The sequence below is a fragment of the Heptranchias perlo genome, chromosome 8 (assembly GCF_035084215.1).
Source record: "Heptranchias perlo isolate sHepPer1 chromosome 8, sHepPer1.hap1, whole genome shotgun sequence".
In the NCBI taxonomy this organism is placed as follows: domain Eukaryota; kingdom Metazoa; phylum Chordata; class Chondrichthyes; order Hexanchiformes; family Hexanchidae; genus Heptranchias; species Heptranchias perlo.
The window spans coordinates 27,698,820-27,931,692 of NC_090332.1; the positions used below are offsets into that span (position 1 = coordinate 27,698,820).

The window sequence follows — 232,873 nt, forward strand, 5'->3', positions numbered from 1 at the left end:
GTTGCAAATAGAACTGTACACTGTGCAATCATCAGCGAACATCCCCATTTCTGACCTTATGATGGAGGGAAGGTCATTGATGAAGCAGCTGAAGGTGGTTGGGCCTAGGACACTGCCCTGAGGAACTCCTGCAGCAATGTCCTGGGGCTGAGATGATTGGCCTCCAACAACCACTACCATCTTCCTTTGTGCTCGGTATGACTCCAGCCACTGGAGAGTTTTCCCCCTGATTCCCATTGACTTCAATTTTACTAGGGCTCCTTGGTGCCACACTCAGTCAAATGCTGCCTTGATGTCAAGGGCAGTCACTCTCACCTCACTTCTGGAATTCAGCTCTTTTGTCCATGTTTGGACCAAGGCTGTAATGAGGTCTGGAGCCGAGTGGTCCTGGTGGAACCCCAACATGAGCATCTGTGAGCAGGTTATTGGTGAGTAAGTGCCGCTTGATAGCACTGTCGTCGACACCTTCTATCACTTTGCTGATGATTGAGAGTAGGCTGATGGGGCGGTAATTGGACGGATTGGATTTGTCATGCTTTTTGTGGACAGTACCTACCTGGGCAATTTTCCACATTGTCGGGTAGATGCCAGTGTTGTAGCTGTACTGGAACAGTTTGGCTAGAGGCGCAGCTAGTTCTGGAGCACAAGTCTTCAGCACTACAGCCGGGACATTGTCGGGGCCCATAGCCTTTGCTGTATCCAGTGCACTCAGCCGTTTCTTGATATCACATGGAGTGAATCGAATTGGCTGAAGACTGGCTTCTGTGATGGTGGGGATATCGGGAGCAGGCCGAGATGGATCATCCACTCGGCACTTCTGGCTGAAGATTGTTGCAAATGCTATAACAGCCTTGTCTTTTACACTCACATGCTGGACTCCGCCATCATTGACGATGGGGATGTTTGCAGAGCCTCCATCCTCCCGTTAGTTGTTTAATTATCCACCACCATTCACGACTGGATGTGGCAGGACTGCAGAGCTTTGATCTGATCCGTTGGTTGTGGAATCACTTAGCTCTGTCTATAGCATGTTGCTTCCGCTGTTTAGTATGCACGTAGTCCTGAGTTGTAGCTTCACAGGTTGACACCTCATTTTTAGGTACGCCTGGTGCTGCTCCTGGTATGCTCTTCTACACTCCTCGTAGAGCCAAGGTCGATCCACTGGCTTGTTGGCAATGGTAGAGTGAGGAATATGCCGGGCCATGAGGTTACAGATTGTGCTGGAATACAATTCTGCTGCTGCTGATGGCCCACAGCATCTCATGAATGCCTACTTTTAAGCAGCTAGATCTGTTCTCAATCTATCCCATTTAGCACAGTGATAGTGCCACTCAACACGTTGGATGGTGTCCTCAGTGCAAAGACGGGACTTCATCTCCACGAGGACTGTGCTGGTGGTCACTCCTACCAATACTGTCATGGACAGATGCATCTGCGACAGGTAGATTGGTGAGGACAAGATCAAATATGTTTTTCCTTCAGTGTTGGTTCACTCACCAACTGCCGCAGGCCCAGTCTGACAGCTATGTCCTTCAGGACTCGGCCAGTAGTGGTGCTACCGAGCCACTCTTGGTGATGGTCATTGAAGTCCCCCACCCAGAGTACTTTCTGTGCCCTTGCTACCCTCAGTGCTTCCTCCAAGGAGAAAGTGGTGTTCAACATGGAGGAGGACTGATTCATCAGTTGAGGGAGGATGGTAGGTGGTAATCAGCAGGAGGTTTCCTTGCCCATGTTTGACCTGAGATTTCATGGGGTCCAGAGACAATGTTGAGGACTCCCAGGGCCACTCCCCCCTGACTGTATATCACTATACTGCCACCTCTGGTTGATCTGTCCTGCCAGTGGGACAGGACATACCCAGGGATGGCGATGGAAGAGTCTGGGACATTGGCTGAAAGGTATGATTCTGTGAGTATGGCTATTGCTTGACTAGTCTGTGGGACAGCTCTCCCAATTTTGGCACAAGTCCCCAGATGTTCGTGAGGAGGACTTTGAAGGGGCGACTGGGCTTGGTTTGACCTTTGTCATGTACCAGTGCCTAGTGGTCCATCTGGTTTTATTCTTATTATGACTTTTTTTTAAAGTGAGATTTTACAATTGAATGGCTTGCTAGGCCATTTCAGAATCAACCACATTGCTGTTGATCTGGAATCACATATAGGCCAGACTGGGTAAGGACGGCAGGTTTCCTTCCCTAAAGGATATTAGTGAACCAGATGAGTTTTCATGGCCACTATTACTGATACTAGTTCTTTTTAATTCCAGATTTTATTTAATTAATTGAACTTAAATTCCCCAGCTGCCACAGTAGGATTTGAACTCATAAACTTCCAGATTATTAGCCCAGGCCGCTGGATTACTAGGCCAATAACATAACCACTATGCTACCGAACCCTTATAGGCAGCAGAGTTTTGGATGAGCTCAAGTTTATGAAGGGTGGAAGATGGGACACCGGCCAGGAGAGCATTGGAATAGTCAAGTCTAGCTGTGACAAAGGCATGGATGAGGGTTTCAGCAGCAAATGAGCTGAGCTTGGCTTCACACAGAGTGTAGTGTAGGCCAATTTGCCCAGGCTGTCCACTTTTTAAAAACTTAGTATGGAATTTTTTTATAGTTAGGGGAGAACGCAGACACTTCTCCCCTAACTATAAAAAAATTCCATTACTTAGGAACAGGAGTAGGCCATTCAGTGCCTCGAGCCTGTTCCGCCATTCAATGAAATCATGGCTGAACTGTATCCTAACTCCATCAATCCGCCTTGACTCCATGTCCCTTAATATCCTTGGCTAGCAAAAATCTATCAATCTCAGATTTAAAATGATTAATTGAGCTAGCTGTTTGTTTGCGGGAGAGAGTTCAACACTTGTACCACCCTTTGCGTGAAGAAGTGTTTCCTAATTTCTCTTCGGAATGGCTTGGCTCTGATTTTAAGGCTAGGTCCTCTAGAGCTTGACTCCCCCACCAGCGGAAAAAGTTTCTCTCTATCTACCCTATCAATTCCTTCCAAAATTCTAAAACCCTCAATCAAATCACCCCTTAACCTTCTATATTCCAGGGAATACGAGCCTAGTTTATGTAATCTCTTATAATCTAATCCTTGGAGCCCTGGTAACATTCTGATGAATCTGCGATGCCCTCCTTCCAAGACCAAGATATCCTTTCTAAGGTGCGGTGCCCAGAACTATACACAATGCTCCAGATGTGGTCTAACCAGGGCTTTGTATAGCTGTAGCAAAACTTCTTTCCCTTTATATTCTAGCCCTCTAATTATAAAGGCTAACATTCCTTTAGCCTTTTTGATTATTTTTTGCGCTTGACTACTAAATTTTAGTGGTTTGTGTACATGGACCCTGTAATCTCTTTGGACCTCCACTGTTCCTAGCTTTTCACCATTTAAAAAATACTCGGATCTATCCTTTTTTGGTCTAAAATGGATGACCTCACATTTATATGCGTTGAAATCCATCTGCCAGAGTTTTGCCCACTCACTTAATCTATCAATGTCTCTTTGTAATTTTATGCTCCCATCTACACTACTTACTATGCCACCAATCTTTGTGCCATCGGCAAATTTGGATATATGGCTCCCTATTGTGTTATCTAAGTCATTAATAAATACAGTGAATGGTTGAGGCCCCAGCACTGATCCTGGTGGGACTCCATAGATACAGGGCTAATATTGATATCTGTAATTTAACAGCAGTGTAATTTTTTTCAAGTTAGGTGAGCGACAGTTTTAGGGGCATATTTTATTAAGTTAAGCTTAATTTTAAGAGCACTAGACTCAGACAAATATTTTTGATGTTCTTCTTTAAATCAGGCATTGCTCTGGATTTGAATGTCTGAGTAAAATGAAAGAAATTAAATCTGGGTAAGATTCCTATTTACCAGTCTATGAAGCTGAAATCCCTGTGTGTGGCTGTGGAGGAATCCCAGTTTCTGAGCTGCAACTGTATGGCAGGAGAAATAGCACTATTCCAACCAAGGATGCTAATTTACCAGAATTAATGGACCATATGGTGTATTAAAAAAAGCTAAGACCAGACGTTTTTACAATGAGATAAAGTCAAAATGAATTATTATGTACAAAATAATTATTTCCATTTCAGACAAGCTCACTGCATCATGCCTATCTGTTCTTTAGGAATCCTCAATGTATTTATTCCTCTGACATTCTGTTGTTCTCTGATGCTTTGAGATGCACATCAAAAGTGATCTGTAAAGTTATAATAAATTATGCAATATGATTGCATTTTTAGAAACTTTTATTAAAGCAATGCACCAACTTGTGTTGAAAAATTGCACGCTCAACTTTATACCAATGCTACTTTTAGACCTAGCATAATGGTAACCATTTTTACTAACAATGAAAATAGCAAAAGGCACATTGCATTCCATTTTTCAAGAAGTAGGTATTATAAACCAAAGTTGATAGGTAAACTGTCGATTTAAAGCAAAATTCTTTTGCATGCATATCCTTTTAGGTACCAACTGTGGAAATGGCTGTTCAGTGAGTTGGAATACTATCTTTTCAATTACAGCTTCTCGGTTTCAATTCAGCCAGACAGATGGAATGAAAGTCTCTTCGTTCTGACAGCTGTTAAGAATTCTAAGTGAAATTAGTTTTGGCAGCCTGAAACTGATTCCCAGTGAGCAGGAAGCCACAAAACAAAACTGGCAATAATTCTGTACTAATTGGCTAATCTCATCTAAAGCGGTCATAAGTATGGCTGGTGTGGGAAATGGAAATGTCCCACTAGTGTGTGTGTAGGGATTTTCTAAGGTTGAGGTAAGAGGGTCAACGTTAATAGAACCCAGGCTAGACTACAACATAATGGACTTCTTGCAGCCTATTTTAGGTCTTGGTTTCAGACATGATCCGTAGCAAATCAAAAATAGTCATGTTCTGCTTACACGTTTCTTGCTCCAAGTGGCACCTGCAAGTCAAAGTTGAAAGACCATCTGTTGTTTTGATTCTACAACTTTGGTTGGATTTAGTGAATATCAATGTTTGAGCTGTCTTAAGAACATTGTTAGATGTGGGATTCTGAAGCTGAGCCGAGACAGATTTGAAGCTCAAATTTTCAGGAGTTCAACATCAAGTAAATTTAACGACTCTCAGTGAGGAAAACAAAAGTTGGTGCAGCTGTAATATTTTGCTTCCAGGTATCTTCACTTTGCTTTGCAAGTATGATATAATATTTACTAAGTGTTCCAGTAGATTTTAGTAGCATTATAATTGACTGAACCTGGATGTTTATTGCATTAATTAGCAGATCTCCCACGGTGTTGCTAATGGTGAGTTGGGGGTTTTATAAGAATGGAGTGCTTTGCTAAATAGCTGTATGGGAGCCACCAATATATCAGCGTTGGAGGTGGCCCTGGGATCTGGGAGCACAGGGAAAGGAGCTTGGGGTCTGACAGTAGTGTGTCGGGGGTTCCATCTCTAGCAGTATGCTGAAGTAGGGGGATTCCCAGGGTCTGGAAATACTGTGACAAAGTTACAGGAACATTAGGAGCAATGGGGCAGATCCTGGGATCACTGGGAGAGGTGCCTTCATATCTCAGAGCACTGGAGAGGGGGGGTATCAGAATCTCACAGCACTGGAGGGGGTGGGGGGTGCAGGGTGGTTCTGAGATCGGGGAGCATCAAGAATGTGGTCTAGAAGTTTGTGAGCACAGAGAAGGGTCCCAGGATCTCGGAGCTAAGGGTGTCCTGATTTACAGATGGATTGGGGAGGGATCGGGGTTTAGAATGTTGTGGGGGCAGGGGTGCAGGGTCTGCCAGTATTGGGGGAGGCAGATGCGAGCTGCCTCTGGCTGGCTTATGGGGGATGGAAGCCTAGAAAAATGGGACCGCAACTCCCATTGCCCTTCTCGAACCATCAGAACCTAACCCCCCACCATGTTCCAGCCCTTTAGCCTCCTCCCTGTTCTGTCCACAGCCTCTTTTGAGCTTTTAAGTACCCCCACTTTCCCCATCGTCAATCAGTACATAAGAACATAAGAAATAGGAGCAGGAGTAGGCCATACGGTCCCTTGAGCCTGCTCCAATATTCAATCAGATCGTGGCTGATCTTCGACCTCAACTCCACTTTCCTGCCCGATTCCCATATACCTTCATTCCCCTAGAGTCCAAAAATCTATCCATCTCAGCTTTGAATATATTCATTGACTCAGCATCCACAGCCCTCTGGGGTAGAGAATTCCAAAGATTCACAACCCTCCATGTGAAGAAATTCCTCCTCATCTCAGTCTTGAATGGCCGCCTCCTTATCCTGCGAATATGCCCCCTAGTTCTAGACTCTCTAACCAAGGGAAACAATCTCTCAGCATCTACCCTGTCAAGCCCCCTCAGAATTTTATATGTTTCAATGAGATCACCTCTCATTCTTCCAAACTCCAGAGAGTATAGGCCCATTCTACTCAAGCACTTTTCATAGGACAACCCTCTCATCCCAGGAATTAATCTAGTGAACCTTCGTTGCACCGCCTCTTAGATAAGGAGACCAAAACTGTACGCAGTACTCCAGGTGAGATCTCACTAAAGTCCTGTACAACTGTAGTGAGACTTCCCTACTTTTGTACTCCAACCCCCTTGCAATAAAGGCCAACTTGCCATTTGCTTTCCCAATTGCCTGCTGTACCTGCATACTAATTTTTTGTGTTTCTTGTATGAGGACACCCAAGTCTCTCTGAACACCACATTTAATAGTTTCTCACCATTTAAAATATATTATGTTTTTCTATTCTTCCTACCAAAGTGAATAACCTCACATTTCCCCACATTATACTCCATCTGCCATCTTCTTGCCTAAAATTACAAAGCGATATTGATAGATTAGGCGAATGGGCAAAACTGTGGCAAATGGAATTCAATGTAGACAATTGTGAGGTCATCCACTTTGGATCAAAAAAGGATAGAACAGGGTACTTTCTAAATGGTAAAAAGTTAAAAACAGTGGATGTCCAAAGGGACTTGGGGGTTCAGCTACATAGATCATTGAAGTGTCATGAACAGGTGCAGAAAATAATCAATAAGGCTAATGGAATGTTGGCCTTTATATCTAGAGGACTAGAGTACAAGGGGGCAGAAGTTATGCTGCAGCTAATCAAAACCCTGGTTAGACCGCACCTGGAGTACTGTGAGCAGTTCTGGGCACCGCACCTTTGGAAGGACATATTGGCCTTGGAGGGAGTGCAGCGTAGGTTTACTAGAATGATACCCGGACTTCAAGGGTTAAGTTACGGGGAGAGATTACACAAATTGAGGTTGTATTCTCTGGAGTTTCGAAGGTTAAGGGGTGATCTGATCGAAGTTTATAAGATATTAAGGTGAACGGATAGGGTGGATAGAGAGAAACTATTTCCGCTGGTTGGGGACTAGGAGTAGGGGGCACAGTCTAAAAATTAGAGCCAGACCTTTCAGGAGTGAGATTGGAAAACATTTCTACACACAAAGGGTTGTAGAAGTTTGGAACTCTCTTCCGCAAACGGCAATTGATACTAGCTCAATTGCTAAATTTAAATATGAGATAGATAGCTTATTGGCAATCAAAGATATTAAGGGATATGGGCCAAAGGCGAGTATATGGAGTTAGGTCACAGATCAGCCATGATCTTATCAAATGGCAGAGCAGGCACGAGGGGCTGAATGGCCTACTCCTGTTCCTATGTTCCTATGTTCCTACTCACTGAATCTGTCTATATCCTTTTGCGGACTCTTTGTGTCCTTCTCACAGCTTACTTTCCCACTTAGCTTTGTATCATCAGCAAACTTCACGGACTGCAGCGGTTCAAGAAGGCGGCTCACCACCACCTTCTCAAGGGCAATTAGGGATGGGCAATAAATGCTGGCCTCGCCAGCGATGCCCACATCCCATGAACGAATAAAAAAAACTTGGATACATTACACTCGGTCCCTTCATCTAAGTCATTAATATAGATTGTAAATAGCTGAGGCCTAAGCACTGATCCTTGTGGCACCCCATTAGTTACAGCCTGCCATCCTGAGAATGACCCGTTTATCCCTGCTCTCTGTTTTCTGTCCTTTAACCAATCTTGATAATATATTACCCCCAACCCCATGAGCCCTTGTCTTGTGTAACAACCTTTTATGTGGCAACATATCAAATGCCTTCTGAAAATCCAAATATACTACATCCACTGGTTCCCCTTTATCTACCCTACTAATTACATCCTCAAAGAACTCTTAATAAATTTGTCAAACATGATTTCCCTTTCATAAAACCATGTTGACTCTGCCTAATCATATTATGATTTTCTAAGTGCCCTGTTACCACTTCCTTAATAATGGATTCCAGCATTTTCCCGACGACCGATGTCAGGCTAACTGGCCTGTAGTTCCTGGTTTTCTCTCTCCCTCTCTTCTTGAATAGTGGGGTAACATTTACTACATTCCAGTCTACTGGGACCGTTCCAGAATCTAGAGAATTTTCGAAGATCATAACCAATGCATCCACTGTCTCTGCAGCCACCTCTTTTAGAACCCTAGGATTTAGGCCATCAGGTCCAAGGGATTTGTCAGCTTTTAGTCCCATTAGTTTCTCAAGTACTTTTTCTCTACTGACAATAATTATTTTAAGTTCCTCACCCTCATTTACCCCTTGGTTCCCCACTATTTTTGGTATGCTTTTTGTGTCTTTTACTGTGATGACAGATACAAAATATTTGTTTAATGTCTCATTAATGTTTCCTTATTCCCCATTATAATTTCTCCTATCTCAGCCTCGAAGGGACCAACGTTTACTTTTGCTACTCTCTTCTTTTTTACATACCTGTAGAAGCTCTTACAATCCATTTTTATATTTCTTGCTAGTTTACTTTCATATTCTATTTTCTCCCTTTTTATCAATTTTTTGGTCATCCTTTGTTGGTTTCTAAAACTCTCCCAATCCCCAGGCTTATTACTCTTCTTGCAACATTATAGGCCTCTTCTTTCAATTTAAAATTCTCCTTAACTTCTTTAGTTAGCCACAGGTGGATCACTTTTCCCGTAGAGTTTTTATTTCTCAATGGAATGTACATTTGTTGAGAATATTGAAATATTTCTTTCAATGTTTGCCATTGCTTTTCAACTGTCAAACCCTTTAATTTAATTTCACAATCTAGTTTTGACAACTCGCCTCTATTACCTATGTAATTGGCTTTATTTAAGTTTAAGACCCTAGTTTCTGACTTAAGTACGTTACTTTCAAACTCAATGTGAAATTCTATCATATTATGATCACACTTCCCCAGAGGTTCTTTTACTGTGAGATTACTAATTAACCCTGCCTCATTACACAATACAAGATCTAAAATAACCTGTTCCCTGGTTGGTTCCATGATGTATTGCTCTAGGAAACCGTCTCAAATACATTCCATGAACTCATCTTCCAAACTACCTTTGCCAATTTGATTTGCTCTGTCTATATGCAGATTAAAGTCTCACATGATGACTGCATTTCCTTTGTTACAAGCTCCTATTATTTCATGATTAATACTCTATCCAATGGTATTACTACTATTAGGGGGCCTATAAGTTACTCCCACCGGTGTTTTCTGCCCCTTGTCATTTCTAATTTCCACCCATATTGATTCTACTTCCTGATCTTCCGAGGCAAGATCCTTTCTCACCACAGTCCTTATGTCATCCTTTATTATTAGGGCTACACCCCCTCCTTTTCCGTTCTGCCTGTCTTTTCTAAATGTCATGTGTCCTGGAATATTTGGTTCCCAACCTTGTTAATTTGTAACCATGTCTCTTTAATGGCTATTAGGTCAAACCCATTTATCTCTATTTGTGCAATTAATTAATCTATCCTGTTACGAGGGCTCCGTGCATTGAGATAAAGAGCCTTTAATTTTGAGTTTTTACCATTTTTTCCTGCTTTGACCTTACTTGTTGTTGCACTATTATTGGTAAACTCTATGTCTCTTCCTGCCACATTCTGCTTAGTGGCAGAAAACACTGGTGGGAGTAGTTTATACGCCCTCTAGTTGTAGTAATACCCAAGAGACTACACTGTTCTATTGTCTTAACTTTTCTCATTAGATTTCTAAATTTGCCCTCACCTGACCCCTTCCCCCCTCTTTTTAGTTTAAAGCTCTATCTATAGCCCTAGTTATTCCATTCGCCAGGACGCCAGTCCTAGCTAGGTCTAAGTGGAGCTTGTCCTGTTGGAACAGCTTCCTCTTTCCCCTATTCTGGTGCCAGTGCCCCATGAATCAAAACCCCTTCCTCCCACACCATTCTTTGAGTCACACATTTAACTCTCTGATCTGTTTGTCCCTATGCCAATTTGCATGTGGCTCAGGTAGTAATCCTGAAATTATTACCTTTGAGGTTCTGCTTATTAATTTAGACCCTAAGCTCCTCATACTGTCTCATCAGAACCCCATTCTTAGTTCTATCTATGTTGTTGGTTCCTATGTGGATCCTCTCCCTCATGCTCCAAGTTCTTTTCCAGCCTCGAGGGAATGTTCTTTACCCTGGTACCAGGCAGGCAACACAGCCTTCGGGACTCTCGGTCACGGTTGCAGAGAACAGTGTCTGTCCCCATGACTATACTATCCCCTACGACTACCACATTCCTTTTTACTCCCCCCACTTGAATGGCCTCCTGTATCACAGTGCCGTGGTCAGTTTGCCCATCCTCCAAGCAGTCTTTGCTCTCATCCATACAGACAGCAAGTACCTGTCTTTAAATTACTACCTTAAAGAACTTAAACCTAAATCTTGTGCTTCTTTAACTTAATGGATGTAAAATCATGGGCTTGGGTTGTGTGCAATTTCCTGATATATGGTTTCCATATTCTCTACGAGAGCAGAATCAGAAAATAGATCCTTTGGACCACTATTACTGAGTTTTCTGACTTGCACAGTCTTCTCAGCAGCAGTACAATATCAGCATTAATATGAGCCTTAATATTTTGTCCATCTGCTCAGTGTGGAGAGACCTAAAAAAGCCAAGAAAGAATTTATAAAATGAAGGGTAGGGCGAGGAGGAAGAATGGCCCCAGGTAGTCAGGGATCTATTAGGTGCACATATATATTATATAGGTTTCCTTGTTGGGTTAGGCATGTAAGTGCTCCTGTTCTAAAGATACATTTTGGACTGCACATGTGTTTGTAATTTACTCTTACCATCCATTAAGCGTGAAGGAGAGATGGATACAATTTAGTAAATGTTATGAACAAGAAATCCTGATAAATTAATGCCTGTAAAGATAGAAGTGTAGCAACCAAGTAAAACACAACAAAATCTAGCTGTATAAACTTCTGGTCTGTAATCTTTGAGGATACTAATGAATCTCTAATTGGTTTGCTTACAATTAGTCAGAATAAAAGGAGTGTCTATTAGCTGTTTTTGTACTAATGGGCTGAGAGTTATCACAGTGCTCTGGAACAAGTAAGAATAACCGGCATACCAGCACTCCCATTGATTTTAATGTACTGGGGCATTATTACGTTATCAACTCAAGGATTTTAATATATTGAGATTGGGAGCTACTATTGTGTTGCTGAAGACAGTAAAGAATTTGACCAGCACATGAAATGCTGCATCTGTCAGGTTATAGAGGATGAGAACCATTTGTACCTATCAATAATTTATCTGGGAAACAATTGTTTATTTCAGAATGTGACTGAACCATACTGCATTTGATGAATTAACTATGTGCAGCTTCATTTCATTATATGTCTGAAGCACTAAAATAACCAATGGTCTCCTACCTGAGAATTGCTCTTGCAATTTTTAAAAAAATATTTAAAAAAAAATAATTCATTACAATATAATGCACTCCCATTCAGAAATATTTTGCATTTTTCAAATATGCCTACATATTGTTTTTAAACACTTTTTAAACACAAAAACTGCATTTTGCAAGACCTGGCAAAGCTTTGTGAGTGAGAGGCATGCCGTCTTTTCCGGTTTAATTGATCTGCTATGGTATTGTACACTGCAACCACCGTTTGATGAAGAATGTGTCTAGATTGTTATTTTGTACTTCTGTATTTACATTAAAGCCCAAGAATTTGTTATTTTCATCAAATGAAAAATGGCCGTGGCAAATCTTGCTCTTGATTTAAAAGCTGGAACAGAACAGATGGAACCACTGGCAAGGATGCAAATTACCATAACAAGTATGGAAAAAATTGAGTTATATGGCTATAAATGCAGCCCGCAAGCACATTTTAAATTTGTTCATGGAATGTGGGTGATGCTGCATTTTTTATGTCCTTCTTAGTTGCCCTGAGAAGGTGGGCTTTCGCCTTGAACCACTGTAGCCCTGTGCTGATGGTGATCCCACAAAGATCCTGGGTAGGGAATTGCAGGTTTTTGACCCAGTGATGAAGAAGGGACAGTTGTAAATGCTCGTCAGGATTGTGTCTGATTTGAAGGTGATGGCGTTCCCATGATCTTGCTGCTCTTGTCCTTAGTTGTCGAGGTTGTGGGGTTGGGAGGTGCTGTTGAAGAATGCTTGGTGAGTTACTACAATGCATCCTGTAGATAGTACGTACTGTAGCCACAGTGTGTTGGAGGTGGGCGGATAGTGAGTGCAATGGCAGAGGCATCAATCAAGCGAACTGCTCTGTCCTGGCCAGTGTCAAGCTTCTTGAGTGTTGTTGCAGTTGCACCCATACAGGTGAAAGGTCATGTGGTGAGCCGCTTATGCCCTGCTCTTGTAGCCAAATTGTTGAAATGGCTGATCAGGTTAAGCTTCTAGTCAGTGGTGATCCCCAAGATGTTCATGCAAAGGATGGGTATATCCATGTTTTTAAAGCATAAATATATTACAAACAATCACCTTAAAGAGCTTGAGCATTCCCCTGCGAGGTGGCTGGAAGTTCTTTGGTCTCTGTGGCCACCTAGTGGACAATTACTGAAAATGAATCTTGTAAACAATTTTACAACACCAAGTTATAGTCCAGCAATTTTATTTTAAATTCACAAGCTTTCGGAGGCTTCCTCCTTCGTCAGGTAAATGTTCAGGAGCTCCTTGAAGCCTACGCATTTATACATATAGAACAATACATGGTGTTTACAGACTGCCCCTGCAACTGCCCGTTGCCAAGGCAATCACCGTGTTCAGACAGAGAGGTGTCACCTGCAGAACCCCCGAATACACATTCAACAAAAAAACAAACAGGAAAAAAAAACAGAGAGAGGCAGAGACATCCGGAAGGCAGAGAAAGCCAGCAAATGACCCATTATATTAAAAACAGATAACATTTGTTCGCTGGTGGGGTAACGTGTAGCGTGACATGAACCCAAGATCCCGGTTGAGGCCGTCCTCATGGGTGCGGAACTTGGCTATCAATTTCTGCTCGACGATTTTGCGTTGTCGTGTGTCTCGAAGGCCGCCTTGGAGTACCCTTACCCGAAGGTCGGTGGATGAATGTCCATGACTGCTGAAGTGTTCCCCGACTGGGAACACTTCAGCAGTCATGGACATTCATCCACCGACCTTCGGGTAAGCGTACTCCAAGGCGGCCTTCGAGACACACGACAACGCAAAATCGTCGAGCAGAAATTGATAGCCAAGTTCCGCACCCATGAGGACGGCCTCAACCGGGATCTTGGGTTCATGTCACGCTACACGTTACCCCACCAGCGAACAAATGTTATCTGTTTTTAATATAATGGGTCATTTGCTGGCTTTCTCTGCCTTCCGGATGTCTCTGCCTCTCTCTGTTTTTTTTTCCTGTTTGTTTTTTTGTTGAATGTGTATTCGGGGGTTCTGCAGGTGACACCTCTCTGTCTGAACACAGTGATTGCCTTGGCAACGGGCAGTTGCAGGGGCAGTCTGTAAACACCATGTATTGTTCTATATGTATAAATGCGTAGGCTTCAAGGAGCTCCTGAACATTTACCTGACGAAGGAGGAAGCCTCCGAAAGCTTGTGAATTTAAAATAAAATTGCTGGACTATAACTTGGTGTTGTAAAATTGTTTACAATTGTCAACCCCAGTCCATCACCAGCATCTCCACATCATGAAAATGAAACAATTAGGGTAAAAGTGTCAATTGGTATCACACTAGTGCTATTCCCAGTATAAACATAATGCAGAGTATATGTTTTATTACAGAAACTTTTACATAATATGCACAAAGTATAATTAGCTCCTTGGGCACATAATATTTTTGACCCATTTTAAATTCATGTTATGTATTCATCATTCTCTACTCAGGAGTGTGCATGTAACCTAACCCTATCTTAAATGGTTCAGTAGGTGTTGAGCAAGAATGATGTGGGTGACTTGTCTGATATTTTGTTTTTCTATGTAGATGTGTACCTGGCTTCTCCTTACTAACAAACTTGAGATTAGGAACAACAACAATTGTATTTATACAACGCCTTTAAAGTATTAAAAACATAGAAACGTAGAAAATAGAAGCTATAGTAGGCCATTCGGCCCTTCGGGCCTGCTCCGCCATTCAAGATGATCATGGCTGATCGTCTAACTCAGTATCCTGTTCCCGCTTTTTCCCCATATCCTTCGATCCCTTTAGCATTATGAAATATATCTATCTCCTTCTTGAATACATCTAATGACTTGGCCTCCACTGCCTTCTGTGGTAGAGAATTCCACATGTTCACCACCCTCTGAGTGAAGAAATTTCTCCTCATCTCGGCATACCCCGTATCCTGAGACTGTGACCCCTGGTTCTGGACTCCCCAGCCATCTGGAACATCCTCCCTGCATCTAGTCTGTCTAGTCCTGTTAGAAATTTATATTTCGATGAGATCACCTCTCATTCTTCTAAACTCTAGTGAATATAATTTTACAACACCAAGTTATAGTCCAGCAATTTTATTTTAAATTCACAAGCTTTCGGAGATTTCCTCCTTCCTCAGGCAAATGTTTCAAGAGCATTTGCCTGAGGAAGGAGGAAATCTCCGAAAGCTTGTGAATTTAAAATAAAATTGCTGGACTATAACTTGGTGTTGTAAAATTGTTTACAATTGTCAACCCCAGTCCATCACCGGCATCTCCACATCATGACTAGTGAATATAGGCCTAGTCGACCCAATCTCTGCTCATACTTCAGTCCTGCCATCCCAGGAATCAGTCTGGTAAACCTTCGTTGCACTCACTCCACATCATGGCAAGGACATCCTTCCTCAGATAAGGAGATCAAAACTGCACACAATACTCCAGATGTGGTCTCACCAAGGCCCTGTATAACTGCAGTAAGACATCCTTGCTCCTGTATTCAAATCCTCTTGCAATGAAGGCCAACATACCATTCGCCTTCCTAACTGCTTGCTGCACCTGAATGCTCGCTTTCAGCGACTGGTGTACAAGGACACCCAGGTCTAGTTGCACCTCCCCTTTTCCCAATCTATCACCATTCAGATAATAATCTGCCTTTCTGTTTTTACAACCAAAGTGGATAATCTCACATTTAACCACGTTATACTTCATCTGCCATGTTCTTGCCCACTCACCCAACTTGTCTATATCACATTGGAGCCTCTTTGCATTCTCCAAACAGCTCACATTCCACCCCAGCTTTAGGTCGTCTGCAAACTTGGAAATGTTATATTTAGTTCCCTCATCCAAATCATTGATATATATTGTGAATAGCTGGGGCCCAAGCACTGATCTCTGCGGTACCCAACTAGTCACTGCCTGCTGCCCGGAAAAAGACCCATTTATTCCTACTCTCTGTTTCCCGTCTGTCAACCAATTCTCAATCCATGCCAGTATATTCCCCCCAATCCCAATTTTGCACACTAACCTCTTGTGTGGGACCTTATCAAAAGCCTTCTGAAAATCCAAATACACCACATCCACTGGTTCTCCCCTATCTATTCTACTAGTTACATCCTCAAAAAACTCCAGTAGATTTGTTAAGCATGATTTCCCTTTCATAAACCCCTGCTGACTTTGTCCAATCCCGTTAAAGCCCTCCAAGTGTTCTATTATCACATCTTTTATAATAGACTCTAGCATTTTCCCCACTACTGATGTTAGGCTAACTAGTCTGTAATTCCCTGTTTTTTCTCTCCCTCCTTTTTTAAATAGTGGGGTTACATTTGCAAAACGTCCCATGGCGCTACACAGGAATGTTATCAGATAAAATTAGACACCGAGCCAAATAAAGGGATATTAGGAAAGTGACCGAAAGTTTGGTCAAAGAGGTAGAGAGGCGGAGAGGTTTAGGGTGGGAATTCCACAGCTTAGGGCCTAGACAGCTGAAGGCACGGCCGTCAATGGTGGAACGATTAAAATCAGGGCTGTGCAAGAGGCCAGAATTGGAGGAATGCAGAGATCTTGGAGGGAACTTAATATTTAATGATTTATAACCTTTCTTAACTTGCAACAATTTCATTATTTATGAAAATGAATCAATTCCATCAGGTTCAACCATCTTATTTAAATAATTTGTGCCTGTAGGCAACAGGATAACTAGAAAATAATAATACAAATTAATTCACTTAACATCTGTATCATATCATGTGTGTTTATTCTCTATGCACCTATGTACCTTGCAGTAGAAGAAAATCTTAAGAGAATCACCTGCAATGGCTTCTTGTCCTGCTCCCGTACCATTACCTCTGGAGTCCCCCAAGGATCTACTCTTGGCCCCCTCCTATTTCTCATCTACATGCTGCCCCTTGGTGACATTATCCGAAGTGTGACATCATCTGAGGACACAACATCAGATTCCACGTGTACACTGACGACACCCAGCTCTACCTCACCACCACCTCTCTTGACCCCTCCGCTGTCTCTGATTTGTCACACTGCTTGTCCAACACCCAGTACTGGATGAGCAAAAATTCCCTCCAACTAAATATTGGGAAGACCGAAGCCATTTCCTTAGGCACCCACCACAAACTCCATTCCCTAGCCACTGACTCCATCCCTCTCCCTGGCCACTGTCTGAAGCTGAAACAGACCGTTCGTAACATTGAAGTCCTATTTGGCCCTGACAAGAGCTTCCGACCACATATTCACTCCATTACCAAGACCGCCTACTTCCACCTCCGTAACATTGCCCATCTCTGCCCCTGCCTCAGCTCATCTGCTGCTGAAAACCCTTATCCATGCCTCTGTTACCTCTAGGCTTGACTATTCCAATGTTCTCCTGGTCGGCCTCCCATCTTCCACCCTCCATAAGCCTGAACTCATCCAAAACTCTGCTACCCATATCCTAACTCGCACCAAGTCCCGTTCACCCATCAACTCTGTGCTTGCTGACGTACATTGGCTCCTGGTCCGGAAATGCATAGATATTAAAATTCTCATCCTTGTTTTCAAATCTCTCCATGGCCTCGCCCCTCCCTATCCCTGTAGCCTCCTCCAGCCCTACAACCCTCCGAGATCTATGCGCTCCTCCAATTCTGGCCTCTTGAGCATCCTCGATTTTAATCGCTCCAACATTGGTGGTCGTACCTTCAGCTGCCCAGGCCCTAAGCTCTGGAATTCCTTCCCTAAACCTCTCCGCCTCTCTCTCCTCTTTTAAGACGCTCCTTAAAACCTACCTCTTTGTCCCAATTTCTCTTTATGTGGTTCAGTGTCAAATTTTGTTTGAAAATCGCTCCTGTGAAGCGCCTAGGGATGTTTTGCTACGTTAAAGGCACTATATAAATGCAAGTTGCTGTTGTTGTTGCTCCTCCTCTGTTATCTTCTAAAAAAAACATATCCCAATATATATCCCAATATACCTAAAGCTAAAATCCATATAATAAAGAAGAGAAATTGGAAGCCCCCAAACCATCCTGACACAAATGGTTCTGTACTTTGAAGGGATTGAAGTCAATGGCTAAGATATTCGAATTTAGCCCAAAATGGGTGTGAAGTCAATGGAGCAGCTGCTCTGCCTGCTGGTTTGTGCTATTGTGAGGCCCAAAGCAAATTTGGGTTTGAGCCTCAATTAAATACTGACGGCGAGTTGCGGCCCTCAAATGGGCGCCCTGCTGCAGCTCGCCGGTTGTGCGAAGGCAGGAAATCGCCCAGCTGGCCAGCAGGACTGGTGAGGGTGGATGGTAAATGATCCCAGAGGGGAACTTGAAAGGGCCAGCCGCAAGCTGATGCTTTTTTTAATGGGGTCAGAAGGATAATTCGTGCTTCTCCTGGGCCCACAAAAATAAAAACGCAAAGTTTCCTGAGCCTTTGAGCGGCCTGAATAGTCCCTTTACGCACTGCTGGTTAGGCCGCTCAATGACTGGTACAACCAGGTGAAGTGTGCATAGTATGTGCATTTTTACTTGAATTTTGCAATCAGTGTCCTACAACTGGCGTAGGACCCCAATTTGCAAATTTAAGCAGCCTTCAGGTGGGCAGGCTGATTGCCCATTTAAAGTCCTGCTTGAATATTACATCAGGTGGGCCTTGGGCATGAAAGGGTTGGCAGAGGTGTCCCTCCTGATTTATCAACTGCCATTGACCTGATTTTCAGGTGCAAAACAGTCAGCCCTGAGTTGCATTTCTCCCCCAAGGTATCTTGTCTAAAAATAAATAAATATCAGGGCATATCTGCAAGGGGATTATGATTAGCTGGAAGTGTGTGTCGGGGCATGACTCCCAACCACCCTGACTCCAACAAATATTTTGGGGTCAGGTTAACTTAAATAATTTAGGTGGACTCCTGGCAGTATTCCCGCCACGGACTGAAGGTGGATGATCAGCACTTTGAAAGGCCAATCATCATGAGAAAATTGTTTCTTTGAATTTGAAGTAGGCTTACAAATTAGTGAAGAATATCCGACAGGTCAACTCTAGGGGATGGAGCCTCCAAGTCTCTGGAGGCATGCAGTGAAGTGCGGCTGGCCCAAATAAGGCTAATGAGAAAGGCCGTCTTTTGAGGAGAGTGGGGAGAAAGCCCTCAAGACCTACTGCCCGGTGAAAGGAGGTGGTCATCACAGTGACACTTGAATCACCCCATGCATGGCCATTCACTGCACAAGAAGTTTAATGACCTTACGAGGTCAGGCAAGATAAGGGGCAGCAGTCACACCTTCCAAAAATGCACCATACTAAGCATCTTTGCTACTTACAACTACTTCCACTCACACTATTAAAATGCCTCAAGAGCTTACCATTAATAGCCAAGAGGACTGTTTTCCATGGATTAATGGCTATGCAGGTCCATTGCCCACTACTAATGGCATGGCAGGAAGGCACTCACATGATGCTGCTGTCTCTCAGAATAGGAGCACTTATGCTCCCTTATGCCCGTCCGCTTAGAGGCCTGCACATGTTCCAGAAGAGAGTCAGGGCCAGGCTACCCGTGCAGAAGCATAAAAAGTGCAACAGGTCCAGCTCCAGACTTAGCTGCCATGAGTCATCTCAGTCTCAAGAGGCTAATATTAAACTACAGCAGTCAGCCATCTCACTCTCTCCTACCACTCAGGTAATACCTAGGAGGAGCTCCAGGTTAGGCTTAACAGTTGGCATGTGCACACAGAATGGGTTGTACATAAAATCACGGTAGTGCTAAAATTGTTGTGCATGCTGACATTGTTTTTGGCAAGGTTTGAAATGGCTTGAAGTGGCATTGCTGGGTTCTGTGTGAATTAATGTGCACAGAGAAGAAAATGGCACAATTGTGATGGAAAGGGGAAAGATGCAGATAGGACTGTTCATGCAGTAGGCAGATGTGATATAAAGAGAAAATCTCCATCTCAGATTGTCACATTGTGTCTTACAGCTAGCAACAGATTGTACTTTGCTTTCTCTTCAGATTGCCACTACTCCTTATCTGCCTGATTCCATCCCCCCCGCCTTATCCCCCTTTCTCACTGCCCTGGGGCTTCTCTTATGAAGTACAATCTCTGCAAGTACTGCTCCTGGGTTAGGTGAAATTAGAAGTATTTTTGACATTCTAGAAAGGGAGTACCACTTGGTTTATGCCATTCTCCTCTCGTGATGTCTTACCAGTTTGTCCTATCATCTTCTTCCTCTTCCCCCTAGAAACATAGACACAGGGGTATTCACAATGGAAAACCCATTGTGGCCTTTTTAAAACGGACAAAAATAGGAGCCTTACAGGAGAAGGCGCAAAGGGAGACATTGAAAACTCTGAAAAAATAAAAACAGAATTAAGAAATAAAGATTTTAGACTTTTGTTTTGCTGTACCTGCTGTGACCCTTCTGTTGTTAAGTTGGCCCCTACCAATGCCAAACAGCAGCCACAAGGCCTCTACTTCTGAGTCTTCCTTAATTACTCTTTTGGCCTTTCCATGTGCTTGCTGCCTATGCATGTCAGATTCCGGATGCAGGGTTATTTGATGATCAGGGTGGATACCAGGGCCATTTATGCTGTTGAGCGCCCGCCTCAACTGGGGGAGAAAGGAAATTGTTGTGACACCCTGTCGCAGTGTAACATGGCCAGTAGTGTTGGCTGAGATATGAGAGAAAAAAAATCTTGAAAGTTGACATTTTTAAATTTGCCACTTTGACTAATACGAATTAATCGCTCTGTGGCCCATTAAAATGTAACCTCTTGTCATCTTGTAATTTGCACCATTATAATATTCTTTCCCACGTTTAGGTGACCATATTATATACTCAATATTACTTGCAGCTGGAAATCCCAGAAGTGGTGGTCTGTGTCCACCCATAACTGAAGAAAAAATAATCTACCTCCTTATATTTAGAATATAATAAATTCTAGTGCAAAATGAAGTGTCAAAAGTTAACATTTTCTGAAGAAGCATGGCCCCCGAACCCCTTAGATGTACAGTACTCCAATTTCTAAAATTACCAGGACATGGATTGACACCACTAGATTAAATCAAAGTTATCAAATGTTCAGAATTAGAGCAAACTCAAGTACAACAGCTAAATGCACGAGACAAGTAAGAACTTCCAGGGAACGCATCAAGTTTCCCTCCAGAACCTATTACCGGCTGCAACAATCGTTTTATAATGGTGCAGCCATAATCAGGTTTCGGAAAGAAACATCATCCGTCGCCGATAGGGATTAACACACACACAGGGAGAAGTTCAGCAGCCAGAACAAAACCATCACTTGCAGCGCCGGCGCGAGGCCCGGGGATAAAGGAGAAGCAGCGCGTGGTACAGGTGAGGCGGCAGGGTTAGTGCGGCTCGTGCTGCCCGCTCTAAGAGCGGTCACGTTTAATGAGTCTGTTCTTGCTGGTTTATTTTTGCAGCTGACTTCCACTCTGCGTGACCGGTGTTTACAGAGCGATGCGCTGCAGCAGAGGAGCTGGAGAATTGCAGAGGGCATCCCTGCCGTCCTGGGAACTCGCCTTCTACCTCGCCATCACCGTGGGCTTCCACTTTTATTCCTTCCACGAGGTGTACAAAGTCTCCAGAAGTAAGAGCGCTCCCTGTCTCAAGAGATGTCATCGCTCATTGTTACATCTTCTGAGCTGCATAAAAGTAACTTTTTTAAAAATTAAAAAAAAGTTGCAGACAAGTTGTATAATCGTATACTGGCTAAATTTTTGTCTGTCCAGTAGACAATCAATCTGTAGGATGAAAATAAGCAGTCAACATTTTAGAGGAAATTTGAAAACCAAATCCCTGGGAATCTGAAATAAAAACAATAAATGTTGCCAAACACACAAGTCGGCCAGCATCTGTAAAGTAAACTTAGGAAAGGTCTATCCTCAAAATAGCAGGATGTTGTATATTATTAATTGTATATTATTATTTGAAAATCCAAAGGTGCTACACAAAAGGTTGTTACACAATATAAGGGCCAATGGGGTTGGGGGTAACATATTAGTGTGGATAGAGGATTGTTGATGGACAGAAAACAGAGAGTAGGCATAAACAGGTCATTTTCAGGTTGGCAGACTGTAACTAGTGGGGTACTGCAAGGATCAGTGCTTGGGCCTCAGCTATTTACAGTTTATATTAATGACTAAGATGAAGGGACCAAATGTAATGTATCCAAGTTTGCTGATGATACAAAGCTAGGTGGGAAAGTAAGCTGTGAGGAGGACACAAAGGGGGTGATTTTAAACCCCAAGAACGGGTGGGTTGGGAGTGGGTGGGAGTTGAAAATCGTTGGTTTTTTGGGTCGCAACCTCAAAATTTTTGGACTTTGCATTCCCAGTGGGAAGCCTGTACTTTTACGCACTGACGTTAAACCCGGAAATAAAGCCGGGTTGTGGTCGCGACCCAAAAAACAACTACTTTCAACTCTCACCCACCCCCAATCCACCCGTTCTTCGGGTTTAAAATCACCCCCAAAGAGTCTGCAAAGGGATATAGACAGGTTAAGTGAGTGTGCAAGAAGGTGGCAGATGGAGTGTAATGTGGAGAAATGTGAGGTTATTCATTTTGGTAGGAAGAATAGAAAAACAGAATATATTTTAAATGGTGAGAAACTGTTAAATGTTAGTGTCCAAAGAGACTTGGGTGTCCTCGTACAAGAAACACAAAAAGTTAACATGCAGGTATAGAAAGCATTAGGAAAGCAAATGGCATGTTGGCCTTTATTGCAAGGGGGTTGGAGAACAAGAGTAAGAAAGTCTTATTACAATTGTACAGGGCTTTGCTGAGACCCCACCTGGAGTACTGCATAGAGTTTTGGTCTCTTTATCTAAGGAAGGATATACTTGCTTTCGAGGTGGTGCAATGAAGGTTCACTAGATTAATTCCTGGGATGAGAGGGTTGTTCTATGAAGAGAGGTTGAGTAGAATGGGCCTATACTCTTTGGAGTTTAGAAGAATGAGAGGTGATCTCATTGAAACATACAAGATTCTGAGGGGACTTGACAGGGTTGATGCTGAGAATCTGTTTCCCATCACTGGAGAGTCTAGAACTGGGGGCATAGTCGCAGGATAAGAGGTCAGCCATTTAAGACTGAGATGAGGAGGAATTTCTTTACTTAGAGGGTTGTGAATCTTTGGAATTCTCTACCCCAGAGGGATGTGGATGCTGCGTCGTTGAATATATTCAAGGCTGAGAGAGATAGATTTTTGGACTCTAGGGGAATCAAGGGATATGGGGATCGGGCAGTAAAGTGGAGTTGAAGTCGAAGATCAGCCATGATTTTATTGAATGGTGGAGCCGGATCGAGGGGCTGTGTGTCCTTCTCCTGCTCCTATTTCTTATTTTCTTATGTTCTAAAATATTTTTCCCTTTATTGCTGTTGACTTGTATTTCTAACATTTTTCAGTCCTGACTGGAAAGAATGACATGAGCACTGATTTTAACTACAACAAAAACAAAATACTGCAGAAGCTGGAAATCTGAAATAAAAACAGAAAATGCTGGAAATACTCAGCAGGTCAGGTAGCTACTTTGAGTTACTACCTGAACTGCTGGGAAAAGGAGAACACTGGAACAGCAAACTTTTTTTTTGTTGCCATGACATTGTGTACAAATAAGGAAAAAAGAACTTGCGTTGATATAAGGCTTTTCTTATCCTCAGGACGTCCCCTAAATGCTTTATAGCCAATGAATTAGTTTTGAAGTGCATTAATTGTTTTGTAGGAAAATGCAGTAGATAAACGAGCGATCAGATAATCAGTTTGATGCTGCTTTACAGCAATAAAAATGGTGTACACGTGCCCAAATACAACAAGCTGCACTCAGTCTATGAACAAATGGTGAGAGGACATTTTAAGGCTCTATACTAGTGTCATCTATTGAAAATATGATCATGTCTATGGAGAGAGTAGAAGCAATAGGCAACATTAACAACCTGCAGGCAACACTTGGAATGAGCTGCCTGCCCCAAAACTGTCAGGCACTACTGCAGTTTCACACGTGAAGCAACGGCAGGAGAGTTTCCTCCCGTAGAGGAGGATTTAAATGAGTGAGCCAATAAGGATGAAAATGAGGATATGAGAATTCTACATGCAGACAACATTGACACATATGTAAATGTCAAAATCTGTGTCAAAACCCGCATTGACCTTATAGATGCAAAAGTCTTATACCTTATATCACTGCAGAAAGAATTGAAAGTGAAGAGAAAGAGGATAATGACAAGTATGCATGAACCAGTCATCCACTCAAGCAAGGCATGGCAATGGTGAACAAACTGTTCAGATTGTCTGGCATCATCAGTTAGCACTACAATGTGCAATCTCTCTGTCCTCTCCAGATCCAGCCCAGATTGATGAAAGACTTTTTAAGAAACCATTGTGAATTGGGTTCCAAATGGGCGAGGGCCCACAGCACAAGCGTACTCGCTAACTGTCTCTCTCAGAGAGGATTGCTGGTATGGTAAATAAAAAATATATCATACCTGTACACTATTCTAAGGCTAGGAATGAGGCATATTGCTCTGAAAATTTTGGTCTGCATGCACCTGACCTGCAAATGTTTGATGTAAACTGCTGGGTGCCTAAAAGGGAAAAGGATTCAATTTTTGAATGCTAATATCCTTCCCCATGGTGAAAATTCATCAAAAGAAATTAGTTTTTTTTTAGAAGTACTTCATACATTACACTGCTGGTATACCAAAGAGCCCATTATGCAGTTTTAGGCATGCAAAAATTAATGTACTTCCATGTCATTGGTGCATATGGCTCTTACACTTGGGGTCCTATGACACAATGTGGAATGATGGTGTTGAAAGGCCAAAACGCTAAAGAGAAACCTAGCAAATTAGAGAGAGACTTTCATTCAGCCACTGGTTCTCAACACCCTTCTCTTTGACTGTGCCTTTACTGCTCCCCTTCTAACCTAACATGCTGCATTTTGCAGGGCTGTGTGGAAAGGGCAGGGGAGTGGGACCAATTGGGCAACTCTTTCAAAGAGCTGGCAAAGACACGATAGGCTGAATAACCTCCTGTCCTGTATCATTCTATGATTATTTATAGAGAGCTGATATAATCCTGTACACTGGCATTTATGCTGTATGTTTACTTGAAACCTGAAAGTTTCATATGAGATTACTTTGACATGACTTTTGCATATTGTATGTAATTTTAATAATGGCCATGTTTTGTATTTCTAGCAGTTGTGTAGCAATTTGTTTCCATTTTTGGTGCTTTTGGGTAAATAAGTAGCATTTTGGTGCTAAAATAAAATGAATGATCTTTACTCTATTGGGATAGATTCTTCTGTGAAACAAAATTGCAAGCACTAAAAATAAGAATGTATTTACAATCTCACTATAAGTTGCAGAGAGGAAATTCTCCCCTATTGTTATTCAAGAAATGCTTTAGGATTCAATACATTTCAGATATTCCATTTAAATAAAAACATATGCAGATGTGTACTGCAATAGGGAATTGAGGGTTTATCAAATTGTTTCAGTTCCTTGTCCTTCAATTTGCTGCAGCATTTCATATCCAAGTATATTTGTGTTGTATCTTTATTTTGAAGTAAGTGTATATAATTTGTGTATTGAATAATGCAAGAAGGTGCAGCTATTATTCCCATTGAACATTTTTGTTTTATCCATGCAACACTAATGACTAGTTGTGTGGAACACACTCTTGAATTCTAATATTTAACACTTGGGGGCAGACCTTGAATGCCTTCTGAATTGAGACTATTCCATTCTTGAACACACTTCGAGATTTTAATTTTGTTTCTTAATTGTCTGTATCCAACCTTTTGTGAATGTTCCTATTTTGGCTGTTGGAGTTTGCATCTATTATCACAGTTGCCAGTTTTTTCTCAATACTGCTGCCAATATGACTGCTGAGTTTCTCAGTTCAGTTTTCCATTATGTGACTCAAAGGGTTTAAAAAAAAAACTCCCAGGTATCTATTCTTTATGCTATCTATTTTTAAATCAGTTGTATACAGAGGTTAAATTAAAGATTTAATACTGCATTGTATTTCTTTGTGAATTAGTTGAAGTGTAGCTGGAGGCAGCACAATAGTAATTGGGCTATTGCATATCGTTGGTTAAAAATGTTTATACTTCCACCACTTGATAGCTATTTCTACAGGCTGCAGAGAAGATGCATCCAAGTTTTGTATCCCAAAGGCATCAATGTGTACCTGAAGGTTATTCCTGTGGAACAAATGGGTGGTTTAATATGTTAAATCATGTTGAGTAAATAAATCATTAGTGTCATTCTGGCAAGCAAATGTCCCTGTCAGCTATCTGGACATGTGTTAATCTCCTGCCCTTAAGTTGACTAAAGTGGTTCGAACAATCAGTGGGCTTCTTGGGAAGGTGCCAAGCTGTTTCCTTCAGTTACAGACACCCTGTGGGGTTGTTTACACAACGTTTGGCAGCTATATTTTTTGGACAAATAACATTTGAATCATGGGGCATGTCTGACCATCTAAATGTAATTGTGAGAAATACCTGTTTTAATTCCCATTGTTCTGGGGTATCTTTAATGAAATTTGGAGTTATATTTTAGCTGTATTGCACCAAGAAATCAGTCTACTTGAGGCCATGAGGAGTACAAAAAAAAATTGGTGGGTTCTGTGGTAACATGTTTCAAAGGTCAATTTTATGTTACAGATTAGCAAAGAGAAAGCATTTTTTTTACTTTGAGGAGAATAGTAAAGTTGATAATTACTGAGAATACTGTTTTTACTGAGTAATGTTCATTTAACTGTTTAATGTTCAATGCATTTTTAGATTTATAGGCTGAGCCACGGTAGAATGTACATTCATGTGCTGTCTGAAGTTGAAAAGATGCTGAAGTATGGTGACGCATTCTCTATTTGGTTCCTGGATCTCGCTACAATTACCTAGTTATTAGGCAGGTAAAGGTACACTCTAGTTTGTAAGAGACCAGACATCTGCTTTTGGGAGCAGTCAGTATCAGTGAACTCAAGGAGAATATCTAGCATAAAAACACCACCCTAAGGGCATTAGCAATTCCTTGCTGCGATAAAGATCTTAGTAATATGGGAGTGTGGGGTAGTGGGGAAATCCATGCCCATTACTCCGTGGTGCTATGTTCCTGCCTATTCTATTGTGCTGCATCATCACTGAAATTTCTTTTTGGTCTTTACAGCAGTTTAGTGTAAGGGCATTTGGCATACATTGACTGAAAAATGTAAACAAAATGAGCCAGGATTTTTTGGTGGTTAATTGTGTGATCATAGTTGCACAGTAATCCTGCAGAATGGGCCTCAAGTTAAAGTAATAGAAAACAAAAGATAAATGATGGTTCACCTCAGTTGTACATGGCTATTTCTAATGTTTTCCACTAGGGGGTGGTAAAAAAACAACTTATTTCTTCTGATTTGTTTTATTATAGGAAGGTAATTTTTTTCAGGATTAAACACTGCTTGGTGTACACTGTCAGTACAAAAGTAGGATTGATTGGTTGAAATTGTTTGTATGGTGTTTGCTGAATATTTTTGAGTGAAATATTTAATAAATGCTTGATGAATTCACCAGAATAGAAGCTTTTGGGAACATTTGAACCAGAAGGATTGGAAGTGCTGCATGCAGTTGTAAGCTCTGGGTTTTGGTCTTTTATTTAATCTCCTCTTGTGAATTCGCACAGATTAAACTATACTGACCTGTTGGTTTATATCTTTTGTTTGCTAGCTTAGAGAACACAACATATTTCCAAACTTTGTTTTATGCCTATCTGCTTCTCCTCCCCTTCCCTTATCTTCCAATAGAACCCACCTTCCACTAGACAGTCTTCCTTCACTCCTGAGCTGGGATAGACTCGGCCACGGAGTGCTTAATTACATAGAATGTACAGCACAGAAACAGGCCATTCGGCCCAACTGGTCCATGCCGGTGTTTATGCTCCACTCGAGCCTCCTCCCACCCCTCTTCATCTATCAGCATAACCTATTCCTTTCTCCCTCGTGTGTTTATCTAGCTTCCCATTAAATGCATCTATGCTATATATCCCAACTACTCCTTGTGGTAGCAAGGTCCGCATTCTAACCACTCTCTGGGTAAAGAAGTTTCTCCTGAATTCCCTATTGGATTTATTAGTGACTATTTTATATTTATGGCCCCTAGTTTTGGTGTCTCTCACAAGTGGAAACATCTTCTCTACATCTACCCTATCAAACCCTTTCATAATCTTAAAGACCTCTCTCAGGTCACTGCTTAGCCTTTTCTTTTCTAGAGAAACGAGCCCCTGCGTGTTCAATCTTTCCTGATAGGTATAACCTCTCAGTTCTGGTATCATTCCAGTAAATCTTTTTTGCAGCTTCTCCAGTGCCACTATATCCTTAATGTCAGTATCAGTCTGGTCCTGGCAGATAAAGAGCTCTACTTGCATATTAATTGTAGCAAATTTTTTGCTTTGAAATAGATTACCTTTTTTATTTAAAACAAAACACATCTTAATTGCATGGCTACAGAGGCGATGAAGCATTTTTTCTTTTAAGACAAGTATGAAATTTTGGGAGTAATTTTAACTTTTATTACTGAAAAACTAGTGGCCAATTCACTACCTCCAGGATTTTGCCTCGTGCTAAAAGTTAAAATTATTCTCCAAATATTATATGGTATTCTTGTTCTCATCTGGTACATTTGATTTTATTTTCAAATTAGTTCAGATTAGATAATTGTCAAAGTTTTAGTTTCAGGATTCAGTATAAGAGCCATTGATGAAATTTCAATATACTTTCATTATGTTAACTTGAAAACATCACAAATGTTGTGCTTTTGGAAGTTCCAGATTCCCAATAATTAATTTGTCATTTGTAGTATGATCTCACTACAGATAGGGAACAGAGGAAATCTCTCCCTCTCCCCAGTGCTTTTAAAGATTATTATTTGTGACTAGCAAGTTTTGGTTAAAAGCATATTGCATGTTTAAAGTTTAATTAAACATGAGATTCAGAAACAATTTTTACTGAACTATTAAATGCATTCTCAAAATCTAGTAATTAATTAAAGGTCACATTTTGCTCTAACGAGGACAGATTCTTTTCTAAATTTGTTCACTAAGCAGGTGGCTAAGCACCTGTGTATATTGTAAACTTATTCCAGAACATTTGTTGTTCTATAAAATCTTAAAACCCTGGTTTGAATCTCCCCCAAAATAAATCAATGGAAACACCTGTATTTTCTGTGGAAGAAAATCAAGGTCCTGTATTTAGCACATTCTGATGTTAAAGCAAGTATAATGTTCTGACAACATCTGTTGATTCCATTACAAGCCAACTACAGATCAGCTGTGTAATTCTAATGCCCTGATGATTTACTGCTATTTGCCCTGTTAAACTCAAGAGCCTACTGATTTGACTGCACATGGTTCAGTAGTTTTGAGTATATTCTGTTCTTGCTTGCTCCAAACAAATTTGCAAGAACATCCTTTTTATTCCTTTCCATCTTTCGGATGAGATGTTAAACCAGGTTCTGTCTGCTCTCTCAGGTGGACGTAAAAGATCGCAGGGCACTATTTCGAAGAAGAGCAGGGTAGTTCTCCCCGGTGTCCTGGCCAATATTTATCTCTCAGCCAACATCACTTAAAAACAGATTATCTGGTCATTATCACATTACTGTTTGTGGGACCTTGCTGTGTGCAAATTGACTGCCACATTTCCTACATCCCAACAGTGACCACACTTCAAAAGTGCATCGTTGGCTGTAAAATACTTTGGGATGTCCTGAGATTGTGAAAGGCGCTATAATAATACTACAAGTCTTTTTTTTCTTTTTCTTCACCATTATTGTAACTGGAAAATACATCATATGGAGCATCAATGTGCAGTACCACAGACTGCTAGATCATGTATTTGTACCCATGATTAGTCACAGTAATTGACTTCCACTGAGTGGAGACAAGGCACTTCCCCACAACATGGAAAGAAAATTGGACAATAAGTGTCCTCAGATCGCCTGTTCGCATTGCTAAATGGCTTGTTTTGAGCAGCACAAACCAGATGGTCTACTTATCCTCTCAGCCAGGGAGATCTGAGGTGGTGGAGTTAAATGATTTACAAAAATGGGTATTAAAAAAAAAAATCCCATTTCTTCCTAATAATAACACAGCATTACAATGCACGGGAGATTTTGTGAAAATCTGATTGCATGGAAATTTGCTGTTTTTGAGAGTTGTCAGTCTGCTCACCTTTGAACTGATAGTACAATGAATAGATGAGATGCATGTCTAATATTTCCCCCTTTCCCTCCAGTCAAGCTGGATTTTGCCCACACTGATACTGGAACAAATACTATGCTTTTTTTTGTACCTCTGACAACATGTATTGATGTTTATTACAAATCACTTGCAGACCATCTGTATAATCCTGATACACAAATGATAATTATACCTATTTTCTCTCCACCCCGCCCCCCCAAAAGCTGTTTTACAGTTAACATATTTGCTCAAAGGAATTATTTTTTAAGAGCAGCAGCTGCACTTGAATGTTTAATGTGTGAAAAGTTTGGAAGTAAATTTAGAAGGAATTAGTTATAGATTTCTGCTCTCTTGGTGGTGGTTTCTTGTCCAGAAATGTAACTTTCAAAGGACCAGTGAAGCAGTCTCAATGATAGTGAAATTCACAAAAGGCAAGAACTGAGCGTATTTAGCTGCTTGCCTTCAACTGTATTCTCTGAATACTTTGGTTCCTGAACGGAAAATGAAGGAGCTGAAAATAATGTTTTTGCTAATTTTAGTGGAAAAGTAGATGCGAGTTTAAAAAGTAGTGTTGTATGAGATTGTGGACCCTAAGCCAGACTCACTTGCCAATGATGCCTAGACAGAGTTGTAGGAAAATTGACTGAAGATTCTGATGAATTTGTTAAGATAGCTTTGGAAAGAAACAAAAAGGAGAGTTTAGTTTGAAATTGGCTGTCATGTCAAACTTTACATCATAGTCCAGGATGCCAGAGAAACTTTAAAAGATCCAAAAAGTACCATCATCTATTGTAAAGGTGCTATATAACTGCAAGTTGTTATATTAGGTTAGAATCACAACTTCTGTGAAATTTGTGGGTACAGTATCTGATAGATACTACTTGCAGTAAATTTCCAATTTTCATTTTTATTAAATTGTAAATTTTAAAGCAGGCAGTCACAAAATTGTGTGGAAACCATTGTCAAATTTTTTTCAGGTACAGAATTCTGTACTCAACAATTTCTTCTTGAGTATTGTATTTTCGGTAATACATGTGCATAGCTATCTTATTTATGATATAATATACTTATGAATTTTGTAATTCACATATGGAAGATCAAGCTAACCAAATTGATGCCCTGCACTTTGTTGTATGTTAGTGATATTGTGCAAGTAAATAAAAGCACACTAAAAATAATGTATTACTATTGTAGTAACCTTAAACTGATCAGTTTATCAGCATTTGGGGATAAGAGGCTTTTCTCAGCTGGCTGCATTTACAATCATGATTTTTAACGTTTTAAAAAAAAAAATAAGTTGACTGATTTAACATAAATCCTCTCAATTAAAAGGTAAGACTAAGCTCAATACATGTAACCCCTCCCCACAGCATAATCTGGTATAATACATATAGGGCTCCATTTTAAAAGGGCAGCGAGGGAGCGTCACTGGGCTGGCGGCAAAACCGAATAATAACTTACTGTTCCCCACGCGATCGTAACTTAATTGGTGCCCCTTAACCTTGTTTCCAGGTTTGCCGTCCGAAAGCTGCGCAGTGGGTGGACTGCGCACCCGCATGACAGGCTGTCAGCATCTAGATTTAAAGGGCCATTGCTGCAATGGATTTTGCTGGAGCAAAGAGCAAGAAGACCGAATGGAGCAGCGTTGGGCAAGGCTGCTCCAAGATTCAGCAATGCCTCACTTCAGCTGCTACTGGCTGGGGTGAGGAGGAGGAGGAGGGAACTATTTTACCCAGCTGACAGGAGAAAGCGCCCTGCCTCTGCCACCAAGAAGGCCGGGCTCAAGGTGGCAAAGGAGGTGACCAGCAGGAGCAACATATCCTGCACTTGGGTCCAGTGCAGGAAGCGCTTCAATGATCTAACTAGGTCAGCAAAAGTGAGTACACTTACTGATTCTCCTGCATTCCGTGTTCCACGTCACCCCCCCCCCCCCCGCCCCCCAAACTCATTCTGCACTGCCAAGATTATTCCATCACATCACTTCTCACACCCACTTAAGGTTCATTCTCAACTTACCTTCACTTCCTGATCACTTCCTCACCTCCCCATTTGTGACCCCACTACCACCACTCACCCCAATCCTGATCCATTGTAATGTGTCTGTCCGATACCCTCTGATGCACCTCATTCACTGTCAGCCTCACCGAAAGCAATGCATTCATCAGTAAGTCACTTCACCATCACTCACTCACACGTCTGTACTTTCTTCCCTTCTAGGAGAAGAGAGCGCAAAATACGAGAGGACAAGGACTGGAGGGGGGGGCCACAATAAATAATGGTCCTCACAGATGCGGAGAAGGAGATCAGCCGCACCCTCGAATGCCTGTCTGTCGTGGACGCCAAGACTGGCACCCCACAAACATCTGGCGTCACAACTTTAACAATCATCACACACAACATGAATTGATGTTAACAATGCTTGGTATGTTGAACACTTCAGAATGCTCATCGCAGCATGATACATCTGTGATGATGCTTAATATTGCCTTCTGTTCTCTTGCAGGTCCTTCAACGACCGCAGTGATGGCAGAGGGAGATTCCTGAGAGGGGCTCCCGGCCTCTGAGGGTGCACTGTCGCATCTTGGCGAGCCATCCACCAGCGCAGATACTAACACCTCGGTTGGTCCTGGTAGTCAGTTAGTTGGGTTGACACCTGGTGAGTGACCAGACACTGGTGGCAGGGGCAGCTGTGGAGAGTCCGCGTCGGTGGGCGCACTCCTCTCCAGGCTCTGCTCAGCTGGACGCAGATGCTGAACCCTGGGGGCCATCTTTTTAAAAGGTGAATGATCGAGGGACAGCAGCACATTTGCGAGGTACCGGAACAGGTGCCACGCACACTCTGCACAATAGAACAGAGGATAGAGGAGTCCAACTCCTGCGTTAGTGGAATGGTGGCACATTGACGTGAGCAACTGTCTGAGATAGCGTCGCAGATAAGTGCGGGAATGTCTGCGATGGAGAGAAGGCTATCCTCCGTTGAGCTTCAAGCACGGCTCGCAAATGAGTCCATTCAGGCACTGACAATGGCCTCTCGGACTCACGGTGAACAACATTCTGCCACCTTAAACAGGCAGACAGAAACTTTACAACTGGGCTTCCAAGGCATCATGCATGTCCTCCAAACTGTTTTCCAGCAGGGTGGTAGGAGTGATGTGGGCCTGGTCCAGGAGAGGGATGATGGTGAAAGGGGACATGGAAGTGTGGACGCCACTCAAAGCGCTCCCACGTCTCATCCATTGCCCCCTTCTCAACCAGTATCCGCAATGCTGCCTCCTCTCCAGGTGTCCGAGTCTGCCCCTGCACAGGTGTAGGTGGAGCAATCTGTGGAGGGGCCCTCATGGGCTCCAAAACCCAGAGGGCGTAGGCTGAAAGCATCTAAGCAGTCCAGCCATGGACGTGGGCAACCTGCCACTACCTCTGCTGCAGCCACAGGGGATACACCACGTAGAAGCAGTAGGAAGAGAAAGGCTAAGGTTTTATGATTACGAAGATTTTGCACAAGGTTGTCTGACAGACTGTCATGTTTTTCATTTATATTTGTTTTTTGTAAAAGTCATATTAAATGTTATCTTTCTCACCACTACTGCCACATCTTGCCCGTTCTTGACTGACTTTTGTGATAGCGCCCTTTCATGTGCTTCATCATGAATGGTGACACTTGATGTCACCCAGCGGGTCACTTTACAGTGGGTGTGACGTGTAGTTGCAGGACTGTTTTGTGAGGTGGGGGGGCGGGGGGTGCTGGTGTTGGCGCTGGTCTTTCCAGGTGGTGTGAGGAGTGGACTTTTCTCACTTTATGATCTTACGAGAACTGTTCACATATGAGTGACTTCCTGGCCTCACGAGCAGCCAGGTGAGCTGCTGCTCTGCCCATGGGTTCATCGTCCTCCTCAATGTGGATGGCAGATGTGGATGAGGGCAAAGGGCCTCATCAACCGGTACCCCTCTCTTTTGCGCCATGTTGTGCAGGACACAACACCCTACTATAATGCGACCCACTCTTGCTGGTGTGTATTGAAGTGCTCCCCCAGAATGATTGAGGCACCGAAATCCACCTTCAGTAGTCCTATCGCATGTTCAATTATAGATCAGGTGGCGATGTGGCTGTCATTGTATTGATACTGTTGCTCGCTGATGTGGCTCATGACACTTTTGAGGAACCCCGTGTGCAGGGGGTATCCCTTGTCCCTGAGGAGCCAGCCCTTAAGGGTGTTCGGTGCGTGGAAGGTGCCCGGGATGTTTGATGCCTTCAGAATGAACGAATCGTGGCAGCTGCCAGGGAATCTGGTGTACACATGAAGAAATCTTTTGCGGTGGTCACAAACAAGCTGAGCGTTGATGGAGTGATACCCCTTTCTGTTGAAGAACAGTCCTGGCTCATGTGGAGGTGCTTGGATTACTATATGCATGCAATAGATTGCACCCTATACACTTAGGAAGCCAGCCGCAGAGTGGAATCCTACTGCCCTCTTCATCTGGCTGAGGTTGTCCATATTGCGAGGCTCTGCGAAACAAGCCGTCAGTGACCTGCCTTATGCACTTGTGTGCAGATGACTGAGAAACCCCGGCGATGTCACCGGTGGCACCCTGGAATGATCCGGAGGTGAAGAAGTTGAGGGCAGTGGTCACTTTAATTGCGACGGGTAATGAGATGCAGCTGGGAGCAGCTTGGCATGAAGGAGGCTGCAGATGTCTGCGACAACCTGGCAACTCACTCTCAGCCTCCGTATGCACTGCTCCTCATAGAGGTCCAGGAAGCTGAGCCTCTGTTTGTAGACCCTCTGATGAGGGTAGTGCCTCCTGCGATGTCGCTCTCTCTGTTGTTCGCCTCTGTGCTCTTGTCCAGGTGCTTGTGGCGCAGCAGTGTTGTGGAGCTCCAAGTGGCGGAAGTGCACACCGTGCCTGGTGAGGATGATGATGTTGTTTGTCCTCAGATGTATTGGTGAATGCATCCATCACTCCCCCCGTCCTGATGGTGTCAGTTTGGGGGGTCTGAAAAGTTGGTAAATGTGTGTAAACAGAACAATTCTGAGTGGAAACCAAGAATTTTCAGTCTAACATAAAGATCCCCCAGCCAAAAGTTTGTCTGAGAGAACTGAGTGCCCTGCTGCAATAACTCACCTTTTATCCCCATCTGTCAAACAGGTATTTAAATGGCTGCTGGCTGAAACACGACTTGTTTCCCATGGCGTGTTTCACATAGCATGGGAAACATGCTGAGGCAGCGCTGAAATCGTTTGCCTTCACTCTTAATTAGACTTATGGACGTTTCAAGTACTTCAAGTACGTGAATTCCTTGTTTAAATATCATCCCGCCGGCTTTAATTGCCGGCGGGACTTCCGGGTTCGGGAACGGCATGCACCCAGATGACTCTGGGTCGTGCACATTCTTAGGCCTGTTGGAGCCAGGATTTCTGCCCACTCCTGGAAATAGCGAGTTTTCTTCACCAGCCCCCAACGCACCCGCAGTTCCAGTTTAAAATCGAGCCCATATTGACTGTTGATTACTTGATCAACTTGTAACAATTATAGGGAAGAAATTACTGTCACCAATGTTATCGTATAAACGTTTAGTGTGCTTTTACCAAATTCCGCTCTCCACTATTATCTAACACTTAGTATACAATAACAACGCCTATAATAATTTCTACCCTTAGATCGTAATGATTAGTCCTTGAAAGTGGCTATCATCCTATACTGTATCAACTATGCCTTTGTTGATTTGACTGAGCAAAATAAATGCGAAAATACCTATTAGTCCTTGTGCTTCAGATTGAACTCTGGCAGCCCAGTTGCTGTTGAGATCACAAATGATGGAATGAAATGTGAAGTTCCAATTATGAAAATCATATAATCTTAAAATTTACAGCACAGAGGGAGGCCAATTAGCCTGGCAGTTCAATGTTGGTGCTAGTACTTCAACTGGAGCTGTCTAATCGCATTTCCTTGCCATTTTCCTGCATCTTTTAGATTATTATTCCATTTCAAATATTTACTAAATTCCATTTTAAATGATGTTATAGTCTCTGCCTCAATAGCTATTTGTGGTAAGGTATTTCATGTTCTAATAACCCTCTGTGGGGTCAAAGTTCCTCCTAAAGTCCTCTAGTGCCTAATCCTGAATCTATGCTCCCTTGTTACCAATTTGGCAACCTACAGAAACAATCTTTCACTACTTGATACTTTTTTAACCATCTTTTCCATTCTTTCCCTCTCAAATGCGAGATGCCTTGCTTCATCTCAAAGTGGTCCTGCTCCTCCTTCCAAGTGCTTTACTTTAAGGTGGCTTACTTGATCTGCTTTGTTACCCATAAGTAGGTCAAGCACTACATCCTTTCTAATCTAATACTTTTCAGATGAACCAGCATTCTTAACTATTTTTGTCTCTTTGTATTTCAGCAATACTGACTACAATTAAAAGGCAAACTGTGCAGCAGAACACAATAAATTTAAATGCTAAATTGCTTTTGATTTCAGATTATTTATGAATTAAAATCCTAGTAAGGAATCAAACTTTACAGATAACCTGGAGATTTCTCGTGTTACTGTACTGATGCACATTGTTTTATTATTTCTGACAGATTATGAGGAAGACCTTGACGCTGAATTTGGATTTGAAAAGGGATTCTTTATTTGGGGTTTTAAGAAGGTAATTGGGCCTCCAGTGAATAATTATGCTGGTTTATTTTTGCAAATAATATAGATCATGCAATCTTGGTATTATTTTAAGCATTCTGTAGGATTTTCATAAGTTACACTCTCAAAATTGGGAGACACTCAAACTCACGAGTCCAAATTGGTTCTCAAATGCTGTATTAAGGTTGTGATTATAAGGTGGAGACATTGTCCAATCTTGCCATTTTACTGTTGTAAAGATTGAGTCATGGGCCCCAATATTTACGGGGTGGTCGGGAGGGACCAGTGGACCGTGTTTGCGGGGAGGAAACCCAGAAATGCCGAGAGGGTAGAGTTCCTGCCGAATTTAACAGCAAGACCTCATTATCATTTTTTTATTCCGATTCCCGCTCGGCAGCTGGCCAGATTGAGAGGCTGACAGGTGGGAAAGCCAGCGGTAGCAGGGTGCAGCCAGGGACCCTTGAGGCCAGTCCCTGATTGAGGCTTGGTGGTTGGGGTGGGGGGCTCAGAGCATGGCAGTGAGGAGGGAGGGAAAGATCGGGGCATAAAATTGGCAATAGGACGGGGGGTGTCGGAAGATTGTGGGGGGGTCAGAAGCTCACTGGGAGGGAGGCAGATTGTCAGGGGCGGGGGGCCGGTCAGAAGATCACAGGAGGGGGTCGGAAGATAGCGTGGGGGGGTGGCGTCGGTAGATCGCGGGAGGGTGGAGGTGGCATATCATGGCAGAAGATTTGCTTGAGGGGCCGGGCAGGGAGTGCACTCCTGCTCCTCCTGTCCCACAAGCAGTGCAGGAAAAGCACTTACCTGCTGGATCTGGCATCTCCTGCCGCCCTTTAGCTGCCGGGTTTCCCGGGCCCTGGGAAACCCAGCCCACAGCCATTAAATTCAAATGGCTGCCAGAATCTGGGGAAAGGAGCCTCATTTAAATATTCTAATAACAGACCTGCCTCTCCAGAGCGGGTTACTCGCCTGCCCCCAAACCCGCCGCGGTTAAATCGGAAGTAGGCACATTTGCAGCGGGTTGGGGTCGGTTTCACAAATTTACCGATTCAACCTCTGACCCTCTCCCGCCCGATCGGGATGGGGGTTAAATTTCCCCCCGTGGTGTCAGTCATGGCTTGGTTTTAGCGCACTCGCCTGAGTCAGAACGTTGTGGGTTCAAGCCCGAGTCCAGAGACTTGAGCACAAAATCTAGGCTGTACTGAGGGAGTGCTGCATTGTTGGAAGTGCGTTTATCTGGTTTAAAAAAGATTATCGGGTCATTATCTCATTGCTGTTTGTGGGCCCTTGAAGTGAAAAATATCTCATTGGCTGTAAAGCACTTTGTGATGTCCTGAGGTCGTGAAAGGCGTTTTATAAATGCAGGTTCTTTCTGTCCTCCTCTTATCCTCCTCTCTTTTAGAATCATAGAAAGGTTACAGCACCGACGGAGGCCGTTTGTCCCATTGAGTCCTCGCCGGCTCTATGCAAGAGCAATCCAGCAAGTCCCACTCCCCCGCCCTATCCCCGTAGCCCTGCAAATTTTTTCCTTTCAAGTACTTATCCAGTTCCCTTTTGAAAGCCACCTCTCACTGTTAGTGCATTCCAGATCCTAACCACTCATTGCCTAAAAAGGTTTTTCCTCATGTGACCTTTGGTTCTTTTGCCAATCATCTTAAATCTCTGTCCTCTGTTTCTTGACCCTTCCGCCAATGGGAACAGTTTCTCTCTATCTATTCTGGCTAGACCATTCAAGATTTTAAATACCTCTATCAAATCTCCTCTCCTCTCTGTTACAAGGAGAACAACCCCAGCTTCTCCACGTAATTAAAGTCCGTCATACCTGGAATCATTCTAGTAAATCTTTTCTGCACCCTCTCTAAGGCCTTCACATCTTTCCTAAAGTGCGGTGCCCAGAACTGGACACAAGACTCCAGTTGTGGTCAAACCAGTGTTTTATAAAGGTTCATCATGACTTCCATACTTTTGAACTCTATGCCTCTGTTTATAAAGCCCAGGATCCCATATGCTTTTTTAACCGCTTTCTCAACCTGCCCTACCACCTTCAACGATTTGTGCACATATACCTCCAGATCTCTCTGTTCCTGTACTCCTTTTAGAATTGTGCCCTTTAGTTTATATTGCCTCTCTGTTCTTCCAACCGAAATGTATCACTTCGCATTTTTCTGCATTAAATTTCATCTGCCACATGTCCGCCCATGCCACCAGCCTGTCTATGTCCTCTTGAAGTCTATCACTATCCTCCTCACTGTTCACTACACTTCCGAGTTTTGTGTCATCTGCTCCGAGTTTTGTGTCATCTGCCATTTGTCCTTTCTTTTCATCCTGTCTTTTTCGTCCTTTTCTTTTCATCCTGTCTTTTTGTCCTTTTTGACTTCTTTTCTTTCGTCCTTTTGACTTCTCTTCTCGCCCTTTCTGCCTGTCTTTTCTCTCGCCCTTTCTGCCTGTCTTTTCTCTCGCCCTTTCTGCCTGTCTTTTCTCTCGCCCTTTCTGCCTGTCTTTTCTCTCGCCCTTTCTGCCTGTCTTTTCTCTCGCCCTTTCTGTTTGTTGCAAGAACTGAAATGCTAAAAGACTGCCCTGGTTTGAGTTTCCTTTCCTTTTCCAACCCTTCTAACCTTAAAGACTTGCCTGGCTTTGTCCTAGTAACATATTAACTTGTAATTGCACTGAGGGTGGCTTTCAAAAGGGAACTGGATAAGCCGAATGGAACAGGTAGCTAAGGTGGGTATCCTGTTGTGAATTTACAGTGTTGCAAAATGCACTTCTATTTCTACAGTCAAAAACCACAGGTGCACACTGGGACAAAAGAATGGAGAAGGATTAAAAATCACAAAATGTCAGATGGAGTGAGAGAGAAAGCCACAGCTACACACTAGGACAGAGAGACAATAAACTGTATATGCAAGACAGACCCAGCAGCAACAACAACAATACGCATTTATATGGCACCTTTAATGTAATAAAAGCGTCCCAAGGCACTTCACAGAGATGTAATCAGAAATAAATGGATGCTGAGCCGAAGAAGGAGATGTTAGGAGGGGTGACCAAAAGCTTGGTCAAAAAAAGTAGGTTTTTAAGGAGGGTCTTAAAAGAGGAGAGGGAGGCAGAGGGGCTTAGGCAGGGAATTCCACAGCGTGAGGTCTAGGAAACTGAAGGCACAGATGTCATTGGTGGGGTGAAGGGAGAGGAGGATGCACAAAAGGCTAAAGTTGGAGGAATGGAGAGACAGGGAGAAACCCACAGATCAAAACTGTGAGGGGGAGAGAGAGAAGATAAAAATACACATATACACTGAGACAGTTGTTAACTGTCAAGGAAGAACTTGTGTGCGAAGGCAGGTATATAAAATAAAAAGCATGTCTTCCTCCGGTGCATGCATTTTGCTCCAACAAATATCCATCCCTGGGAAGCCCTCAGCTCTGATTCCTGGCTAGTGTTAATTCAGATTAATTTGGGCAGAGTTGGTGCACAACAATTGACCTCATGCCCCCAGTCTAGGAAGTGAGAAAACAAATTGGCCAATATAGTCACTGTTAATTGGTATCCAGTTACTCCTGCTGGAAAGTGTGTATACACACAGGTAAGTTTGGTGAGGACAGAAACTTGCTTGGCTGTGATGCCAATCCTAATTTTCTGTTTGAAGTTACATTGTAGCAAAGGAACACGTCCATTTGATTGTTGTGTTTTTATGATTGAGGTATTTTTAGAGAACTAATCCTTTGCATCACTTTTCAGGATCCAACAGACTTTGAATGGAGCTTTTGGACAGAGTGGGTAAAGTTGTTGTTGTTGTGGACTCTGCTTGGTCACATAATCATATCACAAGTGACCAGTGCCTTTCTTCCAAAGGTTTGTATTATCCATTACAACTGGATTCAAAGTATCAGTAATGTGACATTTACTGTACAGCATATATTAGTGGGGGAAGGGTGTTACCTTTCAAGAACCAGACTTTTTCAGCTTTCTAAATATAAATCTGATTTCTGTTATGTAGGTATGTATGTAACCTTCAGTTTCTAATGCTAAATATTTGGTGAATTACAGTTGTAATTTTCATTTGCAGTATTCACTGGATAAACAGGAAGCTGTAAAGGTTTGAGTTGTCTAAGCTAGAAGGAAATGGGTTCTGCAATGAGGAGAAACATTAGTTTGTTGTTGGTAGCGATGTGTATATGCAGAAGTGTGTATATATATTATTTAGAAAGGGTATGTCAAATATATGTATTAAAGAGCATTTGCTTGCTCACATCAGCACTATCCAGTATGGTGGCTGTGCTGTGTTTTTGAATTGAATTAAGCTTTAATCATCCTGTATTGTAATGTACAAGCGTAATACAAGGGAAGAGGTAATTAGAGTGGGAGGAGACTCCTGTGGAGTATAAATACTGCATAGACCCGTTGGGCCGAATAGCCTGTTTGTGTGCTGTCAGATTCTGTTTAAATTCTATGTAAAGCTAAGGGGAACTGAAGAAGAGATTTATTTCTATGTTGCTCAAGCATGTCCCTTAATTGGTCAATGAAGAACTGGCATTGATAATATCCATGGCGTAGACTGTCATGCTCTTATGAGGGAGGTGTATAGCGTAGATTAAGTTCAGAAAGGAGAAAATGAGGGAGGAAGTTGCATCTTAATTGTATAATAATCCCAACACTTATGAATTCTAAAATTCCAAAACAACATTCTTATATAATTCATCCTGTTTTACATCATAAGCCCATGTACTGCTGACATTGTTCTTTTACATTGTCAGCTCGTGCTGTAAAATTGAAATAAATCTGAACATTGCAGTAGTAATGCTAGTTGTCTTTCAGCAGTATTAAAATGAAACTTGTTTGCACCAAGGAAAGAAACTGAAGTACTGTAATAAGAAAGCTTGTACTTATTTGCTTTGTTCTATTTTCACATGAAGTAACATGAAGATTCTTTCTCTTTAGTTTAGGATATGGTTGCTGATGATATATGGGATGTTGGCCTGTTTCTTTACAGTAGGCTGCAAAGGCCTGGCATTAATATTGTTGCATGTGTTCATCTCCTATGCTGTGGCCCAGCTGCAAGTGCCTGTGTTGTCTTGGCTTTGCTCAACACTACTACTGTATAGCTTACAAATGGATTCTCTTGGAAAAATTCAGGTAAGAATGTAATATATGGGGTACAGAAGAAGTCAGAAACCCTTATTTTATACCCATTTTCAGAAATGCACTGCAAATTAGAAATCAAGGATCACACTATTTGGTGAATAATTATTCAATTACTAATTGCTACTTCAGCCATTTTTCTGATAAGTTATATAATTTGCATGAATATGTATGACATGCTTCCAGAATCAACAGGCATACTTTACTGATGTGAATTACAGGCATGAACAAATCCAACAAATTAACTGAAAATCACACTGGGCATGGTAGAAAACAGTTGAATGAAGTGGAAGATTAACAGGTTCAATATCTAGGTAACTGAATATACTCAGTCCTGTCAAGTGGCTAATCATAATTTTTCATAATAACATTAATTTTTGTTTTAAAATATATATTTCACAGTCCTGACAATAGGTCCCATCCTATAAACAAAAAGGAAAAGTTGTGGAGTTACCAATCTAATAATGAGATTTAATGGGATTTGAATTCAAAAAATGACAATTCTTGTTTTTTGTCTAAGCGAGAAGAACATTGACATTTTTTTTCTGAAAAAATTACCCATTTTGACAGCCCATAGGATAAATGGTGCAGCGGTTTCTCTTGATCAGAAAGCTAGCTGTCACTCATATCTGCCTACTTGTTGGCAGGTACACTATTCTCTTGTAATTTATCTTTCTGTTTCTAGCTAGTAGGTTTTAATATATAATTAATTTCATTTTACATGTGCTATAATGGAATATGAAACCCTATAAGCCTTAATTGCATATTCTTCAACTGCATATAAGCAGTAATTTACAATATGTTTGTAAATGGAATCATATTGAAGAATCCACAGAGATTATATAAAAAAAAATTGGGTGACTCTACTTGTAACCTTCTCTTTGTTACTCCAGACCTCACTTACGACTATAAATGATTCCTGAGTTTGGATTTTTGCATTATGTTAATTATTGTAACCATATAATTTTTATATGCTATATTGGATGTAGCAAATTGTTTATAATGGTTTCTAAATTTCCCTTTTTAAGGTAGTGAGGAAAAGTTAATATTACATATTTGCTTATATAGGGAGTGGTATTCATGAGTATCCTGCTCAGATACATATGGCCTCCTTTTACTTGAAATTGGAAGGTATGGGAGTCGTATTAAGGTGGCTTTCTCCACCTTCCATAGGCTTTTCTGCAATTCCTGAAACTGCATTTTATGTGTGTTTTGTTCTGAATTTTGGCATTTATCCTGTTTTTTTGTTCTATGTATTTAAGAACATTTATCTTGATAGAAGAATAATTAGTTTTAAAATATTTAAATTTCCATTTGAGGTTTGCATAATTTTGAGGCAACAGTGCAACAATTTTAGGTTTTAGTATCTGGGTTTACTGCAAAACATCTCTGGCAATCTCATTAGAGTATTGTGGCTAGTTCTTTTAATTTTATGGAAAGTTAACATACTGAACATCATCACTGCTGAATAAGAAAAATTAGTTTAAAATTTAAATAATGTGGCAAAGATATTTTTCATCGATTTTAAAAATAAATAAAAGGAAAGCCATGAAAACTGTAAGAACTATTTGTTTCACTGTTGCAAGCCAGCTCTGTGATAATTTATGAATTCAGCTCTTGCTGCTAAGGAATGTATATGCAGGAGGTTGGTTTTCCTTTAAACCGTTGCAGAATTTTCTGGTACTCATTATGGGTGTTGATCACAAATCTTTACACAGTGAAGGAGCTAGCAAATTACTTTCATTTCTCATACCATTCATTGCTTGTCATGTATAGTGAGGTGAAACTTGATCTGTGCAATGGGAAAAATGACAGATGTCAGATTTGCGTTCTAATGCCATACTTTAAACAGTGAGTTGAGTTGGGCACCTAACAACCTACAAGTGAGTTTCTTGCTCGTTTTGTTCTGTATAATGAAGTTCATTCATTGTATAAATAGGATGCTGCACTGCATCTCTGTGGTATAGTGATCTACTTATTGATCAGAATTATTTTTTAAAAAAAGTTGCGTAACCTTCAACAGGCTGATTGATTAGGTTAACTTCTGCTCTCAGAGCTGTATAATTGGAGCAAAGAACATCTGCAACAGAACACCATTTGACATTGATTGAAAATAAAGAGCTGGAGCAGGAGTTGGTCTTGAAATGGTCTTTTTAAAAAAACATCTAGAGGGAAGCTGCTGACTGAATACATGGCGTTGCCTCCTTGCAAACTGTATCTGGCTGCAAATGAGGAAGAGGTCTGCTGGTATCGGGAGGATGGCAATGGTAAATGAGCTCCTCAATGTTGCACACATATCTTGTAGGGCCCATCAAGTATATTACAATTCTCAATGGGGACCTACCTCGCCCTCTGGGAGGTACTATTTCAAGCATTGCACACATAGCCAAAGCTGCAAGGCACACTACACTTGCAATTGGAGGTGATGGATGTGGCACAGCAAACAGCTGCTTAGGCTTCCAGCCCATGGTTTTCCTCTGCTCTTAGGAGGTTTCTCATTTGGGGTCTACAGCCATGGATGTAAAGGTCTTCAAAAGCCACAGAGTGTTTCTTTTTCCAAAAATGCAGCCACTGTGGGCTGCCACTTATTGCTACATTTCTGTGGTCAGATACCAAATGAACATTAATTGAGTGCAAATCCTTTTTTGTATGTACGCCATAGGATTGATATTAGAAGCTGTGTTGCCCACTAGGGTGCTCTCTGTGGCATCTAACACTTGAGGGAAGCCTACCAGCTGGTGAAAGCTCCGTGTCCTGTCCAACGGAAGGCTACTTTTGCAGGGAAAGTGATGAAGATATTGCCCTTGGCTCCCTATGAAGCCTTGCTCTCATCTGAAGTATTCAGCATGTTTGTAACCCAGTAAAGAATGCCCATGCTTAGCACTTTATATGGTGCTATTTAAATGTTTGCAGTAGCTAAGAACTAAGGAACGCATTGGCAGCAAAGAAAATCAAAAATGGGAATATGGCAAAAACAATGAATGCACGGGGCAAAATGCAGCAAGATGGAACAGAAATTGCAAACAAAGAAACCCTCTTCTGATGAACATGACATGCACCTGGAGAGACCTGCTTGGGCACGTAAAATGGACGATCAGCATGCTGTAAGTGTTCTTTCGCCCCACGGTCGGGAATTAATTCTTGGCAATGGACTGTATTTGCATAATCAATTCATTGAAATCCATTGGCCTCAGTTTCACTCTAAAAATTGGCAGTCTAGAAACTCTGGCATGTACAGCCCTACCCCACCTCCTTCTGCTGACAGAGTCTTGGAAAATGGGAGTAGTTGAGTCAGTGAGTTTGAGATGCTAATTCCTTTCCACTACTTTATCTTCACTTATCTATGTTGCAAGTTCAAATTCCAACCTCAGGTAACCTGGAGCCATTGGACATGTTTTGTTAATTCTTGTTTAGACCACTAGGTGGAGTTAGTTTTCTTTAGGGTGTGAGTCAGGGATGATGGACTGTTGAACCTCTCTAGTGAAAAGGAAGTGCTTCTCTTGTTGATTTAAATAGAGCATATTGCAAAACTGATCAAAACACATGGTAATATTGCGGCAATGATTGGGGAGTGTCATTATGCCTGTGGCTATGAAGAAGACCTATTACTTGAAATGTAACTGATTAACATTTTGGAAATCTTTCAATTTACATTTCTGGATAACATGGACTTGAATATTTAGGGTGGTAGATGGTGTGCCAATCAAGCGGGCTGCTTTGTCCTGGATGGTGTCGAGCTTCTTGAGTGTTGTTGAAGCTGCACTCATCCAGGCAAGTGGGGAGTATTCCATCACATTCCTGACTTGTGCCTTGTAGATGGTGGAAAGGCTTTGGGGAGTCAGGAGGTGAGTCACTCGCCGCAGAATACCCAGCCCCTGACCTGCTTTTGTAGCCATAGTATTTATATGGCTGGTCCAGTTAAGTTTCTGGTCAATAGTGACCCCCAGGATGTTGATGGTGGGGGATTCGGCGATGATAATGCTGTTGAATGTCAAGGGAGGTGGTTAGACTCTCTTTTGTTGGAGACGGTCATTGCCTGGCACTTATCTGGCGCGAATGTTACTGCCTCTTATCAGCCCAAGCGTGGATGTTGTCCAGGTCTTGCTACATGTGGGCACGGACTGCTTCATTATCTGAGGGGTTGCGAATGGAACTGTACACTGTGCAATCATCAGCAAATATCCCCATTTCTGTCCTTATGATGGAGGGAAAGTCATTGATGAAGCAGCTGAAGATGGTTGGGCCTAGGACACTGCCCTGAGGAACTCCAGCAGCAATGTCCTGGGGCTGAGATGATTGGCCTCCAACAACCACTACCATCTTCCTTTGTGCTCGGTATGACTCCAGCCACTGGAGAGTTTCCCCCCTGATTTCAATTTTACTAGGGCTCCTTTGTGCCACACTCGGTCAAATGCTGCCTTGATATCAAGGGCAGTCACTCTCACCTCACCTCTGGAATTCAGCTCTTTTGTCCATGTTTGGACCAAGGATGTAAAGAGGTCTGGAGCCGAGTGGTCCTGGCGGAACCCAAACTGAGCATCTGTGAGCAGGTTATTGGTGAGTAAGTGCCGCTTGATAGCACTGTCGTCGACACCTTCTATCACTTTGCTGATGATTGAGAGTAGGCTGATGGGGCGGTAATTGGACGGATTGGATTTGTCCTTCTTTTTGTGAACAGGACATACCTGGGCAATTTTCCACATTGTCGGGTAGATGCCAGTGTTGTAGCTGTACTGGAACAGTTTGGCTAGAGGCGCGGCTAGTTCTGGAGCACAAGTCTTCAGCACTACAGCCGGGATGTTGTCGGAGCCCATAGCCTTTGCTGTATCCAGTACACTCAGCTGTTTCTTGATATTACGTGGAGTGAATCGAATTGGCTGAAGACTGGCTTCTGTGATGGTGGGGATATCGGGAGGAGGCCCAGATGGATCATCCACTCAGCACTTCTGGCTGAAGATGGTTGCAAACGCCATCTTTCAAAGAGCTGGAACAGGCATGATGAGCCGAATGGCGGCCTCCTGTGCTGTACCTACTATAATACTATATGTATTTCCTTTTTAAATTTCAAAGTATACTCTTTCATAAAATTTAAGGATACACACAGTTCACTGTAAATACACAATTACAATTCAAACAATACAATACAGATCATACACCCTCCAATCCTACCATTACAATTCAAAACACAGTACATATCCTGTGATGCATTCTGTACGATACAAAGTATTGCAGTGTATACCATGTACAGAACGCACTGCAGCAATTCGCCAAGGCTTCTTCGACAGCACCTCCCAAACCCACGACGTCTACCACCTAGAAGGACAAGAGTGGCAGGCACATGGGAACAACACCTGCACGTTCCCCTCCAAGTCACACACCATCCCGACTTGGAAATATATCGCCGTTCCTTCATCGTCGCTGGGTCAAAATCCTGGAATTCCCTACCTAACAGCACAGTGGGAGAACCCTCACCAAACGGACTGCAGCAGTTCAAGAAGGCGGCTCACCACCACCTTCTCGAGGGCAATTAGAGATGGGCAATTAATGCTGTCCTTGCCAGCGATGCCCACATCCCATGAATGAATTAAAAAAAAAAGTGGCCTTACATGGTGGCCTTTCTCCATAGAAATTATGCGTAGGCCGCACCTCGCTTCATTGCGTCCCGCAGCACTCGGTCATGGACAGCTCCTTCAGCTGGAGACCAGCAGGTTTCGGGCGGACCAAAGGGCCTCCTTTACCAAGTTGATGGTCTTTCAGCAGCAGTTGCTATCTGTCTCGGTGTGCGTCCTGGGGAACAGCTTGTAGAGCACAGTGTCCTGTGTTACCGAGCTATTGGGGATGAACCGGGACAGATACCAACATATCTCTCCACAAGTCCTGCGCGCAGGGGCAGTCCATCAGAAGGTGGACGACAGTCTCGTCCCAGCTGCAGCCTCAAGGGCATCTCGCGGTGGCACTGAGATTCCGTGTGTGCAGGAAAGACTGTACTGGGAGGGCCCTTCTCACCACCATTCAAGCTATATCAAGTCGCTTCCAGCGACGAGACGTTCTATCAATATTTCTTTTTTAAAAAATTTCAAAATCTACTTTATTTCATAAAATGTAAAGATACCACAATTCCAAAGCAATACAATTTCAGAACACTACAACAAGGATCGTACACAATACGATTCCAATATTACAATTTAAAATACAGTACATATCTTATACATGCAGTACAATACAATTTTTAAATTTCAAAATAAACTTTATTCATAAAATTTGTAAAGGTACGTACAATGCAATTCAAGTCATGCTTCAAACAATACAACACAGGTCATACAATTTGCAATGGTACATACAGTACAATTCAACGGTTCTGGTACAATTAATAAAGTTACGCACCATACATTGTACATACAGTTCATGGCACCCTAGGGTGCCACATTGCATGTTGTTGCAGGTTACAGATACAGTCCATTGTGTTACAAATCAAGGTGGGATGGGGGGAGAGATAAAGTACTGCTACCAATTACTATGGTGCCAATTATACTGCAACATACACCTTTTGGATCCTACATTACTATGCCTTGTTCTTCTCAATCATGCTGTCTTTTTCAGCATGCTTGCTACATAATGGTAAAAAAGTGTATAAATTTCAAATTTTACAATAAACCATTACATGTATGAATACTTATTTTTGTACATGTTAATTTTCTTTTTTCTGATTTACATACATTTCGCCAGTTTCTGTCATTCTTTTTCTGATTGGCTATCTCAACAATGATTATTTGCTGCAATGTAGTTGTATAATACCAATCACGTTCTACTTTTAATAAAAAAAAATCTGAGGTAAAGCTGCCATGATAGTTTGACATATTAAATATGGAGATAGATACAAATTCAGTACCTCTTTGTTTTATTCCCAACTGGCAGCTGTTTCTACCAGCAAATTTTTTGGAGGGGGAAGGGGAGGGGAGCACTGCTGGAAGCCCATGTCATGTTTGGGTTTCCACTGAGTGAGCCAGCTTGAGGATTGTGTGAGGCAGCCAATGGGTGATTGAGATAAATGTCAAGACCTTGACCCGAGCAGACTTAAAGCAACGCTGCACTATTTATAAATAACAATAACTGGGATTGAATTTTGAGTGCTAATTTAATTTTGTGTTCTGTTGGTTTCATAAAACAGCAAAATTGGAGTGTTTTATGTCAGAGACACTTGATTAAATTACTTCCTTGTAACTTAATGCAACCTTCCTTAAGTCCACTAGTCATTAATTTTCCCAGACTGTGAACAGAACTTGTATTTATTTTATCAAGCTCAATTACAGTATGAAATAAAGCCAACATTTTGTAAAAAAAATTAAATTCAAGCATGTTACTTTTTTACCTGATGACAAGATAATACTTTCTCTTTGTTTTAGAAACGCTGGTATGAGACAGAGAATGAATATTTCCTGCTTTTATTCTGCTTGGCTCTTTGCAATCTGCGTTACACAAGTTTCAGTCTAGAGTACTGCTGGGACCGTGTTAGTCCTCAAAAGCACTGTATCTCCTTCTGTTGGCTGCTAGCTTATGTATTCTACTACCCTGTATTTCACAATGGACCCATCATATGCTTTGATGACTTCAGTAATCAGGTAAGTTAGTATATTCACATTTTTGCAATACAGAACATCTGCTTTAAAACATAAAGTTTTAGCTCATAGCACAGCATATTGTGTTCTGTTAAGCAGGATAAAATCCAGCAATGCTTTAAGTTAAGTTTACAGGGTCCATGTACATATTGTCTGAATAACATAGCCAGGTTTCAGTAATTACCTTGTACATAGTTATGTGGACAATTTAAAAAAACTTCGAAAGAGTTTTAAAAGCATTACAGATAGAACTTTTGATGCAGCATTGATTTCGTGCAATCATCCCCCCCCCCCCCCCACCCCAATATTGTTAATATGAATCTGATTTCTGTAACTTTCTTGCTAAATTTAAATGGTCATTCAGCTCATTTGCTGTTTCTGGGACCTTGCTTCATTCATATTGGCTGTTGCTTTACCTGCATGACAGCAGTTACTGGACTTGAAATGCTTTGAGAAAAGATAATACTATATTGGTGGAACTAAAGGGAATGTGGTGATGTGGGAATTCCTGCCACAGCTGAAGATACTGATGCTGCTTCTGCCATTTCAGACCTCTTCTTGGCTCTGTTTCGATTGTCTTTAATTTCATGTCTTTCTAGCCCTTTAAACAAATGCAGCCTTTTTAAATGCTGCAGCAAAACTTCATCTCACTCCCTCCCAGTGGTGGTGCGCCACTCAGGAACAGAAAAAACGCTGAAAACACGTCCTGCATATCAAATGAAGCCACATCCAGGAAAAATGCTGATGGTTTCTGGCGGTGACCCTGCCATGTTTCCGGTGAATGAAAGAAACGCCAGCCCCATATCTCTGTAACATGCTCTTCGCTATAATGTGTTCTTTGTGTTTGGCTGTCAAAGACACCATCATAGAGAGCATTCTCATATATGTTCAATTGGGACTGGAGTGAGGAAAATTTTGTATACTTCAATTTGAAAGATGGGAGAGAATCGGGTAAAGAAGTAGAGCTCAACGCCTAGGAGTGAGAGAGTATACTGAAAATAGACTATACTGAATACTAGATGGAGTTTGCTGCTAAAAAAAAGTCTTGAATTATTCAAGTGGATGGCTGACTTCAAAAGCACTGAATATTTGTAAAGTAGTGATCACTATTTGTAACTGTGTTTTGAAATACAACTAGTTTATATGCAAAAAAAACAGTTGCGGGAGAGGGGGGTTATGGTATTGGTGCTCGGCTTTGATTTGGCAGATGAACAAGAAACAGCAAGTGTTTTTGTGTTGTGAAGAAATCTGCAAAGCAAAACCACAAATTATCTAACATCTTTAAGTAAATGTGAAAGTAGGCTTTTCAATTGTAGAATCAAGCTATCAAATCAGTGGCACAATACCAGTTAGTAAGTCTAAAAGGCACACTACATGCTGACTTTGTTTTAGGACAAAGCAATTGGGGATTTATGAGACTGTTCTTTGAAGCTAGAATAAAAATCTTTGGTTATCACAGTTTTATAATGAATTTTGTCAGAATAAAGAAAAATGTGAGAAATTGCAAAGCACCTGTAAGGATTGATGAGCACTTTTCTATAAAATACATTGCACAACTGGTTTTCAAGTGTCAAAGGGTACACATCATGTTGATTGGGGAAAAAAGTTGATATCTGCAGTAAAAAATAATTGAGATGAATATGCACTTCTCTCTACTTTTATATGGATTCATTTGTTTTGTTTGTTTCTTTAAAAAAACAGATGCGAAGAGCAGAAACATTTGTTCCAAAAACAGACCTCTTTTGTTTGCTGCTGAGTGGATTGCGCATTTTCTTCTGGTGGTGGCTGACAGAGTCCATGCTTCACCTGATGTATATTCATGCAATTCAGCATCAAGAAACAATATTGGAATCTGCCTCCTACTGGACTTTAGGTTAGTACAATATCATTATCTCTTTTTAATGGAAAAGAGTAAGTAATTTTAATTTAGAGAAGATATTAACAGTGTTTTATATGACAGTAAATTTGGGAAACGTTTCTATGCTTTAACATGAGCGTATTACAGGTATCTGATGTTAGGAAGTGAATGCTTCCACTTTATTCTTATCTAGTTTGAAAGTTCTGTAAATCATCCTGCTGTAGGTGAGCACATGGTACGCAGGTAGGGTCATCATATAGTCAATGCAAAAGACTGAATGATTGAACTCAACATGTCTCTGTGAATATGTGATTCAGTTAGAGTCAGCTGGCATACATCCATTTTATTTCACTTCCTTCAAGGTTGTATGTCTTTGATATGGTGCTCACTAAAATGGCATGGCTGAGAACTGACAAAACTCAACCAATGGAGGTAATGCAATAGAACAAAGCCTGTGGATTTGAATTGAATCAGGGCCTTGGTTGGGAGTTTAGAGCTCCTACAGTTTAAGTTGATGAGCATTATAATAGAATTATTAGTACTGTCTGTTTTGCAGGGATCCTATAGTCTGATCATCATAAACATAGACAATGATACTAAATATGAATTCCTAAACTACAAGCACACATATAGATTTTTACAAATAGATAAGTGGGCTTCCAATAGTTAAGTAGGTAAAAGCAACAAATGCATGTAGCATCTAGTCACTCAGCCTAAAAAACTATGTTTGATTCCCAGTTCTCATTGAGTTAGCTGAGCTCATAAGGGCTGGTGATGATGGCAATCATCCCAACTGTAAAATGTATGTGATGGGCAGGGAGAACTGCTGCACAAAATCTACCTCTGAATTTCTCCACCACCAAGCAGAAGGATCTCTGCTCCTCTCACTGAGGAAGATTTCTCACATTTCCACTTCCTCAGTGAGCAGGAGCCTGCCTATACACCCTGCCCCCGCACCCACGCCCCCAACCTCTATAGTGAACAGCATTACTGCAGCTCTGTACTGAGCAAGGCACCCACCCTAATTCTCGATTGAAACACCTCGCTCTGCTGAGGGAAAATCACCCATCCTTCCTTCCCCATTACCCCCATCCCATACTCTCTCTCTCTCTCTCTCTCTCTCTCCTCTTCTTCACCTATACTGCCCTCCCATAACTGCTCACCCTCTTCCCTCATTCCCTTCCCCCTCTCTTTTCCACTCCTCCCCTCCTCTCTATTCCATCTCCTCTCCACAAGGGACATCAACTAGCGTATTACTAAATTTGGTATATATTGCCATATTCTATTGAAAAGTCTTAAGTAACCCTTTCCCTGTAATGCCTGTATGTAACAATTAATAGGACTGTCCAGTGTTTTGTGGTGGTCTCTGACTGCTGCAGTTTCATATTCTGACTACAGGGTAGCTCTGTAGAGCAGTTAGTTTCAACAATGACAAATTGCATTTATATAGTAACTTTAACATTGAAAAATGTTGCAAAATGCTTCACAGCAGTGTAATCAGACAAAAATGGATGCCGAGTCAAAGAAGTAGATATTAGGTAAGGTGATCAAAAGCTTGGTCAAAGAGGTGAATATTTTTAAGGTAATTATGAGTTTGTTCTTTTATTGCATAAAAGCACCAAAACAAGGTTAATCTTGAACTTATATTTTGACAGGAAAACAAAGTAGCTATATTCAAGGGGTTATTTGGGTCTACAACTGTAGCACATTAAATGCACAGCGGGATTTATTTATTTATGTAACTGTGGTATATGAGAGAAACATATTTATTTCTTTACTTGCAGTGGATTTACAAATATGAGTATAACTACACTCAACACAATATCTATGAACTGAGCCTGAACAGAGAAAGATAGATGAGCTTGGGGAAGAAATTCAACAACATAGCCCATTTTCATGTTTCTAACCACCTGAATGAACCATCTGAGTTGTTAACCCCAGCTCATCACCTAAACACAAGTGTATTTACTGCACATGTGAAATGATGTGTCGCATTTTTGTACGTGTAGGTTGTAATAAATATTGCTGTCAAATCCATCAAAGTGTCATTTACTGTCAGAATCAATGACTGACTATAGCAGCAGTGAAGTGGAGAGTTTATTTAGGTTTTTTTAAACTTGAAGTTATCTAACAGGGGACTTTGGTGCTAAAGTGAGCAAAGGTCAATAGGTTGGACAATGAGCATTTATAAATTTAATTAAATGAAAAATTGTTGAGTGGCTGGTTCAGTTCTGGAAATTCAATAATTTGATGATTACAAGTCCACTTCTTGAAAACAATAAATTGTCACTGCATAGGGAAACTGCAACTACAGCATTTCAGGACACTTGTTGATATTATTTGTGCTTATCAAGGTGAGGGATGTTAGTGCTGCGGAATCAAATTCTTACCATTTAAAGCATGTAATGTCAGCATCAAGCATATCTAGGACAGGTATAGCACAGTCAGGTGCAGAGTAAAGCTCCTTTCACCCTATCCTACTGTATCTGCATGTGGGAGTTGGTGGAAACTAGCGAGATCCCGAGCGACCACATCTGCAGTAAACGTCTGCAACTCGAGGAACTTCGGCTCAGAGTTGTTAAGCTGGAGTCTGAGCTGCAAACATTGCGATGTATCAGGGAGGGGGAGAGTTATCTGGACACTTTGATCCAGGAGGCAATCACACCCCTTAGGTTAAGTAGTAGTTTAGATTTGGTCAGTGATCAGGGTCAGGAAGATGTGACTGTGAGTCAGGTAGGTATGGGGAACCAGGATGTAGTGATGGAGGAGCCTCAGCCCTTGACCTTGTCCAACAGATACAAGGTACTTGCTACCTGTATGGATGAGAACAAGGACTGCAGGGAGGATGGGACTACTGACCACAGCACCGTGGTACAGGGGGTCATTCAAGTGGGGGGAGTAAAAGGAATGTAGTGGTAGGGGATAGTATAGTCAGGGGGATAGATACTGTTCTCTGCAGCTGCGAGGCACAGTCCCTAAGGCTGTGTTGCCTGCCCAGTGCCAGAGTTAAGGACATCTCCTCGCAGCTGGAAAAGAACTTGGAGCATGAGGGAGAGGATCCAGTTGTTGTGGTCCACGTAGGAACCAATGACATAGGTAGAACTAAGAATGAGGTTCTGCTGAGGAGTTTGGGGAGCTAGGGTCTAAATTAATAAGCAGAACCTCAAAGGTGATAATCTCTAGATTACTACTTGAGCCACGCGCAAATTGGCATAGGATCAAGCAGATCAGAGAGTTAAATGTGTGGCTCAGAGTGGTGTGGGAGACAAGGGTTTTGATTCATGGGGCACTGGCACCAGTACCGGGGAAAGAGGGAGCTGTTCCGTTGGGATGGGCTCCACTTAAACCGGGCTGGGACCAGTGTTCTGGCGAATCGAATAACTAGGGCTGTAGATGGGGCTTTAAACTAAAAAGTGTTGGGGGGGGTGGGGGCAAGGGGTCAGGTGAGGAGAAATTTTAGAAATCTGAAGAGAAAAGTCAAGACAACAGAGCAGTGTAGCGATTTTGGGTAAAGATAAGCAGAGTATGACAGGAAGGGACAGGTAATAGTGCATCAGCGAATAAGGTCAAAGCAGGGAAAAATGGTAAAAAGTTAAAATTAAAGGCTCTTCATCTGAATGCATGAAGCATTTGTAACAAGATGGATGAATTAGTGTCACAAATAGAGATAAATGGGTTTGATCTAATAGCCATTACAGAGCCGTGGTTGGGAACTTAATATTTCACGGTACTTGAGGTTTCGAAAAGAAAGGACGAATGGAAAAGGGGTGGGGGGTAGCCCTGATAATAAAGGATGACATAAGGACAGTAGTGAGAAAGGACCTTGGCTCGGAAGATCAGGAAGTAGAATCCGTAGGGGTGGAGATAATAAATAATAAGGGGCAGAAAACACTGGTGGGAGTAGTTTATAAGCCCCATAACAGTAGCTATACCATTGAAATGTGTATTAAAGAAATAATAGGAGCTTGTAATGAAGGTAATGCAATAATCGTGGGGGACTTCCATCTTCTTGTAGACTGGACAAATCAATTTGGCAAAGGTAGTTTGGAGGACGAGTTCATGGAATGCATTCAAGACCGTTTCCTAGAACAATGCATCGTGGAGCCAACCAGGGCACAGGCTATTTTAGATCTTGTATTGTGTAATGAGACAGGGTTAATTAGTAATCTCACAGTAAGGGATCCTCTGTGGCAGAGAGATCATAATATGATAGAATTTCATATTGAGTTTGAGCATCTGAGACTAGTATTAAACTTAAATAAAGCCAATTACGTAGGTATGAGGGGCGAGTTAGCAAAGGTAGATTGGGAAAATAAGATAAAAGGTATGACAGTAGATAAGCAATGGCAAACATTTTAAAGAAATATGTCAAAATTCTCAACAAATATACATTCCATTGAGAAATAAAAACTCCACGGGCAAAGCGATCCATCCGTGGCTAAATAAAGAAGTTAAGGATGGTATTAGATTAAAAGAAGAGGCTTCTAATGTTGCAAAGAAGAGTAGTAATCCTGAGGAATGGGAGAGTTTTAGAAACCAGCAAAGGATGACCAAAAAATTGATAAAAAGGGAGAAAATAGAATGAGAGTAAACTAGCAAGAAATATAACAGGATTGTAAGAGCTTCTACAAGTATGTAAAAAGGAAGAGAGTAGCAAAAGTAAACATTGGTCCCTTCGAGGCTGAGACAGGAGAAATTATAATGGGGAATAAGGAAATGGCAGAGGTGTTAATCAAATATTTTCTATCTGTCTTCACAGTAGAAGACACACAAAGCATACCAGACATAGTGGGGGACCAAGGGTCTAATGAGAGTGAGGAACTTAAAACAATTAATATCAGTAGAGGAAAAAGTACTAGAGAAACTAATGGGACTAAAAGCCGACAAATCCCCTGGACCCGATGGCCTAGATCCTAGGGTTCTAAAAGAGGTGGCTGCAGAGATAGTGGATGCAGAGATAGTGGATGCATTGGTTGTGATCTTCCAAAATTCCCTAGAATCTAGAATGGTCCCAGTGGGTTGGAAGCTAGCAAATGTAACCCTGCTATTCAAGAAAGAAGGGAGAGAAAAAACAGGGAACTACAGGCCAGTTAGCCTGACATCAATCGTCGAGAAATGCTGGAATCCATTATTAAGAAAGTGGTAACAGGGCACTTAAATCATAATATGATTAGGCAGGGTCATCGTGGTTTTACGAGAGGGAAATCATGTTTGACAATTTTTTTTTGAGGATGTAACTAGCAGGGTAGATAAAGGGGAACCAGTGGATGTAGTATATTCGGATTTTCAACACACATTTGATAAGGTGCCACATAAAAGGTTGTTATGCAAGATAAAGGTTCATGGGGTTGGGAGTAATATGTTTGCATAGATAGAGGATTTTGTGTTGTAACCCATACCCACACTTGGAACTGCATTGAAACTCTGCAAACTCATTTCACATACAGCCAACCAGACTGAGACGGCTTTTATCCCATCAGATTGGGTTGTATTTAAATGCAGGTCCAGGGTAGTTAAAAGCTGAATGGACTTCAGAAACAAAACTTGAGAAGCTCCAAAATTTGCAGACCAAGATACACTACAAAGTTGGTTGTAGCTGACCATTCATATCTGGTATTGTGCGGCAGGACGAGCTGTGGGTGATGAGATCCCCATATGGAAACTGACTTGGGAATTGGAAGTACAATTTCAAAATTTGTGAACGACACCAAATTGGGGGGTACAGTTTATACTGAGGAGGACTATGACAAAGTACATGAAGACATTAATAAACTTGCAGAATTGGCATGTTTACAGTACTCCAAGTGTGGTCTAATCAAGGTTCTATACAAGTTTAACATAACTTCCCTGCTTTTCAATTCTATCCCTCTAGTAATGCACTCCAGTGCTTGGTTTGCTTTTTTTATGATGTGGAGATGCCGGTGATGGACTGGGGTTGACAATTGTAAACAATTTTACAACACCAAGTTATAGTCCAGCAATTTTATTTTAAATTCACCTGAGGAAGGAGGAAGTCTCCGAAAGCTTGTGAATTTAAAATAAAATTGCTGGACTATAACTTGGTGTAAAATTGTTTACAATTGCTTTTTTTATGGCCTTATTAACCTGCGTTGCTACTTTTAGTGATTTGTGTATCATTTTGGATACATAAATCAGATACATTTTGGTAGGAAGAATAAGGAGGCACATACTCCTTGGAAAATAAGAGTCTAAATGGGATAGAGGAGCAGACTATGAACAGTTCTGGTCTCCATATTATAAAAAGGATATAGAGGCACTGGAGAAGGTGCAACAAAGATTTACTAGGATGATACCAGGGCTGAGAGGTTATACCTATCAGAAAAGATTGTATAGGCTGGAGCTCTTTTCTGTAGAAAAGAGAAGACTGAGGGGTGACCTGATAAAGGTCTTTAAGATTATGAAAGGGTTTAATAGGGTAGACGTAGAGAAGATGTTTCCACTTGCAGAGGAGACCAGAACTAAGGGCCATAAATATAAGATAGTCACTAATAAATCCAATAAAGAATTCAGGAGAAGCTTCTTTACCAAGAGAATGATTAGAATGTGACACTCACTACCACAAGGAGTAGTTGAGGCGATTAGCATTGATGCATTTAATGGGAAGCTAGATAAACACTTGAGGGAGACAGGAATAGAAGGATATGCTGATAGGGTTAGATGAAGTATGGAGGGAGGAGGCTCGTGTGGAGCATAAACATCGGCATGGACCTTTTGGGCCGAATGGCCTGTTTCTGTGCTGTACATTCTATGTAATGAGACCTCAGCATTAGTTTCTTTAATTTTTTTTTCTACTGGTCATCAAAATGGTAACAAGAAGACAGGATAAATTACAAAAAGAAATGAAGGGAAGGTTTAAAAAAAAGTCTTTGCACACAAGGTGGTTAGAATGTGAAATTCTCTGTTTTGTGATCGAGTCCATAAGTACTCTTAAAAGTGAATTGGATAATTATTTGAAAAAATGGAATATTGAAGGATACAGGGAATGAGCAGAAGAACAGCATGAGGCCTAATGGGTTAAATGACCTGTTTCTGTGTTGTAACATTCTATGGTTCTATGAATTTGTGAGGGGGGGGGGGTGGGATTTGAGTAATAACAAAGGTGAGGTTAACTGAAATTGGTGGAAGGAATGGAAGAAGCATATCAGTTTTGGCAGTAGAGATGTGGGGGCTGGGGTGGGGTGGGGGGAGAATAATCCCAGTTTGAATTGGGTTGTAGTGGAAGAGGAATTTCAGGTTGAATGTTGAAGAGTGCCCATATAAACTGGGAGAGTTAGAGCAGTGTCTTTGTGAAAGTGTGGGATGTTTATTGAGGTTCAGTGTGTCTGTGAACTGGGTGTGGAGGGGGTGGTGCGTGGCAGAGTAACACAAGTAAATTTTGTGGAAGTGATGGTCTAGTTGGTCTATTGAAAATCTAGTTTTTGTTTGGTTTTCCAGTTATGAAGTATAAAAGTGCTAATGTTAACCAGAATGTTCAATTTTTAATGTAGAAATTCAAAATTTTCCAATGGAGATGCCCTTTGAACTTTCAGAAATGCACAACCAAAATTATATTTTCAACGTTGCATTTCCCTCTTCAGGCTTTCAGATACTTATGTTTTTTTTCTCCAAAATGAGTGAAGAAATGTTGGGCATACTTATACTTTCAGTTACAAAACTTGTAATCAGGGTCATTCTTGAGTTGCCAGCTTTTTGGGGCGTATGCCAGCTTTTTTTGAAACTATTGGTCAGCTTTTGCTAACTTTCTAATTTGGCAGGTAAGCTTCCCGTTGACCAGTATCTGATCAAAGCTTTTCTGCAAGAGATTTTGAAGCAGATTGTAAGCTTGCATCTATTTTTGGAGCATATGTGCCTTTTTTAATATTTGTTTCTTTACTTTAAAATACAAGTCACAATTTGCAGCTGAATCATCACAATGTCAATAGCCCTACATCAGTTTTTATGTCACGTTCAACATTTGTGAATTGAGTAATGAGAAAATGCATAAGATTTGCAATTAAATTATTTTTAATATAAATCTAATGGTGAAAATGTTGGTCAGGAAGTTTAGAATGCTGCGAAACTACATACAGGAAGTTGCTCCTAGTTAAAAATTGCTTCCTTCTCAAAAATGTATTTTAATTCTTCAAGTAAGGTGAGACCAGGTGGCAGACTAATAAAATAACTTTTGATATGCTACTTTTCAGTTTAGTTTCCATCTAATGATAGGCAACCAGAAATCCTGAACAATAGAACAGATTGATCACTTCACACACTGAACTTGGATAGCGAAATGTAAAGAAGATAGAACAAAGGGTTGCAACGAAAATTAACTGTTGCATAGACAATCATGGCGAAGTTCTGAAGTTGCAGTGCTGCAAACTTACCTTGGTTATATGATTAATCTGGTCAGTGATGACTTAACAGCTGTGAAATCTTATGAATGTTGACAGAAAATCTTTTTGAGGTGATTACTTACAATAGTGAGAGAATTACACACGGGTAGGTTGGAGAAACATTTGGAGCACACACAGTTAACTCTGAGAAAGATGAAAGATTTCCACAATTTTAATGCTGAAAGTCACAGTACTGCACATATCTTAATCTAAATTTTGTGTTGAAAGGCAAAGTAGGGGCTATCCATTGAACCCACCTATAATATTTTTAAGGTCAGGCTACAAAGTTGGAATTTATGCAAAACTAAAGAAAGGTATCTATAACGTTGGTAATATTTTACAAGACAATGTACAGAAATATGTGTTCGTAGGAATATTATTGTTGTAGTGCTAGCTATTAGGGGAATTAGGGGTTACGGGGAGCGGGCAGGAAATTGGACATGAATTTAGATTTGAGGTTAGGATCAGATCAGCCATGATCTTATTGAATGGCGGAGCAGGCTCGAGGGGCCGATTGGCCCACTCCTGCTCCTATTTCTTATGTTCTTATGTTCTTATCATAGTTGCAATAAAAATCCAAATTAAAATTAGCAAGTGCATACTTTTTCTTTTTTGTTAGTTTACACCATTTATGTAGCTAGTCATTTTAGCCTAATCAAACATTTCAATACAATTATTGCAATTTCATTCTAGAATAAATGTTTAAGTTTGACTGGTACAAATAATCACAAATAATTTTGGTTTGAGTTTTATAGGTTTAACTTTCATTTGCAAGTTCCTTATACATTTGTTCGGATTAGCTTGTTCAGATCATTTTTCTTTCCCATCCTACATCAAATTGGAAAATATTTAGTATAGGACATTTCACAAAGCAATGCATTTCAGAGTTGTGGGGTTACGTTTGGAGATATAAGAAGGTGGATTGAGAATTAGATAAAAAGAAAAATTCTAGGATATTTGAATATCCACAGTAGCTCTTGTAAAGTGAAACTGAGCATATAGCTATCTAAATGGTAATGAAACTGACAAGACAAGCTGCACAATACGGTGTTGCATCTAGCAATATCATCATAAGAAAACATTTTTCTTACTTTGCGGATTAGTATTGAGTTTAAAAATCAACATTTGGTGAATAAAAGATCCTTACTTCAGGAAAATAATCGAATCCAAATGGAACAATATTTTTTGAAGAGAGGAGATTGGAACTAAAGCAGCAGTATTTTTCTAATATTGAAAAATCTAATATAAGATTCATTTTTATGCATGGCTTTATGATTTCTAAATATAGCGCTATGCTGTGTTGAATGCTGACAACTGAGCGGGAAACTGCTGTAAAGTTTAAAAGTTGAAGATGAGTATAGCCTGTGGAATAGAGAGCATGCAATTTTCACTTATCAGATTATACATTGGCAAAATTTGTTATGTAAAAACTATTTGCCCTTTATTTACACTTTTGTTACAAAAATGATTTAAATAAAACTGTTCTAACCTTAGTCATATATGTAAAAAGTGTTGGCTCAGGCTAACTTCATTGTGAAATAGTAAGACTTGGGTTTGTGACTACAATCTTTGACACGATATGTTGCCAAGAATAGCATGTTGTAGGTGAAGAAAAGAAAGAAAGACTTGCATTTATATAGCACCTTTCATGACCTCAATTTTAACTGTGGCCTGAGTGGGGAAGACATTATGGCATTCCTGCCAAGTGAAGGCAGCGGAAAGATGATTTGGGATCAGAAGAGACCCAAACAAGTAAGTGTTTTTACTTTCCTTGTGGGGCCAGGAGGAGCAGGAGTGTTCCTCCAGACCCAACAAGCAAGGTAGCTTAATTATTCATGTGTCTTTGTCTCACCAGGTGCTTTCTTGGTCCATTTTTAAAAAGATTGCATTGCCACATGCAAAATTCGTGAATATCCAATTCAGTTCACCAGGGTACTGTTGTATAGTTAGTTATTGGAAAGTGAATAGTTAAAATGCAAATCATTTAACATATACCTTTGTCTCCTAGGTGGCCTAGGTTTTGCTCATGCACTGTTTTTCTATATGAAATACCTGCTGCTTTATGGCATTCCATCAATTATCATGTGTCTGGATGGTATTGAACCACCAAGATTACCAAGATGTACCAGCAGCTTGTACAGTTTTACAGGAACGTGGCGGTAAGTTGCACAGACTTCTTTCTTTAAAGTAAAGGTTTAGAGCAAAATGGGATGCTTGCAGGTGCAATTGTACAGGCTTCTGCTTTATTCACTTTATTGTGGTTTCCATTATTTCCTTTGTAGATTTTGGCTCGAGACATTTCACAAGGTTTATTCACAAGTTATAAATGCAAGTTCGTTCATTCATTCATTCATTCATTCATCCAAGGTTGGGTTATTAGAGCAATGCCTTGTTTATTCCTACTCTCTCTTCTGTCCGTCAACCAATCCTCAATCCATGCTAATATACTGCCGCCAATCCCATGAGCCCTAATCTTATGTAACAACCTCTTGTGTGGCACTTTATTGAATGCCTGTTGAAAATCCAAATATACTACATCCATTAGTTCCCCCTTATCCACCCTGCTAGTTACACCCTCAAAAAACTCTAATAGATTCATCAAACACGATTTCCCTTTCATAAAACAGTGTTGACTCTGCCTACATATTTTGACTTTCTAAATGCCCTGTTACCACGTTCCTAATAGATTTTAGCAATTTCTCTACTACTGATGTCAGGCCAACTGGCCTATCATTCCCTGTTTTCTCTCTTCCCTTCTATCTTGAATGACTTGATTCACTCGCTCACCTGACGAAGGGGATACTCTCCGAAAGCTTGTGATTTTAAAATAAAATTGTTGGACTATAACCTGGCGTTGTAAGATTCCTTACACCTATCTTGAATAGCAGTGTTACATTTGCTACCTTCCAATCAACAGGGACCGTTCTAGAATCTAGGGAAATTCTGGACGATCAAAACCAATGCATCCACTATTTCTGCAGCCACCTCTTTTATAACCCAAGGATGTAGGCCATCAGGTCTAGGGGATTTGTCAGCTTTTAGTCCCATTAATTTCTCCAGTACTTTTTTTTATTAATATTAATTACTTGAAGTTCCTCATTCCCATTAGACCCTTGGTTCTCCACTATTTCCAGTATGTTTTTTGTGTCTTCTATTGTGAAGACAGATACAAAATATTTGTTTAATGTCTCTGCCATTTCCTTCTTCCCCATTATAAGTTCTCCTGTCTCAGCCTCTAAGGGACCTGCGATTATTTTCACTAATCTCTTCCTTTTTGCCTACTTGTAGACGGCTCTTTCAATCTGTTTTTATATTTCTTGCTAGTTTACTCTCATATTCTATTTTCTGCCTCTTTATCAATTTCTTGTTTATCGTTTGCTGATTTCTAAAACCCTCCCAATCCTCAGGCTTACTACTTTTTTTGGCAACATTGTAAACCTCTTCATTTAATCTAATACTATCCTTAACTTCTCTAGTTAGCCACAGTTGGACCACACTTCCTGTGGAGTTTTTATTCCTCAAGGGAATTTATATTTGTTGAGAATTATGAATTATTTCTTTAAATGTGAGCTATTGCTTATCTACCGTCATATCTTTTAGTCTAATTTCCCAATCTATCTTAGCCAACTTGCCCTCATACCTACGCAATTGGCTTTCTTTAAATTTAAGACCCTAGTTTTGGATTTAATTAAATCATTCTCAAACTCAATATGAAATTCTATCATATTATGATCACTCATCCCCAGAGGATCCTTTACTATAAGATTACTAACTAGCTCTGTCTCATTACACAATACTAGATCTAAAATAGCCTGTTTCCTAGTTGGTTCCTCAGCATATTGTTCTAGAAAATTGTCACGAATGCATCCCATGAACTCGTCCTCCAAACTACTTTTGCCAATTTGGTTTGCCCAGTCTATATGAAGATTATAGTTCCCCATGATTATTGTATTACCCATGTTACATGATCCTCTAATTTCCTGATTTATACTCTATCCAACACTAACTACTATAGCCCTATAACGCTAAAGTGCAGTGCCTATAACATCAAGATGTATGTTTACTTGTAGAAGCCTGCTGAATTTATATTTTCAATTCAGATATTTATGGGCTCATAGGTACTCATATGAAATAGTTAAAATATGTATTAAACTTGTGGCTGTTATAAAGAAGCCAGTTAGTAACACATTAGTTTTAGGTGGCCTGTGGACTCCTTTGATCTTGCCCATGAAACTCCTACCCTTTTCTGTCAGCTTGTTTGTGTGCTTTATCAGCTTTGACTGCCACACGCAATCCACAATGCAGAGGGTGGATAGGTGACCAGCTCCCAGACTCTACCTGTACCGCTCTGTAAAGCGGCATGACTAAGATTAAGAACTTAGGATGCGGGGGATCACTGGCTCAAACTGTCCCATTTCAGCCATGCTATAACGCAGTGCCTTTTAAATCACCCATCATTTATTTTCCTTTGCAACTGCTCTATAATGTAATGACACTTTTTAATATATAGTGAACTGCTACACCCAGATTGTTATGCTCTTCATTTTGCAGTTATTTTTCCATTATATCAGTATATGCACATATTGCTATATGAAGCTTTTTATTTAAAAAAATCTCTATCCTGTAATGTAAACAGGAGCAATGGTTAGTGAACAAAAGGCTGTGATTAAAGATTCATTACCAGAGAATGAAATTTTAATTTCCATTATTTTCTCTTTATCATAATTACTTCAATTTAAGCTGGTAGTTCAGTTTTTTTTAAAAAAAAGTAGAGATCTCTCAGGAAGCCAACTATTTATACAATATGTATTTACCAATAAACCACTTCCATATTTATTAAAAAATATTTAATATATTTAGTGGGTTCCTCTGGTATTCAGTGTATCTTCCTTTTCTCCTTTTCATAATTGTTTTCCTTTTCACCAATTTTCTTCTCTCCTTTCCTTATCATTTTATTGCATGATGGGCTATGGCTTGGATGGTACCTCACCTAAGTGGCCATTATTCATATGTATGAGTCTGGACAGTGAGTGTTGGCAGTTTCTTTGACTATAGGGGAAGGGGCTGGTATCACAGCTGAACTTGATACTACCTTCATTTGAAGTATACATAGCATACTTTCCAGCAGGAAATGCTGGATAACGTTCAGGAGTTGGAAGCCTGTCTGACAATTTTTCTCCTCTCTAACCCAGAGGCAACACAAAGGGGGCCAAGATCCATCTAAATGGATTTTCATCCTCTTTTTCTGACCTTTTGCATCTGGGAAATGGGCATTCTGGGAAGGGGGGAGGAGAGGGGCAAAGGAAAATTTTCCCATAATCTATGGATTTGCTTATATAACCCAATATTTTAACTGCTCGCTCTATATGATGATGTCCCTTTCAACATCTAGTCAAATATTACATCTAGTCAAATCACTTTATTTGATATACTCATCATTTTGAAAGCCTTTTGCCATTTTGGTACCAGTATTTATAATCCTGTATTTCTCAGTTGTTACTACTATTTTTGACTTATTTTCCCAGTGCTTAGGTTGCTCCAGATCTCCTTGAATTTAATTTCTTTCCTGGTTATCTACTTATCCTGCCTTTTTGTTTTTTAGACATTTCAGTTTTCTGTTCTCTTGAAAGGGGGTGACTTTTCTTGGGGTACATTTCTATAGGCACCTGAGCCCCTCACATCTGTTGCAGAAGTGACCTTTCATCATCTGAGAGCCTCATTAGTGACTGTCAGCAGGCTATTTGACCATTGAGGCTATCATAACTGAGTTTGATTTGTATATAATAATTTGTATGCTTGATAAAATAATTGCTAAACTTCATAAGTAACCTATCTTCAGATTCTCTTTCAAAAATTGGTATGAAGTGAACTAACAATTATTCTTTCATCCACCCGTGAGCATGAATTTGTGGTTGGTGTAACGCATCAAATTTTTAATTGAAAAAATATTAAGTGATCTCCTCTCATTAGTCTGTAGGTTCTTTTGACATCACCTGACATCCAAACATGTGCTCTTCCCAGCAGAGGACACTGGAAAGCAATGAGGAGCAGGAACCTGGCTGAGGCCAATTGCATATCCCCAAATATCACATGTGCTGACACAGCCAACTCAGGACAGACCAGGCAATGAACCTGAGACCTTCCTAGTTATTATAGCTATAGTTCATTGCACATTTACCTATTAAGCCATTAGGAGATTTACCCTCAATTTCTGTGCTGGGGTGATGTAAATTGATGGGGAGATGATTGCTTACAAGTGACAGTCATGACAACAGTCTGTATACGGGAATTGTTTTGTTGTCTTAGGCTGATGAATATTGCATGTATTGTGTTCTGCATTCTTTGAGTTTTCTCTCTTTCTTGGCTAGAAGGTAAGTGTTGCTTCTAAATTACAAGTATCTTGCTACATTATACATAATTACACAATATCACGGAAATTTCATTTATTCTTTTTCACACCAGTAACTCATTTCAACAGCAAAATAAATGTGGGTTTTTATTTTGATATTTATATAAAGCACATTAACTCGTACTTCTCTTTACGCGTGATGACTGGGTCGAGAAATCTGAGTGAATGGGAAACGATTTGGTGAATGAATATATGTGCTTGGATTGAATACGCATTTAATCCAGACTTCAATTATATTGCATTGTTGTTCCCCGTGCAGTAAGAAGCATAAGTCATGTTCTAACACAGTTTTCTGACCTCAATAATTTGTATGCTTGATAAAATAATTGCTAAACTTCATAAGTAACCTATCTTCAGATTCTCTTTCAAAAATTGGTATGAAGTGAACTAACAATTATTCTTTCATCCACCCGTAAGCATGAATTTGTGGTTGGTGTAACTCATCAAATTTTTAATTGAAAAAATATTAAGTGATCTCCTCTCATTAGTCTGTAGGTTCTTTTGACAAATGGTGTTGTTGGGATGTTGTCTATGACCTGGATAGAAACCAAGTCAGCAGTTCAGCCCATAAAGCTCATTGTTTCGTTTCATTTTAGGTCCACATGCTCAGACTACTTTTATCTCCCTTCTGGTTTGGTATCAAACTTGTCTGTTCATTTAATTGTCAAAATAGACAAGATTATGATACATTTTAATAAATTGAACACTTTTTAAGCTTGGCAGAAAGTCAATATTGTTTTACATATTACCATAATTACAGTATACTTTTACATAGTAATGATTCTGAAAGTTACACTGTAATGATTCTACTAAGTGATGATTCTGAAAGTTACACTGTCCTTTACCTGAGTTTCAACATAATTCAATAGTGATGAAAAGCCACAGCCTGAACTTATTGCACATAGCAAACAACTGTATATATTGGACATAATCCTGAGGACTAGTGTGATATTTGTACTCTGGCACTAAGATCGGGGACGTATTTATGACGTGATAGCAAATCATGGTTATGGAGAAATGGGACTTTAGAAAAGATTCCACTTACTACCAAGGCCACTGATTTTACTGTTTTCAGGGGGGGAAAAGGACAGAATTGTGAAATTTGAACAGAAAAACACTGATAAAAATTCACATAAAAAGATGGAATTTGATTAATTCAGTCACTAAAAAAAACAATGATCCTAACCAAGTGGTTGTAATCACAGAATGCAGGATCACTATTATAAATGCAAATAGTTGTTGGGAGCATATGTGTGCCTATCTTATGTTGAACTTTCTATGATTTGTGAGCAACATGTGGTAATGACAAATTGTGAAAGTAGTTTTTTTTTATTGATGGTAGTGAAGACATTGTTTAAAAGGACAACTAGTGGATTGGTGAAATCAGATTGGTCGAATTTAACTTATTCTCAACAATCATTCCCTGTTATGCTTTCTTTCAAAAGGAGTCAATTAGAAAGATATCTGGTTTTATCAACAATGAGAGTTTAATCATTTCAGTGTGTAGAGTAACAAAAATGACAGAATAAACGATTTTCCACTTATGAGAATCCAATCCAAAATGTAAGACAATTGTTAGAGTGTGAATAGAACAGTGAAATATCTGTAGTTGGGAACTTGAAGATCATATTCTATTCTAGATTTATTTTAACTAAAACTCTTACATTTCCCTCTTCTTTAGGGAGTTTGATGTTGGACTACACCGCTGGCTGGTAAGGTAAAGTACAGTATTTTTTAAATTTGTTTTTTCCAAGCTGGCAAACTATGTTTCTGTAACTTCACTTTGCTCTCGGTGGATGCAGAGAACTGTAGATTCCCTGGATCAGTCATTTTATTACAATTTCAGCTTACACATTGTGATGTTGAAACAAACCCTAATATCACATTAATAAATTAACTCAAATTACAATTTTCAATCAGTTGCTTGCTAAGCCCATCAGAACCCTAAGTGCTGGATGAAATTTTTTAGTCTGACAAAGCTGGCAATGGATTTCTTTTGTTTTAAAAACAAAATGATGTACAATAAACAAAATGATTATTTGAATGAAATGCATTGTTGATGACTCTCCTAAATATATTTCCAGTGATCCTGTGGATAGGTTTTGATACGACCATTTATTTTTCAAATTGCAAACCTTGCTTGCCAAGAAGCTTTCCCAGAATTATGCCTTTGGGACAGGTCAGTGACCATAGTTCACACTACATTTCACAAGGATTAAATTCCATAGGTTTACACTGTCCTGTTATGACACTATGGCCCCGATATTACCAGGGAGGCGGGATGGCAGCAGGGGGGCGACTGGGCGCATGGGTAACCCGCCCAGTAAAATCCGTTCGTTCCCCACGTGATCGGGGATAAATTGGAGCCACTTAACGTGGCTTCTGGGTTTCCCGTCGTAAACCTGCGCAGCAGGCGGACTGTGCACCTGCATCACAGGCTGTCAGCTGGAGGAGCCCTTTTTAAAGGGGCAGTCCTCCAATGCTGCTTCAGGAGCAAACACCCAAAATTACAGAATGGGGAAAGGCTGCTCCCTGGTTTAGTGATGCCTCACTCCAGGTGCTACTGTATGGGGTGAGGAGGAGGAGGGATATATTCTACCCGGCGGACGGGAGGAAATGGCCTGCCTCTGCCACCAAGAAGGCCTGTCTTGAGGTGGCAGAGGGGGTCACCAGCAGCTGCGACGTCTTCTGCACCTGGATACAGTGCAGGAAGCGCTTCAATGACCTAACTAGGTCAGCCAAAGTGAGTACACTTACTCAACCTCCTACATTCTGTCTTCCACATCACCGCCCCCACCCCACAACTCATTCTGCACTGCCAACACTACTCTATCACATCACTCCTCACACCCACTCTAACCTCATCCTCAACTTACCTGCACTTACTCACCACTTCCTCACCTCCCCAGTACTTATCCCACCACTACCACTCAACCCAATCCTCATACAGTGTCATGGCTCTGTCTCATACCCACCCTCTGTTGCATCTCTTTCACGGTCAGCCTCACCCAAACCAATGCATTCATCGATTGGCCACGTCACCATCACTCACTCACGCGTTTCTACTTTCTCCCCTTATAGAACTATGAGAGCCCAGAATGCATGGGAAAGGATGAAGACCGGAGGGGGGCCGCAACATCAGGTCGTCCTCACGGACGCGGAGCAGGAGGCTCTTGAATTGAGCCGCACCCTCGAGTGCCTGTCCGTCGGGACGCCCGACAAACGGCTGGTGACAGAACTTTAACATTCAGCGCACACAATAGCATTTGATGTTAACATGCCTTGCCATCTTAAGCACCTCAATATCTGTGATGATGCTTAATATTGCCTTCTGTTCTCTTACAGGGCCTTCAGCGACCGTTGTGACGGTGGAGAGCGATTCCGCAGAGGACCTGCCGGCCTTTGAGAGGGCACCATCACATCTGAACGAGCCATCCACCAGCGCAGATACACATACCTCGGTGGGTCCCCGTCCTCACTTAGTTGGGGTCTCACATGGTGAGTCACCACACACATATGAGCACGAGCAGACACTGGTGGCATGGGCAGCTGTGGAGAGTCCGCATCGGTGGGCGCACTCTTCTCCAGGCTTTGCTCAGCTGGACACAGATGCTGAACCCTGGGGGCCATCCTTTGAAAGGAGAATGATCGAGGGGCAGCAGCACATTTGCGAGGTGCTGGAACAGGTGCCACGCGCAGTCTCCACAATCGCGCAGAGGATGGAGGAGTCCAACGCTTGATTAAGTGGAATGGTGGCACAGGTAAGGGAGGGCAATTCTGAGATACTGTCACAGGGACTTGAGGGCATCTCTGAGATAGTGTCGCGGGTAAGTGCGGGAATGTCTGCGATGGAGGGAAGGCTAGCCTCCATCGAGCTTCAAACATGGCTCACCATTGAGTCTTCACGTATGTGTGAGATTCCCTGGCAGCAGCCATGATTTGTTCATTTTGAGGGACTCTAACATCCCGGACCTCTTCTATGCACCGAGCACCCTTAAGGACTGGCTCCTCGGGGACAAGGGATAGCCCCTGAACACGTGGCTCATGACACCTCTGAGGAATCCCATCAGTGAGCAACAGCATCAATACGACGACAGCCACATCACCACCAGGTCTATAATTGAACATGCGATAGAACTGCTGAAGATGCGATTTCAGTGCCTCGATTGTTCTGGGGGAGCGCTTCGATATGCACAGCATTATATAGTAGTGTGTTGCGTCCTGCACAACATGGCGCAACAAAGAGGGGTACTGGTTGATGAAGCCCGATGCCCTCATCCAGTATTCAACCTGCAATGAAGATTGAGGAGGAACAGCAGCAGGAGGAGGAGGAGAAAGATGAATCCATGGGCAGAGCAGTGGCTCGCCTGGCTGCTCGAGAGGCCAGGGAGTCATTCATATGTGAACGGTTGTCATAAGATCACAAGGTGAGAATAGTCCAGTCCTCACACCGCCTGGAAAGAGCAGCGCCGACACCAGCCCCGCCCACCCCCACCTGCCCACCCCTGCACAAAAACAGTCCTGCAACTACACATACCCCCACTGTAAAGTCACCCACTGGGTGGCATCAAGTGTTGCCGTTCATGGTGAAACACATGAAAGGGCCCTATCACAAATTACCTTGCAATAAAACGTGCTATGCCGCTCTTGCCGTAGTTACACTGAAAAGTTCCAGGAAATTCCAGACCATGTCTCGTATTGTAGCTGCGTAGAGTAGGTGTGGGCAGTGGCAAGTATTGATAAATGGTCAATGCAAACATTGTTTAAAATGTAATTTTGTTCTAAGCTTCATCACTTTTTATATGGTTTGTGGCATCCAGCATTAATTGGCAATTGTTAATATATCTGTTACTTCTCAGTGGTGGAAAACTGAGCATAATTAAATTGCAATCAAAGAGAAAATTATCTGACTTGATTTAGGAGGTAAAATTGCCTCTATTAGATAACAGTGTACAGCAATTTCCTTAAATTTTCTGCTTGTAAAACAATCTGAATAGCACAGCAGTATGCACAGATAAATCAGTTCCACTCTAATTGACAATTTCTTTAATCTTCTGTTATGTAGAATTTAATGATGACCAAAGTAAATAAAACAAATTTACTTTTCACTGTTAAAAATAGTTTAACGTTTAATTTCCTTGATCATTTCCACTCCTTCTGAGACATATCACCCGAAACTCTCTGCTGCTCATTTACATAGCTCTACTCTCCATGCAAAAGACCAGCTCTCACGAGTTTTCTGCACTTGCACCCGTAATGCTGGCATAGACTTACTCCGAAAAACATAGGCACGGCATGGTCTGAAGTCACCTGATACCAGCATAACTAAGATTTCTGGAGTTTCATAGTGATTTTATTTGATAGAAAAATTATGTGGCCATGGGAATACTATTTGTAAAAAATCAGGGTTGAATAATGTATACTGTAATTTTGGTTAGATAGTTTGGATTTTTTATTTGATTTATCTTCATGGGTCAAAGAGTAATTTCACGCAGTTTCACATTCTTGGAAGTATTATTTGTATTTATTTCTGGGTAACAAATTTGCAAGCCAGCTTATCACCTGACTGTATTCTAACCAACTGAATCAATTACTAACACCAACACCACTCTTAGACTACTTGATTTACAATAAATAATAGTTGAATTTATATGGTGGTTCATCACATCATGAAAAAGTCTCAAAGACCTTTACACAGGGAATTATTTTTGGGACGTTATTACCTAGGCAAACGCAGCAGCCATTCTTCATCAGCAACATTCTACAAACAATTGATCTATAATATCCATCTGAACAGAGAAATAGAATTCCGTTTTAATGTCTCATTTGAAGGATGTTTGACTCTGAGCGTAGCCTCTGACCCCATAATCTCTCCATCACCAAGACGGCCTACTTCCACCTCTGTAACATCGCCGTCTCAACCCCTACCTTAGCTCCTCTGCTGCTGACACCCTCATCCATGCCTACGTTACCTCTAGACTTGACTATTCCAATGCCCTCCTGGCCGGCCTCTCTCCTTGCAGCCTCGGTAAACTTGAGCTCATCCAAACTGTGCTGCCCGTATCCTAACTGGTGGAGTTTTCATTGCTCCATCGTTGGCGGCGGTGCCTTCAGCTGCCTAGACCCTAAGCTGTGGAATTCCCTCCCTAAACCTTTTTGCCTCTCCACTTCTCTCTCCTCCTTTACGATGCTCCTTAAAACCTACCTCTTTGACCAAGCTTTTGGTCACCTGTCCTAATATCTCCTTATGTGGCTCGGTGCCAAATTTTGTTTGATAACACTCCTGTGTAGCACCTTGGGACATTTTACTATATTAAAGGCGCTATATAAATGCAAGTTGTTGTTGTACTGCACTAGTCAATATAGATTATGCACTAATTCTGGCGTGGGACAAGAACCTGCAACCTTCTGATGTTCATCTTCCCCTGTAATTATTTGTTTGAGTTGAGAATCCTACTAACATAGCCAAGGCAACAGTTATGCAAAACACTGATCAGAAATCACTAAAACATATCAAAACTGTATCTGGCTTAGTTTGAGAGCAATAATTTTGTCCACTTGAAGGTCATCCTATATCTTTTCTACCTGGTTGAATTTTTGCTTGATGTTATCTGTATGTTGCTATATAGCTAAAATTACCAAATAAAACAAACAAATATATTATCCTCACTCTTACTTAAACTGCCTACAGTTTCTGCAGGAAATGTGACTAGCATTTTAAACATAAGTACATGCATATGTCAAATTAGTGCACAGCATTCCAGTGTAGAGAATCATCTTCCATTCAACTACCAATACAGAAAATGTTGGTCTTGGCATAATATCAATGTATGTTGCTGATTTAAGCATAAAGATATCCCTAGTTCATCTGTTTTGACGATCAGCACAGTGTATTAATCCATTGGTCCTATTTCCTCCAAAGACATTCTTCTTATCTTGAAAAGTATTGAGACTGGGTAGACTCAAAACTAATTTGCATTGGAGCCATAAAGACAAGATATCAAAATTAATATAATAGAGAAAACAAACCCAAGATAAAATATATATCTTATTAAAAATATTATGACTCCGTGCACTTCCTTTCTGCACAACTTGACTTCCTGTTGTCACAATTTTATGTCCATTTTTTCTCCATTATAAATTCCTATGTTCACATTTATAATTAATTTATCTTAATGTAAAGATGTTACTCTGATCATGCAATCTGGCCACTGGACTCCCAAAAATCATTCAAGATGCTTTCTGAAGTTTTTTTTTTCATCCACCATTTTATCCTCTAGCTAAAATTTCTATTGTCCAAAAATAAAGGTTTAAATGAAATTTAAAAAAAACACATTTCACAATAATATGTTAAATGTCTTCATGAATTATTTTTTGTGTCTTTTAATGCCTTCATTAAGGTTTTACTTGAAGGCTTCAGATTCTCCCAAAAGCTTGGGCTTGGACTTGATATTTTTGCCCCAAACTGTGACTCTGTGAACTTATTTGGATTGTTTTTTTTTATTTGTTCATGGGATGTGGGTGTCGCTGGCGAGGCCGGCATTTATTGCCCATCCCTAATTGCCCTTGAGAAGGTGGTGGTGAGCCGCCTTCTTGAACCGCTGCAGTCCGTGTGGTGAAGGTTCTCCCACAGTGCTGTTAGGAAGGGAGTTCCAGGATTTTGACCTAGCGACGATGAAGGAACGGCGATATATTTCCAAGTCGGGACGGGGGCGTGTGACTTGGAGGGGAATGTGCAGGTGGTGTTGTTCCCATATACCTGCTGCTCTTGTCCTTCTAGGTGGTAGAGGTCGCGGGTTTGGGAGGTGCTGTCGAAGAAGCCTTGGCGAGTTGCTGCAGTGCATCCTGTGGATGGTACACACTGCAGCCACTGTGTGCCGGTGGTGAAGGGAGTGAATGTTTAGGGTGGTGGATGGGGTGCCAATGAAGCGGGCTGCTTTGTCCTGGATGGTGTTGAGCTTCTTGAGTGTTGTTGGAGCTGCATTCATCCAGGCAAGTGGAGAGTATTCCATCACACTCCTGACTTGTGCCTTGTAGTTGGTGGAAAGGCTTTGGGGAGTCAGGAGGTGAGTCACTCGCCGCAGAATACCCAGCCTCTGACCTGCTCTTGTAGCCACAGTATTTATATGGCTGGTCCAGTTAAATTTCTGGTCAATGGTGACCCCCAGGATGTTGATGGTGGGGGATTCGGCGATGGTAATGCCGTTGAATGTCAAGGGGAGGTGGTTAGACTCTCTCTTGTTGGAGATGGTCATTGCCTGGCACTTGTCTGGTGCGAATGTTACTTGCCACTATGAGCACATGCCTGGATGTTGTCCAGGTCTTGCTGCATGCGGGCTTGGAATGCTTCATTATTTGAGGGGTTACGAATGGAACTAAACACTGTGCAATCATCAGCGAACATCCCCATTTCTGACCTTATGATGGAGTGAAGGTCATTGATGGAGCAGCTGAAGATGGTTGGGCCCAGGACACTGCCCTGAGGGACTCCTGCAGCAATGCCCTGGGGCTGAGATGATTGGCCTCCAACAACCACTACCATCTTCCTTTGTGCTAGGTATGACTCCAGCCACTGGAGAGTTTTCCCCCTGATTCCCATTGACTTCAATTTTACTAGGGCTGCTTGGTGCCACACTCGGTCAAATGCTGCCTTGAGATCAAGGGCAGTCACTCTCACCTCACCTCTGGAATTCAGCTCTTTTATCCATGTTTGGATTGTGCAGTGTATCTAATTTCTCAGGATGCATTGATACCGCTCAATCCATTGTACTGATGGAATATTTTTCTTTGGTTTCTGGCGGTTAATTTTGAAAAAATGAGGGCAAATTTCAAAAGCTTTATTAAGATAAAATGCATATGTCTTTTAAAGAAAAAACAGGGATGTTGTCTCTGAGCGTGTGTATGTGTATATTTTGAGAGCAAGATATTGAGGAAAAATGACAGTTCAGTAATTACAAACTTCTTGTAGTTTTTGTTTTATGTTGTATAAACTTCAGAAAGGGAGTGTCTGTGGTCAGAGGTCCAGTGAGAGGGGGAGGCCTTGCCTCATTCAATGATACTTAAATTTTCAAAAAAATACCTATTAAATTTTGAAGCCAACTAATTATTCAACCATCTTTTGTTGACAGTTCAAAAAGTTCAATGCTAGTCGCTTACACATATGAAACAGAAGGGGTGATTTTAACCCTGCCCGCTCGGTGGTCACCGGGTGGGTAGGTAGTTAAACTTGCCCATGAGGCTCACCTGCTGATGTCCCTGGCATATCCTACAGGTTCCAATTTTAACCTGGGGGTCGATTTTAACATGTTTTGCCAGGTGTTAACGGGGCAGTAATGACCTCAATATGGGCCGAGAACATTTTGAAAGGGGCCTACCATTGAGTGCTGAAAGCGCCTGCCTGTTCCAGGTGGTAGGCCCTGTTTAATCTACAGATCAGGATTGGAGAGTACGCTTTGCAAGCTGCCATCAGTTCCATGGGCAATACAGCTGAAAAGGCCCAGCAAAAGTAAATTTGAAATTATTTTTGTGGGACTTGGAAAAATAATCTGAGTCGCTGCCACTCTGGGATACCCGCCTCCCCGCTATTGTGTCCTCACCTCCGCACTTACCTTGCCGGGCTGGCCGGTTATTGCCCATCCTTAATTTGGCGAGCTGTATCAGGCACCCATTTGGCACCCTGCAGCTCGCTGGCCCGATGCAAATGAGCCCAGACCTCAAAATTGGGGCTGCCTTTTCGGTGCAGGTATGGGCAATGACCCGGCTTGCTCTTCTGAGCAGGCAAGAGGGACACCCTCCAGAACCTGTGGGTCCTTCTTTAAACATGCAGATCGAGCTCCGATTACATCATTGGGCTCATACAGCTACTTTAACCAGAGGACTTATCAAAGTCACCAAAGTCATCATGGGCTCGATTTTCGCACCCCCGAGTAGGTGCGTGCGTGGCGGGGGGGGGCTGCGAAAATCGGGGATTCCCGGGGCGGGTCCGGAGCTCGGCTCCAACCCGCCCACTTCCGGGTTCCCCAGTGACTCACTGATATGCGCGCGCAGCCCCCGCATGTGGGACTCCCGCCAGCAATTAAAGCCCGCGGGGTGCCAATTGAAGCAATTAAAAAGGTACTTCAGGTCCTTTACAGACCTGATTGACCTGATATTTTAGGAGGGGTGGGATTTTGCAATGCACTGAGCCTGTTTCCCATACTGGGGGAAACACTTCCAGTTCAAATAGACGTGTTGCAGCCATCAGCCTGTGGCAGCTGCAAAGGTCCATTTGACAGGTGGGGTGGGGGGAGGGGAGACCCTCACTCATTGCAGTAGGGCACTCTGTCACTTTGGACAAAGTTTAGCCTCCCCCACCCTCCTCCTAACACTACAATTGACCAACTTGGAACCTCAACCCTGGTGTGCGGACACATTTACCTACCTTGCAGACCCCCTCAAACGTACATCTTCAGGATGGGGGCCGCCGTAGTTGCAGTCATGACCTCCTCGGAGGGCGAACAGCATCACCATCCTCTCCGGCCACGCCGTCCACCTCTGACACGTGGAGCTCCACAACACAGTGCTGTGACACATCCACCTGCACAGCAGGAGGGAGGGCTACCGCAGAGAGAGATGCGTCGCAGAAGGTACTACTCTTGCCACAGGTTCTACAGACCGAGGCTCAGCTTCCAGGACCTCTCTGAGGAGCAGTGCATACGGAGGCTCAGAGTCAGTCGCCAGGTAGTCGCGGACATCTGCAGCCTCCTTAACGATGAGCTGCTCCCGGATGGACCAAGCACCACCTTCTTACCTGTCGCTGTCAAAGTCACCACTGCCCTCAACTTCTTCGCCTCCGGATCCTTCCAGGGTGCCACCGGGGACATCACTGGGGGGTCTCAGTCGTCTGCACACAAGTGCATAAGGCAGGTCTCCAACAGCTTGTTTCACAGGGCCTCGCACTATATTAACTTCCCCATGGATGACCTCAGCCAGACGGAGAGGGCAGTGGGATTCCAAGCTGTGGCTGGCTTCCCACGGGTGCAGGGTGTAATCAATTGCACCCATATAGCAATACGAGCACCTCCACATGAACCAGGACTGTTCGTCAACAGGAAGGGCTATCACTCCATGAACACTCCGCTCATCTGTGACCACCGCAAGAGATTCCTTCACGTGTGCGCCAGGTACCCAACATCCCGCCCCTCTTCCACTCACCCAACACCCGCAAGGGCTGGCTCCTTGGGGACAAGGGATATCCCTTGCACACGTGGCTTATGACACCTCTGAGGAACCCCACCACCGAGCCACAGCGTCGATATAACGACAGCCACATCGCTATCAGGTCTACAATTGAGCAGGCTATAGGGCTGCTCAAGATGCGCTTCAGGTGCCTTGATCATTCTGGGGGAGCGCTTCAATAAGTGCCATACAGAATGGGACGCATTATTGTCGTGACAACATGGCAGAACAGAGAGGGGTGCTGCTGGAGGAGGCCCCATCCACAACTGCCACCCATATTGAGGAGCAGGAGGAGGAGCAACAACCCATGGGCAGAACAGCGGCTCATCTGGCTGCATGTGAGTCACTGATATGTGAACGGTTCTCCTAACATCAGACTGTGTGAAGAATCCAGTCCTCATCACCTGGACAGAGGAGTGGCTATACCAGCCCCCTTCCCTGCCCTCTGCATAAAACAGTGGTGCAACTACACCTACACCCACTATAGAATGACCCAATGAGTGGCATCAAGTATGCGTGTTCATGGTGAACTCCATGAAAGGGACCTATTCCACAAGCCAGTCAAGAATGGGCAAGATGTGGCAGTAGTGGTGATAATAATAGGATTTATTTTGCATGTGGCAGAAAACAAATATAAATAAAAAACATGACAAATCGTCAAACACCCTTGTGCATTCCCTTTATGCTCACAAAACCTTCGCCTTGCATTTATGGGAACCCCTACGCGGTGCTACCCCTGTGGCTTCAGCAGAGGTAGCGGCAGGTTGCTCTTGTCCATGCCCTGACCGATTAAATGCTCTGTGCGGACGCCCTCTGGGTTTCGGTGCCCGTGAGGGCCCCTCCAAAGACTGCTCCACCTGCACCTGTGCAGGGGCAGACTCGGCCACCTGGAGAGGGGACAGCATTGCGGGTACTGGTTGAGAGGGGGCAACGGGTGAGACGTGGGAGCGCTTTGAGTGGCGTCCCCACTTTCATGTCCCCTTTCAGTAACATCCCTCTCCTGGCCCAGGCCCACATCACTCCTTCCACCCTGCTGGACAACAGTTTGGAGGGCTTGTGTGAGGCCTTGGTAGGCCACTTGTAAAGTATCTGTCAGCCTTTTTAAGGTGGCAGAATATTGCTCACCCTGAATCCGAACGGCCGTTGTCAGGGCCTGAATGGACTAATTGTTGAGCCGTGCATTTCCTCCATCGCAGACATTCCCGCACCTACCCGCGACACTATCTCAGTGATGCCTTCACGTCCTTGTGTGGTGGTGGAGGTGATGTGGAAGACGGAGTGTGGGAGAATGCGTAAGTATACTCACTTTGGCTGACCTGGTTAGGTCATTAAATCTCTTCCTGCACTGCACCCAGGTTCGTGGCACATTGCCGCTGCTGGTAACCTCCTCGGCTACCTCCAGCCAGGCCTTCTTCGTGGTGGAGGGAGGGCACTTCCTCCCATCGGATGGGAAAAGGATTTCCCTCCTCCTCCTCACCCCATCGAGCAGAACCTGGAGTGAGGAGTCCGAAAACCTTGGGGCAGCCTTTCCTCTGGCCTGCTCCATGGTTCAAAATTGGTTGTTTGCTGCAGGAAGAGCATTGTTGGACTGCCCCTTTAAATAGGGCTCCTCCAGCTGCCAGACTATGCTGCACATGCGCAGTCCGCCCACTGCGCAGCTTTCCAGCGCGAAACCCGGAAGCAAAGGTAAGTGGCTTCAATTAGCCTGCGATTGCGTGCGGAGCACACTGATTTCACCGGGCGCGTTACCCACGCGCCCAGTCGACCCCCACTGCGAACCCGCTGCCCTCCTAATATCGGGCCCCATATGTGTCTAAGCTAGCCCTCTTGGGCCTCTTCAACTTTTCTGTAACCCATTCTGTGCTCCTCCACAGACTCTCCTTGATCAATTCACCCATGGCACTACTCTCTCCTGGTTTCATTTCAAACTGTCAACAGTCAGTACATTTGCAATAGCTTCTCCTTCCATGCCCACACAATCAGACCTTCAGTATGCCTACAGCTGCATATTTTGCCCTTTCTTAATTCCTTATTGGCATCTTAGTTACTTCTGCCAATAGGGGGTCAGCTTCCATACATATTACAGATGATGTACTAATCAATCTCACTGCTGCCACCTTTGATTCTATGTCTGTTTTGCTGTCTGATGTCAGATTCTGAATGAGCCAGCCTTTCTTCAGCTTAACATTAGCAAGTGCACTCTGATTGGCATTTGCCAGAAACTTCACCTCACCAGTGTTGACTCCATCTCCCTCCTTGGCTGCTCACTTAAACTGAACACAATGGTGCTCAACCTCAGCTTGACCGAGTTGAGAGTCAAGCCTCACAGCCAATCCATTGCCAAGATAGCTTACTTCCACCTATGGAATATCACCAGCCTACACCCTTACCTAACCTCAGTCACAGCTGAAGCCCTTGCTGATGCCTTCATCACCTCCAGATGTGAATTCTCTACCAATCTCCTACTGGCCGCCTCAGGTCCATCCCACATAAAGTGCAATTCATTCAGAACTGTGTGGCTCACAACCTATTCTACACAACATTCTGCACATCTATCATCTATTTTCACTGACCTGAATTGGCTCCTTGTTCCCTAGAGTATTGATTTCAAAATGTTCATCCTCCTCTTCAAATGCCTCTACCTCTGCAATCTTTTCTATCCTTAAGGTCCACCATACTCTTTGAATTCTGATCCACTTTCCTCCCCTTCAGCCCCTGCTCCACCATTGGTGGAAGATCTTTCATTCATCAGTCCCTTTGCTCTGGAAATCTATTCTTAAGTCTTTTCTTTGGTACCTCCTGCTCTTCCTTCAAAAGTCTCCTTAAAAATTACCTCTTTAAAACTCCTCTACTTCCTGCTAGCTGTCTCCCAGTCTTCCTGTAAAATTCCTTAGAACATTGTATTACGTGATAGGTGCCATATAGGAACAGGAGTATGCCATTCAGCGAATCAAGCCTGTTCTGCCATTCTATTAGATTATGTCTGATCTGTACCTCAAATCCACTTACCTGCCTTTGCTCCATATCTCAATATAAATGCAACTCCTTTCCTTTTCTTTGCCCTTACCTAACAAAAATCTATCGATCCAAGTCTTGGAAATTTTAATTGACCCAGCATCCACAGACTGATGTAAATTGTTTTGTCGTTGACCTAGTTAATGAGCCTAGCACTTTTTAAATTCATTTATGGGTTGTGGGCGTCGCTGGCAAGGCCAGCATTTATTGCCCATCCCTAATTGCCCTTGAGAAGGTGGTGGTGCTGCAGTCCATGTGGTGAAGGTACTCCTAGAGTGCTGTTCGGTAGGGAGTTTCAGGATGTTGACCCAGTGACGATGAAGGAACGGCGATATATTTCCAAGTCAGAATGGTGTGTGACTTGGAGGGGGACGTGCAGGTGATGGTGTTCCCATGTGCCTGCTGCCCACGTCCTTCTAGGTGGTAGAGGTTGCGAGTTTGGGAGGTGCTTTCGAAGAAGTCTTGGTGAGTTGCTGCAGTGCATTTTGTAGATGGTACACACTGCAGCCATGGTGCGCCGATGGTGGAGGGAGTGAATGTTTAAGATGGTGGATGGGGTGCCAATCAAGTGGGCTGCTTTGTCCTGGATGGTGTTGAGCTTCTTGAGTGTTGTTGAAGCTGCACTCATCCAGGCAAGTGGAGAGTATTCCATCACATTCCAGACTTGTGCCTTGTAGATGGTGGAAAGGTTTTGGGGAGTCAGGAGGTGAGTTACTTGCCGCAGAATACCCAGCCTCTGACCTGCTCTTGTAGCCACAGTATTAATGTGGCTGGTCCAGTTAAGTTTCTGGTCAATGGTAACCCTCAGGATGTTGACGGTGGGGGATTTGGCGGTGGTAATGCTGTGAATGTCAAAGGGAGGTGGTTAGGCTTTCTCTTGTTGGAGATGGTCATTGCCTAGCACTTGTCTGGCGCGAATGTTACTTGCCACTTATCAGCCCAAGCCTGGATGTTGTCCAGGTCTTGCTGCATGCGGGCACGAACTGCTTCATTATCTGAGGGGTTGAGAATGGAACTGTACACTGTGCAATCATCAGTGAACATTCCCATTTCTGACCTTATGATGGAGGGAAGGTCATTGATGAAGCAGCTGAAGATGGTTGGGCTCAAAGGAGAAACAAATAATGGTTTCATAAAGGCAGGACCAGATCCTGATGACATTCATCCTGTACACAAGACAGAAGAAAAAAATCCCTAAATTTGAATGTGGGGGAATGTAGGCAGCAGAACAAAATCAAACCAAACAACCCATTGTCATCTGCTAGTAATCAGCAGGAACTAGAAATCTGAGTTGGTTGTTTCTTAGGTAATTTGTTAATCCATCAGTATCTGACAGCAAAAGTGTACAAAGCACAGAGATATGTAAACTTTAGCACTATACTGCTGATGTGGCATCATCTGTGCAACAGAACTTTGTTCTTTCGTGCATTGATGGAACCTTTTTAACAAAGACCATCTAACTCCTAATTTGACCAAACATATGTTTTCATAAATCTATTCTGATCAGTCCAATTCAGACTCAAAATTGCATTTGGAATCCGTGTCTATTGTGCATCATTTTCAAGAGTTCTATTCCATAGTGTTTTCAAAGTTGCTATGTTAAATAATGCATGTGCTGCCACTTTCATTTACAGTCAAACACATAATCCCTCCGTTTTCTCTAATTGTGCTGATGGGAGACTGCTAAAGACAAAGTGCATGGTACAGAAAAACCCTCTGCACTGAAGAAAATGCATTACATGAATCCTTGTCAACCTCTATTTTTGTCTTATCCCCTGAATAGATGATATGGAGTAACTCCTCATGCTTTGACTTCTCTTGTTTTCCTCTTGGGGGTATGCTAGTTTACTAGGTTTATCTATTTTTCTGAGTACCTTAATTCATGGTTGAATGGTGCTAACTATCCATGTCTGAGCTGAGTTTACTGATGGTTTATCTGTCATATTAATGGGTGTTTTTGTTGTCTTTTGCTTTATTACTTCATTAACTGGTTTTATTTTTACATCTGCTGATGCAGGTGTTTTTTTTACTCTTCTATCCATAAAATATTGAAAAATAGAGTTTTTAAAAATGCTCTCAATAGAAATAAAGGTTGGTGTACAAGAGTGAATTTCTGCCAGGTGCTACCTAGGTGAGAAAGAGGTCTGGAAATTGTGTGGCTAGTGGTTCTGCCTCTTGCCTGGTAAAATTGCACCCCATGCATATTTCCCTTGGGGCTGCACGCCCATGCCAATCACTTCTGCTCCTTTTGAGCAGAAGTCTCATTGAGCATACATGTTAATGAAGGCTGTGAGTAGGCCTGTTTCACTTTCCGATGTCTGGGCGGAAGCTTTACTTGGCGGTTCTTCTGCCCATCATAATCACGTGTTAGGAAAGATGCTTAAAATCCGAATTTAAAGGGACAGAAGGAGGAAAAAATCTCAGTTCCTTTTTAAATTTATTTTTTCATTTTCCAAGTGATATTTTGTAGTTAGAAGTAGTTTTTTATTTTTCAGCCAATGTTTAAAGTATTTTTCTTGTGTTTTCTGCATCAGATCATGGAGAGAATGTTTATGAAATGAGAGAAACAGCGGAATCATTGTTACTAATATGATACGGAAACTGACTACAGAAATTTTTTTAAAGAGTTAAGCATGAAAAAATAGGATCGATAAGGTGTCTTCCACAATATCAATGCTCATACCACTTAAAAGTGTGCCACTGTCTCCAACTGGAAGTCACACCAAATGCAGTGCGTTTTGGCAAGTCACAGTTACCTTATTGCTGGAGGGAGCTTGGAAAGCACCCAGTCACAGTATTTAATGCTTTAAGTGGTGCACGATGAAATAAGTCAAGACTGGATGATCATAAGGCACCACAACTGTATTGGCCATATCCACCATAATGTTCCAGCCTTTGGGTCAAAAAGAAGCCAGTTTGGGAACTGTACCATCTGCTGTAAGGAAATTGTGCAGCCAATCTGCGCCATAGAGTTGGCATTGTCCGTGGTAGACAAGATTATCCACACAATTATCTGTTTTAGCTTCCCCTCCTTCCAGACTAGCATATGCATCATCTGCCAATGTGCTGCCCTAGGATGTATGAAACAATTGATTAAAGCATCAGTCAGTATAGTCAGCGATTTCATCCCTTTTACTACTGACTAGCAACAGGAGTGTGGCATAGCTAGCCAATATCACATTGCTGCTGAATGTCCCTTGGCATCCTTGATGGCATCAGGAATGTCACTGTGACTGATTTTAATTTATAGCTGTACTGTGTGCTAGGATTGCTAACTCTGGTTGGAGGCATTCCTGGAGGTTTGACCACGTGATGTCTGATCACATGATGTCTGCAAATGTTACTGCGTTTACCTTATAAATATTTGGTCCCCTGTCGTTGAATATTGTGGTTTCATGCCAGCAGTTGTTGTGCAAGAAGTTCCGAGAACCAACAGACCACCTGTCAGTAGGCGAAGATGGGAAACTGGGGGTGGACAAGAGGCTGAAGGTGGGGGAGCGATTCGCAGAGGGGAAACCAGAATCCAATGTACACCCACATTATGGTTTAATGTTATAGTGTGCTATTTCAGTGTCTGGAACTATATAATGGAACTTTGAGGCTGCAGGTTGCATAGGTCTGTTAAATCTAATATGTACAAGTGCCATCAATGCACAGATATAGATTGAAGCTTTTGATCATTATTAATATTTTATTAATCCTTTATTTGTTGAATTTATATATTTCCAGACCATTTGCCTGTGTGGAGATATCAGGTTCGATTTTAACTTCGGGCAGGATCAGTTTTAACTGTCGGCGGGAATGATGTCAGGGCCGATGGGTGGGAGTGGGAATTGGGGTGGGAGCCGGACACTGCCGGGGACCCAAGAGAACGGGCCCCGGCATAAGGTAAGTGCTGGGGGAGGAGGGTTTCATACACAACCGCCAGTGTGGGGAGGGAGAGGGATAGTGGGGGAAGGGTAGGCCAAGGATTCCTTCTGGGGAATGGAGAAGCACTTCTACTCCTACTGGCCGCCAAGGAATCCTCCAGAACAGCAAATAATGAAAGTTACTTGGCCTCCTCTGGACACTCTGCTGCCTCCCGCCAGGTTTCTCCGGCGCTTTTGCCACCAGATGGGCCTGCCCCTGAATTGCTGTAAAAATAGTGCTGCAGCGCAGATGACGTCAATGGGCTGCAAATTTGACATTTTAATTAGGCCCCGCCTGTTTTGCAAGTTGGTGAAGGTGAAATGGCGCTGGACGGGACCTTGGGCTCTTTAAAAGACTTGGCCGATTTTGAGTAGCCCTTCCCATGCACCATTCCTGCCCAGCGGAGGTGAGGGCGTGGAGGGAGGAAGGAGGTTAAAATCAATCCCATAACCTATATTCCCTGATACCTGCACACATCTAGATTGATTGAAAGGTTGGTAAATTATTTACTGTCCTTGAATTACGGTACTGAGAGAGGCCTCAGGTACTCAGGGAATTGGATAAGCCGAACTATAATTTATTTTAAAACTACTGTAAGATGAAAGTATGCCAGAATCAGCACAACAGTACCCAGGTACAAAGCAATCGATGCTGGAAAACAAATGATCAGTCCTAAAGATATTCTGTATGGATCTATTCATGTACGAGCACAATAGTAAGTGTACCCTGGGGCTATTTGTGCAGCTCAACTAAAGGGACGAGATGCGTTAGGTAAGGGGAGAAAAATGGCAGAGCTCAAGTAAATATTCAGACCTGCCTATCCTGTGAATTGATTGTACGGTATTGGCATTTACTCAGCTATTTTCAATTTGCAGTACTGTAGTTTTGAGCAATTGCAATAAATGTTGAAGTTGGTCATTAAATTATATCATATCCTAAGCAATTTACATGTTTTGCTGATTGCTTAGCCCTACATTAAATTTGTAAGATCAGCAGTAGATTATTCAGTTGAAATGAATTTCCATTAATATTATTACAGATTTTGTGGATTGTGAAGAGCTTTAAGTTTTTACTCATGGTAATGTTTTCCCTGAATTTTCTGTAGACAATTGTGCATAATATTTCACCATTTTTTGTGTAGGAAAAGCTGATCATTTTTTAATGTGAATATCTTCAAATTATTTTCTTTGTTTTAATTAAAGTTGAGATGTAATAGAAACATGACATATTTTATATATGTTTGTTCATCTCTGCCTCTTACATTTGGAACTGTGCAACCCCAAAATTTTGATGCATGATAATAAAAAAAACTGGCACAACTTTCTTTACACAAACCTAGAAACAAAAATAGAAACAAAAATGTTAATAGCACAGAAGGAGGCCATTTGGACCATCCTGTCAGTGCCAGCTCTTTGCTAGAGAAATCCAAAACTAATTCCACTACCCTGCACTCTTTCCCCATAGCCCTGTATCTTCCTTTGTTTCAGATATCTATTCACTTTTCTCATAAAAGATGTAATGGTCTCTGCCTCAACCAATATCTGTGATAAAGGATTTCATGCTCTAACAATCCACTGTGTGAAGAAATTTCTCCTAATGTTTCTGTTCACTCTGTGACAATTTTAAAGCGATGACTTCTCATCACTGAATCCCCAGTCAGAGGATATGATCTTGCCCTGTTCATACTATCAAAACCCTTCATAATTTTAAAAACCTCTATTAAATTTCTTGTCTTTCACTGTAAAGTCTCTTATAACTATAGTTCCACCATCCCTGGCATCATCCTAGTGAATCCACACTTTATGGTCGCTGAGCTTACTGTTCACACAGGGTAATCTAAATAATTGCTTTGTACAAATTTATCATCACCACTTTGGTCCTGTATTCTGTGCCCCTATAATTAAAACCAAAATACTATTGTCCTTTTTTTATGGCTTTATCTACATATACTTGCACTTTGAGTGTTATATATTTCAACCCCCAGATCTTTCTGTCCATCCACATCCTTCAGTGACTTTCCATTGAATGTATATTCCCATTTTGTGTTTTTCCTCCTAAATTGTAAACCTCACCCACCATTTCCTAAAATATTAAGTCATTCTGTGTACTATGCACACCTTGTTGTATTATTCTAAATTGTATGGGAGATGTCCTCAACTGAATAATTTCTTGTCCTATTATTTGAAATGTAGTTCGAAGAGATAAAGTTGCCCAATTTTCTTGTGTCCATAGAATCAAAAAAAATTCAGCACGGAAGGTGTCCATTTGACCCATCATATTCTTTGTTGTATGTCTACTCTCATTTCATTGCTCTTTCCTCGTAGCTGTCAATATTTTTCCTCTTAAATGTTGTAATTTACTTGGAATTAATAGCCACCTGGGATAATGCATTCTACAATCTAATAAACTTTTATGGGATGATATCTCATTTAATGTCATATAATTATGAGAACATTTAAGAACAGATAAAGGCTTGTGGCATGTTCTTGTTTGATAGAGCACCTACACACCTTCTTACCATATCTATTCATTCCCTTTCTCACCAGAAATGGTCTCTTGAGCCCAATGATACTTTCGCCTTCCCTGGTAATTTATTCCATATCTTTATTACCCTATGGATGAAAAAGTTCTGCAGGGTATGGTTATATGTCTGAAAGTTCTTATTTGAATTTTGGAAATTGGCCAGTGTGTATGCTAAACATTTTATACCATAAATTAATTGATCTCCCATGTCATTGCGTACGGTTAGTCTGGGACACTGGGGAATGAAGGTGGGGAATTGTGCATGTGGAGGACAGTGGAGCATTTGGGCGGGGAATGCAACACAGCCAGGGAGTGGAACATTCAGGTGAGGTCGAAGCCAGAGTGGGGATGGAATATGGTCGTTGTCTTATGTGACAAAGTCCATGACCTGAGATGGTGGAGGATTGAGGCTGGGACCTTAAGTGTTTCATGAAAACAAATTTGCAGCTACTTCCAAAGCAATGGCTTCTCTTCCTATCACCACACAATTAACTTGGAAGTCCCCCAAGAATCCATGCTTGGCCCCCTCCTCTTCCTCATCTACATACAACTCCTTGGCGGTGTCATCCACACATTGTGATCAACTTCCACACATCACTGACAACACCCATCTCTACTTCTCCACCACCTCTTTCGACTCCTTCACAGCCTCTGTGCTGTCAAACTGCTTGTCCAACATCCAGTCTTGAACGAGCTCCAATTTCCTCAAGCTAAATATTGGGAAGACACAAAGTGTGAATGTGTGACAAACTGTGACTCTTTCAAGTATGACTGTTTGACCCCTTTGAGGTTTCACAGACACGCACTAGACACAGGACTGTAGCTGGAAGCTTGCCAGCTGTCTAGTGCTGTCAGATATAAATGTCATTTTATAAATATAAGGTACAATTTTTCCAACTGTCCTGATGGTAGCAATGCTATTCACTTTACTCCAGATGGTGGCAATTTAAATTGTAATTTTTAAAAAAAACTTTTGTTATGTGGTTCAGTTCTAATTATTCATTCAGTTAAAGCAAATGTGTGTTTACTGCAGCGTAAATGTGAGAATATAACATACATCTCCCCTGTGCTCGCTGACCTACATTGGCTCTCGGTCTGGCAACGCCTCCATTTTAAAATTCTCATCCTTGTTTTCAAGTCCCTCCATGGCCTCGCCCCTCCCTATCTCTGTAACCTCCTCCAGCCCTACAACCCTCCGAGATCTCTGTGCTCCTCCAATTTTGGTCTCTTGTGCCACCCTAATTTTAATCACTCCATTAAAAGCGGCCAAACCTTCAGCTGCCAAGGCCCTAAGCTCTGGAATTCCGTCCCTAAACCTCCCTGCCTCTCTACCTCTCTCTTTACCTTTAAAACACTCCTTAAAACCTACCGTTTTGACCAACCTGTTCTGATATCGCCTATATGGCTCGGTGTCAATTTTGTTTGGTAATTGCACCTGTGAAGCGCCTTGGGACATGTTGCTACGTTAAAGGCGCTATATAATTGCAAGTTCTTATTGTTGTATATAATGGGGTGGTGTCATTTAGGATTTAGGTTCCCCAGCTCAATTTAGCAAGTCCTGAAATGGATAATGAAAAAAAACAAATATACCAACAAATATGTTTTGTAGAAAGTAGCATAGATAGTAATGGTCATCGTGCCTGCTGAGAGGACACAAAGAACCATCTGAAAGAAAGCCCGACATTCGTTAATTGTAGAAGCCAATCTTTAGCTAACGTTTGGAGAGTATGGTTGTAAATCTCTGATGTCCTGTGTTGTGCTTCATTAGATTTACTGCTTAATATCAAACTAGATTAGCTTAAAAATCATTTAAAGGTCAGGGTCAATAAATTAATATTTGTGTCAGCCATGCAGTCACAGCAGTAGAACACTTGGTCAAATACAGAGGATCTTGAGAAACTTTTGAAAAAAAACAAAAAAAAAATCTGTTGAGGTGGATTTTAACTCTGTGGGTTTATGGAATAGGGAGGCCTAAACTTTCCTTGTGTGGTCTGGAGGAGCACGCTCGCCCCTCCGGGCCTCACAAAGAAAAGTAATAAACTTACCATGAACGGCCTCTTCTGCTTCCGATCCTTTTCTGACAGACCTTCACTTGGTAGGAAAGCCACAGCAATTTCCCCGTTCAGGCCGGAGTTAAAGTTGCAGTTGGGGCTTGATGACTTCAATGGACCCCGATCTTCATATTCAAATAAGGTGGCTTTGGGCGGATGGTTTAGCTGCATGTACAGAAGTGCCAGTAAAAATAGGAAACTGAGATCCGGGTGGGATATCAGCAGGTAAGTCACCCAATGAATTTTAATTGCTTACCCTCCTGGTTTCTGCCAGGGAGGTAGGGTTAAAATCCACCCTGTTGTTTTCAAAAGCAGAACAAGTACTGTTTTTATTAAGTTTGCATTATATTGCAATTACCTGCTCATGGCCATCCATTATCAGTAAATTAACTCATTAAAACAAAGAAAACAATTTATAAAAGTGCAGGAAAGTGCTATTCCAAAGATGGGGGAATTACTTTAAAGAGGTTCTTCCACTAGATACTTTTTAAAAATGCATGAAATATCATCATCATCTTTTAATCTTCTGTTTCTAAAAGGCTGGCTGTCTTCAACATAATGGGACCGATTTTCAGTTTTGGAGATCATTGGGTGGGCGGTGAGAGGAATTGATGTGGATTTTTAAGTCTGAAGAAAATAAGAAGTCCTCAGTGCTGCTACATTTCAGGTATGCTGCACTGTGAGGAGTTAGGTGCATCTATGGTCCCCTTTAGCTCTTCATTTATTCAGGAAATAGTCCAGTGCCATTGGGTGTTTCTTCTAAACGAGAGCTAACAGTTGTATGTTTGGTGTGAAAAGATGCATCTGAGATTCTATGGACAGAAGATATTTGTTGTCTTAATGAACAGAACATTGCCTCACTGGTCTCTGTCCTGTGATTTAGATAGGAAGCCAGTCAGAGTTTGTGACGAATCCTTGTGGGAAACCCATTCAGTGAAGTGCCAAATTTGGTGCAAAACATTCGATGCAGTCAGTGTGCCCAAGGCATGTTTATTTTGAGCTACAAGTGAAAGGGCTAGTCTTTGGTGTGGGAAAATGAAGGTACGTTCTAACTGTGTTCCTTGGACCATTGAACCTTGATGTCAGACTCCCTTGAGTTGATTTTCCTGCAGGAGAAAGAGTTGATATTTCTTTGGCCTTCCCTGAAAATTCTGGCCGATGCCATAGGCCACAAAATCACAATTAGTCAGCAGGTACCAAACACTTTCAATATGGGAGGGGAGCTTCCTTCACACAGTGTTGCTCTCAAATCTGGGCCGTGTAGAAGCTCAACTGCATAACCAAAAGAAACATAAATGTAACTTGAAAAACAACCCTGCAAGCTAAGAGCAATGTGTAACTTATTAAACACAAAGTTTCTCTTACTTATAGATAGGAACAGTAGAAAGTGACTGATCGTGGCTGCATTGCTATTATTCTTTCATGAGTGTGAAAGGTCCATAACTAGTGAATACTGAGTGCTTTCTTTTCAGTGAATAAAACAACTTTGGCAACTTCCTGTCCCATGGGCCAGTATTCTTTTAATCATTGTCTGCTGGATTTTGAAAGCACTGCATAAAATTTGGCAGAGCATACACAGTCACAGATAGCAGAGCTTCAACTGTCACTGATGTGAATGCTTGTAAAAGAGGCTTGAGAAAAACATTTTTGAATCCTTTATGAAATTAATTTTTTATTTCAAGTTAATGTAAATAATTTGGTAACTTTCTGGGAAAACAAAGCTTGTGCAAGGACCTTTCAAACATTGTTTAGGTGTCTTTTGTGTATCCATATATATCTTGTATATCTCACCTTGTATATCCATATCTACTACTGGGGTTCTTCAATGCAAATACAACTTTAAGCAAAGTGGCACAACATGCTTTTAATACCATTGATCCCATTCTGCACTTGATCTAAATTGTTTTAAAGCACACATTGATAGATAGCTTAAAGAGAATGCAAGTCAAATACTTTTCAGATATTCAGTAAGCACAGAGAGTTTCATAAATACACATTTTGTTATGCTATTCAAGAAAGGATAGAGAGAGAGAAAAACAAGGAACTACAGGCCAGTTAGCCTGATATCAGTCATCGGGAAAATACTGGAATCCATTATTAAGGAAGTGTTAAGAGGGCACTTAGAAAATCGTAATATGATTAGGCAGAGTCAACATCGTTTTATCACAGGGAAATCGTGTTTGACAAATTTATTAAAGTTTTTTGAGGATGTAACTAGCAGGATAGATAAAGGGGAACCAGTGGTTGTAGTATATTTGGATTTTCAAAAGGTATTCAATAAGGTGCCAGACAAAAGGTTGTTGCACAGGATAAAGGCTCATGGGGCTGGGGGTAATATATTAGCATGAATAGAGGATTGGTTAATGGACAGAATACAGAGAGTAGGATTAAATGGGTCATTTTCTGGTTGGCAGGCTGTAACCAGTGGGGTGCCGCAAGGATCAATGCTTGGACCTCAGCTAGTTACAATCTGTGTTAATAACTTAGATGAAGGGACCAAGTGTAATGTATCCAAGTTTGCTGACGATACAAAGCTAGGTGGGAAAGTAAGCTGTGAGGAGGACGCAAAGAGGCTGCAAAGGGATATAGACAGGTTAAGTGAGTGGGCAAGAAGGTGGCAGATGGAGTATAATGCAGGGAAATGTGAGGTTATTCACTTTGGTAGGAAGAATAGAAAAACAGAATTTTTTTAAATGGTGAGAAACTATTAAATGTTAGTGTTCAGAGAGATTTGGGTGTCCTTGTCCACAAAACGCAGGAGGTTAACCTGCAGGTACAGCAAGCAATTAGGAAGGCAAATGGTATGTTGGCCTTTATTGCAAGGGAGTTGGAGTACAAGACTAAGAAAGTCTTGCTACAATTGTACAGGGCTTTGGTGAGGCCACACCTGGAGTACTGAGTACAGTTTTGGTCTCCTTACCTAAGGAAGGATATACTTGCCTTAGAGGTGGTGAAACGAAGGTTCACCAGATTGATTCCTGGATGAGAGGGTTGTCCTATGAGGAGAGATTGATTGGATGGGCCTACATTCTCTGGAGTCTAGAAGAATGAGAGGTGATCTCATTGAAATGTATAAAATTCTTAGAGGGCTTGACAGGATATATGCGGAGAGGCTGTTTCCCCTGGCTGAAGCGTTTAGAACTAGGGGGCATAGTCTCAGGATAAGGAGTGGAAGATTTACGATTGAGTTGAGGAGGAATTTCTTCACTCAAAGGGTGGTGAATCTTTAAACTTCTCTACCCCAGAGGGCTGTGGATGCTCAGTCGTTCAGTATATTCAAGATTGAGATCAATAGATTTTTGGACTCTAAGGGTATCAAGGGATATGGGGATCGGGCGGGAAAGTGGAGTTGAGGTCGAAGATCAGCCATGATCTTATTGAATGGTGGAGAGCTCGAGGCGCCTCATGGCTGACTTCTGCTCCTATTTCTTATGTTCTTATGTTTCTTTGGAACCAATATTATTGGCAAGACAAATGAATTAATTAAAATAACGGTAAAATGAATTAATTAAAATAACGGTAACATGGCACTGTAATTTTCATGCAAGTTTTTCACTTTTATTGCCCAAAGGAGGAAAGAAAAGTATAAGCATGTGAATTTGTTGCTTTGTGATACTCAAAAAAGCTAATTGCTGCTTTTGTTTTTCATTGCTATATATTATTTAAATATGTCTGCGAGTTAAGAACACACTTTTACAATTAACTAAATGTTTGAATAGCATAATAGGAAAATTGGGTATTGGGAACAGCTGAGAATTAATTAATATTTATCTGCATCTGTCAATATTTGTCATTAATGTAAATGAATTAACAATTGCTTTGATATGCTTATTTCGTCTGATTAATCTTTTTAAAGACAGTTTCACAAAGAGCTTTCATTATCAGTATAAATATTTTTTTAGGGATAGAGTTCGCTGCTTGGAGGTAGCATAGATTGCTTCAAGCCAAGACAATTACTGGGCAGGCATAGGAGACAAGAGCCATTGTGGTCAGTCTGGAACTGAAGTATTTCTGTAAGGTTCTTATGGTATAAGTTTGCTGTGTCCCAGAGAACCAGCAGGGAAAGACGAGGCAGATTACAACTACAAAAGTTATTAGGAAGCAAATGTGTTCCAAAGGGACCCCATTGTGTTGTCATGGACTGAATGAGAGATATATAGCACTTCATGGATTAATCCTTCAAGTGAGTGCATGTAAATACCCTGAAAATATAATGGGAACACAAACAGAAGTAAGTATTTAATCCTGTTACTATCTGCTTTAATGTAGATGATTGTTTCTTATTTAGATTTACTATCTCCATGACAACCAGCCAGAACAAATAGTTTATTTGATTTTCTGAAAGCTGTATGGGGTCTACATAAGTTGCTATCTAGCCTACTGATGGATACAATTGGAATTTCATTGATGTCTGCTATATAAGCAAATTTACTTTGTTAGAAAGAACATTTGCACTTAGTCTTCAGCTTATCCTCTTTGCTGAAGGAACAGCAGACAAGATCAAACAAAGACCAGGGAGAGAAAACTTTGATGAACCATCTACTATTGCCAAAGTGCACAAAGCCATATAACACATCAAGAACAGTAAAGTGCTAGATTGCAATGGGACACTTGCAGCAGCGTAGAAACATAGTGACGACTCATTGCAAACATTCTACAGCAACTCCACCTGATTTGAGGGAAAGTATCCATTCCAAATGATCTTAAAGCTGCATTAATCCTCAATCTTCATAAGCAAAAGGGAGAAAAATATGACTTTGGTAATTACAAGAGAATCTTTCTTTTCTCCAGCCCCAGAAGACTCTAAGCTGAATTATATAAAATCGACTTTTAGTAAATCTTGCAGATAACATACTGGCCAAAACACAATGCGGGTTTTGTGTGAACTATGGGACATTTTATTTTCATGGCCTAGCGGCTGCAGTAGTATGTACGACAACTACAATTAAAAGTGGATAGCATCCACTAACTCCATTACTGCTATCAAGTAATGTCTAATATAAGATGTAAATTTATGGAACATTATTTCCTTGTATTTAATTCTGATTGTTGCTACATCTTGCATGGAGAGTGTAACTCCCTTTATAGTTCAATATTTTAATATGGTAATCTGTGGTACCTCAGTAAGTGGCCTGGTGGTAGCACACTTGCCTCTGACTCAGAAGGTTGTGGGTTCAAGTCCCACTCTAGAGACTTGAGCACATAATCTAGGCTGACACTTTGGTGCTGGATTGAGGGAGCGCTGTACTGTCAGAGGTGCCATCTTTCGGATGAGACGTTAAACCGAGTCCCTATCAACCCTCTCAGGTGGATGTAAAAGATCCCATGGCACTATTTGAAGAAGAGTAGGGGTGTTCTCCCCGGTGTCCTGGACAATATTTATCCCTCAACCAATATCACTAAAACAGATTATCTGTTCATTATCTCATCGCTGTTTGTGGGACCTTGGCGTGTGCAATTGGCTGTCAAGTTTCCTACAGTGCAACATTGACTACATTTCAAAAGTACTTAATTGACTGTAAAGCACTTTGGAACGTCCTGAGGTCATGAAAGGCGCTATATAAATGCAAGTTTTCTCTTTCAGCTGATGGTCTGGTTACAAAGTCCCTAATTGGCAGCTTCTACAGTTTTCTGAATAGTTTTTTTCAATACTTTTCAAAGAGTATTGAAAATTTTTAATTGGGAATGCAATATAACACAATGTGGTTGAATTTCTGCAGGGTTGATCTAATTGTCTACTGTAACTTTGATGGATGCTCTGCAGAAACCCTGGAGAAAAAGCGTAAATTCTGTTCACGGGTTTCTTCTGTGGTTCCATTGACCTTCCGCTAAAGTTACATACAATCGGGAGAAATTCAACCCCAATCTTTTATAACAGGTTCTTACATAATCAAGGTAGAATAAAAATCCTGTACTAACTAATTCAATAAAATAAAAAGGGAATTGAGGTATTTTAAAAGAGAACAGCTAATGGCACTTGCCTTTCTAATGAGCATTTCTGAATTATAGGTTACCAGTGTTCCAGGTTATAACTGTGGTTATCCTCATGATCTATATCCCAGCAGGTGACAAGACATGGGGGCTGATTTTCGGATAGCCGAGCGGGTGCATTATCTCATCGGTCCGAAAATGGCGGAATCCCAGAGCGGGTTCGGAGCCCGGCTCCAACCTGCTCACTTCTGGGTTCCCCAATGACGCGTTCGGGTGCACGTGCAATTAAAGCCGGCGGGATGATAATTTAGATAGTTATTTAGCTAGTTGAGGCACTTGACAGACCTCATTGAGTGGAGATTTTGGCAGGGGTGCAATTTTGAAGGATCCTCAGCGTGTTTCCCGTGCTGTTGGAGCAGACGTGTTTCAGCCAGCAGCCAGTGGGAGATGCAAAGGATTATTTGACAGTTGGGGGGAATACCTCATTTATTGCAGCAGGGCACTCTGTCACTTCAGACAAAGATTTGGCTGCAACACCTTTGTCTTTCCACTCAAAGTTATTAATTTATATCCTAAACTCTGCTGTGCAAACACATTTACCTACTTTGCGGACCCCCTCAAACTCACACCGTCAGGATGGTGGGGGGCTGCCATAGCTGCACTCATCACTTCATCCGAGGACGAGCAACATCACCAGCCTCGCCAGGTATGCCATCCACCTCCGCCACGTGGAGCTCCACAACACAGTGCTGCGCCACAGGCACCTGCACAAAATAGTCGTGCAACTACACATACACCCACTGTAGGGTGACCCAGTGGGTGGCATCAAGTGTGGGTGTTCATGGTGAACCTCATTAAAGGGACTTAATACACAAGCCAGTCGAGAATGACCAATACATGGCAGTAGTGGTGACAATAATAATACTTAATGTGCCATTAACAAAAATCAAATATAAATAAAAAACATGACAAACCGTCAAACACCCTTGTGCATTCCCTTTGTGCTCTCAAAACTTTTGCCTTACGCTTCCGACTACTCCTACATGGTGCTTCCCCTGTGGCTGCAGCAGAGGTAGTGGCAGGCTGCTCTTAGTCATGCCCTGACCGATTAGATGCTTTGGGCCTATGCCCTCTGGGTTTCGGTGCCCATGAGGGCCCCTCCAAAGACTGCACCACCTTCACCTGTGCAGGGGCAGACTCGACCACCTGGAAAGGAGGCAGCATTGCGGGTACTGGTTCAGAGGGGGGCAACGGGTGAGACGTGGGAGCGCTTTGAGTGGCGTCCCCACTTCCATGTCCCCTTTCTCCATCATCCCTCTCCTAGGCCAGGCCCACATCACTCCTACCACCCTGCTGGACGACAGTTTGGAGAACATGTGTGAAGCCTTGTAAGGCCAGTGCTAGTGTATCTGCCTGCCTGTTTAAGGCGGCAGAAAGTTGCTCACCCTGAGTCTAAAGGGCTGTTGTCAGGGCCTCAATGGACTCATTGGTGAGCCATGCTTGAAGCGCGATGGAGGCTAGCCTTCCCTCCATAGCAGACATTCCCGCACTTACCCACGACACTACCTCAGAAATGCCATCACGTCCCTGTGACAGGAGCTCAGAGATTCCTACCTGTACCTGTGCCATCATTCCACTCATGCAGAAGTTGGACTCCTCCATTCTCTGCACGATTGTGGAGAGTGCGCATGGCACCTGTTCCAGCACCTCGCAAATGTGGTGCCGCCCCTCGATCATTCTCCTTTTAAAGGATGGCCCAGGCTTGGGCTGATAAGTGGCAAGTAACATTAATGCCAGACAAGTGCCAGGCCATGACCATCTCCAACAAGAGAGAGTCTAACCACCTCCCCTTGACATTCAACGGCATTACCATCGCCGAATCCCCCACCATCAACATCCTGGGGGTCACCATTGACCAGAAACTTAACTGGACCAGCCACATAAATACTGTGGCGACAAGAGCAGGTCAGAGGCTGGGTATTCTGCGGCAAGTGACTCACCTCCTGACTCCACAAAGCCTTTCCATCCTCTACAAGGCACAAGTCAGGAGTGTGATGGAATACTCTCCACTTCCGCCTGGATGAGTGCAGCTCCAACAACACTCAAGAAGCTCAACACCATCAGGACAAAGCAGCCCGCTTGATTGGCACCCCATCCTCCACCCTAAACATTCACTCCCGTAACCACCGGCGCACAGTGGCTGCAGTGTGTACCATCCACAGGATGCACTGCAGCAACTCGCCAAGGCTTCTTTGACAGCACCTCCCAAACCCACGACCTCTATCACCTAGAAGGACAAGAGCAGCAGGCACATGGGAACAACACCACCTGCACGTTCCCCTCCAAGTCACACACCATCCCGACTTGGAAATATATCGCCGTTCCTTCATCGTCGCTGGGTCAAAACCCTGGAACTCCCTACCTAACAACACTGTGGGAGAACCTTCACCACATGGACTGCAGTGGTTCAAGAAAGCGGCTCAGCACCACCTTCTCAAGGGCAATTAGGGATGGGCAATAAATACTGGCCTTGCCAGTGATGCCCACATCCCATGAACGAATAAAATAAAATTAATATATGTATAATCACTCATTTCATGGTGGTTTGTTCTGCCCTTTATAACCAGGCATCAACCCGGGGAGGAGCTTGTGATTGAAAAACAACTGCCAATCTACAACCATGCTTCCCTCAACAACAGCAATAAGCCAATTTAAATACATCTCCACATTAGCAACAGAATGTTGCATTATACATTATAAGACTGAATGCTCCTTATTGTATGAAAACATATAAACTAACTTACCATGAGCAGTGCGATGAGATATCCACTAGTATTTTAAAATATTGTTTACCTCTGATGGTTACTGTTTAATTCCATCTCTGTTGATAACTTTTGCAGTCTTGCATCTGAAAGCCAATGAGAAAATGAGTATTCTGTATATCAAGAGCTGAATGAATATATTAAGCTCAATGTTAATTGAATCTTAAGTGTTTTCAGAAGTATAAACACATCACTTCATTAATATTTTCAAAGAAAAATATTAGCATATGTAATTCATTGCAATCATTATCAGACTTTGAGTTGAGGTGGTCAATTACATGCAACCTTTTCAAGTTTTTTTCTTACTCTTCACTACAAATTGATTGCCGCATTTCCCTACATTACAACAGTGACTATATTTCAAAAGTACTTCATTGATTCATGAGGTCATGAAAGATGCTACATGAATGCAAAGTTCTTTCTTTAGAGGTCAGTCAAAACATCTACATAGCATAGGTGGAACACAAACGTCCCTCATGCACGCAATGAGGCCAGTTTTAAGCTTAAGCATGCCATGGACGGTTGGCAGGTGAAGCATGCCTGCTGCCCACCTGTTGTAACTGCTGTGAAGCCCGAGCTATTTTGAGTTCCAGAGGTTATTTGCATGGAGCTGGTGGGCTGCGTTGGCCAGAACTGGCACTCTGAGGCAGTTCACCCCTTGGGGAGGGTGGAAAATCCTTCTGTGAAGAGCTGGCCAAAGGTCCAAGCCTGGTCTATCTCCAAATTGCAATCGGGCTCATATTACTTTTGCGTATTACTAATGGCCTCCCGCCTGGAACAGGACCCTACCCAAGATGGTGGTGACCGGAACGCCAGCATAAACGGGGCAGTAAGTTAACCTGACATGATTTTCACGCCATTTATGGCAGGCGGGGGTAGTTAAAATTGGCCCCAATATTGCTGTCCTAAATATATTGACATAGAATCAGAGGCAAAACATGAATAAGTTTAAGAGGAGTTGATGGGCTTGGAAAGTGATGACATGGGACAGCTTTTTTTTATTTTAGAAAAGAATGAATATGGCAAAATGGATTTTTGCCTGTGTCACCAGTGCTGGATTTTTTAAACATCATATTTCTGTAAGGAAATTTGTTATGTAAGGAGTTAACTCCTAAGGCAGCACACAACTGTTTTTCACAGTAGGTCAGCAGCCTGAAACCAACCTGTCTATCCTTTGAAGCACCTTGGGACATTTTTCTACATTAAAGATACAATATGAATGCAAGTTGTTGTTGCCTATTTGATTTTCCTCCAGATGAAGGCTTGTTTAAGCTCACACAATAGTGATTTGAAGTTTTAATTATTTTTTGGGGGTAGGGTGGAGGACATTATTTATAATCTTACACATCTAGTGCCAGTATGAGAGATTCCTCATTACGACACCTGATGGAATAAAGTATTATTCTATTCCATTTACAAAGTGGGTGCACAGCTAGACAGGCACTTAAGAGCTTCCTGGCCTAACATCAGAGAGGTATGATGTGGAGATGCCGGTGATGGACTCGGGTTGACAATTGTAAACAATTTTACAACACCAAGTTATAGTCCAGCAATTTTATTTTAAATTCACAAGCTTTCGGAGGCTTCCTCCTTCCTCAGGTGAACATTGTTGGAATAATTAAAACTTTAAATCACTATTGTGTGAGCTTAAACAAGCCTTCATCTGGAGGAAAATCAAATAGGCAACAACGTTCACCTGAGGGAGGAGGAAGCCTCCGAAAGCTTGTGAATTTAAAATAAAATTGCTGGACTATAACTTGGTGTTGTAAAATTGTTTACAATAATCAGAGAGGTAGGCCTTCGTTCTAGAGTATTGACTTTGATTAACAGCTATTTATGAGTCCTTGAAGAAAGGAGTCTTTGGTTGGCTAGAGCCCTCTTTGATTGACAGTTCAGTGGGCGTATGATTCATCTCGCAAACAACAACAACTTGCATTTATATAGCGCCTTTAACATAGCAAAACGTCCCAAGGCGCTTAAGGGAACAGTTCACAGAGCAGCTCTGTCTTAGCCACAGAGGGTGCATTTTCTAAGCCAGCTTAGCCTCAAATGTTTAAACTAATTTAGTGTTCTCTATCTAAGTTTGGAGAGGAAACAAGTTATTTTTTTATTGTTTTTATAAACCGAGGAGTGTGGGGAAATATATATCTTCTTACTGTGAATCACTGTTTTGCATCATCTGTAAAGAGGAGAGTTTATGTGAAGGCAAGAATTATATTTCAGTATTCGGTAGATGGTGTAAGGGTTCTCTTGTAGGCTGTCTACTCATGCTATCATTTAACTACTTATTGGCCATTTTTGGTCGGAACTCCATGCAGGCTTTGACCAGTTATACGGGCTATGGAACCGAGAAGGCCCACCAAAGGTAAATGTTGAATTATTCTTGTGGGCCCTGGAGGAGTGGGAATGTTCCCCACAAAAATAACCTGGGCCACTGGCGCCCCGGGACCCCACTCTCTGTTGTCGCAAACCCCCTCCCGCAACTTACCTTGCTGGTGGCCGCCCCGTCCCGATCTTGAGGTCTCAAACCGGCAAGCTGCATCGGAATGCCTGTTTGGCGCTCCTGCCAAATTTAAATGAAGCTGGGGACTCAAAATTGCATGGGCCTCTTCACCGCCGGAATGGGCGGCTGACCATCCCGCTCCACCAGTTGGTCACCCAAAAGTCAAAATCGGCCCTTCCAAGTTTCCAAACAGCACACTTGTACATAATGTTATTTGCTCTGCCACTTTTATATTTTTGTTTAATAATTTAAGAAATTAGACCCTAAACAGCAATTTGGTTTATTCAGAGCAGACACATTTGGATAGGCTTATTTCCTTGCCTATGTAGGCATTCTCTCTCCTATGTAGTGTTTCTATCAGTCAGTCTTTAAGTGCTTCACTTGCTCCATAACTTCTAATGGTACAAAAATCAAAAGTAACTACTGCTTAGAATATCTGTAGCCCTTCCACGAGAAATTAATTTTGGCTTGAAAGGCAGGTTTGCAGTAGACACTAAAATGCTGAAAAATGCACCAAATAAATCAAGTTCTACCTACATTTTTGCTACATTTTTGGTCATCTTTTGCTAGTTTTTTAGATTGGGATATAGGGGCCAATTTTCTGAATGATAGACCTACCCACCAGGGGGCACCTATGGTGAAATCATAGGTGCACTCCCCATGATCTTACAATATATGCTCCCAGTAAGCAAGGAGTGACCATTGGAGCGTTCTCTGCTCCATTGTGAGTTTCTCCATGGTGATGCCCCCTTCTAATTATCTTCATAGCTCATTGTAATGGTAACTACTTGGCCTTGTCACTAAATTGTTTGCAAGAGTCCTTGATCTGTAAAATAATACTTATTTTTGTATCTTTCTCCCAAAGTCTTGTTGTTTTAATTGGAGAGGTTTGGTTTCTTTTTGAGCATTTCCAGGTCAAATATAGTATGGCCAGTTAAAAAGTAAAGTTCCCTCTATTTTGCCTGATAATATGTCTTTGATCCTTTTCCAAGATTGATGATTTTTTTGCACCAGTGTGAATTTTCCCATTTCCCATGTTAGTCTTCTTTATGGCTTCTCTAATAGCTCTTTCATCTTATAAAATTGCCACTGATATCAAGTATGTCCTTGTAGGCCCTTTGGTTAGGTAAATGAAGTGGACTGATGCTATTGAAAGTTCCTCTTTGGGAAGGAATTTTGCTTACTGTTCCTGGAGACAGTGTGTTTTTGGCCACCAACATGGATTCTGTGCACAGGGGCTGATTCTTGTTTTTCTCAAAGAATGGACTTTCTCTTAGTATTGAGGTAAGTCTGCAGCTAGAATGAGATTTTTACGTGCTGAATGTATACAAATCTTTTGCATTTGCAGTTGCTGAGTCTGGCCAGCAGTATAAATGGAGCATGTTGGCACTGAGGGAGCAAATACATATTTGGAAACTGCATCCACTGGAAGTGGTTCCATAATATAAGTGAGCTATTACCGAGTGAGATTGCCACAATGTGAATATTTTTGTTGTGATGCAGAACCTCCTAGTAGCTGAGTTGAGATTGTCAAAACTGATATGTAGGACTTATACAGCTGGATCCAGCAGAGGAGACTTAAGTCTCATCAAAGTGAGCTGGATTTCAAATGCAGATTTCAGAGATGAAAGCACAATATATTAACCCTCTGTGTGGCTCAGATTAGGTGGGCATTAATCCCATAAAGTTTCATTTTTATTTTTGAATTTCTTCAGTAACAAAATCTACTCCCCTGAACCATAAGGCACTTTATGGGTGTCTTCTGTTTCGTGTTGATATTCTCTGCAGAAAGTAGCTGAATTTTCCCTCCATCATGATGGGGGGTGCCGTCTTTCGGATGTGACGTTAAACCGAGGCCCATCTGCCCCCTCAGGTGGACATAAAAGATCCTTTGGCACTTTTCAAAGAAGAGCAGGCGGAGTTCTCCCTGGTGTCCTGGCCAATATTTATTCCTCAACCAACAACATTAAAAACAGATGATCTGATCATTATTAATTTGCTGTTTGTGGGACCATGCTGTGTGCAAATTGGCTGTCGCATTTCCTACATTACAACAGTGACTACTCTTCAAAAGTACTCCATTAGCTGTAAAACGCTTTGGGACGACCTGAGGTCGTGAAAGGTGCTATATAAATCCAAGTCTTTCTTTCTTATCATAGACCACAACTCATTTTAATAACATTTATCGTTTACTTCCTATTCATCTTTTCATTTATATGTTTCTTTTGATTGACTGATGCAAAATACCTCTAGCACAATGTTTGCCAAATGTTTGAGAAAATGAAGACTTTCCTACAAGATTACTTTTAAAATCAAGGTTTGGGGAAAATTGGGCCCATCATCTGCAGGAATGACACTGATTCAGACAATACTTACAGTTCATGTAATTTAAATCTGTTTCTGCTCCTTAGCTGTGTGTTTTGCACAACTGAAATGATTAGCATTCGCACCTATTGCAAAAAGTGCTCAAAAATGTACACAAAATACCTTTCAGAATCTGCTCATCAGTTTATTTTTCCATTGATGATTGTTTCTCTGATTGTTTTAAGTGAGACCGTGTAGCACTGTGCATTGTTACGTGATGGTAATACTAATTCAGAAGATTTTTAAAGAATCCGGGCTTGAAGATAAATGATTGCACCTTATATAACTTGGGAGTCAGGGTTTCATAACCACAAGAAAGGTCTATGCTCAAGCAATGAAAAATATGCTGTCAGAAAATCAAAAAGGAACAGTTTATCTCTTGATCTGTCTACATTATACGTAGAATATAGCCGCACTGGAAAAATGTGGTTAGGAATTATTTTAGCCAACAAATAAATATATGGGGGTAAATTTTTGTCTTCACTGCATGGGTGGTAATCTGGTGGAGCGGATCGCTTGCTCATTATAGAGCCGCCTGATTTTCATTCAATTGAAAATTGAGCAGGTTCTATAATTGGCAATCTGCTCCATCCGATTACCATACAGGCAGTGAACAGAAAAAACTCATTAGCATCTTTTGAGTTCTTGGGCTCGATATTGCCAGGGCTGTGGGTTCGCGGCGGGGGGGTGACTGGGCGTGTGGGTAACGCGCCCGGTGAAATCAGTCTGCCCCTCGCGCGATCGCAGCCTAATTGGATCCACTTACCTGTTGCTCCGGGTTCCCCACTGCTGAGCTGCACGTCGGACGGACTGCGCATGCGCAGTAAGGTCTGTCAGCTGGAGGAGCTCTATTTAAAGGGGCAGTCCTCCACTGACTGATGCTGCAACAAATAGGAAAAAATACAGCATGGAGAAGCTCAGGGGGAAGGCTGCTCCCAGTTTAATGATGCCTCACTCAAGGTATCATTAGATGGGGTGAGGAGGAGGGGGAGGACAGAGACTTTCCCCCCGGCGGGCGGGAGGAAACGGCCTGCCTCTGCCACCAGGAAGGCCTGGCTCAAGGTGGCAGAGGAGGTCACCTGCACAACCAACGTATCGCCCACCTACATACAGTGCAGGAGGCGCTGCAATGACCTAAGTAGGTCAGCCAAAGTGAGTACACTTACTCATTCCCCTACACTCCGTCTGCCACATCACCGCCCCCACCCCACATCTCCTTCTGCACTGCCAACATTACTCTGTCACATCACCCCTCACACCCACTCAAACCTCATCCTCATCTTACCTGCACTTACTCACCTCGCCAGTACTCATCCCGCCGCTACCACTCAACCCAATCCTCATACAATTTCATGGCTCTATCTCATACTCACCCTTTCATGCATCTCTTTCACGGACAGCCTCACTCAACCTGCCACTACCTGTGCTGCAGCCACAGGGCATGCATCACATATGTGCAGTAGGAAGCGTAAGGCAAACACGTCATGAGCATGAAGGGGATGCACAAGGGTGTTTGAGGGTTTGTCATGGTTTTTACTTCTATTGATTTCTGATCAACTCACATCACATATTATATTGGCACCACTACTGCCACGTCTTTGCGAATCTTGTCTAGTTTGTGCAATAATGCCCTTTCCTGAGGATCACAATGAAGACCCACACCTGATGCCACCCATTGTGTCACTGCATAGTGGGTGTAGGTGTATTTGCAGGGCTCTTTTGTGCAGACGACTGAGAGACGTCGGTGATGTCCCCGGTGGCACCCTGGAAGGATGCAGAGGAGAAGTTGTTGAGGGCAGTGGTGACTTTGACAGCGACAGGTAAGAAGATGGTGCTCAGGCCAACCGGGAGCAGTTCGGCATGAAGGAGGCTGCAGATGTCCACGACTACATGTCGAGTGACTCTGAGCCTCCGTGTGCCTGCTGCTCAGAGAGGTCCAGGAAGCTGAGCCTCGGTCTGTGGACCCTGTGGCAAGGGTAGTGCCTCCTGCGAGCATCTCTCTCTGCGGTTCCCCTCCCTCCTGCTGTGCAGGTGGATGTGTCACAGCACTGTGTTGTGGAGCGCCACGTGTCAGAGATGGACGGCTTGGCCGGCGAGACTGGTGATGCTGTTCGCCCTCCGAGGAGGTCATGACTTCAGCTACGGCAGCCCCCATCCGGAAGATGTACATGTGAGGGGGTCCGCAAGGTAGGTACATGTCTCTGGACCCCGGGGTAAGTGTGCAAGTTGGTGAATTTTCTTGTCAGGAGGAGGGTGGTGGAGGCCAAACTTTGTCCCAAGTGACAGAGTGGCCTCCTGCAATGAGTGAGGGTCTCCCCCCCCACCCCACCTGTCAAATGGACCTTTGCAGCTGCCACAGGCTGACAGCTGCAACAGGTCCATTTCAACTGGGAGTGTTTCCCACAGTATGGGAAACAGTCCCAGTTGTCAATAAAATCCCACCCCTCCTCACATATTCACTTAATCAGGTCTGTTAATGACTGAAATACCAAGGTAAATACTGTTAAGTGGAACCCCGCTGGCTTTAATTGCCTGCGGGATTCCCACATGCGGAGGCTGCGCGCGCACGCTGGCGTGTCAGTGGGGAACCCGGAAGTGGGCGGGTTGGAGCCGGGCTTCGGACCCGCTCCGGGATTCCCCGATTTCCGGAGCCCCCCCACCAGGAACGCACCCGATAGCGGGTGCTAAAATGAAGCCCGTTGTTTCCCCTGGCTGGGGAGTCTAGAACTAGGGGGCATAGTTGCAGGATAAGGGGTCAGCCATTTAGGACTGAGAAGAGGAGGAATTTCTTCACCCAGAGGGTTGTGAATCTTTGGAATCCTCTGCTCCAGACTGCTGTGGATGCCTAGTCATTGAGTATGTTCAAGGCTGAGATAGATAGATTTTTGGACTCTAGGGGAATCAAGGAATATGGGGATCGGGCGAGAAAGTGGAGTTGAGGTCGAAGATCAGCCATGATTTTATTGATTGGCGGAGTAGGCTCGAGGGGCCATGTGGCCTCGTCCTTCTCCTATTTCTTATGTCTCAGCATCCTCAAAATAAGCTGTTCCATTGTGTTCAGTTGAAAGAGATATCAAACATGTTTTTCATGTACATCAAACTGTGAGATGGAAGGAAATGTGCAGTCACAGTGATCAGGCGTAACATTAATAGCTGTAATATTTTCACAAAATACCAATGAGGTTAAATCCACAACAACCTGCTTAAATCTGTGAATAGAATCACCTTGAATCTTTTTAGATGTTTATCCTTCAGTTCAGGTACAGCTTATGCAACAAAATAATTTCAGATGCATTGCCATCTTTAGAAAATGGGCCTAAAGGAAATCAAACAGCAGTTGTTGAGATGAAAGAAATTACTAATCTTGCGTGACTATTTGAACTCTCAAAGCATGAATAGGGGAAACACTATATAATGCTTTGAAGTTAATCATTAGTGAGAATAAAACAATCGTCTTGGGCTTTACTGGGTTTTACATCAGGAATGTATGTCAACAATGAATACGATATTGAAATTCCATGAATAAATGTATACCTGCAGTATAAACTGCTACAGACACTGACTGAATCTAGATTTACTTGATGGTTTTAAATGTAAGTAGACAAAAATTAAAAATGGATAAATCCCACGGAAATCTGAGCAATACCTAGAAGACTGCAAAAATGCCCTTAACCAATGATATAACCTCTGATGTTAGACGCAATTCTACCTCTAAAATATAGTGGCAGTTATTTCAATATAGATGTTTGTTTGCGAAACTAAGTTATCTATTTTCAGAGGTAACTAAGATACATATAAGAAAATTTTTGTTTCACTTCCAATCACTTGTGTACTTTTCCATTATGTAAAGGGTGAACTGCACTGTGGAACATTTATTTATTTATAAAGTTTAGAGTATTTGCATGTGCAGTGAAACCCACAATGCTACACTTCAGACTCTGTAGCCCCAATTTTAATCTGGGGCAGGAATGCAACTTGCAGGGGCCAGGACGGGGAGGTGGGGGAAGTGCCCGTGATAGTGCCAGCCTGGGGCCCGGGAAATTTTAACTCTCGGACCTCATTTTAATTAACTAACGCTGACTCTCACCTGAAGCTGGCGAGGATGACATGGAGACCAGCGGGTGGGAGCAAGATTTCGGGTGACAGGGCATTGAGAGGGCTTTAGCATCAAGCGTGGATAAGCCCAGGGTAAAGGAGGTCCAAGCACTCCAGCCCCTCCTAGCCCATAAGGAAACATTTAAAAAAAAGTTGAACTTACCTGGGCCTTTTCTGGCCCAGATCCTGCTTATCGTCAGATTTTGCTGGAAACTCCAGGCCGTGATTCACGCCAATTCTCTGTTAAGTTTGTGTCGGGGTACGAATTATGTAATTGGACCCCGACTTAATTATTGATGAGGCACCTGCTAGCTTGTGGCGGGTGCCATCCTGTCAACTCTAACTGGCAGGTTTAAAATGCTGGTGGGCACGAATGTGTTATGAACGCAGCATTTAGTGCCTGACCGGCTATTAATCTCCCACCCACACCATTCACGCAGGGCAGGCACGGTTAAAATCGGGTGTTGCATTTCAAGTATCAGCAAGGCTGGAGTTTCAGTTATTCTGTTCCTTTGGGTATAACTCTTCAACCAATTTCTAGCAAATTTTAATATTGTATTTATTACCATTGGATTTCTTATTCCTGCAGGTACATTTATGTTCCATTGGGAGGGTCACGGCATGGCTTGCTAAGGATGATGTTCTCTTCTGCCATGGCCTTTAGCTTTGTGTGCTACTGGCATGGTGGCCATAACTTCATGCTAAACTGGGCAGCATTGAACTGGGCTGGAGTAATGACAGAAAATATATTAAAGATGGTCTGTTCCATTTCACCTGCTCAAGAGATCATTGTAAGTGCTGAGTCTATATATCCACTTGGAAACTGTTACAGAACATTTGTAAAGGAATGCTTGTTATCTGTGAATTACAATTTAAATTTAAAATGTTTCAAAAGTCCCATATTGGTGTGGAATTGAAGGACTCATTTGGAGAAAGGTAGCTAATTAGTGAATACTCTAGAGTCTCAATTAATCAATCTTCCTCCCTACTTATGCATTATAAAACATAATTTATGGAAAGGTAATTGTACGGCACATTGCAAAGTGATGATTATTGTTTCTTGCTGTTCAAACCTGGTGCTCATTAAATTAAAATGGAAGATTTGCTTAGTAGTCATCACCAGCTGTACTACTTGAAATTTTAATCTCAAACTTATATATGCAATGAAAATTTAATTTTGCTGAAGTGGATACCCAGTAGGTTAATTAGTGTAATTAATGAATAGAAATGAGGGGGTGAGGGGGAGCAGAGAATGATTTTTTTTCTGCATGCACTTTTGTTTTTGTTCATTGAAATGTCCTGAGCTGGAAATGATTTACACAATCTATAGGTTTCTCCCATGTTCTAACTGAAAATAAATCAAAACAACATTGTTAGATCAACAAATCCTTGGTGTATTACTTTTAGACGATCCTTTTTAAAAATTTAATAATGTCTCTTCACATTGTAGGCTTCCTCTCTTCAACCAGGAAGTTAGTGTTCTGAAGTAAAGTTGTGAATTCTTTTCTTTAGCCAGGCCAAGTATGTCAATTGATCAAAAAGGGGGCGAATGACAGATGTCAGGTTGATAACACAAGTGAGAACCAGGCAGAAAATAGAAAGTTCAGAGGGGAAGTGAAAAAGGAAATAAGAGGGGCAAAGAGAGAGCATGAGAATAGACTGGTGGCCAACATAAAAGGGAATCCAAAAGTCTTCTACAGGCATGTAAATAGTAAACGAGTAGTAAGAAGGGGGGTGGGGCCAGTTAGGGACCATAAAGGAGATCTACTCATGGAGGCAGAGGGGATGGCCGAGGTACTAAATGAGTACTTTGCATCTGTCTTTACCAAGGAAGAAGATGGTTCCAGACTCTCAATAAAGGAAGATGTAGTTGAGATACTGGATGGGCTAAAAATTGATAAAGAAGAGGTATTTGAAAGGCTAGCTGTACTTAAAGTAGATAAGTCACCCGGTCCGGATGGGATGCATCCTAGGAAGTAAGGGTGGAAATTGTGGAGGTACTGGCCATAATCTTCCAAACATCCATAGATACGGGGGTGGTGCCAGAGGACTGGAAAATTGCAAATGTTACACCCTTGTTCAAAAAAGGGTGTAAGGATAAACCCAGCAACTATAAGCCAGTCAGTTTAACCTCAGTGGTGGGGAACCTTTTAGAAACGATAATCCAGGACAGAATTAACAGTCACTTGGACAAGTGTGGATTGATTAGGGAAAGCCAGCACGATTTGTTAAAGGCAAATCGTGTTTAACTAACTTGATAGAGTTCTTTGATGAAATAACAGAGAGGGTAGATGAGGGCAATGCAGTTGATGTGGTATATATCGACTTTCAAAAGGCGTTTGATAAAGTGCCGCATGGTAGGCTTATCATCAAGATTGCAGCCCATGGAATAAAGGGGGCGGTAGCAACATGGATATAGAATTGGCTAAGGGACAGGAAACAGAGAGTAGTGGTGAATGGTTGCTTTTCAGACTGGAGGGAGGTGTAGAGTGGTGTTCCCCAGGGTTTGGTGCTGGGACCACTGCTTTTCTTGATATATATTAATGACTTGGACTTGGGTGTACAGGGCACAATTTCAAAATTTGCATTTGACACAAAACTTGGAAGGGCAGTAAACAGTGAGGAGGATAGTGATAGACTTCAAGAGGATATAGACAGGCTGGTGGCAAGGGCGGACACGTGGCAGATGAAATTTAATGCAGAAAAATGTGAAGTGATACATTTTGGTAGGAATATCGAGGAGAGGCAATATAAACTAGAGGGCACAACTCTAAAAGGGGTACAGGAACAGAGAGATCTGGGGGTATACGTGCACAAATCGTTGAAGGTGTCAGGGCAGGTTGAGAAAGCGGTTAAAAAAGCATACGGGATCCTGGGCTTTATAAATAGAGGCATAGAGTACAAAAGTAAGGAAGTCATGATGAACCTTTATAAAACACTGGTTCGGCCACAACTGGAGTATTGTGTCCAGTTCTGGGCATCGCACATTAGGAAAGATGTGAAGACCTGAGAGAGTGTGTACAAGAGATTGACTAGAATGATTCCAGGGATGAGGGACTTCAGTTACACGGATAGTCTGCAGAAGTTGGGGTTGTTCTCCTTGGAACAGAGATGGTTGCGAGGAGATTTGATAGAGATATTCAAAATAATGAAGGGTCTAGCCAGAATAGATAGAGAGGAACTTTTCCTATTGGCAACAGGGTTAAGAACCAGATTTAAGATGATTGGCAAAAGAACCAAAGGTGACATGAGGAAAACTTTTTTACACTGCGAGTGGTTAGGATCTGGAATGCACTGCTGGACGGGGTGGTGAGGCGGATTCAATCATGGCATTCAAAAGTGAACTGGATAAGTACTTGAAAGGAAAAAATTTGCAGGGCTACGTGGATAGGGCAGTGGAGTGGGACTAGCTGGATTGCTCTTGCATAGAGCCGGCATGGACCTGATGGGCCGAATGACCTCCTTCCGTGCTGTAACCTTTCTATGATTCTATGAGAAATAAAATATAATTTGATTTTATTATTTAAATATCCTGTAACTTCAGATCAAACAATGAAAAGATTTGCATATTTATCAGGAACTCACAATATTAATGAATTCCCCCAACTCATGGAAGGGATGGCAGCTATACTATTCAGAGTTTAAATGGGGAAGGTCTCAATTAAACTCACATATTCAGTATTGTTCATTGAAATGCTCTTCCACTGATAAATATGCAACCGATTAACTACTTGTCCTTTTTCAAATTCTGTTGGCTACCACAGACTGCATGTTCTTTCCCATACTTGTGCCCCAACTTGGGAAAACACAAGTATCCTGTTTAGATTTTGCACATATTATGTATCAAACGTAATGCTATAAGATCTGCATCCCATGATACCTATCTGTGTGATTCCTGTTAAAATCCTTTTTTAATTGTATAAATTGCCCTATATATTAATTGCATAATTGATATAGCAGTTAGAAGCTGAATATCTAGTATGCTACCAATGGCTGAAAAATCCACATCACCACGTGCTTTGATTTTTGCTGTCGCATCACAAACCAGCATTTTTGGATATGATACATGGACCACCATAAAGCAAATGCAAAGAACTTTTGCAGCAGGAATTTGGGGGTGTGCCTCCCATGATTTTTCTGTCCATTAATAGTTAATGGATGGAAAATTGTTGGGGGTGTATACCTCAATTCCTGGTATGTGCTGCAAGCATGCACAGCTCTGGGCTGGGATGAAAATTTACCCCACTGTACATATTTAAAACAGTTCCGGTAGTGTTCCTGTTGGTTCTGGAATATAAACTGGATATACGGAATTATAATAAAGGATGTAAAGTCTACCAGGACCAATGGATATGACAGGTCTTGTAGATAGATATAAGGTCTTATATGTAGATATAAATTATAGATCAGAGATGATTCTACAAGGAATGATTCAGAGAACGTGAGGAAAACTACACATACATTGGAGAGAAATATTGGAAGAACTGAAGTGGAACATTGCAAACTAGAGAGCAAAGAAAGATTTTGCAGGGTCTTCATGTTTACAGCAGTGAAACATGCCAGATTTGTATTTTGCCACTTGTGAATGGAATGCACTGCAAAAAAATAACAAAAACACACATACACAAACCCACAGCCTATAATCACTTCAACAAATTTGCATAAATTAAACAATCATCAACATGCAGTTGCCTTATTCCTTCTCAGTGATGTGTATTCATATAAGGTAGTCAATTTATTAAATTTTTTGTTATGTAAACTTTTTAAACACTAAAATTACTTACCAGTTTTGTAATTGGAACACCATACCAGTCTGTAAACGATACCATAACTTGGAATCCAACTACATATAACATATTCATGATTTTGTCATTTGTATGCAATTTGATCAAGTTCACACATGTTTAAATGTGAAATCAAACCAAGATCTGTGTGGTATCGCCTATGTACACATTCAGTTTATACATTAACAGAGGCTCAAATACCCAGCTACTTTCTTGTGCGGGGAAAATTTAGTTATTACAATACATTATAAATGTGTAGTGTACCTAGTGTTAAATCAACCTGCTGTGGGAAAAGACAGAGAGATACCATCAAATTAAAATGGAGCTAGGCCAACACTGCTGAACACTTAAGTTATTTCTTCTGAGATTTCTTTGCTTTCTGGAGCAGTAAATGAAATAAATTCAGTTGGCTTTTCATGAATAATTTATCCAGTTCTACTTTTGAACCATTTGCCCCCTAAAGTGCAAGCTTTCATCAGTCAATTTTCAGATAGCCCACTGTAGCCATTCATTATTCTTGTAATTTATTTTATTACTTAGCAATCCGAATTTAGCCAACCAATTAAAAAGTGACTTACTGTTTCTTAGCATCCAGTTTTTATCTGGATATATTTCATTAGGATGTAATGAAATTGTCAGATTCTTGAATGCACCCGGAGTAATATTGATACAATTAATACTGTATGCAAGAAGGTCTTAAATAATTCTCCATCAAGCAGCCTAAAAAAAGCATCTATTTCTTACGATGGGCGAAGCAGTACATTAGAGGCCAGTAACTGCACTTTTAACTCAAACAGTTGCCATTTATTATAGCTCCTGGAATTTCAGAGATTCTGATGAGAATTTCTAAATCAATAGTAACATTAGATACAAAGCAACAACTGAAACATGGAGATTTTGGATTACCTTTGTTCGGCTCCCTCCGTGTTACATCTGTTTATTTTTTGCCACCGGTTAGAGTGGATTGAGCGATAAATGAAGTACTGCTGGATGTGCTAAAGAAATGCATATTTCAAAAACATCTTCAGAACACTAGTCAGTGCTTTAAAACAAAATTATCAAACCTGTAACACAAGTGAGAGATCTTGCATGCTGGGTTACTTTGGTCTTGAGATAGTATTTAACAAGCCAAATCTAAATCCTGCCTTTGAAAGGAAAAAATTATTGCTAAATTATTTAGTAATACTAGATGTACAGAAATATCTTATCAATTTAACGTACACCACCACTAAAGCAACTCATTGTGAAATAGTAATGGTTAGTATAAGACAACTGATTATATTTGTGCCAAATTTTTGATGATACAAGTAGAAAAATAAGTATCAGTCCTGTAGCAATATGAAGAGTTTTCAGTAGAATTTGCAGCAGTAGCCTCCTGCTATTCATGCAGTTTGTAGGGTGTCTTTTCTGAAATCGTATGTTCTTTTACAAAGTGTAGAATAGATGTGAAGGTTGCTTTATAGCAGTGAATATCTTGAGGAACTGGGAAACATCATTAAAGGGAAACTAGAGGAGGGCCACTTTAAAAATCAAGAATTAAAACAAGTAAGAAGATGGGATGAAGACTAGATTAAATGAGTTGAGGAAGTTTTGCATGATGATGGTGATGTTTACATCTTAACTAAAATTTTGGATAAGTTGTTCAGCTGTTACAAAGAAAAAGTGCTGCCATTGATTTGACAACTTCTACCACTAATAGTTAACTTAATTTGTCCATATAGATCAAGACCAAACAAACTATGAGATTTATATATCAGTTTTATTCCCGCCTAGCAGTTCTGAGAGCAAATTTTCGTGGCCTGGAATGTGCTCATCGCATAGGTGTGAAATTCAAAGCATGAAATTGTTCACGGGTAAATATGTTGCTTGGTATAAAACTGGGCCATACAGAACAAGAAGGTGCCATATTTGATCCCTGGCCTCTGCTGCTTTAGCTGATCTCCCTGGTCTTATGTTCCTGTTTCCCTGGGCAGTGTTGAGGAGCTGCAGTTGGCCTCAGAGTGCCTGAAATATAGGAAAAATCAAACAGTTCCTGATCACTATCCAGTGACCCTGCTATAACATATTATGAGTGGTCGTTGATTGAGGACAAGATTGGATTTGTTGTTCAACCCCCCAGTCAAATATCCTGACGATACTCAATGTCTAGGTACGCACATGAAGAATTGCCACTTGGGCAAGGTGTGAAAGGGTGCCTAGCATCCATGGAATTATATCCCGGCATGGTTTAGAGAGGATAGAAAAGATTTTAAGGTGATAAGTGCAGCAGATTAAAAAATATGCAATGCATAGAAAAAAGCTGAAAAAGAAACTGTGAAGGATTAAGGGATAAACACATCAATGCTACAATTACTTATATTTTTTATAGCTCCTGTAATGATCTATCCAAATGCTCTGCAGATGTTGCTCTCTTACTTCCTGCTTGGAAAACTCCAGACTGCAGGGCAAAGCAGCTGAAGCAGTGTGGGGGTGGGAGGATGAGGAGGAGGGAGGGAGGGAGGGAGGAGAGGAGGAGAAGAAGGAGGGAGGGGGGTTGACATTCAGCAGATGCTCTTACTTTGTTTCTCAGTTCCTAAAAGCTGAAAAGCAACTCAACCATTTGCTGCTTAGCAAGTGGAATTTTCTTCTACGAAATATTGTTTTATCTTTGTACATTCTGTGCAGGATTGTGTTCTGTCATTTTCTGTTGCCTCTGGAACTATGTCAGTTTTGAGTGGCTGAAACAGATGTTATGAATAGTGTGGCATTTTCCATCAATTTATGGGTGCCTAGAAGATGTGGATTTAAAGGTTACAGATCAGGGCTCTGTAAAAATATGCCACTACATGCTAATGGCCGCATAAATCACAATGCCGCTGATATGACGTAGCTATGTCAGCTGCAACATGAAAGCTTATGGAAAGTAATCCTATCAATTGCAGATGTATATTCAATTTGTGCCACAAAAATAAGTTTATAAAAACACAAAATGTGATCTGTGCAAAAAAATATTTTAACAGAAATTTATAACATATCTAACAGTAATGGATTCTGGATTTATATCAATTTCTGCTCAATTAACACAAAGTATTCACTAAAGTAGCATTAACTATATACTGCTGTTCTGTAAATAATGCCAGGATAATAAAGAAAAAATAAGATCAAAGGGTATTAACTGCCCTAAGCCCAAGTCTATTTTATAAATATTAGTGGTTTTCCTGTGACAGTGAACATGATGAGTCAGAGGATATGCTGTTATATAATGACAGGAACATTAAATGATGCAAAGCAAAGTGCATTTTATATAATATAGGTATCTGCTGTGGCACCACCCACAGACTTATACAGATTGGGCTCTTACCTGTGATGCACAAATGGTTAAGGCCCAAAGGAAATTTAAAAATAGTAAATATAGAGGACTGCAACTGGAAAATAATTAAATCAAGAAGGAAAGAAAAAAATGTGAGTGGGCCAGGCTGGACATGAAAGAGGTTGGCTGCAAAGAGATAAATAATGAATGAATAGGAAAGGCTATAGGTGCGAATACATGAGGAAATGACTAGGAATGGCTCTGGCTGCAAATAATTAAAGAGGAGGAATGGATCTGTGCCAAATACATAAATAAATAGCTGAGTTGAGCAGAATATAACAAGTAAATAGGAGTATTCAAGGGTAGAAAGAATCAGAAAAATGAAAAATGAATGGGCTGAATGATGAACTAAAATGGAGGCTAAAAGGACGGGGGGAGGAAATATTTTCACAGATGTGCTCAGATACAGTCGAGTAAGTGTTAAGTATTTTTCGATTGTTTCATGGCAAATTAATCACCCTGCGGTCTAAAGAAGTAGTGGTCGATTTTAAGTTTGGGCATATTTTGGGTGGGCGGCAAGTGATGCAATTGCGCCACGCACCCAAAGTCCCTGCTGAGAGGCCCGAGCTATTTTGAGGGCTGTGCCTCATTTATGTTAGATTGACGAGCTGCGAGCAACGTTCAAGCAAGTACAGGCTTGTTGGTTGGGGGTGCGGCTCCAATGTGGAGCGGAGTCAGAAATGTTATCCTTGGGGGACGGGCCAGCAGGAGGCAGAAAGACTTTTGTTGCGCCATGCCCATGCAGAGACCCCCGTGAAAATGATGGCAAGTGAGTATAGCACCGCAGTTTTCAGGCCACGCCCTCCCCATTCCCACCAGGCAGAGTGACTTAAAATTGCTCCAAAACAGACATGTTGCCCTACGGACGTTTCCAAGTACAACATTTTTATATATAGATGTATAAAACAGAAATAATTATATGTGATTGCAAACAATGGTTGGAAATTGAAAATATTTGAATAACATCTGAAAGATTCCTTTGTTCTGACTGGCTATATGGTAAAATTGCCTAATAGTTCTCATAATTAAATAGTTCAGATGTCTTAACTATCCATTCAAAAGGGTTTCTGACCAAATCAATAAAAAGGTGGCAGTAGAATATTAATTGAATATAAATAGTCTGGCTGGTGATGTGTTGGATTAGAGCAGTGCTGGAGGTTTGAACCTCAGTCTCAACTGACATTTATGCCTGGACTTCCTCTTTGGTTACAGGGCCAAGCTGTCTTAGCTGACAGTAGGAAGGGAACATTTTAGGGGCTCCACCTTGAATACTACCCCTTGGAAGCTGGTTATGAAATAGTGTTAGCCAAGGTATGGGGATGTGTGCCATTACTTGATAACCCAAGTTCATGGTAGGTGGCTTAGAGGAAATGAAGTGGGAAAATAAGGACTTAGTGGTTTAAAAAAAACTTTTTTTTTACATGATAAACAGTGTCTACTTTTGTTCTTTTTAAGGAAAGATCTTTGTCGACCAGAATGCAGCGTCGGGCTCATGCTGCCTTAGCGAGTGTTGCCACAACTCTGCTCATTCTATCCAACTTGGTTTTTCTCTGTGGGAATCAAGTAGGGATGATCTATTGGAACAGAACATTTGTACAAGGTAATTAAAGTAGTTAAATCCAAGAAGTTGGTGATTATTTGCTAAGATTTCCTGTTTTTCTTTAATAAAATTGTGTCAGCCAAAAGTTACTACACGTGGTGCGACTACCATTTGGACACAGTTGTACACTTTTAATATTGATATTGTGGAAGACATCTATAAACAAAATGGAGGGAGGGGAAGGTTGTATTATTATAAACTTATTGATGGCACTAAGCTATGTAACTAATGCAAAGGATGTTTATAGGCTTTTCAGAGATCCGGATAAATTAGATAGAAGAGTTAAACAATGATAGATGGATTTTAAAATGGATTAATATAAGGTAATACATATTGAAACAGGAAGCGTAGAAGCATGGATGTAGAACAAATACCCAAAAGCAAAGGTGGAAAAGGAGGTGTTGGGATTATTGACTGAAAATTTCCAGTCATTGTGCCTATTATAAGCAATCAGCATATTATTGTGCCTATTATCAGCATGATTAATCCAGTACTTGGATGCATCGCTAGGTTGAGTACAAAGTTAGTAAATTCAAATAATCTATAGAACTTGATGGTTTGCTTACTGCTGCAATAAAACTGCTTGCATTTTTGTAGTGCTCCTCGTGTATTGGAAGACATCTCAAAGAGGAAATCAAGTGAGCACTGAACAGAAGGAAATGTGGAAAACAAAGTTGGTTTGGATGGTTGAAAAGTTTTGAGAGTGAGAGAGAGAGAGAACTTGCATTTATATAGCACCTTTCATGACTGTATGACATCCCAAAGCGCTTTATAGCTAGTGAAGTACTTTGGTAGTCACCGTTGGAATATAGGAAATGCAGCAGGGAATTTGTGCAAGGTCTCATAAATAGCAATGTGATAATGACCAGATAATCTGTTTTAGTGATATTGGTTGAAGGATAGATATTGGCCAGGACACCACGGAGAACTCCCCTGCGCTTCTTTGAAATAGTGCCATGGGATCGTTTACGGCTACCTGAGAGGGCTGACAGGGCCTCGGTATAACATCTTATCAAAAGATGACACTTCCTGTTTTATTTAAATTTTCTAGCCCTGACCCTGGATTCACCAGCAGGTTCAGGATTGCAGGTCACCAGAGGGGTGCGATTCCCTTTCTACCACAGTTATGGCAGCAGAGTAGGATCATGGACTTTTGCCTCCGATGCTTGTTTTGTGTAGCATTTCATCAACTCTTTAGATACTTGGCTTGGCTAAAATATCTACTTCACTCCCAATGGCCACTTGTTATTAAATGTTTGCTCGCTTTTATTAGCTGTTTCAACCCTTTTACTGGCTGTAGCAGCACAGGAAATCCGGCCTCCATTGCAGCGAGTTCCCAACTGTACTTCACTACTCAAGTAAGAGATCACAATAAATTTGCAATGAGGGCTAAATGAGGAGTTAAGATAGGAACTGCTGTACAAAAAGCAGCTGGATGCATAGCTGACTTTGCAGTGTTTCCATCCTGTGAATGCTCACACCAGAAAACCCACTTTAAAAATACTAAGTCATCCTAGTATTAAAGATGGTAAATAATTTGCCTTCCATTCAGAAGATGAGGGGTTCCAGTCCCAGCACTTGCATCTCTTGGCCCCACTTGGTCTAGTTTGGATGGGTTTCAATGGATTCTGATGCTTTTGAACCGAGGGTATATTATGGACAACTACTACTTTTTGGACATTTTGTACAATTAAACGCATGGAGAAATTCCTGATCAGTGATGGATATTTAGGAACATTAGGAACAGGAGTAGGCCATTCAGCCCCTTGAGCCTGCTCCACCATTCAATTCGATCATGGCTGATCTGCTCTTCAACTCCATTTTCTCACCTCTGCTCCATATCCCTTGATCCCCTTATCTAACAAAACTCTATCTCGCTCAGTGTTGAAAGCTCCAATTGTCTTAGCATCCACAGCCTTTTGGGGGAAGAGAGTCAAAAAGTACTAGTTGACCTTTGAGGAACATGAATGAGGGAGATATAACAGTCGCAGAAGCTATGAACAGTTACAGAAATTACTCTTGGGAGAACTTGATCAGTATAAGATTACAAATGAGGTGTTAAGAACTTTCACTTCACTGCTACTAATTGTATTTTTCAGATCATTGACTTGTTTAAGTGTTGTGCTGAATTTTCAATCATTACCCAACACAAAACGGATGTAGCCAATAGATGAAATTAACTTTGTATTATCAGCAGATGGATCTGAAATGACCTACTAGAAAGAAAGTGATTGTGGAATTTTAAATTTTATAGTGTTTTTTTTTATATATATATACTTTGCTCTGCATTTTTCCCACTCAAGAGCAATCTCACCTACACATTAGCCCAGATTTTCCTCTCAGTCACAGTTGTTGCCAAAAGTGGGATTATCTGACAGCATTGTCACTGGCCCTGATGAAATATCTGGGATCGCCTTAATATTAAAGGTGAGCCCCTAGGCCTGTGGATGCTGAGTCGTTGAATATATTCAAGGCTGAGATAGACAGATTTCTGGACTCTAGGGGAATCAAGGGATATGGGGATCGGGCAGGAAAGTGGAGTTGAGGTAGAAGATCAGCCATGATCTGATTGAATGGCGGAGCAGGCTCGAGGGGCCGTGTGGCCTACTCTTGCTCCTATTTCTTATGTTCTTAGTACTTTAACGGCTGCAGCAGTTTAAAAGATCAGGCACCATCAGTAAATGTTTTGTTTGAAAGCAAGAGTGAAAATCATTTCAGAATGTAATTCATAGAGCACCCTAGTTTTCAGAGGCTGCAGTGGAAGTGCTGATGGCCCAAAGATCTCTTCACTCCTGACTTCTTGACTGTCATATCTTCCTCATTCATATCCCTGAAAGATCTGTCTTTCATTTCTGAATCTTAACATTATTGATGTGTTTCAACGCTGAAGACATTGGCTATGCTGAAGTGATCATGCTTAGCTCATGTAGGATTTGCCGGAGAGTTTACTGCCACAATTATTAGAAAGAAGGAAAGAAGGAATTTGCTTTCAAAAGCATCTTTCACGGCCTCAGGAAGTCCTCAGGCACTTCACAGCCATGAAGTACTTTTAAAGTGTAGTCAGTGTTGTTATGTGGGAATAATAAACATTTTTTCAAAATTACATTAACGTTTGAAGGGTGTGATTGGACTCAATGCCTTGGTGGAATAGAACACTGGCCCTTCACTTCTGGTACCTTTAGAGTTCACCAGACTTCCAAATGAAATGAAGGGGTCCCTGAAGTCTTGAGTTTGCAAGATATTCCTCTAGATAGAAACCATTGAAATATATGTGGGGGAGTAAAGCACAATTGAGAGATTTAGATGATACTCTTGTAAGGTTTTGCTTTGATACCAGTGGTTAAAGCGGAATTTCTTGTGAAGGTTACTAGGTCTTTATTTCAACAGTAGGGATTTTTAAATACTATTTGTACCAGCTCTTTCTTGCTAGTTCTCAACTTCTTGAAGCAGATACACCAGCGTCACTACTCCTCCCAGGCATTCCGTATTCCTCTCCTGTGGGGAGAGTGCCCTGGAGTACCAAACAGGTCCACTTTCCTTCGCCCACCTTGTTCAGCAATAACAGAACTGCAGAATCTGAAAGCTTGGTGGTTTTTTTTTGGCACTGCTGGTCAATAACTACCTCTGAGAAATTTCCATGCTGCACAAATTCTAAAGTTACAAAAGTGTAACTTCCTCCTACCCCACTTCCTGTAAGGACTCTATTCCCTTCTCCCAGTTTCTCTGTCTCCGTCGCATCTGTTGTTACGATGCCACCTTTCACACCAGTGCTTCCGCTATGTCTTCTCTTTTCCTCAACCGAGGATTCCCCTCCACTGAAGTTGACAGGGCCCTTGACCGTGTCTGGCTTCTTTCCCACGCTTCCGCCTCATCCCTTCCCTTCCCTCCCAGAACCATGATAGGATCCCCCTTGTCCTCACCTTCCACCCCACCAGCCTCCACATTCAATGTATCACCATCCGCCATTTCCGCCACCTCCGGCGCGATCCCACCACCAAACACATCTTCCCCTCCACTCCCCTTTCAGCATTCTGAAAGGACTGCTCCCTCCGCAACACCCTGGTCCACTCTTCCATCACCCCCAACACCCACTCTCCTCCCCACGGCACCTTCCTGTTTGAGCGCAGGAGATGCAACACTTGCCCCTTCTCTTCCTCCCTTTCCACCGTCCAGGGCCCCAAATACTCCATCCAGGTGAAACAGTGCATTCGTTGCTCACAATGTGGTCTCCTCTACATTGGGAAGACCAAATGCAGATTGGGTGATTGCTTTGTTGAACACCTCCGCTCAGTCCACAAGCGTGACCCTGACCTACCAGTCGCTTGCCATTTTAATTCCCCGTCTCACTTCCACACTGTCCTCGGCCTTTCACACTCTTCCCATGAAGCTCGAGGAACAGCACCTCATCTTTCATTTAGGCACTTTACAGCCTTCTGGACTCAACATTGATTTCAGTAGCTTCAAATCATAACCACTGCTCCCATTTTTTCGGACAGCAAGTGCTGGTAATGGTTCTGCTGTTGCCATCTATAGCTACTCTTGACCAAACTTTTGTTTCTTAACTTGTCCCATTACCACCTTCCTTGCCTTGCACCATCATCCCTTTTGTCATTTAATCACTCATGCCCTCTACCCTATCACAGACCTTCCCTTTTATTATTTCCTCCCCTTCCCTCCCCCCTTTCCCTGGCTCTGTACTTGCTTAACTACTTTAACATTTTCCAGTTCTGACGAAATGTCTTCAACCTGAAACGTTAACCCTGTTTCTTTCTCCACAGGTGCTGCCTCACTTGATGAGCTTTTCCAGCATTTTCTGTTCTTATTGCATTTACTATTAAATGGCTACTGGCACTTTTTAAGCTGCTACAGCAGTGCACAAAAAGCCACCCCACCCCCAGACTTGTGCAAGCTCCCAGTGGCAGGCTGCATATGAAGTGATGTCCAACCCAAAAGTTACTGTCCAAATGGCCATCTGCAATTTGAGCAGGCGCAACGCCAGCTCCACACCATTTCCACTGCTTCTGCGCTTAAAACAGAAAATCTGCCCCCTCCTCTGAATTTTCTTTTGAAACCTAAGACTCTCCTGATGCCTAACTTTTTCGATTATTTAAATCCTGCAATGATGAATAAGGGATTCAACACAAATCCTATATTTACTATTGGGGAATTTTTAAAAAATAAAAAAAGATTTTAAAATGTCTTTTTCTCAGATGCAGATGAGGTATTATGTGGATGAGATAATTTTTTTAAATAATCCGTCATTCTGTTCTTAGTACATTACTTTGCAAACAGCAATGCGGGCATCTGCCAGTGCTTTTACTGAAGTTATTAAAGAATATTGACAAACGTTTAGGAGCTGCAAAGGCTGTCCTCGTGGGTGATAAAAACTTAATTATTCTTCAACTGAATATGCTGCTTTGAATTTATAATGACATGAATACTGAATGACTATTTTAACTGACCAGTGATACTTTTGCTTATGAATATTGATCTTTAATGGTCGCTGAGATCTAGTAAATGTTGAAGAAAAAAGTGATTCAGTGCTGCCAGAGATATTATGGTTACCCTACATACTTCACATTTCAAATTTTGTTTCACATGGTATATTAGTGAGCTATCTTTAGATTTTGGCACAGTTAAATATTTGTTTTGGACAGAAATTTTTGGGGGAGGACAGAGTAATATAAAACTGGGATTTTAAAAAAATGTGAGAACAGCAGTGTATTTGGTTCTATGCTGCCCTCTGTTTGCATTGAAGCTGGTACATTATGAACAGAAATGTTGGCGATTTAAACTGGACCTGAGGTATCATCAACATAAATATATAAAAATACAACCTCATCTAAATGATATTTCTGGGTAATGAATAATCTTTTTTTTCTGCACTTTTGTATTTTTTTTAGGTGTGTCACACTATGTGCATATTGGAAGTTTACTTCAGTTTTGAGTCTCAGTCCAATATTGCAGAGTGGACCAGTGGTTCAACATCATAGGAGGAAGCTAAGAGGTATATAGGATGAAGGAAAGAGCTACCATCAGAGCTTGTAGATATTTGACTCATTGGACTAGAAATTGGGCCATGTAGTGCTCATTGTATCGGCGCTATGCGGCCTCCCGAAGTTCCAAAATGGCATCCAGAATGTGCGCGCACGCTTCTAGCGTTACGTGTGCCGGACGCCATCTTGGTAAAGGGTTTCGCGCACGCGCAGATAACAAACAACGGCAGCATGTAAAGTAGGGAGAATGTGCGTTAGATCAGTGTGCAATGCCGATTTAAAATGATAGACACCATTTTGGCACTTAACGCTCCAACCTAAGCATTGTTTTAACCACGAACAGCTGAACATGTCTAAGAGTGCCTGGAAGACCCATCACCAGCACTAATTAAAAGGATCGTGCAGGTGTTCCAGGTTAGTTGCTGGATTATTGCATCTGGTTGCTGGTAGAATAGGACATGTTTGTTGAAGCTTCCTGTACTTACAGAGAGTTGCTATAGTATATTTGAGAGTGGTTTGGCAGGTACTGCCTTATGGTTGATGTAATTTACAACAGCGTTTGAACAAGATTCCTGGCAACCATGGGTGGTCTGCTAGGGTTCCCGCTGGGCATAGAACACGACTGGGAGCATGCAGAGAACCACGCAGAGCAGGTCAAGCTGTGAGGGAAGGGAGGAGGAGGCACAGGGCACTGAGCTGGAGGCCATATTCCATGAGGGCCTTCAGGGAACACCACTCTTACCTCCAGATGAGCGAGGATCAGTGCATCCGACATCTGAGGTTCACCAAAGAGGTCATGACGGAGATCTGTCACCTGCTGCAGGCACAACTACAGCCTCAGAGCAGGGCAAGGACAGCATTGCCTGTGGCTGTGAAGGTAATCGTGGCGCTGAACTTCTATGGCTCTGGATCCTTTCAGGCCTCTGCTGGCGATCTGTGCAACATCTTACAGTATGCAGTGCACTGCTGCATAAAGGAGGTCACGGAGGCACTATATGAGATGCGCAATAGGTTCATCACGTTCCGTCTTGATAGAGATAAGCAGAATGAGCGAGCACGAAGGTTTGCTCGCATTGCAGGCTTCCCCACGATGCAGGGTGCGATTGACTGCACGCATATTACCATGCGTGCTCCACATGTCAACTCGGCCATCTTCAGGAACCGAAAGGGGTTTCACTCCCTGAATGTGCAACCACGCGCAGTGCATCATGGAGGTCAATGCTCGCTACCCTGGGAGCAGCCACAATGCCTTCACTGTGTGGCAGTCCAATGTGCTATCATACTGAACTACCTTCAGGCTAAACACCAAAAGTAGCAAGCTACAGACAGAGCAAAACTCTGTAGCCCTGCCACATCCAATTGATAGTTACTTGGTTATTCACCACAATTAACAGGAGGAGGCTCCATGAATATCCCTATTTTCAACCATTGAGGAGTCCAGCATGTGAGCGCGATAGACAAGGCTGAAGTGTTTGCAAATGTCTTCAGCCAAAAGTGTCGAGTGCATGATCCTACTCAACCTCCACCTAAGGTCCACTCCATCATACAAGACAGTGGCTAGCCAATTTGGCTCAGCTATGGGCCCTGACAACATCCTGGCTGTAGTATTAAAGACCTTCCACCAGAACCACTTGGCCTTGGACCTCATCACAGCCATTCAGACATGGATGCAAGAGTTGAATGGCAGAGGAGAAGTGATAGCTGCCTTAGACATCAAGGCAGCATTTGACCAATTATGGCACCAAGGAGCTCTGGCAAAATAGAGGGCAGTGAGTATCAAAGGGAAAGCATCCAGTGGCTAGACTCATACCTGACACAAAGGGAGATGGTTGTGGTTGTTGGAGGCCAGTTATCACCATCCCAGGATATAATTGCAGGAGTTCTTCAGGGAAATGCCCTTGGCCCAAATATCTTCAGTTGCTTCATCAGTGAATTTCCGCCCGTCATAAAGTCAGGAACTGACCTGTTCGCTGATGATACGCAACTCCTCCAATAATGAGGCAGCCGTCGAAAGGCAACAGCAGGACCTGGATAAGATCCAGGCTTAGGCTGACAAGTGGCAGGTAACATTCTTGCCACGTAAGTGCCAGGTATGACCATCTTGATAAAAGAAAGCCCAGCCATCTCCCCTTGATGTTCAATGGCACCACCATCGTAAAGTCACCTTAAATCAATATTTTGGAGGTCACCATTGACCAGAAGCTTATCTAGACCAGCCGTATCAATACAGTGGCTACAGAGCAGGACAGAGGCTGGATACTGTATGACTAATGGCTCACCTCCTGATCTTTCAAAGTCCATCCTCCAACTACAAGGCTCAAGTTAGCACTTGCCTGAATGGGTGCAAAGACTGCAGCGCTTGAAGAAGACCCATCACCATCTTGCCAGGGAAACTTAGAATGGGGAATAAATGTAGCCTTCTCAGCATCGCCCAAATACTGAGAACAATTTTTTTAAAAGTGGATAATGCAGTCCAGCATTAACATGGACAGATTAAGTGAATGGGCAAAACTATGGCAGATGGAGTTGAATGCGAGCAAGTGTGAGGTCATCAACTTTGGACATAAGAAAGATACAGCAGGGTATTTTCTAAATACTAGGAATTAGGAATTGTAGAGGAGCAAAGAGATTTGGGAGTCCAAGTACACAAATCACTTAAAGCTAGTAGACAGGTACAAAAGCAGTCAAAAAGGCTAATGGAATGTTTGCCTTTGTCTCAAGGGGGCTCGAATACAAAAGGGAGGAAGTTATGCTTTAGTTTTATAGAGCCTTGGTCAGACCCCATTTGGAGTGCTGTGTTCAGTTTTGGGCACTGGATCTCAGAAAGGATTTATTGGCCTTGGAGAGGGTGCAGCACACATTCACTAGAATGATACCGGGGCTTAGAGGGTTAAATTATGAGGCCAGATTGCATGAACTTGGCTCGTATTTGAGTATAGAAGATTGAAGGGTGATCTGATTGAGGTGTTTAAATTGTTAAAAGGATTTGATAGGGTAGATGCAGAGAAACTATTTTCTCTGGTGAGGGAATCAATAACGAGGGCTAATTGATAGTTCGTTCAAAAGTGTACAGACAATATGGGCCGAATGGCCTCCTTTTGTGCTGTATCATTCTATGATTCTATTCAGGTGAACGTAAAAGATCCCATGGCATTATTTGAAGAAGAGTGGGGGAGTTTTCCCTAAGCCAACATTTATCCCTCAACCAATACCATCAAAAAACAATGAACTAGTTGTTATTTATATTAATGATTTGGATGAGAATTTAGGAGGCATGGTTAGTAAGTTTGCAGATGACACCAAGATTGGTGGCATTGTGGACAGTGAAGAAGGTTATCTAGGATTGCAACGGGATCTTGATAAATTGGGTCAGTGGGCCGATGAATGGCAGATGGAGTTTAATTTAGATAAATGTGAGGTGATGCATTTTGGTAGATTGAATCGGGCCAGGACCTACTCCGTTAATGGTAGGGCGTTGGGGAGAGTTATAGAACAAAGAGATCTAGGAGTACAGGTTCATTGCTCCTTGAAAGTGGAGTCACAGGTGGATAGGGTGGTGAAGAAGGCATTCGGCATGCTTGGTTTCATTGGTCAGAACATTGAATGCAGGAGTTGGGATGTCTTGTTGAAGTTGTACAGGGCATTGGTGAGGCCACACTTGGAGTACTGTGTACAGTTCTGGTCACCCTATTATAGAAAGGATATTATTAAACTAGAAAGAGTGCAGAAAAGATTTACTAGGATGCTACCGGGACTTGATGGTTTGACTTATAGGGAGAGGTTAGACAGACTGGGACTTTTTTCCCTGGAGAGTAGGAGGTTAAGGGGTGATCTTATAGAAGTCTATAAAATAATGAGGGGCATAGATAAGGTAGATAGTCAAAATCTTTTCCCAAAGGTAGGGGAGTCTATAACGAGGGGGCATAGATTTAAGGTGAGAGGGGAGAGATACAAAAGGGTCCAGAGGGGCAATCTTTTCACTCAAAGGGTGGTGAGTGTCTGGAACGAGCTGCCAGAGGCAGTAGTAGAGGCGGGTACAATTTTGTCTTTTAAAAAGCATTTGGACAGTTACATGGGTAAGATGGGTATAGAGGGATATGGGCCAAGTGCAGGAAATTGGGACTAGCTTGGTGGTATAAACTGGGCGACATGGACATGTTGGGCCAAAGGGCCTGTTTCCATGTTGTAACTTCTATGATTCTATGATTCTATAACTAGTCATTTGTCTCATACCCTATTTGTGGCACGTTTTGCTGTGTGCAAATTGGCTGCTGCATTCGCCTACATAACAACAGTGACTACACTTCAAAAAGTACTTCATTGGCTGTGATACACTTTGGGACACCCTAGGGATGTGAAAGGCTACCATCTTTCTTTAAAGCTCCCTTAACAATGTGCCTTAGAAGAACACTGGTGCAACATTTTCTTTTCACATACTGCCAATCCTTATAGGCATTCTAAATGAGTTTGTGAATTTAGTGCTCATTTCATTGAACTGACAGAAGAGAAGTTCTTCATTTAATCTGGATTCAGATCCAGGTTCCAAAGGTTGTCATATTGTATCGCCACACTCTTCCCTGACACAAAGCTACACATGCCTTGGGATCATCATTGTATTCAGCAAGGTGAGTACCATTATAGGACTCAGACAGGAGTTGGCAGTGGAACAGATGGTCCATCTTCTGTGGCTCATCACCACAGTCGCACATCACTAAGTTACTATCATTGTAACTTCATTCCTGCATCATTACTTATGAATGACCAGTACCAGTGCGTAAGCAGTTGAGGTATTGCCAGAATGGCCACGGTTCAGGGACTCCAGCTGGGATGTGCTTATCGGGTTCGATATCCAGACTATTTGCTGTCTTCTGTTCTCCAGGCGTTAATTATCCACTTTCACATTGGAGTCAAGAGGTTTGACGGAGTGCAGGAAACTACATCTTGACTTCGGTCTACTCTGAGCAAGGTGGTGCTGGAAGAATGGATGACGAGGATCATTAGGTTGTCTTTTTTTTTGGCTCTGGCTATGGCTGCTCTTCGTATGTTTGGAGGTGCAATACCCGACACTAAGTAAAGATTGTCGACCTGGTAGGTTTAAGGCAGCCAGTAATGCAATGGCAGCAGGCATTAAGAACTGAGTTGAATTTCTTTGCATGGATGGAGAGTTCTGATACCAGGCAAGCTTATTTGGCAGCAGAAAAACAGTGTCAGAGCTGTAGTCCTGATAGTGTTTGGATTAGTATGCCACTTTGAGTTAGCCAGATTTTGTAGTTATTCCTAGCTCTAACTTGAGCTTTGGTCTTAATGTGTCCCTTGTAACTCAAAGTGCGATTCAGTGTCCACCAAGGTAGTCAGGGTTGAAACAATGATCAAGTCTTTTCTCATACCACTCTATGTAATTTCCATTTGGCTTCACTATTCGTAAAGTGGAATGCACAGACTTTGTCTTATCCAGATTAACCCTCAGTTGATTGGAGGTATAGTATTGCGTCAGGCCAGCTAGGGCATCGTTCAGGATTACTTTAATCCTATCAAAAGTCTGGCTTTGAACGATAACATATAGATCATCTGGATATAGGAAACTTCTAGAACCCGGATGGATGGGTTGGCAATTGGTATATATACTGAATAGCATCGGTGCTAGCACACTATCTTGTGGGAGCCCATTCCATTGCCTACACCATTGGATTTTTTTACTGCATCGTTTCACGAATAAATGGCGATTTACTAATAAAATTCAGATGAGCTCTGTGAGATGAGCATCCTTCATCATATTGAAAACCTTCTCCACAATTATGTGGTGATTAACAGTGTCATAGGCAGCTCACAAGTCAACAAAGACTGCTCTAGATATTAAGTCTTGTTCAAATCTATGTTCAATATGCTGGGACAGATTAAGTAGTTGGCTCATGAAGGACTTTCCAGGGAAGAAATCTGCCTGTTTTGGAATAAGCCGGTGTTCCACATGGGCAGAGAACCGGTTCAAAATGAGGCGTTCGAATAACTTATACGTATACTTGTACAATAGAGAAATTAATCTGAAGTTCTTTGGGCTTTTAGGGCCTTAACCAGATTTCAAAATGGCTACGTGCTGCACAGCACCATATTTTAAAGATCTGGCATAAGTTGAACAATCAAACAACCAATGAAATGCTTTCAGTCCGAAGTGTTTGATCTGTTCACATAAGATATCATTGAGGCCAACTACTTTATTGTTCTTTAATATCTTGATACCATTTATGAGTGTGGACATGGTAAACAATCTACTAAACCCAGGGTCAGATGTTCGAGAATCACAGGATCTCAGTATTTTGGTCCTTTTAGCACTATGGTTGGAACTTCCTCAACCATTTAGGAGAAGCTGGTAGGTAATTTGATCTGCTGTAACATTGTAGTCTGTGTTCAATTTTGTGGCGTCATTGCTGAGTATGATTCTCCAGGCTTTCCTGCTGCTGTGAGTCATTTCAGTTGATTCGATTAGCTGTGACCAAGTTTTATGTTGTTCATTTGTGATTGCAGTAATGCGTTTGTCATCTGCTGTTAATATGTCAACTGCAAAAGGGTTTAACTGGAAGCATTCTATGTAATCCTTGTGTAGCTGTTCAGCTTCATTAGATAATTCAGGGATATAACTCGTATCCGTCCACCGGGTGTATTACTTTGAGCAGCCTCCTATAGCAATTCCACAAAGCGATTGTAGTTCTCAGTGTTGCAGGTATATCTTTGATGGCCGCATCTAGGTCTACTGAGAAATCTTCCCAATCTGCCTTCTTAAAATTAAAATTATGGATAAAACAAAGTGATCTTTGGGGAGACAGCCACGTTGATCTTAACCACGATTTTAAAATTCTCATCCTTGTTTTCAAATCCCACCATTGCCTTGCCCCTCCCTATTTCTGTAACCTCCTCCAGCCCTACAACCCTCCGAGATCTCTGTACTCCTCCAATACTGGCCTCTTGCGTATCCCTGATTTTCATTGCTCCACCATTGACGGCCGTGCCTTCAGCTGCCTAGGCCCTAAGCTCTGGAATTCCCTCTCTAAACCTCTCCGCTTCTTTAGCTCTCTCTCTTTCTATAAGATGCTCCTTAAAACCTGCCTCTTTGACCAAGCTTTTGGTCACCTGTCCTGATATCTCTTCATGTGGCTCGGTGTCAAATTTTGTTTGATCGCACCTGTGAAGCGCCTTGGGATGTTTTACTACATCAGAGATGCTATGTAAATGCAAATTGTTTTTGTTGCGAAAATCAAGGTGACAAAACAATTTTCTCACATTGATTGGCAATAGTGTTGCTGACAAATAGCAAATTGAAGTTGAATCCACATCTCCAATGACCACTATTGAATGAGTTGGGAAGCTTGGGGTCACGTATAAGGGACAGCTGATTTGCCTCTACCCTGGCTTCAACCAATTCACCATCTTCATTTTCCTTAATAGCTCCACTGCAATCTATGGCTATTAAAGTCACCAACCATAACCCGAACTGTGTTGTTGATGCGGTCAAGTGTGTAAGCAAATTTGGTGTTGGGTGATTTATACACAGCATTGATTGATATTCCATTGAATTGCACTAAGATAACCTGTTATTTTCTTCAGATGCTGATACTTTTTTGATAATAGTTCCATTCTTTACAAACATAGCATTGCTGTATTGTTCATGAGGTTGCTCTATTGCTGGAGACTTTCCCAGTATTTTTGGTCGCGCTTTGTGTGTTCCTTGATGAGTTTCTTGCAAACAGAGGACATTGCACTGGTGTTTGGTACAGATGTCTGCAATTATATAGTGTTTTGTCAGCTAGAGTCTCTCAATATTGACAGAGATCAATGTAGGCCCTGATAAAGGCCCATGCTTCCGACATTGAAATCTGCCTTGGTCTTGAGATTGCTCAAAAGTTTTCAATAATGAGACTAGTGTGAAGTAGTAGAAGGATTCGCAGGCTGATTAACAGCCTGACAGATGCCGCAAAGTGAACGGTTCTTCTATGGCCTCCAGTCTCAAAGGTGAAAGGTCATTGTGTACCACCCTGTACACCACCCAATTCACCAGAAATATTTTTTGGATATTATAACGCTATAGCAAAATTAAATGCAACCAATTGAACATTTCACAAAATTTCATAAATGCAAACATAGAAAATGTGCAAAAGGTGCCTGATGGCTTCAAGAAAGCTGTCACAGTCTCTAAAAAATCTGACAACTCGGGAACAAGCTGGTGTGAACACAAATTGTTACATGGGTTTTGTACCTTAATGGGTAGGAATAAACAACATTGCTTCACTTGTAAACAAAAGAGCAAAAAAAAAGCTACAGATGCTGGAAATCTGAAACAAATATGAAAATGTTGGATGGATGCATTCACCATGTCAGGCAGCATCAGTACTTCGGGTCCACACCTGAAACATTACTTACCTATTCTCTCCATAGATACTGACCTACCTGCTGAGTGTTTCCAGTATTTTTTTGTTTTGTTTCATTCCTTTACTTCTATTGGAGGGGAAAAACCCATAAATACATGAAATCCTGAAGGGGAGATCCAAATGGTGGTGATACAAAATTGGTGGTGCACTTTTAATGTTAACATTTTAACATTTTATATGGAAAACAATGCTTTTTGGTTAATTTTAAGCACTTTTATACTTCATAATTGAAAGATTTTTAATATGACAAAGGAAGCACAAAATGACATTTGGATTTCCAAAGACCAATTAACCAAAAGTTATCAGAACAGTGACTCTCCCACATCCAACCTTACACTGCTGCAGTTTACAAAGGCACTCTATTTCCTTCAGATCTAGTTCAGAGATATTTTCTCATCTAATTCCCTACACTCATCCCACCATTCCCGCCTCTTTGCTTGACTTCACCAGCAAAGGGGGCGGATACAAGAAGTGTCTACCCCATTGCCTGTGGAAACTGCCTGTGCTGCCTAAATGGAGCAAAGACTGGGGAAACCAGGTCCGGTCTTGATTACACCCCAAATCTTCCTGAGAGATTGTGGATTTTCAGGGCCAACATCATTGTTTTAAAAAAATGTGATAAAAAGTCTGTTTTCTGGCAAGTGGGGGATAGATCTTGACTTTGAGGGATAGTGTAACCGAGTCGGTAGCCTGTTTTACATCTCTCCTGATTTTTATTTCCATTGACATCTCATCCAATCCTCTGTATTGAGTCCACAAATTTCCTTTATGAACTAAAAGTTATGATTATCATAGTGTACCTTTTACTTTAAACCTCCAATCAGTACTTTTATTGAAGTATTAACCTAAGCTAGCATCTTATTTTGTGTTCTTCGATATGGTCTAATGATTTTAGAAATAAATTATACAGAAGGTTTGTACTCCCTATAATAGAGAGATTATTAATCTTTTTGTCCACCTGTCAGCTGACCACATTGTATCTCAGGTATATTGCAATAAAAACAGAAAATGCTGGAAACGCTCAGCAGGTCAGGCAGCATCTGTGGAGAGAGAAATTGAGTTAACATTTCAGATCGATGATCTTTCATCAGAACTGAGGCATATTGTACTTCTCTTTTCATATGGCATGGAAATATATGACTCCTCAACCATACCTGGAATGCTGTTCCAGGTTGGGTAGTCTTTCAAGAGGTAATTAGATGCTGTGATGGGAGGATTGTAAATTTGTTTGGAAAATTACATGGGATCAATAGCCTCTCTCACCTGTATTTATATTTGTGACAACCATAATAGTGGGAAAAGAAGGTATGATATAGGGAAGCAAGAAAATTAAAACACTATACGTACATTACAACATATTATACTTGGGACTATGCTTTCTCCTACACAAAAAACTCACAGGGTTCCGACGACACTGTAAACTGCATGAAATGCATAAAATTCTGTTGTTTTGAGATTGTGTGCATTACCCGTTTGTTACTGACATACCAATTTCTAAGTGAAAGTATAGCATTCATAAATTTTTTATGGTGTTTTTGACTTCCGGCAATTACCAGTGTATTTCATTGATGGGTAGAGATAATGATTTGCAGGCTTATAAAAATTGTATAAAGGAAAGTTCCAAATGGGAAAATTTTGAGGGTAATCAAAATTAGTATTTGTACATGAGATTGGATCTTCGATTATAGTTAATTGCTGTCTCAGCAAACTATGGAAACTATGATTCAATGAAGGCCTGTTCTGAAGTAAGAGGCACGATATTCATCAGGGGATTACAGCAGAACCAAGACATGTTACAGTTTGACATTCATTACAGTTTTCTTTAGCGAAGGTTATTATGACTATAATTAGGTTGGATCAAGCCACTTGCAATGTTGCAGTCCAGCTAATGCTAGACAGTAGTATAGTAAAATTCATTTCATTTGATCATATGCATTATTAAGGACTGTGGACTTGATTCCAACCAATTCATAGTGAATGGACAGAATATCTATTTCTTGATTTTTTTTTTTCTCAGCTCTTCTTGCTTTTCAGATCACTACCTAACTCTCTTTTAATATATTCCTATAAAATTATAGTAATATATCTTTATGGCACGTCCAGTGATAGAAAGATTTTTAGTTTAAATTATTTATTTGACTTCTGTTAGCAGACTTTTAAAGACCAAGGAATTTAAAACTTATTAGAGATTTATTTCTATCATTGATAGAATAGCTTCCGTAATTCCTCCTGAGATTTCAGATTCACTGTGCTTTGCTGGCCGAATGGCAATAAATTCGCCTGTCTCTTCATCTAACTGCAGCTGTGCCAGTAAAGCCTTCTCTTGTTCCTTCTGCAACTGCGCCTGCTTTTCCTTCTCATGTTTCAAGTTGTCCACAGTTCATCCCAGACTTGAAAACTGCTCCCATATTTGAGAAGGTTCTTCCAGCATCTCTCACACTCCTGCACAGAATACAAAAAAAAAGTTTATCACGTTCTTTCAAAATCTTTCTTCTCGTTCTATATTTTATCAATATTCTATAATAAATGGACCTCTGACTTTTCCTCTTTCATTTTGCTAAGATGGAAGTTGGTTTAAGCCCGTTTTTAGGTGCCAAATGGGCCCAGGTAATGATCCCTGTGCCTGAGGATTACAACCCCCAATGATGTACTACATTATGTGAATTCCTGACGTTCTGTTACACTGGATAGTTCTTCAGAAGCTCTCCAATCACAGCTTACCATGTTTTGTGTGATACTGCACGAAAGAAGGTGTATCCAGGGTGATCAACAGCCAGTATTGCCTTAGAGGCTGTGCCTGCCAATATATCAACAATAATTTCTATAACCCCTGGCACGCCTACATGAGAACCTTCTTCTCCAGGCCTGGATCAGAAGACAAGCATTTGGATAGGTGCAAGGATATCTGTGACTGCCACGCAGTATAGAACTGGTACAGGTAGAGACAGTAATGGCCAGCTTGATCTCTATCTTGGCTGCTCCACCTAGCAGCCATACTGCAATGCTGACCTATAGGGATGGTACCATCGAGTGATATAGAGGATTACTCTTCTAACAGGTACCTTATGCACCACTATTTTGACATCAGTAGCCATCAAATAGGTGGGGGGAGTCAAGTGCTGGCTGCTCTGTCACTTTGTTTGAGACTTGTGCCAGCAACTGGAGTTCCCTTTCCCTTCATTTGTGCCTCCTGCTTCTTAATCCCCTGCCCCATCAGCCTTGGCTTTCTGAATTTTGTGACACTCCCCTTTAATTGTTCCTATCCTTTTTATTTGAATTACACACAATTTTCTTCTCTCACTATCAGACTGCTCCTTAAAACCATCTGAGTCTGCAACCCAAAAACGCCCGAGGCACTTGGAGCCTGCCCACCATTTGTGTACTTGGCTTATTAAGGCCCTATTTTACATGCTGGTCCTCACAATCCATTTGAAGAACCTAAACAGCTCTCTAAACACGCAACATCCATTTAACAAGTATGCTGCATGGGAGATGTTTCCTTTTCAGTTGGACCTTACCCTATTATTTTATCTACTAATTTGCAATTCACTGCTTCTCTGCTATATTGTTGTGGGAGAAAGGAAAGCTGTGAAACTTCTCGGAGTTTTACTGACAGCTTTTTGAAGCTGTACCACGTCAGTGATCGTGCCTGTATCCCCAGCAAACCATCTTTGTCTGTTGCTTTGAGAGGAGCCATAGGTATCCCAATGGATACACCTATTTGTTTGCGGATTCTGGAGAAGGATCACAGGAGGTATACCAGACTGGTCCATTTGCATGTTAGATCCTGAATTATGACCTATCCATATGCCACCACCCTGCCAGAACCAGGACATGTCTAAATGTTGGGAAGACCACCACAGAACTATGGTCCCCTAAGCCAAATCTGGGAACCACTTCCATGACAAAGACAGCTCTTTTAGTGGCAGGCTCATTTCAAGCAACCACAGGAGATCTCTGTCACATCTCCCAACCTTAAATGCTCACTTGGATCATGCAGGATACACTAGCATGGTTTGCCAGGGCCGGTGACTTCATCCGTTTTCCTTTGGAATGCTGCTAGTAGAAGGAAAGAGCCCTTCACTTATGGTGTTGCAGGATTCTCCAGAGCGCAGGACATTATTGGCTGCACTTATGTACCCCTGCCTCCAATGCTACTGCATTCATGAATGGAAAGGACTACCATTCCATAAATGTGCAGTTGGAGTGTGACCAGAGGAACTGAATTCTGCACATGGATGTCCTTTACCCTTACAGCTGCTTTGATTCCTTTATCCTATGGTGGTCCACAGTGCCACCATTTTTGGAGAGCCTTGAAGACTGAGTTGGCTACTGGAGGACCCAGGATATAGTTGTGGCTCATGACAACACTGAGAAACCCAAGAGCTGAGGAGATGTACAATGTATAGAGAGAGAGAGTTATACAGCACGGATAGAGGCCCTTCGGCCCATCGTGTCCGCGCCGGCCATCAAGCCCTGTCTACTCTAATCCCATATTCCAGCATTTGGTCCGTAGCCTTGTATGCTATGGCATTTCAAGTGCTCATCCAAATGCTTCTTGAATGTTGTGAGGGTTCCTGCCTCCACAACCCTTTCAGGCAGAGAGTTCCAGACTCCAACCACCCTCTGGGTGAAAAAGTTCTTTCTCAAATCCCCTCTAAACCTCCCGCCTTTTACCTTGAATCTATGTCCCCTTGTTATAGAACCCTCAACGAAGGGAAAAAGCTCCTTAGTATCCATCCTATCTCTGCCCCTCATAATTTTGTACACCTCAATCATGTCCCCCCTCAGCCTCCTCTGCTCCAAGGAAAACAAACCCAATCTTCCCAGTCTCTCTTCATAGCTGAAGCGCTCCAGCCCTGGTAACATCCTGGTGAATCTCCTCTGCACCCTCTCCAAAGCGATCACATCCTTCCTGTAGTGTGGCGACCAGAACTGCACACAGTACTCCAGCTGTGGCCTAACCAGTGTTTTATACAGCTCCATCATAACCTCCTTGCTCTTATATTCTATGCCTCGGCTAATAAAGGCAAGTATCCCATATGCCTTCTTTACCACCTTATCTACCTGTTCCGCCGCCTTCAGGGATCTGTGAACTTGCACACCAAGATCCCTCTGACCCTCTGTCTTGCCTAGGGTCCTCCCATTCATTGTGTATTCCCTTGCCTTGGTATTCCCTCCAAAGTGCATCACCTCGCACTTTTCCGGGTTAAATTCCATTTGCCACTGTTCCGCCCATCTGACCAACCCATCTATATCGTCCTGCAGACTGAGGCTATCCTCCTCGCTATTTACCACCCTACCAATCTTTGTATCATCAGCGAACTTACTGATCATACCTTTTACATTCATATCCAAGTCATTAATGTAGACCACAAACAGCAAGGGACCCAGCACCGATCCCTGTGGTACCCCACTGGCCACAGGCTTCCAGTCACAAAAACAACCTTCGACCATCACCCTCTGCCTTCTGCCACTAAGCCAGTTTTGTATCCAAAGTGCCAAGGCACCCTGGACTCCATGGGCTCGTACCTTCTTGACCAGTCTCCTGTGGGGGACTTTATCGAAGGCCTTACTGAAATCCATGTATACCACATCCACTGCGTTACCCTCATCCACACGCCTAGTCACCCCCTCAAAAAATTCAATCAAATTAGTCAGACATGATCTTCCCTTGACAAAGCCATGTTGACTATCCCTGATTAATCCTTGCTTCTCCAAGTGGAGACTAATTTTGTCCTTCAGAATTTTTTCCAATAATTTTCCTACCACTGATGTTAGGCTCACTGGCCTGTAGTTCCCCGGTTTTTCCCTACTCCCCTTCTTGAATAATGGTACTACATTAGCGGTTCTCCAGTCCTCTGGCACATCCCCTGTGGCCAGAGAGGTTCTGAATATATGTGTTAGAGCCCCCGCAATCTCCTCCTTTGCCTCACACAGTAGCCTGGGATACATTTCGTCCGGGCCTGGGGATTTATCCATTTTTAGGCCTGCTAAAACCGCCAATACCTCCTCCCGCTCGATGTTAATATGTTCGAGTATATCACAGTCCCCCTGCCGTATTTCTATGTCTACATCGTCCTTCTCCATAGTGAAAACAGATGCAAAAAATTCATTTAGAACCCCTCCTACATCTGCCGGCTCCACACACAGATTGCCATTTTTGTCCCTAATGGGCCCTATTTTTTCCCTAGTCATCCTCTTACCCTTAATATACTTATAAAACATCTTAGGATTTTCCTTTATTTTGCTCGCCAGTGTTATTTCATGGCCCCTCCTTGATCTCCTAATTTCTTTTTTAAGTATCCCCCTGCACTTTTTGTACTCCTCTAGGGCTTCCTCCGTCTTTAGCCTTTTGTATCTGCCAAAAGCCCTCCTTTTTTTCCTAATCCATTCTCGTATATCCCCTGACATCCAAGGTTCCCTGGAGTTCTTGGAACCACCCTTGACCTTTACGGGAACATGTTGCCATTGTATGGTCTCAATCTCCCTTCTGAAAGACTCCCATTGCTCCGATGCGGATTTTCCTACAAGCAGCTGATCCCAGTCCATTTTGGCCAGATCCTGCCTTATCCTATTAAAATCGGCCTTCCCCCAATTTAGAACCTTTATTTCCGGCCCCTCCCTATCCTTTTCCATGACCACCTTAAATCTCACCGAATTATGGTCACTGTCACCAAAGTGCTCACCTACTAGCACTTCTTCCACTTGGCCGGCCACATCCCCTAGAATTAGGTCCAGTACCGCCCCCTCTCTTGTAGGACTTTCTACATGCTGGCTCAAAAAGCTCTCCTGGATGCACGTTAAGAATTTTGTACCCTCCAAGCCTTTTACACTCTGAGTATCCCAGTTAATATTGGGGAAGTTGAAATCCCCCACTATTATTACCCTATTATTTGCACAATTTTCTGAGATTTGCCTACATATCTGTTCCTCTATCTCCCCCTGACTGTTTGGGGGCCTATAGTACACTCCCATCAAAGTGCTTGCCCCCTTTTTGTTTTTAAGCTCCAACCATATGGCCTCATTAGAGGAACCTGCTAATATATCATCCCTCCTTATGGCAGTAATTGATTCTTTAATTAATATTGCGACCCCCCCTCCTCTTATACCTCCCCCTCTGTCTCGCCTGAAGATTCTGTACCCCGGAATATTGAGCTGCCAGTCTTGCCCCTCCCTCAACCATGTCTCTGTGACAGCAACAATATCATACTCACATGTGTTTATCAACACCTTCAGTTCATCCACCTTATTCGCAAGACTCCTTGCATTAAAATAGATGCCATCCAGCCTTGCCCTCACATATTTGCCCTGTCTTCCAAGCTGACTTGTTTTTTTCTCTATATTTGGCTGCACATCACCCCCTATTGTAGCTCCACTCTGTATCCCATCCCCCTGCCAAGTTAGTTTAAACCCCCCCCAACAGTGCTAGCAAACCTCCCCGCAAGGATATTTGTCCCGCTCTGGTTCAGGTGCAACCCGTCCGACTTGTACAAGTCCCACCTTCCCCAGAAGCAGGCCCAGTGATCCAGGAAACTGAAACCCTCCCTCCTGCACCAACTCTTTAGCCACGCATTCATCTGTTCTATCCTCCTATTTCTATACTCACTAGCCCGTGGCACTGGGAGTAATCCAGAGATTACAACCTTTGAGGTCCTGCTCTTTAATCTGCTACCTAGCTCCCTAAATTCTTGATGCAGGACCTCATCTCCCTTCCTACCTATGTCGTTGGTCCCAATGTGGACCACGACCTCTGCCTGCTCACCCTCCCCCTTGAGAATGCCCTGTAGTCGCTCAGTGACATCCATGACCCTGGCACCAGGGAGGCAACAAACCATCCTGGAGTCACGTTTACGGCCACAAAAATGCCTGTCTGTTCCCCTTACGATAGAATCCCCTACCACTATAGCTCTTCCACTCTTTTTCCTCCCAGCCTGTGCAGCAGAGCTACCCCTGGTGCCAGGAAGTTGGCTGCTGCTGCCTTCCCCTGATAAGTCATCCCCCTCAACAATATCCAAAGCGGTATATTTGTTTGAGAGGGGGACGGCCACAGGGGACCCCTGCACTGCCTGCCTGCTCCTCTTACTCTGCCTGGTGGTCACCCAATTACTTCCTGCCTGTACAACCTTTACCTGCGGTGTGACCATCTCACTAAACGTGCTATCCACGACGTTCTCAGCATCGCGAATGCTCCTTAATGAATCCATCCGCAGCTCCAGCGCCGCAATGCGGTTTGTCAGTAGCTGCAGCTGGATACATTTCCCGCACACATGGTCGTCAGGGACACCGGAAGGGTCCCTGATTTCCCACATAGAGCAGGAAGAGCATAACACGGGGCTGGGCTGTCCTGACATGACTTACCCTTTAACTAATTAATTCAAATTAAATGAATCCCACCAATTTCACTTCAATTAAAAGGTATACTCAAGGGCCCTTGCTGAACAGCAGTCCCCCACTACACAACAGAGACCCGAGAATCCACAAACTCTAACCTTAGACAAATTCAGCAGGAAAATACTCACCAGCCAATCACTTACCTCTTCCTAGGTGACGTCCCACTTGGATTACTTTTTGCTTCTTATTTATCTTAGGTCCAGGAGTTAAGTCCAGGAGTTGCTTCCACCTGGGTGTTAATTGAACACATAATCAGCATCCTAACGCAGATGCCGTGTCAGATCAGGGAGAGCGCTTTAGTACAGTCCAGTCAAAGTTTCAAAGATTATTGTACCTTGCTGTGTTCTGCACAACTTTGCCCTACAAAAAGGCATAGCCGTAGACCAGGCAGAAGAAGAAAGGCAGTAGCAATGAGACAGAAGGCTTCTCTCCACAACCAGCTGCTTACTCAGGAAGTGTACCTCAGGCAGGTTCTAGTAGACCACATATTTGCTTAAATGACTCACACATTCAATGCACAACAGTTATCTTCACATTTGCCCAGTACCCTTGACATATCAAGCCTCACCTCCATTTGCACCAGGCATAGCTCAAATGCCATGAATGCCACATCATTTTTCCCCAATTTCTGTAATATGGTTCAATTGAAAAGAACTATCTGGACATAATCCAGAATCAAACAGCACAATTTTTATTAACCCTTACAATGAGTGCTCTAGGTGTATTCATTGTGCCCTGCCCCTGTGCTTCTCCTGAGTAAAAGTACTTCTAACTTCCAGATCTTTTGCTTCTCCTAAATGTTTCTCCACTGGGAGGTGAGTAGTTATGATCTGGAATGCACTGCCTGAAAGGTTGGTGGATGCAGATTCAACCAAGACTTTCAAAAAAGAAATGGATAAATACTTGAATGGAAAAAATTTGCTGGGCTAAGGGCAAAGAGTGGGAGAATGGGACCAATTGGATTGCTCTTACAAAAAGCTGGCACGGACTTGATGGGCTGAATGGCCTCCTGTGTTGTAACCATTCTATGATTCTAGGAGGAAGTGAGGAGAATGGCTTGTATGTGTTAAAGTCTGCCTCTAGAGATGTAGATGGCCCAGTATCATCTTCTGCTTGGTCATTGCATGATCCTGCAACTATAGGCTCCATGGGATTAATGCAGTGGCTACCTGGGCCTGTATGCCAGGTAAACATCAATAATCATTTGAATGGATGGCAGGGAGTATCAATGTGAGTTACAGTGAAAGATATCTCTAACGTGTACCAGCTGCCTTGCTGCTGGGCATTCCTCAGCATAGCCAGAAATCTGTGAGAACAGACCACTAGGCAACAGTGAGGTTGATGAAGCGGTATGTAATGGCTTCCTCAATATGATACCCAAACATGGTGAATCCAGACAAGACTGCTGTAGTGAGAGTCCAGAGTCTTCAGAACCCCAGTCAGTATTTATTGAGGAACCTTTGGCTGCATTTAAGACATTCACCAAAGAGGCTTTGCTACTGAGGACCCTGGAATTGCCACACTCTCTATGTTGGTCTGCAATTTGGTCAGGCCTTCATGCAGTACTGTACAGATGTTGTTGTGGACTCCTCCATACCTATCCCAAAGCTATACATGCTACTTGGTATGCAAATTAATGGCTGATGGTGAACTACAAAAGTGCATATATAGGCACTGAATCCCAGGCACAGCAGCTGAAGTAGCCCACAAGCTAGCCCTCTAGTGAACAGGTTGTAGATCCTCAACTTTCACTTGTGCTTTTTCCTTCTTATTTGGGATCTGTACTTCACCAAGTAATCCCTTCTGCAGCTCACTGAGTCCCATGGTGTGGATATATCTGGGCTGGTGCTCGCCTCTGTAGGTGTTGATGATGCAGGGTTTTGTGAGATTGAGACTGCACATTGGGTTGTAACACTGTCTTTTCTTGCACACCTAGAGGAATATAAGAATATCATATTTTAGAATGCCAGCAGTAAGACACCCTTTGAAATGGCATTAAGACATTGCAGTGTTAGGCTGCAATGCTACAGCAAATGTCTGTGTGGGAGGGAGTGAATTAGTGAGTGAATGAATAATGAGAAAGCATGAAAAGCAAAGGATGATACTAGCCTTGAGTTTCAGGGAGGCCTCTGATCTCACCCTCTCTCACTTCCTCTATTGCCTCCACGCCCAGAAGCTCCAAGGCTCTCTCCTCTCATAAGAAGTCAATGGTCACAACTTAGGTGAGCCACCTCCTGTCTACATTCATTGACATTGGTTATGTGTAGCCACCTTGTGCAGACAAATAGAACAGGGGCATATATTGGAATAAGAATGTGAGAAAAGAATAAGGAATATGAGAGAAGATGTGTATGACACAAGTTCCCTGAGCAGCAGCCACCTTATATAAGTATGTCAACATGCAGCATGCAGGTACATTGTGTGCATAGTGTGCTTGGTGTTTGCTGATCTTCACTTTTCATTGGCAGCAAATGCATTGTTTTGGCAGCAATGCAGTGCTGTGATGAAACATTGGATAGGTCTATGCATTTGGAAAGGAGTGCTATTAAGATGTCTTCTAAGACAACACTGTTACATTAGGCAAAGTTACTTTGATAACCTTCAGTAACCCAGTACATTTCCTTCTCATCTGCTCCCCTATTCAGGTCATGGATAAACCAGCATTGACTCGCTGACTTCAAACCAGGCTATACTGGCAGTAATCTGGACTGTAGAATGGCCATCGCCTCCAAAAAGAAAAAATCCACCCTGTTCAGCACCTCCTGAAAAAGCACTAACAAAGCAAAATCTTCAATTAACACTGCTCTGCCTCTACACTTGTTACAGACACTTCTTTTAAAGGTCCAGCCACTTTTCCTTTAAGATTGGCTAGTAGATCTTTAAGAGCTGTTGGCATCAGATAACCCACCCCAACATCTAGCTGCTCCTAACATGTCACATGCTAATTATTTAACTGAGCTGACCCCGTATTATAGTATGAAGCCAACCTGCTGAAGTGCAGACACATTCAGACACTGAAGATCAGTGGTATTGGTGCTGCTGCGCCTGGACCACATTGACCTCATTGTGCCTATTAGTTTTTAAGAACTATTTTGTCCTGCAGTTAGCATATTGGTATTCCATTGAATCATGTAAAACAATAATAATTATGTTGAACTATGTCACTGACAACCTGCAGGCAATAACATTTACTTCGACAATGAAGGAATAAAATATACAGGGATGTTCTTCCACTCATCTGCTGTAACTTTGGTGGAAGAGCTGCGGAAAACTTGAAAAAATGGTGAAATTTAATTTAGTAGAAAATCTTTGTATTTATAGCCAGGGGGAGGTAGGAGGAGGTGTCGGAGAGTTGGCCCCTGGTTCTAGACTCCCCAGCCAGGGGAAACATTCCCCCTGCATCTACCCTGTCGAGCCCTGTAAGAATTTTGTATGTTTCAATGAGATCACCTCTCATTCTTCTAAACTCTAGAGAATACAGGCCTAGTCTACTCAATCTTTCCTCATATGACAATTCCGCCATCCCAGGAATCAGTCTGGTGAACCTTTGTTGCACTCCCTCTATGGCAACAACAGCACCAACCTTGTCAGCAGGTTTAGTGACAATGTCAGGGTTTGACCTGAGAGAACGGAGTGCTGCAAGTGCATAGGGAGGTCGGTTAGAGTGAATGAGGGGATTAGAGAAATTGAGACGGCCGATGTCACGCTAGCAGTTCCAAATGAAAAGATCAAGAGAGGGTAAGAGGCCAGAGGGAGGGGTACATGTGGAACGAGAATTCTGGAGATGGGAGAAAGGGTCCGCTGTGCGGGGGGAGGACTCCTGGCCAAAGAAGTGGCCGCGGAGGTGAAGGCGATGGTAAAAGAGCTCAGCATCGTGTTGAGCTCGAAATTCATTGAAGTGGGGGCGTAAGGGGATGAAGGTGATGCTTTTGCTAAGGACTGATCATTCGGGGTCAGAGAGGGGAAGATCAAAGGGGATAGTGAAAACATGACAAAGGATGAGATTGGATGGAGGGATAGGGTCAGAGGGAAGTGAAGGGGAAGAAGGATCAGGAGGTGCGCTGGGAACTAATCCCACTGACTCACATTCTCCTCATGGCCTTGTATCTTCCTCTGCTTCAAATTTTCCCTTAAAATTTGCAATGGTGTTTGCCTCAACTATTCCCTGTAGCAAAGCATTCCATGCTGCAACAACTTTCTACATCATGAGGTTTCTCTTAACCTCTCCTCACTTTCTTAAATTGATGATCCATTGTAGGTGTTCAAAGTTTATATTAGGAAATGACTTGAAAATTAGTTATATGTTTCACTGTAAGGATATAAACTATAAATATTTTCCTCTACATGGGTTGCTTGACGCCAGGGGGGCGGTGGTCCTACATGTAATTAAATCAGATATCAGGTTTACTTTTGGCAGTTTGCCTGTTAGTTCTGTAGTTCAATAAAGCAGCTTTAGTGGAGTTCACATTATATACGAGATTGACATGTTAAAGGTTTTCATAGAATCATAGAAAGTTACAGCACAGAAGGAGGCCATTCAGCCCATCGTGTCCATGCCGGCTGAAAAAGAGCTATCCAGCTTAATCCCACTTTCCAGCACTTGATCCGTAGCCCTGTAGGTTACGGCACTTCAAGTGCACATCCAAGTACTTTTTAAATGAGTTGAGGGTTTCTGCCTCTACCACCTTTCAGGCAGTGAGTTCTAGACCCCCACCACCCTTTGGGTGAAAAAGTTTCTTCTCAGCTCCCGTCTAATCCTTCTACCAATTACTTTAAATCCATGCCCCCTGGTCACTGACCTCTCTGCTAAGGGAAATAGATCCTCCCTATCCACTCTATCTAGTCCCGTCATAATTTTATTTACCTTAATTAAATCTCCCCTCAGCTTCCTTTATTTCAAAGAAAACAACCCCAGCCTATCCAATCTTTTCTCACAGCTAAAATTCTCCAGCCCTGGCAACATCCTCGTAAATCTCCTCTGTACCCTCTCTAGTGCAATCACATCTTTCTTGTAATGTGGTGACCAGAACTGTACGCAGTACTCAAGCTGTGACCTAACCAATGTTTTATACAGTTCTAGCATAACCTCCCTGCTCTTACATTCTGTGCCTTGGTTAATAAAGGAAAGTATCCCGTATGCCTTATTAAACACCTTATCTACCTGTCCTGCTACCTTCAGGGATCTGTGGACATGCACTCCAAGGTCCCTCACTGCCTCTACACTTTTCAGTATCCTCCCATTTATTGTGTACTTCCTTGCCTTGTTTGCCTTCCCCAAATGCATTACCTCACACGTCTCTGGATTGAATTCCATTTGCCACTTTTCTGCCCACCTGACCAGTCCATTGATATCTTCCTGCAGTCTACAGCTTTCCTCCTCACTATCAACCACACGGCCAATTTTTGTATTATTTGCAAACTTCTTGATCAAGCCCTCCACGTTCAAGTCCAAATCATTATTATGAACCAGAAAAAGCAAGGCACCTATTCACGAACATAAGAAATAGGACCAGGGGTAGGCCATCTGGCCCCTCGAGCCTGCTCTGCCATTCAATAAGATCATGGCTGATCTTCTACATCAACGCCATTTTCCTGCACTATCCCCATATCCTTTGATGCCTTTAATATCTAGAAGTCTATTGATCTCTGTTCTGAATGTATTCAGTGACAGCCTCCTCAGCCCTCAGGGGTAGAGAATTCCAAAGATTCACCACCCTCTAAGTGAAGAAATTTCTCCTCATCTCAGTCCTAAATGGCCTACCCCCCCTCTATTCTGAGACTGTGACCCCTGGTTCTAGACTCCCCAGCCAGGGGAAACATTCCCCCTGCATCTACCCTGTCGAGCCCTGTAAGAATTTTGTATGTTTCAATGAGATCACCTCTCATTCTTCTAAACTCTAGAGAATACAGGCCTAGTCTACTCAATCTTTCCTCATATGACAATTCCGCCATCCCAGGAATCAGTCTGGTGAACCTTTGTTGCACTCCCTCTATGGCAAGTATATGCTTTCTTAGGTAAGGAGACCAAAATTGTACACAATACTCCAGGTGTGGTCTCACCAAGGCCCTATATAATTGCAGTAAGACATCTTTACTCCTGTGCTCAAACCGTCTTGTAATAAAGGCCAGCATACCATTTGCCTTCCTAATTGCTTGCTGCACCTGCATGTTAGCTTTCAGTGACTCATGTACAAGGACACCCAGGTCCCTTTGAACATCAACATTTCCCAATCTCTCTCACCATTTAAAAAATACTCTGCATTTCTGCTTTTCCTACCAAAGTGGATAAATTCACATTTTCCCACATTATATTTCAACTATGAAATATTACTCGTGTGCAAACATTTTACCCATAGACAAGTTTTACTCCAAGAATAAGTCAGCAGGAACAACCTGCCAGTCTAGGGTGCCATATTTAGTTTTTTTGTTATAAATAAAGTTTTAATTGGCCTTATTTCATCAGTTTAACCAGGTCAAAATGGTGTGTGTGCAATTTTTCTGCAAATGACTTCATGAGAATGAAAATAAAATGGTCAGTCAGAATTCACCCGTAATAATTTTCCTCTCACATTTTTTGAACGATTAAATTGGCATGTAACTGATATGACTGCCAAAAAATTCTCCAGTCCAGCAGTGAAGTGTGAAAAACTTGTGCATAATAGCTTCACAAAAATATAGAAAATGTTGTTCTTGTAAAGGAAGTCCCATGTCTAGATGATTTCAGGGTAGAAATTCCTGCCGGCAAAAGTGGAAACCAATGGAAATCGATGAGTGGGGACCATATACGCCAGAGATGTGTTTACAGGTATCCCCTGAGGGTTGGGAATGATGGGTTGGCTCTCATTGACAGGACCTGGAGGATTTTAGCTGTGAGGAAAGATTGGATAGGCTGGGGTTGGAACAGAGGAGGCTGAGGGGAGATTTAATTGAGATGTGTAAAATTATGAGGGGCCTAGATAGAGTGGGTAGGAAGGACTCATTTCCCGTAACATAGAGGTCAATAACCAGGGGGCATAGATTTAAAGTAATTGGTAGAAGGATTAGACGGGAGCTGAGGAGAAATTTTTTCACCCAAAGGGTGGTGGGGGTCTGGAACTCACTGCCTGAAAGGGTGGTAGAGGCAGAAACCCTCAACTCATTTAAAAAGTACTTGGTACTTGGATGTGCACTTGAAATGCCGTAACCTACTGGGCTACGGACCAAGAGCTGGAAAGTCGGATTAAGCTGATAGCTCTTTTTCGGCTGGCACAGACACGATGGGCTGAATGGCATCCTTCTGTGCTGTAAATTTCTATGATTCTATGACATTTGGCCCTGGAGGAGTTCACCTGAACTATCCTGCTACGTAAGGTCGAAGTTGCTTATTAATTATGAAAGGGTAAGAGTGAAGTGTGAAGAAGTTGACTGAGCCTGGTGATGCCCTTCTTATGCCAGACTCTAAATCCACTTGTGGCTAATGCATCTGGGAATTCTTTGGTTTGCCAGATTGGAAAGAGGGTTAACTGACCCAGAGGGATCTTTAGTCATACACTGGCCTCCTTCCAGATCACTAGCATTAGTGCTACGTTGGGGTGCTTCTTTACTCCCTCTGGTCTCCTACCAGGCTACATGAAGGACAGTTTAGACAGGAGACTCTCTTATTTAAAAAGGTAACTGAAGCTTTCAGTATCAGCAGCTATATTCAAGTGAACCGCAAACTATCTTTTATGTAGGCCATGAATATGATAAAGGCCAAATTCCCTTTAAATATGTTTTGTAATAAAATTGTATATTAGGTATAAGTACAGTGATTGGTTTTATAAAAGTTCCTAATTTGAAACTGGACTGAATAATTAATGCAATATGTTTAGAACATCATATGAGAAATACTACAGATAACTAATTGGACATATTTATCCATGTACCCAATAATAGAAAGCACTACTTTGATTTGTGAACAAAATTGCAATGATTGTATTTCACAGTATCCAAGAAAAATCATGAGAGATAACACCAACAGCGTTTTAAATGGGTTTTAATTTCAAACTGTGACAGGCAGACACCCAAGAGACTAAATAAACAGTTTCTGAAAGCTCCCTTATAAACCAAACAGTACTTTAGATTAAACCAACGAGAATTTCCTTTGTTTAACTCCCAAGTAGGTCTCTGGGGTCTATGTAGCATTGGCACTGCTTTAAAATTTCAGTTGTGTTAATCCTTCTCATTTTTATTAATCCTAGTTGGCTATTATCAGCAATTTTTAAAAGTAACTCTTAACTGTTTACTTCATCAAGTGGCATTTTTTATGGTGATGTCTGCCTCTCCATTGGGTAAAAATCCTGGTTTTGGCAAGTTAGCAGTAGGAGCAGGGAGCTGTGAGACTCCTGCTGACTTACATTCCTGCCAAAACCTCTGGGTTTCCACCATGGTAAGCTCCTGCCCACATAGTGGGCTGCTTGTTGGAGCCCGCACGCAGAGAGCAGGACATTTAAAGCACTGCTGCAGCTGTTTAAGGAGCTGTAGTAATTAAGCAAATACTTCTGTTTATTGCATTCACGGTGCCTGCGTTTATTCTTTGGAGAATGAAAAAGTACAGAAATTCAAGGCAATCAATACTCTAAATTAAGCTCTCAATTCATATGCAACCCGAAGAAGGGAAGTAAAGATTCACAACATTTCTCACCAATGGAAAGTCCCAGAAAGCTCATGGACACATTGATAGATAATGCTCTTGAGAAGCTGATGCTGCCTTTGAGACAAAGGAGGGTTGCAGTGGTTGGCACTCAAGGCTACCTTCCCCAGGGAAGAACTGTCCGAAACACCTGATAGAAGAAGGTCTGTCCTTTTACAAAATGTGCCACTCCTACTGTAATCCTCCAGCTCAACCCAATGGCACTTACTGAAAGTCAAATAAACTAGGATACGCTGAGTCTATTAAAGTCTGTCACCTGTACCATAAATTAGCAATGATGGGACATGTAGTTACTGGCAGAAGACTCACATCTACCACAGTGTAGCCGGGGGCCAATTATGGAGGTATTAAGGATTGTAATTAAATTTTAAAATGGATCTGATGGGTTCTGTGGGAAGTCTGTAGAAAACAGATGTAAAGCAAATGCTGGTCCAACATCTCTTCATCCAACCTTAGCCCTTCTCTTCAACTGTAGCAAGCTTTACTTAGTAGGATTATCTGCATTCTTCAATGCCAATTCTTGCTTGGATCCTTTAATACCTATTATGGTACCTAATACTAACACATTGGGCCCGATTTTAGCACCCGCTACCGGGTGCGTTCTCGGCGGGGGGGGGGGGGGCCCCGAAAATCCCGAAATCCAGGTGCGGGACCGGATCGCGCCTCGATCCCGCCCACTTCCGGGTTCCCTGATGACGCGCCGGCGTGCGCGCGCAGCCCCCGCTGGTGGGAATCCCGCAGGCAATTAAAGCCAGCGGGATGCCACTTGAGTGTATTTATTTTGCTTGTTCAGGTCATTAACTGACCTGATTAAGGGACCGTGTGTGATTTTGAATAAACATGGGACTGTTTCACACACTGGGGGAAACACTCCCAGTTGAAATGGACGTGTTGCAGCCATCAGCCTGTGGCAGCTGCAAAGGTCCATTTGACAGGTGTGGGGGGGGAGACCGTCGGCCATTGCAGGAGGCCGCTCTGTCACTTGGGACAAAGTTTGGCCTCCACCACCCTCCTCCTGATGGTCGAAGTCACCAACCTGCACACTTACCCCGGGGTCCGGAGACATGTACCTACCTTGCGGACCCCCTCAGATGTACATCTTGCGGATGGGGGCCGCCGTAGCTGCAGTCATGACCTCCTCGGAGGGCGAACAGCATCACCAGCCTCGCCATCCACGCCGCCCACCTCTGACACGTGGAGCTCCACAACAGAGTGCTGTGACACATCCACCTGTACAGCAGGAGGGAGGGCTACCGCAGAGAGAGATGCGTCGCAGAGGGCACTACCCTCGCCACACGTTCCACAGACCGAGGCTCAGCCTCCTGGACCTCTCTGAGCAGCAGTGCACACGGAGGCTCAGAGTCACTCGACATGTAGCCGTGGACATCTGCAGCCTCTTTCATGCCGAGCTGCTCCTGGCTGGCCCGTGCACCACCTTCCTACCTGTCGCTGTCAAAGTCACCACTGCCCTCCCGAACTTCTGCTCCACAGCCTTCCAGGCTGCAACCGGGGACATCGCCGATGTCTCTCAGTCGTCTGCGCAGAAGAGCCCTGCAAATACACCTACACTCACTCTGCAGTGCCACACTGGGTGGCATCAGTGGTGGGTCCTCATAGGGATACCCAGGAGTGGGCATTATTGCACAAACCGGACAGGATTCGCGAAGACATGGCAGTAGTGGTGCCAATATAATGTGTGATGTGAGTTGTTCTTTAATTCAATAGAAGTAACAACCATGACAAACCCTCAAACACCCTTGTGCATCCCCTTCATGCTCACGACACGTTTGCCTTACGCTGCCTACTGCACATATGTGATGCATGCCCTGTGGCTGCAGCACAGGTGGTGGCAGGTTGAGTGAGGCTGGCCGTGAGAGAGATGCACGAGAGGGTGAGTATGGGATAGAGCCATGAGATTGTATGAGGATTGGGTTGCGTGGTAGTGGCGGGGTGAGTACTGGCGAGGTGAGTAGGTGCAGGTAAGATGAGGATGAGGTTTGAGTGGGTATGAGGGGTGATGTGACAGAGTAGTGTTGGCAGTGCAGAAGGAGATGTGGGGTGGGGGCATTGTTGTGGCAGACGGAGTGTAGGGGAAAGACTACGTGTCCTCACTGTGGCTGACCTACTGAGGTCATTGGAGCGTCTCCTGCACTGTATGCAGGTGGGCGATATGTTGATGGCGCTGGTGACCTCCTCTGCCACCTCGAGCCAGGCCTTATTGGTGGCAGAGGCAGGCCGCTTTCTCCCGCCCGCCGGGGGGAAGATCTCTGTCCTCCCCTTCCTCCTCACCCCATCTAATGATACCTGGGGTGAGGCATCATTAAACTGGGAGCAGCCTTCCCCCTGGGCTGCTCCATGCTGTAATTTTTCCTATTTGTTGCAGCATCTGTCAGTGGAGGACTGCCCCTTTAAATAGAGCGCCTCCAGCTGACAGATCTTACTGCGCATGCACAGCCCGCCCGACGCGCAGATCAGCAGCGGGGAACCCGGAGGAGCAGGTAAGTGGCTCCAATTAGTGTGCTGCCTGCTACGATCGCGCGGGCAACCCCAACGCGCCCGCTGGCACACCCGCCCAGAACCCGCACCACTGGTGAAATCGGGCCCCTTATCTCTATTCCACACTAAAAAGTAAAGGCAACAGAGTGAGGGTAGAATATATTGACTCATTTATTTTCTAAGAGAATTATGAACGTATTGTTTTTGCAGCAAGCTGCGCAGGCAGACTGTGTTACAGACCAGAAGTAGTGGGAATGGGGGTGTGGTTGGAAGGATAGGGGGGAATTTTAACCCCCACTCCCCCTTGCCCAGCAGAAACTAAGCAGGGGGGCTGTTAAAATGGAGTGGGGGGACTTACTCACTGCCTTCCCGATCTGACCAACAGCAATTTTAAATTGCTGGTGACAAGGACACCATCCTGAATCCGATCGGGTCCTTCTTTTGTTATGCAGATTGAGCCTGACTGAAATATTAACCTGAGGCCTGAACGGGAGAGCAGTGGTGCCTTCCCCGCCAGGCCAAGCCTGCCGGGAGCTGGATTGAGAGCCAGAAAAGGCCATGGCAAGTTTAAATTTTTAATTTCTTAAAGGTTTCCTTATGTGCCAGGAGGAACAGGAGTGCTCCTCCGGGCCTCACAAGGAAACCTTGGGCCTCCTCTGCTCGAGGCTTCCTCCCCGCAACCCCCCCCCCGACCGCGATCGCCACCCTTTGTCGGGTCCCTGGCGGCAGCCTTCTGCCACCCGAATTATTGCTCCTGCCTGAAGGCCAGATGTTGATTCCCACCGACTTTTGGCAAGAGTTCAATCCACCTTATGGAAATGAGGCCCAGGAGCTAAAATCTCTCTCGTCCTCAGGTGGCACTGGCCCGTGAGATTGCCACTTATTCCCCCCCCCCCAACCCAATGCACATAAGAACATAAGAAATAGTAGCAGGAGTAGGCCACATACGGCCCCTCGCGCCTGCTCTGCCATTCAATAAGCTCATGGCAAATTTTCGACCTCAACTCCACTTTCCTGCCCGACTCCCATATCCTTTGATTCCCTTAGAGTACATAAATCTATCGATTTCAGTCTTGAATATACTCAATGACTGAGCATCCACAGCCCTCTGGGGTAGAGAATTCCAAATATTCACGACCCTCTGAGTGAAGAAATTGTTCCTTATCTCAGTCCTAAATGTCCGACCCCCTTATCCTGAGACTATGTCCCCTAGTTCTAGACCCTTGAGCCAGAGGAAACATCCTCTCAGCATCTACCCTGTCAAGCCCTCTTACAATCTTATTCAATGAGATCACCTCTCATTCTTCTAAACTCGAGAGTATAGTCCCATTCTACTCAATTTTTCCTCATAGGACAATCCACTCATCCCAGGAATCAATCTAGTGAACCTTCGTTACACCACCTCTAAGGCGAGTATATCCCTTTTTAGGTAAGTAGACCAAAACTGCGTACAATACTCAAGGTGTGGTCTCACCAAAGCCCTGCACAATTGCAACAAGACTTCCTTACTCTTGCACTCCCACCCCCTTGCAATAAAGGCCAACATACCATTTGCCTTCCTAATTGCTTGCTGTACTTGCATGTTAAATTTCTGCGTTTCGTGGACGAGGACACCCAAATCTCTCTGAACACCAATATTTAATAGTTTCTCACCATTTACAAAATATTCTGTTTTTCTACTTCTGCTACCAAAATCAATAACCTCACAATTCCCCACATTATACTCCATTTGCTACCTTCTTGCCCACTCACTTAACCTGTTGATATCTTTTTCCAGACTTTTTGCGTCCACCTCACAGCTTACTTTCCTACCTAGCTTTGTATGGTCAGCAAACTTGGATACATTACACTCGATCCCTTCATCTAAGTCATTAATATAGATTGTAAATAGCTGAGGCCCAAGCACCGATCCCTACGGCACCCCACTAGTTACAACCTGCCAACCTGAAAATGACCCGTTTATTCCTACTCTCTGTTTTCTGTCCGTTATCCAATCCTCAAGCCATGTTAATATATTACCCCCAATCTCATGAGCCCTAATATTATATAATAACCTCTTATGTGGCACTTTATATAATGCCTTTTGAAAATCCAAATATACTACATCCACTGGTTCCCCCTTATCTATGCTGCTAGTTACACCCTCAAAAAACTCTTAAAGATTTGTCAAACACGATTTCCCTTTCATGAAACCGTGTTGACTCTGCCTAATCATATTGTGATTTTCTAAGTGTCCTATTACTTTGTCCTTAATAATAGATTCTAGCATTTTCCCTACTACAGATTTCAAGTTAACTGGCCTATAGTTCCCTGTTTTCTCTCTCCCTCCTTTCTTGAATAGCGGGGTTACATTTGCTACCTTCCTATCCACGGAGAGCGTTCTAGAATCTAGGGAATTCTGGAAGATCAAAACCAATGCATCCACTATCTCTGCAGCCACCTCTTTTAAAACCCTAGGACACAGGCCATCAGGTCCAGAGGGTTTGTTGGCTTTTAGCCTCATTAATTTTCTGAAACTTTTTCTTTACTCATCTTAATTACTTTAAGTTCCTCCCTCTCATTAGACCCTAGGTTCCCCACTGTATCCAGTATGTTTTTTGTGTCTGCTACTGTGAAGATACAAAATATTTGTTTAACATCTCTGCCATTTCCTTATTCCCCATTATAATTTCTCCTGTCTCTGCCTCTAAGGGATCCACGTTTACTTTCGCTAATTTCTTTATTTATATACTTGTAGAAGCTCTTATAATCTGTTGTTATATTTCTTGCCAGTTTACTCTCAATATTCAGTCTTCTCCCTCTTTATCAATTTACATAAGAACATAAGAAATTGGAGCAGGAGTAGGCCAATCGGCCCCTCGAGCCTGCTCCGCCATTCAATAAGATCATGGCTGATCTGATCCCAACCACAAATCTAAAGAACACAAGAAGTCGGAGCAGGACCCGGCCACATAGCCCCTGGGCCCTCTCCGCCACCCACAGGGCATTGACCGATCCGAACTCAGCTTCATGTCCAATTTCCTGCCCGCTCCCCATAACCCCTAATTCCCTTTACTTCTAGGAAACTGTCTATTTCTGTTTTAAATTTATCTAATGATGTAGCTTCCACAGCTTCCTGGGGCAGCAAATTCCACAGACCTACCACCCTCTGAGTGAAGAAGTTTCTCCTCATCTCAGTTTTGAAAGAGCAGCCCCTTATTCTAAGATTATGCCCCCTAGTTCTAGTTTCACCCATCTTTGGGAACATCCTTACTGCATCCACCCGATCAAGACCCTTCACAATCTTATATGTTTCAATAAGATCGCCTCTCATTCTTCTGAACTCCAATGAGTAGCGTCCCAATCTACTCAACCTCTCCTCATATGTCCGCCCCCTCATCCCCGGGATTAACCGAGTGAACCTTCTTTGTACTGCCTCGAGAGCAAGTATGTCTTTTCTTAAGTATGGAGACCAAAACTGTATGCAGTATTCCAGGTGCGGATTCACCAATACCTTATATAACTGCAGCAATACCTCCTTGTTTTTATATTCTATCCCCCTAGCAATAAAAGCCAACATTCCGTTGGCTTTCTTGATCACCTGCTGCACCTGCATACCAACTTTTTGATTTTCTTGCACTAGGACCCCCAGATCCCTTTGTACTGCAGTACTTTCCAGTCTCTCGCCATTAAGAAAATAACTTGCTCTCTGATTTTTCCTGCCAAAGTGCATAACCTCACATTTTCCAATATTATATTGCATCTGCCAAATCTCCACCCACTCACCCAGCCTGTCTATATCCCCTTGCAGGTTTTTTATGTCCTCCTCACTCTCTACTTTCCCTCCCATCTTTGTATCATCTGCAAATTTTGATATGTTGCACTCGGTCCCCTCCTCCAAATCGTTAATATAGATTGTAAAGAGTTGGGGACCCAGCACCGACCCCTGTGGAACACCACTGGTTACTGGTTGCCAGTCCGAAAATGAACCATTTATCCCAACTCTCTGCTTCCTGTTTGATAACCAATCCTCCACCCATGCCAGAATATTACCCCCAATCCCGTGATTTTTTATCTTAAGTAATAATCTTTTATGTGGCACCTTGTCGAATGCCTTCTGGAAGTAATTTCTTGGTTATCCTTTGCTGATTTCTAAGATCCTCCCAATCGTTAGGCTTACTACTCTTTTTGGCAACCTTGTAAGCCTTTTCTTTTAGTCTGATACTATCCTTAACAATGTTAGTTGGCCACGGTTGGATCACTTTTCCTGTGGAGTTTTTATTCCTCAAGGGTATGTATATTCGCCGGAAATTATGAATTATTTCTTTAAATGTTCGACATTGCTTATCTACCATCATATCTTTTAATCTAATTTCCCAATCTACCTTAGCCAACTCGCCCCTCATACCTACATAATTGGCCTAGTTTCGGACTTAACTACATCACTCTCAAACTCAACATGAAATTCTATCATATTATGATCACTCTTCCCCAGAGTATCCTTTACTATAAGATTGCTAATTAATCCTGCCTCATTACACATTACTAGATTTAAAATAGCCTGTTCCCTAGTTGGTTCCTCGACATATTGTTCTAGAAAACTGTCTCGGATGCATTCCATGAACTCGTCCTCCAAACTATTTTTGCCAATTTGCTTTGTCCAGTCTATATGAAGATCAAAGTCCCCCATGATTATTGCATTACCCTTGTTACATGCTCCTCTAATTTCCTGATTTATACTCTGTCCAGCACTATAACTACTGTTAGAGGAATGTAAACTACTCCCACCAGTGTTTTCTGCCCCTTGTTATTTCTTATCACCACCTCTACTGATTCTACATCCTGATTTTCTGAGCTAACATCCTTTCTCACTACTGCCTTTATCTCATCCTTTATTATCAGGGCTACCCCCTCCCCCCCCCCCCCCCGCTTGTCCATTTTGCCTATCTTTTCTAAAGGTCAAGTACCCTGCAATACTTAGTTCCCAAACTTGGTCACCCTGCAACAATGTCTCAGTAATGGCTACTAGATCAAACCTATTTATCTCTCTTTGTGCCATTAATTCATCTATCTTGTTACGAATGCTTCGTGCATTCAGATACAATGCCTTTAATTTTAACTTTTTACTTTTTTTCCCTCATGTGACCTTAGTCACTAATGCCCTATTACCTTTGTTATTCTCTCTGTCCCTTCCTGACACACTCTGCTTGTTTTTACCCAAATCGCTACTCTGCTCTACAGCCTTGACTTTTCTTTTTAGACTGGTAAGATTACCCTTACCTGAACACTCTCGCCCCCCCCCCCCCCACCTTATTAGTTTAAAGCCCTATCTACTGGCCTAGTTAATTGATTCGCCAGAACACTGGTCCCAGCCTGATTTAAGTGGAGCCTGTCCCAATGGAACAGCTCCTTCCTACTGGTGCCAGTGCCCCATGAATTGAAACCCCTGCTTCCCACACCATTCTTTCAGCCGTGCATTTAACCACCTAATCTGTTTTCCCTGTGCCAATTTGCACGTGGCTCAGGTACTAATCCAGAGATTATTACCTTTGAGGTTCTGCTTTTTATTTTGATTCCTAGCTTCTCAAACTCCCTCAGCAGAACCTCATTCCTAGTTTTACCCATGTTGTTGGTTCCTACGTAGACCACGACAACTGGATCCTCCTCCTCATGCTCCAAGTTCTTTTCCAGCTGCGAGGAGACGTCCTTAACTCTGGCACCGGGCAGGCAACACAGCCTTCGGGACTCCCGATTGCAGCTGCAGAGAACAGTATCTATCCCCCTGACCATGCTGTCCCCTACCACTACCACATTTCTTTTTACTCCCCCCCACTTGAATGGCCTCTACCACGGTGCCATGGTCAGTTTGCCCATCCTCCCTTCAGTCTTTGATCTCATACCTGTTGAACAAGGTCAAAGGCCGAGGCTTCTCCATCACTGCATCCTGGGTCCCCATACCTGCCTGACTCGCAGTCACATCCTCCTGTCCCTGACTACTGACCAAATCTAAACCACTACCTAACCTAAGGGGTGTGACTGCCTCCTGGATCAAAGTGTCCAGATAACTCTCCCCCACCCTGATGCATCGCAATGTCTGCAGCCCCGACTCCAGCTCAACAACTCTGAGTCGAAGCTCCTTGAGTTGCAGACACTTACTGCAAATGTGGTTGCCCAGGATCATCCGATCCGATCCTGCCTCCCAGTAAAATTGCCCCTATCAAGTTACAATTGCTACATTATGACCTTGGAGCAAAATATTCCTGCATACAAACAAGTGAAAATCCATTAAAAGTAACTGTTTTTAATTGTTTCCATATTTTTTCTTGTTTTCCCAGTTCTGTGCAGGCAGGAAAAGCAGCAATTTGTACAGGAAAGTACAGAAGGACAAAAATAACATCCATGAATTTTATCAGAATCTGGGAATACTCAGTTGCATTGCTCGATCTAATAGTGTGAAAACTAAAATCCTAAATATCCTGATATGTTTACATTGCAGACTGTTTCCACTGTAAGGTAGCGCCAGCAATGGCACTTTTCCTCTGGGGGTCCCTTATAAAGCCCCTAAATGAGCTGGTGCTTCCAGAGACATTGCTCATTCAACTTGTCCCACTAGCTAAAAAAAGATTTGTAATGGCAAGTAGCCTGGAAGAAGAAGGGGGAATAAAAAAATCAAATTTTGTACGTGAGTCTAAGCATTTACATAGATATCTTTAACAGATTTAACAGTTCAATATGTAGACATGGAAAATGGAATAACAGCATGTAATTTAAGATGGATACTATTGCTGTGCTGCTTTTACAATAGTGTCAATTCCGTAAAGAAAGAAAAGAAGAAAGAACTTGCATTTATATAGCGCCTTTCACAACCTTAGGGCTTCCCAAAGCACTTTACAGCCAACTAAGTACATTTGCAGAGTATTCACTGTTGTAATGTAGGAACACGGCAGCCAATTTGCACACAGCAAGGACAAACAAACAGCAATGAAATAAATGACCAGATCATCTGTGTCTTAGGTGTTGATTGAGGGATAAATGATGGCCAGGACGTCGGGGAAAACTTCCCTGCTCTTCTTCGAATAGTGCCATGGATCTTTTACACTGGCTGAGAGGGCAGACTGGGCTTCAGTTCAATGTCTCACCTGGATTATTTGCATAAGCCTCTGGTGTGGGGCTTGAACCCATAAACTTCTGACTCAGAGGTGAGAGTGCTGCCACTGAGCCAAAGTTGACACATATGGGAACCATGGGAAATATTTAAAGGATTTGTATTACATTCAGTAAGTTGGCAGATTTTATTACATTTTATGCCCTTAACTTCAATAGGGTAAGATTGCCTCAGCCCTTTCCAAGGGGATAGGGGGATAGGGTGGGAAAGTGGAGTTGAGGTAGAAGATCAGCCATGATATTATTGAATGGCGGAGCAGACTTGGGGGGGCCGTATGACCTACTCCTGCTGCTATTTCTTATGTTCTTATGAACTACCAGCCAGTAACTTGAGTATTTTCTTACAAAGTTCTCAGAAGTGAGTTTTTAAAATAAAATTACCCCATTACCCCATGGCTTCATTTGTAAATCTTTTGCATGATATTTCATGTTCGATCTCCTAACAATTGTTAAATGCTCCTACTTGAAAAGTTCATAAAATGTTTTCCATCCAAACTATTCAAGATAAATATGCTGTTTGAAATAATGCATTTACAACCATAGAATTTTACAGCACAGAAGGAGGTCTTTTGGCTGATCATGTTTGTACCATGCGTTTTGCTAGAGCAATCCAAAATTATTTCCACTGACCCCCCCCCCCTCCCCCTCCCATAGCCCTGTACCTTACTCTGCTTCAAATATTTATTCACTTTCCCCTTAAAAGCTATAATGGTCTCTGCCTCAACCATTCCCTGTGGTAAGGCATTTTATGCTCCAGCAACTTTGCATGAATGAAGCCAATGGACAGTAAAGTTGGGTGAGGTGTAAAATTGGCACCCAGTCTAATCCTGTCTGTTTCCCGTTGGGCAGGTTAAGTTAAAAGTACCCCTAATGTTTCAGGATGGTTTATTGGTGATCAGGGATATTTTATGGTGAATGACTCCAGTATGGCATTCGCAGACAGAGAGGGAGAACAATATAATGAAGCCCATAGGACTACCAGAAGTGTGAAAGAGCTGACCTTGTCATTCTGATGTTTTGCTTTACGTGTCTGGACAAACCTGGTTGAACCCTGCAGTATAGTCCAGTAAGAATGTCCAGAATTGTAGTACCTTGCTGCACGCTGCATAGTGTTGACATGCAGAAAGGATGACTACTTCCTGAAGCCAAAGAGGATGACAATGAAGAAGAGCGGGATTGCCTCCCATCCCCAAAGTAGAAGCAGGTTTCAGAGGAGGGAGAGAAGGTGGAGCAGGAGATCCATCAGCATGCAATCAGAGAAAGGTGGCAGCATCTAATTGCTGATTACTTTTAATTTTAAAAAGTTGTATGGAGAAATAAAAATCCTTCCCTTATGACTGGTCACCCCTACACTCTTAACTGCCTCATTAAGACCTGTATTCCTAAAGACTTCTGTATTTTGCCTCAGTAATCGAAATCTCACATTCTCGCATTTCATCTACTTAGTCCATTAAGTTGCATACATCAAGAGAAATGAACTCTAAGTAGTCGAACATTTTTTACTTTTCAGTATAATATTTTTCAAATTATAACAATACTTTCAAAGATTAACTGTACTATATCTTGCTGCCATATCTACCTTTTGTGCTTAAAATCTTACTAGCTTGTGTACCTAACCTCTTCTGTTTGGTGCTCCCTGATTGACAGGTGGTTGAGACATTGCCATTTCGAGGACTGAGGTGACTCTTGTTTCAGTTAAGCTTATGTCGCTGAGAGTCTTGCATCTGGTATACTTTCTATGTCAAAGGGGGTAGGGCCCATGTCTGATGATCCCTCATGTGCTGGCATTGGAGAGGGCTTTAAGGAAGTATGCTCATTATCACTTTCGTGAGTGACATCCATTGCCACTCCTTGTAGCCCACTGGTGCTGGGCACAGGCTCAGAGGTATTATTGATTAATGTGAGAATAGACAAAATAGTCCCAATTAAGCCTTGGAAACCCTGTGAAAGTGTCATGCTAAGGCTGACTCTCAAACCATCTAGTGAGACAGACCGCTGTCAATCCTGCTGCCTCGTTGTTGCAAATAGGTCTTGGATCGCCTATCTCTCCAGGGTGTTCTGCAGGCATGACAAACTTCCTGCCTTGTGTTACAGATGCATGTAGTGGACTCTTCCCACTTTTCTTTTATTTCAACCATATTGATAGAAATAGTCTCCATTGCTGGCTTATGAGGTTGATGCTCCTTAATTATTGCTCTTTTGAAGACTGAGCCTCTTAGATCTGTATCGCTAGGCTCCTCAGCCAAGGGTGGGTGTTTCTCCACCCTCCGTGGAGGAACAGTTCGGTCCTCCTTTTCCACTCCCAAGTACTCATCACTCACTACTGCTCCGTGCTTCATCCTGTGAAAACCCTTCTGATCAGGTAACTACTTCTTCCAAGTGGGTGTCTCTGGGCTGATGCTGGAGCACATAAAATGTCATGAAGGAGTTGGTGAAGATGAAGCTTGAAGTGCCCGACTGCCATCTGATAGGTTTTTCTCTTCCTCCAAACCATCCCCATGGTTGTTCACAATACAAAAATTTCCTTAGCTGTGTGAACAATCCAATGCCTCTTTGAAGAAATAGTGGCTAAATGATTACCCATTTAAGTACTTTGGTATTACACATGAAGCTGAAATAAACTGTGCTCACCCTGGCATTTCCTTCACCGATCTGCTTTTGCTACTCTACTTCCTACGCTTCCTCAGCCTCTCTTGTGTGCTTCCCAATAAGCTACAGAGCTTCCTCCTCACATGCACTCAAACTTCAGAGAGTGGGCATTCCTTCTCCAGTTGTGTTTCTTTGTCTCCGGTTGTGCACATCCTTTTTGCAAGGAGAGAACACAGTGATGAAGGAATGTGAGTGGTAATTACACTTCTCTTCACTCGTGTCTTCTTCCATCCCGTGATTAAAATGCTTCCACGTGCAAGCTCTCTTTCAACCCCTCTCCTTCAAGAATAACACATCGCCCTTTTTAGCAGGCATTGTGAGAGTACTAGACTATTTCTGAATGGAATGGACTGTTTTGCATGTGCATAGTGCATTTTAGGAAGAAGAAGAGTGAAGGGAAGTATATTCTGAGTGTAAAGGTTCTCAACAGAGTGGAGGAACCAAGACCTAAGAGTGTAGATTCACAGATCTTTAAAGAAGGGGGTGCAAGAAGTAAAAGGATTCTGAGTTTTATACATTGAGTAAAAAAGCAAAGAAGTGACAACTGAATCTGTACAAGACATTGGTTAAACCACAGATTTGAGAGGGTAAATAGTGAAAGATGGTTTCTACAGATTGGTGAATTGGTAATAAGAGGGTATAAACTCAGGATTATCACTGGAAGATTTTTTTTTCCATACAGAGGTTCTTGGAATATGGCTGTTGAAATATAGACTATAACATCGTTTAAAAGGAGGGGGCAACAGAAAACTGGATCGTTCAATGAGTTAGATACTGACCTTAGACTTCTGGGGCCTGGGTTCAAATCTAGCCCAGACTGATGTTATGGGGGTCTCCTCTGTCTGCTGGCTGTATGCATCCTATGGAAAATTAGTTTGGATAGTTTTAGTCCAATTCCTGTAGCACAAAATTGCACTATTCGGCAATGTCAATCAGATATATCTAAAAATGGTTAGTGGCTTGGGAAATGAGGGGAAAAAATCCACACTAGTACAGAAAAGGGGCAGAATAGAGAGACAAATAAAAACGAAAAATTCTGGAAATACTGAGCAAGTCAGGCAGCATCTGTGGAGAATGAAACAGATTTATCGGGCTCGATGTTAGCAGGGCTGCGGGTTCGCGGCAGGGGGACTATTGGGCGCGTGGGTAACGCACCTGGTGAAATCAATCTGCCCCCCGCGCGATCGCAGCCTAATTGGATCCACTTACCTGTTGTTCTGGTTTCCCCACTGCTGATCTGCGCGTCGGGCAGGCTGCGCATGCGCAGTAAGCTCTGTCAGCTGGAGGAGCTCTATTTAAAGGGGCAGTCCTCCACTGACAGATGCTGCAACAAATAGGAAAAATTACAGCATGGAGCAGCCCAGGGGGAAGGCTGCTCCCAGTTTAATGATGTCTCACTCCAGGTATCATTGGATGGGGTGAGGAGGAGGGGGAGGACAGAGATCTTCCCCCTGGCGGGCGGGAGGAAGCGGCCTGTCTCTGCCACCAATAAGGCCTGGCTCGAGGTGGCAGTGGAGGTAACCTGCACCACCAACATATCGCCCACCTGCATGCAGTGCAGTAGGTCAGCCAAAGTGAGTACACTTACTCATTCCCCTACACTCCGTCTGCCACATCACCACCCCCACCCCACATCTCCTTCTGCACTGCCAACACTACTCTGTCACATCACCCCTCATACCCACTCAAGCCTCATCCTCATCTTACCTGCACTTACTCACCTCGCCAGTACTCATCCCGCCAATACCACTCAACCCAATCCTCATGCAATCTCATGGCTCTATCTCATACTCACCCTCTCGTGCATCTCTTTCACAGTCAGCCTCACTCAACCTGCCACTACCTGTGCTGCAGCCACAGGGCATGCATCACATATGTGCAGTAGGCAGCGTAAGGCAAACGTGTCATGAGCATGAAGGGGATGCACAAGGGTGTTTGAGGGTTTGTCATGGTTTTTACTTATATTGAATTTCTGACCAACTCACATTACATATTATATTGGCACCACTACTGCCACGTCTTTGCGAATCTTGTCTGGTTTGTGCAATAATGCCCTTTCCTGAGGATCACTATGAAGACCCACAACTGATGCCACCCATTGTGTCACTGCAGAGTGGGTGTAGGTGTACTTGCAGGGCTCTTTTGTGCAGACGACTGACAGACGTCGCCAATGTCCCCGATGGCACCCTGGAAGGATGCGGAGGAGAAGTTGTTGAGGGCAGTGGTGACTTTGACAGTGACAGGTAAGAAGATGGTGCTCGGGCCAACCGGGAGCAGCTCGGCATGAAGGAGGCTGCAGATGTCCATGACTACATGTCGAGTGACTCTGAGCCTCCATGTGCACTGCTGCTCAGAGAGGTCCAGGAAGCTGAGCCTCGGTCTGTGGACCCTGTGGCGAGGGTAGTGCCCTCTGCGACGCATCTCTCTCTGCGGTTGCTCTCCCTCCTGCTGTACAGGTGGATGTGTCACAGCACTGTGTTGTGGAGCTCCACGTGTCAGAGGTGGACGGCGAGGCTGGTGAGGCTGGTGATGCTGTTCGCCCACCGAGGAGGTCATGACTGCAGCTACAGTGGCCCCCATCCGGAAGATGTACATCTGAGGGGGTCAGCAAGGTAGGTACATGTCTCTTGACCCCGGGGTAAGTGTGCAAGTTGGTGAATTTTCTTGTCAGGAGGAAGGTGGTGGAGGCCAAACTTTGTCCCAAGTGACAGAGTGGCCTCCTGCAATGAGTGAGGGTCTCCCCCCCCACCTGTCAAATGGACCTTTGCAGCTGCCACAGGCTGACAGCTGCAACAGGTCCATTTCAACTGGGAGTGTTTCCCACAGTATGGGAAACAGTCCCAGTTGTCAATAAAATCCCACCCCTCCTCACATATTCACTTAATCAGGTCTGTTAATGACCTGAAATACCAAGGTAAATACTGTTAAGTGGAACCCCGCTGGCTTTAATTGCCTGCGGGATTCCCACATGCGGGGGCTGCGCGCGCACGCTGGAGTGTCTGTGGGGAACCTGGAAGTGGGCGGTTTGGAGCTGGGCTCCGAACCCACTCCGGGATTCGCCGATTTTCGGAGCCCCCCCCCCGCTAGGAACGCACCCGATAGCGGGTGCTAAAATGAAGCCCATCATTTCAGGTCGATGACCTTTCGTCAGAACTGGAAGAAGTTAAAGATTCAACCTGAAACATTAACTCTGTCTGTTTCTCCACAGATGCTGCCACACTTGCTGAGTATTTCTAGCATTTTTGGTTTTTATTTCAGATTTCCGGCATCTGCAGTATTTTGCTTCAGAATAGAGAGACCTTTGCTTTGCATCTGGCTGTGCTTTTCTCACCTGAAAAACGGGGTGGGGGAGGCGGTGGGGAAGGTTGGCGCCTGGATCACCCCATTGATGCCTAAGGCCTGCCTGATGTAAATTTTATGTGGGCCTGTAAATGGACGAGAAACTTGCCCACTTGAAACAGACAGGAGGCTGCTTAAATGTGCAATTAGAGGTCCTACGCTGGTTGCAGAACTTTGATTGCAGTTTTCAGATACAAGTAGGCGGATCATGCGCTATGCATGCTCCGACCATTTGTACCAGGTACTGAGTGGCCAAACCAATGGTCCTTAAAGGGACCACTGGTGACCACTCAAAAAACAGCCTGGGGGAGCAGGAGCCCAAAAAACTTGGGCACTCTGCCAGCCTGATCATGCCCCCTCTCCCTCCCTGCCAGGATCGCCTCCCTGACGTACCCAGCCAGCCATCTCAACATGGGAGCTGGCTAATTTCCCGCCCTTCCACAACCAATGAGTTGCAGCAGGGCACCTACTTCGTGCCAGTAGCATGTTAATGAAGCCTGGGGGTCCTTAAAATAACTCTGGCCTCACATTGGCACTGACAGTACTGCTCGTTTCGGGCTGAAGTCGAAGATCGCCTCAGGGTGGCTGAAATGGAGAGTGTTGCATTCCCCAGTATTAACATCTCTCAAATTGATGAGCACAATAAAAGGAAAAAAAATACAAGGAAATTGGATACGTTTTTGAAATTGATCGACACATTTAAAGAGGAGGGACATGGGAGTGAAGTAGATAGCTCCAGCACGGCCACGATTGGCTGAATGGCTTCCTTCTTTGCCATAATTTCTATGAAATACTTGACACTTACCATAATGAACAAATTGTAGTTTAATTTAGCACAGTCTTGCATTAGAATTAATTTTGCATTCTAGTAAAACAAAAGGCAGTCTACAATAATTACACAATAGCGGTAATTTAACTATTCTTCCTCAAACACGTATGCATTTTCATGTACCAATCATTGATCACTTGGCAGTATGCTTGGCTTGTTCACACTCTCCTTCCATTACTTTCAGGCAAAATCACAGCTATATAAGATAAAAGATGCCTTATTTGTGCTCTTGGTTAAGGTGTATCAATTGGAATTAAGCAAAATTCTTTTGAGGAACACTTTTAATTTTACTGCAGACAACATTAGACAATATAGAAATTGCAATACATCTATATTGTAATAGATATATTGCAATTCCTCACATTACATCACAAAATTTCACTGTTAAAGGGAGATGTCAAGTTAATTTTGATACCTAATTCTAGTAATTGCAGTCTGAATATGTTTGAATCAAGCAGGGATATTAAAATGGAGTTATAATCGTATATGTACTTCAAGGAAGCAAGTGTAATTATTGAAATGAAAAAATAATTAGAATGAGAACCTAGTGTGGTTCTGTTGACCAAGTATCATCTGGTAGCATTGATTTTTAAAATTTTACTGTAAGTCATATGGACACATGGGTGTATGATATTGTCGAATTGAGGTTATGCTGCTTGACTGAGGTGTACAACTACCAGGTGTCATCTTCCAGTTGAGAAGCCAATCCCCAATTCTATAATACTATACACACTTACGTGCATTGCTGCTTTCTTTATCATGTGAAAAAGGGGTACAAAATTCAGGTGCTTGTAACTCTTATTTTACATTATATGGTTGGAGTTGTTCTTGGTGCTGTTTTGTGTTAGTGCACATCAGAAATAATATTGCCTCTTGGCTTTAATTAGTTTGTTACATAGAAATTAAATTTCGAGTGCAATTATTTTCATGTACACTGATTTAATGATATTCATGAATAATAAAGAGGACTGAAATTTGTTCCTATAGGCAACATTCAGTCCAGAGACCAGTCATCAGCTGTCTGTTAAAGCCTCTAGCATTTTGAGGTATAATTTCTACACCAAATTTGTTTGTTGCCTAATTTCTAAATTGAGCTCAAATTATGTTGCATTTTTTTTAGGAGAAACACTTAGGGCACTTTTACATTATATACAGGCTGTCAAAACAACCTCTGTGCACTGCTCTTCTACTTCACATTGTTCATTGTCTCTGCTATTCTGTAAGCCTATTGGGGACCAGTGCTGAAAACTGGAAACGTGTTCTATTTGCAGTAAGCTTGTGTATTTTCATGAAATGTCACGTATCAAAGACAGGCTGTAAGTGTGAACAGTTTTGAACTGCAACCTGCATCTGGCAACAGACTAACGGCCAACAAGACCTCTCTTTTTATATTCAAGCAGACAGATTTTTGATTTTGAGCATTTGACTGGACATTCAAATCAAAATCATATAATTAGATGAATTGGTTTTCAAAATCCACATTGTGGGTTAGTTGCTTCAGGATATAGCAGTTAATACCTTTTTTAAAAAGTATTAAATCCTTGCAAATCTGTTGAATGACAGTAGATGCAGCATTAATTTCTGACAGCAGTGTGGCAGGTATTTAATTGATACAAATCATTTTCTTGTCTAAGAATTACCCATTTTAAGCATGTACTGCAGTTTTGTTTGGTATTTAAAAAAAAACCCAGCAAACAGAAGCCACATTTCCTAAAGCTTTTGCATGATTTTTTGTGTTCTCGTCTGGGAGTTAAAATCGACCACCATAAGCCAGCATCACTAAAATTTTGGGCCTTCCTCTTTGTTCTGCCACCACATGCCTGAGCCCTTCCTTGGAATCATCTGCTGCCTAAGATTGATGCTGTGAAGTTTTGAAAAAGCAGAGAAAGCCTCTGGTAAAACATCACTGCAGTTGTACACTGTGACAAAAGCTGAAGGAGAAACCATTGCTTACCTGCTGTACCTCCAGGAAGCTGCTACCACTTTTAAGTTACTGCAAGCTTTTAAATAGTGCAAGAAGATTCTTTCTCTCCACCGCACCGCCCCCCCCCCCCCCCCAGTGATTTACTCCCATGTTAGACAGGAGTTGTGGTCCTGGCCCGCCATCCAATATGCCAGTGAGCTGATCCTGCAGATTCCAGTGAGGTCAGTGACGCACATCACTGGTGGGCAGAAGTGCCTCCCCTCTGGTATTACTGCGGCGTAAACGGCCCTGTGGATTTTCAGGGTTATCATTTCATGACCTCGTGAGTTTATTGGAAGGAGAAAGATAGATAACCTAGGGAACATTAAAAGTTTGAGCAAGTTTGGCACCAAAAAATATTTTTCATTTTCACAAAACATACTTAGACCAAGCATTACAATTTAACCTCACAATTTATGTATGATTTTCTGATATTCAATATTATAATGGAGGAAAAAGAGCAATTGCACCTGAACCATTTCAAATTAAATTCAAAAACCCTAGCAGTTTAAATTTAGCTTGATTATTAAAATTCATAAATAACAATAAAAATTAACTACTTTTTTGGTGCTTAGTGGCCCGTGTAGTTTTGTTAATTTTAGTGGTCGTAGTTATTGTTACAGTGCAATATGTTCTTGATGTTTTTCTTTTATCATATGGATTTCTGGGCCTTGGAGGGCTAGCATCACATCTGAGAACATTTGACAGTCTCTTAAAAAGTCTCCCTGGGTACTGCACTCTGTAAATGTTTGTCTGAAAATCTGATGCACTGTGTCGCTGCTTCAAGCAGATGCTTGAAAGCAAACAAGGTATGGGCATCTGTGCTCTTCCTCCCTTAAGTCAATAATAAGCCCAGTACCTCTTCAAAAGAAGACATTTTCTTCATCCCCATGTGGTTTTGTTAGATAACTGATTGCAATAATACACAGTATGCAGAAGAAAAACATAATGCTGAGCTAAGATTATCTTACTGCAACAATTAGTCCCTACTTGCACTTACAAGATCATAAAAACCTTGTAGTCAATAAATGTATGAACATAATAGGAAGCTTTTCCTATTATATTCCTGACTCAATAGACACTAATATGATTCAGGCTTGATGGGGACATTGAAGAGTAAGTAACCCAGTGGATTTTAACTGCTCACCTGCCTGGTTTCTGCCAGGTGGGTGAGGTTAAAATACCCCTCATGTTACTACACCAAGTACTCTGAGCAAATTTTTCATAAGAACATAAGAACATAAGAAATTGGAGCAGGAGTAGGCCAATCGGCCCCTCGAGCCTGCTCCGCCATTCAATAAGATCATGGCTGATCTGATCCCAACCACAAATCTAAAGAACACAAGAAGTCGGAGCAGGACCCGGCCACATAGCCCCTGGGCCCTCTCCGCCACCCACAGGGCATTGACCGATCCGAACTCAGCTTCATGTCCAATTTCCTGCCCGCTCCCCATAACCCCTAATTCCCTTTACTTCTAGGAAACTGTCTATTTCTGTCATGTGCCAGTGGCCTAATCAAATTAGTGGGAGAGACTCGCATTAGAAAATTTGCATAAACCACCCTCTGAGCTGCAGAGGTAGGCCAGCTTAACCCCATTTTTGGAACAATCAAGTCTTGGATGTCTCCTTTATGTAACAGTGTTGTTGCCATCTACAGTCCTAACTTTGGCCCAATGTGTAATGTGAATGAGATGTCATTTCTTCCACTAGAGGAGCCAAGAACCAGCTCAGGGTGTTTTCAGGCTCCTATGGAAGGAGCAGTGGCAAACATAAACAACTGTTAGTGCCAGCCACTCTTTTTCTGGCTGTAGGTGGACTCGGTACTGAACCTGCTCACTCAGGCCTGCAGTGTATTAAATTTGAGCTGTAATACAGAGAGGGGTCTGTAGCCAAAAGATTAAATAGTTACGATTATGATATTTAACCTTGTACATGTGCAGTTTCTTCTTCAGAGCATCTGGAATTCCAGCATCTTGCCACAATTGCTGTTCATGACCATGAATAGGCAAAGAATTCAAATCACTATGCAAAGTTCTAGATTCTAGAACAATCCTCGTGGATTGGAAGGTAGCAAATGTAGCCCCGCTATTCAAGAAAGGAGGGAAAAAGAAGACAAGGGACAATAGGCCAGTTAGCCTGACACCAGTTGTAGGGAAAATGCTAGAATCTACTATTAAGGATGTAGTAACAGGGCACTTAGAAAATCATAATATGATTAGGCAGAGTAAACACGGTTTTATAAAAGGAAAATCATGTTTGACAAATCTATTAGAGTTTTTTGAGGATGTAACTAGCAGGGTAGATAAGTGGAAACCAGTAGATATAGTATGTTTGGATTTTCAAAAGGCATTTGATCAGGTGCCACACAAGAGTTTCTTACACAAGATTAGGGCTCATGGGATTGGGGGTAGTATAATAGCATGGACTGAGGATTGGTTAACGGACAGAAAACAGAGAGTGGGAATAAACAGGTCATTTTCAGGTTGGCAGGTTGTAACTAGCGGGGTGCCGCAGGGATCAGTGCTTGGGCCTCAGCTGTTTACAATATATATCAATGACTTAGATGAGATAATATATTCAAGTTTGCTGACGATACAAAGCTAGGTGGAAAGGTAAGCAGAGAGCAGGACGCAAAGAGGCTGCAAAGGGATATAGACAGGTTAAGTGAGTGGGAGAAAGGGTGGCAGGTGGAGTATAATGTGGGGAAATTTTTTTCTTTTTCATTCATGGGATGCTGGTGAGGTCAGCATTTATCGCGCATCCCTAATTGCCCTTGAGAACGTGGTGGTGAGCCGCCTTCTTGAACCGCTGCAGTCCGTGTGGTGAAGGTTCTCCCACGGTGCTGTTAGGAAGGGAGTTCCAGGATTTTGACCCAGCGACGATGAAGGAACGGCGATATATTTCCAAGTTGGGATGGTGTGTGACTTGGAAGGGAACGTGCAGGTGGTGGTGTTCCCATTTGCCTGCTGCCCTTATCCTTCTAGGTGGTAGGGGTCGCAGGTTCGGGAGGTGCTGTCGAAGAAGCCTTGGTGAGTTGCTGCAGTGCATCCTGTGGATGGGACACACTGCAGCCATGGTGCGCCAGTGGTGAAGGGAGTGAATGTTTAGGGTGGTGGATGGGGTGCCAATCAAGCAGGCTGCTTTGTCCTGGATGGTGTGGAGCTTCTTGAGTGTTGTTGGAGCTGCACTCATCCAGGCGGAAGTGGAGAGTATTCCATCACACTCCTAACGTGCCATTGTGAAATTATCCACTTTGGTAGGAAAAATAGAAAAGCAGAATATTTTTTAAAAAGTGAGAGACTAAGAAATATTTATAGTCAGAGGGATTTGGTTGTCCTTGTACACGAATCACAAAAAGTTAACATGCAGGTGCAGCCAGCAATTAGGAAGGCAAATGGTATGTTAGCCTTTATTGCAAGGGGGTTGGAGTATAAGAATAAGGAGATCTTGCTGCAATTATATAGGGTTCTGGTGAGACCACACCTGGAGTACTATGTACAATTTTGGTCCCCTTACCTAAGGAAGGATATCCTTGCCTTAGAGGGGGTGCAACGCAGGTTCGCTAGATTGGTTCCTGGGATGAGAGAGTTGTCCTATGAGGAGAGATTGTGTAGAATGGACCTTTATTCTCTGGAGTTTAGAAGAATGAGAGGTGATCTCATTGAAATGTATAAAATTCTTGGAGGACTTGACAGGGTAGATGCTGAGAGGCTGTTTCCCCTGGCTGGAGAGTCTAGAACTGTGAGTCACTTGGCCCGATGTTAGCAGGCCTGCGGGTTCTCGGCGGGGTTGCTATCGGGCACGTGGATAACGTGGCCGGTGAATTGAGTGCGTCCCCTGCGCGATCACAGGGTAATTGAAGTAATTAAGCTGTGGTTACGGGTTTTCCGCTTCTCAGCTGCGCGCCGGCGGCCTGCGCATGCGCAGTGACGTCTGAGTGATGGTGGAGCTCTATTTAAAGGGACAGTCCACCAATGCTCCTCCTGCTGCAAACAAGAAGTAGCACACCATGGAGCACCCCAGGGGTAAGGCTGCCCCACGATTTTCTGACCACTCACTCCAGCTGCTGCTGGACTGGGTAAGGAGGAGGAGGGAGACGTTGTTCCCCAGCGACGGAAGGAAGTGCCCTGGCTCCGCCACCAGGAAGGCATGGGCGGAGGTGGCCGCGGAGGTTAGCAGCAAGGGCAACACCACAAGAACATGGATGCAGTGTCGGAAGAGATTCAACGATCTCACTAGGTCCGGCAAAGTGAGTACACTAACGCACTCTCCCACACTCCGTCTTTCACATCACCTCAAAGACCTCACAACCCCTTCAGCACTGCCACCACAGCGCTCCCGCATCCATCCTCACAGCCACACAACTATCATCCTCACCGTGCCTGCACGTACCCACCGTCCCTGTCCCCATTCGAACACTACCACACACCCCAATCCACATACAATGGGATGGGCATGTGGCACACGCATCCTCCCATCCATCTCCCTCACGCTCAACCCACCCACACCAATGCTTGAAGCATCTCACAATGCAATCATCACTCAATCACGCATCTGTGTTTTGCCTTGACAGGAGAAGAGATGCAAGAACGCCCGGGAAAGGGCACGCACCGGAGGGGGCCCGCCACACCAGGTGGTTCCAACGGACGCAGAGCTGGACGCCTTAGAGATCAGCCACACGCTACATTGCCTGTCCGTGGTGGATGGCGAGGATGGGGCTGCAGAAACGTCCGGTAACGGAAAGCTGACACTCAGCACTCATGATCGCGAATGATCTTAGCATCACTTGGCATCTGCCGCACCTCAACATTTGTCCACATGCCTGATATTGCCCTTTGTTCTCTTGCAGGGCCGTCTGCGAGCGCCGTGTCTGTGGAGGGCGATTCCTCAGAGGACATGCCGGTTTCTGAGGGTCCATCGTCACATATGAGCCAAGCATCCACCAGCGCAGATACACACACCTCGGTGGGTCCCCCTCCTCAATTAGTTGGGATTGCACATGGTGAGTCACCGCGCACATGTGAGCATGAGCAGACCCTGGTGGCAGGGGCAGCCGCGGAGGGTCCGCGTCGGTGGGAGCACTCTTCTCCAGGCTCTGCTCAGCCGGACCCAGATGCTGAACCCAGGGGGCCACCAGTCAAAAGGAGAGTCGTCGAGGGGCACCAGCGCATTGCCGAGGTACTGGAAGAAGTGCCATGCGCACTGTCCACAATCGCGCAGGTGATGGAGGAGTCCAACTCCTGCATGAGGGCAATGGTGGCACAAGTACAGGAGGGTATCGGCGGCATAGTGTCGCAGGTAAGTACGGGAATGTCTGCAGTGGAGGAAAGGCTAGCCTCCCTCGAGTGTCACGCACAGCTCAACATTGAGTCCATCCAGGCCCTGACAACGGCTGTTCGGATTCAGGGTGAGCAACATTCTGCCGCCATAAACAGGCTGTCAGATACATTAGAGGTGGCCTTGCATGGTCTCACACAGGTCATCCAAACTGCCGTCCAGCAGGGTGGAAGGGGTGATGTGGGCCTAGGCCATGAGAGGGAAGATGGTGAACGGGGACATGGAAGTGGGGACGCTACTCAAAGTGCCCCCACATCTCACCCGTTGCCCCCCTCTCAACCAGTACGCGCAATGGTGCCTCCTCTCCAGGTGGCCGAGTCTGCCCCTGCACAGGTGCAGGAGGAGCAGTCTGTGGAGGTGCCCTCACGGGCACCGAAACCCAGGGGGCGTCGGCCCAAAGCATCTACCCGGTCAGGGCACGAACAAGAGCAAACTGCCACTACCTCTGCTGGAGCCACAGGGGTAGCACCACGTAGGGGTTCCCGCAAACGTAAGGCCAAGGTGTTATGAACACAAAGGGAATGCACCGGGTGTATGACAATTTGTTATGTTTTTATTTATAGTCGTTTACTCCACATACACAATAAACACAATTGTTCTCACCACTACTGCCACCTCTTGTCCATTCTTGAGCGGCTTGTGCAATAGGTCCCTTTCGTGGGGCTCATCATGACGACGAACATATGAGTGCCTCCCTGGCCTGACGAGCATCCAGGTGAGCCGGTGTTCGGCCCATGGGTCGTTCCTCCTCCTCCTCCTCCTCCTCCTCCTCATCGTCGTCCTCAATATGGGTGGCTGATGTGCATGGGGCCTCCTCCAACGGCACCCCTCTCTGTTGTGCCATGTTGTGCAGGGCACAGCAGACAACTATAATCCGTCCCACTCTGAGTGGCGTATATTGGAGCGCTCCCCCAGAACGATCAAGGCACCTGAAGCGCATCTTAAGCAGCCCTATAGCCTACTCAATTGCAGACCAGGTAGCAATGTGGCTGTCATTATATCGATGCTGCGGCTCGGTGATCGGGTTCCTCAGAGGTGTCATAAGCCACGTGTGCAGGGGATATCCCTTGTCGCCGAGGAGCCAGCCGTTGCCGGTGTTGGGTGAGTGGAAGAGGGGCGGGACGGTGGACTCCCTGAGGACGAAGGCATCGTGGCAGCTGCCAGGGTATCTGGCGCACACGTGTAGGAATCTCTGGCGGTGGTCACAGATGAGCTGGGCGTTCATGGAGTGATACCCCTTCCTGTTGATGAACAGTCCTGGCTCACGTGGAGGTGCCCGTATTGCTATGTGGGTGCAATCGAATACACCCTGCACCCGTGGGAAGCCAGCCTTAGCATGGAATCCAACCGCCCTCTCCATCTGGCTGCGCTCATCCATGGCGAAGTTGATGTAGTGCGAGGCCCTGTGGAACAACCCATCGGTAACCTGCCTTATGCACTTGTGTGCAGACGACTGACAGACCCTGGTGATGTCCCCGGTGGTACCCTGGAAGGATCCGGAGGCGAAGAAGTTGAGGGCAGTGGTGACTTTGACGGCGACGGGTAAGGAGATGCTGCTTGGTCCATCCGGGAGCAGTTCGTCATTAAGGAGGCTGCAGATGTCAGCGACTACCTGGCGAGTGACTCTGAGCCTCCGTATGCACTGCTCCTCAGAGAGGTCCAGGAAGCTGAGCCTCGGTCTGTAGACCCTGTGTGGAGGGTAGTGCCTCCTGCGACGCATCTCTCTTTGCGGTTGCCCTCCCTCCTGCTGTGCAGGTGGATGTGCCACAGCACCGTGTTGTGGGGCTCCACGTGTCTGAGGCGGACGGCGAGGCCTGCGAGGCTGCTGAGGCTGGTGATGCTGTTCATCCTCCGAGGATGTCAAGGCAGCCCCCATCTGGAAGGTGTAGGTCTGAGGGGTTCTGCACGGTAGGTAAGTGTGTCCTCGCACCGGGGTTGCGGTTCCACGTCGGTGAATCTTCTTGCTAGGAGGAGGGTGGTGGAGGGCAGGCGTTGCCCTATGTGACGGAGTGGCCTCCTGCGTTGGTGAAGGGTCTCCCCCCCCCACCTGTGGAATGCACCTTGCCAGCTGCCACAGGCTGCTGGCTGCAACACGTCTGTTTGAGGTGAGAGTGTTTCCCCCAGTATGGGAAACAGTCTCAGTTCAAGGTAAAATCCCACCCTTCCTAATAAAACAGCTCAATCAGGCCAGTTAATGACCTGAAATAGCTAAATAAATACTGTCAAGTGGCATCCCGCTGGCTTTGATTGCCTGCGGGATTCCCACCAGCGGGGGCTGCGCGCGCACGCCGGCGCGTCGGTGGGGAACCCGGAAGTGGGCGGGATCGAGGCGGGCTCCGGTCCCGCGCCGGGATTTCCCGATTTTCGGGGCCCCCCGCCGAGAACGCACCCGATAGCGGGTGGTAAAATCGAGCCCATAGTCTCAAGCTAAGGGGTCAGTCATTTAGGACGGAGATGAGGAAAAATTTCTAAACTCAGAGGGTTGTGAATCTTTGGAATTCTCTACCCAGAGGACTGTGGATGCTCAGTCGTTGAGTATATTCATGACTGAGGTCGATAGATTTTTGGATACTAAGGGAATGAAGGAATATGGGGATAGAGTATGAAAGGGGGGTTGAGGTAGAAGATCAGCCGTGATCTTATTGAATGGTGGAGCAGGCTCGAGGGGCTGTATGGCCTACTCCTGTTCCTATTTCTTATGTTCTTATGTTCTTAAAGTAAGATTTTGTGGCAGTTTGTTAATTTAAGTGCTACTTAGTATATAGTTTGGTCTACTTACTGGATCACCTGTTAATTAAGGGTATAATTTTTTGAAAGCTGACACCCCCTACCCTTCATTTCTATGGATTCCCATCCTAAGTGACTAACTGTTGATGCAGTTTTTACTGAAGTGTAGATGTTGGCAAGATGCTTTTTGAAAATCCCAAGCTGTTGAATCAACTCAATTAGGTGAGCAATTGGCACTTTTCAGTGTGTACTAGTTTCTAAGTGTCACCTTCTGAGCTCCTTAACTAACCCAACAATGTCAGCCTTGGCTCAGTGGTAGCATTCTTGCCTTTGAATCAGAAGGTCGTCAATTTGATCCCACTCTAGGACTTGAGAACATAATCTCAGCTCACACTTCCATGCAGTACTGAGGGAGTACTGCATAGGAGCAGGAGTAGGCCATTTAGTCCCTCAAGCCTGTTCCGCCATTCAATGACATCGTGGCTTATCTGTAATCTAACTCCATATACCTGCCTTAGCCCCATATTCCTTAATACCTTTGGTTAACAAAAATCTATCAATCTCAGATTTAAAATGAACAATTGAGCTAGCATCAACTACCGTTTGCGGAAGAGAGTTCCAAACTTCTACCACCCTTTGTGTGTAGAACTGATTCCTAACTTCACTCCTGAAAGTCCTGGCTCTAATTTTTAGGCTATGTCCATAAGACCATAAGAGATAGGAGCAGGAGTAGGCCATTCGGCCCATCACATCACTCCTCACACCCACTTAAGGCTCAGTGTCCAGTTACCCTCACTTTCTGTGCACTTCTTTACCTCCCTATTTGTGCACCCACCACTCCCACTCACCCGATCCTGATGCAATGTGATCAATCAGTCTGATAGTCACCCTATAATGCATCTCTTTCATTGTCAGCCTGACCCAGAGCAATGCATCCATCAGCTGACCCCGTCACCCTCACTCATTCACACGTTTGTACTTTCTCCCCTTGGAGGAGAAGAGAGCACAAAATGCAAGGGAGAGGAGTCAGACTGGAGGGGGGCCCCACAATAGTGGCCCTGACAGCGGCAGAGGAGGAGGCCTTGGACATCAGCCAAATGGTGAAGTGCCTGGCCGTCGGGGATGACGAGACTTGCACCCTGCAAACGTCTGATGACAGAACTTTAACATTCCTCACACACAACACGAATTGACGTTGTCAATGATTGACCTGTTGCACACCTCGTTATGCTCATCGCAACATTACTTCTGCGATGATTCTTAATTTTGCTGTATGTTCTCTTCCAGGGCCTTCAAGGAATCACAACGTGGATGAGGGCGATTCCTCAGAAGTGCTCCATGCCTCTGAGGGCGCAGCGTCACATTATAGTGAGCCATGCACCAGCGCAGATACTCGCACCTCACCTCGGTGGATCCTATTAGAGAGTTAGTTGGGTTATCACCTGGTGAGTCACCACACACAAGTGAGGATGAACAGACACTCGTGGCAAGGGCAGCTGTGGAGAGTCCATGTCGGTGGGTGCACTCCTCCCCAAGCTCTGCTCAACTGGACACAGGTGCTGAACCCCAGGGGCCATCCTTGAAAAGGAGAATGATCGAGATACAGAAACACCTTTGCAACGTACTGGAAGACTTGCCATGCTCAGTCTCCACATTAGCGGTGAGGATGGAGGAGTCCACCTCCAGCATTAGTGGACAGGTGGCGCAGGTAAGTATGGGAATGTCTGCAATGGAGGGAACGGCTGCCTTCATGCACAGCTCACAAATGAGTCCATTCAGGCCCTGGCAACGGTTGTGCAGACTCAGGGTGAGCAACATTTTGCCGCCTTGAACAGGCAGCCAGAAACATTAGCACTGGCCTTACAAGGCATCACGCATATCCTACGAGCTGTTGTCCAGCAGAGTGTTAGGGGTGATGTGGCCCTGGCCCAGAAGTGGGATGATGGGCGAAAGGGGACATGGAAGTGGGGACTCCACTCAAACCGCTCCTACGTCTCACTTGCTGCCCTCCCACCACCCCCACCAACCAGTACCCACAATGCTGCCTCCTCTTCAGATGGCCGATTCTGCCCCTGCACAGGTGCAGTTGGAGCAGTCTTTGGCAGGGCCCTCACGGGCTCCAAAACCCAGAGGTCATAGGCCCAAAGCATCTAAGCAACCAGGGCATGAGTCTGAGCAACCTGACACTACCTCTGCTGAAGACACAGTGGATGTACCATGTAGAAGCACTAGGAAGAGGAAGTCTAAGGTTTTGTAATCACCAAGGATATGCACAAAGGTGTCTGACAGACTGTCATGTTTTATATTTATATTTGTTTTTTGTTAACTGCACATTAAATGTTATAATTCTCACCACTACTACCACGTCTTGCTCATTCTTGAGTCGCTTTTGTGAAAGCGGCCTTTCATGTGCTTCATCATGAACAGCGGGACTTGATGCCACCCATTGGGCGCGTTTACAATGGTGTATGTGTGATTGTAGGACTATTTTGTGCAAACATTTGGGGGGGGTGGTGGCTGGTGTTGGTGGTGGTGGTGGTGATCCCAGGTGGTCTGAGTACTTGACTATCTTCACTTTGCAGATTTCCTTCTGAGAATCTATCAAATATGAGTGGCTTCCTGGCATCACGAGCAGGCAGGTGAGCTGCTGCTCTGCCGATGCATTGCCCATCGTTCTCTTCCTCCTCCTCTTCTTCAATGTTGATGGCAGATGCGGCTACTTCATGAGCGCATGGGACCTCATTCACTGGTAACCCTCTCTGTTGAGCATTGTTGTGCAGGATGCAACACACGACTATTATTCTACACACCCTCGCTGGTGTATACTGAAGGATTCCCCCAGATCGATCCCAGCATCTGAAGCGCATCTTGAGCATTCTTATGGCTTGTTCACTGATAGACCTGGTGGTGATGTGACTGTCATTGTACCGCTGCTGTGCCTCACTGATGGGGTTTCTCATAGATGTCATGAGCCACGTCTGCAGGGGGTATCCCTTGTCTCCAAGGAGCCAGCCCGTAAGTCCGATTTGTGTGTGGAAGAGGGCCGGGATTTTGGATTCGCACAGAATGAAGGAATCATGGCAGCTGCCTGGGAATTTGGCACACACCTGCAGAAACCTCTTCCGGTGGTCACAAACCAGCTACGCATTGATGGAATGATATCCCTTTTGGTTGATGAACAGTCCTGGCTCATGTATAGGTCCTCGGATTGCTACGTGTGTGCAATCAATTGCACCCTGTACCCGTGGGAAGCCAGCCAGAGAGTGGAAACCCACTGCCCACTCAGTCTGACTGATATCGTCGATAGAGAAGTTGATATAGTCGGATGCCCTGGCAAACAAACCATCCGTGACCTGTCATATACACTTATGTGGAGACGACTGAGAGATCCTGGTGATGTGACCGGTGGCACCCTGGAAGGATCCGGAGACGAAGAAACTGAGGGCAGTGGTGACTTTAACTGCGACGGGCAACGTGTGGCCACTAGGCCCAGCCGAGAGCAGCACTGCATGAAGGAGCATGCAGATATCTGCGACCACTGGTGACTCAATCTGAGCCATTGTAGGCACTGCTCCTCATGGAGATCCAGGAAGCTCAGCCTCTGCCTGTAGACCCTCTCAAGTGGGTAATACCTCCTGTGACCTCGACCCCTCCGTTGATCCCCTCTCTGCTCTTCTGCAGGTCCTTATGGCACACCTCTGTCTTGTGGAGCTGCAACTCCCAGAACTGCACGCCATGCCTGCTGCGAACAGTGATTTGCCTCCTCCTCAGATGTACTGCTGAATACATCCATTGCGCCCCCCATCCTGATGGTGTCAATTTGAGGGGGCCCAAAATGTAGGTAAATATGTCTGAACCCAAGAATTCTGAGTGTGAACAAAGAAATCTCAGTCTAAACACAAAGAACTCCCAGCCAAAGTGATGTCTGAGAGAACTGATTGCCCTGCTGCAAAAACTCACCTTTTCTTCATGTGTCAATCATTGGTTTAAAGGCCAAATGGCTGCTGGCTGCAGCTCACCGCCGTTTCCATGGCGTCTTTCAGAGGCCACGGGAGACACATCAAGGAAGAGTTAAAATCAGTTGTCTGCCTCAATACACTAAAATTTAATGCCCTTAACTACTTCAACTACCTTAATTGTACTTTTAAATACTGGCCCGCCGGCTTTAAGTACCAGTGGGACTTTCGGGTTCCAGAAGCGTGCATGCACCCCAGATATGTCTGGGTCAAATGTGGAAGTCGGCAAGTTGGAGCCGGGATTTGTTCCCCCTCCAAAATTCAACAATTTTCATTGCTCCCCGCCCCCATCTCCAACCCACCCGTTCTTCAGGATTAAAATTTACGCCTTGGAGTCCAGGTATCATTCTAGTAAATCTACGCTGCACTCCCTCCAAGGCCAATATATCCTTCTTAAGGTGCGGTGCCCAGAACTGAACACAGTACTCCACGTGTGGTCTAACCAGGGATTTGTATAGCTGCAGCATAACTTCTACCCCCTTGTATTCTAGTCCTCTAGATATAAAGGCCAGCATTCCGTTAGCCTTTTTGATTATTTTCTGTACCTGTACATGACATCGTAATGATCTATGTACATGGACCCCTAAGTCTCTTTGGATCTCCATTGTTTTGAGCTTTTTACCATTTAGAAAGTATGCTGATCTATCCTTTTTAGGTCCAAAGTAGATGACCTCACACTTGCCTCCATTGAAATTCATTTGCCACAGTTTTGCCCTTTCACTTAATCTATTAATATCTCTCTGTAATTTTATGCTTCCATCTACACTGCTTACAATGCTGCCTTTCTTTGTATCATCAGTAAACTTGGATATGTGGCTCTCTATCCCATCATCTAAGTCATTAATAAATACAGTGAATAGTTGTAGGTGCCACCTTTTGTCCTTTTAGGTAAACATAAAAGAAGAGCACGGGATTTCCCCCAATGCCCTGACCAATATTTATCCCTCAACCAATACCACTGAAACAGATTATCTGGTCATTATCTCATTGCTGTTTGTGGGACCATGCTGTGCAGACTGGATGCTGCGTTTCCCTAGAACACTTCAGAAATACTTAATTAGCTGTAAAGTGCTTTGGATGATTCGAGGACTTGAAAGGCGCTGAAAAATGCAAGTTCTTTCTTTCCTGCTTTCACAACTGACTTAAAGCAATAACATTTTCCTAGTAAATTTGGGTTTAGTTCCACAACATGCTTTATATGTGTTGCTTTTCAGAGTTGAGCTTCAAAATTTTCTGTGTTTGGATCAATTTTTATGTAGTTTAGTACATGTAAATTCAGCGATCCTATGCTTCCCAGTGGTGAGACACAAGGGAGACATTCCAAGTGCGGGAAGCCATTCAGAGAAGTGCCATGAGACTGATTCTTAGTGTTACGAAAGTAAGACAAAGGAACATGGGTTCAAACTGGTGAAAGACAAGTTTAGGACTGATGTCAAGAAGTTCTTCACATGAAGGGTGACCAACACAAATACAATGCAAAGGTAGAACAGTGGAGACATAAACCCAAAACATTTAAGAAAAAATTAAATGCTGCAAGGGAAGGGTATTTAGGGCTTTTTTTATTCATTCATGGGATGTAGGCATCGCTGGCAAGGCCAGCATTTATTGCCCATCCCTAATTACCCTTGAGAAGGTGGTGGTGAGCCGCCTTCTTGAACCGCTGCAGTCTGTGCGATGAAGGTACTCCCACCGTGCTGTTAGGTAGGGAGTTTCAGGATTTTGACCCAGCGACGATGAAGAAACGGCGATATATTTCCAAGTCAGGATGGTCTGTGACTTGGATGGGAACGTGCAGGAGGTGGTGTTCCTATGCGCCTGCTGCCCTTGTCCTCCTAGGTGGTCGAGATCGCGGGTTTGAGAGGTGCTATCAAAGAAGCCTTGGCGAGTTGCTGCAGTGCATCTTGTAGATGGTACCCACTGCAGCCACTGTGCGCAGGTGGTGGAGGGAGTGAATGTTTAAGGTGGTGGATGGGGTGCCAATCAAGCAGGTTGCTTGTCCTGGATGGTGTTGAGCTTCTTGAATGTTGTTGGAGCTGCACTCATCCAGGCAAGTGGAGATTATTCCATCACATTCCTGACTTGTGCCTTGTAGATGGTGGAAAGGCTTTGGGGTCAGGAGGTGAGTCATTCGCTGCAGAATACCCAGCCTTCGACCTGCTCTTGTAGCCACAGTATTTTTGTGGCTGGTCTTAAGTTTCTGGTCATAGTTAATCAATGAGATTACGCCTGATCTGTTGGCACATTGCTGTTCTTTTGTGTCTCAGCCAGAGGAAGACCTATGATGATTAACATTGGGGCAGAAATTGCTCGGGGCGGCGAACTAACCACTAACTTACCGCGGTCTTTTCTTCAGGCACTTCCTCGACTAGGAAGTGGAGAAGAGCCCAGCTTTAGTTCAAGGCGGGAGGTGAAAGGTTCAACATTAAAATCTTTGTAAAAATAGTTATAGACAGCGAAAAAAAGAGAGGGTAAGAAATAATTGAATTAAATAAAAGAGACAGTAGGAATAAGTAAAAAAAAAATTAATTTTTTAATTTAAAAAAAAAAAATTTAATGATCAAAAACTAGTAAAATAAGGAGTAATGAGACTTCACATTTTTAAAAGTTAATTTTTATTTGTTTGACAGTCATTAAGACTTACCGCGCCGTTAAAACTTAGTTTAGACCTGGTATTTTTAAACGTACCTGATTCGTGGCATAATTAGTTACTTTCCAGCTGGGCAAATAAGCAAGTTTGAGCTTCTTCAACTGATTGCACGGTGAGATATACCTTTAATGCGAAGCTGTCAAATCGCTGGTGAACCAGTAGAAGCAAGTTCTGGATTTCCGCATTTCACTGTGCATGTTGTGCGAGCAATTTCTGCCTCATTGTGTTGACTCCAATCTAACACAAGGATCTGACACAGTCAAGCAGAATCCATTGTATATCAACAGTCACTGTGTTCCAAAAGTAATTAATTGTGTGAAGTATTTTGAAACATTTCAACACGCTGAGGTTTCATATAAATACAAATATCACGACATGGATCAATGTTCCCAAGAATTAATAACTCTAACAGAAATATAGCAGCAAAATGAGCAGGTGTGGAAAATAAACATATTGGGTTGTAATATTTTTAGGAGGGACAAAATAGGTAAGAAAGGAGGAAGAGTAGCAATATTGACAGGGGAAATACATGCTGTGGAGAGGACTGATGTACATAAAAAAAAGATTCTGACAGAGGCAGAGGTCAAGATTAAAAAAGGGTTTGTTACATTAATGGGATTGTACTAAAGATCCCTTAATCGTGGGAGGGAAATGAAACAGGAAACCTGTACACAGATCAGGAAAATGAGTAGGAATAACAAAATTATTATTCTAAGAGATTTTAATTACCCACTCATTGATTGGGAGGGAGTAAATGGAGAAAAGGAATGGAATTCCTAAAATATGTGCAGGGCTGCTTCCTCGAGCAGTATGTTTGTATGCCTATAAGAGGAGAGGCTTTGCTAAATCTAATTATGAGTAACAGAATAGATCAAGTAGATGAGTTTAATGTGGGTGAACATCTCTGGAGTTGTAACCCTAATGTGATAAGGTTTAAAGTCCAAATAGAAAGGGGAAAAATCAGTAAAAGACAAGGGAACCAGATTCAAATAAGGCAGAGTTTAGAACAATGAGGACTAAGGTAGCTGAAATGGAAATAGAAATTGGCACTCTGGACTGTAGATCAACAATGGAATATTTTTAGAAAGGAGACTGCAATGGTATGGAATAGATCCTTAAGAAAACATTAATGTATTTTACAAATGTATCAATAAGAAGAGAATTGTTAAATGTAAGTTAGGCCCCCTGAAAGGAGAGGCTAGTGAGTTAGCAGAGGATAAACAAAATTTAACAAGGATACTAAACAAGTACTTCACATTAGTGTTTACAAAAGAGAAGGATATTGGAGAGCAGGTAAATTCTGATTTGCTTAAAAGAGAGATGATACATATTTTTTTTATTCGTTCATGGGATGTGGGTGTCGCTGGCAAGGCCAGCATTTATTGCCCATCCCTAATTGCCCTTGAGTCGCCTTCTTGAACCGCTGCAGTCCGTGTGGTGAAGGTATTACAATAAATAAAAGGAAAGTATTAGAGAAGTTAGTTAAGCTAAAGCAGGACCTGATGGGATACATCCAAGGATCCTGAGAGAAATGGAGGAAGAAATAGCAGAAGCCCTAGATATTATATTTCAGGGTTCTGTTGATGGCAGATATATGCCAAAAGACTGGAAAATGGCCAATGTAATACCCATTTTCAAAAAGGGAGACAGCTAACTCAGGTAATTATAAGCCAGCTAGTTTAATATCTTTAATTAAGGTTGAAATTACTAAATTTTTAAATGAGGAAAAGATAATTAGAAGCAGCCAACATAGATTTCAGAAGTAAACAATATGGTGTACATGGACTTTTAGAAAGCCCTTGACAAGGTACCATTCAGCACACAATTGGAGAAGATTAAGAGCTATAGAACTAGGTTAAGGGCAGCAAATTCGATTAGAAACTGATTAGAAGGGTGGAAACAGAGAATAGAAGTAAAGGGCAGTTTCTAAGAGTGGTTGGAAGTGTGTAGCAGTGTCCCTCAGGGTTCTGTTCCAAGACCACTTCTGTTCACTGTGTACATCAATGACGTGAATATAGTGCAAGAATTTGTGGTGCTTAAATTTGCAGATGGTATTAACGTAGGAACCATAGTAATCAATTCTGAGGACCATAGGAAGCTGCAAGGGCAAGTTGCTAAGATGGTGGAATGGGGAAAAAAAAGTGGCAAAAGGAATTCAGTGTCATGTGAGGTGGTACATTTTGGTTTAAAGAAATAAGAGTAATAACTATACTTTGAATGGAAAAGGTTGGGTGATGTGGAAAAGCAGAGGGATTTGGGGATTATGGTTCACAAGGCATTAAAGCAGCACCGCAAGTCGATAAGGCCATAAAAATGCAAATGGATACTGTGTTTTATGGCAAGAGGTATAGAATATAGAAGTCAATCTATATAAAACCTTAGTAAAACCACAGTTAGAGTACTGCGTGCAGTTTTGGGCTCCACACTATAGGAAGGATGTTGAGCGTACAACAATAATACACTAGGATGCTGGTATGAGGAATTACAAATATGAAGAAATACTTCTTTAAAAAATTGGTTGTTTTCATTAGAACAGAGGAGATGAAGGGATGATTTGATAGAGGTGTTTAAAATTATGAAGGAATGGAACAGAGTAGATAGAAACAAACTGTTTCTAGTGATTGCAGGTCTAGGACGAGGGGACATAGGTATAAGATTAAATATAAGACATTTAGGACATAGCAGAAAAACTTTCTTTCACAGAGAGCTGTGAGGCTGAGGAGTGACTACCAGAGTTAATGATTGAAGCAGAGACCATGCCAACTTTTAAGGTGGTCGAAGGATAGGGGGTTAAAGGGATATGGGAACAGAATGGGCACACATGAATACTGTTCATGTGTCGGACAAACACCATCATGGACTGGTTGGGTGAATAGTCTGTTTTCACGTTGTAATTCTGTGCTTTTTCTCTTTTATGTTTGCCAGTCCCAGGAGTTTGTATGATTGAGGGGGCGATAGGCATGGCTCATTGGTGCATAAAGCTGCACCAGGTCTGCATGGGGCAAGCTTGATGGACCAGGTGGTCTTTTCCCATCTTTCTTTTTCATATGTTCGTAGGTAATACGTTGACAGAACTGACATGAAGGACCAACTTTGCTCCACAGTGTGAGTAAATTATATATGGCTACTGTAAACCTGAAAAGCCAGGAAAAAAATAAATGAATAAAAATGGGCGAAGATCTTTTTTTCCTTAAATACAATGGAGCCAAATTTCCTGTCTTTTGCCCCCCAGGGAATGCCCATTCCCCAGACACAAAGGTCAGGGAAAAGGGGCAGAGACCATTAAGTCATGATTTACTGGGGTGGTGGGCGGGGGAAGGGGAAGGTAGAGATCAGCCTGGACATGCATTACATTGATGCAGGGAGGGAACGTTCCTAGGTCTCCTTCCTCAATTTGCAGGGAAATTGTCCCCAGTAGTTACAGATAGCAGAAAAAAAATGTTCATGTCTAAATATTCTTTTTCAAAATCTACTAGTTACATTTTTGTACCGTTTAATTTGTCAAATGATTTTAAAGGACAGCAAAAGCGAGCATGGCAAATGTCAATATTGCTTTCGATGCACATATAATATAGTCAAATCACGAAAAATCCATTGTCTTGTGTTACTGTGCCAGCTTGCTAAGATTGCCGAGAGGAGGATTAAGGCCAGGGATAAAGAAAGCAACCTACCCTTTCACAGAAGTTCTACCTCCATTATTTTTTTTATCCACATTTTTTCTGCCAATTTTCTGCCCTTTCCTGAAGATGTCGAGTCTACAATGGGGTCCGGCCACATCTGTACTGGATACCTCTAGTACACTGCCCAAGTCCTCATTCTTCATATGTAAGTCTAGATAGTATCTACAGGCTATTCAACTACGTGAGCTTCACAACTGAGCGCAATTCTGTTCTTACCCAATATCCACATTTGCACACTTCTAACAGCAGGAGGTGGATAGCATGAATCTTGGCTGATTTTCCCTTCACCAATCCATTTGTAGTACCATTATTGGCACCCTGGCTGAGATCAGTTAACAGCACAGAACAGGGATTAAACAAGAGACCTACCTGATATCTATGGATCAGCTACACACTGTTTTAATCAGCTAAGCCATTAGAGGAACCTTGATGCCTAATTTTTTAGTGAAATACAATGGCAAGAATATGCATTTCTCTTATCTTCATCTGAAATGGATTTTTTTTAAAATGTGAAAGCCCATTGGTCAAGTGTGGCTTACATTAATCTGCACTATTCTGCAGGTAGTTAATAAATTAGAAAATCATAAAAGCATTTTACTGATTCTACAACCTCTATTTTACATTGATTAATCGCTGAAAGGTTGTCAGTTGGTTTATTTTTTATAGACCCACCTTTCCTGAAAATTGATCTAAATTTTGATAATAGACCTTAGTGACTAATTAGGAATTCCCTGCCAAATGTCCTTTGTACTTATGAGTTCCAGTGTGCGCTTGCCTGTCACAAAAGCACTTGCTCGTCACATAAGCACTTTCATAGCAAATGTCATATAGAACAAGAAAGAATTTGAGTCAGTGGTTGAGCTAATACTCCGATAGCTTTCTTGTGTTGATTTGCTTTATCTACCCAACTGTACCTCCATGCCTTTACTGTGGTTCCCTTCACACTACTGTGTTCAGTTCAGTGGGTCAGCCATTCCGTTAAGGCCATAACTGCCTGCAGAATTTCTAAAAGATGAACCACATCAATTTTTCATCCCCTTGTTAGAGGGAATGTTCTGGTCTCTCACAATGTTGTACCCAGTAACCCAGTTGAGAGCTAATTCTAGTTTACTCATTACATTTGAGGCCAACATTGCAGTGTATGACAGTCCTGGCACTGACACTCATCCTGTCTGAGTTCTTATGGGACCACGCCTGCCAGTTCACTAATGGACCGCTGCCGCAGTTTTATTTTAGAGCAACATCAATGTCAGTAATTTCTACTTTATTAGTCAAAAAAATTTGCTTTATAACTGTTATTTTGAAAATAGTGTCAGAATATGAGTCGGTCAGAGAGAGAGTTTTAAGTATTCCTGTAGAAGGTTCAATGTAAAGATCACTCCTTTACAACTCTTCAAAAACTGATTTTGTAAAGGTTCTGAGACTTCTATTCCACTGTCATCTTGCATAGCACTGACATGTTGTTGCTATGGTAACAACTACAGCTTTTCAAAGCTGCTACCAAAGTTCTATGACACCATGTTCTGAGGGAGCACGCAGAGTAGTGCAGCAGGTTGAAGCTTTAGCATATTTAATAGGACACGGTTTCACACCTGTAATTCCTCATTGGGCGAGATCCAGATCTCATTCTTACTGTTGTGAAGAGGTGCTATTGGACACTATAATGAAAATCAGAGGGCCAGGCAACCTGGGCCACTTTTTAACTATTTTCAATGATGTTTCCATTGGAAAAAAATACTGTTTTTCCAGCCTTTCTTCATATTTGTATTTCCTCACAGAAGGCAGTGTTTTAGTAAATCTGTGTTGTACTGTCTCAAAAGCCTCAATATCCTTCCTATAGTGTGGAGCCCAAAATTGCACACAGTATTCTAACTGAAGTCTTCAGGTTTTATATAACTCATCATTACCTCTTGGCTTTTATATTCTATAATTATTGAGATAAAAACTTCCATTAGCTTTTTATTTTTATTTTTTTAACAGCCTTATCAATCTGAAGTGATGTCTTTAATGTCATGTGAACCTGTACCCCAAATCCTTTTGTTCTTCCACAGCACTGAGCCAACTTCATCCAGATTATGAATACTGCTGTTATTTAGTTTTCTAAAGAATTAACTATACCTCCAATTATCTGCAAATTCCAACACCACCATCTCTAGGCCTATATTATTGAGAGACTCAGTAAACAGAGGTGGTTCCAGAACTGAATCCTGTAGGATGCCACTACCCACATCCAAACACTTGAAAAACTGCCCTCAACTCCTACTCTGTTTTCTCCCTTCTAAACAATTTTGAATCCAATCTGCTCTCTTTGCTCTCAATCCATACCGCTTAATCTTCTCTAATAATCTCCCATGTGATACCATGTCAAAGGCTTTCTTAATGTCCATCACTGCATTTCCCCTCATTTACCATGTCTGTTACCTTCTCAAAGAATTCTATGAGGTTTATCAATCACGATCGTACCTTTTGAAATCTGTGCTGGCTACTTATAACCATTTTCTCTTTATCTAGATTTGTGATAATTTCATCCTTAATTGAAGACTGTACAGTTAAGGTCAGTCTGATGACCTTGATGCTCAGCAACAATATTCTGCATGAAATGATACATTTTGGCAGGAAGAATGAGGAGAGTCACTATAAACTAAATGGTACAATTCTAAAAGGGGTGCAGGAACAGAGAGACCTGTGCATATATGTGCACAAACCTTTGAAGGTGGCAGGACAGGTTGAGAAAGCGGTTAAAAAAGCATACAGGATCCTGGACTTTATAAATAGAGGTTAAGAGTACAAAGCAAGGAAGTCATGTTGAACCTTTATAAAATACTGGTTTGGCCACAACTGGAGTATTATGTCCAATTCTGGGCACCGCATTTTAGGAAGGATGTGAATGCCTTAGAGAGGGTACAGAAAAGATTTACTAGAATGGTTCCAGGGATGAGGGACTTCAGTTGCATGGATAGACTGGAGAAGCTGGGGTTGTTCTTCTTAGAGCAGAGAAGATTAAGAGGAGATTTGGTAGATGTGTTCAAAATCATGAAGGGTTTAGATAAAGTAAATAAAGAGAAACTGTTCCCATTGGTGGAAGGGCCGAGAACCAGAGGACACAGATTTAAGGTGATTAACAAAAGAACCAAAGGCGACATAAGGAAAATCTTTCTTCCGCAGTGAGTAGTTATGATCTGGAATGTGCTGCCTGAAAGGGTGGTGGAAGCAGATTCAATCGTAACTTTTAAAAAGGAATTGGATAAATACTTGAAGGGAAAAAATTTGCAGGGCTATGGAGAAAGAGCGGAGAAATAGGACTGATTGGATTGCCCTTACAAAGAGCTGGCACCGGCTCGATGGGCCGAATGGCCTCTTTCTGTGCTGCAACCATTCTATGATTCTATGAAATTTCAATGAGACGTGAAGCTGAACCCATTTTAAGTCAAAGTGAGTTCATTGCGACATCAACAATGGAATTATATATTTAACGTAAAAAATATAATTTGTAAACAAACTGTCACTTTGTTCATGCGAAGCAGATGTTAAATTAACTGTCCTGTAATCACCCAGATTAGTTGCAGAACAGGAACACTAAAATTTATGGGTAAATTTTCCAATTTCAGTGCTAAACCACCCCCACCAAGAGTACGTAGCGGAAAATTTAAAATAATGGATGGCAAATTACAGATTGTGCCAGCACAATTGCCCAGTAAGCACTTCCAGTGGTTGAGATTTCATGCTGAGAGTGTAAAAATGAGCAGTGGGACAGGAGTGACCCTCAAGAATAGTATCATTGTATGTTACAGCACAGAAGGAGGCCATTGGGCCCATGGTGCCTGTGCCGGCTCTTTAAAAGAGCTATCTAATTAGTTCCACTCCCCTGCTCTTTCCCCGTAGCCCTGTAAATTTTTCCCCTTCAAGTATTTATCCAATTCCCTTTTGAAAGTTATTATTGAATCTGCTTCCACCACCCTTTCAGGTAGTGCATTCCAGATCGTAACAACTCGCTGTGTAAAAAAAAATGTTTCTCATGTCACCTCTCAAACGATTTTCCTTAGATGTGTGAGACTGATAAGTAGCCCTTTATTTGTGTGGGGATTCCAAATATTTCTTTCAAGTGGTCTATGGTCTCCATAAATTTGTTTTTGTCATGTAATGTGAATCAAAAGTGTTTTGATTGTTTCCACCTTACCTTGGTTAAAAGTCTACTAAACTCACTCTAGATAAATAAACCTTGGGGAACAAAAATTACTTTTGCCAAATTAATTATCCTGACAAAATAAGCAATTAATGTTTGTTATTTTAGGGATGAATAAGGATTTTGTCAATAATGATAGAAGATTATAAAATTTGTTTGAAAGAAAAGTAATTTGTTATTAAAACATCTAATGATTCACTTTTGAAAAATGTGTCTACATACAGACACATTGGGCCCGATATTACCATGGCAGCGGGTTCGCGCCGGGGGGTCGATTGGGCACGTGGGTAACGTGCCCGGTGAAATCAGTCTGCTCCACGCGCAATCGCAGGCTGATTGGGTCCACTTACCTGGTCTTCCGGGTTCCCCGATGCTAAGCTGCGCGGCGGGCGGACTGCGCATGCGCAGTAAGGTTTGTCAGCTGGAGGAGCCCTATTTAAAGGGGCAGTCCTCCACTAACTGATGCTGCAAGAAATAGGAAAAATTACAACATGGAGCAACCCAGGGGGAAGGCTTCTCCCGGGTTTAATGATGCCTCACTCCAGCTCTTATTGGATGGGGTGAGGAGGAGGGGGAGGACAGAGATCTTCCCCCCGGTGGGCGAGAGGAAGCGGCCTGCTTCTGCCACCAAGAAGGCCTGGCTCGAGGTGGCAGTGGAGGTCACCTGCACCGCCAACATATCGCGCACCTGCATACAGTGCAGGAGGCGCTGTAATGACCTAAGTAGGTCAGCCAAAGTGAGTACACTTGCTCATTCCCCTACACTCCGTCTGCCACATCACCACCCCCACCCCACATCTCCTTCTGCACAGCCAACACTACTCTGTCACATTACTCCTCACACCCACTCAAACCTCATCCTCATCTTACCTGCACTTACTCACCTCGCCAGTACTCATCCCACCACTACCACTCAACCCAATCCTCATACAATCTCATGGCTCTATCTCATACTCACCCTCTCATGCATCTCTTTCACAGTCAGCCTCACTCAATCTGCCACTACCTGTGCTGCAGCCACAGGGCATGCATCACATATGTGCAGTAGGAAGCGTAAGGCAAACGTGTCATGAGCATGAAGGGGATGCACAAGGGTGTTTGAGGGTTTGTCATGGTTTTTACTTATATTGAATTTCTGATCAACTCACATTACATATTGTATTGGCACCACTACTGCCACGTCTTTGCGAATCTTGTCTGGTTTGTGCAATAATGCCCTTTCCTGAGGATCACAATGAAGACCCACAACTGATGCCTCCCTTTGTGTCACTGTAGAGTGGGTGTAGGTGTATTTGCAGGGCTCTTTTGTGCAGACGACTGAGAGACGTCGGTGATGTCCCCAGTGGCACCCTGGAAGGATGCGGAGGAGAAGTTGTTGAGGGCAGTGGTGACTTTGACAGTGACAGGTAAGAAGATGGTGCTCGGGTCAACCGGGAGCAGCTCGGCATGAAGGAGGCTGCAGATGTTCACGACTACATGTCGAGTGACTCTGAGCCTCCCTGTGCACTGCTGCTCAGAGAGGTCCAGGAAGCTGAGCCTCGGTCTGTGGACCCTGTGGCGAGGGTAGTGCCCTCTGCGACGCATCTCTCTCTGCGGTTGCCCTCCCTCCTGCTGTGCAGGTGGATGTGTCACAGTACTGTGTTGTGGAGCTCCACGTGTCAGAGGTAGACAGCGTGGCCAGCGAGGCTGGTGATGCTGTTCGCCCTCCGAGGAGGCCATGACTGCAGCTACGGCGGCTCCCATCCGGAAGATGTATATCTGAGGGGGTCCACAAGGTAGGTACATGTCTCTGGACCCCGGGGTAAGTGTGCAAGTTGGTGAATTTTATTGTTAGGAGGAGGGTGGTGGAGGCCAAACTTTGTCCAAAGTGACAGAGTGGCCTCCTGCAATGAGTGAGTATCTCCCCCCCCCACCTGTCAAATGGACCTTTGCAGCTGCCACAGGCTGATGGCTGCAACATCTCCATTTGAACTGGGAGTGTTTCCCCCAGTACGGGAAACAGTCCCAGTCAATTGCAAAATCCCATCCCTGCTAAAATAACAGGTCAATCAGGTCTGTAAACAACCTGAAGTACCTGTTCAATTACTTTAAGTGGCACCCCGCCGGCTTTAATTGCCGGCGGGAGTCCCACATGCAGGGGCTGCGCGCGCATGTGAGCGCGTCAGTGGGGAACCCGGAGTTGGAGCCGGGCCCCCGCCCCGCCCCGGGAATCCCCAATTTTTGTAGCCCCCCCCGCCATGAACGCACCTGATCGCGGGTGCTAAAATCGAGCCCATTGTACAGTAGAGGTAAGCTGACTTGTTTTTAGGTCCTCTGATAATCGTATGCCCTCTTAGGTCAGTCTGGTGACCTTGATGCTCAGCAATAATATTCTGCATGGAATTACAATATGAAGTGAAGCTGAACCCAATTTAAGCCAAAGTGAATTCATTGTGACATCAAAAATGAGGCACAGGCTTCATGGAATTATATATTTAACATAAAACACATCATTTGTAAACAAACTGTCAGTATGTTCATGCAAAGCAGATATGAGAGCCCATTTTCCTCTCCAGACCCATAATGTGCACCCGACGGGTACAGTATACCAGGGTGGTGCTGTACCTTTTGAGGGGAGGAGTGCGTTCAGTTTTCATGGCCAGGCCCATTTTCATTCCCTGGTTGTCCTCCCCCTACAGACCTGCGGCAGGGTCTTGTGCTGGGATCAAGGCTGGCAGCAGGAGGGGTATTGCAGGCCCGAGAGGCCAGCAGCTGCATTCCTGGCTGCCGGCATTGAGGCCTACTGGCTGCTGCTAGCCCAAGGCCCAAAGATGATGCTGGGTGGGGAGAATAACGTGTTAAATTTGCCCTGCTTGATTCCACCATTGATCTTTGGGATCTTCTGGGACCCCTACAGACTCTCCAATCTGCAAAGGGGCCTAGCACAAGCACTGCCAGGTTTGTTGGGGTGCCCCTTCACGGCCAAAGTCAGAAGAAAGTGGGCACAACCCCATCCACCTCATTATAATGCTTAGACTGCAGGTGTATGCCCTATTCCTCCCTTTTCTTAGGAAAGCCCAGATATCCTGGGGTAGCATCAAGGGAGTAGAGACTTGATGTAATGGGTCACTGCCCCCATTTCCTCTTCACTGCACCTGGGACCTGAGTCATAGAGTTATACAGCACGGATAGAGGCCCTTCGGCCCATGGTGTCCGCGCCGGCCATCAGCCCTGTCTACTCTAATCCCATATTCCAGCATTTGGTCCGTAGCCTTGTATGCTATGGCATTTCAAGTGCTCATCCCCAGTGTTCCCCAGATGCAACAAAGAAGAACATCTATGCTATGTTGACTTTATGATCGATATGATTTCGTTGCACAATAAACTGTTTTTAAAGTCACCCTAAAGCCAACTGAAAGAAGTGAGTTCATGTACACACTACATCCTTTCCCCTGCCAAATATGCTGAGTTCGAGCAGTAATGGTAGTGTAGTGGGTTTTAAATGTTTGGTGTGTGTAGCTATTTTTGTAAGTTTGTGTTGTTTCTAACAACTGTACAAGTGTTTAGTTTTGCCCATTCCTAGCTGTGTGACTAGGTGAGATTGCCATCTGGCAAAATAGAGATACGCCATCTGCCTTACCTCTACGGTAAACCTGCCTTCTGTAACCTAAACCACAGAGCAGCCCTGGAATCAGAAATTAGAGATTTTTGCAGCTCAATAGCCTGGCCTCCTGTCTGAAGCAAAGAAGTATGTAACTGTATGGTAGAGGGTATCCTAGGGGGGAAAATAGGAGAGCTACTGCATAATAATGGGTGTTGAGAACATGATGATAGCTGTCTACACATACTCTGTTGGTACATTTTTTGATGAGTGGGCATCCAGAGCAGATGAGTTAAAGTGTGTCTGTTAATGTTGTATCCAGTAAATCATCCTGACATGATGACAGGTCTACAAACAAAATCAGCCAGTTTTAATGTGAAACATTGTCAAAAGTATTGAAGATCCAAATATGCAAGCAGCATGACCAGACTGGAAACCAGACTAGTAAATGCTTGTCGCTGCCAAGATGGATGGTACCAAATCATGCATTCTTCGGATGAAATTAACCCCTGCAGCTTATATATCCACTTCCTTTTTTTATAGTGCAGTTATAATGCATATTTTGCTTCAGTGCAAAGTGGTTTGGTATTACAGCAGAGGGAAGAGAACGGGAACAATATATAAAGAGGAACTGAGGGGCAGAATGGAGAATGAAGGAAGGGAAATTAAAGAAAGGGAAAGAGGGAACAAGAGTGACTCAGACCAAGAGATGAGAAAGGTGGTCTCAGTTTGATCCAGACTGTTCACAACCCCAATATCCTATTGGTCCCTGAACTGAGCTTCCAACCCCATATACTCTCCATCACAAAGACTGCCAATTTCCACCTCTATAACATTGCATTCCTTTGCCTCAGCCTTAGCTCATTCATACCTTTGTCACCTCCAGACTCAATGGTGGTAATTTTAACTTTTGGACCATAGTGTAAAATGGGTGATATTGGATCGGCCACCCGTTATACACCTCGACGAACTTTCCTTTCCATTGTAAAAAGTTAAAATTGCCCACAAGTATTCCAATGCTCCCCTGGCTGCCTCCCATCATCCACCCTTTGTAAACTTCAGTTCATCCAAAACACTGCTGCCTATATCCTATCAGGCATCTGCTCACCCATCACTTCTATGATCTACTATGGCCCCCAGCCCCCCAATTTAAAATTCTCATCTTGGTGTTTAAGTTCCTTCATGGCCTCATCCCTCTCTTTCTCTAACTTCCTCCAGCCTTGCTGTTCCCCCCTCCCCAAACTCTGCGTTCCTCCAACTCTGGTCTCTTGTGCATTGCTCCGTTTCCTTCGCCCTACCATTGACAGCAGTGCCTTCAGCCATCTAAACCCTACGCACTGAAGTTCCCTCCCTAAACTTCCGTGCCTCTCCACCTCCCTCTCCTCCAAGACCCTCCTTAAAACCCATCTCTTTGACCAAACTGTTAGTCACCTGTCCTAATATTTCCTTTGCCTCAGCAAGTTGTTGTTGGAAAGGGAATGAGATACGTGGTAAAAAAGGTGGAATGAGAGATCAGGAATAAGAGACGAAGGGCAGAGGGGGGAGTACAAGAGAAAGAAAGAACTTGCATTTATATAACGCCTTTCATGACCACAGGACATCCCATAGCGCTTCACAGCCAATGAAGTATTTTTGAAGTGTAGTCACTGTTGTAATGTAGGATAACGTAGCATACATTTCGCGCACAGCAAGGTCCCACAAACAGCATTGAGATAATGACCAGATAATCTGTTATTTGTTTTAAAGTGATATTGGTTGAGGGATAAATGTTGGCCAGGACCAAAAAAAAGGCAGATAACTGGAAAATAGAAACAAAATGAGTCAAAAGTCACGTTGCTGTGCTGGAGTTCAGGATTTGTTGCATAATACACTTGCTCCAGTTATAATTGCAATGAAAATATCAACTAGTGTTACATTTAACATTTATGGCTTTTGTTGGTTACAATTTATTTTCTGGTTGCATTACACTGAGGGGTTGAGAACATCACAAATTTGAAAGCAAACTCCCCCAGATTGTCAGTGTTATGTGAGCCCTGAATGTCTTACATCTTTGAAACACACTCTCGCCTCTGTTATTCCATATCATCTAGGTGGTGTTCATGAGTGGTTTTATTCTAATCTGGAAAAAGTTTTGATAATGGCAGATTTCACAGGGGCCATTGGTATATTGCAGGCTCGGTGAATTGAATGATATGATTTTCTTATAATGTGATTTAAACTGGACTGATGTCAGCTTTTGCTTTACATGATGTTACATGGAATAGCTTAACCAGTGTACATTTTAATAGCTTAACCTGTGTACCTGTGTATATTTTCTCTAATTTGGGAATCACTAGGGGAATATGTTTTCCTCTTCACTATTTTTAGTGAAAAGGTGAGTATAAAGCAGGGAGAACCACTTGTGTCTACTTTTTCACTGAAGATAAGAGGAAAATATATCCCTTTGTGGTTTGGATCAAGGCACAAAGGGAAACATCACATCATTACAGCAAGGACAACTCAGAGCTTCTGTCCAAGTGCTGTGCACATAGCTGTTGAATAATTCTTGCTAGAGAATTTACTTATTTTGGCGACACATTCTCAAAATAATACATTTCTTTGGGATCATATGCAAAGTAGGTCAGTCAGAATCTCCTCAAAGAGCCAGCTAGGTTTCCTTCATGTTTACATGATTTGCTGTTTATCCCTACTCAGTGCAGCCAACTCAATACCCGATTTCACGTAGAGATAATGTTTTGTTTTAAGGAATATAATTGTTGTCTACAATTTAGGTTTTTGTTTACATTAAATCATTAAATAGTTTATGTTACAAAAAATTGCAAATTGGCTTTTAGCTTCTACAGCTTATTCAAATCCTGATTTAAGCACATTTCTTGACAAACAAGCTTTCAATGGATGTCAGAAGAAACAAATAAATAGCATTTTGGTTATCTTTAATCTTTAGAAGCTTTCCTGTAACATTTATGTGCGCTTTTAAGTTTCTCTAATAAGGACCATTATTAATGATGTTTACCTTGCTTCATCACATGCATAAAATATAATGCCAGCCCATGCTGTGAGCAAGCGTGCATTTCTTTGTGAAATCAGTTCTCTTTATAAGGCTATCTGATCGTGTTTATAGTTAGTTCCTAAAGAGATTACATCCAGTTTAAGTCCAGGTAACCATAACTAACCTCTCTAAAAATCGGATAACTTCCCAAGTCAGTTTGTGCCGGAGGAGATACTAAATTACCATTTAACACATATGTTGACTTTGAAGTGTCACCCTTAGCTCATGATGGCGCTCTTGTCTCCGAATTTAAACTCCAGAAAGTTGAGCAAATAATCTGCGGCGGTGGTGGGGGGTGCTGCACTGTCAGAGGTCCCGTCTTTCGGAAGGGATGTTAAACCGGGGTCCCACCCGCTCTCAGGTGTGCATAACATAAACTATGGCGTTATTCACAGAGCAGCAAGGGATTTCTTTGTGTCCTGGCCAGTGTTTATTTCTCAACAAACACCACTAAAAACATATTGGGGATGAATTTCTGCAATTGTTCTTCCACTCGTGTTTCATAACTTTGGTGGAAGAGTCGTGGGAACACACAGTAATTTATCTCATCACTGTTTGTGAGACCTTGCTGTGAGCAAATTGGTTGCCGTGTTTGCCTACATTACAACAGTGATACATTGCACAAGTACTTCATGGGCTCTGAAGCACTGTTGAGGACATGAAAGGTGCAATATAAATACAAGTTCTTTCTTTCTTCTGATTAGTTGTTTAAATCCACAAGAGATTGGCTCAGGCATTTTGCTTGCCTGACAAAGCTGGCAGGACTGATGAAAATTTTTGCTGTGAGTCAGAATCACATTTGTTTCCATTGTAATATTTATGAACATAAATCTACTAGGTGCTGCAATTATTTTAATGTATTAATTTGAAGGCACAGTATAATTAGGTATCTATTATGAGACTCGAGACCAGGGTTCTGATTTTCCCAGATTCTATTTAAGAACAAACTTGCATTTACATAGCGCTTTTTACAGTCCCAAAGCCCTTTACAGCCAATTAAATACTTTTTGAAGTGTAGTCCCGGTAATGAGGTTCAAATTAATGAACCGCAGTCGCCAATATGTGCACAGCAAGGTCCCAGCAATAAGATAAATGACCAGATAATCTGTTTTAATGGTGATGGTGAGGGCCAGGACACTGGGAGAACTCCGCAGCTTTTTTTCGAATAGTGCCATGGCATTTTTTATGTCCACCTGAGAAGCTAGACAAGTCCTCGGTTTAGTATCCTATCCAAAAGACAGCACCACTGACCCACTAACCAAGTTCGATCCTGACTGCCTACTGAATATATCAATGCTCATAAACCCAAAATCTCTGGAGGATGTTAAGAAGTTCCACAACTTCAGGGTATCCACCAAGATAACGAAGAAATGGAATTGCAAATTCTGTAGCTTTTGCATATGCACTGAATGCATATATTTGAATGGATTGACAGTTTTCTGGTCTGAAATCTGCTGGAGGCACCAGTGCTGTTCACGACTACTGCAACCACTGCAGTTACTGTGGCATGGAGTTCAAAGAACGGTTGCAGCCGTCTGTTGGAGCAGGTTTTGGGAATCTGAAGATCTGGCAGTGGGCATGCTGTGGAGATGCCTTACAGTAGTGACATGAGCACAAGCGCAGGAGCAACCAACTGACCGATGTTAACGTTGAGTTCTGTGCTAGCATCAGATCCTGCACAAGTAGATTCCAGAAGTGCCTTTGATAGGATGGTCATCTGAGTCACTCAAATTCAGGAGCTGTAAGCACTAACGAAGAAACATCAGGTATAGTCTTTACTCTCGCTGGAAGAAACCCTCGAGTCTCTCAAACAAAAATTTCTGACCTTTCACGGAAGTAAAAGCATAGTTCATGGCCACCATATCCAGTTATCATTCAACCAACACTACCAAACAAAACAGATTAACTAGTCATTTATTTTGTTGTTCATGGAACCTTGCTTTGTGCAAATTGGCAGCTACATTTCTCTACGTAACAGTGACTACACTTCAAAAGTAATTGTGATTACGTCTGCATTTGTGGATAAAGCTTAGTTGAATCAGCTTAAGGTTTTAAACTAGAGCCTGTGGAGATCTATGACAATAAAGGATTATGGTAATGGAGCACTTCAGCGATAAAAAGTGAATCACGACAGTTGCCCTCCATTTAAAAGAAAATAAAATTCCTTTATTTGTAAATTAAGAGATGGGCTTACCATTACTAGAGTGACTCAATCTTATGAACATAGGCCCTGCAGATTCCTCGGGGGGGTGGGGGGGTGCGATGAGCAGAGACATGGGTGCATCTTGGTGTAAGTGCCAAGATGTGACTGCCTGGGACCTGTGCCCATGACCCTGCCAAAGTTCACTGGCTCAGGGGAGGTCCACTAATTAGCATGAAAAGGGTTTGCTTCCATGCTACTAGGGGTGCATTAAGGATGCCCACAATGTTAGAGAGGTTGGAAAGTCCCGCGCAAGGAAACGGGTCTTGAGAGGATGCTGTTTTCCTCATCCTCCTCCCCCCTCCCCCTCCCCCACCCAATAAGGAGATACAAGTGCCCCTTTATAAGGAGGTCACATTTAAATTAAAAACTTACCTTAGGATTCCTCTTCAGAGGTCTAGGCCACAGTCCTGACTTGGACCATCAGGCAGGCACCTGGTATGCCTTGTCCACCACCTGCTGATCCTGCCTCCTGCCAACCGAGAGGCTAGGGACATGGGAGGTCTCATTTGGAACATCCTCTTCCAGCTTTACCTTCTCTTATGTCACTGGCCTTGTAAGGGGCGGTTGGAGGCTCCACCTTTTACAAGGCCAAACGGGAATTGCGACACCATGCTGGGACACGACACATCCAGGTCCGAGCCTAAATTCTAGACCTTCTAATAGACTCTCACCAAAGTCACTGTGGGAATACAACAAAAGGACACAAGATTTTCAGAGTCACAATCTTTATCTCTGAAACCTGTGACTTATCTTCACCATTCAGTGCAATTGACATGAAGATCAGTACCTGATGTAGCAAGACCGCTACCTTCAGCTTTTCCCGCCCACCCATAAATATCCAAACAACACACACTTAGAGAATGTTCTACTGGATGAAGCTTACCAGCAAAATTCAGGTGACATATATTGCAGTCCTGTGCAAGCATGGTACCCTGTCAAAAATATAGCTCTTAACACCACCCCCCCACCCCCCACCGGCAACCTCCTTCCAAAGGTAAGAGTCCATCACAGAAAAGGAGGAATTGTATCAATTGTTTTCCTGGCTTAAGTATCTCTGGTTGAAGCTTTAGTTCATGTGGGCTACTGGAAGAAAGTCATTGGGCACTCAGTATCAACTGAAACATTAGCAGTCTATTAAATAGCCTATAAAAATTGAAAATTTGGAAAACTGTTTGTAAACAATATATGAACACTGTTAAAGAAATTATTTTTCGCTGTTAGAAATTCATAGGAAATGCAATCTGCCTTTATAGTGTCTTCTGAAAACTTCTGACTGATCAATGTGAATAATCTGTTGCATATTTAACTTTGTAATTTCTTAGAAGAGATTTAAAAATATTCTATTTATGCAGCACTGAGATTCATATCTGTTCTTACAAGTCTGCTGACTATTTTTACTTGTATAGAACTTTCTCAGCACTGCTGAGTATAGTGAATATGCTGTGTGACTGTTGGAATAATGATTAATATCAGGGTCTTTAGGATATGCACCAAAACGCAGCCCAGCTAGAAGACTATAAGGATAGGACATATGTGGGAAACATGGCAACTTGACAGAACTCCCAGTTAAGACACACTGGAGATATCCCTGTATTGCTTTAGAGAAATGGAAGGAGATAACAAGACAACACTCAGGACAGTTTTAGGCTACTATTGCTGCAGGGGTTCCTCAGGGCAGTGTCCTAGGCCCAACCACCTTCAGCTGCTTCATCAATGACCTTCCCTCCATCATAAGGTCAGAAATGGGGATGTTCGCTGATGATTGCATAGTGTTCAATTCCATTCGCAACCCCACAGATAATGAAGCAGTCCGTGCCCGCATGCAGCAAGCCCTGGACAACATCCAGGCTTGCGCTGATAAGTGGCAAGTAACATTTGCGCCAGACAAGTGTCAGGCAATGATCATCTCCAACAAGAGAGAGTCTAACCACCTCCCCATGACATTCAACGGCATTACCATTGCCGAATCCACCACCATCAACATCCTGGGGGTCACCATTGACCAGAAACTTAACTGGACCAGCAACATAAATACTGTGGCTACAAGAGCAGGTCAGAGGCTGGGTATTCTGCGGTGAGTGACTCACCTCCTGACTCCCCAAAGTGGGGTTGCGAATGGAATTGAACACTATGCAATCATCAGCGAACATCCCCATTTCTGACCTTATGATGGAGGGAAGGTCATTGATGAAGCAGTTGAAGATGGTTGGGCCTAGGACACTGCCCTGAGGAACCCCTGCAGCAATAGTCAGGAGTGTGATGGAATACTCTCCACTTGCCTGGATGAGTGCAGCTCCAACAACACTCACGAAGCTTGACACCATCCAGGACAAAGCAGCCCGCTTGATTGGCACCTCATCCACCACCCTAAACATTCACTCCCTTCGCCACCGGCGCACTGTGGCTGCAGTGTGTACCATCCACAGGATGCACTGCAGCAACTCGCCAATGCTTCTTCGACAGCACCTCCCAAACCCGCGACCTCTACCACCTAGAAGGACAAGGGCAGCAGGCACATAGGAACAACACCACCTGCACGTTCCCCTCCAAGTCACACACCATCCCGACTTGGAAATAAATCGCCTTTCCTTCATCGTCGCTGGGCCAAAATCCTGGAATTCCCTACCTAACAGCGCTGTGTGAGAACCTTCACCAAACGGACTGCAGTGGTTCAAGAAGGCGGCTCACCACCACCTTCTCAAGGGCAATTAGGGATGGGCAATAAATGCTGGCCTCGCCAGCGACACCCACATCCCATGAACGAATAAAAAAAAACTATTGGCAATTGCTTTACAAGATGGAATATTGAACTGTCCAACTCAAGCAGTCATCAAAAGGGAGGTTTTAAATAGTTAAAACAAATACATTTAAGTGCAAGGATAATGAGCTTACGGAGATTAGAGGGTTGGCAAGTGCCTCGGTAATCAGGCAGAGATCGAGGCCTGTGATGGGCCCAAGGTGCTCAGTGTTCCCCAATGGGGGTAGCATGAATATGGGGGTTACGGCCAGCACATTAGGCTCCCTATTTAAATGAAGTGGCCTCTCCCAACTATACAGCGCCTGTTTGTAACAGAAGGCCGTCATCAAAATGCATGGGCCCTGGAATTTCGAGAGAGTTCTCTTGATTTCTTGGCAAAACTCCAGAAGGAGAACGACCAACAACCCCCACCCCTTAAGAAATATCCTTTTCTCTTGGGGCTCCGTCGCTCTCTTGCTAGAGTTATGACGAGAGACCGGGAGAGCCTCAATTGGAATTTCAGGCCATGATTCTTTCTGTTCCTGTTAATCTCATGCCTTCCATGTTTCCCTCTGTCTCTTCCTAACCCCCACCTCACGCCAAGAAAGTGCTTGTTACACAACAGGCAATCAGCAGCCCTTGACTGGCTGCTGGTGCCTAACAGTCTAGCCATGGCGCTCACAGCAGGACATAAAAGATGCATCTGAAGTGCTAGTTATTCAAATGCATAAAGCACCTCTGCAGCACTGGTGATACAATGCACAGGCTGCATTATTGGTTCACAAGTTATATCTTCTCAGTTACACCTCTACCTTGCCTAACTATTCTGTTCATGACCTATTGACATGCAATTTTTAAAACCTGAGTGCTGAATGCTATGCAAGTTACTCTAGTAGAGAATGCCTTTTAATGATTTCTAAGGGTATTCCAGTTACAATGGTAAGGTTGTAAGTCAGTTATATGAACTGCAGGAAAAGGCCAACAGAGGGAGTGCTGAGTGAATGTAAATAAAAGAGGGAACGAGTGCAGAACAATGGGTATTTGTCATGGGCAAACACCAGGCTGGAAAAAAAGGAAACTAAGAAAGTACCTCAGAATATAGTATCATTCATTTGAATCCGTTCTGTTAGAACCCTAATGTGACAATTTCAACTACTGCAACATTCTGGAGGGAACTACATCTCCACATTTAGATACCTGGCAATTGTGGCTGTCCTTATTTTTAGCATAACTGGTGCTGGTGGACATAGCTAAAAATAATAGGGGGGTGGGGGTTACTATGTGAAAAATGTTGTCTGTAGCAGGCAAGGTTCAGTTCAGTACGAAAAAATGTGTGCTTGGTATAGCAAAATTGCAAACATATTCTTTCAGGACACCTACACATAACACACAGATTCAGGAACAATTGCAATCCCTGCTGCCCAAAATTAATTCCAAGTTCATAAATTTTCTTCAATATTATTACACTTCCTGTTGTAATATTTTGAAGGTACAATTAACTAAATTTACTATTAGGCATATTTGCTATTTCTTTCAAAGAATACATAGAACGCTTAAATGTTTGGCAGCCATTCAACAAGCTAGTCAAAACAGCATCCAAGTACATAGAAATGTCATTGCCATCAGAGACTATGGGCCTGATTTTAGCAGGCCTGCGGGTTTCCGGCGGGTTGGGTTTCGGGAGCGTGGTTAACACGCTCGGTGAAATTAGTGGGTTGCCCGCGCGATCGTAGCAGGCAAACCACTAATTGGAGCCACTTACCTGCTCCTCCGGGCTCCGCGCTGCTGGTCTGCGCGTCGGGCGGGCTGCGCATGCGCAGTACGATCTGTCATCTGGAGGCTCTCTAGTTAAAGGGGCAGTCCTCCACTGACAGACGCTGCATCCAATAGAACACATTACAGCATGGAGCAGCCCAGGGGGAAGGCTGCTTCCAGTTTAATGATGCCTCACCCCAGGCATCACCAGATGGGGTGAGGAGGAGGGGGAGGATAGAGATCTTCCACCCGGCGGGCGGGAGGAAGCGGCCTGCCTCTGCCACCAAGAAGGCCTGGCTCGAGGTGGCAGAGGAGGTCACCTGCACCACCAACATATCGCCCACCTGCATACAGTGCAGGAGGCGCTCCAATGACCGCAGTAGGTCAGCCACAGTGAGAACACGTAGTCTTTCCCCTACACTCCGTCTGCCACAACACAGCCCCCACCCCACATCTCCTTCGGCACCGCCAACACCACTCTGTCACATCACCCCTCATACCCACTCAAACCCCATCCTCATCTTACCTGCACCTACTCACCTCGCCAGTACTCATCCCGCCACTACCACTCAACCCAATCCTCATATAATCCCATGGCTCTATCCCATACGCACCATCTCGTGCATCTCCCTCATGGCCAGCCTCACTCAACCTGCCATCACCTGTGCTGCAGCCACAGGGCATGCATCACATATGTGCAGTAGGCAGCGTAAGGCAAACGTGTCGTGAGCATGAAGGGGATGCACAAGGGTGTTAGAGGGTTTGTCATGGGTGTTACCTATATTGAATTTCAGAACAACTCACATCACACATTATATTGGCACCACCACTGCCATGTCTCCGCGAATCCTGTCTGTTTTGCGCAATAATGCCCGCTCCTGGGTATCACTATGAGGACCCACCACTGATGCCACCCATTGTGTCACTGCAGAGTAGGTGCAGGTGTATTTGCAGGGCTCCTCCGCGCAGACGACTGAGAGACATCGGCAGTGTACCCGGCAGCACCCTGGAAGGATGCGGAGGAGAAGTTGTGGAGGGCAGTGGTGACTTTGGCAGCAACAGGTAAGCAGATGGTGCTGGGGCCAGCCAGGAGCAGCTCGGCATGAAAGAGGCTGCAGATGTCCACGACTACATGTCGAGTGAATCTGCGCCTCCGTCTGCACTGCTGCTCGGTGAGGTCCGGGGAGCTGCGCCCCGGTCTGTGGACCCTGTGGCGAGGGTACTGCCCTCTGCGACGCGTCTCTCTCTGCGGTAGCCCTCCCTCTTGCTGTACAGGTGAATGTGTCACAGCACTCTGTTGTGGAGCTCCACGTGTCAGAGGTGGACGGCGTGGATGGCGAGGCTGGTGATGCTGTTCGCCCTCCGAGGGGGTCATGACTGCAGCTACGACGGCCCCCATCCGCAATATGTACATCTGAGGGGGTCCACAAGGTAGGCACATGTCTCCAGACCCCGGGGTGAGTGTGCAGGTTGGTGACTTTGACCGTCAGGAGGGGGGTGGTGGAGGTCACACTTTGTCCCAAGTGACAGAGCGGCCTCCTGCAATGGGTGAGGGTCTCCCCCCCCCCCCCCCCCCCCCCACCTGTCAAATGGACCTTTGCAGCTGCCACAGGCTGACGGCTGCAACAAATCCAGTTCAACTAGGACTGTTTCCCCCAGTGTGTGAAACAGTCCCATGTTTCTCCAAAATCACACACAGTCCCTTAATCAGGTCAGTTAATGACCTGAACAAGCGAAATAAATACTGTCAAGTGGCATCCCGCTGGCTTTAATTGCCTGCGGGATTCCCACCAGCGGGGGCTACGCACGCACCCCCGCAAGTCATCGGGGAACCCGGAAGTGGGCGGGATCATGGCGCGATCCGGTCACGTGCCTGGATATCGGGATTTTCGGGGCACCCCCGCTGGAAACGCACAGGAAACCCGACGGTAAAATCGAGCCCTATGACTGAGAACCGAGGAACAGAAACGTGACTAAGGGGTTGTCGAAACTGTTACCTATTACCACATTCTCAGAGAAAGAGCTGAACATAAGAAATAAGAGCAGGAGTAGGCCATCCGGCCCCTCGAGCCTGCTCCGCCATTCAACAAGATCATGGCTGATTTTCCATTTTCCTGCACTATCCCCATATCCCTTGATGTCTTTAATATCTAGAAATCCATCAATCTCTGTTTTGAATGTACTCAATGAATAAGCCTCCACAGCCCTCTGGGGTAGAGAATTCCAAAGACTCACCACCCTCTTGAGTGAAGAAATTTCTCCTCATCTCCGTCCTAAATGGCCTAGCCCTTATTCTGAGACTGTGAACCCTGGTTCTAGACTCCCCAGCCAGGGGAAACATTCTCCTTGCATCTACCCTGTCGAGCCCTGTAAGAATTTGGTATGTTTCAATGAGATCACCTCTCATTTTTCTAAACTCTAGAGAATACAGGCCTAGTCTACTCAATATCTCCTCATACGACAGTTCCGCCATCCCAGAAATCAGTCTGGTGAATTGTTGCACTCCCTCTATGGCAAGTATATCCTTTCTTAGGTAAGGAGACCAAAATTGTACACAATACTCCAGGTGTGGTCTTACCAAGGCCATATATAATTGCAATAAGACATCTTTGCTCCTGTACTCAAATCCTCTTGTAATAAAGGCCAACATACCATTTGCCTTCCTAATTGCTTGCTACACCTGCATGATAGCTTTCAGTGACTCATGTACAAGGATACCTATGTCCCTTTGAACATCAACATTTCCCAATCTATCACCATTTAAAAAATACTCTGCATTTCTGTTTTTCCTACCAAAGTGGATAACTTCACATTTTTCCACATTATATTCCATCTGCCATGTTCTTGCCCTCTCACTTAGCCTGTCTATATCCCCTTGAAGCCTCTTTGCATCCTCCTCACAACTCACATTCCCACCTAGTTTTGTGTTATCAGCAAACTTGGAAATATTACATTTGGTCTCCTCATCCAAATCATTGATATATATTGTGAATAGCTAGGGTCCAAGCACCGATCCCTGCGGTACCCCACTAGTCACAGTCTGCCAACCTGAAAAAGATCCGTTAATTCCTACTCTCTGTTTTCTGTCTGTCAATCAATTCTCAATCCATGCCAGTATATTACCCCCAATTCCATGTGCTCTAACTTGTTCATCAACCTTCTGTATGGGACCTTATGGAAAGCCTTCTGAAAATCCAAATACACCACATTCACTGGTTCCCCCTTATCTATTCTACTAGTTACATCCTCAAAGAACTCCAATAGATTTGTCAAACATGATTTCCCTTTCATAAATCCATGTTGACTCTGCCAAATCCTATTATTATTTTCTAAGTGTCCTGTTGTCACATCCTTTATAATAGATTCTAGCATTTTCCCTACCACTGATGTCAGGCTAACAGATCTGTAGTTCCCTGTTTTCTCTCTCCCTCCTTTCTTAAATAGTGGGGTTACATTTGCTACTCTCCAATCTGCAGGAACCATTCCAGAATCTATCGAATTTTGGAAGATGACAACCATGCATCCATTATCTCTATAGGCACTTCTTTCAAAACTCTGGGATGTAGATCATCAGGTCCTTGGGATTTATCGACTTTCAGTCCCATTAATTTCTCTAGTACTATTTTTTTTTACTAATATTAATTTCTTTCAGTTCCTCATTCTCGCCAGACCCTTGGTTCTCTAGAAGTTTTTTCTGTCTTCTTCCATGAAGAATGAACATTCTCATGGGAAAGCTGTCAGACATGCCATGTAAAAAAATACATATATAACAGTCCACCCTACAGATGTGAAATGCAGCCATTGTGTAATGGAAAATATTGAGATAATGGAGACTTTGTAATTGGATTTATTCGTGAAACCTAAAATAACTCAATGGATGAGCATGCAAAGATATGAACAGTGACCATACATTTATATCAGTAAAGCTTGGTTCAATCAGCTTAAAGTTTTAAACACCGTAGATAATGGAGGCCTTTGATGATGTTAAGGGTTTGAAGATAATTTGGCACTTAATTAATATAAGCCTATTTTGTGACTTAAGTAATAGCTCTTTGATTGACTCAGTTACGAATACACCTAGTTTAGTTCATGAAGTACATGGTTCACAGTAGTACGGCATAGTACATTTGTTCTCATTTGGACTAATTAACTCAGAGTAGTGCAGTCTTTCTGGTGGTTAAAGTAACTTTGCTTTTATTCAATGATGAATATCTGGCTTTCAATCCCAAATTTTAATTCATTCATTAAAATGGGCCAGTTTAAACATTTATCAAAAATAACTGACCATCTGCTGCAGCTACTATCACTGTAAAAAAAAGTTTTCGAACAAATTTCAGAGATTAAAAACTAGATCACATCTTTGAAAATGTTCAGGAATGTTGTCATATTAAAAATTGACAGTTCATTTGCAAGCCACATGTTCCTGATTAGTGTTCCAATTATATTCAGTTCCCAAGCTGTTTGACTTTTTGAATTCCATCTTAGTGACATGTTTTGTCACAAAATTATATATTTTATTTATTTTTATTTCCAGTTTAATGGGAACAGAAAGAAACATGTCTTAGTACTTTACAGGCTGGCAGGCATTCAGTTTGAGATTTAGGGTCAAGTTGAACAAAGAGAAAAGCACTGAACACAGCCATAGAACTTGCTCCTAAAGGGAAACCAGGTGCTTTTTTAACGCAGAGGTTCATGCATGATTCCCAACTTGTGATAATAACCTAATTTAGAATAATGAAGGAGCTTCATCATAGAGTTTCACCACTAACAACTGCTTGATACATGTTCACTGGCCTTTCAGAACTATCTTTGTTTCTGTTTAATGTCTCTTGAATGCCAATTCACAGACCCATTTGTAGAAAACATCCGCTTTGCATTGGTTTTGTCAGCAACAAAATCAGCTTCAAATTGAGTACATGTGTGAAAGCTTTTGCATTCGCAGTTGATGTTAATGCTGTTTGTTCAGTACTGGTACCTTCATTAGGCCAGCAGCAACAAAACGAATATGCATCATGCATGTTTGAATATGAAAGTGTTAAGATTGTTCTTGATTGATGCTTTTTGAAAATTATGCCCTCATGGTGGGAGAAGAAGCATCCCAAGCAGTTGGTCTGATAGAAGAATATAGATATAAAGAAAGAAATTGCATTAAATAGCACCATATCATATTCCACAGCACTTAACAAATAAATTACTTTTTGAAGTGCAGTCATTGTTGTGTAGGCAAACTTGCCAGCCAGTTTGCACACAGCACAGTCCCAGTAACAGCAAATGAATGAATGATCAGATAATCTAGTTTTTGGCAGTGTTGGTTGAGGGAGGTACACTGAGAACTCCTTGCTCTTCTTTGAATAGTGTCATGGGATATTATATGACTACCTGAATAGGCAGATTATCAGTTTAACATCTTATCCAATAGGCTGCACCTCCAACAATGCATTCCTTCAGTATGGCACTGAATTGTCAGCCTAGATTATGTGCTCATAACTATAGTGGGCCTTAAAACCACAATCTTCTGACTAGAGAGATTGTCTTATTCTTGTAGGTGCTATATGCCTTCTTCACTTTTTGGTTGCTTCTGATATCTTTATTCACAGTAAGTTCCGAAGTAGTCCCCCTTTTTAATGGTTTATATTTTTTCTGCAACTTTGCAATCTCCTTTTTTAAAAAAAATCCCATATTTGATCTACAAACCTGTGTGCTAATATCTCATTCCACCTCAGCTCTAGCAATGCCTCTCCCCTTTTAGCTTTATAAACATACTGCTTCGGTCCCTGCCGTGAACTCCATCCTCCTTCCTGGCTACCGTCTGAGGCTGAACCAGACTGTTCGCAACCTCGGCATCCTATTTGACCCTGAGCTGAGCTTCCGACCCCATATCCTCTACCATATCCTCTCCCATCACCAAGACTGCCTACTTCCACCTTCGTAATATCGCCCATCTCCACCCCATCTGCTGTTGAAACCCTCATCCATTCTTTTGTTACCTCCAGACTCGACTATTCCAATAGTCTCCTGACCAGCCTCCCACTTTCCACCTCTAAACTTCAGCTCATCCAAAACTCTGCTGCCCTCGTACTAAGTCCCATTTACCCATCACCTGTGCTCGCTGACCTGCATTGGCTGCTGGTCCACCAACACCTCAAATTTGAAATTCTCATCCTTGTGTTCAAATGTCTCCATGGCTTCGCCCGTCCCTATCTTTAACCTCCTCCAACCCTATAACCCTCTGAGATCTCTGCGCTTCTCCAATTCTGGACTCTTATGCATCCCCGATTTCCATCACCTTAGCAGCCATATCTTTAGCTGCCTAGGCCCTAAGCTTTAGAATTCCCTCCCTAAACCTCTCCGCCTCTGACCAAGCTTTTGGTCACCTGTCCTAATATCTATGCTGCACGGTATCAAATTTTGTTTTGTAACACTCCTCCTGCACACATTTAGGAATTTCGTTCCTTTTCCTCAGTTTACTCTCTCCCTGTGCCAATCAGACCGGATAATTAAAATCTACTAGAATAATGTTATTCCAACTCATCCCTGATCTGCTCATAGATTCTGTTCCAGTTCCCATCCACAATTAGGGGACTGTAAATCTTACTAGTGCAACAATTTTTAAAAAATCATTGATCTCTAACCATATTGACTGTCAGAACCTCTCTACAGCATCTTTTGTCCCTCAAAATTTTAGAGCCTGATATGTTTATTTTCCACTCCAGCCAAGTTTGTAGCTATTCAATTCATATCTTCCTATGGCATAATTGCTTCTAATTCCCTAGGTTATTTTCCCCATATACACTTTTATTAATTTTGTTTGTATTAAAACCTCCTCCTTTTCCCTTGATCTTGTTGTCTATGCCAACACCTCATTTCACTACTCACCACTGAATTTCCACTCTAGTCAAATTTCGATTATGAAAGTGCTCAGTTTCAACCGTACTCCATTTGTACTTCACTCTGTGATGTTCTCTCAGCTCAAACTTCATGATCTGATATTCTCTTTGATAATTTGTATAAGAATAGGTTAATGCATTCTCTCAGGAGCTTATATGTATCCTAATAGATGGTTGGTAGTGTAAATGTCAATATAATTTGGACTAATTGATACAAGACAAATTGATACAATTTGAGCCAAATTAAGGGTCCTAGTACTTTGCTAAATATGGATGGTTAAACTTTAGAAGGTACTTTCATGAGGAATTAAGCTGAAAAAAGGGTTAAAGATTTGTCTAGTACCCTTTCCTTACAAGGTTTATTGATTTACTGATACCAGCGTTCTTACAGTGATCAAGGTTATCCTTTGCAGCTATGACCGATGATACCAGCTCAGAACAGTTATAATGAGGTGTACGGAACCACCAGAATAATTATCACCACTGGCATGTCAAAGCAGCACTTCAGGTGTCTGGATCGATCTGGCGTCTTCCTGCAATATAACCTGGCCAAGGTTTCAAGGATCATGCATGCTGCACAACGCTGCAAAGCGGCATCTTCATGGTGGCCCCGGAGAAGGAAGGAGAAACATTCTCTGGAACAGCAATTTGAACAGCAAGAGGAGCTGAAACAGTCTAAAGAGGCTGCGGAAGGAATAGTTTTGCCAACTGTGATAGCCATTCATAAAGCTTTAGTGAGACTGCACCTGGAGTACTGCGTACAGTTTTGGCCTCCTTATCTGAGGAAGGATATATTTGCCTTGGAGGCGTTGCAACGAAGGTTCACTAGATTAATTCCTGGGATGAGAGGGTTGTCCTTTGAAGAGAGGTTGAGTAGAATGGGCCTATACTCTCAGGAGTTTAGAAGAATGAGAGGTGATCTCATTGAAACATATAAGTTTGTGAGGGGGCTTGATAGGGTCGATGCTGAGAGAATGTTTCCACTGGCTAGAGAGACTAGAACTAGGGGGCATAGCTGCAGGATAAGGGGCCAGCCATTCAAAACCGAGATGAAGAGGAATTTCTTTACGCAGAGGGTTGTGAATCTTTGGAATTCTCTACCCCAGAGGGCTGTGGATGCTCAGTCATTGAGTATATTCAAGGCTGAGATGGATAGATTTTTGGACTCTAGGGGAATCAAGGGATATGGGGATCGGGTGGGAAAGTGGAGTTGAGGTTGGAGATCAGCCATGATCTGATTCAATATCAGAGCAGGCTCGAGGGGCCGTATGGCCTAATCCTGCTCTTATTTCTTATGCTCTTTCATAAAAAAGACCTCTTGGAAATGTGTCCACTGCATTAACAGTCCTGCTACACCGTTCCCATATCCTCCACATATATGCCTTCAACCACAGTCTTGTAGCTTTTCTACAAAAGTCACAAATCTCTGATTCATGCCATTTGATGAAATCTGTTCTCAAACCTTTGCAGGAACACTCTCTGCACAAACAACAGCTTTAGTGTTCCTAGATTTTTAATAACTATGCATGCGCGTGAGTGGCTAGTGTTTGTTACCACGGTGCTTCCCCTTGCCGCCAGTATGTGATGTAGCTACTCATAACCCTAGCCATGTCCTTCATCTAAGGTGTTACCTCAGTGCAGAATTACGTGATGGTGGATGCTGGCTATTTTGTATTCTTAGGTCCCTCTCGTGCTCACAATGGCCCTCGATCTTGGCAGTTGAGTCATGAGTCGAACCAGCTGCAGCCTGTGCCACTTGCACTACTCTGTGGGCAGCCTGTGTGCTTTCCTGTCCACATGCAAATATTGGAAGGTTTGGCTGGGGCTCCAGGTGCGTTGATGTACCACCATCAGTACTCATTCCAGCCATGCCTCTGTTACTTGGCACTGCCTTATCATGGCCTCTAATTAGTGTGATAGCAGACTCAGTGGCTACAATGGTTCCATTTAACCAATCCAAGAGCCTCTTGAAGACAGGCAAGATAGCCCATTCCACTCTGGCATCTAGGCCTCGATGACAGTAGTCGGAGCACCCATGGGAGAAGCCCAGATTTCCTCAGGACCTCTGGCATGGGGGATTTCACTGCAGTCTCTGGAGTTGCCACATGCTCCATCGTGGACGTCAGTCTTCCAAACCCATCTTGCGAAGCTGATACATGTGGCTAATGGAACACCTCTATCTGAGCTGCTATCTACACCACTTTTCTTGGCATGGTCCTCAATGACTGCACCAACATGTGATGCTTAGAAGACATCCTTCATTTAAAAACAGGTCCTGGAAGGTCCAGAGTCCCAAACTCAGCAACCAAGATAGGATGCAAGCTAGCCATCTGAATGGCAAGTTCCTCCTTTTCCCCTTGCGGTGCCACCATCAACTGCTGTGCACCTCACACAGTGCACTCCCCTCTAACTCATTCTCAAAATCCTCCACGGTGTATGTTTCTGAGCTGGTGATTTGAAGGGAGAGTGTGAGTTATGGTATATGGTATGAAGTGCTTGGGTGCTCTGATACAGTGGGCCTGGTTTGGCTTCTTGTGGCACACCTAGAGAAAGAGAAGGGAGAGATAGGTTACAATAGTGTCGTTTTGAGCAATAAATTAAAGTTTTCAGTAGAAAGAGTGAGATTGTAAAGAGCTTCTCTTTTCTGGCAGTTAATGAGTGAGAGAATAGTATAAGGAAGAAGAGCAGCAGAAGTGGACCGCAGTCCCTAAGCTGAAGGCAGACCTCTCACTTCCCCATATCCAGCATTATTTATGGCCTCCCTTCTCAGGATTTCAAAGGCTTCTTTTTTATAGCGGGTTAGCGGACTAAAGTTTGGTGATCCTCCTCCTATTGGTGTTTTCTCTTTGTTGCTATGGGTTATCTTGCACAAGTAGAGTAAAAGAAGTGAGAAGTTTCAGTTGTTAAGATTATGTGCAGTAATGCCCAAGTGTCAGCAAACATCCTATAGTGGATGTGATGACATGCAACAGTGAAATACATTATACGGAAGGATTGTTTTCAGCAAAATGCACGCAAGGATGCAAGGAAGGAACATTTCCAGGTGAAGGCTGATGCTGTAAAGAGTACTCCACAGCACAAGGTTAGAAAGTACTTTAAGACTGGATGAGGAGAGGTCATTGCAAATGTCATACATGGCTAGTACACTGCATTAATGGAAGGTTACGGTTGGTTCTCCCACTTTGGCTGACCTAGTTGGATCATTGAACTTTTTCTTGCATTGCTTCCAGATGTGCGCAATTGTGGAGGAGGCATTTACACTTGTGGTGACCTCCTCCCGTTCCCCCCAAACTGAACTTGAGGCCTGTGGTGCTCGCCGGTGAAGAGCTCCTCCCTTCTCAGTCACACTTCCTCCAGAAGAATCTCTAAGGCCTGATTGGAGAGAAATTGTTATTTTCACAAAAGCTTAAAGCTTAGAATTTAATACAAAAACAGACTTGCCCCTTTAAGCTGCTGCAGGACTTTAAATCCTGCAGCAGCTCCAGATTTCCCACCCATCAATGCACTTGGAACTCATCCATAATATTAAAATTAGGCTGCCCTGGAAATTTGCACAGGTTTGGAACACTGTGTGTCAGTTAGGCACAACTTGGATTCTGCCCCACTTCAGCTCAGGCTAATGCCCGAATGGAAAATCTATGCGACTGTTTTCACATTTCTCAGCAGAAAATAAAAGGCCATGCCTGAAAAGTAAAACAGATGGCACTCACAGCAGCCCCCTCACAGCTGAAGAAAACTCTTTGATGCATAGGCCAGATTCATCTTCTCACAGTAAACTCAATTCCCTCGGTTATGTTTTGTAAACAGTTTGCCGCAGTCAGATTAGCTCAAGTGTAAACACCACCCGCACACGAACTGTTGCAAATCATCCTTTGTCTGCAGTGGTTGAAAAAACAACTGTCAGGCCCCAAAACTAGCAGTGTGATGGGAATTGTTCTTACAGTTCTACTTTTCAGAGTTTGAGTGTGTCCCAAAACACAGCTGTATTTCAAATGAATTCTTATTGGTCCAATCCATTGTTAAAGTCTCAATAAAATGCCGCATGCCATTAATCAAAGGGTCAGCACTGTCATTTTGGGGATGAGGTGGTTATGGGACAAGTTTCATTTGTGTAAACGTCTGTTCAGAAATCTCTACCCAGATGGTACTTGCGGAGAACATAATGAAAAAGATGTCATGACACAATCTGGCTAGTTACACCAGAATCGCTCCCGCTGGTGCCCCCCAGCACTAACCCCGCTGGGTCTGTTGAAGGGCAATTAATTTGCAAGTTGCAGATGGTGTATTATTGGCACCCACCTGCCCCATGTGGCCAGAAGGTCCAGCGATCACCCACCATTGGGGGGGACATTGCCCAGGGCCCCCTGGCCCTCGGCCCCCTATGTAAGAATTTTTGAAAAAAAACCTCAGTATTTTATTCGGAGTCCTGCTGCTTCCCTGGCCTGGACCCCACTGGTGAGGCATACTTTTGCCCACCTGGGGGGAGTACGCCTCAAATCAATTTGCGTACCAGCCTCCAGAAATAAGCTGGGTCCTGCCTGAGCCAGACTAGCAGGAACTCCTGGTGTGGGGAGTCCGCCTCTCCTCCCCCCCAGCTCGGCTCTCTGATGACATTTGCCTTGTAATTGGTGGGCAGAAGTTCCACTCAACATAAGGCATATCGGTCTTTTGCCATTTTCCAGAGGTTTCCGCCAGTGTCCCACCAGAGTTACAGCGGGAGAATGGAGGAATCCCCACAAATTTTGTGGCCCGTTAATTTTGTAATAGAAAATTTCACTTGACAATTTCTACTTTTTTTTGATCAACACACCATAATTCCCTGAAAGTGTGAGTGCAGGAAGATTAAGTTGAAAAAAGGCCAACAGCACTTGTGATTTTATAAATTAGGGCATAGAGTACAAGAGTAACGAAAAAATGCGAAGTTTGTAATAAAAAAATTGGTTAGGCTCCAGTTAAAATAATGTGCGCATTTTTGGGTGCCCCATTACAGGAAGAACTTTGAAGCCATAGACAATACGTACAGCGTTAGTTCACCAAGGCGATGCCAGGGATGGAAAACTATACTTATGAGGAGCAGCGTGAGATACTGGGACTATTTCCACTGGAGCAGAAAAGCCTTTGGGGAGATTTGATAGAGGCTTTTAAAATTATGAAGGATTTTGATGAGTGAATAGGGAAATATTATTTCCTCAGGTTAGAGAGTCAGTGATGAAGGGCCATCGATTTAAAATTGTCACTAAGAGAGTGAAGAGAGAGGGCTGTTGGAGCATGGAATGCTTTGCCACAGGGAGTGGCAGAGGCAGAGAACATTGCATATTTTAAGTGAAAAATTAATAAATATTTGAAGCACACAGGGCTATGAAGGGAGAACAGGGCAGTGGGATTAATTTTGGACTTCTCTAGCAATCAGATGGCACAGGTACAATGGGCCAAAATAAGCTCCTTATATTTTTCTATGATTCTCTTAGGATTGGGGAGGAAAATGCTGCATCCATAGAGTGTTATATTAGACTGACTTAGTCATTTTTGGAATCGGAGGATAATATGCCCACATATTTTTAGGAACTTCTCTTGATTCCAGTGAGGAGAAACCACTTTCTTCTCTGATGCAGCGATTGTCCATGGCATCTGTACCAAAGCCAACCATTAAAGCAGCCATGGAATGATTAAGATCAGGATGTGTGATGTGCAAAAGAAGGTCAATTAAATATCCCTTTCTAGATTCAGGGGAATTTGCTCTGAAAGTCCCAGGAGACAATTGTAGCTGGTTTAATCCAGTAGTTATTGGAATAATAGTCTTGATGCTTTCAATGGCCAGAGGCTGGTAATGTGCACTCCCTGAGACCATACGCAGAACAGTTTGAACGGAAACGATTACAAAAATAATTTATTTGCATAATCACCAATGTAAAATCTTCCATGAACTATCGCAATCAGGCAGGGTAATAGAATGTAATTGTTTCTTTTTTTCCTTTCCATTAAAAAGCATTCCTTGATGTATTTATGTAAGGAGTCGCACAACACCAGGTTATAGTCCAACAGCTTTATTTGAAATCACAAGCTGATTTCAAATAAAGCTGTTGGACTATAACCTGGTGTTGTGCGACTCCTTACATTTGTCCACCCCAGTCCATCACCGGCATCTCCACATCTTGATGTATTTAAGAATGGTAAGCTGGTTCAATTTTATTAATACAGCTGAAAATGGATTTATCAGCAAAAATAAGTGTTTTTAATAAGGGTGTCCAGTCAGGCTAAAGCCCAAATGGAAAATCTATGCGATCCATGCGTAGCCTGATTTAAAATCACTGAAAATGACTTTTTAAAAAAACTATACTGAACTATTTAATAGTTTCATTGGTGTGCACTTGTCAGTTTCTTAGTAAATGAACTACCTTTTATATGAAAAAACTTTTAAAACATGCCTGTCAGTGCCTGTGGGCCTAAGAAAATGAGCGCAATATGAAGAGCCTTCCCGAACCAGCGCAATTGGCGGAAACTCGCAATTTCGACCTGAGGGCATGGCCAGTTTTGTGGGTGGGGCCTGAGCCGGGTGAATTGAATCTTGAACCAGCACAAACGATCATGGAAAATACGAACGTAAGTGGTTTTGGGCGTAACTCACGTTTAAAATTCTCCGACTTTTTGCGCCGGTTCGGCCGATACCACCCGGATTGCGCTGATATAACTGGTGGAAACAAGTGCAAACTTGACCCCTTTCTTTTTATGTACACGGCCTGCATACAAATCAAATGCAAACTTACTCTGACAGTTGAATCAGAAACATAAGTGTTAGTTGCACCATTGAACATGAGATGGACTGCGAGACAGAGACTGTTCATCAACTGTATACAGGTCAGAGAATTGAGAGCTAAAGTTCCATCTAAGAGTGGAATATTATAATACATCAAGGACAGGGAGTAAATGCTGACAATCATTAGCCACACTGACAGCTACTGCCATTACAAAACCTGACTGAAGGCCAGAAAAAAAATAAAAGTGAAACCATATTTATTATAAACAATAACAGATAGCAGGGAACAATTTCAAGGCAATAGACTACTCTGAGCTCTGATGATGGTTAGAAATGATTGACCTTCGCTCTCACAGTTTACAATGACAGCTGAGCTCCTCAATTCCATTTTGGGCTTATAATAACTCCAGATATCCACCATACTATATATCATTGCCATCACTGCTGTGATCCTGCTTCTACTATCAGTCCAATTACAAAAGGTTCACTGATTGGATGATTTTAACTTTCTGAAGCTGACCTGTAACATGACATGAAAGATCATGATCGCCGTACTGTGGATGAAAAATTTCTGGTGATTAATATCGTCTTCTTTTAATCAAAATCACTTTTCTGTATAAATTCCTGCCAATAATAATTTACAGGTGGCATGACTGCTGTATTTTTATGATTGAAATATTTGGAATAGAAAAACTGACTTTTTCATTATAACACAATTAGTTGTACTTGCAGAGTATCAATTATCATTATGAAATATGAGAGAATTTGTTTTTATTGATCAAACAAGTGGCTGCTAACTGTAACAGTGACTGTTCAAAATTTATAAAATTACTGTTGTTCCATGGTGTGTTGCAAGGCAATAAATGAGCTTGACGGTTGATATCATAAATTGTCAAGAGTATTGCTTCTAAGGATTGTGTTACATTTTATTTATACTCCAGCATATTCCATCCTCCATACATTTTGCATTAGTAGTCTAGTAGCTAAACTGATGCTTAGCCTTGTTGGCTGTTATTTAAGTGAAGATCTACCACAGTTCCCAGCAGCCTACGAGTGTGGATGCCACTTTTAGGGAAATATTGATGTGACTTGGATCTACCTACTTAAAAGCTGCTATAGTGTTCCCACTGACACCTCTGCAGTATTCCTTTATTGTGACACCAGTGAAGTACTATATTGGGTGCTTAACTGATATCAAAGATGCTGTGCAAACATGATGAATGCATGTTGCATCAAATTAGCACCCAAGTTTCTATGCATAAATGCTGCCAATAAATTAATAGATCCAGGTCAGCCACATGTCGGTATGTCCACATGTATGTATTTGCTTTGATCCAAATAAATATTCATTTGCATCTGCAGAAGATCCTGTGAGCTATTCTCATACTGCATTTTGTAACTTACATATTTTGGTTATTGCAGTGTGAAATTAAAAGAAAACCATTATTCTTTATAGTTCGGGTCTTTCAAAATCTTTTTTTTTTGTTCAAGCAATTTGACAACAGTTTCGGGCCTTACAGAAACCATTAATGAACTTTCGGGAAAATAGATTGGGTTAAAGTAGATTGTTCTCTTTTAAAATAGTTAGATTTTCCCAGATTAATAACTGCATTTCTGATGGAGGCTGTGTGAATTGTAGTCTGGCTCTGCCATCTAAAAGGGTAATTTAAACTGTACTTGTGAAGGTTTCAATCTCATCATTACGGGAAAAATTACTCAGAATCTTTGTTACTCATGGTTGATCATCTCCAATAACACTACTTAAAACATGAGTGGTATAAATTAGAACAGATTCATTTATTTTCTGACTCTGCAGTCCATCCAGCAGTATGAATTTTTCACATTAGAAGTAGTTCTGTAGTACTTGTCTTTCGGATCCAAATATTAAGTTAAATAAATGGGTCCAAACAGGTATATGCAGAAATGGGTAAAATGCTTTTCTCAGAATGTTTCCATAGTTGCAGATTTAATTCAAGTTGAACATAATGCCAGCATCACATTTAATGCCCTGCAGAAAGACCCTGCCGTGCGTATCTGACAGTGCATGGCTATAAACCTGATGAGATGAGGTTATTTGCCTTTTTCCACTGAAAGGTTACCAGCTCTCTCCTTGTTAGACTACAACTGGATTGTTGTGGAATTGGTGCGTGGCGTAATAGTACAAATGGTGTAAGTGTCTACATTGATAAGTAGGTTACGGTAGTGATGAGCATGAAATAGGTGACTGATTTAAAAATGTATAGACCTAGCAAATAATTTTATAATGTCTATTAGCCTTGAGAAGTAGTGATATAGCATACTAATGTTTTGATGTACTGTGCCACTGACTAGTAGGTTGCATGTTTGTGATCATGGTTAGCTGTAGGTTGCATGTTTGTGATCATGGTTAGCTGCACTGCATGTTGATGCTTTCATCAGAAGATTCTAGGTTTACGCCAGAGGCTTTCCCTCCAAAAAGACCAGAGAATGAGTCACCCCAAATGGTTTTGGCCTACCTACTACTATTTAGATTAAGACTGGCATGAATGAAGACTGGGAAGAGAGCACCTCTCTATTCCATCACCCTGAGAGATGATATGGGGATGGGAGACTTAACAGAGAGTAGGAAAAAAGTAAAGAAGAAAGTAATTCTGCTGATAATTACCACCAATGCCATCACTGATATTTACCCTTGGAGTTTCTTTCTGGTCTTAATTAGTTGGCATTTAAAAAAAATATTTCTTTATAGTCTTCTCCATAGAGCTGTGCATATCTCCATTTATAGTAGTGTTTTTATATGCATGCGTGCATGGAGGGTGGAATGTGCTAGAGTAATACAAGAGAGGAATCTCTTCCAGTACATGTGCTCTGAAGCATCAGAATGTTATGTGTTTTTTTTTCAGTTTTAAGCAATTTGATATATAATTTTTCAATGTGTACATTTTGCAAATCAGCACTACAGTAATAATGGAATAATATTATTTCAGTCTCAGACAAACTAAGTCACAGCAAGGGCTCTAAGATATTCTCAAAGGAAGATTTGTATTTTAATTGAATCTTAGAATTTTGCATTAGTAGTTTATCAGCTAAACACTTAAGTCCTTGTGAAATACTAATCTGAGGCTTGTCCTTGTTGGCTGTTATTTAAGTGAAGATCTACCACAGTTCCCAACAGCCTAATAATATGGATTTCCTTTTAGGGAAATATAGATGAGAGTTGGATTTACCTACTTAAAAGCTGCTACAATTTTCCCACTGACTCCTCTGCAGAATCCCTAACAGAGTCAGCAGCTTCACTGATCAGTTTCCCCTTTGGATATTTACTGTCAACAAATAAAGAGAAAATAAATTTTCTTGCTTAGTTGCCACATGACAGGGCCCTGTAACTCCAATAAGTGGTGACAGACTGTCAAGTAATACTTAACTATGGTAGATATCTGGTTGTCATCCCTTTGGGTGAATAAAACTTAGATTATATGAGGCTTTAATAACAACTGCAGCACCTCTGGAACTGGTACCAAAGTGCCTCAGTTAACAGAACACAAAAAACTACTGTGGCCCTGTAGCCTGTCATTTAGAACCGAACAGCTGATTTCAGCAGGAGGTAGCAGTGGTTATCGAGGTAAGTAAGATAAGAAAGAGAAGTGCTCTTTTTAATATTGTTCAAGTACCATGAAAAAAGAAAAATTGTTATTGAGTAATTCACCATTTTTGCTCTAATCCTAGATTAGCTTTGGTTGGTTGAAAATCAAGCGATGCAATGGTATGTTGGCTCCCTGTCTTTGTGTTATAATAGGGCCATAAGTGTGCTCAGTCTCAGAAAATAGAGTAGTTCAAATACCTAAACCCTCTCCCGAACTCGAGGCTCAACCCATGACCTAGATCCTCAAGGCCAGCACCTGATGTTACTCAAAAGTAACATTCCTGGCCATCTCTGGGACCCGGTTTGAGGTTCTTATAGCTGGCTTTCCGTGCTTTTAGAATAATAGAACAATTTTAGAATAATTTTCCAGCCTGTGGGGGCAGGCAGGCACTCTAATGGCACGGGCATCTGCCATGGCCAATCAAATGAGATAACTTCCCAGCAGGTGTGATCCTGGCATAAATGCTGAGATTACGACCTGAAAATTTTCAGGACCATAATTCTTACACAGAAATGCAGCATGTTGCAGGCAGGAAATCCCCTCGTTGATTTTGGTCATGTGTATCAAAACCAAGCTAGAATCACATGGCCATTTGTAGGTGTCAGCCTTGGCTCAGTGGTAGCACTCTGGCCCCTGAGTTAGGTGGTGAGGGTTCAAACCGCACTCTAGGATTCGGGAGAAATTGAACTGATAGCCATGTAAAATTGGCGTTAAACCTCTGAGTTTGTGGCATGAACTGCTAGGCCTGTAATTGTGCCAGATGCCGTTTTGGCTCAGGTGACTTTTAGTCGTCCAGGGCTTCTGTCTGAAACAGACTTTAGGCTCTTTAAATATGCAAATATGTCAAACTCAGGTGCATGGCAGAGCTTGCTCCACTCATGCTCCGCCTAGTTGTGCCAGGCATTGAGCGGTCTAACCAGCGATCCTTAAAGAGACTGCTGGAGACAGGAGAAGCCGGAGTAAATAAAAATATCCAGAGAAAATACAATTCTATTTTTTCAAGGAGATATGTGTCAGAGGTATTTTGTAGTAGCTGCTCTAGTGTCCATTCTGCTAAATAGTTTAGTATATCCTTAATTTATTTTGTTATTTTTTCACAACTAAAGTCTTTATTTTCCAGTTGGATTACAGTAATAATATTTGGGCAGTAAATCAAGGGATAATACTAGCACTTGACATCAACAAACTATTACAGCATTTTGCCCTAAAAGTAGTACGTTATTAATGCTGGCAGTAAATTAAACCACTTAGTGAACAAATGCTAGAATTATACTAACAAATCATTACACAACTGAAAATGAGTCACTTAATCTTTGTTAATGACTCTGGCACTACTTCAGTTGGATATAAAACAGGAAAAAAAGGTATGGAAATTCTAGCACAAGGAAACCAGAGGGCCAAATTTAATTATCGTTCAGATCTGGGAGGATGGGAAATTGGCCGGCTATTATGCTGACCCGGCCAACAGTCTGAGCCTGGAAAGGGGGAAGATGATCCCGGGCAGGGCCTCGAAAGAGCCGGCAGCGGCCCGGAGATTTATTGGCGAAGCCAGGAGGAGCACTCCTTTTCCTCTTGGCTTCACCAAAAAAAAAAATTAGACAGATCCTGGGCCATTTTGCAAATGGCCTTCAGCAGTCCCAATAATCTCTACAACGTGGTTATCAGTGGCCTATAAAGAAGTCTGAGTAGTAATGTTGCTGAGTTCCATGAAGGAAGATGGCAGAGTAAATTTGCCAGTGACTGATATAAGTCCCAACCTGCTGAGCTTTATTTTTCTTGGCAATGGGAGGGTGGAAGGAATGAATGACTGCCCACTGTGATTAAAGTACTCTCCCCAGGTGGATCACATCCTTTTATAGGGGGTTCTCTGGAGGTTTCTGAGAAGCTATCTCTTCCTACAGCTGTTACGCTTCAGCACCGTCACTGCTTTCAGTGGTGGTCTGGTTGTACAGGTGCGTTCTGAGTCATTGCCCTTGGCCTTTAAACCACAATAATGTCTGCGTGAAAATCTGCTTTTGCTATTTTAGAGTCACCTTTATGAATGTGAAAGAGTAAACTATGAACAAACACAGCTGCCTTAGTTGTAATTGAAAACTATGACTATTTGTTATACAGTACAGCATTAAACAGTTATTGGCAATTGTTCAATTTCACAGAATGATGTAAATTTATGATGGTTGGATTTTTAAAAAATAATTGACATACTATTTATTAATCCTATACTTGTTTTACATAAAAACGTAAGAAATAGGAGCAGGAGTAGTCCATATGGCCCCTCGAGCCTGCTCCACCATTCAATAAGATCATGGCTGATCTTCTACCTCAACTCCACTTTCCTGCCCTATCCCCATATCCCTTCATTCCCTTAGTGTCCAAATATCCATCGATCTCAGCCTTGAATATACTCAGCGACTGAGCATCCACAGCCCCCTGGGGTAGAGAATTCCAAATATTCACAACCCTCTGAATGAATAAATTTTTTCTCATCTCGGTCCTAAATGGCTGACCCCTTATCCTGAGACTATGACCTCTAGTTCTGGACTCTCCAGCCAGGGGAAACAACTGCTCAGCATCTATCCTGTCAAGCCCTCTAAGAATTTTATTCGTTTCAATGAGATCACCTCTCATTTTTCTAAACTCCAGTGAATATAGGCCCATTCTATTCAATCTCTCCACATAGGACAACCCTCTCATCCCAAGAACCTTCGTTGCACCCCCTGTAAGGCAAGTGTAGCCTTCCTTAGGCAAGGAGACCAAAACTGTACACAGTCCTCCAGGTGTGGTCTCACCAGAGCCCTATATAATTGCAACAAGACCTCTTTACTCTTATACTCCAACCCCCTTGCAATAAAGGCAAATATGCCATTTGCCTTCCTAATTGCTTGCTGTACCTGCATGTTAACTTTATGTGATTCATGTACAAGGGCACCCAAATCCCTCTGACTACCAACATTTCTTAATCTCTCAATATTTAAAAAATATTCTGCTTTTCTGTTCTTCCTACCAAAGTGGATAATTTCACATTTCCCCACATTGTACTCCATCTGCAACCTTCTCGCCCACTCACTTAACGTGTCAGTTTTGTAGAACTGAAAAGTTATAATTCTGTTGTGCCTGTTCTGTTATTTTTTTACTTGAATTACAGGAGTCAGTGGAGCTCGTCTTCTCCTTCCTCCCTATTTGGAGAGTTGGGTGACCTTCCATTTGACTAGTGACAGTACTTTGCTGTGGACACTTTTCTCACCACATTAGAGATAATGGGGTCAATTTTAGGATGGCCGAGCGGGTGCGTTCGTGGCAGGGGTTTCCTAAAATTGGGGAATCCCGGAGCAGGTCCGGAGCCCGGCTCCAACCCGCCCACTTCCGGGATTCCCAATGACGCGAATCGGTGCAATTAAAGCCGATGGGATGACAGTTTAGATAGTTAGGGAGGTACTTGAGGTCGTTGACAGACCTCATTGGGAAGAGATTTTAGCAGGGATGTGATTTTGGACTCTCCTCAGTGTGTTTCCCATGCTGTGGGAATCACTCCCTGTTGTTGCAGACGTGTTTCAGTCAGCAGCCATTGGGAGATGCAGAGGATTCCTTGACAGTTGGGGGAAGTACCTCATTCTTTGCAGCAGGGCACTCTGTCACCTCAGACAAAGTTTTGCCTGCCACACCGTTGTCTCCACACTCAAAATTATTATATCATACCCTAAATTCTGCTGTCCAAACACATTTACCTACTTTGCGGACCCCCTCACACTCACACCATCAGGATTGGGGGGGGGGTTCCATAGCTGCATTCATCACTCCATCGGAGGGCGGGCAACGTCACCAGCCTAGCCAGGCACGCCGTCCACCTCTGCCATGTGGAGCTACACAACACAGTGCTGCGCAACAGGCACCTGTACAAAGTAGTCGTGCAATTACATATACACCCACTGTTGGGTGACCCAATGGGTGGCATCAAGGGTGTTCATGGAGAACCACATGAAAGGGCCTTATTGCACAAGCCAGTCAAGAATGGCCAAGACGTGGCAGTAGTGGTGACAATATAATATGTAATATGAGTTCATCAGAAATCAAATATAGATAAAAACCATGACAAATCCTCAAACACCCTTGTGCATCTCCTTCATGCTCACGATACTTCTGCCTTACGCTTCCTACTACACATATGTGATGCATGTCCTGTGGCTGCAGCACAGGTAGTGGCAGGTTGGGTGAGGCTGACCGTGAAAGAGATGCATGAGAGGGTGAGTGTGAGACAGAGCCATGAGATTGTATGAGGATTGAGTTGAGTGGTAATGGTGAGATGAGTACTGGGGAGGTGAGGAAATTCAGGTAAGATGAGGATGAGGGTTCAGAAGGTGTGAGGAGTGATGTGAGAGAGTAGTGTTGGCAGTGCAGAAGGAGATGTGGGGTGGGGGCGGTGATGTGGCAGACGGAGTGTAGGGGAATGAGTAAGAGTACTCACTTCGGCTGACCTGGTTAGGTCATTGAAGCGCCTCCTGCACTATATGCAGGTGTGTGATATGTTGGTGGTGCTGGTGACCTCCTCTGCCACCTCGAGCCTCTTTACCCTATCCAGTAAGACCTGGAGTGAGGCATTTTTAAACCTGGGAGCAGCCTTCCCCCTGGGCTGCTCCATGCTGTAATTTTGCCTATTTTCTGCAGCACAGTCAGTGGAGGACTGCCCCTTTAAATAGGGCTCCTCCAGCTGACAGCCTATGATGCAGGTGCGCAGTCCACCCGTTGCGCAGGTTTCCAGCGCGAAACCCGGAAGCTAAGGTAAGTGGCTTCAATTTACTTACGATCGCATGCCAAACCCACTGATTTCACTGGGCGCGTTACCTACGCGCCCAGTTGACCCCCCGCTGCCAACCCACCTCCCTCCTAATATCAGGCCCAATGATTTTGATCAGTCTTCATCGTGCCTGTTAATTGATTCTTTTCCTCCAACGTTGTTTGTGAGAACTTCCTTTCTAGTCAGGGCTACCAATGCTCCTTGTCTGGTAGTTCAAAAGGTATTATTCATATGCTTTTATATCATTCTGTTATAAATGATACGCACAGAGCACAAGAATTTGTACTCACGGTTCCTTTGTCTTGCAGTTTACAACTAGTTTTAAGTAACGTGAGTAAGCAAATATCCGGAGCAACTATTTTAGATGATATAAAATATAATATAAATTGCAATTTTACATCACCACGGTTCACTGTGCACTACAACATAGTCCATAACAATATTGAGAGTAAACCAGCAGGAGTATATTCCCATAGAAACATTTTGTAGCTCATATTTTACTCCTGAATAGTAGACCTATAGTAATTTTTAGGCTCATACTTTAAAGGTGTTTTATAAATAGCATATGCCTCTAAAAGCAGTGTAAAAAAGAACTCTCTCTATTCCTAAAGCTTTCCTTTCCAAAACAAACAATGCCTTTCTTAATGTTCCTATGCTCTTCGAAATAGTGCCGTGGGATCTTATACATCCATCTGAGAGGGTAGACAGTCTCATCTGAAAGACGACACCTCTGACAGTGCAGCACTCCCTCAGTACTACACTGAGGTGTCAACCTAGATTATGTGCTCAAGTCTCTGGAGTGGAACTTGAACCCATGACACTCTAACTCAGCGGTGAGAGTGCTCTCACTGAGCCACAATGCTTTTGCTGACAGAATGAAATACAAAATCTAATTAAAAATGCAAAAGAAAATTTATATTAAAACTAAGTATGAGCAATGAGGGAATATGTAAGTACAGGAATTCTGTGCATGATCCTTGTAAGTAACATTAATTGTTTGTTTTTGTTTTGCAGGTTGGCCATGGATACCCATAGCAGTTCTGGCATATTTCTACTGCTACGCCCAAGTAGGAATTGAGTATGACCGAGTCAAAAATTAAATCTTCTATTAATTGTGTTATTTTTTCTTATTTAATGAAAATATTAGTCCTAAATATATTCTGTTTTTGCTTAAATTTTAAAACGCAATACACTTTTTTGGTTATTCTTAATGACATTTTGGCTGTATTCCCATCTCCCAATTTGCTATACTGTTTGAATAAACTTTTACATGCTTCCTGTAATGCAATAGAGGTTTGGTGTGTGTAGTATGCATTAGCGCTCTTTGAAATAGCTGTTTTTAAAAAACTATTGAAATGACCTGCTATTTAAATCTTTACTTTGCTGCTTTCTAAGTCAATTAGACTTGTTAACGCATCTGTATGAAATTCCATTGCCTGCTATCTTAACAAAGGACTGTAACACCATTAAATTAGTGGAAAAGAGGAATCTCATACAAACTGTTCAAAACATTTATTACTAATATATATCTCACAGCAAGATTCCAACCCAACAAATTTTTCTGTTTGTGAAGGGTTAGGTTTTGGTATGTACCGTGAGCTAATTTACAAAACTCATTTAGCATTAGGTACCTTTTTCACACAACTGGAGATTAATGCAGGTTAGCCGATCAGTTAAATCACAGAAAAGTATCTGATTATCTAATCCCAAAGAAGATTTAGGGGGCCAAATTAAATTTTAAAAATACTGTATATCAATTGGAATAAACCTGAACCAGATTGTGATACATTACATCACCAATGGTAGTAGGCCAAGCAGTACAGTAGCTAGATATTCATCAGCAGTTTTATCTTTCCTCACATTTGTGCTTACATTGTAGTGCTTATATCACTGCAGAAAAATCACATTTATTTACCCCTTTTGAAATAATTTTAACATTCATTCAGGGGCAAGCTGTTCCACTACAATTGATTCACATAAGCTTAGTTTCTTCAAAATGATAAGTTAATATTAGCAAGTAAAGAACAGTTGACCCTAATAGTTATTTTGTTTTCCTCATCCCCATAACCTTCTCTCTTTACACTCTATCACACTCTCCACGCTCACTGAAGCAATCTATACATACTCCTTCCACGGTCAAATAGCAGGCACACATTCTCCCTCCTTGATCTCTCTGCAGTTCTTGACATGGTTGACCACACCATCATCCTCCACTGCCTTTCCTCCATTGTCCAGCTTGGTGAAACTGCCCTTGCTTGGTTCGACTCTTATCCGATCTTAGCCAAACATCTCCAGCAATGGCATCTTTTGCTGCCTCCACACCATTACGCCTGGAGTCCCCAAGGATCTATCCACAAGTATGCTGGTGACACCCAGCTTTACCACTCTAACCCCTCCACTACTTCTGTGTTGTCAGACTGCTTGTCTAACATCTAGTCTTGGATGAGGTGCAATTTCCTCCAGCTAAATATTGGGAAGACTGAAGCCATTGTTTTCTGCCCCTTCCACGAACATCGTACCCTTGCCACTGATTCCATTCCCCTTTGGCCACTGCCTCAGGCCGAATCAGACTTTTCACAACCTTGGCAACTATTCAACCCCAAGCTAAGCTTCCGACCCCATATCCTTTCCATCACAAAGATTGCATACTTCCACCTCCGTAACATTGCCTGCATCTACCCCTGCGTCAGCCCATTTGTTGCTGAAACGCTTATCTGTGCCTTTGTCACCTCCCAACTTAACAATTCCAATGCTCTCCTGGCTAGTCTTCCATCCTCCAGAGAGTAAACTTTAGCACATCCAAAACTCTGCTGCCTGTATCCTATCCCACACCACGGGCCTGATTTTAGCAGGCCTGCGGGTTTCCTGCGGGTTGGGTTTCGGGTGCGTGGCCTCCGCGCCCGTTGAAATTAGTCGGTTACCCGCGCGATCGTAGCAGGCAACACACTAATAGGAATCAATTACCTGCTCCTCCGGGCTCCGCGCTGCTGGTCTGCGCGTCGGGCGGGCTGCGCATGCGCAGTACGATCTGTCAGCTGGAGGCTCTCTGGTTAAAGGGGCAGTCCTCCACTGACAGATGCTGCAACCAGTGGAACAAATTACAGCATGGAGCAGCCCAGAGGGAAGGCTGCTCCCAGTTTAATGATGCCTCATCACAGGTATTATCAGATGGGGTGCGGAGGAGGGGGAGGACAGAGATCTTCCACCCGGCGGGTGGGAGGAAGCGGCCTGCCTCTGCCACCAAGAAGGCCTGGCTCGAGGTGGCAGAGGGGGTCACCTGCGCCACCAACATATCGCCCACCTGCATACAGTGCAGGAGGCGCTCCAATGACCGCAGTAGATCAGCCACAGTGAGAACACAAAGTCTTTCCCCTACACTCCGTCTGCCACAACACTGCCCCCACCCCACATCTCCTTCGGCACCACCAACACTACTCTGTCACATCACCCTTCATACCCACTCAAACCCCATCCTCATCTTACCTCCACCTACTCACCTCGCCAGTACTCATCCTGCCACTAACACGCAACCCAATCCTCATACAATCTCATGGCTCTATCCCATACTCACCCTCTCGTGCATCTCCCTCACGGCCAGCCTCACTCAACCTGCCACCACCTGTGCTGCAGCCACAGGGCATGCATCACATATGTGCAGTAGGCAGCGTAAGGCAAATGTTTCCTGAGCATGAAGGGGGTGTACAAGGGTGTCGGAGGGTTTGCCATGGGTGTTACCTATATTGAATTTCAGAGCAACAAACATCACACATTATATTGGCACCACCACTGCCATGTCTCCGCGAATCCTGTCTGTTGTGTCCAATAATGCCCGCTCCTGGGTATCACTATGAGGACCCACCACTGATGCCACCCATCGTGTTACTGCAGAGTAGGTGCAGGTGTATTTGCAGGGCTCTTCCGCGCAGACGACTGAGAGACATCGGCGGTGTAGCTGGCTGCACCCTGGAAGGATGCAGAGGAGAAGTTGTGGAGGGCAGTGGTTACTTTGACAGCGACAGGTAAGCAGTTGGTGCTGGGGCCAGCCAGGAGCAGCTCGGCATGAAAGAGCCTGCAGATCTCCATGACTACATGTCGAGCGCATCTGCACCTCCGTGTGCACTGCTGCTCGGAGAGGTCCGGGGAGCTGCGCCTCGGTCTCTGGACCCTGTGGCGAGGGTAGTGCCCTCTGCGATGCGTCTCTCTCTGCGGTAGCCCTCCCTCCTGCTGTGCAGGTGGGCGTGCAACCACACCGTGTTGGGGGGCTCCACGTCTCTGCGGCGGACGGCGTGGACTGCGAGGCTGCTGGGGCTGGTCATGCTGTTCGTCCTCCGAGGGTGTCCACGCACCACCCATCTGGCAGGTGTTGGTCTGAGGGGTTGTGCAGGGTAGGTGGGTGGTTCCTCGGACTGGGGCTGCGGTTTCGTGTCGGTCTGTCCTCTGGCTTGGCGGGGGGTGGTGGGGGGCAGGGGTTGCCCTATGTGACGCGGTGGCCTCCTGCGTGGGTGAGGGCTCTCCCCCGTGGAGTGCACCTTGGCACCTGCCACAGGCTGCTGGCTGCAACACGCCTGGTTGGAGAGAGACTGTTTCCCCCAGTGTGTGAAACACTCTGCGATGCAGGTAAAATCCCACACTTCCTCTTTTGACAGCTGATTCAGCTCATTAACTGACCTCAACAAGCAAGGTAAGTACTCTCAAGTGGAACCCCGCTGGCTTTAATTGCCTGCGGAATTCCCACCAGCGGGGGCCACGCACGCAGCCCCGCACATCATCGGGGAACCCGGAAGTGGTCGGGATCGCGGCGCGATCCGGTCACGTGACCGCATATCGGGATTTTCGGGTCCCCCCCGCTGGAAACCCGCAGGAAACCCGACCCTAAAATCGAGCCCCACGTCTCACTCACCCATCACCCTGTCCTCCCTGTCCCCGCAACATCTCAAATTTAAAATTCTCATCCTCATGTTTAAATCCCTTTATGGGAGTTTTTAAAAAAAATTAAAGCGATATGTAAATACATATTGTTTTTGTTGAATTTTCAGGCAAGCAATGGGAAAAAAACAAGGAGAGGGAAGGCACATGGGGAATGGAGTGAAGGAAATTGTAAACCCATAAGCATAAGGGCAGTCCAACGAATGGGAAGAAAGATTGACATACGAGTAATGGCTGTGAGACCATAGACAAAGGCAGTGAAACAGGAAAAAAAGAACAACAGACATAGATAAACCTATGGATATAAAAGGAACATTAAAAATAGTACTGGCGAACCTTATTCTTCCAAAGTAGGTGCTGCCTGCACGTATATTTCCTCTCTCATTCCTTCTACTTTTCCCATGCTTTCTTTTGACTTTTTAATGCATAAGATTTCCTCTAAGTATCAAAATTGTAAACATATTTTGTGTTTCTAATTTCACTATAATTACCACACACACACAGTGAATCTGCCCCCTTGTTGGTTGTTCAGAAATTGAAAATAATTGGTGGAGACATAATTAGAAAATTGTTCACCTCTTTCAACAGTAGCTGGAACTATTTAAAGACTGAACAGTTTCTCCTATATGGGACACTTGAGGAAATGATAATATTATGTATGTGCGCTGAGAAAATGTCATTCTAAGAGTAACAATTGATGGTTTTCTTTGAACCAATGCGTAACCATGGCTAAATAGGTCTCTTTGAAGATTGTCTTTCTGATTACTCTTATTACAAGCTTCTCTGACCTGCCATTTGTGTAACTTTTTGTTGTTTTCATACCTTAAAAAAAGTACTAGTTTTAGTCTCATTAAGGCTCATGGCTGTGTCATCGTCATGTGCTATTAGTTTTATTTTGCATATAACCTGTCACAATGTGCCTTGCCCCTAACTTCAAAAAAAAAATTCTCTACTCAAACCAATGTGGCATTATCATTTCCTACACCAGTCTCATTATGATCTTTCTCAGTAAGACCAGCTGATTAGTGCTGAATTTTCAATAGTTTTGTGCTGTGTCATTGCAGCTGCCCAAAAACTGATTGGCTGTTATCGTTTCCTCAAGTGTCCCATATAGGAGAAACTGTTCAGTCTTTAAATAGTTCCAACTACTGTTGAAAGAGGGGAACAATTTTCTGGCTTGCTGTTGTAAGACTTTTAATTGCTTCAGAATGATGAGGCTTTTATCACGAAATATTTTGGCTGAATTTAAGTCAGGTTCCCAAGATGAATGGATTATTCTTCATATTTTGGTTTTAAGTAATGAATAATGGAAGGTCTATATGGTACAGCACATTATGTTTCAAAATATGAAAATGAGAAAAATGGAAAAAAAACTTGATGACAAGTGGACTATTTAATGGGCAGGCAATCAATACGTCATAGATTTATGCACGAACACTAAAAGCTTAAATGTGTATAAAATATTCTTTATTGTTATAAATAAAGTTTACATATCTTTACAAATCAAACAATTTGTGCTTCATGTTTCTTTTTGTTACAGGAATATATTAATATATATGATGTGCATAAATTATATTTCATTGATTTTCAGTTTAATGTTGCAAAACTGGTACATGTGCCACTACTGGCAGCTTTTCTTGCTGACCACAAAAATAGTTCCTAAATTGTTCAGTACTTTTGTCATGCTCACGCGAGTATGTGCATAATTACACTAGTGATAAAAGTAAAGAAGTAGACTGGAACCAATATTGTAGGTTATCTGGTGCTTCTTTGATCGGGAAGAAAATAAGTGAAGCACATACCTACAGTGCCCTAGTCTTAATGCAGTTTGCAGGTTCATGCAAAAAGCTTCTACAAATAAATTCATTCAAAACAGGTATTTCTTTTATATTAGAATTTTTTCCGGTCACTTTTAACAATGACGAAAAGCTGGTTTTGTCGTTAAAATGACATTTTCAACAAAGTTTGGAAGGTTTGAGCCTTTACAATAGTCTTTCATATTTGTGTTACTAAGTCTTACCTTTTCAGCATCCAAATCCACAACTTGTAACTACTGTACACAGTATCAATCTGCCTCTGTGATTTTAATTCAGACACTCTATAGATCAAGTTCCTGTAAGTTTGTCCAGCCATACTGTGTTGCTGGTCAGAATTTATCTAGCATATTGCTCAGCTACTGTGTCAGCATTCCTAATGGACTACAGCATCAGGGTTTACAGCAGCAAGTTCGATACACAATCAATTAGAAAAGTCCTATCAATTCATTTCACTGTCTGACTACTTTTAAGAAAATTAGTCTTTTTATTGTTCTTTGGAAATCACAATTTTAGTGTATGATTTCAACTATATGATGTAATTTGCACTGCTGAACTGTAAAAAATACACATTAGTAATTATTTAAAACTTATAAAAATTAAAGCAGCTCTTCTAAGTACCTCTTATGCAGACCACATAGTATATTGCATGGTACCATCTGCTAATTCATCCTAGATTGATGAACGAAGGCTACTGTAGAAAAATTACATGGAAATAATTGCAGTGTGTTTAACAAAGACTTTAGAATTATTTAATTTACTAGCTAATGACAATGGATTAAACCACTCATTTTATCTGAGCAATGTAAACATCATTCCCTGTTTAAGACTGAATTCTTGGATCCTGTCCAGCATAGCCTTTCACTATTCTACTCATTTACAATAATTGGCTACTGTGGGTGCCCTGGAAACTTGGGCAGAACTACTTTTTACAATAGTTGTAATGGTAGAACCTTTTACATTTTTAAACCATTCAAAATATAGTTAAAGCTCCAAACTGAAACTGGAATTTAAATAGCTACTTACAACATTCAGAAAAGCTAAGAATTACAAATTTCTGTAGTTCCCATTTTTTTTTAAAGTAAGCTTCCTCTCTGAATTGAGGTATGTTACAATGGGCTTGTTACATTTTTGTCTTCGAGCTGTTAAATCAGTAGATGCTTTGTTAGTCTTGAACTGTTTAAGAGTCTCTTCTGCCTGTACATATCAAATCGGCACTTAGTATGTTGCACTAGATCCTTTGGCTTAGAAAAGTCTTTCTTATGCTGTCACTGAATGATTTCTCCAAAGCTGGTCTGTATAAAGATTGACCACCTTAGCTCTTGAAGCTGCTGCTGTTTACATTCAAGTTTATGGTGGAATTAGATACTTGCACAATTTGGATCCATGAGTTGGCTACTGGCATTTACACTATTAAATAAATGTCAGCCTTGCCAGCGACGCCCACATCCCGAGAATGAATTTTTAAAAAAATCTGGCTCTTTTACCCCAATAATAGATTTGTAGACCCACAAAAAACCTGGGTGTATGAGTCTGTCATTAAGACAAGGGAGTCCGATTTCGTAACATAAATGTCAGGAGTTGGCTCACAGATGCTAGTCTTCCAGAATCCAGTACGAAAGTAGTTTAAGTGTCTCAAGTAATTGTAGCTCTCCTCCTAGGGAGGGGGAAAAACATTCAGGATTCCCACTCATGATCATTATCCAGTGGCTACTGCACAAAATGTGTGTGTGGCACTGGGTGAGGACAGATTGGGCTCAGTCTTGATGCTCCCACAATTAATAGATTGTTGGCATTGACTGTCTAGAGTCATACATGAAGAATGGCCACTTGGGGCAAGATACTGGAGGATACCCTGCACCTATGGAACTACCACCCAGCATAAGTTAGTGGCTTCAGGAGGGGATGGGGAGATTTTTTTAAAATTCCAGCTGAGGTGGGAGAAGACCACAGGCAGAAACAGCAGTAGTGAACATAAACAACTCAGCTCTTTTATGTTCTAAAATTGCAATAAATTTTCACCTTTGAAACTTCAGCTTAAAAAGCTTTAAAAAAGTGGACTGTTTGATCTGTGGTGCTTAAACAAAGCAAAGGTTAGCATGAACATGAAGCAATGGGATGAT

The 232,873-nt window shown here is 42.9% G+C and overlaps 1 protein-coding gene and 1 long non-coding RNA gene across 5 annotated transcripts; one reads left to right on the forward strand and one right to left on the reverse strand.

The window, feature by feature from the left end:
• Positions 1-20,911: 20,911 nt before the first annotated feature.
• Positions 20,912-228,417, forward strand: hhat (hedgehog acyltransferase). 4 transcript variants are annotated; one of them, XM_067988858.1, is made up of 13 exons: positions 20,912-21,047; positions 21,137-21,303; positions 36,514-36,581; positions 40,304-40,417; positions 41,504-41,698; positions 49,108-49,323; positions 51,022-51,193; positions 61,580-61,730; positions 67,662-67,697; positions 107,000-107,201; positions 115,999-116,143; positions 183,825-183,872; positions 225,025-225,112. In XM_067988858.1, exons 2-12 carry the CDS (start codon positions 21,174-21,176, stop codon positions 183,848-183,850), a joined length of 1,455 nt encoding a protein of 484 aa, XP_067844959.1. In that variant the 5' UTR covers positions 20,912-21,047; positions 21,137-21,173; the 3' UTR covers positions 183,851-183,872; positions 225,025-225,112. The 4 variants fall into 4 exon arrangements, with proteins under 4 accessions (XP_067844959.1, XP_067844958.1, XP_067844957.1 ...); XM_067988857.1 differs by lacking the exons at positions 183,825-183,872; positions 225,025-225,112 and adding exons at positions 151,470-151,546; positions 156,432-156,518; XM_067988856.1 differs by lacking the exon at positions 183,825-183,872 and having other exon boundaries at positions 225,025-228,417.
• Positions 132,706-160,759, reverse strand: LOC137324504 (uncharacterized). The gene is made up of 3 exons (XR_010963642.1): positions 160,689-160,759; positions 139,094-139,179; positions 132,706-132,998 (listed from the first exon to the last, which is right to left on the reverse strand). It is a non-coding gene; the product is annotated as an uncharacterized lncRNA (long non-coding RNA).
• Positions 228,418-232,873: the final 4,456 nt, after the last annotated feature.

What these genes read in the sequence shown, in the direction of transcription:
- hhat (XM_067988856.1), top strand. Translation starts at nt 21,174, where the DNA reads ATGCGCTGCAGCAGAGGAGCTGGAGAATTGCAGAGGGCATCCCTGCCG. An exon ending in TTGATGACTTCAGTAATCAG is followed by an intron (nt 49,324 to 51,021) that starts GTAAGTTAGTAT and finishes TTAAAAAAACAG; the next exon opens with ATGCGAAGAGCAGAAACATT. An exon ending in AGTTTTACAGGAACGTGGCG is followed by an intron (nt 61,731 to 67,661) that starts GTAAGTTGCACA and finishes CCTCTTCTTTAG; the next exon opens with GGAGTTTGATGTTGGACTAC.